The sequence below is a fragment of the Gopherus evgoodei genome, chromosome 6, assembly GCF_007399415.2.
Source record: "Gopherus evgoodei ecotype Sinaloan lineage chromosome 6, rGopEvg1_v1.p, whole genome shotgun sequence".
NCBI lineage: Eukaryota > Metazoa > Chordata > Testudines > Testudinidae > Gopherus > Gopherus evgoodei.
The window spans coordinates 84805060-85047448 of NC_044327.1; the positions used below are offsets into that span (position 1 = coordinate 84805060).

General features: G+C 41.1%; 1 protein-coding gene across 3 annotated transcripts; it reads right to left on the reverse strand.

Moving 5' to 3' along the window:
• Window positions 1-694: 694 nt before the first annotated feature.
• On the reverse strand, window positions 695-202403 carry RASGRF2 (Ras protein specific guanine nucleotide releasing factor 2). Of its 3 annotated transcripts, none has more exons than XM_030567354.1 (27): window positions 202049-202403; window positions 152127-152233; window positions 146609-146756; window positions 141470-141559; window positions 139309-139562; window positions 137800-137879; window positions 137104-137297; window positions 135143-135252; window positions 125991-126109; window positions 120482-120642; window positions 107816-107882; window positions 106850-106986; window positions 99223-99305; window positions 97383-97631; window positions 96718-97109; window positions 79928-80053; window positions 78487-78576; window positions 50648-50754; window positions 23160-23272; window positions 12491-12551; window positions 11671-11774; window positions 10800-10884; window positions 9953-10150; window positions 6728-6807; window positions 5135-5252; window positions 4261-4329; window positions 695-3545 (listed from the first exon to the last, which is right to left on the reverse strand). In XM_030567354.1, the coding sequence occupies exons 1-27, from the start codon at window positions 202331-202333 to the stop codon at window positions 3453-3455; spliced, it is 3720 nt and encodes a 1239-aa protein (XP_030423214.1). In that variant the 5' UTR covers window positions 202334-202403; the 3' UTR covers window positions 695-3452. The 3 variants fall into 3 exon arrangements, with proteins under 3 accessions (XP_030423214.1, XP_030423213.1, XP_030423215.1); XM_030567353.1 differs by having other exon boundaries at window positions 79928-80056; XM_030567355.1 differs by lacking the exon at window positions 202049-202403 and adding an exon at window positions 177573-177636 and having other exon boundaries at window positions 79928-80056.
• Between the last annotated feature and the right edge of the window lie 39986 nt (window positions 202404-242389).

Below are 242389 nucleotides of genomic sequence, written 5' to 3' on the forward strand. Positions count from 1 at the left end.
GGGCTAAATCTGTCCTCTGTGCAGGTAGCACCACTGAAGTCAGGAGGACTATATGTGAATGAGGTGAGCAGGATTGATCCATGAGGCTTGAAAATACATACAGGAGCAAAGCATGTCCCCTACTTCTCCCCTGTGATGCAAGGCCAAAACTGCAGACGAACCACCACTTCATTCAGCATGTGGGGTGAGGGCACAGAGAAGCCAAACAGGGGAATTCCACATTCCTTGTGCACTGTTGGGCACTGAGTTGGGAAGATTCACAGAAAAGTTGAGTAAATTATGTAGATGCACTTGCCAAAACCTCCATTTAGGGAGCACGTTGGAGGCTTCTGGCAATCACTATATTACAGAGACTGTAGCAACAGTAGAGTGGCTCACAGCTGCTAGATGCATTTGGTTCATCTTACGGGACGGATACCATCCCACAGCCCCTGTGCAGGACCGCTGCATAAAACCCAGGTACTCGGGCGTCGCCTGGGGACAAGAATGTAGTCTCTAATTATGGCTAACAAGATGTGTGTTCACCTCTTTATTTAGTCATCCCTGGTATTTTAAGAAATATATTTCATTAGCAATCCATCTAGATTTCATAGAATTGTAGGACTGGAAGGGACTTCAAGAAGTCATCTAGTCCAGTCCCCTGCACTCATGGCAGGACTGAGTATTATCTAGACCATCTCTAACAGGTGTTTGTCTAACCTGCTCTTAAAAATCTCCAGTGATGGAGATTCCACAACCTACCTAGGCAATTTATTCCAGTGCTTCATATATGTCGGCATCATTTTCTGGTGGTGGGAAGACAGGACTAGGATCCAAGTACTTCAGAGATTCTAATCCCAGCTGTTCTACTAACTGTGGACAAATCACTTAGGATCTGACGTTTCAGCGGTGCTGAGCAACCACACCACCTATTGATTTCCAGAGGAGCTGTGGGTGCTCAGCATCCTTAACCACTGTATCTTAGTTTCTCCATTTGTAAAAGGAGGAGACACCACTTATCTCCTGTCCTCCAACTGGTTTTGTGAGGATTAATTAGTTGTTGAATATTCTGAAACTGTAAAATGCTATATATTGGTGGTATATAATTTATGATAATATTTGTAGCAACACAGCAACAAACTTAGTCTAGATGTACATAGTATGTGTAAAAAAACGTGATAAAATTAGGATAACGAGGTGGACACCTAGAAGAACCTTTGCCTGCACCTCAAGAGCATGACTGACGAGAGCTCCCCAGACCTACAAAGCAGATATGCAAAATGGTATACAGGAAGATGAAGTAGTGGCCAACAGGTTGTGCCACTAAGGTCTGTTAGGACACCTACAGTTGTTTACATGTTTTGTGTGAATAGAGATAAAATAAAGGTCAGCTAGGGACTTGCTTTTAAGACTAGTTTTACTGCTTCTATTTTCCACTGTGTTACCTTTAGGCATTTTATGCAATTGACTTATGGCAATTCTTTTTGTATTATGAATACACAGAAAGCACATAGTAAGTTGGCTTTATGGTCCAAATAACCCATGCTTCTTCTCTATCATGCATCAGGATACAATCAGCTTCTTATCAGTCACTACTGAAAAGAACAAGCAACTTTTTGAAAAAATAAAAAGCACCTATAATTAACACTTTCCATCTTCACTTCTTCACCATTCATTAATCAGAACTATTTAAAAATACTTCTGGAAGTTTCCCTGTTTCTTTTCTTTAATGAGGGATTTACCAGTATTTCTTTGATATTTACTCATGCAGTTATTTACAAAGATGGCCTACTAAGGTACATTTATAAATGCTAGTGTTTACACTTACAACAAATGGAATTTATTGTGAAGCTCTTAGCTGGGCTAACAATGTAATTAAAGTGCAAATAAAGACAAAAACCATAAGCCAGGCAGATCCATTTTCATTGTTAACATTCAGAAACTTCACGAGTGTGGTACAAACTGTCAGATCAAATAGGCTCAGGTCACAATCTTTTTTAACTATCTATCTCCCTGAGAAGATTTATGGGAGGTAAACAAATGATATAGCCCTATTTTCTTCAACTGGCTGATAATCACTGGAAAAGTAAGAACACTTCTCCAGCCTAGTTATTAAACAGTGCTAATACCTGCATTTGGTTTATGATATACTGTATAGCATGCATTTTGAGCTCATCTTCCATGCAGCTACAATAGGTTACTGTCAGGAAACTGTATGAAGAACCACATATTTGCAGAAATGGATTCTACCCAGAATCACACAGTAGCATAGGTTTTAAAAACAGTTACAAATAGCATATTTTCTCTAGAAGACACTCATATGCAAATGATAACTTCCCCAAATAAAATTATATTTCCTGTTTGCTGGCACTCAAATTTCACTGTAGAAAAAAGATTTTGGAATTGATCAGCTGAGCAAAAAAATAATGCTTTTTAAATAATTCATTTAATGTAGAATAAAACAGTTAACCCTGCTCTCTTCATTGCTGAGCATTATCCATTGCCAAACCAGGCAAGCATTCCTCCTCCAGTGTGTGTAGCAGGTGCTTTATAGTCACTGAACTGTCAGGGATGCTGTAGGTACAGAAAATCAGAGAGCCTTTCTCAGGAGACGATGTGTTAAATGACCAAGTATCTCACTCATGATATGTTTATGAATGTGGGCCAACCAATTCCAAATATAGCTCCTAAACTCAGATAGTTCAGCGGATGCTCCCATGGCCTGCAACTATTAACACAGTTCATTATTTTCTATGCTGTAAAACTCCTCATCATGTATTGGTGAAAACAATATTTACAAAGTTAAGTTAGTTAATTGGTAGCATGTAAAACCTCCCACCTTAAAAAAGGTTGATAACATATTTTAAGACCTGATTATGCTATAAATGAAAACATTCAATTTATAACAAATACTTTGAACAACATATGCTGTAGCGAAAGTTCTTAGATATCCTGCTATCACTGCAAGTTAGTAAATGATTCTTAAGCTCCTATTGTTTGCAATGAATACAGTATAATGACAGTGGATTAATCCGATGAATGTCTCGATACACATTTGATAAGCAACCTGTGCCAGATGAATGCCATCTGCATTTGTCCATTTATCCTAATCTAACAGAATACTGTACCTACATCTAAATTTGTCCCCTTCTCTGCCCCATTAGGATGGCTGCAATGAGTAGCTATTCTCATGAAAGGCTTCTGTTTTTTATTAGATGCATAGTCCTTTTGGCAAAACATTATCTTTGCAAGGTAACAATCATTCAACCCTCAAGTCTGAAGCATTTTGTCTTTCACCTCCAGCAGCTGATTTTCCTTGTCTGAGAGGGAATTTCTGTGAGGCTCTCTCTCCCTTACTGGAAAAGAGAGTTTGCAATCTTCTCAATCTGTCCCCTTGGGATCTGTAGGGCATGGCATGCATAATTGTGTTCATTGCACTAAAAATCTGCCAACTCTGGGACGAAGCTCATTCTTCAGGCAGGGAGTCTGGGTTCAATCTTTAGGGATAACTCATACAGAGTATCCTCATCTATGATGAGGGTCTTGTCGAGTAAGTAATGAGTGACCTGAAATACAGAAAACAATTGCAACATATAATTTTGAAACTGAACAGATTGTATATTTTTAATTGAAGTTCTCTATTCTCCCCTTCCCCATAACAGCCAGTTAGCAGCTTCAGTCCATTTCAGACAAATGTTGGAATCATCTCTCATGTTCTGTTTTCTTGGTGAAGTGGAATAGTTAAATATATGTGGTACAAAGTATTCAAGCTATTTAAAAAATCTCTCTCTCTCAGTAAAGGACAAATCCTCAGTCTAGTGTCCAACCCATGTAGCTGCTCTGGGAACTAATGAAATGTGGGAGAGAGGGGAAGGAATCTTCCCCTAAGACCACAGAGATCTATGCACCTACTTTCTATGTGCTGGCATCCTCTGTGGAGCAGAGCCCATACTGCGCTGGGGTATGGAACTCAGTGGCACATTAAATCCTGCCCCTCTGACACAGCAGAACTGCACTGACTCCTCTGCCAGGAGGAGCCACACTTGTTGCAGAGGTGGAGGCAAGATTTGCCTTCATGTGCAAACTCTGAGAAGAGAATGTTATTCTATCAGCCTATCACAACCCAAAATATCAGGACAAATTCCATTGTTTGCCTCCCACTTACTGTATGGAAACAAAAGATATTAGTGTTAGCTTTGGACCCCATCTGTGTATCTTTTTATCAATAGCAGGAATAGCCTTCATCATAGTGCCTGTGATCAGCATCACACACTACTGTACCTTTTGTTGATGTTCTATACGATAGGAGGTCTGCTGGAACTGGCGTATCTCCCTGATAATATGAGATATCTATCAAAGGAATACATTTGTATAAGAAAATGTTCTACTTATGGTCTATGCTTTAACTTGAACATATTGGCTTCAGTGAAGCTATGCCAGGAATGAATTTGGTCCAAAATGATACAGCTTAACCTGGGGGTAAGGGCTTTGTGCTTGTGGCTTTGAGGGGGGGCATTTACCTTCCCAAATCAGCCATTTAGACTATTAAACTGTCTCAGATGGATCACCTTGTCCCGGCTTTCTTTACTCAGATAGCCTCTCCCTTCTTCCCTCAGGTAACTTCTGCAATGTGCAGTCACAAACATGGCATTAAACTACAGTCAGCAGAGCAGCTGGTGTCAATATTTCTCCAAGGCTGGCTCTAAGGAGCTCTGAACAACAACATAGTTTGGAAGGCAGAGAGAATCAACCTTTAAATGCTTTTTCACTTCCTTGGGGAGCAGGAGTCCTAAACATACTCTAAAATAGACTCCGTCTAAGTGTTGCTTCCTGATGAATTATGGTACCAGGTTGGCTACATTTTTTTAACCATTTATTAAACCCTGCAAGCCTAGACTAGCTGCTTTTCTTCCTGAAATTTTCAGCTGAACAAACTGAAAGCTAAATTGCAATACTCCTTGGCTTGCCAGCAGGTGGTGAGAGAAGACCATCCAGGGATTCAAATGCAAAAGATTGCTTTCAAGCTTCTATTTTGTATTATGTAAATATATTGTGTAATCTTGCAATTTGAATTCAAAGAAGTCCTAAGTAAATCAATGTTAAACTTGTGCACTTAAAAACCTGTAGTGGAAACATGTAAGAAAATAAAAATTACCATTCTCATTTTGGAAAAATTGACAAGGCCTTCCTCAGTGAAGTTTGGTGTTCCTTCTTCAATAAATGCTAAATCTGTCAAGTACATTCCAAGATAGGGAACTGCAGGGGGATTACAACTGCAGGATGAGAAATTGATTATATTTTACTAGGATTTAATTTACAGACTGTTCTTTTTATACATTATACAAACATCTACTTTTTTTTCATTACTTAAAATACTTTTACAAGTTGGGCCAAATTCACAGGTTAGTGTAAGTGGAGCAGATGCTCTGGCTTCAGCTGAGTTGTACCCACATCTACCAGAGACAAATTTGGCAGGTTGTGTCAAAAGCTATGAAAGAAACAATGATGATGTGTAGTAAAAGCCACAATGATAACACCATGCAGAAAGGGGGAAGGCATTGGAGTATGCTCTAAAACATGTTTCAATCCCAACTGACAGAAAATTTCAGAAATAAATCCAATGCACATCTGAAAATACTTTGGGCATGTCTCCAAGGCTTCTCTAACCTTCTGAGGTACTGTAAGTATTTTACTATCAGCAATACATTGTGTATAATTTATGGCTCATGTTGAGTAATATGTTAGGATCTTTACAACGCTGGTTTTGTAAATATTTAAGATGTTATGCAGTTGAAAACACTCAGATTTCCTAACTTTGGAAATTCTGCTAGGGAACAGATGACTTGTTAACATTTTCCACTCTGAGAGGACAATGCTGCTGGGCAACTTTCCTAGTTATGTTTTCACCTTAGTCCAACTTCCTGCTGACTTCAAGAGGACAAAGGTCATATTATACTCTGCATGGTTATAAAAGAAAAAATAATTACAAATAAAGTTATTAGCTAGATTAATTGAGAAGTGTATATGGGTCAGTTATCCAGATGTTATAAGTCAAAACAACTTTTTCTCTTTTAAAACAAATGTATCTGATTCCTGACAATAGTCTTCTCCAGGCCAAACATGGGCATTATTCACTGAACTTTTTGTCTGTTTTTTTAACTATATACTATATGAACAGTAGATTAATTCCTTAATGCTCTCTCAAGATCATTCAACATAGTTACTGTAAATCAGCCTGGAAGATCCCTTTTCCAGGTACAGCTCTTGGAATGAGTTGTTGTGTGTGCTCGCACTTGGAGATAACAAATCTGGAATGAGAGCTCTTTGGAGCCAGTCATGTTGAACTTTGGGACTATTAATGTCAAATAGGCACTATCAGAACTGAGTAAAATGTTTTTGATTAAAGAACCTTTATTTACAAAGCTGGTCTTACACTTATTGAAAAAGTTTATCAGTAAAAGAAAAGCCCTCAACAGTGAGCATTTCTTAGAAAATAGTAGTTTAATTTGCTCCAGTAATTCCCCAGAAGTAACATATTACTCTATAAGAGGCACCAAATTGCAGTATACTCAGCAAAACAATGGTGTCCAAATAGAATAAAGCCAGCTTTATAGATGTTATTCAGTAAAAATATTGTCCAATATAATTTTCATTATAAAAGCTAAACTTAGAGCCAACTCTTATCTTTAATAAGTGCTATCCAACATTCTTAACCAAATACTATTATTGCTAATTTAAGAAAACATACTTTTTGAGTGTTTCTCTAAGGTTTTTAAATCTTCCCTCAGATGACACAGTCTTCTGAAGTTTGTCCATGAGAGCTTTTGTCTAGAAAAAGAACAAATTACAAGTTTCACCCTGTGTGAAAACTGACTTTGGTATTGGGGTAAAATTTTCAAAAGCACTTATGAAAATACCACATCTGAAAACAGATCTTAACGAATTAGAAGCCAACTCCCATTGACTTCAATACATTTAGGCTCCTGAGTGACTAAATGAAGAAATAAGGGGGCTTGAAAAATTTACCCATAGTTGCTTGAGGAATGTACCACATGCTGGGCAAAAATCATTTGAGCAAATTCAAAAAGAATAGGACCATGAAACTAATATTCAGCAGTACAACCTCAGTTGCACCGCATAAGAGGATATTTGGGGCCCAACCCTATGAGATGCTGCATGTCCTTAATTTCCATTGAACTCAGTGTGAACTGAGGATGTTGAGCACCTCTCAGGAAGCACTCAGAACTATGAAGGACAAGCCAGTAGCTAGCATGTGGGTGAATAAGAAAGTTGAAGTCAGAAAAGAGGAAAAACCAGACTGAAGCACAACAAAGGAGCAAACTAAGTTTGGGACTACTCACAAGCTTAACGTTAAGCATGTGCATAAATCTTTGCAGAACTGGACTATAAATTGATTAGTGATCACCAAATTATGCTTTCCAAAAAAGGTTTTTCTCCTGCATGAACATGACATTCATACAATGTTCAGGTTGACAGCACTTCAGAGGTACAAGGGAATGTTTATTCATTTTTAAAAATTAACACTAGAGTTTAAAAAAAACATGGAAACATTTTGTTAGTGTTAATCTTTCATTAAAGTAGTGGGTTGGGTGGTTTTTTTGTTTTCTTTTTAAAGAAAAGAAGATGGTCCCACCAGGGGAACGCCTGAAATTAGGGCGACTAGTGGAAGCGTATTCTCTAAACAGCCTCCAGTGTGGGGCTGCTCTAGGGCCCTTTGCAGAGATTAAAGCTGCCTTCCCTTGATGGTAAAACCTAGAAGAGGACATGCAGTTGTATGTCCCTGCCCTCCCACAGCTGAATCAGACCAGATGGTACAGGTAGGGACATTTTGCACCCTCTTGAGTTACCAGGGGTGAAGTTTGTCCCAAGAGTGTTGCTTTGACATGGTAAGGTTCCATATTTCTGACTTCAGTAGGTCAGTTGCTCTTGTGCACAAAAATTGTAACTAGTTTGAAAGAAAGAAGAAGACGATGACCACCACTACCCTAGAAGGTTTTATTGCACTTTGAGGACAGTTGAACTGGTTTCTTGCGGAGTATTTTAAAATGCAGAAACAATATTCTGCTGTAAAATAAAATAAAATAAAATGCTATTTTAGACTTCATTCAGTATAGAACATATAACATGGCCTATTCTGAAATTGTCTCTATTTGTCCAGGCCAGCTTCTATGTCATTAGTTTCCTTGGGGTATGTCTACACTGCAGTGTAAGCTCAGGGTTAGTAGAACTTGAGCTAGCAGACCCTGGGTTTGTTAACCTATCGACAATAATTTGTAATCACAGGTTAGGAACTGCTGAAGCCAAACATGGGACCTAGCAACTACACTGAGTTTTGCAGATCCGAGTCCAGTCACCTATATCCCAGACTTCATAGCGCTCTCCCAAAATGTGGCTGCTGTAGCCCTTTATTCATGATGCATTGTGGGAAATCATGACTGTCCAGAGGACAAAGAAAGTCGGTCATGGCATTGTGGGATACTTTTGGCAGAGTCCCAGAGCATGAGTCTAGTGGGCTGCAACTACAAGGCAAAGTAATAAGACTTGAACACTGGGTCCCAGCTTGATTGAAAGACTTGGACCCTCCACCTCATGGGGTCCTGGGACTCTGGGTCTGAGCCCTGGGTTAGCATAATTTGTGTGTAAATGCAAGGGGGTTTAGGCTTGAGCCTGAGTTGGAGCCCTGGGATTATACTGCAGTGTAGATATACCCTTGTTGGAAGTCTCAGGCCAAAGGCTGAATGTGCAAAGAAGATACGTCTACACTGCAATAAAAGACCTGCGACTGGCCTGGGCCTGACTCAGGTTTGCAGGGCTCAAGCTAAGGGGCTATAAAATTGCAGTGTAGACATTTGGTCCTGGGCTTTCTGGGACCCCAGGAGGCAGAGGTGGAAGAGGTGTCCCAGGGCCAGGACTCCTGCCCAAGCTCAAACATCTACACTGCAATTTTATATTCCTGCAGCCCGAGCCCCACAAACTTGAGTCAGCTGACACAGGCCCACTATGGCTGTGCCATAGCTCTTTTATCACATGGTAGACATGACCACAGAGAGATTTAGCCCCTCAGTTTCAGTCTTCAGGAGCACCTTTCATGAATTCTTAAAGTATCTTCAAAATTAATTAGGCCTAGATCCTCAAAAAGGTATTTAGATGTCTAACTCCCAATTGGAGTTAGGCACCTATATACCTGAGGATATGGGCCTTAAAATAATTTAAAAAAAATAAATCAAAGAAAACTATTTTCCAAGGACAACAGCACCTGAAATTGGGACTACATTTGAGAAGCTCAAAAGAAAAACAAAAATCATTTTATGTTACTGGACAACGTTTTTTATCCCACCACAATGCTATTCTTATTCAAAATTAATATATAGCTAACTGTTCACATCTGAATGAAGCCAATCTAATAAATGTAGCATTTAGTTTTGTTAAATATTTCAATTCAATATTTTAGGGTCAAATTTTGCCTTCAGATATATGCACATGCAACTTCCAATGAAGTCAATTATTGCTTAAGATATTTAATTAATGATACAGACATTGAAAATGAGTAAAATATACAAATGTTTGAAATGAAATAATAATATCCACTGAAACCCTTAATGATCAAATTATTCTTAAATGTAAATAAATCTAGTTAGAATGTAGTTATTTGGGCCTCTTTATTATCTAGGTAATGCATCAACAAATGCAGGAAAGAGTCCTGTGGCACCTTATAGACTAACAGACGTTTTGGAGCATGAGCTTTCACGGATGAATACCCACTTCGTCAGATGCATCCGACGAAGTGGGTATTCACCCACGAAAGCTCATGCTCCAAAACATCTGTTAGGCTATAAGGTGCCACAGGATTCTTTGCGGCTTTTACAGATCCAGACTAACACTGCTACCCCTTTGATACTTGACATCAACAAATGAAATGCTACAACCATATTTGTAGAAGTGTCTTGCTCACCTGTTTAGAAACTTTAGCCCAGGTTTTCTTCAGTCTGTAGATTGCACTTCTGTTGAAGGCTGATGTAATTTCTAACATACCATTGTAGTTGTGCATACACCGACAAATATCTGCCACTGCTACCCACTTCTCAATTGAGTTAGCACGGGAACCGACATCAGCATAGTTCATAATTTGCGAGGCAACAAGGTTACTCATCTAACCAAATAAAATGCCAAAAATCCTAAAATATTTTAATATAAGCACTTGCAAACAACATTATTTAACAAATAGAGGGAAAATTAAATGAGGTGGCAGGGATTGTAGCTCGTAAGTAATAAGGCTGAGAAAAATGTATGTTGAAAACACTGCCAGAGGACAGGGAGAAGAACAGCGAACTAAGGGGAAGGTAACAAATGCAGCAAAACAACCAGTGAATAATGTCTCAAAGCCAGCAGTAATGTTGCTATTGGTGATGGCTTTTCGCAACATGTAAAGAAAAAAAGTCAAGGGTAAGAGTATAGGTGGAGACTCAAGCAATAAACCAGATGATGATAATTAACTGGTGTTTTTATAGTTTCATACTCTAAAGAGAGAACTTAATTTCTTCTGTAAGCGGTAGGAGATTTCAGCATAGTTCAAAAGGTTCTAATCCATTAAATTTCTATTGAACCGCTGACTAGCAATTCTTTACACGCTTTCTTGGTTTATAAGGTTAATCACAATGAAGCTGTAACATTCAGCCACTAGTAGATCAGAAATTATATCACAATGTGGAGACAGACATTTATACTGTATTTATATTTCAGAGTTCATATACCATGTACAGCATTCCTAAAAGGCATTCTCCATGTTTATCGTTACTTACATCATTAAAATGTTGGCTGGTTTTCATAATGTATGGAGTTCTTTCATTTTTATCCAATTTCATCCAGCCTTGCCCAAGAAATTCTCTGGAAATCAAGGTGAAAAAAAAAATAAAGAACAAAAATGAAAAAAAAAGTCATTTATAAATGCAGTACAAAACCCTGGTTAGCTCAAATGGATTTCAACTACACCTAGTTTTACTGGACACTTAATATAATTTTCCACTGTAATTTCAGCATTTCACTGTGCCATTGCTAGAACACTGTATGGCTGTAAACATTGTTGAGGACATTTAGTTTGCTTTCAGTTTTTTCTGTTCCCTGTACTCTCAATTTTCAGCAGCATGACCCTATCTGAAACTATTACTTAAATACAGCACCAGGAGCTGACAAGATGAGATTGATGTATGGAGGGGGCTGAGTTGACATTCACTTCTCCAGAGACTGGGCACTTCCCCACTATGCTCAGCCTTCACTAGCCCAAAACCTGAGATTGTAGGTTTGTTCTTAATTTTCCAGGGGCTCTCAAATGCAGCAAACAGTGACATATTAATGTAAGATTAAAGGCTCAAAGAAAGACTGAGTAGGATATGTAATTCTATAGGAAATGTATTGCATGGTTCTCATACAGCACACAAATCACAGCGACAGAGATGTTACTGTTCTCAGTGTTCTTGAACTCAGTCTTTCATAACATAAATGAACTATCAGAGATCCTAAGCGACAAATAAACAAGCCTAAGGATACTAACCAATTATATATGCGCACTTTTTCACAGGGATATCAATAGCATGAATCAGTTGAGTGCCTAAAACTACTAGTCAGAAAGACTCTTAGAATATTCACTTTGATCATCCTTGAGAGAACACTTACTCATAGGGTATGCTTCTGAAAACTATGTGGTCTAAGAGAGTTATTTGCTCTGCAAGCTCCATGGCTGACAAAGTTTCAAAGCACTCTGGTTTTGGACATTCTGACTGCAAAAATAAAAAGTACAAGAATAGTCAATGATTTCTGTTTACAACCAATTTGTTTCCAGAACACAAGATATTAACTAGCTTTATAGGCATTTTAAATCACAAATTACTACACAACTTCTAAAACACTAACAACATGAAGTCCAATCTATGGAGTCTGCACTTACTGCATTTCCTGTGTGCCTCAGGTTTGCACCAGCGCACGTACAGGGTAAATGAAAACATGCTGTGGACAGATAATGGCTGTAGTTGAGGATGGGCCTCCTTACTGAAGGCTAGAAGTGGCTTCTGAGCAGCCATTTTATCATGGAGAGATGATATACACCTGATATCCTAGTGATACACACCTGATGCAGCCTGAGATGAGAAGGTGTAAGGACTGCCTCTTGCTCAGATGTTTCATTGCCTCATATAAATGCATGTCTCCCCCATTTTTGGCCAGTATAGCATCTGACTCCATGAATGTTAGCAATCACAAATTCATAAGTAAGTCTAGAGGCTGTGACAAGCTCTCCTTGGTTATGTGTTTTAAACACTTATTTTCTCTTCAGTTTTAAATATTCAGATATATGTAGCAGACCTCAAGTGCAGATATAAAGAAACAGTAATTTGGTAGAAATATGGCAGTAAGGTTGCAGTTGAATACATTTTAGTGATTTACCCAGATTTCATAATCCTCTAAATTATCTGATGAATAAATCTTTGGATGAACTCACCATTTGAATTATATCCTCTATTTTTAAGTGGGTATCATCTTGATCATCCTGAGAAAGAGCCCTGAAAAATTAAGTGGCAGAACATCCTATATAAAGAAAATTATCTATGGTTATGAGACTATTTTAGCACAGTTCATTGACCACATTAATCTAAAATAAATGCAAAAGCTGCAATTGAAAGCCCCATTTAAAAAAAATCCTGCACCGAACAGTTTTATTTTTGGTTGCGGAAAACATTGTGGAATAATGTACAGGCCAGCACTGCCCGTGAAAATGCTCAATTGCTATCCCTGGAGAATTTAATCCTATCTTCTCTCTCCCAAAGACAGTTACCACATGGATGGCAGCAACGCAATCACTACCATGTTCTCCCACTAATATGTCTAAACTCTTACTTGAGGGACCACCTGCAGTTGCAGTAGTGATAACGTTGTGCAGTTTCCACATCCTTTTTGTCCCTGACTTCTGTGCTGAGGAATGCCAAAGAGGAGGCCAATTGCAAAAGCTCTTCACTGGGAACTGGACTAGGCTCACAAAAAAAATTGTACACAAAACACCAACCTGCCATTTTATGCAGAGGAAGATTACGATTTATTGGGGCCCTGGGCACCAAGAACTTTTGTGGGCATCCCACCATTGCCCCTGGATGCCATGGGCTCCCCATCCCCCATCACCTCTGGGCTCCCTGGGCTCCCCCGCCCACAGAGCCAGCTGCCTCTGCCTAATTTGTTTTGAAAGAAGTGTCAGGGCTGAGCTTCAGCAACCCCTGGCAAAAATTAAGCCCTGGCTGGGTGATGGCTGCTGGCTGGGTGCTTAACTCTGAAGGCAGTGTCACCACCAGCAGAAGTGGAGAGGTAAGGGTGGCATAGCATGTGGTGTATTGCCATCCTTACTTTGTGCTGCACTGTGCCCCCTGGCCCCTCTACTCACCTTCTGTGCCCACGTGGGGAAACTGACCTAGATGCACGGAGTGGTTGGCACTTCTGCTTGCTCCCCCTGCAAAGGCTGTTCCTCAATGCCCCTGTAGGGGTGTTGGGGGAGCGGGGAGCAGGGAGTAACAACAGGGCTCCCTGCATCCAGGCCACTTTCTGCACCTGGGTGGCGTAAGGGACGGGCAGGAGAGCAGCAGCTCCTGATGCTCGCCTCAGAGCACAGCCCAGGTGGGGAAAGTGACCTGGATGCACGGAGTGCTTGGTGTTGCTCCTCACTCACCCATTCACAGGAGGAACACTGGGAGGAGAGAGCATTATCTGTGCATCACCACTTGCCCCATCTCCTGTTCTTCCACTGGGAGGAAGCAAGGAGAAATCTGAGTGCCCCACATCCATGACCTCTGTGAGTTTGCAGTGCTCTCCTGCCAGCTGGTAGAACACACCTGTCATAAACAGATAGTTAAGAGTTAATGTCTCTTTTAGCTGTAAAGGGTTAAGAAGCTCAGTAATCCTGGCTGACACGTGACCAGAGGACCAATAGGGGGACAAGATACTTTCAAATCTTGGTGGAAGGAACTCTTTGTTTGTGCTCTTTGTTTTGGGGGTTGTTCATTCTTGGGACTAAGAGGGGCCAGACGTCAATCCAGGTTCTCCAAATCTTTCTAAACCAGTCTCTCATGTTTCAAAATTGTAAGTAACAGCCAGGCAAGGTGGATTAGTTTTATTTTTGTTTTCTCAACTTGTAAATGTCCTTTTTTGCTGAGAGGATTTTACCTCTGTTTGCTGTAACTTTGAACCTAAGGCTAGAGGGGGTTCCTCTGGGCTATACAAATTTGATTACCCTGTAAAATATGTTCCATCCTGATTTTACAGAAATGATTTTTACCTTTATTCTTTAATTAAAAGCTTTCTTTTAAGAACCTGATTGATTTTTCCTTATTTTAAGATCCAAGGGGATTGGATCTGGACTCACCAGGGACTGATGGGGGAAAGGAGGGGGGATGGTTAATTTCTCCTTGTTTTAAGATCCAAGGGGATTGGATCTGGACTCACCAGGGACTGATGGGGGAAAGGAGGGGGGATGGTTAATTTCTCCTTGTTTTAAGATCCAAGGGGATTGGATCTGGACTCACCAGGGATTGATGGGGGAAAGGAGGGGGGATGGTTAATTTCTCCTTGTTTTAAGATCCAAGGGGTTTGGATCTGGACTCACCAGGGATTGATGGGGGAAAGGAGGGAGGATGGTTAATTTCTCCTTGTTTTAAGATCCAAGGGGTTTGGATCTGTGTTCACCAGTGAATTGGTGAAGTCCCTCAAGGCCACCCAGGGAGGGGAGAGTTTTGGGTGGGGACAGGAAGTGCTCCAGACACTGACTTCTGGATGGTGGCAGTGTACCAGATCTAAGCTAGTAATTAAGCTTAGAAGTGTCCATGCAGGTCCCCACATTTGTACCCTAAAGTTCAGAGTGGGGAAGGAACCTTGACAACACCTCTGCACTGCTGTATGGCGTTTCCCTGATCATGGCCCCCTGAGTGGTCACCTGGGTGGCCCACCCCTGAGGTTAGCCTTGGAGCCACCCAGGGAGCTCAGGCTGCTGTGGGGAGCCCTGGACCCTCCAGCTGCCTTAAGTGGCATGCCCTGGGGGTAGGGACATGGGCCAGGGGCTGCTTTCGGGGCCCCCAGGTCCCTGCCCAAGGCAGGTGAAGGGTCTGGGGCTTCTCACAGCAACCCAGGCTCCTTGGGCAGCTCTTACCATGGCTCAGCTCCGACTTCTGGCCTAGGCAGGGCCAGAGGGGGAAGAAGGAGAAACAGTGGATGGAGCCACAGTTCTGGCACCAGTGACTGCTCACGTAGACACTTCTATCCAGATTCTGGCACTCCTGCGGGGTTGGGGGCCCAAAGTGGCTGGGGCCCTGGGCATGGGCCCTATGGACCCATGTGTTAATCTACCACTGATTTTAGGGTAAAAACATTTGATCACTCTAACTCCATTAGCTGAATTAGAATTGCACAAAGGTGAAAAACTACATCCCACTGCCAATAATCTGAATCCCCCAGACCTCCTTTCCACTTTTATTATTACTGCTATTATTGAGAGTAAGACTCCCATCACTGTAGTATCTGGGTGCATAATTCTAATATACGATCTTCTCATGCTTTGTCATTTCTATTTTGACTGCTGAGCTCCCGCTTACTATGAACAGCATCTAGGTCAAGGGGATCTCGATCTTGGTTGTGGGCTCCATATGTTACTGTAACACAAATAATTAATAATAACCCCTCCTCAATTTACAGTGCCAATGTAATGTGCCATTAAAATGTAAATAGCTTGGAATTTAACTGGTTCTTAATGTAATAAATGTATCAGCATGTGGCCATAACAGATTTTTCATTTACCAGATGAGGAAAGGGTTAAAAGAAAAGAATGATAATGTTTGAGGATTTTAGATAGGATTGTAAGAGCTGGAATTTGTACTACGTGGGTGGGGAGGAAGTGTTAGTGCTTAGTACACTAGGTTCTTCTGTGGTAGGCTGTTTCCTTTTAGCTTGCCAAATTGGAGGTGGACTAGGCTAAGACTGAATGTGAATACACGAAGAAAATAAAACATGTTATACTACTCAAGAATGCTCCTTGCCTGAGTCATAACCTGCACTTTGGGCCCATCAAATCCTCACAAAATGCCCTCTACTTCAGAGAAGTGGAAACACTCCCATGTCTACTGGTTATGCCATACAAAGTCTTAAAATCTTATTTTATTCTTCAGGAGAATTCTCAATACCTTCTCAGAGAATGTGGGTGTCTTGTTGATGGACAGTATGTTAACTGATAAGCAGTTGACTTTGCGCTGAGTAGTGCTGACCATCCTTAACTCCCATCACTTCTCAGAAGGTGTTCGCTAAGCTTGGAAGGATCAGGCCTTTATTTGCAGCACAGACCTGAATAAAATACTCAGCTTATTGATACAGAAGACGTGCATTTGATCACTTCCATAGCTCTGCATTGCCTGGAATATTTTCTCTTCTGTGTGAGGGCTCTTCTTTGGAGGCACATGTGTCCATGGTTTATTGTTACCATTTATTATCCAAGCAAGATTGGTGTGCTTAATGATTTAGAAGGGGGATTATTTTGAGTCTTGGAGACAGAAGAGACTGTTCACAATTTATTTGATCCAACAAAACATGCTTAGGGGAGATTATGCTGTTAAATGGCTCTAAATATTTGACCCTACACCACTACTACTTCTCCTAATGTGCTCTCACATTGCAGAATTAGGATTTTGCACAAATAGTCCCCTAACCCCTCATTTCTAAAAGATTCTGGTGCATTTTCTCAAATCTTGTGTTCTTAGGAAAAAAAGACTCCTCTTTTATGAATTTGTGCTCCAGTCCTAGCTCTTAGGCAGTACAGTGCCCTGTATTGGCTTAATTAAGACTACTTGTCCTGGTGGCACAACAGTAGCTTCTATTACATTCACACCAGCACTTCCAACAAACCTGTCCTCCAATTAGTGCACTTTGAATAACGAGGTGGAATATGCTAAGGGGCTGTGCCTGGCTTGTCACAACAGAAGTCTTCTTCCACCTGGGAAATTTAAATGGAAGATAAATTTTTGCCCTCAGATCCAGAGCCCACCTGAAAAGCTGAATGATGATTATGGACCCGTTTCCTCTAGTGGGATGAAATATATTTCTGCACCCTGGATAGTTCCTAGCAGCTAAGGAGGAAGCCCAGATTCAGGAGAGCAGAGATATGAGAGACAGAGAGAGAGAAAGATCCTGCATCCAAGATATGACTGACAGACATCTCAACTCTCAATGAGCACTAAATTAAACCTAGATGGGGCATTTTTCTATAGGAAAGGAAGGTGTTGGATGAAAAAGAATGAGTTTTCTCCTTCCCAGATTCAGCTGGTAAGTTTAGTAGCTCTCACATATCTCTCACATTTAAACAATTCTTAACTTCTTGTCCCAACACTTCAAATACTGGTTATAACCATCCTGAAGTAACTTTTTTTTTTAAAGCACATGTTGTCACAAGTTGGCTAACTTTTCATTCTCTTAGCTGTAAATAAAATAAAAAAAACATAGCTTAAAAAAGGGTAGAATTAGGTAGATGCCTTGAGATTTATCGTCTGATAAGATCACATGGTGAAAGAGCACTAGTTGTCCAGCCAAACTTTTAACTCTCTGTATCCGTGGGTCTAAATACATTTTTGTTATTTATGAGAGGAAGGAAATGCTTATTTTAAACCACGATTTTTTTTCCAGATGGGGCTGTTTATCAGCTAATACTGTTCACTGCAGTACAGATCCAGCCTATAGTTTACAACTCCCTGGTTCAGTATCAGCAATCTGTTCGTGCCTCAGTGTCAATGAAGTTCTGTCCAGATTCCAAGTTTACTAACTAAGGCAGATCAAACTCAAGCCCTATTCCAGCAGAACATATTTCAGCAGGGCCTGTTTGGCTTTCAGGAATAATGGCTTTATAAAAAAGCTTCTCTGCCCTGCGGAGATATCCTGTCAGTCTGCTCAACCAAGAATTCATCATGCAAAAAATACCAGCCATTCTGCTTGATCACTTGAGTTTACATGGAGCAGTTTAGAAGCATAAAGACCTTCTTTACCACCTAGTTTCTTTATTCTGTCTTTCCTGGCCGTGATCATAATATTTCTGGGTTTAACAGTAAAATTTGCTTATGAAACACAAATTCCCCCTTAACCATTTTCAAATTGGAGGAATAAGATTAACTGTTAGGGCCAGATTTTCAAAGAGAGGCATACATGTGTGCAAAAGGGTCAGCTGGCACACAGATGCACATACTAATACTGGATCAATTTTCAGAAGAAATCACTCACTGTAACTGACATCCTTCAGGTAGATGGTCAGTACAGATCCACACTTCTGGGACATGCCTGTGCATAGGCTCAAAGTGGGTATAGGAAGGTGATGAACTGGACAATGACTGCAGGCTTGCTCTCCCAAACTGAGGCCGGTCAAGAGGGTAATGCTACACCAAGGGATGGACTACCAAGTAGCAGCTCTACATATTTCTATAATGGAACAGGCCCTAGCAGCTGTTTTACACTTAGCTGATAATGTTCTGGCACTTTTAGTACTCAGAGTATTTTTCTGTACAAGATTTAATCAACTTCAGCAAATATTGTCTCTCTCCTAATCCTGCCACTTTAAATTATGAACAGTTCAGGGGACTAAAGAAATAGTTTTGTTTTATGACAGTAGTAGCTAAGTACCCTCTTAAGCACCCAAAACATGTAACCTAACCTCCTCTGGTAGTGAATGGTAGAAAACAAATAAATTAGTAGTCTGATTCAGATGAAAACCAGTGATCACTACAGGGATGAGTTTAGAATAAGGACATAATACCACCTTATCCTGACACAACTAAGGAGGGTCTGCCATTAAGGCCTGAAACTCATCTATTTTCTTAGTTACAAGAATCTTAACCTCAGTTGTCATTGTCACAAGAATTGTAGTGTTCAGAGACTAAGAACAGAAAGAACACTCCTTCAGATGGGGGGAGGAGTGCAAAGAAACTTCTCCTTGAACTGCTGCCAGAAGGAGGCATGGAATAGGAATGGCATCAGTGTGGAACAGTGATCTCAAGGGAAGAGAAACCCTTACGCAGCACTAGTCCTTCTTTCACAGCACAAGCAATAATTTAATTGTTAGCACAGGGAACATTTGAATCTATCAGCACTAAGACAATTTGAATTTTAGAGGAAGAATGGGAATCCAGGGAACGATGGTGCCATCTCCTCTTTTTCTTCTGTTGGTTCTTGATCCCAATGAAAATTGTGGCAGTATTCAGTCAGAGGCTCTCTTCACTCTATCAGACCATCCAAATCCTCATGACATGACACTATTGATTTCTGATTATTGATTTCTGGGAATCCTGTGGTCGAGCTTATGAAGAAAGGCCTGGAACCAGTTCCAATTCTGATTCAACCAACAAGATGACAAATTGAAGAACCAGAGGGAGCCCCATCATGCTATTGCAGCAGCTGAAGGTGGGGACACAGCTCTGTAGATGATCTCACATGGAACATTCAATAGCTCAAAGAAAAGTCACTGCAACTCCCCCTGGTCAGAGCTTTTCAGAGGGTTCTGAGCTTTGGTTCATTGAACAGGTTATTTCTCAAGAGTCAGGTGTTATACTGGCAGTACTCAAGCTCATGTGTTATTGCTAGTGCAGAATAGAAGTAGGTCAAAAAAAAGTGCATGCCCACAATCTTACCATCAGGAGCAGAGCACTTGAACTTTTGCACGTGTACACTTTAGGCCTGGAAACCTACAAATCTAGGCTTGTAGATACGTGATAGAACGATCATCCTTGTTTCATTAGCAGATGACAACAGCTAGGCAAACATAAGTCTTCAGAAAAGGAAATATCTCTTGATTAGTTAGTCAGCTTTTATTTTCTCTTCTCAGTTACCACATAGCATTTTAGAGAATGCTACTCTGGATGTAACTGCTGTACTTTTTTTTTTTTTTTTTTTTTCTTTTTTGAGTCTTAGAAACTGCTCCTAAGACCCAGAAACCTATTTTCTTCAGGTGAATTAGGAGTCAGACTTCATCTGTCTGAGTTAAGATGTATGACACATGTTTTTCCTGACAATGATTTTTGAGCAAAATCAGAACTGCTCTAATACTCTGTTTCATGGGATTGCTGAGGCTATTCAGAAGTATAAAATCTTGAAGAATGACTTTCTCTTAACCAGCTGATTGTTACTAAAATCCTCCATGTAAGTCTAGCAAATGCACATCTCCTTTGTAGCTGCTTGTGCAGTACAAGATCTTATGGGACTGCTACATTTTAGGTGACAGCACCTTTTACTTGCATCCCGGCATTCTACTGATTGTAGTGGAATACCAATTTAAATTATGAACATGATAATCTTACATTTATGCAACAATTTTCATCCTGAAAGTTTCTAAAGTACTATGCATATATAATAAACACATATTTAGGCTGTGGACAGGAATAATTTCAGCCGCTGATGAAATAAAGTCATCTATAGAATGAACTGTTCAGCAACTATTCAACAACACAGAACAGTGACACTATAGAGGAAACTAAGAGCATCTTATTCTATTCAAACTACTGGAAGAATGTAATTAGGCACATGTAAACACAAGTGTAGGAATTGACCAGGGCAAGTAGAATTAGTACCCTTACTATTCTTGTGAAAAGTAACACAGGATTTTTAATAACCATAATTACTCAGGACCTTGATTTCATACCTCGTTTGAAAGAATGCACAGCACACAGTATCCTTTGAAACCACACTGGGTCATTAGTACATTATTCTCCCAGAGGGAATAATGATATATACTGAACCATCAACACTACATGAAAGTCTTCCAGCAAAGGTGTGACCCAGGCTGACTGTTTGAAAGATCTGATAGGACCAGGTAAAGGTGGACTACAGGTACAGAAAGGAGAGGGATGCTGGCTCTGCAGTTTTGGCAGTGGACTGGAACTCAGGCAATCTGAATCTTTTCCTGGCTCTGTGACAGGCTCCCTATATAAATTACTTAATCTACGTTTTGGTTCCCCACATGTAAAATGGGAGTGATAACACTCCCCTAGCTCAGGAGGCTGCTGTGAGGATAAATTAATTAATAGAGATGCTCAATAAATGCTATGTATTTTCTACAAAAAAAATGAAGAATTTTTGTTTTGTTCAAATTCTTTGTGGAATTTTTCAATAAAATGTTTATTCCACAAAATATTTTGGTTTTTGGTCCTGCTATTCCTTTCTCTTTTTTCTCTTTCCTGACCCCTTTTTTCCTATTAAAAAGGCCAAAAATATTTCAGTTTTTGAAAACTAAGATGTTTTGGTTTTCATTTTTTGTTGTTGAAAAACTGGAACATGTCTACCAGAACAAAAACTTTTCATAAACATTCATTATGGACAAAAACCATTTTTCATAAAAAAATGTTTAATGATGTTTTTTTTATCAGCTCTATTCATTAATTGATGTGAGGTGCTCAGACAGAAGCTGCATCAGTAAGTGTCATAGAAAGGCACATAGACAAGTAAATAAATGCAGTCTAAAGGAGCAATAGAACAACGTTGGAAAGGGAGGAATTCGTTCACAAATAGTTTCAGCATCGCCTTTGCTATTGTTCTTTTTGGAAGGAACAACCAATGCTTTATGTATCAACTTGATAGGTATATATGTCTTCAATGTACAAGTTTATCCCATTTCTCTGTCAATAGCACTTCATTCTGTTCTCCCTCAGGCCTATATTTGGCTGAGATCTTTAAGGATTTCAAAGTAACTTCAGATCTCTTTCCCAGCATCTTGGTCTCCTTTGTATTCTTTGCTCATAGATGCATTATTAAAACCTATTGTACCATAATTGGTTACATCCTTCTTTCTTAAGCTTCATCTAAGCAAGAATAATTAACACCTGTGCAATTCTTATTTTCAGTAATACTACGTGTTATATATACACAATATATTATACTAGATTGTTCATGTTTTTTTATGTGAAAAAATGAACTGAGGCCTTACTAACATGCAGTAACAAATTCTCATCTTAAAAGACCTATTTCTTAAGATACTATTCTTGCCCTTCAATCAGTTTTTATCCACCAAGTCAACTTCTCACTCATTTTCTGACCTGTTCCTTTTCACACAAATATCTGATGTTGAAATTTGTCTTACGTTCTCAGAGAATTCAAGCATATATTTATTGTACATCTATTGACCTTCTGGCAGAATATTCAAGACCTCTAAGAAGCTGCTGAGGCATGTCCTTGATTGTTCCATTTTTCTTATCTTACTTCTCTGATTTTCTACTCTTAATTCTTCCTTACTAATTTAACAAAACGTACATAGATATCAGCTACTTTCTTATAAAATGTATGTCATTCCCACCACACTGATTGATTGAAATTACACATATTAATATGTATATGCAAAGCCAGTTGTCTTTCCTCTGACATTACAATACAGTCTAGCTTTTTAATTTCACTCAATTTTATCCGTCTGCAGAAACTCTTATGCCTTTTATTTTATGGCAATTAGTTAACCAGGCATTTACTCCTATAATCCACCCAAGTAACTTTAGTCATGGCTATCAGCATATCATAACGTATAAGTAACATCTCTTTTATTTAATCTTTCATATCACATTAGGCTGCCAGTTTCACAAACTAAGCAGGTTGAGCTGCTCATCATTTGGACAGAAGACCTTCAAGGAACATCTAGATACTTTAAGAAATGGTGTTGATTATTTACAGTAGGCAGCATCCTCCTCTCTAAATGAATACAGAACTGATGCCCTGCATGGTATTTGTTATGTGCTGCTGATGGTGTATGTTTCTGGATGAATCGTAAATCTCATGTCCGGACTGCTTGTTGTCATTAACAAAAATCACACAATAGTTTTCACCAAATTGGATAATTACGTTATGCACACCTAAATTCTCCTCAATCTTCTTACAGTTTCTACTTGTTAAAATATTCTTTGATTCCTGTGCAACGCTGGTATATGCTGCTAAACAATTGCCACATTTTTTCCCAGAGATGGCTGCATTTCATTGGTAGATGTAATGTTATCCCTGTATACGGTTTGTATTTCAATTGTTAAGCACTTTGTGATCTTTCAAAAATAAAGACACTGTGTTATAGCAAGCTACTGATTTCTTTGTTTTTCATAATATGGCTTACAATTAAATTAAATTCATTTAAACATCTTTACCTCAGTATGTTTGCTGTGGCTTTTCTTTCTTGTGGTAGAAGGTCTGGATCTCTCAAAACTTCTTCCAGCAAATTTAGAACATTCATTTTCATCTCATTGTTTAGTTCAAAATCCTATGAAATAAAATGATTATATTTTCTCTTTTTTAAAGATTTAGAATGAATAAACTCAAAATATATTATCTCTTATTTTTGCATTGCTTTACTTTTTGCTTACATTTAAGAAAGTTTACAGAATAGAGTTATTGTAGTGGATAGGGCACAGGACTGGGGGACTGAATATTTATCATCTATCCCCTGCTCTGCCATTTATTTGCTGTGTGACATTGGGCAAATCACTTAACATTTCTATTCCATAGTTCCCCCATCTGTAAAATGTAAATAAGAACATTTACCTTTGTGAAGTGCTTTGAGATCTTTAATGGTAAATTCTTGGTATTACTATTGTCATATGAACTTGATCTCATGCATTTAATTAATGTTGCTAGTTTGAAAATGTCATGAATTAATAAAAAACAGATTTGGAATGTATTCACTATTCTGCAAATGTTTTATCTTCAAAGCAGTGACATTGGATAAAGAAGAACTATTTGAACCCTTCTCAATAGTCAATAGCATAAGACAACACTGTCCCTTGGTGAAAAGATTGTGTATCGCTTGGATGGGATCACAAAGAGGCAGGAGTATGACAGCCATATTACTCCTAGCAAAACTCCAGGTGATCTGTGATGCAAAAGACTTTTGGGCTGATCCTCAGCCAGTGCAAATTGTCATAGCTCCACTTAAATCGATGGAGTTATGATAATTTACATCAGCTGAGGAACTGCCCCTTTATCTTCTGGGGCATAATTCTGGGAAAGCTCTGCGAGACAAGATTCATAGAGTCATAGATTCCAAGACCAGAAGGAACCACTGTGATAATCTTGTTTGACCTCCTGTCTGACACAGACTATAGACCTTCCCCAAAATAATTCCTAGACGATATCTTTTAGTCAAAAATCCAATCCTGATTTAACTGCTGTCAATGATGGAGAATCCACCAGGAGCCTTGGTAAAATGTTCCAAGGGTTAATTACCCTCACTGTCAAAAATGTATGCCTTGTTTCCAGTGGATCATGTCATACTTTTTTCTACAAGACTGAAAAACCCATTCTTAAATATTCGTTCCCCCGTAGATATTTATAGACGCTAATAAAGTCACCCCTTAACCTTCTCTTTGTGAAGTAAATAGATTGAGCTCTTTGAGTCTATCACTATAAAACAAGTTTTCTAATCTTTTAATCATTCCTGTGGCTTTTCCCTGAATCCTCTCCAGTTTATCAACATCCTTTTTGAACTGTGGGTACCACAACTGGGCAAATATTGCAGCAGCAGTAGCACAAGTGCCAAATACGGAGGCAAAATAACCTCTCTGCTCCTACTCAAGATTCCCCTGTTATGCATCCAAGGATTGCATTAGCTCTTCTAGCCACAGTATCACATTGGGACCTCATGTTCAGCTGATTATCCACCACAACCCTCAAATCTTTTTCAGAGTAACTGCTTTCCAGGATAGACTCCCCCATCTTGTAACTATGGCCTACATTCTTTGTTCCTAGGTGTATACATTTACATTTAGCCATATTAAAACACATATTGTTTGCTTAGGCCCGGTTTACCAAATGATCCAGATCAGTGACCTGTCCTCTTCATTATTTACCACTCCTCCAATTTTTGTGGCATTTGCAACCCTATCAGTGATAATTTAATATTTTCTTCCAGCTCATTAATAAAAATGCTTACTAGTGTAGGGCCAAAAACCAATCTCTGTGGAACCCCACTAGAAACATACCCACTAGTGGATGATTCCCTGCTTACAATTACATTTTGAGATCAATCACTTTGCCAGTTTTTAATCCATCTAATGTGTGCCATGTCAATTTTATATTGTTCTAGTTTTTTAATTAAAATCTTGTGTTGCACCACTTCAAATGTCTTACAGAAGTTAATTACATCAGCCCTATTACCTTTACAACCAAATCTGTAATCTCATCAAAAAAGATATCTATTTAGACAGGATTTATCTTCCATAAACTCAAATTGATTTGCATTACCTCCTTTAATTTTTTATTAATCAAGTCCTGCAACAGCCACTCCATTATCTTGCCCAGGATCATTGTCAGTCTGACAGAACTACAATCACCTGGGTCATCCCATGTACCCTTTTTTTAAAAACTGGCACTACTATTGGTTTTCTTCCAGTCTTCTGGATCTTTCCCAGAGCTTCAAGGCTTATTGAAAATTAACATTAAGATTCTTAAAGCCAGCCATTTCTATTCCCCTGAAACCTCTGGAGAGGAGAACCAAAATCCTCATATTTTAATATATACCTCATTCAGGAACTGTATTACATCTCAGTACCACTCTACTTGCTGGGCTTCCGATCCCTCCCAACCCTGCCCCCAACTAATTTGTGGAGAGACTGTGGCCTATTCTGCAACAGAATGTCTTTCCCTCCCTCGTTTAAATAACATTACTATAAGATTGTAGCACACCCTGAATGTCTTTAGAAGATCACTAGTGGGTCATTGTAGAACAACATTTCATATGGATCTGACATTATACTGGAGACAAGTTTCTTTGTTAAAGCAGTTAATCACTTGTGTTTGTGCCATGTGTGATTTATACGCAATTTCTGTATGTGTTGCCTTTCTCCCACACTGGCATGTTATTCTTCCTTTTTTTCCCCTTTGTCTAAAAGTCAATAAAAGTACTAGGGTTTGAAAAAATCATCTCTCATTCACTATTGAAAGGTCAGCTCCCACCCCTAATCAGCCCAGGTCAGTGTCCACTGTCTTGCTGTTACCTTTTCAAACAGGCACCTTCATGCTTTCTCCCATGCTGCCCCTCACACTTGGGAGGAGTTCCCCATAAACATTCACAAAGCTACCTCTTTATCTTCCTTCACATCTCTCCTTAAAACTCTCCTTTACTGTGATACCTACAAAAAACTTGACAATGGTTAAGCTGCTGGTGAGCTAAGATCACAGCATATTATGCTGATCAAGATTGTTCATTGTTTCCTTGTACTCTTGTCTGTCTGTCTGTGTCCATTTGTTATCTCACGTATTATACTTAAATTGCAAGCTCTTTGGGGCAGGGACCATCTTTTTGTTCTGTTTCTACAACCCCTAGCACAAGGGGTCCTGATCCCTGATTAGAGCTACTAGGTGTAATAGTAATACAAATAATAAATAATAGAAAAGACTGGATCCCTGCCTCTATTGCTTATAGTCTAAGTCGGGCAGGCATGGTACAATTTAAGCACAAGAATAAGTAGAAACACTCTCTGTGGATATTCAGTATTGGAAAGATTCATGAAATAAATGAATTTTAAGAGGGGATTTGGCCCATAGGAGGAGAGGAGCTCTTCCAGACATTTGCATTTGAGCTAAATGCAACATTTGGAAGTGGGAACTAAACCCAAAAGCTTTATTTATATATATATATATATATATATATATATATATATATATATATATATATATATATATATATATATATATATATATATATATATATATATATACACACATATACACACATATACACACACATATATTAGGGCTCTCTGAGAAGATGCCATCTATGCCTCTTAACCAGCAGCATCAAATTAAATGTACAAGAGTTTCAGTAACTTTGTTGCTGTTGGCTGTGCTTCTATTTCTGTTCCCATGGAAACAGGTGGTGAATTGCCACAAACATAAGAGGATTGCGAGTTTTAAAACTTGCAATCCTCTTATGTTTGTGGCAATTCACCACCTGTTTCCTTGGGAACAGAAATAGAAGCACAGCCAACAGCAACAAAGTTACTGAAACTCTTGTACATTTAATTTGATGCTGCTGGTTAAGAGGCATAGATGGCATCTTTTCAGAGAGCCCTTTTGCTCTTATGTTCACCTTCCTGTCACCCACCTGCACCACATCAGGCATCTCCCTTCTATGACAGTTGTCTCATATTTTTATTTTGCCCAATACCAACTAGTGTTTATACCAACTAATGTTTCCAAGTGCTTTTTCTGCAGTATCTTCCCAGATAGCACGAACTACTAGAATGAATGAGGGATGCAGGATTGAGCCCTAAAAGAGCATATAGTCAAAAGACAGATGATACACAGGGGAAGGACCACAAACTCTAGGTGGTGCATTTTGTTTGTTTTTTAAAGTACGTTTTCTATTCTTGGTGGCTTGGTCTTCAGAAATGTCTTTTAAGAATGTTTTGAATAGGGAGAGAGAGGCAAATGGGGAGAATTTCATGTGCAAGGAATGGCATGGGAGAAGGTGCTAAGATGAAAGTATGTGGAATATAGCTATTAAATGTTGATATTTTTGTTCTAAAGGGCTCTAAGGAACAACTTCTGGGTTTTACATTATTTTAAGACTACAGAAGATTAATCAAAGGAAGGGCCTTAAAAGGTTTTGCCAAGGTTTAGGCTTCCAGTAATAATAATTATTAACATATCAAGTTTGTTCTGTCTGTTCTGTACCTGATGATGGCTATTCTATGACAGAAGCTGGGAATCCAAAGAACTTTTGGTAGTCACCCTAAGGAATCAGCATTACACAGAAAATATGACCAAGATCTGACAACCTTCCTTTAACATGCTGGGTGAAATTCTGACCTATGGAAGTCAAAGGGGGAGTTTTTCCATTTACTTCAATAAGGACAGGATTTTCACCTGCTATGTAACATTAACTAGACAGAGTTGGTCAAATATTTTCTGTCCAAAATATATATTTTTAAAATCATAATGAATCAATTAGCTTCATTATAAAATAATCATTCCTACTGTCATGGAATTTGTTTTATTACATTTAGAAACATTATCTTTTTTTAAAAAAAAAATACAGATTTAGTATTTTATTTTAAATTTGTTAATCAGGATGGAAAATCGTTATGTGTGTATGTCAGGTGCAGAATAGAATAGGCATTACTTGTTTAAATATCCAATTACAGTATAGGCTAGAAACAAACTACTCTTATATGGATCAATAGAAATTTCCACAAGATGGCACTCCTCAGATAGCTGGAAACATCTATTTATGTTGAAGCAGAGAATGAATATACATGCTCTCAGGACTAGCTTTAACCCTGGATTCTGCTGGCTTCTGCAGGGACCTCAGCAGCAGCAAGTTCACCGGACAGGGGTTTCTGGCATTGCAAGGCAACTACAAATCCAACCCCCTACATTAGGGTGGCCTGCAGCCAGCCAGCACAGCCTCTAAAGTGGGTGACACTGACTGCGGAGAAGCCAGGGTGGCCAGGAGATGACATTGTCATCCTTGGAGCAGAAACTGCTGCCAGAACTCCTGTGTCACAATTTAAAGTTGCCATCCCCAGCATAATGGCTAAAGGAAGGTGACAGTGCAAATACTACTTGTCTTACCAGAGATAATTGTCTAAGTCTGGCTTTTAAACTGTAAACTCTTTATAACATTCTTTACAACATCCTCTATGAACATTATAACCAGACCCATTGCAATCAATGGAAAGAGTTTCATTGAGTTCCATGGTCTCTGGATCAGGTCTGAAGCTGTATAACTTTTACAGCTCTGGACTCATGCTCTGTCCTAAAATACTAAATACAAACAATTATATACCTGCTCTGTGATGCGCTGGCTCTCACCTTCCCCCTCTCTGGCTTCGGGATTTTATTTGCCTCTGCCTGCACCAACCAAGCTGAATCAAGCCATTTATGTAGGTGTCTCACATGCAGCTATCTAGTGTCTAATTAAGGAAATTGTTTAAATCTGAGAAGCAGGGAGATTGTTGTTATTCAGAAGCATTTTTTTTGTACTAAAGATATTTGATGTAATTTATGTTCAGTAATCTTCTTTTCCACATATATTGATTTCATGAGTGTTTACCTTTCCTCTTTCTCCTCCTTAAATTTCCCCATGTTTCTGTTTTTCAATTATTTGTCCTGTGACAGCACACTGATCACACTTTATAATTTTGAAGCAGTAAAACAAAGGTAAAATTCAAAACAAAAACAGAGGGTTTGTCTATTTCTATTTTGCTAGTTTTGCATTAACCAATAAAAAAAAAAAGATCTAATTTAGGTACTCAGGTGCCATGGTGATGAGCACACTATAAGGTCTAGATAGATAATTTGATACATTTAAAATGTACTGAGAAGAGATGAATAGTAAAAGTGCCAATAATACTTAGTGTGAAGACATTAATCACTAACTGCTAATTTTATAATTTTAGAAGGCTTTTTCCCAACAAATCCTCTCAATTTTTATTTGCTATATTACCTTTTAAAAGAATGAATGTACATGTGGTATATCACAACATGGATTTTATCTAGTATTTTCTATTTTCTGATGATAGGGGCTTCATTTGCATTTGGAGGATTTGCTGATATATGGACTTAACTTAAACGGCTACACATGTCAGAAATCAGAATATATTGTCATATAAGACCAAATCAAGCTTTTCACTGCCACTTACTTTATTATCACAAAAGGAATTTGTTTAATTAAAACTTACTTGCTCATTGAAGTTCTGAATTTTCCAAAGGAAATTTTAAAATTTTCCAGCGATTTAATCTTTCATGACAGGGCACACAGCTCTAGTACATTCTGAAACTCAAACCTTTCCAAGGTATCTATCTTTGTGCTCTTAATACAAATTTTCATTTAGTGTAAGCACAGAAATTAACTATCAAAGTCACTATCAAAACTTCAAAATTATTTTTCTTGTGATCCAAATTTGAGAGTTGTTATAGAAAAAAAATCTCCTAATTTATTTATTTAAAATTTATATTGTAGCAGCGCCAAGAAAGTTGAGGCCTCATATTTTTGGACACTGTACAGACATACAGAGAGTTCTTGTCCCGACAATCTAAAAATTATGCACCTGGATGAGAAAATCGAATGGGAGAGATGCGGAATGTAGGAGACAGTGTAACAAATAACAGGATGTGTGCAATATTTCCAAATGTACAAGAGACAGACTAGGTATTTTCAGAGTGCAGTGAGGAGCATACCCATTTTGCTGTCACGTTACGTGCACAGGTTGCATTGGTAAAATGCTTACTGGAATGAGCACAGCAATAAAACTAGTATGATTTAAAAAACAAAAACAAAACAGAGGCAGAGACGGCTTATTAGTGGTGCTTTGTCATATATAGAATCAGAGTCCAAAGTTCAAAGTCCAATTCTAATTTTGTCCCTACACAATATTAGAAAGACTAAGGCACAAAACAAGATCAAACTAGCTAGGGACATAGAGAGTAACAAGAAAACATTCTACAAATACATTAGAAGCAAGAGGAAGGCCAAGCTTGTTACTCAATGAGGGGGGAAAGACAATAACAGAAAATGTGGAAATGGCAGAGGTGCTTAATGACTTCTTTGTTTTGGTTTTCACCAAGAAGGTTGGTGGCAATTGGAAGTCTAACATAGTGAGTGCCAGTGAAAATGAGGTGGGATCAGAGTCTAAAATAGGGACATAAGTAAAAAATTACTTAGACAAGTTGGATTTCTTCAAATCACCAGGGCCTGATGAAATGCATCCTAGAATACTCAAGGAGCTGACTGAGGAGATATTGGAGCCATTTGCAATTATCTTTGAAAAGTCATGGAAGAAGGAAAACATTCCAGAAGACTGGAAGAGGGTAAATATAGTGCCCATCTATAAAAAGGAAATTACAGACTAGTCAGCTTAACTTCTGTACCCGGAAAGATAATGGAGTAAATAATTACAAAATCAATTTGCAAACACCTAGAAGATAAAGAGGTGATAAGTAACAGTCAGCATGGATTTGTCAAGAACAAATCATGTCAAACCAACTTGATAGCTTTCTTTGACAGGGTAACAAGCCTTGTGGATAGGGGAGAAAGTGGTAGATGTGGTATATCTTGACTTTAGTAAGACTTTCACTACTTTCTCGCATGACCTTCTCATAAACAAACTAGGGAAATACAACCTAGATGGAGCTACTATAAGGTGGGTGCATAACTGGCTGGAAAATCGTTCCCAGAGAGTAGTTATCAGTGGTTCACAGTCATGCTAGCAGGGCATAATGAGTGGGATCCCACAGGGATCAGTTCTGTTCAATATCTTCATCAATGATTTAGATAATGGCACAAAGTTATAAATTTATAAAGTTTGCGGACGATACCAAGCTGGGAGGGGTTGCAAGTGCTTTGAAGGATAGGATTAAAATTCAAAATGATCTGCAGAAATGGTCTGAAGTAAATAGGATAAAATTCAATAAGGACAAATGCAAAGCACTCCAGTTAGGAAGGAACTAGGGCCCGGCTCCCAGCTCCAGCTCAGCAAGCAGGTGCTTGGGGTGGCTGATAGAAAGGGATGGCATGTCCAGCTCTTTGGCGTTGGGTCCCTGCCTCTGAATTGCTGCCGCTGAAGTGCCACCATTCGTGGCTTTTTTTTCCCCACTGCTTGAGGCAGCAAAAACGATAGAGCTGTCCCTGGAAGGAACAATCAGTCACACACATACAAAATATGAAATGACTGCTTAGGAAGGAGTACTGCAGAAAGGGATCTAGGGATCACAGTGAATCACAAGCTAAATATGAGTCAACAGTGTAACGCTGTTGCAAAAAAAGCAAACAACATTCTGGGATGTATTAGGAGTATTGTAAGCAAGACACGAGAAGAAATTATTCTGCTCTAATCCGCGCTGATTAGGCCTCAACTGGAGTACTGTGTCCAGTTCTGGGCGCCACATTTAAGAAAAGATGTGATCAAATTGGAGAAAGTCCTGTGAAGAGCAACAAAAATTATTAAAGGTCTAGAAAACATGACCTATGAGGGAAGATTGAAAAAAATTGGGTTTGTTTAGTTTGGAGAAGAGAAGACTGAGAGGGCACATGATAAGAGTTTTCAAGTACATAAAAGCTTGTTACAAGGAGGAGGGAGAAAAATTGTTGTTCTTAACCTCTGAGGATAGGACAAGAAGCAATAGCCTTAAATTGTGGCAAGGGAGGTTTTAGGTTGGACTAGGAAAAACTTCCCAACTGTCAGGGTGGTTAAGCACTGGAATAAATTGCCTAGGGAGGTTGTGGAATTTCCATCATTGGGAATTTTTAGGAGCAGGTTGGATAAACACCTGTCAGGGATGGTCTAGATAATACTTAGTCCTGCCTTGAGTTCAGGGTACTAGACCAGATGACCTCTCAGGTCCCTTCCAGTTCTATGATTGTTACCCCTACCAGAGTTGGGAGCACTGTATAGGCAGTATGCTTAGTCTTGATAGGAGAGGAAATGTCTCATGTCACTCAAGTAATCCATCTGTGCCTATGGAGCAGAGTAGTTGATGGATTTATAACCATTGCCTAGAAGAATGGAGACTGAATGAGTAGAAGGTGTGAAGCAAGGAAAATACTGCTTAGATACTATGGTGATGTGTGCATGAGAAATATAGAGATCTGATCATATAGCAAAGATAAAGAAAATGATCTACACAATTCTGACAAGGATGCAAGGATGTAGGGGGGCCCATAGAGTAATTTCTTTTTTATGTAACCTCCATACATGTGGAAATAGTCTTCTTTTAAACACACCACGGAGAGCATCCTATAAACAGGGAACAGAGAGGAGCAAAAGACTCCACAAAATCCTCTAGTGACCTCAGCATGGAAATCTAATTGACCTGGGATGTATCTGGATACTACAGTGATGAGGAGGGTGAGCAGAAGGTAGGTAAGTACATAGACACCATACATGGAGAACTCCTGAAGAATCTCTACAGGGAATCCATTTGCAGAGTCCGATTATCTGACTTCAGCATAACCCTAAATGCTTATAATAATAATTATTGGAGATATACCTATCTCCTAGAACTGGAAGGGATCTTGAAAGGTCATCAAGTCCAGCCCCCTGCTTTCACTAGCAGGACCAAGTACTGATTTTTGCCCCAGATTCCTAAGTGGCCCCCTCAATGATTGAACTCACAACCCTGGGTTTAGCAGGCCCATGCTCAAACCACTGAGCTACCCCTCTCCCCACATAAATCACCATAAGCTCCACCTTCTGCCCCAACGAGGGAGACATCACACTTCCACTACAGATGGAGAAACTGAGGTACAGAGAGGAAGTGACCTGTCCAAGGACACATTGCGTCAGCGGCAGACCAGGGGTCTGCCAGCTCCCAGCCCTGTGCTCCATACCCTTCACCCGCCTGCCTTTCTACCTAATCTCTCTTCTCTCCATCATCAACTTCTCACCATGTTAACACTTGAAACCTTTTTGCAGGGGGTGGGGAGAAAGAGGGGCAATGAGTGGTTTTAGCCCAGGAGAATGGGAGCTAAAAGTCTACGCCCACCACCACCCCAACACTGGCTGATCCATCAGAACCAGCCACGGTCCCCCGTGCTTTATATATAAATAACCCTCACATCACTTTAGCGCTCATAAATGGAGCCAGTGTTCTAAAGAATTCTCAGGCAACTGCAAAGAAGCCAGTTGGTAAGTTGGCATCAGAGTCCTGTGATTGCCATGTGAAGACGAGGAGGAGTAGTATGGGTTGTCAGGATAAATGTAACACAACTCCCCCATGACAGCCTTTACTGAATACATTTGAAATAATTTCATTAGACTCTTCTTTTATTCTAATTTTGTATTACATAATATTATGCTTTGAAGAGGCAGAGGAATGGAAAGTATCTCCAGAAAGTTTTGGCAAGCAAGGCTGGCCACTAAGGATGTGCTACACATCAGAGATAGGGCCTGGTATTTTTGGGGGTCTATTCTCAGTTCACACCTAAGGGCAATTCTAGTCAACTGCCCTGAAAAGTCCTGCAGTTAGGATCCCATTTTTGAGTGAGAGAAGAAAGGAGGCCAAGTGATCTCCCTTTCAGCTGTCTCCAAAGCAGTGTTGTCACATAACACCCCTGCACTGGCCCCACAGATGTTTCCTGGTTCAGCCAATACCAGCACTGGCTATCAGCATGAAGACACACTGTTAAATCTTTAATCTCACCTCACCTTGTGGACAGATAAGAAGCTTTACAGTTAGGATCCTATCTACGGATACCAAGGGAGAGGGGAACAGGACAGAAATCTGTGAGGGGATGAAGGAGGAGGGAAGAGAGAGAGAGAGAGAGAGAGTATGGAAAGAAAAAGTGGAAAGAGACCTGAAAGGGGAGGGGAGAAAAAAGGAGAGAGATATTGAGTGAGAACAAAGGTGAACAGTGGCAGATTTAGAGTTAGTGGGGCCTTGTGCTCAGCTTCATTTTTTTCCTGCTCCCCCACCACAGGGGGGGAGCATTCTCTCTCCCCTTCCCCCCCGTTTTTCTTTTTTCCTGCATTCTCCTCCTAGGGCTCAGGGTTGGTGATGCAGGGTCTGGGAGGGTGTTAGGGTGCAGGAACAGGCTGGGGATAGGGGATCTTGGGGGAGTTATGGGTGCAGGAGGAGGCTCAGGGTTGGGGTGCAGGGTCTGGGAGGAAGTTGGGGTGTGGGAGTGGGGTGGGGGTGCAGGGTCCAGGTGGGAGTCAGGGTGCAGGAACAGGCTAGGGATGGGGGTTCTGGACAGGAGTTAGGGTGCAGGAGGGGGCTCAGGGAATGCAAGGGCTTTAGAGGCTGCTAAGTGGGCCCCGGAGCCCTGGGTTGCAATCCCTAAAGCCCAGCCCCCTTTCTGAATCAGGCCCTGTGAGCATGGGCTGGAGGACTCAGGAGGAGCAGGAGCAGCCATGCAGCCAGAGAGAAGCGGCGGTTTCCCCTTCAAAGTGCTGTTTCTCTCTGGCCAGCTGCCCAGCTGCCCTGTGCGCCTCCTGAGTCCTCTGGCCTGCATTCACAGTGCTCCTGCCGTCCGCACCTCCTGCCCGCTCCCTTGAGGCTGTGGGTGAGCCTCTCTCCCTGATCTCCCTGTTTCCGTACAGTTTCTACCACTGCAGAGCCCTTACCGTGAAGCAGACCCCCTGCAGGGGGTGCGCTGGTGTTGAGCTGCCCAGTACCCAACCCTGAGGCCCCCTGTTGTTGGGGGGCCCCAAGCTAGGGCACTATGTGTTTCATGGTAAATCTGCCCCTGAAGGTGTGGGAAACATCGATAGAGTGGTGGAAATCATGGTGGAAAGAGAGGAGGGCTAGGGATTGATATACAGGAAGGTAAAAGGAAAGACAATTTCAGAGAAATGGGGAGAGCATTTGGGAGGGAGATGGAGAAAGAGTTTTAACGGAGTAGGGAGAAGAAAACCAAAGTGAAGGATTAAAAATACCAGATTAGAACAGAGAGAGAGGAATTTGCAGGTAAAACTACAGTCAGTCTGTGGTTGGCTCTGTGTGGGTGCACTCAGAGGAGTGGAGAGAGCACATGGAGACTTCCCTCCCTCAGGCTCTGTGCAGGAGCCAACTCAAAACAGCAGAATAGCACAGGCACTAGAAAGGCTAGTGCTACCAGGATGAGGCTGAGGCCATGGCTAGTCATGCTTGAGAGAAGTACAAATCAGAAAATCCCGGGCACAGTCAGTTGCATGAAATATCAAAGAGCAGAATCATGCAGTCTGCAGAGATCCACCCATATTTTCAAGTGAAGTAGGCAAATTTTTGAATGGACAGATTTGGCTCTGTGAGTTTATGAATATAGTTGGGCCAAATTCTGCTCTCATTAATAGCAACATAAATCCAAAGTAATTTATATGAAATCAGTAGAGTTACTCTTAATTTACACCGGTGTCATAAAACAGAATATGACCCAGTTAACTGATGGAACGGAACTGAGTGGAGGTGCACTTGTGGCATACTAAAATAAAATTTAATTTTCCAATGTAAAAGCAAATTTTGAAAAGCATATTTTGATCATAATTCCTGTGATGGGATAATCCTGATAAGTTAACTTGAACTGAACCAATTATGGATGGAGAAGAGAGAGGTAACAGAAATAATAATTAGGTATAGAGGGAAATGTAGCTCTGACCTCTCCTAGACTTATTTCAAAAAAAGCAAAGGAGGATCACTTTGCCTTTCCTCTAGTTTCAAGTGCAAAGCAGGTATCATCTTTTGGGGAGAATGCCAGTCCTTCTTTTATAACATCAGTTTTGTCCGTCGTCCATAATTTACTATAATTCATTTAAAAGTAAAAGCTATGTTAATAAAATGACTAAATAATTCTCATGGCACATCGTATAAACTTTTTAATTTCTAGGCATTCTATAACCTCATAGTACTCTGAAACCTTGAAAGAAGAATCTAGCCACTAGGTATTATCAGATTAAAGTTTTCAGAACTGATAAGAAATGTGACATTTCTGCCTCTAAGTTCTATGAGTTAGAATGTTTAACTGAACCACAAAAAGAACTCACTGAAGAGGGACCTGTCAGACTCGAGCAGAAGTGAGTGAAGTATACCTCTAATCAGTTTGACTGATTGTATGCTTGGCTAGCATTCTGAGGGTAACTCACATTCCCTGAAGGGTCTGGAAGATCAGACCCTTACACTTCTGCAACCTTTTGCTTGAGTAAAGCAACAATCAAGTACATTCATATTTTATACAAATACGTATGCTATATACAGTATGTAATTATGCTTTATACAGTATGTAATTATGCAAATTAGATCCTGGCCCAGCTCAACCCTCTCTCTCTTTGGTCCACAGTTAAGCAATGAAACAATCTAGTATCTTCAGTATCAGTGGCCTTAAGGATGTCTGTCTTCTCTGCTGCCTTTTTTGTGGACAAGGTAAAGAAAATATTTCCTTGAGATGTAAAAGCTACATAGATCCAAAGATGGCCTTAACATATCTGGTTGGATACCACACCTGCTTAATGCCTTAACGTTTGTATTGTACTTAAAATGGCTTGTTCAAAGCCCTGTATTTTTCTCCTGGTTTCCTTTTACACTGTTTAACAATGTGCCTAATACATAAGATTTATACCTCCTTTTCCGTGCTATAAACTGCAAATTAGAATTCTCCCACTTCGTGACCAATAATTAATTGGAATGTTTATTTATAAGAGAGAGAGACAGAACCAGGCAACCCCACAAAGTTTCACATTGTTGTGGGCAAAAAGTCCTGAGGAAGAGCTCCATGTAGCTTAAAGGCTTGTGTCTCTTGCCAACAGAAGTTGGTCCAATAAAAGATATTACCTCACCCACCTTGTGTCTCTATGATTCTGTCAGACATACGATACTTTATACCTTTAAATATTAACAGCAGGTTGAAGATATATATTAATATTATTATGTATTGTGCTGAAACAGAATTGTCTCAGAGAATCAATGGACTATAATTATTGGTACATAACTGTGACCATTTCCCCAATTATTCAATTCTTTGTACTTTGGTCACAAGTGTCTGATTTTCATAATCATCACTAAGTGGTATCAATGACGATAGTATATAAATTCCTATACTGAATACTCACTTGAGCTGAGCTAGCGCAAAGGGGGAAGTAACTTGCACCAGGTAAAGGTCTGGAACAAGGGAAGAATCAGAGACCAATTCAATTCCTGTTCAGCTGCCCAGGGCTTGTGGCAATTCCACAGCTAAATGTGATTAGCAGACACCAATCTTCAGCTAATAAGAGGGCAGTGATTTGCAAAATCATTCTAGTTGTGATCCTCAAAGAAGGTTAAGGGTATAGGCATACAACTCCTAATGGAATTTAATATAAGGAGAGAACATAACTGTATTTGGATCCTTTGGGAAGCTCAGCCTCCATGACTATTTTTCAATATAGGCAAATCTTGCTCTGATAGGCTAATACAATACTTCACTTCTCACTGGCTCAGAGTTTTTCAAACATTGCCAGCAATAAGGACACTGTTTCAGCTTCTTAGTCCCTTCAGCAGAGGCAGAAAAAAGTCCAATTTACACTTATAATGTTTAGATGAAAGAAGAAAATAGTACCATAAAGCAAAGAAAATGAGGCTGTGGAACTGTTTATTAGGGTATTAAAAGCATCTATAGACTTTATTCGCTTTGCTTCATTTTCCCTCCCTCAGTGGGAGTTTTATTTTCACAAGCCCTCTCCTTTCCCCACAAGCCAGCAAGGCTCTTGAGTCTTGACCTTACAGTAACTTTCCCAGTATTTGTGTTTTACTTGTTTACAATGGTAGACTCCTACACGCTTTCTCTCAGTTCAGTTTGGGAGCAAAGTGTAGACATAAACTTTCTGCAGTTATTCTAGCAGAAGAGCTTTGTTCACTTACAGGAGGTAGTTCAGGACAAATAGAAAGGAAAGAAGAAGGAAAATGAGTAGGAAGTGGGGGAGGGAATGAAAAGAAGGATACAATGCAATTTCTTTAAAAAGAGCTAAAAACCTAAATAATTTACCTTTCACTCAAAAATTAATGCCAAAATAGATTTGATTCTCTTGCTCAGTTTGTCAAAAATAAGATGTCACATTATTTGATGGAATGTTTTTTCCAAACTTGTATGCACATCTTGTGATCAACAGGAGACAATAGTTAGCTTTCCCCCCTTCTAAAAAGGGCAGCAGTTACAGTGTTACCAATATACATTCACTGAGAATGAATGAGCAGTTCTGACGATGTATCACCAAAGTTTTAAAAAATAATTAAGAATTCTTTCCTAGTCATTATTTAATCCTTCAGTGGCAAAATAATAAAACTGCTTTATTAATTCACATTCTCACTGAACAACCCTAACTGCTTATTTTACAATGACTCCGCTTTCATTTTAGATTTAATGATATTGTCTGTGTTTAGATAACAGAGTTTTAAAAAAGCTTTTTTAAAAACACCCATTACATTAGTTTTGATACAGTTTAGTCGTTTACAAGGTACTTTATAAAGCTAACTCAGATCATAACCCAGCAGAGGAAAGACCATCCAATCCCCCTTCAGGAGCTGCAAGCGATGGCAGGGGAGGCCATGAGAGCGGCCTCTAGCTGCTGACACCGTCATTAACATGGCCACCTTTTTTCTTCCCAGGCTCATAACACCGAATCTATACCGTGGGGTGGAAGGTGGCCACAATGCGATCAAGCTCTTGGACAGAGAAGGACGTGGGCAAAGGAGAAGAGGGAGGGACGGAATGCTCAAGGCTAGGGAGAAGAAAGTTAACGACTCAGATGTGTATCTAACATCACCTCAGACATTTTACATGTACATTTGTCTGTGGTTGTCTGTATTGTTTATTTAAATTATAAACACTTCTGGGAAGGAACTGCATACTCTTCTGTTTGTACAGCCCCTAATATATTTTGGGCATTAAAGCATTAGAAATCATTATAATTATTATAATTTTAGGGAGCTGATCATGTATAAAGAAGTAAGCACTTCACTGGCACCTCACTCACAGCACAGAGACAGAGCTATTGTTATGCACTCAGAGCTATTTATACATTGCAACACTGAGCACTCCTTCTGGAATAGCGTTCTTCCATCTAGTCAAAAAAAGAAAACGTCTAATACAAGTATTTTCTTGTCTGTTCTTATTCACATGAAATAATATATTTTTCAGGTTAGTTAGGTTTAATTCAAAATGGGGCTTACAGACTTCTAGCAAAAGAGGTTCATAAGAACATAAGAATGGCCATGCTGGGTCAGACCAAAGGTCCATCCAGCCTAGTATCCTGTCTACCGACAGTGACCAATGCCAGGTGTCCCAGAGGGAATGAACCTAACAGGTAGTGAGCAAGTGATCTCTCTCCTGCTATCCATCTCCACCCTCTAACAAACAGAGGCTAGGGACACCATTCCTTACCAATCCTGGCTAGTAGCCATTAATGGACTTAACCTCCATGAATTTATCTAGTTCTCTTTTAAACCCTGTTATAGTCCTAGCCTTCACAGCCTCCTCAGGCAAGGAATTTCACAGGTTGACTGTGCGCTGTGTGGAGAACTTCCTTTTATTTGTTTTAAACCTACTGCCCATCAATTTCATTTGGTGGCCCCTAGTTCTTATATTATGGGAACTAGTAAATAACTTTTCCTTATTCACTTTCTCCACACCACTCATGATTTTATATACCTCCATGATATCCCTCTTAGTCTCCTCTTTTCCAAGCTGAAAAGTCCTAGCCTCTTTAATCTCTCCTCATATGGGATCTGTTCCAAACCCCTAATCATTTTAATTGCCCTTTTCTGAACCTTTTCTAATGCTAGTATATATCTTTTTTGAGATGAGGAGACCACATCTGTACACAGTATTTAAGATTATGGGCGTCCCATAGATTTATATAGGGCAATAAGATATTCTCCATCTTATTTTCTGTCCCTTTTTGAATTATTCCTAACATCCTCTTTATTTTTTTGACTTCCCTGCTCACTGTGTGGCTGTCTTCAGAGAATTATCCATGATGACTCCAAGATCTCTTTCCTGATTAGTTGTAGCTAAATTAGCCCCCATCATATTGTATGTATAGTTGGAGTTATTTTTTCCAATGTGCATTACTTTACATTTATCCACATAAAATTTCATTTGTCATTTTGTTGCCCAATCACTTAGTTTTGTGAGAATGTTATGCGGGGGTTGGGGCACGGGGAGTGTCTCCTCTGCAATGGCTGAAAGACAGAGGCCTTTAATATCTCTTTCCGGGGAGAATAATCAGGTTATATGGGGTGGTTCCCACACAGCTGCTCTGATGACAATGAAAATCATCTGTGAAAGACCACCCGTTTGCTGCTTGTATTTAGCAGGGGAAAGAGGGTAGGATTAGGTTAGTGAAGACTCACTCCAATTCCTTTCCTTTCTCCGTGTGTGTGGTGGGGAGATAAGTTCATACATGTGCACATAAATGCACATATCCATAATCTAAACAAGCTAGTTTGCCTACAGAGTGGGAAGGAGGCAAGACAAGGAGAGAAACAGAGAACTTGTTGTTATTTCTACCTTGAAGTGACACCACCCATCTTAACAGATGGGCCACTTGATGGGGCTTGTGGTAACTGGGGCAACCCCCATTGAACAGGGGAGGAAAGCATATGCTGCTGGGATACAGGAATGGCCATTTCCCTTCCAGAGTCTCTCACTGGTGGAGAGGAAACTGAGTGGTCCCTTGTCCTCCTCTTGCATTGAATTAAACCCTAGTCTGGGTTATGTGGAGACTCCTCTCATTCTGTTTCAGCAGTCCCACTCCCTACCGGGTATTGGTAGCTTCAGGGCTGTTTTGAGGCCAGGAAGGATTTTTTTCTTCTCATGGGTCCAAGTTGGCATAAGCCTGGGGAGTTATTTGCCTTTCTCATGGCATCCTGGAGGCATAGTTAAGTTAAACAGGAATCAATTTAGTAATTAGTGGTAGTACTGAATAAGGAGGGTAGTTCATCACAACATGTAGCTGGTTTTCAGTGCAGTTAAAAGGATAAAACAATGAGTGATATGAGACCCCTCATTGGGGAGGGTGAGAAACAGGACTCGGATGAGTGAGCTAAGGCTTAGATAGTCAATTCTGAGTTATAGGTTATATAGTAGGAGTACTGGAACCATTTATAATGCCTGGTATGTAAGAGTATGGATGACAGTGTGGGTAGCACCTCCACTGTGTTAAATTTATTAAGCTGCAGCCTGCAGCTTAACCATTGCTGTGTTTGTCCTCATTTGCCATGGTGTCCAGATCAATACATGGGAGGCTTTCTCATTTTATCCTGATGGGGGCTGGATAAGTACGTTAATTGATTAGATGAGCCACTTGAGGCCTTTTCTTTCTCTTCTTTTGTTTCCTTTAGTAAAGGAGAACAATGTGATGGAAAAATTGGGCAAAGAGCCCTGCCCCCGCTCCCCCTTAGTGTCTCACAGGGGAGCAGCACTTACAGGAATGTTGGGTGTTGGAGTGTTGTGGGTGTCTCATGAAGGGCAGTATATATGGCAGTGGGTGTTTCAAAGGGGCAACAATGGGAGGAGCATGCTCAGAGGAGCCTCTGTCAGGGGAGCAATTATGTATATTGTGAGGCACTAGTAAGGCAAAGTCCTTACAGTTAGTCACCAAAACACACTAAATTATAGTCTTTATATTGGTAAAATGTCAGAATATTTTGTTTATGGCCCTCTTTTAAGAGAATAAAATCCATCCTTTACTACTAATGAAAATAATGTTTCAAGTGTACTGTGTGGTCATAATGTATGAGGTAAGCACCTTTAACATTAGATTTAGTTGTTCTTGGAGGAGCTGTAGATTTGACAGTGTCTTAATGCTTAAGTGGTTTTGTCATTCTGACAATCTTATAAGCCTTTACTGAATCTATCTAAAGCAATGGTGCCCAAACAGTCTTTGGCTTATGGTCTGAGCGGTTATTACAAATTAAGGCTCTGAGTATGGCTGTCTCAGGGCGGCGGAACATTTCTGCCAACATATAATGCTGCCTTAGCTAGACAATAACTCTTTGCTTGCCTTCCCATAGCAGTTCTTATCCCATATTCCTTTTTGGCACAGATCAATCAGTCATTTCTGCTTTGTCTGTATCTTTCCTCTGTCCCTAGTCACTTGTGGAAACAACACACAAAGCTGAGTTGCTGCAATATGCAATATCCATCCTGTGCCAAAGACCTCACACTTTAAAGAATCTACTGCACTGAAATACTGGATTAGAAGAGTTGGAGAATCAAACTTTACTCCTGAGAAAAAAGGCAATGAAGGATTGGGACACCAAGCTATAGATTCCACTTTCAAAATACACTGTACTGGGTTTGAAAATAATTTCCTCTCACTCGTGACTCCCTCTCTTACTTCATTCCTCTCTTATTTTTAATATATTATTTATTTGTGTTTTCAAAGGCATTTAGAGATACATAGGTACTCAGAATAATATATTTTTGCATAGATTTGATATAGTTTGAAATGCAGATTACAGCGCAATATTGTTTTATCCATGCAAGAAAGCATATTTTTGATTAAACATTTATCTGTTTGTAGTAGCATTTTTATGTATGGGTAGCCACACAATCAGATATTGCAGAAATTATGCTTGGTGTAAGTAGGTAGGTGGACAATTGGGATAGTCATTTTGTATGGATATCACTATAGATGAAAAGATCATATTATTTTCAGTGCAGTGCACTGTGATTTTAACACAGGGCATAGTTTGCCTCTACTTCTTATATGTTGGAAAGTAAATATAGTATCAGCTAATATACAGCCCTCTTTGAACTGATCTTGGGAATGTCTGATTAGAGAGGTGATTTGTTCCATATCATGTATATCATGGGTGATTTTCAGTTAAATCTCAAGTGTAGGAGTTTCTTTCATGCATCATAATATGGTGCTATATTTCTTTGACTGGTGTTAATATTCTGAACAAGAAAAATTCTTTGGTGTTTCTAAGGTTTGAGAGGATAACACCCAAAATATAACAGATTAAGATTTTTATCAATGTATATGGCTTTTTTTCATTAAACTTAAATGACGAAAACATTTGGTTCTGTGGTCATTTGTCCATATCCTCTCTGCCAGAGATTGGGGCTGTTTAAGTTAGTTTCATTGGTCATTACTGGAGTATAAAAGAAATGCATGATAACATTGCAGACAGAATTTCAATGGAAAGTAGCTGATGTAGACATTTTTAATCCTGTCTGCGTAGGTGCTCTTCTTTCAAAGCTATGAGGGATGGTCTGGTGGTTAAAGTACTGGGCTGGAACTCAGAAGAACTGGATTCAATTCCTGGCTTCGTTACAGACTACCTATGTGTCCCTGAGCAAGTCTATTAACATTTATTTCTACTACAAAAGAGCTCAAAGACTCAAACCAGGAACTCATTTTGCCAGGCACTGTGCAAACACTTAACCTCTCTGTGTCTCAATTCCCCATATGTAAAATGAAGGTAATAATACTTCCTTTCAATCACACTTTTTCTGACTTGTCTACACTGTAAGCTCTTCAGTACTGAGACTCTTTCTTTCTATGTATATGTACAGGACCTAGCACAATGGTGCTCTGATATTAGCTGGCATGTCTAGATGCTGCCTCGATACAAATAACAACATCCATTTTAGTTTTAAATATAATAACTTACCGATTTCAGCATCATTTATTGCTACATAAAATTATACAATGAGTCTTTTCTATCCATCTGTTTGCAGATTATTATTACGTCCTCCAAGTTACATGTTGATTGCTATCAGTTTGACTGGCTGTGTTGTAAATAGGGTTAGTTATAAAAAAAGTTTTTGTATTTTCTTGAATGACTCCAAGTCTGGGATCTGAAAGAGTTGGTTTAAGTGTGTCAATATATTCTATTCCTACTTCTTTAAGATTACAGAGGCAAAATTTGGGATGTCAGAAATATTTAACAGGAGAGCAAAATTTTGAAGATTTTTTTTCTTAATTGTTTCCTTACAGTAAAGCTCTCAACTCATGTGTTATTCTGGATCTGTTTGTAGAATTTTAAAGGTTAAGTGACTTTCCCAAGGCTGTGTATAGAAGCAGTGGCAGAGTCATAATCAGAACCAAAAATGGCTCTTGGTCCTTTGCTTATTCCAGTAGAACTCACTGCTTTAAATGCTATTAGGCATTTACCATTACAAGTAAAGCAGTGAGTTCTACTGGAATAAGCAAAGGACCAAGAGCCATTTTTGGTTCTGATTATGACTCTGCCACTGCTTCTATGCACAGCCTTGGGAAAGTCACTTAACCTTTTTGGCTTATTTTCTCCATCTATAAAATGGAAATAATAGTTCTTACCCATCAGCTCTCATGGGGTGTTTTGAGGATTAAATATCTTTTTCTCTTATGTTTTGAATCTTAATACTCATTAACTGTCATTTCTTTTTTTTTTAAAGAGTAAAGTCAAAAAGCAATACATTATAGATATCGATGTTTAGAATAATAAGCCATAACATTTCTCTTAGAATATAACCTCTTAATAATAAAAAAGTAGAGCTGTCAAGTGATTAAAAAAACTAACCTCAATTAATCGCACTTTTAAACAATAGAATATCATTTATTTAAATAGTTTTGAATATTTTCTACATTTTTAATATATTGATTTCAATTACAACACAGAATACAAAGTCTACAGTGCTCACTTTATATTTATTTTTATCACAAATATTTGCATTGTTAAAAACAAAAGAAATAGTACTTTTCAATTCACCTAATACAACTACTGTAGTGCAATATCTTTATCATGAAAGTTAAACTTACAAGTGTAGAATTAAGCACAAAAAATAACTGCATTCAAAACTAAAACAATGTTAATCTTTAGGGCCTATAGATTAAAACACAGTATACTACTTCTTGTTCAGCCAATCGCTCAGACAAACAAGTTTGTTTACATTTGCAGGAGATAATGCTCCCTGCTTCTTGTTTACAATGTCACCTGAAAGTGAGAACAGGTGTTTGCATGGCATTGTTGTAGCTGGCATTACAAGATACTTATGTGCTAGATGCAGGAAAGATTCATATGTCCCTTCATGCTTCAACCAACATTCCAGAGGACATGTAGATGATTGGTTCTGCTTGATGACCATCCAAAGCAGTGCGGACCAACACATGTTCATTTTCATCATGTGAGACAGATGCCACCAATAGAATGGTTGCTTTTCTTTATTGGTGGTTCGGGTTCTGTAGGTTCTGCATCTAAGTATTGCTCATTTAAGACTTGTTAAGCCTTCTCTACACCTTATCCCTCTCAGATTTTGGAAGGCACTTCAGATTTTAAAACCTTGAGTCGAGTGCTGTAGCTATCTTTAGAAATCTCACACTGGTACCTTTTTTGTGTTTTGTCAAATCTGCAGAGAAAGTGTTCTTAAAATGAACAACATGTGCTGGGTCATCTTCAGAGACTGCTAAAACATGAACTATATGGCAGAATGTGTGTAAAACAGAATACAATTCTCCCCCACGGAGTTCAGTCAGAAATGTAATTAATGCATTCTTTTTTAATGAGCATCATCAATATGTCCTCTGGAATGGTGGCCAAAGCATGAGGGGGCATATGAATGTTTAGCATATCTGGTAAGTAAATACCTTGCAATGCCAGCTACAAAAGTGCCATGTGAATGTCTGTTCTCAGTTTCAGGTGACATTGTAAATAAGAAGCGAGCAGCATTATCTCCTGTAAACGTAAACAAACTTGTTTGTCTTAGCGATTGGCTGAACAAGAAGTAGGACTGAGAGGACTTGTAGGCTCTAAAGTTTTACATTTTTTTGTTATATAACTGCACTCAAAAACAAAACAAGCTACATTTGTAAGTTGCATTTACACAATAAAGATATTGCACTACAGTACTTCTATGAGATGAAGTGAAAAATACTATTTCTTTTGTTTGCCATTTTTACAGTGCAAGTATTTGTAATAAAAAGTAATATAAAGTGAGCATTGTAGACTTTGTATACTGTGTTTTAATTGAAATCAATATATTTAAAAATGTAGAAAAATATCACAAATATTTAATACATTTCAATTGGTATTCTATTGTTTAACAGTGTGATTAATTGCGATTGCTTATTTTTTAGGGCTGTCTATTAATCACAGTTAACTCACACGATTAACTAAAAAAATTAATCTCTTTGCTATGTTAATGAAGGGCAGAGATTTTGAACAATGTGCATGTGAGGTAAATAGCAATCCCTGATTACATATATTTTTGTTAGGGAGCTGTTAAACAAAACAAGACAAACCCTTATTATTAAGGCCTATTACTAAGTTGATGAAGTTTGTGGTGTAATATTGGCTCAAGGCTGAAAGTCTGCCTAAATACTTACTACAGACGTTTATTTTATTTTTAAAAAACAAATGTAGCTTAGGTCAAAGAGCAAAGAAAATGTTCAGGGCGTTGACAGTCTTTGCTTATAGGGTAGGTCTATTCAGGGACAAAAGACTCATGGCATGGCCACAGCTGGCACAGGCCAGCTGACTCGGGCTCGCAGGGCTTGGGCTGCAAAGCTAAAAATTGAAGGATCCTAGAGCTCAGCCTCCATCCCGAGCCTGAACATCTATACATCAATTGTTCAGCCCTGGAGACTGAAGCCCATGAGCCCAGGTCAGCTGACCTGGACCAGCCCTGGGTATTTTATCCCTGTGTAGACATAAGGCTGTCAATGCTCTTCAATTGTAGGATAAAGATCTCACTGATGCAACCACTGCTTCCACTATACAGGTAGGAATGCTAACGTAGGTTCTGACACCTTTCATCTCTTGTACTGTTATGCTTTTAATAAACATAATGGTGAGATTGCTTGTCTACAGTAGGGATGCCATTGGTGCTACTAGCTGAACAGCTAGTAGCACCAGTTTAAGGTTCTCTGGGACATGGGAACTCTTTTTGTTATATCGTTATTCATTGCCTAGCACAATGGGACTGGGTCCCCTCAGCACTATCATGATACACAGTAATAATAATAGACTTAAAATTCCCTACCATCTCAGTTTTTTAGACCTCAAATGGTCTAACAAGTAACCAAGGAGTACTTGCTGCATCCACTAGCATGGCCAAACTGTCAAGTTTGTTTCCAAAAATTTTAACAGTCTGACCATGCTTGTGATACACACAAAGATTTTATTTTATCTGCCCTCCCTCTTTTTTTTTAAGAGGGTTGGACAGAGGAAGAATAAGGAGAAGGAGCTGTTGAAGGATTAGAATTTAAATATATTTACTTACAAATAAAATTTAAAACATATATACAAATAAAAACACAAAGTGGTAGAGAATTATAGGTGGGGCTGATAGCACTGCCTATAAGTGCAGTTGCCCAAAATTTCCCATTCTAAGATCATTGCTTATAACTTTACCAAACATTGACTGTTTTGGCTGAAATTTTCCATGCTGATATTTGACACATCTGTAGTTAAGTATTATGAATGTTACCATTTATTTATATTATAGTAGCACCTAATGGGCACCGATCCTGCCTGAGGCCGTTTGTGCTAGGTGCTGTGCAAACACATAGGCAGAGATAGTCCCTATCCCTGAAGAGTTTACAATCTAAAGACAAATTGCAAGATGTGAATGTAATAAGCCATAGGAGGCAATGGGGAAGGGAGGACGAAGGTAACAATAATAAATTAACATTTACATAAACTAATAATGTGCACAACTTGACGGTTCTGAATCATTTTACCTTGTTTCAATCATTACAAAATATCCACAACACTTCGTACACCTTTAATGTTTGTCCACAGCTCCTCCAGAAAAGTGTGTCTCTGGACTTCTTTTTAAAAAAAATAAATCTTTATTTTGTTTGTTTGTTTTACCCCTTCTATTTAGGACTAGTTCTTTCTAAAACACCTAAAGTACCCCCTCAACTTGCTCAGACAACGAGCCCCCTTTTTCTACATAATCCCTCCCCCTCTTCTTGGAGTGCCCACTGTATCTGGTCAGGAGTGTTCTGGATGCTGTCCTGGTTCAGTAATGGATCCTTGCTGGTGTAAGAGATCATGAAGTGCAGTGCTCAATTAGTATACACAATTCCCAGTTTTGATGACACTTTGGTGCTTGGTTTGTCCATCACCTAATCCTCTGTTCAGTTATCATACTTTCCCACCCCTCTATCACCACCAACCTTTCCAAACAGCAACACAGTCCCAACTTGGAGTTCCATACTCTCATCAGGTCCCTGACGCTGTAAATGTGACACCCTGATGTTGCTGGGGGCATAGGCAAGGAGTGCACAAACAGCTTAAATTGACTCAGCTCCATCCTTGGCACTGTTAGCAGTGGTGCTCTAAACAAGTTAGGTATTTAGCTATTTTGAAAAACTTCTTTCTTCTTTAAAACAGTTGAAATAAATATTTAGTTGAACAAATAAAAGCTGGTAGTGTGTATACAAAGCAGAATTTTAATAGGGAATGTTTAGAATCGTATTTACTCTCTTGGTCGGCAGCAGGGATTATAGAGTATTATTTTCAGGTATGCAAAATCCCATGTGAGCTGATGATGCCAGTTATGTGTGAATTAAAGATTATGGAGACAGCCAGACCTGGGATTGCAACCAGTTATAAGCCTTCTTTTAACCTCCTCACTTCTCATACGTTTGTCAAGAAAAAAGATTTTCATTTCAAATTGCTTGTGATTACTACAAGGGAGTTTCACTGTATGGGTTGTTCAGTTTAGTGAGGGGAGGAAGGATGGAGACTAGTGAGGACTATCAATAACAGTGTATTTTGTTCAAAATCCCAATGTTCTTCAGGGCAGTGAAAGAGAACGCAGAGCAAAGGTGGCATGGGACTCTGCTGAGCTTAGGGTGGCCTGTTTCACTCTGATCCCAGTGCCTTGTAGAATCTAGGAGCTCCACAGAGTCCCTAGGCTTCAAGGCTGCCTGAATCCTTCAATCAGCACCCTTCTTTCTAACCCCAACACCAACTTTTCCATCTATGCATTGCTTTTAAATGATATGTTCTCTATCAACCTTACACTTTCGGTTAAACCTTTGGCCTGGGGAAAAAAAGAAATGGACTTTGACACAGGAGACTATTGCAGTAAGTTGTGCAATGAATAAACTGCAGATTAAGTGTTCTTAATCAATACAGACAAAATACTCCATAATAATCACTGGTTATAGTGTACCATTTACTTGGGGCTTTCAGAAATGCTTCATGCATTTCCATAGAGATCTCTCTCTCCCTCTTGTTTAACTATTTTTTAAAATTGAATGATGGCTGGGATTTTGCTGCACATCTTGTAAAGCCCTCCGACATTTGTTTCATGTGCTCACGGAATACGTAAAGGGACAGTGGTATGTATGAAATTTCTGTTAGTTAATCAGGTTGTTTTTTCATTCAGCACAGTTTGCATTGTGCAGGAATCTGTCTGTGTACATTGCAGGATTGGGGTCCACCTCTGTATCTATTCGATACATAAACACATGACTATGTTCATGCGCAAATAATTTCAGTATCTTCAGTAAGTGTATTTGAACCAAAACTTTACTATATAAGCACTGACTATCTAAAAGATGAAAACAGTTTTGTTCATTATTAAGACATTGTCTGAAATAAATAAAACAGACAAGACACTTTAAGATGTAGGGGTCAGGAAACAATAAACAATACACACGTTATACAACGTTGCACGACTGGATTAGAGTATTATCGGTCTTCCTCTGAAGCTTTAGGTGCTGTAAAACACTAGACACTGTCAGGCAAGATATCAGACTAAACAGAAAAATGGATATGGTAAGGCCTGTTTCTAAAATAATTGGTAGTTTAAATTATTTAGAGTAAAAATAGCTGTTATATAGATTTCTTCTAGTGCTTTTCCCTTGTCTGTTTCAACAGGCTTTACTATAGTAAAGCAGCCTTGCAAAATTGTACAAGGCGAGTAACTTTGTACCTGAACTGGTAAGTTGTCAGAACAGCTTTCCAAAATAGCATGAAGGAGTCTTCATTTACGCAATAATTTATTCTGATACATTAAACTTCTATAGTATCTTGATGGCAGGATCTTCTCGTGCAGTTTGACTTCAATTTGACCACTTCTATATTATACAGCAGCACTGCTCAGGAACATTTTATAGCCAGAGTTGAAGTGATAAGAATTCTATGACTGGGCTGAAGAAAAGATTGTGACTCTTTCCTTTTGCAAGTCACAGAAAGAGAGTACATGGTGAAATTCAGCTGTAAAAGTGGAACTGAAAAATACCTGAGAATGTTTGGAGACCCAGTGCCGCAGGACATTCAGGACACGATTAGTGGCTGCTCTGCGTATTATGAACTCTTTGTCACACATTCGTTCAGAGTTGTTAAATCCTGTAGGAAAAAGTTATCGTAATTACACCAAATGAACAAGTGGCTAAAACAAACCCTTAAAATACATTGTTAAAAGTGTTGGTAAAGTGAAACCACACCAGACATTTCTATGTAATGAAAGAAAAGGAGCAGATGCAGAATACGTCAAATATCATTTGGGCTATAGAAACATTGCAGGATTCACATGAGCTAATTCCTCCCTACTGTAGCTAAATAGTTTCCTACTGTGCTTAGCTTTAAGTAATAAGCTGAGAGATAGTTGTCTGCCTTAATCACATAAAAAGACAAGAAACGGGAGGGGGGAGGAGAGGGCGGAGAGAGAGAGAGGCATGCGACAGAGAAAATCAGACAGTAAGATTGTGGAAGAATGATGAATATGGTTTAGAAAATGGAAGTTGAGGAACCAAATGACAAAAGTGTAGAGGAGAAAAAAGTTTGCAGAAGGAAGGTCCCTTCATAAAAACATGACAGTACTGTTCAGGTTATATCAGCCAATAAAGAAAGCCATGGCATTCTTGAAAAAATTGGTGTGATTAGGAAGTGGGAAGGGAAGTAAGAGGAGATATGTTTGCACATTAAGTTTGATTTCCTTGATTTCCAAGTTAGTTTGTCAACTGTATCATGTCCTGGCAGCTTTTGTGAAGACATGTCTGTTTCCTACTCTACTACATTTGCTTAGGAATATATATTTTTATATATATATTTTAGAAGCATACTAGAAAATGACTTCCACAATTTCCTCTACGATTTCTTTCTGCACTTCTCTAGTAGCCCTGATTATAATATATTATGTATGCTAATGAATATAACATTTTTATGCTTCAAGTACTTGAATTAGAAAGAATTCAATGATTTGAAGGTATATTTAGGAAATTCACATTATCTATCCTAATTGTAACTGTAGGTTGCTTGTTAGGTTCAGTCTTTGACTGTACTGCTTTTGATGTCCCTCACAACTGAGTCCCGGTGCTTGATGCCTTCTCCTGTATAACTAGCACTTTGAATAGATTTATTATTTTTTAAAAATAAAAACAGCCGCTAAAGCCTCTTATGCTGTTACAAATGAAATGACAGATTAAAACTTCTGTGTACTCTGCGAGAAGTACTGAATGTATGTTGGGAGAATGCTTCTTTTAAAAGCAAACCAAAACCAATCTAAACGTCTGTTATACTTCTAGAAAGGTGCACTGAAAAAGACACAGAAATTCAACTAGGTCCTGTATTTTATACTAAAGATTAGACTTCAAACCCAAATTTGTCTTACTGAGAATATGCATTTCAGGAAGGGCCTTTGTACTTGGGCATATTATACTGTGGCTGACATTTAAGATGCAACATCAAAGGAAATTTCATATTAAAACATTTTCAAGGGTTTAATTGCCCATAAACAGCACAGAAAACAAAATCTCAGTGGCTTTAGCCAATAAAGGGTAACCTAGGTAACATTTCTCTGCTAAATATCTATTCCTTTTACAGTTAACCTCTTGAAGAAGCAATTAGGCATACATATTATAAATTGTTCAATTAGCCACTTGATTGCAGCACTGAAAGTCGCAATGAAAATTATATATTAAACCCCTACAGACTATTTCAAAAGTAATGCTAAGAGGAACAGTAATCTCATTTCAGGGGAGCTGGAAGGGAAAACAAGAGGAAACCTACAGAGATTACTTCCACTTTTATGCAAAAGAATAGGGAAAAAACAGAAAAAAAAAAAAAGGTAAAACCTTCAAAGATCTCTCCTCTTGTGCATACTCCACTGCACTCTCCTCCCTCACAACGTTTTCATCAAATTTTAAAGTATTTAGTTTATTGCACAGACTGGGAGTAAAATTCCCTCCAATCCACACATGGCAGTACAGTAGAACCTCAGAGTTATGAACAACCTCAGGAATGGAGGATAGTAACTCTGAAATGTTCGTAACTCTGAACAAAATGTTATAGATGTTCTTTCAAAAGTTTAAAATTGAAAATTGACTTACATAATACAGCTTTGAAACTTTACTATGCAGAAGAAAAATGCTATTCTCTCTTTATTTTTGCTGAATTAAATGTAAACCTATAGAAGCATATTTTGTATTGTGTAATAATTTACCACTGTGGAGCCTTTAAAGGAATCCCTCTCTTTATCCCAGGTTTTAGTAATGTCTTCAAGACTCAGAGTCATTTTTTGTCAAAAAGGCATAAATGGATGACGTATCTGGTGAGTTTGTGGAGCTTCTCTATTACACCATCTACTTCAAGGGAGCCAGGCAATCCCAGGGCATCTGAGCTAAAGTGACAGGTCAATAAATGATTCCGTTGTACATATTGCTGTGTTCCTGTGACCAGAAGTTAATACAGATGTTGTAGCACCTGGAATGGAACTATACCTCCATCATCAACCAAACACATAATATGCCTCTCTATCCATTCTCTCCAAGGGAAGCCAAACTGTAAATTAGAATTACCCCATACAGAGACTTTTGTATGGTGTCTGAGTTGAAAATGGAAATTACTAGCCAAAATCCCCTCCTGGTGGCCACTGCAGAGGATACTCTGTTTTTCTCTGTAGGGTAGCATGAAAATCTTAAGAGCGCAAATATGGTGACCAGTTTCATTCCTTCTCTTTCAATTCCCCCCCATAAGGGCCTGTTATTTTTATGTACTGGAATCAGTGAGCGGCTTGGGATGTAAGCATGACTGAGGTAAAATAATAGTTCTGGGCCTGGGTTTCTGAAACCATCCCCATCAATGGGGAGATGAACATCTTTTATTATATGGGGCCCAGGTCAATGCCCCAAGATAAGGTTTTGACAATCTTATTAAACCTTTTAAAATAACATGGTGAGATGGTGACAAGTATCCCATTCAAATTCTACAAAAATTTAGGTAAGTAATCTTAACTGTGTTAATTCTCTCCCTCCCCCAAGACTCAGAGAGATCACTTGCCACTGACTGGTGTCTTCTGCTAATGGTAGGAGGGCAGGTTCTAAATTCATTTTTACAAGTTTCTCAAAATTTCTTGATAATTTGGGCCTGATAGCAACTTCACGAAGCATACAATAGCAGCCACTGCTGTTTGGAAGGAGGTGACTATAGCTTTAATTGGGAGGCATCTATCTTTGCCTTCACTGGCAGACATCTTTCCTACAGGTGGACAGGTCTCTCCTCTCCTGGATCTGCAGATTAGAAAGGTGCTTGCCCTTGCTGCTGAGCCCCCAGCTGACATCAGCAGAGTTTAAGGTGTGTGGTTTTTTGGCTAGTAGACTGCACTAGAGTACTCAGGAGCTCACTCTGCGTTTTCCACTGTCCCTGGTGACTGGCCAAGTAATTTAATCTCATTTCCCCCAACTGTAAAACAAATCAACAATACTTATCTATCTCACAGGACTGTTTTGCTTACTTAGTGTTTTTGCATTTTGTAGATTAGCTACCATCCATATATATCAAAACATTATGATTATTATAAACACTAAAATGCAGACTGAACATTACAAGGACATAGATGAATAGATTTGACTCAACATCTGAACTCTCTTAACAATTGTTACTGCTCTCAATACACTGAATATCTTCTAAATATTTTTATATATACCATCTCACCTCTAAAAACACAATAGCCATTATTTTCCTGAGAGCCATCCATTTATTCATCAGCATTTTTAAAGCATCCATCACTGTATTATACTATCTAGATACATACTACCTGGGCTATACAAAATTAATTTTTTCTTTCTGGTCACCTCATGTGTGTTTATCTATGGGAGGAAGTGATCTAGCCCCATGGCTTTAGGCTACGGGCTCAAGTCAACTATGTACTGAACATCTCCTGTGGGTGCTGAAGGCTCTCAGTTCCCAATGGCTTCAGTGGGAGTTGCAGGTGTACAGCACCTCACAGGAGGCACTCAGTACTCCACAGAGTCATATCCTGCACCATGACCAGTAGTAAACATAAGAACGTAAGAATGGCCATACTGGGTCAGACCAAAGGTCCATCCAGCCTAGTATCCTGTCTCCTGACAGTGGCCAATGCCAGATGTCCCAGAGGGAGTGAATCTAACAGGTAATGATCAAATGATCTCTCTCCTGACATCCATCTCCACCCTCTGACAAACAGAGGCTAGGGACACCATTCCTTACCCATCCTGGCTAGTAGCCATTAATGGACTTCACCTCCATGAATTTATCTAGTTCTCTTTTAAACCCTGTTATAGTCCTAGCCTTCACAACCTCATCAGAAAAGGAGGAAGTTACGAAACACCATGAAAAATTAGTTCTAATAAGCAAACTGAAAGCACTACTTTAAGAGAAAATAAACCTGTCAAATCTTCATCTGTAAGAACTACACACTACTTATAAATGTTAAAAATACAGACTTTGCTGCTTAATAGATGATTAATTAGTTTTTGGGTTGCTGCCATATTCAAACATTTCTACAGCTGGTAAATGTGATAAAAGTAACAATGTGATATAATTTGCCAAACAACAGAGCGACAAATACAAAGATGTTTACGGGGCAAAGTAACACAGAGATCTTTTAGCCGTTAGCGCTTTATGTGTTAAATGAAACAGATTTTAAAAACTTTAAGGGTGAAAAATGAAGCAGTCGAGATTCAGGAAATGCCAAAGATGAAGTGGCCTGTGAAACTCTGACTCTGCTCCCTTGTGTGCACACATTGTGATACATCTTTTAATCACATGAGCACATGCTTTTATTTCCACAGAGAGACTACTGTATTTACTCCCTGTGCAGCAGCAGAAAGTCTTCCAGAACTAGGAAGTCAGAAGCACAGGATTCCTTTAAGCCCTATACCATCTGGGACTGGAGGCCTGGAGCTGGCTGGCACCTGGTAAGCAGGTGCAAGGGGTGCAAATTGCATCTCCCTTTCTGCTCCGCACAAATGCCACGGGAGGGGAATCGAGGTTTATGTGCTTCATTTACCAGATCTATTCTCCCTTTGCTTTCAGGGGCCCTGCAGAATCCATGGGTAACTACAGCCACTGCTTGATGGAACTCAGATAATCCACAGAGAGCACCTACTTCTCTTCATAATTTCCTCCCCTGGCAGCCAACTGCTTCAGTAGCCATGTTTCCGTCAATTCTCTCATACTGTGACTTGGCCCTTCTGATGAAGTAAGAAGGTTCAAAGCTATATTACACTGCTCTTGGCAGCATTAATTTCTGCAATATTTTCTGCTCTGATTTTCAAGGGGAACAGCTGCTTCCTATCTCTGTTCCTCTGCAGCTGGACACACCACTTCCCATGGCATTCCAGCCAGGTGAGGGCTATCACCCACTTGGGGAAATGGTGCGTGGAGCATACAGCACAGCTTTGCCTCCTATTCTATTCACAATTTTCAACCATATTTGGTCCATGTTTCCATTCTTTTGCTTTTCCTTCATGCCAAGCAAAATATTCCTTTACACTATCCACTTGATTCCTTATCTAACCTTTTCCTGGTGCTCACATGAACTCCCCTGATTCTCACTAAGACCAGGGTGGAATATCACCATACAACACCTTACAGAGGGGCTCCAGAGGTGGTATTTCTAACTATCAGTGCTCCTTGTATGCAGCTCTTCAGTGTGACTTACTTCTACGGAACAATTTTTCCCAGTGTCTGTTGACATGAACATATACTGTTACTACAAATAAGGTCTCTTAATATAATGGTAACTGCTGCAGAAATCATATCACAACTTCTCAGATGCATTGATAACTTGCCAGTGAACACAAACACTGCCAGCTCCACTGCATTAATTCTTTCAATATGATTTAATCGCTGGGTACACTTTGGCCATGTACTTGCCTTCACTTTATATAACATAAAATCCAGTTTAACTTTCAGACAGTTTTCTTACATGCATTACAAGCAAAAAACAGTTACTTACTGTAACTGTTTTCTTTGAGATGTGATGCAGATGTGTATTCCATGTAGGTCTGCAGCACCCACTGCACCATAGCCAGAGAACTTTGCCTAGCAGTAACCATAGGGGTGGCACTTGCATCTCATGGCCCTAGCCCTAGCCCCTCCCTGACCGTATAAGCACTGCCCCAACACCAATCAGTTCCTTCACACCAAATATCAGAAGCAGAGACTCCAGTGCAGAGGGGACGGAGGGTTGGAAATCCACATCTGTATTACATCTTGAAGAACAACAGTTACAGTAAACAACCATGTTTTCTTCTTCTTTGACTAGATGCAGCCATTTATTCCATTCAGGTGACACACAAGCAGTACTCACAGGAGGTGGAACTCGGAGACTGTTTAAACAAGGACTGTAGCATTGCCTTCCCAAAGTCTGCATCTGAGTGGGATACAGTAGTAATAGTTTAGTGGTTTGTCCACACATGTACAAAGGGGACCAAGGGGCATGCATGCAAATGTCCAAAATGGGAACATCACTTAGAAACACAATCCATGTTGCCTGGGCTCTCGTAGAATGAACTTGTACTGGGGGGGCTATATAATGAGCTATACAAAGTAGCTACTTTGTATGTTGTCACAGTGCAGGAAGTTATCCACCTGGAAGCAATCTGGGAAAAAACTGCTTGACCTTTCATTCAGTCAGCATATGACACAAACAGACGAGGTGAAGAACAAAAGAATTTAGTCCTATCCATGTAGAAAGCTAGACATCCCCTGACATCCAACCTGTGAAGATGCTGCTCCTCTAGGATTGAATGCAGTTTAAGAATAAACAGCGATAGATATATGAATAGGTTCAAGTGAAACTGACAAAGCACTTTAGGCAAAAATTTAGGGTGCAGCTCTAGGGTCACGTTGTCTTTGGCAAACTGTGTGTAAGGAGGCTCTGCCATCAAGGCCTACAATCACATTCTTTCTTTGCAGATGTCATTGTGATTAGGAAGGCAGTTTTCTCACACAAAAGGGAGAAAGGGGAAGTTGCCAAAGGTTCAAACAGAGGCCCTCAAAGAGCAACTAGGACAAAGTTAAGGTCCTACAAAGGAACCAGTTCTTTTACTGGGAGTAGAAATGAGTGACTCTTTTCAAGAATCTTATAACCCTGGCATTCGAGAATACCGACTTCTTCTGTATGGATGGCTGAAACACCAAAATTGCCACCAGGTGCACTCTCAGTATACTTAGTGTAAGACCAGAACACTAAAGATGTAACAGGTGCCACAATATGTCCTGGAAACAAGCCATCATGCGTTGAACTGCCCAGACCAATGACCATATCAAGAACCACTTCTACTTGGTCAAATAGGTCGCTCTGGTGGAGGGTTTCTTACTACCGAACAAAACTTGTCAGACTCGCTCCAAACATCGTTCCTCCTCTTCATCTAACAATACAGCATCCGCACTGTGAGATGGAGGGAGGTAAGTGCTGGATGCAAAACCTGACTTTGATGCTGAGTCAGGAGTCTGGGATGAAGAGGAAGGGATATAGGAGATCAGATCGATAATGTGAGGAGGTCTGAGAACCAACACTGTCTCAGCCAAGCTGGGGCAATGAAAATGAGCTTGGCATGGTTCAATTTCAGCTTGAGAATGACCTGCAGGATGACTGAGATAGGAAGAAATGCATACAGAAATGCCAATTCTCTATTTATGTGGAAAGCATTGATCAGGGAGCCCAGACTGAGACCCTCACAGGAGCAAAACAGATGGCATTTCTTGTTGTTTCTAGTGGCTAATAAGTCAACCATTAGAATGCCCAAAGTATAGAAAGAGACTGCAGGACCTTGGGCTGCAGGGACCACTTGTGGTTCAGGGAGAACATTCTGCTGAAATGATCCACTGTGAATGGCAAAAAGCTCCAGGATATTGATATGCAGAAAAGCTTCCTGTTCTGAGCAGAGGCCTTGAACTTTAAGCAACCCCAGGTGTGCTCCTCAATCCATTAAGGAGGCACTGGTAACCATAGTCCTGGTTGGTGGAGACCAAGCAAAGGAAACTTCCTGACACACGTTGTCCTGCACTGTACACCACTGAAAGAAGTCCAGGATCAGTGGGGGAAGTCAGACCAGACTGTCCAAAGGATGGCAATTCGGATGATAGATTGAGTCCAGCCACATCTGAAGAGGACATAGGTTAAGCCTGATAAATTGGACTACCTGACTGCAGGTAGCCATATGACCTAGCAATCTCAGGTGTACTCAGGCTGTGGTTGAGGGTTGAGACTGTAGTTCCAGACAAAGGTTGCTAATCACCTGGAACCGGCCAGTCAGCACAAATGCTGTTGAACTTGTAGAATCTATCAGGACCTCAATGAACACAATACTTTGAACTGGGACCGATGTTCACTTCCCACTCTGTGGCCCAGACAATGGCATAAGCATAGCGTGAACTGAACGTGAGAGAGAACTTCTTTGGCCTTGCCCCTCAGTAACCATCTGCCAGATACAGGAAGATAAGAATTCCCTTCTTTCTCAGGTACGCAGTTATCACAATCATACATTTGGTAAAAAACCTAGGAGATGAATACAAACCCAAGGGGAGCATGGTATACTGATAGTGCCCATCTGCCATGACAAACTAGAGAAACTTCCTGTGGCTCAGGAGAATTGCTACATGAAAATAAGAACCCTGAAGGTCCAGGGCAGCAAACCACTCATTGGGATTTAAGGCAAGGAGAATAGCTGCTAGACTGATCATCCAGAATCTCATGTATGTACATCTCTGCTGTATCTGTTGAGATGGCAGAGGTTGGCAATAAATGTCACCCCTCCCTGGCATTTTGGAACCAGAAAAAACTGGGAGTAGAATCCCTGTAACAGTGCAGCACAGGAACTTCCTCTACAGCTCTCAAAGCTAGTAGGGACTCAACCTGCTCAAGACACAGTGTCTCGTGAGAGGGGTCCCTGAAGATGGTTGGTGTAGAGAGGGGTTGGAAGGAGGGATGGAGAGGAACTGTAAGGCATAACCCGATCTGATGGTGTTTAGGACTCAGCTGTCCATGGTAAGCGAGTACCAGAGACTGTAAAAATGAGCCAACCTATCCCAAACAAGAGAGAATAGGAATGGACAGGTCACCACTGGATCGCTGCTCTGGACACAGAAGTCTAGTGGTGGCTAGATGACGAGGGAGGATGGGCTGGCTGGCTGAACCTGGAGCCAGAGGATCTCTGCCTCTCAGATCTATAACCCTTTCTTGGGTAATCCCGCTGCCTCACAGGACGGGAGGACTGGCTGAAAAAAGCACTGCAAGCAGTATTACTGTTGCTGTTGTTGACCTTTATAGTGGTGTCTCTGTAACACCAGACAAACTCCCAAGAACATGAAATGGCCTTGGAATTTTTAAAGGAATGCAGAGTCTGGTCAGTTTTGCCAATTATCAAAATGTAGGTCCTCAATAGTCTACTGTACATTGGGTGCAATGCCCGAGTTCTGCAGCCATAAAGCCCTCCTCATGGTTACAGCACAAGCCGTACTTCTGGCCAAGGAATCTGCTGCAGCAAATGGCAGAGCTGCTGCAGCAAACACTTTGCAACCAAACAGCCTTCTGCAACAAATGTCTTGAAGTCCTTCCTGGAGACTTCTCGCAACTTGCTGGCAAACTTAGATATGGCCGCCCAGTTAACAAAATTGTACTTAGAGAGCAATGCCTGTTGGTTTGCTATGCACATCTGCAGGGAAGAAGAGGTATAAATCTTCCTCTCCATCAAGTCCATCTTCTTGGACTTTTTGTCCTTAGGGTTGGACTAATATCTTCCCTGCCATGCCCTGTCATTTGCAACAGTGACCACAAAAGAGGCTGGGGTCAGGTGGGAATAGAAGCCCTCAAACTCCTGCAGGGATATGAAGTATTGCTTCTCCAAATGCTTCACCATGGGAGGCAATGAAACCAGAGTACTCCAGGTGGCCTTTCCCAGCTCCAAGAGGGTCTCATTAGTTGAGAGAACTACTCTCCCTGGAGCAGATACTTGGAGAATATTCAGCAGCGTATGTATATTTTCCTGCAGGAATTCTGGCTGGATGTCCAAAGTAGCAGATATATGCCTCAAGGGATTCTGGTATGCCTTAAAGTCCTCAGGCATCAAGGGGAGGAGGAGCCTGCCACAATAGAGTCACCTGGTGAGGACAAGGAGTTGGTTCGTTGTGCCAATGATGGATCCTGCTCCTGGATTACAGGATCCTTAAGAATAGATGTGCTTGTTTAAAGGAACAGTGTGATAACTTAGAACCACAGGCAATACGCTGGCCATAACCTTCAGAGAGAATGCAAAGCGATGTGACTGGCATGTTTAGACATCTGGCTTGCTGCGGATATTGCAGTGTAAGGCAGGGAAATGTGCAGTCTTAAAACCTAGTCAGGAGGGAGTGAGGTGTGGGTGTTTACCCAAAAGAGGTGATGGCTGGGAGCTGGCAGCCCAAAGTGGGTACCCTTTGTGGATCATGGAGGGGGAATACAGGTGCAGTTACCCTGAAACTGTGACAGTGGGCTCTACTAGGCCCAATGAAGCTAGACAAATTCAGACAGAAAATAAAGCATAACATTTTAACAGTGAAGATAATTAACCATTGGAAAAATTTACTTAGGGTCTTGGTGTGTGCTCCATCAGTGCCAATTTTTAAATCAAGACTAGATGTTTTTCTCAAAGATATGATCTACTTCAAACAGGAATTATTTTGGGGAAAGTTTTATGGCCTCAGCTATGCATGAGGTCAGACTAGAGTATCACAGTTGTTCCTTCTGGCTTTGGAATCTGTGAATCTAGATAGAAGTTTTTACTTATATTCGTCACTAAAAGTATAATTATGAATAGTTTGCCTCAGCACAAATTTAAAAGAACGTTTATTTGACAAGTTAAAGATTTACATTTTTATCTGTTACATAAACTTACAGCAATAATTGGCTTTAGCACATTTCCATAGGAGACTGTTAGAGAGCAACCACAAGCAAGCCACTTGTAACAAATCTGAGTTGCTAAGAATTTCTCCTTCTCTTTCATTTCTTTGACTATAATTTCAGGATACTATAAACTAGCTGGCTGAAGTATTTCAGAGCTGGAAAAGAGAACCATTCATATCAGCTAAGAGAGAAAGAGAATATAAAGATGAAGAACTTAATTTAAGGAACATGGACTACCGTGTCTAATCTATAATAGAATCATTCCTCTTCAGTAATTGTCAAATACGTGTATTCTGGATCATAATTTGACAGTTCATTCAAGCTCTGTGAGGCTTGGAAGTAGGGATTATTAATTCTTAGCCCAGAGTTTAGGGCTAGACCAATTTAAGAATGAGACACATTTAAATATCCATCACTCCAGCCTTTTTGTTTATATGTTTAGCACATAATTGCTGACAGGTTCAGCAAGAGTTGTTCTGATGAATGGCTGTCAAAAAACAGGAAAAATCAAGAGTCTTTTTGCAAAAAGAATAGGAGTACTTGCGGCACCTTAGAGACTAACAAATTTAACAAGAGTCTTTCTGTCTTTTAATTTTACTATCATAGGTTCTCAGGATATGTGGAATCCTTTTGGTATGAGAACCATATTGTTGAAACGTTCGTGTTTAACCTCTCATGTCAGAAATAATTTCAAGTACGCATCTGACTCTTGCCAAAAGCCTCCATGGCAAATACAAACTACTAGCAAATCAAGTAGACGAATTCACACAAACCAGCTGATGAACAGTAGTATTAATTCATATGTTGTCTATTCATATAGCTCTATTACTTTTTGCAAAATATTTCAAAATTATAAAGCAATGGACTTTAAATGAAGATTCTGAAAAACTCTTGTTTTAAATCACTGTAGTTAGACACTTACTCTGTAAGGAATATAATGCAAAGGCTAAGCAGTCTGGGTCATTCTGAAACCAATCTGGCTGTAAACTAAGAGCTAAAGCCACAAAGGAAGCTCCAGGGACAGATGTAGCCTCCCAATTCAATGGGTGTATTTTAGTTAACTGCCAATGGAGGGGCAGCTGGGCCAAACCTGAGGGGATGCTATGACCCCACACTCCTGGTTGCAATGCCAGGATTGGGGAGCCAGGCCCAGCCCTGTGGGACAAGAGTCGCTGCTGTGGAGTGACTTCTGTGGTTACAATTGAACCCATGCAAATCCGCCCCTTCCTAACACCTAGGCACTTTGCTGCCTACCAGAATTCACAGCCCTGAGTTAGGTACCCAGGCTCCTCATGCATTGTATGGGGAGAGTTTGGCACCCAATAAAGAGATTCACAGAAGCCAGTATGCTGTGTAGGGAGCCACTGAAGCTAGCTAGGCGTGAAATGCAAAAGAAGGAGGCAGGACCTAAGGCCCAGATCCACTAAGGAATTTGGCCATCTAACTCCTATTGATCATGGCCTTAGGAATCTGACTGACAGGCTGGAGGGAGGGGCATATCTCCATTTGGGATTCTGTCCTGGAGTTGGGCATCTAAACCAGATCAGCCCTTTCTCACGAAAAAACAGAGACTCCTATCCCGCTATAGCCAATAGCCCAGTGGTTAGGGCACTTCTATTTCTAACCCCCCTGGTCTGCCTGATTTGTAGCAGGGACTTGAAGACAGGTCACCCACATTGCAGGCGGGTTCCCTAACCAGCGAGCCAGTCCCTGAAATGCCAAACCTGCTTGCCACGGTTGTCTTTTGTGACAATTACATGTTCTCAGAGCACCTCTATTGGTTCAGGGCCCGCTGAGACTCCAACTGAAATTTAGGCATAAATGATGGCTCTGAGCAGCTCATTCATGCTGGGCACCATCCAGTGATGAGCTCCCAAAATCCTAAGAACTGGTTCTTTACCAGGTCCTTGGTGGCAGCGATGGAGATTCTCGTGGGGGGCCCTGTGGGGCCCGGGGCCTGGGGCAAATTGCCCCACTTGCCTTCCCCTCTGGGCGGCCCTAACAACCCCTCCTCCCAGCCCCACACCAGCCCCCTTACCATGCTGCTGAAAGCGGCAGAAGCTGCAGAGCTGCGCTGGTGCTGGCAGCTCGGCATGCTGCAGCTGTGCAAGGTGTGGGGGAAGCGGGGGAGGCTCCCCTGCTGAGAGCTCAGGCGGGCCAGACAGGACGGTCCTGCGGGCCGGATATGGCCCATGGACTGGAGTTTTTCCACCTGCCTGCCCCTTTAGCAACCGGATCTACACCAGCTTCTAAATTTAACAACTGGTTCTTGTGAACTGGTGTGAATCGGCTCCAGCTCACCACTAGCACCATCAAGATTTAGATGGCTTTGCACATACCCACCATCAGAAACGTCTGCAATTATGGCCATTCAGATGCCTACAGAGTGAGGTAAAAGTTGAACAGTGCGTGTCAGTGGCTCCTAAGATGACCAGATCACCAAACAAAAATATTGGGACACATTGGGGTGCCACAGTCCATTCCTGCTCCTCCCACGCTCCACCCCCCACTCTGCCCCAAGTCCCACCCCAGCCCCACTCACCCCCCCCCATCGCACCCTTCCTCATTCCCCGGCCTGCTGCTGGCTTTTTGAGTCCCTCCTCAGTTCCCCACCCACCGCTCACCTCCCTGCCCGCTCACTCGCCTGCCTGCCGCTTGCCTCTTAACCCCCCACCCACCACTCACCCCTATGGTGCCAACTTCCCATCTGCCGGGTGCTCACCCACTCCCTGCTTCTTCCTATCCCTGCACCACCCTCACCCTGCCCCCATTCCATCCCTTTCCCCAAAGTCCCCACCCCTGCCCTGCCTCTTCTCCGCCTCCTCCCAAGCATGCTGTGTACCCGCTCCTTCCCCCTCCTGTAAAGTGCTAAGCGCTGCCAAACAGCTGAAAAAATGTGTAAAGACTATTTTAAGATAAAGTTTACAATATAAGCCCTAACTGTAATACTTAACTATATTAAGAATTATGGTTATCCATGAAATTACTGGGTTAAAACACAAGAGCCACCATTCTTGAAAAAATTACTTTAGGATCCAAAGTAGCATTATAATACAGCAGGCCAGATTTGAAAATGTGGCCCTTAAAATCTTATAAAGAGGGTTGTTACAATATGAGGGACTGAAATAGATTTTCTTTTCTATTTGAGTCATATTTTTTATCATTAGGCATATATCACAGAAAGAACTGTGTGCTGAGGAAATAGTGTATTGTTAAAGTTACTAAACAAACGTGAAAATGTGCTAACAGCTGTAAACTGCTTCTGAAGCTTATTAAAAATATATAACACACCTCAGGGAGTAAGAAAACAATGAAGATACCAAAACTCATTTTTGTACTAACGGTCAACAGTAATATAAATTGTATTTTTATTTTTAACATATTGGTAATAAAATGTTGGTTTGGAGAAAGTAAATAATACTGCTCACTTCTTTAATATACATAGAGGAACACATAGCAGAATAAAAAATATCTGAGTTTTAATCTACAGCATGTACTGGGGCAAATTTACCACTGGTGTAAGCAGTTGGCAAAAGCACTTAAGGCCAAATTTTCAAATGTGATCGCTTAAATTGCATACTAATTGTTGGGTACATTCACTTCAAAACCCAAATTTGTTACAGAAAATGAGATACAATGTTTAAATTTATGTTTTTACATGTAATTATCTAGTTTCCAAGTTTGAATGATATTAAGGTGCAACCAACTACTTGTATTAAAAATGTGACCCAGGGCTTTTCTCCTTTCCCACCAATATCTAAACTGCTGCTAACATTTTAAGGACCTGATCCAGACAATTTAACCGGCGTGGCTTTTAGCCCATGGGAATTTGCTGGAATCTGCAGCTATTGATGAAGAAAATATCTCTTCTCTGGTGGTAAAAGAATACTGAATCAGGAATTTATTCCATTATACCTTTTTTCAATAAAGACTCAGGCCAAATTTTTCAAACCTGATCTTAAATTAGTTTCTTAAATCCATATATATATAGGCACTAAAACAAAAGCGTCCTGAATTTCAGAAGTGCTGTACACCTTGATTGTAGGTCCTGAAACTGTCCTAAAGATAAATGTATACTGACATAAGTCTTTTACAGGTTCAATAAATAATAGGAAGGAATTATTCCCCTATTTGGGGGAAAAAAGGATTCAGCAACCCTGGACATATCTGATTTAATTTGCTGAGAATTCCATGACCTTCAAATCATTCACAAAACTCTTCAATTTATTTCTTCACAAGACTGAAATTATCTGTAGTATTATGGAGATGAGTCTGGTTACTGAGATTACCCCCAGATCCATGCAAGACGGATTTGGTTTGAATTGTCTTAATTCAGACATCACATATTATTTTACTTCTTCACTCTTCAACTGTAACACAGGCTTTATTTTCTTACTATACAATCATTTTAAAGATATCTGACCCCTAATAAAAACAATGAGGAGTCCTTGTGGCACTTTAAAGACTAACAAATTCCTCTTTGTTTTTGCTGATACAAACTAACACGGCTATCATTCTGAAACCTGATCCCTAATGTGTTTGGGAAATTATTAGAAGATCAACTAAATTCTCTCTATATGTTCTTAAAGAGCCCTTCAACAAGTTCACATTTTGAAAGATTTTTACTTCCAAATTTTTGAGGAAAATTAATTTCTCAGACCAGCAAAATGGACCTTGATGCAGATATACAGAACTAGAGCCTCTATCCCTGTATATGCAGAAGTTGATAATCTCTGTGTGTAGGGATTGTAGTATGTCAGTCCAGAAAACCACTGTATGTATATAAGAACAGAATTTTCCTATTACATTTTGTTTTAGATAAGAGAATAATAGGAAATAATTGGTGAATAAGCATAAAGACTGTTTAAATACTGGAAACATTAAAACAATCACATCTGTGATTATTATACATATCTTGTCTACATTTTATTTACTACAGCAACTATTTTAAATTATGTGTGAACTATGCTATGTGAATAATCACAAAGATGATAACATGTCAAACAGTTGACACTTTCCTTGAATTTGTACTGCCAGTCAAATGTGTTTGCATATGCTCCTGTTAATTCTTTAAGTCCTAGGGGATCATCTAACATTTTTCTCCTGCTGATGTATCCCTGCATTTCAGTGGGTTTTCCAGCTCCTCATTTTTAACTAGTCAGTTGTCATTGTCCAACTTATTACTACCAAATGCATGTTCCTAGCATGCCGTTAAGCCACGCTGTCCTGTCATTCCCTCAGCAATCTTACAGTCTGATAAATGTTAACAGGTTTCTCCTAGGGGAATCTTCTTTTCTGCTAACTATTTAAATAAATGTTAGTCGACTAAAATAAAGTACATCTGTTTACAAACAAGAGTAAGACAAAATTCTGTGAGTACAGGTAGCTGAGAGGGACCAACTGGGAGGCTGCAAGAAATGTTTTTTTTTTGGGAAAAAGCATAATCTTTTCCCTTAGGAGGATGCACTTCCAACATTAGCTAAAGGAAGTATTTTGCCTAATTCTCCAGCATTTTTTCGCTAACAATGGAGTAAAGGTTAAAAAGAAAGACAGGATAATTACAAGAGCCAAATGTATCATTTTCAGACCATCTGTGAAGTGGATGGTTGGCTGTCAAGCAAGTAAAGAAATTGGCTGGCTGCACATCAGTCAGCAAAATCTCTGTATAAAAAAGTCCAGGTTTTAAATAGCTCTTACTTATCAGCCCATAAAACAAGCAGCTCTATGGTAGTATAAATAAACATGAATTATATAGGCAAACATTTTATCTCAAGTTGGAAACAGAAAAACTCTCTCTTCTCCCTGCCTCACAAAGCTCCTCATGGCTCACCTCTGCGTGAGCCAAGTGTGAGGGAAACCACTGAAGATACCACAGAAAGCACTCACCTTTTTCCATACTATATATTATATATATATATATATATATATATATATATATACTATATATATATATATATATATATATATATATATATATATATATATATATATATACCACACACACAGTCATCTTCTGGGAGAAGCCAACTGCCTACATGAGGGCAGCAATGGCAACTTGCTACGGAACAGCAAGTGCTGTAAAAGCACAGGTGCCATTCATGGAGATTATAGATCCTTCCATGCAATGCTCCTTTATGCCTGAAAGCTGTTTGGAGCATATTTTCCTCAGCTATAAAAGAGCTGGGCCCCCTAATTTCTGAAACTGGACTTTGATGTGTTGCATAATACCATGATGTTTTTTATTTCAAACTAGGATTTATATGTAGTTGGGCTACTGGTATGATAGCAGCATGTGTTATTTGTTACAAAGGTAAACTCCAATTTTCTCTTCCAATTATAATTATAATTTTTAATTTAAAGTTATTTCTTTACAATAGCTGCACAGGGAGGTTCATTTAACCATTCAGATATCTACAATTGCCTAAGCAACAGTTTGTGTTAAATTCAACAGCTCCTGATTCAGGAACAAAAAATAGAAACCTATTCAAATTCATCACACAGTAGGTGAATGTCAAGGGGAAAGGTATAATGTTCATGGATGCTGAATTAGAAGAGAGAGTCAAACAAATTAATTTTTATCTCTATTTTCATTCGTCCCCTCATTTTCCAGTGAAATTATCCTTTGGCAAAAGACAACACATGCACATTTCAGGGGAAAAGAAATTGAGGGTGGGGTGTTAAAATCCAGTGTAATGGAAGGAAAGTTCTAACTTTAACCGTGGCATCATACAGGATTCTGTAATATCATAAAGACACCAATATTGCACTGCAGTTGACTGGTCATTGCTATTAGAATCTTAACATTTGCATTCTCTGACTTTTTAAATTATAAATAGGCAACCCTCAATATCCCTATTCCACAAGCTCACCTGAAAGCAGAGCTAGGGAATAATGTAACCTGATCATTTGTCATATAATTTCTTTAACCAAAAGACATGTTAGCTGTCATATTATTCAATAAATGTTTTTTACTCAGCTCCACTAGCTGTGCTTAATCACACCTGCTGAGTCTGCACAACCAAACTGGAAAATCTCATGAAAACATGCTCCAGGAGATTACTAGCAGTCACTCTTGTTATGTTCTGGCTAGGACCAGCAATAAAACAACAACAACAAAGAATATGTAACACTTCTGAATATTTCAGAACCCCCGAAGGTATTTGGTCTGAGCTTGATTTTGAAATGGGTGAAGGCTCAGGGGAGGACAACAGTTCTTAACTGACTGAACTGGTTTGGCAATCCCTAGTTAGTAACTTACACAATGAACAAAATAAGGTTAAGGTAAAGACTGCCTTCCCACTCCTCACAAATGGTCTCCATGACACAGGGCTCAGTCCTGACACTTAACTCATGAGTAACAATCTCACTGGCTTCAATGAAAGTACTAGCATACATATAGGCAACACAGGATCTTTGTTTTTGTTTTGTTTTGTTTTGTTTGAGGCCAGGACTTACAAAAGATACAGGTTTCAAATAGGTCTTCTGATAAGCAGAAAGGCCTGTTAGAGTTCAAGAGAAGCAGTTTTTGAGTGCAAACTTACTGTCATCACTCTGACATAATGGCAACATGTACATTTTTTTTTACCAACTCCAAAGCCTAACTGGAACAAGGCCTATATTTTCTGTTTCAGTTTGGCTATGAAATTTTTGCAAAGTACTAGAAAATAAAACCCCACTTGCTTATATGAGCAAAGATTCTCTTTGTCTCTGTAGACAAAGATTTTTATGTAAACATGGACAAGATAAGAAACACTAATTTATTCACTATAACACTTCCATGTATCACGTAGGCATATGACCACAGTAGACCTTACAGAGCTCCAACCATATAGCATAATCATTTCCTCACAAGATTCAGAAGAGTTTGCAAATCCTTTGCTGTCTCTTCTCTCATAATATAGAAGTTATGCCCATAATTTACAACCAGCCAGTTTTACTAACTGTCCCAGTGACTGATGTAGGACCCTTATGTGATACAACATCATGATGCAATATCACACTGCCGCTGTTGCACTTGGCAGCAGGGAGATGTTTTATTTCCTGAAACTTCCCCCAATGTCCCTTTCAGCCTGCAGGGAAATTGTACTTTTCATCTGTCTATGGCAGATATAGTTGAAAAAGAAAACAGAACCCTATTGGCCTACAGCGAGTATGCTCAGAATTTGTGAAATACTACAAGTGATCAAAGGAAACATGGAATGTGATGCAAGACAGGATCTACAACCGACAAATCAATGCAGTCTATTGGAAAACATGCATCTTCATTAGTCTGTATGTATATCTCTAGATGTACTTGAATTTTAACAGGCTGAATGTATCTGGCAGCAATATATAAAGCTAAGGTGCCACTCTAGACACACTCATATATACACACATTACTCTGTTCAGAGGATCTATTTTGGACCATTTGGCACAAACTGTGTCACTCAATTGCTGCAATTAGTGCTTGTGCCAGAACAAACAAAAGAAAACAAAAATATTATCACATTAGGGAGATGGCTAATGGTTTCATTGATCATAGAAAAATAATGCCAGTCACAATCTGAAAGGGGGGAATAACACTCATCGAAACCTTATGTTAAACTTTATTATGCTAATTATAAACAATTATATGGTCGGTCTGAATTAGTTTGTGCTTGATTTACCTGAAAGGAAAGATCTAAATGCTACCCAGTGGAACAATATATAAATCTAACTGAAATTTAGACTAATAAAAGTTTGCCAACAACTGTAATGTGAATCAGGCAGACTAATTATAACAGCAGTGTCAAACGCCAAGCTCAGAGGATGGACCTGACTCAACTGAAGTATTTACCCTGTGAGAGATTTCATTTCTACAGACATAAGCTTTCATTTTAAAAAAGTAAATTTCTAGGTTTTATTGCTGAAAAAAATATGTTCCAAAAAGAGCTAAGTGTGAACAAACAGGGCCGGTGCAAGGATGTTTCGCGCCCTAGACTTAGGCACCACAAGCCTGAGAGGCGGGAGAAGTGAAGCAGCCATGGTGTGCTCGGGGAGGAGACGGGGCAAGGGTGAGCTGGGGCGGGGAGTTCCCCTGCATGCTGCCCCCCCCTTACTTGCTGTAGGCGGCCCTCCTCATGCTCCCCTGCCCCAGCTCCCTCCGCCTAAATGCCAGCGGCAACCAGGGCAGCTGAAGATCCGGCCGCCGTGGTCACTGCTGAAGAAAATGGTGCCCCCCAAATGCCAGCGCCCTAGGCAATCGCCTAGGTCGCCTAAATGGTTGCACTGGCCCTGTGAACAAGCCAAAACTCATGTTAAGTTGTCTTGATATGTTTCCAGATTTCCTGAAACAGGAGCTCTCAGAGATGTGAACCTCCCCAACTCATCTCAATGGCACAGTGAATTTTAAGATTAATACTGGCACTTTTAAGAGCCAGATTTTCAAATAATGCCCAATGATATGACAACATATGCAATTACCATTATTATGTGTACAGTTTAGGAAATTGTATGTACAAATGGTCAAATAAACAAAGGACAGAAACACAGATGGTCCTAAAAGTATTTAGTATTGCATTTTGATCCCACTGAGTGATTCTGATATAAAAACAACTTATTCACTAAAAGTTTAGTTATTATACAAAGACACATATTCTGTTCTGTAAGGGGACATATTCTACCCTCAACCTTTGTTATCAGTGGAAATTTGCTATGTATGGATGGTAGTATATGGCCCTAATTTTGTACACCAGACCCCAAAGCCATAATTTAAAATGGAATTAGGCCCCTTCTACAAACTACATATGAGACCGCTGGACCATAAAATATAGAACATGTAGCTCTGTTGGGTGGAGGCAGTTGGCCCTGGCCCACGTAAGGTGCCCCTTAACACCATGTGTGGACTTCCCCCCATTTCCACCCAGGCTGGGGGGGGTAAAACTCTACAGATAAACTCTTGAATTCTGGGGTGGCACTGACCAGAGACTTTTGAGTTGTTGGACTTTGGGTTGATCGGACGTAAGACCCTAAGGGGAAAAGGACATTGCCAAACGTACTTGGTGGTGGGTTTTTGTTTATGGTTTGTGTTATAATGATAATAATAATGATAATAATAATAACAATGAAAACTGGGTAGACACAGGTTTTCAGCAGCACTGTCTCAGAGGGGCCATGAGATGGATCCTTCACTGTACATTCTGAAGTGTCATGCTACATCTCAAGGGGAGTTGACTGCATTTAGCTCCACCAGCCTCAGCTAGCTGATTAACAGAGTAGCTTTTGTATTTGCTCTGAAGACATTTTTTCATACCCGCTCAAGATAATATGACTGCTTTTGCATTTAGTTCATGTAAGCAGCAGAAAAGTAGAGTAAGGCAGAGCACTCTGCAATGAAGAAGAGGTGAGCTGATGGTCTTTTGTTTTGCAAAACCAAAACCAAGGGTAATTCAGATTCATATTGCATTTACCAAACCACAAATACTCAGTGGTAAAAGAAAAGGTTCTGAGTTTTGCTTCTTTCTACAATATAGATTTGTAGAGAAGATTTTTCTAGAGACTTTTCTTAATACAGGTTATGACAGACTTGTGACAGGATATAAGAACAGACTCATGATTCTGCCCCAGAATTCAGTGTCTGTTTGGAAATATCTACTCTGCAAGTGAATGTGTGATTGTAGCACAGGTAGGATACCCATGCAATTTTAATCTAGCTAGCAAGGTAGTGTATACGTGGCGGAATGGACTTCAGTGTGGACTAGCAACCAAAGTATATACCCGGGAACCCTGGATGGCTTGTATTCTGGTTGGTAGCCCATGCTATCTAGGCCCTCACAATATGTCACCTTGTTCTTGTGAAATAATGGTATGTTTTCTACAGTAAATATCAGTACTAGAAGGAGGGAAGTCTGCCTTGTGGCATTTAGCTTCTTGAAAATAATGACCTAGGACTTTGAACAGTGAAAAATGAAGCTAACAAGGATATGAAGAAACTACATGTGAACCATTCTGGCTGAGATAAGCATATACATTCAGCTCACTTTACATTCAGTTTATTTTAATTTATCCAAACTTCTTAAGGCTCAAAATCTCAAAACAATGTATTAGTATGCTTTCTAATCCCCCTGGTTTCCTTCAAGTAGGAATTAGTGCACTTCTCAAAATATTCATAATATTTCTGTTGAAACCAGCTGAAAGCAGGATATCTAAAAGAATGCAAAAAACATAATGGGAAAATGACAGGAAAATTTTGGCCCAAAATTTATGTTTGTCAAAACAGTTCTCTTAACACTTATGCTCAGTTGAAATGGTTTAAAGATAAAAGACTCCACCATTAAGTTAGTAGTTTTTCTCCGTCATGTTGTTTAAAACAAATCACAGCAAAGCAGAAGCCACTATGTCTGCCTAGGTCCCATGAAGTGTATTTGTTTTGTTCGCTATTTAAAAAACCAACATTGCTTTATTTGGCTACATTTGTATCAACCAAATTAACATTATTAGAGATTTTAACTGTATTTTGAATATCTTCCAGTTTCCTATAGAGAATCTACATGCTTACTGCATAAAAAAGATATCGTCCAACAGAGTGTACATTTTCTGCTAATACACACCAAATGTATCTTGCTTCTTCTTTAAAATCATTGTGTGATATTCTTACTGTATCAGAGAAAACATCCTCAAGATCAATGTGTAATACAGAGAAATAGGACACAAAATAAAAAGCTGAGAAAAAAACAAACAATAACACTGAAAAAAAAAACTTCAGAAATTGAAAAACAAGGAAAATTCAGAAATTCCAGTAACCCCAATACATATTAACACTGGGATAACAATACTTCATACATACGAATACTACTACCTAGCATTTGTATAGCTTTGCCTTCTCAGGGTTCTGTATAGATGTTAACTAATTAAACATTGTAATCCTAAAAGAGTAAATACTTGTAGTATTATTCTCATTTTATAGCTAGGGAAAGACAGAAAGGTGCAATGACCTACCAATGGTGGCAGACCCAGGACTAGAATTTAGGATCCTCTGACTCCCAACCCTGTGCTCATTCCTCCAAACCACATTGCCTTCTAAAAATGCAAAGAGAGAAAGGAAGTAGAAAAAAGGGACTTATATGTCTATCACTGTTTACTTCCTTCCAGTCACTCAGCCTTGCAGTTTGGTGTCTTAGACCTGGTTACACTGGAAAATTAGGTTGGTTTACCTACATTGATCAGGGATATGAAAAATTCACACCCCTGAGCAGCGTTGTTAAGTCCCTGTGTAGACAGAGCTTGGTCAAAGAAAGAATCTTCCATCAGCCCTAACTGCCTCTCAGGGAGGTGGATTACCTATGCCAACAGGAGACACCCTCCTATTGGCATAGGAAGTGTCTACACTGAAGTGTTACAACAGTGCAGCTGCAGCAGCAGAGATGTGTCGCTGTCCCATTCTAAGTGTAAACAAGCCCTTATTCAATCTCCTCTTTACTTTTCACCCTGCATCCAGCCTATTGATAATACTTATTTGTTCTTCCTCTGAAATATGTGCCAAATCCTCCCCTTCCTTTCATCTCACTTCCAAAACCTCTGTCCAGGCCCTTGTTATCTCTTGTTTTGAATACTGAAATCTCTTCACTAGCATTCACAACCACAGTAACTCCTCACTTAACCACCCAGTTATATTCTTGAAAAATGCAACTTTAAGCGAGACGATGTTAAGTGAATCCAATTTCCCCATAAGAATGAATGTAAATGGGGGGTTAGGTTGCAGGGAATTTTTTTTTTTTTGCCAGTGTGACGCTCTATACCTTGGGGGTATACCTACACCCCCATGTTCATCTTTATAAAATGATTGTTTGGTATTCAATGCAAAGTTTGTCATATTGGATGTCTTTGGAAGGCTCATGATGCACTGAGCATGGTTGTTATAGTGATATTATATTTGCATCAGAATGGTTTGCAGTTGAGCCTTTAATGTTGTCTCCTTGAGGAACTGCCAGCTCTCCTCAATTCCTTTTTCCCTTAGATTTTCTTCCCATCTAAAGGTTGAGTGTTTGACTTTTCAAACTTCATATTATTTTAATATATTTTAAAAATAATAAATTAACGTTAATTTGGCAAGCACTATGCGTGACATTCTGTACCCCAAAGCAACACCCTGGCATATTAAGGACTATCATATAATTGTGATATGTTTTGTACAAAGTATGCCTTGTGAGATTTCATTTTAAAAGTCTTGATCTACTGAACATTAATATCCTGTTGAATTGTATGTACTATCATTGAATGTGGAGTTATGAAGTTTTGCTATGTGTATGTTACTGATGTAAGCAGAGTCAGGATGAGCTGTACCCTGACATCTAATGGTGAATTATGGGAAGTGTGGAAAGAATGTCAGGAATGCGAAGTCTCAAATATTTGCATAGGCACACCCAGCAAGGCAGCCTGGGATGGTTATTTTGACAGCTCTGGGATCCCCAATTTCTTCATTATTGGGGCAGGATAAATAAAGTGTTGCCAGCTGATTACGTAAATGAGGAACTATGAGACTGCTTTATAACAGAAATGTCTCAATATAAATTAAATGACACTTGCTAGACAAGGGACATGGGTTCCAAAACCTAGTGAATTGAGAGAGGTTGGGGATTGGTGTTTGTACCTGATGGTATGGGCCCGGAACACCAACTGCACAGCCTCTTCTCTCCACTGTTAAAGAGTAGAGCTAATTTTGATTCCATTAGAAGTCCATCTAGAGACTGCTGAGCTGAATTCATGTTGGGCCAATGGTGCACCAGCACCAGCACCAGGGCACCCCTACTAAGAGCTGAAATCACTGAAAGAGCTGAACTGAGATCACTGAGTGCTGTGTTAACTAGTGGGGGAGCCTGAAGACCTATCATTAAGTGGCTGGCGGAGCAGTTGCAGCGTGTTGGAGCAGCCCATGGAACAGTGAGCGGAGTGAAGCGGTTTGCAGGGATGCTTGGAGGAGTGGCACAGCTGGTGTGGTGGAGCTGGTCGTGGTGAAGGCTGCAGCAGAACTTCATGGAGAGGCGGAGCAGTTGGCCCTGGCCCACGTAAGGTGCCCCTTAACACCATGTGTGGACTTCCCCACATTTCCACCCAGGCTGGGGGGGGTAAAACTCTACAGATAAACTCTTGAATTCTGGGGTGGCACTGACCAGAGACTTTTGAGTTGTTGGACTTTGGGTTGATCGGACGTAAGACCCTAAGGGGAAAAGGACATTGCCAAACGTACTTGGTGGTGGGTTTTTGTTTATGGTTTGTGTTATAATCCTGTTTGTGGTATTTCTCCAATGGGATGCCGTATTGATTCCTTCCTTTATTAAAAAGATTTTGCTACACTCAGACTCCGTGCTTGCGAGAGGGGAAGTATTGCCTCCTAGAGGCGCCCAGGGGGGTGTGGTATGTAAGTGTCCCAGGTCACTGGGTGGGGGCTCGAGCCGGTTATGCATTGTGTTACTGAAATAGAACCCCTGGATACTGAACCCGGCCCTTGTTGCTGCCAACTCAGAGGGGCAGAAGGGTTACACTAAAATATGTTGTGAAGTTGGAAACACCCACAACTAGCCTTTCAGGTACAACAATGGGGCAGCCAGACACTGATGATGGCCCACTAAGTGGAATGCACACTCACAGGGACTATCCCAGGAACTGTATACAATGGAGACCTCTCAGAGACAGCATGTACACAGTGGAGACTGCTTTACTCAGGTCATAGCAAAACATCTTTCCAGCAAGCTGGAGGAAACTATAAAGAAGGGGAAGTGACATCATCATTTGTCCTCACTTCCCTCACAACTCAACACCTGGAAACATGTCTGGAGAACAAAGACTTTGAATGGAGGAGGTGGTCCCAGGCCAGAAAGGAGAATCCTGATGGTATACAAAAGCTGGGATTCTAGTTTATAGAACTGAGATTGCGATTTTACTTTTATTTCCTAGGTAACCAACTTTGATCGGTATGCTTATTATTTATAGTCACTTAAAATCTATATTTCTGTAGTTAATAAATCTGTTCTATATTTTACCTAAAACAGTGGGTTTAGCTTTAAGTGCAAGGAAAATTTACTTACATGTCTTCTCCACATTGAGGGAGGGGTGGACTGGGTAATAAACTTAGCCTGGTCAGGTTTCTGACCAGGGCAAAATGGTACAGCTTTTTGAAGTCCTACCCTGGGGAACTGTAGGGAACTGACTGGAGCCTCTCTGTTGTTGGTTCATAATGGCTAGGAGAAGCATTCATGTAACTCATATGGTTTGTCCCTGTCTGTGGATGGCTGTGCACATGAAACATCTGGACTGGTTTACAGCTTGTCACAGCATCACAGTGTGAGAGGAGCCCAGATTGATGAGACAGAGGGCTCAGCAGTACCCGAGTTCCAGTTCCAGCAGTACCCCAGGGAACCCATCACACCATGCTATTGTGATTCTTTTATTCCTGCCAGTATGTTTTTGCCAACAATCATACAAGTTACACATAAAGTCGACTCAAGGGTTTAGGCTTTGCTTTCAAAGTTTTCAAACTCTGGAAGTCTAATGTACTGCTCACCTCATGACAGAAACCTCTAGTCTTCTACTCTTTCTCTACAGATTCCCTGATTCACTCTTTTCTTGTCAGTTTTGCTGCAATACCTTTTCTTTAAAAAAGAAAACAACTGGTCCTCTTTTGGAACTGAAGTAAACACCACAAAATAGTATTTAATTAGATTAACACAAGCAAAGTATTTTCTTCTTTCCAATATACAGAATCTGAATAATATGAAATGCCCACATTTTATTGTATGCTTTTACATTTTACTTTCTTATCTTTTCTTTATGTGCTTTTATAACACAGAGCCAAAAGTAACAAATCTATATTTGTTTCAAGTCAACTGGCTGTATGGAGAGCTTTAGCTATAATTGTTTTTAGTGCGATATGTTTGTATTTTGAGAACAATTTTTCTACATGTTGGAATTATGTTTTTTTAAAGTATGTTCCTTTGATAAGCACAAATGTAGGATCTGGTTCTGAGAGGCAGAGAACTCTTGTATTTCCAAAGAACTTGCTGGTGTCCAGCATCTCTCTATGTCAGGCTCATAATGATCGTGAAACTGAATATAGACAAATTATGGTCTTCCAAAATCACAAAAAGAGATTAAACCGTGATAAAGTAGAGAAGCCAATCAATGTTAATTCCATAAATTAATTTAATGTGAAGTGTGTTCTGTCTTCAGGATGTGAGGACTTTGAACAAATAACTCTGATCAAACAAACCATCACAACTTTACACGTTAGAACCTGATCAAAAGCTTACTGCAATCGTTGGAAACGATGTCACTAATTTCAATGGGCTTTATATTATTGCTTTTAAGCCCAGGATTTCAAAGTGGTTTACAAACAATATATGTCACCACTCTGCGAAGGAAGCAGATATTACTTTACAGCTGCATAAACCACAAAACTTAGACAAACTCACTCTTAGTTACACCAGTGTTTATCCAGAGTAACTGCATTGATTTCAGTGGAGCAACTCTGGATTTATGCTAATGTTATAAAGTGTAAAATTTAGTTCAGAGAAGGTAAGTGATATGCCCAAGGGCACAGAGTAAGACAACAGTGAATTCTAGGAGTCCTAAATTTCAGTATCACTAGACCAAAGAGTCCTTCTTGGGGAATCTACAGACCTATGTACAGTCAATCAATTAGTTAGAGAAATAAATCCTACACACAGGGATGGAAAACTATATCTGTTCTACCCAACTTCTTCTGTACTGTCAAGCATATCTCGTATGTCCTGATCATCTATAGATCCCAATGGAATCTCTATTCAGGATGGAAGCCTGATTATTCCAGGGAATGAAATACCCGGGAGATTAAAGGAACAAACTAGTGACTATTTAAAACTTAGATGAACATGCTTGTAGGACAGTTTTACCTGTTGAGACCCATCTAGATTTTTCTTGCACTAAATTGTTCTCACCTGGTGGACTTCCATGCCCTGCTGCAGCTGTAGCAATAGCAAATGCAGAAGCAGGAGAAACAGAACAGTGGCTGTTGTCAGCAGTTTGTACTGTAAGGAACAGACAAAGAAAGGTCAACAACTTGTATTTGGTTTTTACTTTTTTTTAAAAAGTATATCAATGTTCATATTCTCCATTCTCCCAGCACACACAGTGAAGAGTGAATATACAATACTTTTTTTCATGGACATGCCTACTTATGTACATATTTTATGTTCTCAGTGAATGAAAAGGGATTCTGTATTAGAGGCAAGATATTAAAAATATATTTGTGATTTGATTTTTATCAACAGATCATAATAATAAATAATACTGTTTAACAAAGTGGATCGTGGTGCCAATGTGAAGGAAAAAGATTAACCAAACAAAAATGAAAGTTATGATACAACTGCATTAAAAATAATGGTGCTAAAGTAACTGAAGTATGATTAATTTACTTCTCAATCGCATCATTTTCAATAGCCAGCCCAAGCAAAGTAAAAATTGATATTATTTTGAACAAGATTTAAGATTTCCCCCTGGTTGTTAACTAAAATTAGCAGAGCTTTGCAAAACATACTGGTATCACTTTGCAAGAAGTTTTGTGAACATCTCCTCTGATTTCCATTCAAATGGTTTTGCTTTGCATTTCCAGAGTTTTCAAACCAAAAATTCTGACACACAACCATAAACCATGCCAATAAGTAAAGTTTGGTGTTGGCTTAAAATTACTATGAAATATTTTCATAAATTATTAGTGATTACTGGGGAGGTTTATATTTGTGATTTTTTTTCCCAAACATTAAATAGTTGGTTTACAGTCTAGATTTCAAGAAAGGGCAACATTCTAAATATTTATGGATACAGCAAGAAGTTCTGTTAGTAATTTGAAAGAGCCATGTGAGAGCTATTAGAAGATCAACCTCTTGCTTTTCCTCTTCAGTTGAGCGATTTACTCAATACTGGAATGAATAATCTGATACCATCTGTAAATGTTCAGTGCCACACATGGAGGAACAGACACAGTCGTTTCCCATTAACAGTAATGGGAGCTGTGCATCTAATCATCACATATGGTACCCAAAATGTGCCCCCATAATAGCTCCTGCAAATCTGTTAAGGTCTTGAGAATTCACGTAAGAATAGGATTGAGTCAATATTGTTCCTGAACTAAGGTACATCCTGTTCCAGATATTACAGATCATTTCAGCACTTCCTAACTCCCAGTATGCTTTTCATTCTCTTGTTATTAATATGTCAATTAACTAGAATACACTTATTCACACTTTGCTGGCTTTTTTACATCTGAGAAATAAGCAGAGACACAAACTAACCACACTATTTAGAAAATAATCTTTGTAAGAGATTAAAAAAGAATTGGAAATACATAACTTAGTGTTCTTCCAAGGCAATGCTTCTTACCTCCTGGCTGACGGTAGCGGAGATGTCGTGGAGTTGAGGGGGATCGACATGGGGAAAGCTCAGGTGTCTCAACAGTCGAGGTGCTTTCAGGAATTGTCCTGTCCACTGACACAGATTCTAGAACTGCTGCTTTAAAACACCATGAATGTTAGTACACAGGTCACTCTGTTAGTACAGTGGTCACCATTATTTCCATAATTTACAACCCATTAAACGTGTAAACATTATTTTAAAATATCAAGAGATCTAAACAACAGTGAAACAGCTTTAAGATACGAAGCTATTTCCTTCCTTTTTCAGTGAAAAAGTCTCTTTTTAAGCACACAGTTTGTACATAAAGTGGCTCATTTCTGAGAGATGACTGGAATGTATGGAAGAAGCTTGTGTCTCGACATTCCAAGTTTACGAAAAGCACAGAGACTAGCCAGGTTATAATGGATCAAACATATAAAGATATACCATAATCCCTATAATATGCATGCAGAGCCCGATGCTTCCCTCTGTGAAGCTATTATACATTTTGTTTCAGTGATGGTAGTAAGATCAGGTCCATTACACAAGAAGTACATTATACCAATACTTACAATTTAAACTTATTTAAGCTCCTTTTAACAAGTATGAAAGTTAAAATTTAATTTTTTCTATATTTTGCTTTATGGTATTCCTTCTGTAAGCTGACAGTGCAACTTCTTTGAGGAATGCTCAGCAACAATATTCCTCTGGATAGAGGTAAAGGACTTGGAAAATACCAGGCAACTTCACAGGTACCAATGACATAATTGTAACAGTCAATAAATAAAAGTTAATTAAAACCAAGTGCTAAAGTGTCATTTTTAAAAACAGCCCCTGTCATGATTTTGCATGTCCTTAAGCAGACTATCCAGGGAAGATAAGCTGATATGGATAGTGTGAGAAAAATATCTTTAGTAAGTCATTATATATAAAATCACAAAACCGCCTACTAATACAGAACTGAACAGCACTGCAGAGCTCATTATTCCATTGAGTAAATTAATGTCCATAATGATAAGCTGGCAGAATGGTGTGTGCCCACACGAAAAATAAAATATCTACACATCTACAAATAATGCTTCTCTATTGTATTCTACAATAGACTTCGAAAAACTGCTACTCTTACAACACAAGCACTGTACTATATGTTTTAAAATGAAATTGTCTAGTAGGCAGATGTGCAGAAAAAGCATTTGGACAGTGGAGAAAATTTCTCTTTAGATGTAAATGGACCATACTCAAGAAGAAATAAAAAACAGCATTGACTTAGAAATTGAATTTGTACAGCCAAATTGGATTCATATTAAGTCTGCTTTTTTGAATCTTAGTAGATGAGTAATGAAGTCAATTGATCCTAGATAACTACTTATCACTTGTTAATAGTCTCTTTCTTACGCAGAAAACTTATGTTAAGGAAATAACAGGTTAGTACTTTGTATTCCTACCACTGCCACCACCCTAAGGGTGGGTATTTTTTATTCCCTTTCCTTATACTTTCCAGACCTATGACAAAATGACTCTCTCTCTCTCTCTCTGGTGAAGAGTGCTAGATATAGTTTCCTCCAAAATCTACCAGTGCAAGTCCTTCAGTGGTCTGGCTCACAAATCCATAGGCGTTGCAAGCATTGCAAAAACCGCAATTTAACAGATTTATTTTTTTTTTAAAGCTAATGTTAAAAATATTATATAATACATAGGTTGAGAAAAGAGTGTCTGTACATCTGGGTATAGAGCTTAGATTTTCCACAAATACAAATTTTGTTTTTAAAGTTGTAAGATACCTATAGAGCATAATCAACAATAAGCAAAATTTAGATGAATGAATTTAAGAATACAGTTTAGATATTTAGGTACATTAGATGCATTCGGGTACATTACTCATGGAAAAAGTTATACAGAGAGTTAGCGGCAGAAAGCAAAATATGTCAACAAGTGAAGATTGTCCCTGAGTAATTGAGAATTTAGGATAGGTTGTCCATTTACAGAAAAAAACAATCCATCAGGAAAGTATTTGAGTTACTTTTCCAACTACGCTTCTTATCAGCACTCCAGCTCATCCCTCCTGGTATTTCCGATGTCCGGTGATGTGTTCTATGCAGATGTCCCTAGTCCACCTGACAGCATCTGACATCATGAGTTGCTGCATCAGTCAAGTGTAGTGTTGACTGACTCTACATTTTCTCAGCCCTTGCTTGTTACTGGGGTCCCATGCGCCCAGGGCTCCGATGATCAGCGCGTGAGTTTGGACTTCATAGCCCCTAATCTCAGGGTGCTGGCCAGAGGGGCATATTTCTCCACCTTTTGAGATCGGGCATCATGGAAAGCCGGGGTCTTGTTTTCAAAGTGCACTGTGACGTCCACCATGATGATCTTCTTCCAGTCCTAATTGGTGATGACGATGTTCAGGTGCAGTTGGCTGTCAGTTCCGGGGATGGTGGAGTTCAAGGCTACCTTCCCCACAGGTGGCGGGATGGTTCTGACCAGGCTCTGGAATGGGGCTTGCAGCTACACAAGACATGGGGTAGTGTTTTGTTGGCACAGCTGCACTTCCTGCATCACTTGTCCTGATTCCCATGGTGGATGACTCTATTCAGTGGGACACAGTTGAGCCGGACTTGGTGAATGAACTTCCAGTTGTCAAATTGGGTGAAGTTGCCCCTGGAGAGGAAGTGGTTGCTGGCATCCCATTTGCATACCACCTCGAAGGCCTTGCCCTGGTCTGGCTTCAACTTCAGGTTTTCAACTATTTACAGTGGATGACATCCTTCAGGGTCCTCTCCAGCTTGGTTCTGGCTCTTGGAATGATGATGTATTTATGTGATGTTGTCTCGATTTCTAAATGTTGATATGCTGCCTGTATAGCACTCCCAGAACCTATGGTCTGGGGAATTCCTGTGTAATGGGGTGATTTGTCCCATGGGCTGGAGAGCTTGGGGCTAAATGAACCATGATTACAGGACAAGACACATCTGAGTAGAATCAAGTGATCCCAGAATAAAAAGAGCAAGAAGGTGCAGCAGCAGGGAAGGTGGCAAGATGAGGAAACTGAAGCTAAGTCTGCAGATACACTGCTGGGAACAAGAAGACTCCTGCAGGGCCCTGAGTCAGCAAGGGAAAAGTGCACAATGCAGGAGAAAGCTCTCCAGGCAGGGAGACCTGGGAGTAGGGTGACCAGGCAGAAAGTGTGAAAAATTGGAAGGGGGGGGTAATAGGCACCTATATAAGATGAAGCCCCAAAGGACTGTCCCTATTAAACTGGGACATCTGGTCATCTTATCTGGGAGAGATCCTGCACAAGAAGCAGGCAAGAGACTCACAGACAGACACTCAAGAAGGAGGGGGATGTGCTCAGCTGAAACTGGGGTGAAAGCTGTATGAATCTGTGTTTTGTTTTGAAAGACTTTGTATTGGACTACTGGGAAAAAATGAACTAGGCTTGGGGCACCTGAGGACTAAGTAAGTGGGATCCCTTCTGGGAATTGTTTGGAGTGCTTTGTGAATTGTGTGTTTTTGAAGGACACATGAAGAGACAAGACAGCCTGACAGGCAGAGTTCAGCACAGCAACATCTGTCCATGAAAGGTGCTCAATAGGCAATCAGAGGCCACACTGCTATACTCTGCAACATCTCATTTTCTGGCATTAGATCAGAATAACCCATACTTTACTATTTTAATGTGTAGTGTATAATAGGAATAATATATTATATCCATCTAGGACAGCAGCTATTTTGTGTATAGTTCATTCTACACTTGTGTCAGATTCTGCAATCCCAATGAGGCTACCCTGGTATAAGAGAGAAGAATGTGGTCAACTGTATGTAATAAATACTATATTTATGTATTCTAAGAGTATGTTGTGATGATACAAATCTTCCACATTATGTAATCCATGTTAATGTCCAGCCTATAAAGTACGTAAATAGAGCTCTACAAAGATTTCAATTGAGACTTGAACAATGATGATCTAATATAATTCCTAACAATGATTCAGTAACAAAATCTAATTAAAGAATGAGCTAAAACATTGGCTGACATACACTACTACACTGCTGAGGTGTGAAATTGGTATTAAGGGACTTGATTGTTTGAGAGAGTTCTGTCTGATGTGAGATACAGGAAATGTATACACTAAACAATATATAAAATGGAATAGACTGCAACAATTCACCTTTAATATAGAACCCAGGCTACTCATATCAAGAACCTGCATTCTACATGGACAGAACCCACTTTAGAATTCCACAGAATACTAATTAGCAACAAAGATTCCTTATCCCCTACGGCTTCTGATGTCTGAGATTCTGTGCCTCATTTTGGCTGGGAATTTTTCCAGAGCCATTTTTATTTTAAAAGCTGCAGAGTAGAACTTAAATCTAAGGCCTGGTCTACAGTACAAACTTAGGTCAACATAAGCCGCATTAAGTTGATCTAAAAATGTATGTGTCTACACTACTGAGTCCCTTCTGCCGACCTAAGTGGCCTGTAAAGTTGACTTCTGTACTCCATGTCTGCAAGAGGTGTAGAGCTTGATTCAGCATCCACAGGTTGACATGGGAATAGTGTAATTTGAATGAATTGGCCTCCAGGAGGTGTCCCACAGTGCTCCACCGTGATTGCTCTGGAGAGTACTTTGAACTCTACTGCACGTCAGCCAGGTACACTGGAATCAACCACTTTCCTGTTAAAGCCCCGGGAACTTTGAAATTTTCATTTCCTGTTTCATCAGCATGGAGAGCTGGCCAGCACAACTGCTCATGGAGACTCAAGGCCAAAACTATGCTCCAGCATGGAGTACCTAAGAAGTGGTGGATCTTCTTGCTGTGTGGGACAAGAATCTGTGCAAGAAGAGCTCTGATCCAGCAGAAGAAATGCTGACATCTATGCCAATATCGCATGGGGCATGGAGGAGAAGGGCTATACCAGGAACATACAGCAGTGCTGCATGAAAATAAAGGAGCTGCGGCAAGCGTACCAGAAGACAAAAGCAGTGAACAGTCATTCTGGTTCTGCCCCAAAGATGCGCTGCTTTTATGAGGAGCTGCATGCGATTCTTGGCAGAGATCCCACCACTACTCCAAAATGCTCCACAGATACTTCCCAGAAGCCCCAGGCGACCTCAAGCAACAATGAGGAGGACATTGTTGATGAGGAAGAGAAGGAGGCAGGGCCAGCTTTAAGCCAATTCCCCCGAATTGGGCCCCACACCTAAGAGGGCCCCATGCCCTAAAGAAGAGTGCCTAATTTTTAAATTTTTACTCACCCAGCGGTGGTCCAGGTCTTTGGCAGCACTTTGGCGGCAGGTCTTTCAGTTGCTCTGGGTCTTCGGCAGCACATCCTTCACTCACTCCGGGTCTTCCGCGGCACTGAACAACCAGCAGTCAAAATGCCGCCGAAGACCTGGACCACCACCGGATATTCGAATTGGGCCCTGCACTTCTTAAAGCCGGCCCTGGGAGGAGGAGGAGGAGAATGAGAGGCAGGCAAGTAGAGATCCATTCTCCCCAACAGCCAAGAACTATTTAAACCTGGAGCTCATCCCTTCACAGGACCAGCTGGCAATGGAGCGTGATGCCAGGGAAGGCACCTCTGGTGAGTACACATTTCCAATCAGACTGGACATGCTATGATTTTTTATGTTTAATCTGAACAAAAAAGTAGGTGTAGTGGGTATCAGTGGCCACTCCAGCTATGCAGAGGTGCTCTCCAAAAAAGGCTATTTATGTGCACAGGGATAGACTGGGAATCCTCCATGGAGATCTGTAGGAAGCTTTCATGGAGGTATTCTGCAATCCTTTGCAGATGGTTTCTAGGATGGGCTACCTTATTTCATCCACCACACTAGGAAACTTTCCTGCACCATTCCAGTATTAACTCTGTTGGCATCATTGCAGCACACAGCATAAAGAACAGGTCTGTACCAGATGCTTGCAACAGCTGCTCCCTTCCGCCTCTGTTATCCTCAGGAGAGTGATATCGCATAGAGTCACCTAGGGGAAACGGAAAAAGGTGGGGATGGGGTGGCAGCTTCCTGTTTGTCTCCCTTCCTCCCCTCCCAACCTGGTGTCACTTTTGTAAAAAACAAACTATGGGGGGGGGCACCATGGGCTTTACACTGGTGCCTGTCCTCAAGCACCATCCAGGTTGCTAGGGGAAAGGGGGCTTTTCTCAAGCTCCAACCTCTGATCCCAAGGATGTCTTCACAAAAGCAGCAACACAAGACCTCTCGCCCATGCCTCATGGCCTTACTCACCACGGCTGGAGCAGCAAATCGATTCTTGCAATAGCCAGCAGTTGTGATTACGTTGTGTCTTGCAGTGAAGTGTATTGAGGGGTTTTTTTTAATAAAAAAAATCAATCTTGCACCAGAAACAATGTATGCACTATTAATGTTACCCTTGTGCTTTGCATTCTTTGCAGCTGAAACCTTGTCCATTGGTGCATTCTCCACACTGGGACAGAGTCTTTCCGAGACTAGACGGCAGAAAAAGAAGATTTATGAGGACATGTTCAATGAGTTAATGCGCACCTCTGAGAGTGACAAGATGGAGCTCAGAACATGGAGGATTACACTGTCTGAGATCCTGGACATGGACAGCGAGGACAGGAGAGCATGCAGGGAACAAGAGCATGCCACACAGGAAGGGATGCTGAGGATTATGAAGAAGCAATCAGACATGTTGAGGCATCTGGTTGAGGTTCAAGAAAGGCAGATGGATGCTAGATTCCCTCTGCAGCCTATGCTGAACCTGTTGCCATCATGGCCCAGTTCTACATCCTCCTCTCCAAAATGTCATATGGGGTGGGGGGTGAGAATGTTCAGTGTTCCTTGCACTCAACACTGGGGGAGGGTACAAGGACCAGAAGGCGCCCATTCCCACACCTTTGATTGCTATTCCAGTGCATCTGTAAGCAAGCTTTCCTTATTTCTCCCCCCACAATGTTATCAGCCCTTTTGCTGCAAGTTATCTTACTTTTCTTTGCTCTCTCTGTGTGTTTGTGTGCATAATAAAATTTCATGGATTGAGGAGAAAAGGCTCTTTATTCATTCCACCCACGGTAGTTGGTGGGGTGGAGTTTATAGGGGAGAAAATGAAATGGAGGGACAGTTTGGTAAGGAACAACACAGATAAGTGTCATATTACTCTGGCTCATTGCTGGTTTTCAAAGCCTCACGGAGACGCAGAGCCCCTTGATGTGCTCTTCTTATTGCCCTGGTGTGTGGCTGCTCAGAATTGGCTATCAGGCAATCTGCCTCAATGTCCCACCCTGGCGGAAACTTTTCTCCCTTTGTTTCACAGATATTATGGTGCACACAACAGACAGCAATAACATTATGGATATTGCTTTCACTGAGGTTTAACTTAGTAAGCAAGCAGGGCCAGCAACCTTTTAAATGTCCAAAAGCACATTCTACAACCACATTCTGCACATGCTCCTACAGTGGTTGAAACAGTCCCTACTGCTGTCCAGGCTGCCGGTGAACGACTTCATGAGTCATGAGAGCAAGGGGTAGGCTGGGTCTCCCAGGATCATGACTGGCATTTCAAAATCACCAATGGTTATTTTACAATCTAGAAGGAAAGTCCCTGCTTGCAACTTTCTGAACAGACCACAGTTCCTAAAGATGTGTGCATCATACACCTTTCCCGACCTTCCCACTTTGATGTCAGTGAAATGGCTGGAACCCATCACAGCAAAACCATCCACTATGTCCTGCACATTGCCCAGAGTCACTACCCTTCTTAGCAGAAGTCTGTTAATGGCCCTGAAAACTTGGATCACAACAGATCCCACGGCAGATTTACCAACTCCAAATTGATGCCCCAATGACTGGTAGCAGTCTGGCATTGCAAGCTTCCACAGAGCTGTCGCCACTCGCTTCTCCACTGTCAAAGCAGCTCTCATTTCAGTATTGCTGCGCTTCAGGGCTGGGGAAAGCTCTTCACACAGTTCCTGGAAAGTGGCCTTACTCATTCGAAAGTTCTGCAGCCATGCTCATCATCCCGTAGCTGCATAACAATGTGGTCCCACCAGTCAGTACTTGTTTCCTGGGCCCAGAAATGGCGCTCGACCAGGTCAAGGTGATGCACGACTGTCGCCAGCAACTGAGAATTGCTCCGCTCTATGTCTTCCAGTAGGGCTGCTTGTGTGGCATCACATTGTTCTATGCGGCAGGTCCTGAATTGGCTGTGTAATTACTGCAGGATAAGGTTTGTAATACTCACAACAGTGTACAGCTGATTGCTAAAAGACGCAAAAGAGGCTTGGTTTGTTTGCCATTGATTTCAGGGAAGGAGGAAAGAAAGAGGGAGGTAAGTGCAGCATGGGAGGCCAACGCCATGTTCCCATAACCACCCACACTAATGTTTTTGTCCCATTAGGCACTGGAAGCCCAACCCAAAATTCTACTTGTTTCATGCATTGTGGGATAGCTACCCACAGTGCAGTTCTCCGTGCGTCGATGCAAGCCCTGCTTGTGAGGATGCGCTCTGCCGACACAATGAACAGAGTGTGGACATGCAAGATTGACTTGCTTAAATTGGAGGCTCGATGGCGACTTATATAAAGTCTTCAAAACTTTGTAGTGTAGATATGGCCTAAACCTTGTTGTACTACACTACCTACCAAAAACATTGATTGAGAGCTTATTGTTTATTAATAATTGCTTAATAACCTTCGCCATAAACTTGTCAGTTTAAAAGATTTCATGTTAAACAATATTCTACTTTCTATAATGACAACTCCTTTGGTTAAAACTCCATTACATATCTCACTAAGGTGTTTATTTCAGTGATCTGTTTAACAGAGAGAAGAGAAGTGATCTGTGCAGTCATATTTTTGTTATTTTAGGTCTGGATAATATTTTTATTGCCTCTTCTTTGATTTTGTCTGTTTCTTTTATTATATTGTGAGGAAATAACATAGGGCTACATCTTGCCTTGAATTATAACATCTGCAAGTAAAGTGTAGACAATGGAGACCCAAGGGCTGTAAGTCAGGGCAGAATTTGATCTATACTGCATCCTTTTAAGCAAGTTGTGAAACAAAATTATATTACTGTATTATCATGTCTTATATTTAGTTCAACAAAAAATTCAGAAAAGAAATAATTCATTTTGGCCTCAATTCGGTAAAGAATTTAAGCATATGCTTAACTCTCATTGATTTTAATGGGAGTTAAGCACATGCTTAAGCATTTTTTCTGAAAAGGAATGTTTTCTTAAATCAGGGATTATGTGTATAATTCCCCAATTACTGGGGTATCAAGACACCAATACTGAATCTATATAAAATAGGGTAACTGAATTATTTGGTTCAATTAGTTGTTAAATCAGTTTTTGTGGCGGGAAAGGTTATTTACCAGTACAGTATCTGTTGTTCTTCAAGACATGTTGTGCACATATACATTCCACTGCAGGCATAGGTGTCAGGTAAACCATGGACTCGGGGAGGCTAGCCCTTGGCCCAGCCTGCTCCTTCTGACCAGGGCTCTGTCCCTCCCGCCCACTTCCCCCGCCAGAACCCAGAGCCCACCCCACCCAGTCCCGAGCTGCTAGAGAGCCTCCAGCCCCAGAGTGCCAGGTGGCGACCTCCCTCCCCTGCAGCCCCGGAGTGCCAGGCGGGCAGCGTGCCCCCTCAACCCCAGCCCTGGAGACCCTGACTGCAGGTCAGCCCTCACTAGCTCAAGTCCGGGCCCTGGCCAAGGGGGAAGAGTCACAGCAGAGCTATCACTGGTTGTCCTTTAATCCTTTCAGTGAGGCTACAAAAAGTCTGGGAGATGATCTGAACTACATTGTGCAGTCCAGGTAAGAGGACAGAGCCTTCCACTCATCCAAAGTATGAAACACCTCTTCAGCTTTGCTAGAATGAGGTTTAAGAAAAAAAACATCGGAACATGAATGGTCTCGATTCAAAAGTGGAATGCAGATACAACCTTAGGCATGAACTTAGGGTGTGGGCAAATGAAGCCCTTGTCTTTGTAAAATATTATGAAAGATGGGTTAGCTGTGAGAACCTCTTCATACAAGTAACTGCTGCTAAAAATGTTGTTTTCATCAATATCAATGATAAGGAAGTTGTTGCTAAAGGGTCAGAGGGGGAAATCCATTATAAAGAGGACACTATAGTCAAGTCCCATGAAGGCACTGGATCAGACAATGGAAAGTACATGTGGATGAGTCTCATTAAAAATCTAGATACAAACGATGGGAAAAGACAGAAAAACATCTGGTGGTGGATATATCACAGAAATGGAGGCTAAATGGACCCTCACAGAACTGATGGAGAGACCAGATGATTTCAAATGCCACAGGTAATCTAATTTCTGCACCATTTGGTGACAACAGATAAGATTCAGCCTAGACAGAGAACTTCTCCATTGTGCTACGTAAGTGGCTCTGGTGTCCTTTCTGCTTCTCATCAAAATAGCCTGGATATCTTGGAAGCAAACTTTTTCCTCAATGCTCAGACAGAGATCATCCACACCATGAAGCGAAGTGATTGTAGGTTTGGGTGCAGTAAGTCACCTCAATCACAGGTAGAGTTATGGAAGGTTGAACTGAGTCAATGCCTTGGTCAGGCTGGCATTATGAGGATGAAGATTGCCTTGACTCTTTTTAGCTTCCTGATCACCCTCAGATTTAGAGGAATGGCAAGAAATGCATTCAGCAGAAGACTTGACCTGGGAAAAAGGAAAGAATCTGACAAAAGACAAGGGCTGGTATCTGCTCTGCAGCAGAATTTCCTGCATTTATTGTTCAGTTAGTTGCAAAAATATCTATTACTAAATAATCTCACTGATGAAAGATCTGGTGCAGAATGTCCTTGTTTATTGGCCACTCATAATGGCCTACAAAGTTTCTGTTGAGTGAATCTGCAATAGCATTCCTCCTTCGGGAAGGTGAAATGCCTTTAGCAAGACATTGTTCTTTATGAAGAACAAAGGTGCATATGAAGATCCACAGGTGCATCTTTTCTTGGAATAACTGATTCTTACTCTTACTCCCCCTTGTTCAGATAAAACAAAGTGGTAATGTTGTTGGTGAGTACTTGAACCACCTCGTTCTTGATGCTGATAATGAACATCTCTCATGCTCTTCGAATCGTCTGAACTTCCAATATGTTTATGTGGAACAAAACCTCCTAATGTTTACAAAGTGCTGGAGTCTGAAGTTGACCCAGATGGGGCTCCCAACCATTAGTGGATACTTCTGTGTCCAGCACCCATAGTTGGTTCTGGGTAAAAAATGTGAGAGAAGCCAAAGAGCAAAATTTAAGACGTTTGTACACCAATGCGAGGAGCCTAGGTAACAAAATGGAGGAACTAGAGCTATTGATGCAGGAAGTGAAACCAGCTATTATAGGGATAACAGAAACATGGTGGAATAGTACTCATGACTGGAGTGCAGGTATTGAAGCGTATGTGCTGTTTAGGAAAGACAGAAATAAAGGCAAAGGTGGTGGAGTAGCATTTTATATCAATGATGAGGTAGACTGTAAAGAAGTAAGAAGTGATGGAATGGATAAGACAGAGTCTGTCTGGGCAAAAATCACACTGGGGAAGAAAGCTATTAGAGCCTCCCCTGAGACAGTGTTTGGAGTGTGCTATAGACCACTGGGATCCAATTTCATATGGCTAGAAATCTCTTTAACGTTTTTAATGAAGTAAATACTAATAGGAATTGTGTGATCATGGGAGACTTTAATTTCCCAGATATAGACTGGAGGACAAGTGCTAGTAATAATAATAGGACTCAGATTTTCCTGGATGTTGTAGCTGATAGATTCCTTCACCAAGTAGTTGCTGAAACAACAAGAGCAGTTGCCATTTTAGATTTGGTTTTGGTAAGTAGTTATGACCTCATAGAAGAAATGGTTATAGGGGACAACCTTGGTTCGAGCGATCATGAGCTAATTCAGTTCAAACTAAATGGAAGGATAAACAAAAATAGATCTGTGACTGGGATTTTTTATTTCAAAAGTGCTAACTTTAAAAAATTAAGGAAATTAGTTAGGGGAGTGGATTGGATTGAAGAATTTATAAATTTAAAGGCAGAGAAGGCCTGGATTTACTTCAAGTCAAGGTTGCAGAAACTATCAGAAGCCTGCATCCCAAGAAAGGGGAAAAAACTCATAGTCAGGAGTTGTAGACCAAGCTGTTTGAGCAAGCATCTCAGAGAGGTGATTAAGAAAAAGCAGAAAGCATACAAGGAGTGGAAGATGGGAGGGATCATCAAGGAAAGCTACTTATTGAGGTCAGAATATGTAGGGATAAAGTGAGAAAGGCCAAAAGCCATGTAGAGTTGGACCTTGCAAAGGGAATTAAAACCAATAGTAAAAGATTCTATAGCCATATAAATAAGAAGAAAACAAAGAAGAAGTGGGACCGCTAAACACTGAGGATGGAGTGGAGGTTAAGGATAATTTAGGCATGGCTCAATATCTAAACAAATACTTTGTCTCAGTCTTTAATGAGGCTAATAAGGAGCTTAGGATAATGGTAGGATGACAAATGGGAATGAGGATATGAGGGTAGATATTACCACAACCGAGGTAGAAGCCAAACTCAAACAGTTTATTGGGACTAAATCAGGAGGCCCAGATAATCTTCATCTAAGAATATGAAAGGAACTGGCACATGAAATTGCAAGCCCATTAGCAAGAATTTTTAATGAAACTGTAAACTCAGGGGTTGTACAGTATGACTGGGGAATTGCTAATGTAGTTCCTATTTTTAAGAAAGGAAAAAAAGGTAATCCGGGTAACTACAGGTCTGTTAGTTTGACACCTGTAGTATGCAAGGTCTTGGAAAAAAAAACTGAAGGAGGTAGTTAAGGACATTGAGGTCAGTGGTAATTGGGACAAAATACAACACAGTTTTACAAAAGGTAGATTGTGCCAAACCAACCTGATCTCCTCCTTTGAGAAGGTAATAGATTTTTAAGACAAAGGAAACACGGTGGATCTAATTTACCTCGATTTCAGTAAGGCATTTGAGATGGTTCCACACGGGGAATTATTAGCTAAATTGGAAAAGATGGGGCTCAGTATGAAAATTGAAAGGTGGATAAGGAACTGGTTAAAGGGGAGACTTTACAACGGGTCATGCTGAAAGGTGAACTATCATGCCGGAAGGAGGTTACTAGTGGAGTTCCTCAGGGATTGGTTTTGGGATCAATCTTATTTAATCTTTTTATTACTGACTGTAGTGGGCTGGCGTGGCTCCCCTCCTCCCCGGAGAGGGTCAAGCCCCGGCAAAGGCCAGAGTGGGCAGAGTTACAGAGCTCTGAGCCCGCCCCTCAAAGGGTCAGGCAGCGACCCGGAACTATAAAAGCCGGCCCTCAGAACTCAGTCAGGCCCCAGCGGCTGGAGAGAATCGACATCCCTCTGGGAGCTCGAAACTGGGAGACTCCAACGACCCAGGGGAGCCAACCAGACTGGCCAGAGCTTCTCCGCACTCGCTACCAGGAGGAGCTGCCTGAGCTTCCCCGCGCTCGCTACCAGGAGGAGCTGCCAGATCTTCCCCGCGCCTACTACTCAGAGGAGCCGCCGGGGCTTCCCCGCGCCTGCTGCTACCCGGAGGAGCCGCCGGCGCTACCATGGCCCGAGTATCCCGAGGAGCTCTTGGACCTACCACCCAGCCCCGGTCGTGGCGAGCCTATGCTCCTGGACCCCGCTGAGGCCAACGTTAGGACCCAGGTAGGTCCTGAGGGGGAGTATGGAAGCAGCCCGGGGGCAGCTGACCCCAGTCAGGCTGAGGAATTGCCAGAGCCTATGTCAGTGTGTTCCGGCCAGGAATCCCACTGACTGACCAGCGGAGTGACAGCCGCTGTTAGGGCCCCGGGCTGGGACGCAGTGGAGTGGGAGGGCCTGCGTCCCCTCTGCCACCCCACTCCGGGGTGGCAGACTCCTCCTCTCCCTGGCCTGAGGAAGCCGACAACTGTTATCATTGAGCTTACTGCCTCAGTGTTTGCTGCCCCGACCTGCCCAAGGGCTGGGCCTCTAAACTGCTACTGTTGCTCAGCCCTGACCAAGGCCTGAGCCTATTGACTCAGTGTTTTGCTGCCCCGCCCTGACCAAGGGTTGGGCCTTAAACTATTACCGTTGCTCAGCCCTGACCCAGGCCTGAGCTTACTGATTCTGTGTTGCTATCTGTCCTGACATAGGAACCGGCACCTTCCGGTTGTTACAGCTCAGCCCTGCCAGAGGGCCTGAGCCCCTCGCCTGTCAGACGGACAAGTACCGCAAGGATTGCCAGGCTAACTTCCCTGGCCAACCAGAGCAGAGTGGGCCAGCGTGGCTTCCCTCCTCCCTGGAGAGGGTCGAGCCCCGGCACCCCCCCACATCTACACTGACCTTGACACAAAAAGTGGGAATGTGCTAATAAAGTTTACAGATGACATGAAGCTAGGAGATACTGCCAATACAGATTGGGACCGGGATATCCTACAGGGAGATCTGGATGACCTTGTAAACTGGAGTAATAGTTCTAGGATGAAATGTAATAGAGAAAAGTGCAAGGTTATGCATTTAGGGATTACTAACAAGATTTTTTTTGTTATAAACTGGGGACGCATTACTTAGAAGTAACAGAGGAGGAGAAGGACCTCGGAGTATTGGTTGATCACAGGATGACTATAAGCCGCTAATGTGATATGGCCATGAAAAAAGCTAAGGTGGTCTTGGGATGCATCAGGCAAGGTATTTCCATTAGAGATAAGGAATAGCATTATACAAGGCACTGGTGAGACCTCATCTGGAATACTGTGTGCAGTTCAGGTCTCCCATGTTTAAGAAGGATGAATTCAAACTGGAACAGGTACAGAGAAGGGCTACTAGGATGATCCGAGGAATGGAAAACCTGTCTTATGAAAGGAGACTCAAAGAGCTTGGCTTGTTCAGCCTAACCAAATGAAGACTGAGGGGAGATGTGATTGCTCTCTATAAATATATCAGAGGGATAAATACCGGGGAGGGAGAGGAATTATTCAAGCTCATTACCAATGTGGACACAAGAACAAATGGATATAAATTGGTCATCAGGAAGTTTAGACTTGAAATTAGATGAAGGTTTCTAACAATCAGAGGACTGAAGTTCTGGAATAGCCTTCCAAGGGGAGCAGTGGAGGCAAAAGACATATCTGGCTTAACGACTAAGCTTGATAAATTTATGGAGGGAATGGTATGCTAGCCTAATTTGGGCAATTAATTGATCTTTAACTATTAGCGGTAAATATGCCCAATGGCCTGTGATCGGACACTAGATAGGGTGGGGTCTGAGTTACTATAGAGAATTCTTTCTTGGGTGTCTGGCTGGTGAGTCTTGACCACATGCTCAGGGTTTAGCTGATCATCATATTTGGGGTCGGGAAGAAATTTCCCTCCAGGGCAGATTGGCAGAGGCTCTTGAGGGGTTTTCGCCTTCCTCTGCAGCACAGGGCATGGGTCACTTGCTGGAGGATTCTCTGTACCTTGAAGTCTTTAAACCACAAGTTGAGGACTTCAATAGCTCAGACATAGGTCAGGGGTTTGTTACAGGAGTGGGTGAGATTCTGTGGCCTGCATTGTGCAGGAGGTCCAACTAGATGATCATAATGGTCCCGTCTGACCTTTAAAGTCTATAAGTCTATGAATCTGTAGGGAGTAACACTGGTTTCATGGCTCATTACAACCATCTGTAACATATACCTGCCTGCTAACCTTTAGTGGCCTATTTCAAACCACTTTTGCATAACAATCTAACTTGTATTGCCCAATCCATCTCAAGTGATCTCCTACAACATGTGTTACCCCTTATCCTTGACTATCAGTCATAACTTGTACTCAGATCAGACTCTCTGATTTCTTTTGCCAGACTTAAAGAACTGTATAGATCGAAAGCTTGTCTCTTCCTCTATCAGAAGTTGGTCCAATAAAGAGTATTACCTTACCTATCTTGTCTCGCTTAAGCTATACTAGAACTAACATTAAAGTGAACTATAACTATGTACAATAAGAGAAACTCTTTCTTAAAGCTGGCTAACAGAAGCTAAAGTCCTATGCAAAGCTTCAACTCCCGCCACAGGCAATAAGAAGAAACTGAGAAGGCGGCAGTGGCTATGCCCCTTTTTATGCCCTTGGCTCTGCATATGAGGCCAACATATGCACTGCCTAGTGGTAATTCTGGCAAAAGTCTTTGACTTGAGTGCACTAGGTGCACATATACCTGCAGTGGAAAATATATGTGCACAAACACTCAAAGCAGAGCTAATCTTATCATGAAGACTTGTCAAAGTAGATGAGTTCTTTACATTGCTCAGAACCCTTCTTTTTTAAGTGAATACTTTACAAGTCGTATCACAAAGTGAGCACATCTTACAACATTTACTTCAAGAAGGTACAAGGGAAGGTTCCATTAACTAATTTCTGTTTCTTTTGGCACACAGGATAGTTGAAGTCTTTCCCCTCAATCTCGTTTACTCTTCTCCCTGTTCTTTGAAGGGTCATTGTCGGTGTGTTCCATTCTGCCACATTGCTATTCCTATGGTGACATCAGATCCAAAAACAGTGGAGCATTGGGAATTTGAACAAAACATCTACTATAACTAAAATAAGGATATGAGCACTTGATTACTGAAAAATGTTTTCAAGGGTCAAAAAGGAATTACTTTACTAAGCAGTAGGAAACATTTACTGTAGCCCAGATACTGGGTTGCAGTCATCTGCTAAGTGTTCAGTTTATATTGGTGACTACTATATTTGCCAATATAATACTCAATATACTGCAGTTATATAATACCTCTTCTAATGCTTCTTCTTAGCTTGTTACACAGATCAATGCGAGGATTCTCTAAATTCTCTTCTATGGATCCAGGACTTTGTTCGGGGGAGGAGGGGCCCTTGCTGAGGTCCAGTGGTACTTTGCTAGCAGTGGGTGGTGGGGATGTGGCTGGGCTGTAAGTTGAGGTAGGAGTGCTGGCAACAGAGGAAGTAGAGAGATCTAAAGCCCCTATTCTTGAGTTCAGTGGTGAATTAGTCAATGAGAGTTTTCTGGTTTTGACAGGTGAGGAAGTTCTAGAGAGTGACAGTGGGGGAGGAGATGAGAATTTGCGACAAAGATGTGGTGACTTCCCATCAGCCAGGTGTTCTCCTCTGTTGTTTTGACTGGTAGCAAAAAACAATTCCAAAGACCTATGAGTAAGACACAAAAGAAGCACAACTAATTTTAGTGAGTACAAACAGATTTAATGAAAAACATTCACAAATGTGCTCTGTGTGAACAACATATTTATATTATTTGCTCCCGAAGGCCAGGGCATAAAACTGAAATATATTTATACACCATGTATTGTTAAAAAAAAAAAAGTTCCATTCCCCCAATCCACTGCTACCTCTTATTATTTACATGGTGGGAAAGGACTATTCTAACAATAATCTCATGACAGAAGAAGAAAGAGAATTTACCTGACTGGAATGGAAGTGAAAGGCCTTTTGTATATATCTGAGAGTTTCTCCAGTACAACAGTTGCAGTAGTAAATATGCGGTAAGTATGCAGGAAAGTATTAAGAAAATCAATACTAAGAAAGCGCAAGTCTGTTAATCTCTCCAAGAGGCGTTCCACACTTGCATAACGAATTTGGGGCACTTTGCAGGAATTTAATGTTTTGCTGAAGCAGATATCAATGTCATCTCTATGAAGACGAGCATCAGATCTACATAATAAATTATAAGAACAAGTTTCAAAAAAGTAGATTCTTTACTGTCCTGTAAATATATAATTTCTAATGTACCCATCACCATAGATTCAATTCAGCAATACTGTATTTTCTGGGTTTCTAACATTACAGGAAAATATGTAAGCTAAAAAATGCTTTCATTACATTTCATTTGCAGGAGAGAGGAGTAGACTAAGCTGAGTGTTCCTTTAAAAACATTGGCTGATCTTTTCTGCAGCACTTTTGGTTCTCTTAGGACCCACAGTCAAGATATTCCACCTAACTTCCTCCCTGCATTAAGTGGAAAACACAATTTTTCTTTGTTAGGCTCTTACTGAAGTGGCAGAGAAATTGTTTAATTCATCAAGTGCAGACATCTGAAACAATAACACACTTTAAAAATCAGTACACTTGCAAAGTCAAATAGAGAGGAGACAAAATCTCTGAAACATGATATTGACCGCAGGTATGTTGGTATTATCCTATCAGGCTTGTTCAGAATGTGAGTTCTTTGGGATGGGGACTATGTCATTTTTTATTTTTCATAAAGTGCTGACCACACTGTCAACACTAAATAGGTAATAGTAATGTTTGTATTGCAGAATCATTAAACAACATCAAAATAAGAAAAAAGTCAATTATTTCTAGACAGTAAAGAAAAAGTGTCAGACCTAATATTGATCCTCCTGATATGTACCAAAGAGAGAGACCCATATGCTCTCCTTTGTATACATTAAGGTGCAGAAAGGGAGAGCAACACTGATATAAGGTGCTACTGAGAGACCTGTTGGTACAATGTAGGCCCAGAAGGAGAAATGACCCAGTGGCAATCAAAGTCACAAAGGACTATTGGTATTCTGTTCTATTTCTTAACATTTATAGTGGATAAAGGTAAATAATGTACATGTGAAAGAGTAAGGGAACTCAGAGGTACTCCTATCTTATGATTTTGAAATCAAGTACTGAAAATTGCTACCTACAAATAAAAGTGACATTTCTAGGAAAAAGAAATGATGAAAAGAGAGTGCTGGGGGAGGGGGACAAGGGAGAAGTGTATTTCTAATTAATAATGTTATTTTGATGCGACCAGTTAAATTTATGGTATCTCAAAGATGGGCACAGCAAGAAAAAGAAAAATTTTAGCTGCTATAAAGAAGTACTTTGACAAACTGTACCTGTTTGTACTTGCCTAAATTTTGCATACATTTTAAAATATAATTAATAAAATCATGAGCAGTATCACAGAGAATAAATATTCCCGGTATGATAATACTTCAAAGCTAACAATTCTACATTTATTCATCTGAAGGAACAAGAATGCACACAACTACAGAAATACTTGAAAGTTAGAGCTTTTCTGAATACTAGTCTGTATTGTCAATACCAAGTCTGAAAAAATCATGAGTCAGGTCCTCCCCAAAATCATAAGCTTTTAAAATGGTATATATTTTGGAATGTAGGATTAATCCTATTCAACAAAACTATACAAAAGGTTACATTTCAAAGTTTCAATCTGTCCATCATGTTAAGCTTTCAATAATAAAAAAAAACCTTACATCATTCCCCTGTAAAAATTTGTTGCACTTACTTGATCATATGTGGCACAGTGACTTTAGAGTTTTCTTCAAACACTATGGTCATTAAACCATTGCATCTTATATTGTCAACACACTATGAAAACGAAAGTCAAGAATCATTAAAATGAAAACAATGTAAAAAGAATATAGTTTCACGTTTTCCTTCATCGCTGTAATCCTAAAACATTGTGCTCAGAGGGTGTGAACAGATAGCTAAAATAGATTTTTAAAAAATAAATAAAGTTAACAACAATGAAGAAGAAACTTCAATGGACAGGATTCTCCAGTCTGCCCTGACAAGTTCACTTTGCACCACTGATGCATTAAAGTCAACGGATCTACTCCAAAGTACACAAACTGATGAACTGGTCTACACAGTTTGATAAGCTAAAACTGTTTTTAAACTTCAGATGAAGTTGCTTTGATTCAACAAGATTAAAACATCTCCAACGTACCCTGTGGTATTTTTAAGATCAATAGGTGTATTACAAGGAAATTAGAAAGATTTATAGACATGCTTGGCAAGATCCTCAGCCCTGCTCTGATCCCTTTATGCTCAGTAAGAGGGCCAGAATGATGTAAACAGGCTCTATAAGCCTTAGATCCAGCCACGGGCAAATTTCCCCAGTGCAGGCACTAAGAAAGACAGCTGTTATGGCTGTCTTCTAAAGACTCCCTTGCAAGTCCTAGCACAAAGGGTGTGCTAGGATTGGGGCTGGGGACAAGAAGGGTATGACTGGGGTGGAGCTGCAGCACATGGCGCTGCAGAAATTCTGGGCACTGCTCAACCCAAAGAGTAGTCCAGAGAAGCTGCTGTAATTTAGACCCTAGAGCTGTCTAAATTATGCAGCCAGGATCAGGAGGACACAAAGGTGGCTTAAAGACAGCATACCCGACTTCCCTCTGGGCTTCCTCTCTAAGAGGTGCAGCTCAGAATCTCACCCACAGAGTATAATTTCTGAGGTGCCCTTAAGCCAAAGATAAATGACAAACTTTGTAGCGATTTCTTAAAGAAACTTTAAGGGCTGCAGCTAGTGCCTGTCCCTTATAACATCTGCAAGTCTATCCATCACCACAGACTTTCAAAGCGGTTTGGGCATAGAAATTACAGGGCTGACGAAATATCCAAGGAAGTCAATGGAGATATTCCCACTGGATTAGGCTTGCAATGACTACTAACTGTAAGCTCCACGTGGACCTCCTGTTTTTAATTTTATTCATCTAGTACCATAAGTATATATATATTACTCCTTCATGGTAATATATATTGAACTGAATGGAAGCACAATGAATATAAGTATTGGCTTAGAAACATCTTATAACAAATGGCCTGTGTTATGCAGGAGGTCAGACTAGATGATAATAATGGTGTTATCTGGACTCAAAATCTATTAATACCAAATCCACATATGTATAAACTGCATTATTTGTATATTAGTTTTTTGTTGTGATTTGAAAAGTTTATCTACAGGGTTTAATCCAGTCAACGTTTTGGTACTGGTTTTATCAAATGGGTTATTCAAAATGCAAAAATACAATATATTTAATGGAAGTAACCATTTTTTTCCTGTCCAGATTAGCATGAGTTGGGAGTGTTGCAGCAGCTGCCTTTTTAGCTCCTGCGGTGAAAGTGCCTCATGCAATTCATCCATGGCCCCTCTAGCCAATTATGGAGTGGTATTGACAGTCTCCACAGGTAGACACGTCCAGTCCTTAGCTAAAAAGATGACAGCTGTGATGTAGGCAGTGCCGGATTTACAGATGGGCAATGTGGGCGACCGCCCAGGGTGCCATGGTCAAGAGGCAAGGAACAGGGCAGGCTTGGGGCACAAAGTCACAGAAGGGAGTTTGAAGCAATGGTTGGGGGAGAGGCAATGGGGGCCAGGGGCAATGGGGGGAAGCCTGGGGAGGTAGCAGGGAGGCAGGGGCAATGGGGGGGTCTGGGGAGGCAGCGGGGGGCCAGGAACAATGGGGGGAGCCCAGGAAGGCAGTAGGCACCAGGGGCACAAAAACACAAATTCTCCCAGGGCACCATTTTTCCTAAGCCTGGTCCTGGATATATGACCATAATGCAAGAGATTCAGTAATTAAAACAAGGAAAAGGGCAGTATTCCTCAGCACTAACAAAGATGCAGGCGGAAATAGCACATTTTAACATGGCATATTTTTCATGAGAAGAATTTGTTTCATAAAATGTTGTGCAAAATTAATTTCTCTGTAATTACTACACTACCTATGATCACTGGGAAGCAGGCAAGGAAAAAACACAAACAGAACTTGAATAACAAACTGAAACAAATAATCTTATGCCACTTGCATGTCAAAAATATACAGTAAATTGATATGCTACTAACTCTAAGGGTAAAATCCTGGCACACTGAAGTCATTGGGAGTCTTTCCATTGACTTTAATGGGATCAAGATTTCATGCTAAGTATTTTATCAAAATTCTGAACAAATCACTAGCCTCCAATTCTGATTTTACATTTACAGATTTCATAATACTAGAATACTGAAGGAGCTAACAGAGGAGGTATCTGATCCTCTAGCTATTGTCTTTGGAAAATCATGGGAGACAGGAGAGAATCCAGAAGACTGGAGAAGGACAAACATAGTGCCCATCTACAAAAAGGGAAATAAAACAACCCAGGAAACTACAGACCAGTTAGTTTAACTTCTGTGCCAGAGAAGATAATGGAGCAAGTAATTAAGGAAATCATCTGCAAAAACTTGGAAGGTGGTAAGGTGATAGGGAATAGCCAGCATGGATTTGTAAAGAATAAATCATGTCAAACCAATCTGATAGCTTTCTTTGATAGGATAAAGAGTCTTATGGATAATGAAGAAGTGGTGGATGTGGTATACCTAGACTTTAGTAAGGCATCTGATATGGTCTCGCATGATATTCTTATCGATAAACTAGGCAAATACAACTTAGATGGGGCTACTATAAGGTGGGTGCATAACTGGCTGGATAACCATACTCAGAGAGTAGTTATTAATGGTTCCCAATCCTGCTGGAAAGGTATAACAAGTGGGATTCCGCAGGGGTCTGTTTTGGGACCGGCTCTTTTCAATATCTTCATCAACGACTTAGATATTGGCATAGAAAGTACGCTTACTAAGTTTGCAGATGATACCAAACTGGGAGGAATTGCAACTGCTTTGGAGGATATGGTCAAAATTCAAAATGATCTGGCCAAATTGGAGAAATGGTCTGAGGTAAACAGGATGAAGTTTAATAAAGACAAATGCAAAGTGCTCCAGTTAGGAAGGAATATTCAGTTTCACACATACAGAATGGGAAGAGACTGTCTAGGAAGGAGTATGGCAGAAAGGAATCTAGTGGTTATAGCGGACCACAAGCCAAATATGAGTTGACAGTGTGATACCGTTGCAAAAAAAGCAAATGTGATTCTGCGATGCATTAACAGGTATGTTGTGAGCAAGACACGAGAAGTCATTCTTGCGCTCTACTCTGCACTGGTCAGGCCTCAGCTGGAGTATTGTGTCCAGTTCTGGATACTGCATTTCAAGAAAGATGTGGAGAAATTGGAGAGGTCCAGAGAAGAGCAACAAGAATGATTAAAGGTCTAGAGAACATGACCTATGAAGGAAGGCTGAAAGAATTGGGTTTTTTTAGTGTGGAAAAGAGAAGACTGAGAGGGGACATGATAGCAGTTTTCAGGTATCTAAAAGGGTGTCATAAGGAGGTGGGAGAAAACTTGTTCATCTTAGCCTCTAAGGATAGAACAAGAAGCAATGGGCTTAAACTGCAGCAAGGGAGGTTTAAGTTGGACATTAGGAAAAAGTTCCTGTCAGGGTGATTAAACATTGGAATAAACTGCCTAGGGAGGCTGTGGAATCTCCATCTCTGGAGATATTTAAGAGTAGGTTAGATAAATGTCTATCCGGGATGGTCTAGACAGTATTTGGTCCTGCCATGATGGCAGGGGACTGGACTCAATGACCTCTTGAGGTCCCTTCCAGTCCTAGAATCTATGAATCTATAATTGTATTCCTGTAATGGCTCTAAAGTCAAAAGTCAATGATGACATTGTCAAACTAAGATGAATATGTACAAATTCTGAAGTGATGTTTTTTTCCCATTACAGTAATAAAACTCAGTACAAACTTGGGACATAATTCTGTTCTAGTTTCACCAGTCAGTGCAGTTAATCCAAATTTATCCTGAGGTAATAGCTGAATTCGTCCCTTTATATCAAATTCTGCTAGCTTTACTCACTTGATTCCCTTCAGTGGGACTCATATAAGCAAGGCAAGCTCAGTATAGTACTAAAGCACACTGTCAATTATAAATAACCATTTCCATATTGTTGCAACAAGTGCTTGGCTTTCTGCAAGTTCTAGTATCAACAACACATTTACATCAAAGCCCAAAGTCCAATCATAACTAGAACTTTCGAAGTTTTTCTACTCCTAGAATCAGGAACCTCCATTTCATTTCACCCTTTATCTGTGCTGGACCACATCCTACTATTAATTTATTATTGTTATTATTATAAATTATTATTTTGGAAGGACATTTGTTATATAAAGCGTGACAGTGATGATTATGTATAGTTACAGTTGTCATAGTCTTTGACTTTGCCCTTCTAGCAAAAATTTGCAAGATGTCTTTGGGCTTTCTCTTGAGATACATAAAAATGTAGGGAAAAATCTCGGAATGTTTACTTCAGCACAAAGGCAAAGTAGGGAAGAATAAGCTATATTTAAACTCTTTCTCTTCCTGAGGATACAGAAGTTGGGAAAGACCCATCAGTTAAATAAGCTCTTTAACTCCACAAAAAGAAGTCTGAAAACAAATTAATGGATCTCTTTATTTCCACATAGGCACAAACTGGGTAGAACAAGATTTTAAATATTACAGTTGTCGCTCTGTCAGAGTCTTGGTAGCCTGGGTTCTCCGCCCAGACTGTCAAAACAGGACAGGAGAGGGCAATGCTATAAATAAAAAAACCATGCCTTAAAATACACCGTTGAGAAAAAACACAAAGACACCAATGCTTCAGATCAGTGCTGGCTGAAGTAAAAGGTGAAAATAGATGGCTAAGAGTTCTCACCACAAGTACTGTATGTGAAAGTTATTTAATGATGCAAAGAATAAGGAACGGTTGTTGATGTGGAAGGAATGAATTTTTCTTCCTGATTCTGTAATTCCTAAGACATATTATTGCTAATTTTTTGCTCAGTAACTTGTCCATGGCAACAGTAGAGTGGATAACTATATAACAATCATAGCAATGGCATTTGCCAGCAACTCATTTCCTCATACTTGCTCTTCATTCTCAATACATTTTGATTTTCTTTATTTGTTGATACTGGAAAGTCATCCAATCACTAAGTGAAAAGTAAAATTCAGGGTCTAAATTTAAAGTTGTGTGTGTGCATTTGCACACCTTATTTGTAAGTGCAATACCCATGATTATGCACACAACTAGACTAATCATGTACACTAAGGGCAACTCAATATAAAATTGCTCATTTGAATACCAAGCTCTGCACATTTTTGCACACCTAATTGCACACATCTGAAATAATAAGATTCTTATTGTTTACCCTTTCGGTTAGTATGGCCCCTATGCCCTCCTTCAGAGTAGTAGAAGTGGGTTAAGAGGAAAAAGCACTTATGGACAGTTTAGTCAATAATTATCTACTACAGGGTTTCTATGCAGCTGGTCCTGAGCCCCCTCATGGACAAGAAACTGGGAAAGAAGCCCTACTAGTCTGATCTCATTTGGCAATTCTTATTTAATTTTCATCCTAAAACCTGTAACTTAGTGGGAGTTCCATCGCACTCTCCCTGGGCTCCTTTATTTATTATCTCTTTCACTACACCAAACCAAAAAAATAAATATGAATGAGACAGGGCCGGCTCCAGGCACCAGCATTTCAAGCTGGTGCTTGGGGCGGCGATCTACAAGGGGCAGCAGTCCCTGTTGTTTTGCCTCCAAGCAGCGCGCCCGACTGCCGGCGGCGGCGGCGGGGGCAGTCCGCGTGTCCTTAGGGCGGCAAGCGCGTTTCCGCTGCGGCGGCAATTCGGCGGCAGCTTCTATGTTTAGCTGTCCAGAGCGGCTTCAGCAAACATAGAAGCTGCTGCCGATTTGCAGCAGCTGCGGAAACGCGCCTGCCGCCCTAAAGGCACACGGACTGCCCCTGCCGTCTGCGGCGGCAATTCGCCGTGCTGCTTGGGGCGGTGAAAACTGTGGAGCCGGCCCTGGAATATGAGGTCCTGAGATTACATTGCTGCTTTAAAGCAATTATACCAATCCCTGCAATGCATGTGATTTTTCGTATGAGGTCTTCTTGCTGCTACACAAAACTGCCATTGAAAGGATCTTTGAATTTATAGTTTTAAACATTTGGCTCTTGAAATTGAAAAAAATAGGTCAATATTATAGCTATATATTTTTACTTTATCGTTATTCATCCAGTGCAAGAACTCTGGATAAAATTTTCAAAAGCATGTAAGTGACTTAGACATTTGGAAGTTTAAATGCCACTTGACTTTCAATGAGACCTAAGCTCCTAAGTCACATAGGTCTTTTCAAAATTGTATTTATCGTCTTATTTATTTTATTCCAAAACTGTTTATCCAGACCAAAACAATTCAGAGGGTTTCTTTTTTTTAAAGCAATTTCAAACATATTAAGCAGATTCACTTACCAGAAATGTTACTATATGAGAACATCAAATTCCAGACTGAAACTTGCCTTTACAGTGATTGCTAATCAGTTATTCCTTGTGATTAACAGAGGGCTGAGAGAGCTCTAAGTCAGGACGATGGCACTAGTTCAAATTGACATCTCAAATCTTTATATGTAATCATCAAAGGTAAATCCTATGGCTACTGTTCAGATATGGTATAAGCAAGTGAAAACTCTTTTGCTGTGTATTCAACCTCTTCCCCTAAAAAGTTTCTAGCAATTCTTTAACTGGTTTCCTAGATGTAGAAATATAATGCTCTTTTTAAACGATGTCCACACCATTAAAATATTTTAATGCTTTTTCATTTTCACTCATTCACAACAAAGTGAATCACCTGCAAGCTATCATATTTCTTACTTGTGTATTATATCTATTAATCTAATTTTCTTATCAATGTGGGGGGAAAACTAAATTAATCTTATTCTCTTACTCTATGGAATATTATACATATACATAGCATGAAATGGAATGGAGACATTTTCCTCCTGATTCAAGAATCACAAATAAATGATTTTTCATTTAGATTGCAGATAGCAGTACCTCAAATTAACAGGTCTGGCCCTTCTTTTTAAATCAAAAGAGAAGTCCACTCAGGTACTTATTAACAGCTGTTAAAAATGAATGCCAGTTATGTTACATGGGTTATTCATCTGCCCACTTCACATTCCTAACCACATCTCTTGCAAAACAGTTTTCTGCTGTACACTAATGAATCCTTACAAAGTAAAGTGTAAAATCTCTGTCAAAATAGGCAAAGACTTGTTTTCTTATGTATTCATCCTAACGAGTAAACCGTGGAAAAAAGCAAAAGCTCCTTGAGATTAGTTTGAAACACACAGCAAATAAGCATTACTGGTAAGAAACAAACCAAACAAACCAAAAAAAAAAAAAAAGGAAAAACAAAAGTTACCTGACTTATATCACTTGTCCACGCAGCTTTTTCCTGTCGCGAAGGAGCTAACAGTACCACAGTATAAGGAGGAGCATCAGTAGGTTCAACCACAATCTTGAAATCAAGGTGACCAAACACTTGCCCAGAACCTTTTGCTTCACAATCCAGGGAAAAAACAAGCAGTTGTGTGTGATTTAAAAGCTATATGTCAAAGAAAGTACTGTTTACATTGACACTAAAAAGTATTTCAAACCTCCCTCTGCCAAACAACAACCACTATCCTCCAAAGCAGTGACCACATTTTCACCTACATCAAGTACAAGCAAAGTTTGGGAAACAATACATGAGTACTAATGAATGGGTGTTGCTGTGAATTACTGCACTTTCCAAATGACTAAATAAGGCTCTAATCCTACAAATATTTCTCCATGCTTTTTATACTTTCAGCACATGAGAAGTATCACTGAACTTAATGGAACTATTCTTATGCTCAAAGTTCACCCTGTTCCTAAATATGTGGGATTGGAACCAAAATGAATAGTCAATTTAAAAAAACAAGGTAATATACTTTGTTACTTAATTTGAACAAGATGGCAGTTACAATTCACAGAGTCCAGAACAAAATTTTCCACAAGCTCAGCCAACTTTTTCACTTCCCCCTGATCTTTGATAAACCTAATTATCCCTGTCTTCTTTCAAGCCAGGATTTTGTTCAGTTAAGATCCTCAAGTGTGAAATTCCACACAAAAATCAGAAAATAATTTGTTACACTGGTTCAGCTATTTACTTGAAATTTTATCATCCCCAAGAACAAAATAAACATTTTTAACAAGAGTTTTTACATGCAGTTTTAACACTACTTCTCAGATTTAACAAAAAAGTAAAATATATTATTTGCTGTGCTGACAAATAAACAAAGGGTAACACTTTTTTTACAAAGCCGCTTTGGAGCGATAATTATATAAACAGTTTAAAGCAACTTACAATCATCATCACTCACATCTGGCTCCTCAATCAGCGTGCACTCTATTAAAGAGAGAACACCCCCTGTCTATAGAAAAAAAGACAAATTTTCAGTAATCTGGGGGAAGAGTTACCCTTTTCATTAAAGTTATTTTTAAGATTCCTTAGAATTTAATTTTAGAAAGACCCTTTAATTTGAGAGTTTAGGATGCACAATTTTTTCAAGAAAAGAGAGCATTATCAGAAACAGGAGGGTAAAAGAAAATATAATGTATAGTGGGATTTCCCACATTAAAATAAATCAATAATATATTCACTTGTACAGAAATTTCTGTTGCCTTTCCCTCTCTCTTATTTATCCCAGCACAGTTAGATCAATTGGGTGATATAATCAGAACACCTTAACCCTCACCCAAAAGTCTGAATCAGGACCTTTTATGAGGTTCCACTAAGGTTAGTTTACATTCTACAGTATTGTACTGTTCGTGTGACTCCTCCCTTAGTGGTTTCTGCTGTGATGGAAAGTGAAAGTACCTACAGAAGAGATGGATTTCATTATTTCTGACCCGTCTGAAACCACAAAATACTAGAAATCCGAGAAATCTTGTTCTTGCAACATTCTAACCAATGTCTTTCTGATTAGTTTGAATAAACATTCAGAGCTAAAGTCTGCTCCTATTTATTCCCCATAGTATCCCCACCAAAAGGATTCCCCACTGTGTGTAAATCAGTGCAAACTGCCCCCTCCATTTTGAACATACTTATTTAAGTATGATGCTTTGCCTCTGACTAAACCCAACCCACTCCATAAAAGCTTGATTGTGTCCCTTGCAATTTAATTATAGATTTCTTAAGAAGTTCAATAAAGTAGAGTATGCTGCTGCAGGAAAGAAGAATTGATTTTTCTTTAAATTAGTTTTAATCCAGTTCTATAAATTACTCCTTGGGAATTCTACTGAAGTGGATTGGTTGACACCTCTACTAAACAAAGGAGAGGAAAGTTCGGCACCAGTTTACGTTAAGTATTTGACACTGTCTCTAACCCCAACAAATTCAAACTAGAGAGTTCCATCCAGGAACTTGTGTTCACTAAGAGTTTTGACTGAAAAAGGATTTCAGAATTCAGCCCTTTGGATTCAAATATGTAAACAGTTTATAAGAATACCAAACGCACACTGAACATTAAACAGACCGTAGCAGTTCTATTATACCTACCAGAAGCAAATGAGAATCCCTGTCTGCAATGATACTCTGCATGCTGTAACTAGGGGAATGATGCCATGAAGTTAGCTGGGGCTTCTTGGTATCTGACATTTCACCCTCCCACATCCCTCCTCTGTTTCCCTGTTAGGAGCTAAGGGGTTTGACATCTTGGCCAATTAGTTGGCTTTCTGGTGACCTCAGTTGGGCGGCAACAAGTCCACAAACATGGATTTAAATAAAAACAGTTACCTACCTTTCATAACTATTGTTCTTTGAGATGTGTTGCTAATGTCCATTCCATTCTAGGTGTGTGCATGCCGATGTGCACAGTTGTCAGAGACTTTTGCCTTAGCAGTATTTGTAGGGCCGGCTGTGGCACTCTCTTGAGTGCCCCGCTTATGCATCGGTATATCAGGCACCGCTGACCCTACTCAGTTCCTTCTTGCCAGCAACTCCAACAGAGGGGTAGGAGGGTGGGTAATAGAATGGGCATGAGCAACACATCTTGAAGAACAACAGTTACAAAAGGTAGATAAATGTTTTTTCTTCTTTGAGTGCTTGCTCTTGTCTATTCCATTCTAGGTGACTCACAAGCAGCATCCCTGGAAGTGGGCTCAGAGTTCACAACGTGCAGCTTGTTACACCACTCTACTGAAGCTGGGTAAGCGCATAATGAGACATGAACATATGTACAGATGAGCAGATGGAGGCCCAGCAAATATCAGAAATTGGCCCATGGGACAGGAAGGCTGCCAACAAGGCTTGTGATCTAGTTGAGTGGACAGTTACAATCATTAGTGGAGGCACCTTTGCCCAATCATAACAGAGCTGGATGCAGACTATGATCCAAGAAGAAATTCTCTAGGTGGACGACCTTTCATCCTATCAAGTCCCAGACTTGAGGGTAGAGCCTCTCCAAACCTTTTAAGAACCAGACCACCATGCTATGAGCAAAGATCAATCTGCCCTGGAACAGAGGGTGAAAGGCTGATATAGCGGCCAAGTGGACCTTAATTGATGAAAAGGACAAATCTTGGAGCTGGAGATCCATCAGAGTCCCCAACCAAGAAAGCAGAAAGGTGTCCAACAGGGAGCCCTATCGACCCCCCAAAATGAGCAGAACCGTTGGCACTTCCTGGTCTGGTGAGTCACGAACAAGTCCACCTAGGAAGACCTCCACTTTCAGAAGATCTGGTTGACCACATTGGGGTGAAGAGACAACTCGTGGCAAGACAAGAAGGTTCTGCTGAGGTGATATGCAAATACATTCATAGTTTGGGGGAGGTGTGCTTCCATGAGATGAATGGCATGCTGCACACAAATGTCTCATAGTCTGAGGGCTTCGTGGAAGAGGGCTGATGACCTGGCTCCGCACTGCTTGTTGATATAAAACCTCATGGTGGTGGTGTCCATCAGGACTTGAACCCTTTGCCTTGTAATTGGGACCAAAAAGCCTGGCAGGCCAGGCTAGATGAACTGTCCTGAGCTCTCTAACATTTATGTGGAGGGAGTAGTCAACCCCCGACCAGCAGCCCTGTGTACTGAGTTCACACAGATGGGCTCCCCAGACAGAGTCCGAAGCATCGGACACCAGAATCAGTGATGGGAACAGGGCCACAAAAGGGACTCCCTGAAACACTGATGCAGGGTCCAGCCACCATTCCAGTGACACCCGGATGCGGTCCAGCACCTTGACTACCTAGTCCAGTGGGGATGTAGACCAACGCCAACCAATAGCCGGAGGTGGAGCCAGGCATGAAGGACCATGTAAGTACAAGCAGCCATCTGGCCTAGCAGCCTTAGCAAGTGCGGGCAGTGATGAGCAGGTGGCCACACATAAGAGATTATGTCCAACATGGCTCAGAAACGGGTCTCCAGAAGGAATGCCCTGGCCCACATGGAATTGTGAACCACCCCAATAAACTCTATCGGTTGCATTGGTACGAGGGTCAATTTCTTTTAGTTCATTAACAGGCCCAGGTCACGGCATGTGGCCGGCACCAGATCGAGGCTGCTCTGTACCTGATCCTGCGATCTGCCCTTCATGAGCTAATCATCGAGATAAGGATTGACATGGATCCCTCAACACCTCAGATAAGCTGCTGCTGGGGCCATGCACTTTGTAAAGACCTGCAGGGCCGAGGAGAGGCCAAAGGGGAGTGCCATGAACTGGAAATGGCACTGGCCCACCATAAAATGGAGGAACTATCTATGTCCTTGGAAGATAGAGATATGGAAATAAGCGTCTTTCAAGTTGAGAACAGCATACAAGTCTCCCAGATCCAGGGAAGGAATGATAGAGGCCAGGGATACCATGTGAAACTTTTTGAGTCATTGCAGGTCCAGAATGGGATGTAGGTCCCCTTTTACCTTCAGGATCAGGAAATAGCAGGAATAGAAACCTTTTCCCCTCATTTCCTGAGGGACCTCCTCCACCGCCCCCAGTTGTAGGAGGTTGTTTACCTCCTGAATTAGGAGTTGCTCATGAGAAGGGTCCCCGAAGAGGGACGGGGTAGAGAGGGAGTAGGACAGGGCTTGGTGAAAACTGAAGGGTGTAGCCCAGCAACACAATTTCTAGCACACAAAGGTCCGAGGTGACTCTTGACCAGGCTGAACAGTAGGGATGGAGACGGTTGAGGGAATGATGGGACAGATCCAGGGAGGTGATTGGGGCATTGCTCTCCAGCACACTGCAAAATACCCACTCTGGCCCCTATGGTATTTTGCCGAACCAGGTTGCACAGGTGAGCAGGAGGAGGAAGGGAGGTGGCAATTGAACACAGTGGCCTTTCTCCTCATAGATCCCTGCTGAGGCTGCCCAGGCCTTGGCGAGGGTGCGACCTGAATGGCTTCCTCGCAGACGGAAGCGTATGCATTCCCAGGGATCAGAGGGTGGCCCAAATGTCCTTCAGACCATGCAGCCTCGTGTCGATCTGATCAGAGAAGAGCTCGATCATCATCCCCTGCAGGGTGGGCATTTTTCACCACCACAGCGCCCACCTGCACTTCCTGCACTGAGCCCAATGCCGCCGGTGTTGATTGGGGTTTGTCAGACGTGGAAACCAAGGACGGGTGAGACAGGGGCATCAGCATTACCAGAATGCCCCAGGCATTCCAGTACAGCCATTGTGTTGGCCACTGGCCCTGCTGCCAGGTTAGCATCGCTACGGCAGATGCACCCTCCAGAGCCCAGTTGTGACGGTGCTGTCTCGGCAAGGGGCAGAACTCCCTCTCCATGTCAGAGAAATTCTCCTCCGGTGACCAGGGCAGGGCCATAAACACCTGGGTCTGGCAGCTAACCATGGCTGTGGTTGACCGGTGCCGCGAATGGTCAGACTGGTGCCAGGAGTAGGGGGAGTGGTGCTGGGTTAGGGAGTGTCCCTGCGGTGTTGGGGATGGTGGCTGTCAGCGCAAACACAACCGGTGCCAACCAGCACCTCCCCCTGGGTGAGACCAGGCATGAACGGTGAGGCCTGGCACAAAGGCGGAGACCAGGAGTGCAGTGCCGGCAACCTGTAGCAGTGAACTAGTGACCTGAGGTGATGCAGAGACCAAGGACATGGCAACAAAAGGTTCTGCCTTGACTGCGGAGACCGGTGACACTCACTCACCTTCTGGGAAGCCTTCACGGCTGGTCTTCCCTTGTAGGGACACTTCGCCAGGTCCATCGCTGCACGCAATACCGGCTGCGGCAGGGCACTGGGAGCTGAGACGGCATTGACTGCACCATCAGCCTTGGTCCCCTAGAGTCAGTGGCAGACCTCTTGAGGGATAGGAGGTCCCCTCGGGGGTGTGTCCCCTTGTGGCTCTGGCATGGGCAGGAGGCCAAGCATGGTCCTTTGCCCAATGCCATTGATCTGACTTGCTTGGTGCTGGGTCCCTCTTCTTAGTCTTCATCTTCGGCACTGGCAAAGGGGATTGGTGCCAGGAAGAGCCAGAAGCCGGGGGTGTGCTAGGCACCAAGGCCAAAGTGCTGGGTGAAGCATCCAGCCAGGCCAGCTCCCAGGCTGGGTGAAGAGTGGCCTCCATAAGGAGGGCCCTGTCATAACTCTAGTCCCAGATTTGGACCTTAGCGTCCAAAATATGGGGGTTAGCATGAAAACCTCCAAGCTTAGTTACCAGCTTGGACCTGGTACTTGCTGCCACCACCCAAAAAATTAGAGTGTTTTGGGGCACTCTGGTCCCCCTGAAAAACCTTCCCTGGGGACCCCAAGACCCAAATCCCTTGAGTCTCACAACAAAGGGAAATAATCCTTTTTCCCTTCCCCCCTCCAGGTGCTCCTGGAGAGATACACAGACACAAGCTCTGTGAATCCAAACAGAGTGACTCCCCCTCTCCGTTCCCAGTCCTGGAAACAAAAGCACTTTCCTCTTCACCCAGAGGGAATGCAAAATCAGGCTAGCAAATCCAACACACACAGATCTCCCTCTGACTCCTTCCTCCCACCAATTCCCTGGTGAGTACAGACTCAACTTCCCTGAAGTTTCCCAGTAAAGAAAACTCCAACAGGTCTTAAAAGAAAGCTTTATATAAAAAAGAAAGAAAATACATAAAAATGTCTCTCTGTATTAAGGTAACAAATACAGGGTCAATTTCTTAAAAGAATATTGAATAAACAGCCTTATTCAAAAAGAATACAAATCAAAGCACTCCAGCACTTATATTCATGCAAATACCAAAGAAAAGAAACCATATAACTTACTATCTGATCTCTTTGTCCTTACACTTAGAAACAGAGATTAGAAAGCAGAAACTACTTCTCCAAAGCTCAGAGAAAGCAGGCAGACAGACAAAAGACCTCAGACACAAAATTCCCTCCACCTAAAGTTGAAAAAATCCGGTTTCCTGATTGGTCCTCTGGTCAGGTGCTTCAGGTGAAAGAGACATTAACCCTTAGCTATCTGTTTATGGGCCCTTAAGCGAATATCACATTCTTTCTGTGTCCTGGGATGAAAGTTCTTAGAGATGTGACACTTCTCTTTAATATGAGTTTCCCCCAAGCACTTCGGACAGCAACCATGTGGGTTGTTAACTGGCATAGGCCTGTTGCAGTCAAAGAAGGGCTGAAAACCCAGAGACTGGGGCATGCCTGGGGCAAAGCCCCTGCCAGGACTCTAACTGACTAACTACAGTACTTAACAGCTACTTACTAGCTTATCTACTATAAACAAACTATTTACAGCTGGAACACAAGGTTCAGGGGGCGGGGCGGGGAAGAAACACCAACCACATACAAAGCAAGGGAAAGAGGTGCTGCAATCTACCATCACAGGCAGTAAGGCCTTGGCTACACTGGCACTTTACAGCGCTGCAACTTTCACGCTCAGGGGTGTGAAAAAACACCCCCGAGTGCTGCAAGATACAGTGTTGTAAAGGCTCAGTGTAATCAGTGCCACAGCGCTGGGAGCATGGCTCCCAGCGCTACAAGCTACGCCCGTAAGGGATGTGGTTTACGTGCAGCGCTGGGAGAGCTCTCTCCCAGTGCTGGCGCTCTGATCACACTCACACTTCAAAGCGCTGCCGCAGCAGCGCTCCTGCAGCGCTGCCGGGGCAGTGCTTTGAAATTTCAAGTGTAGCCATATCCTAAGAAAGAACTGAGAAGGCATAGGGCAAGCGGCCCCTGATATACTGATGCATGAACGTGGCACTCAAGGGGGCGCCACAGCTGGCCCTATGGATTCTGCTAAGGCAAAAGTCTCCGACAACTGTGCACGTGAGCATGCACACACCTAGAATGGAATTGAGCAAGCACCCGATGAAGAAATTCCTCTTATTTTGCCAGTAAAGGTTTAAGAGTCTGCTAGAATAAGCAGAGCCCATTCTTGCTCCCTCTCTAGGGACAGGATGAAGAATGATCTTTCCACCCTGTTTAAAAGAGACATTGTTGATATGGAAAATCATATTTCAATCTGAAATTTTTGTACCTGCTGCTGCTGTTGCAGGTAGCTCTAAATTGACAGTAACTGAAAAAGATTAGAGGAAAATTTTTTATCTGTTTTCCATTTGCTTATACTCTGCATCAGACCAAGATTTGTTCCAGTGTTGTTTTTTTTGATGGTCCCTTTCACGCACTGATCTGGGGTGGGGGGAAACCACACACACACTCTTCCCCAGGCTCTATCACTGTTCATCAGAAACAGACACAGTAAAGCTGAAGCATATAGAATCAAGAGGAATGTATATACCACAGTGAGAAAGGAGGGGGCAGATCCAGTAAGTTTGGTGTTACTGCTCTTCGACCTACATAAAAGGCCCTTATTGAAACATAGCAGGGGACCAGGAAAACAACTACACTTTTTTTGAAGGCCAGAAAATGGATTTTTTAAAATCAAGTTAAAAAAAATCAAATTCACAGTGACCCTTTAAAAAAGGGACAGGTGCTATTTATTTACAGGCTCTTGAGACTAGAGTGGCCTAACTGGAGGAGCTAAGGAAGACAAAGAAGAACATAGGTGGGATTTCCAGACACAGTAGAGTAGTCTGGCAGCCTCTGTGGTGTTAAAGAGGATGAAAGTCTTGGGGAAGGAGAACATCAGACTGGACCGGTGGGAAACAATCCCATAGTTGGGACTTTCCTTCCAGATGATGTCATGGTATCCTTTCACTCTGAGTATACCTCTCCAGGGGAGGGAAGCTTAGTTACTAGAAAGAGATAGGTAATAGTAATGGGGATTCAGTCATTAGAAATAATGATAGCTGGGTTTGTGATGACTGGGAAAACCACATGGTAAATTGTTTGCCAGGTGCAAAGGTTGCGGATCTCTTAAGACATTTAGACAGACTTATGTGCAGTGCTGGGGAGGAGCCAATGGTTGCGGTATATGTAGGTACAATTGACATAGGTAAAGGTAAGAGAGGGAGGGGTCCAGGAGCCAAAATTTAGGCTGCTAGGTAACAGACTGAAGTCCAGGACCACCATGTTAGCATTCTCTGAAATGCTTCCAGTTCCATGTGCAGGGCCAATTAGACAGGCAGAACTGCAGGATCTCCATGAATGGCTGCACAGGCGCCAACTTTCCTTGGCGCTGGTGGGTGCCCGGCCCTGCTTCAAACCCCGTCTTGACTCCGCCCCCTCCCTGCCCCTATTGGACTCCTCCTCAAATCCCCACCCCAGGCCCCGCCTCTTCCCCAAGCGCACCAAGTCCCTGTTCCTCCTCCTGCTCCCCCTCCCTCACAGCCCTTGCCGCACGAAACAGCTGTTCCACAGTGCAAGTGCTGGGAGGGAAGGGGGAGAAGCAGGATGCAGTGGCACGCTCAGGGGAGGAGGTGGAGCAGAGGAGGAGGTGAGCTGGGGTGGGGAGCTGCTGGTGGATGCAGAGCACCCACCAATTTTTCCCCATGGGTGCTCCAGCCCCGGAGCACCAACAGAGTCGGCGCCTATGCATGGCTGAGATGGTGGTGTTCAGAGAAGGGATTATTAGGAAGTGGAGAATGTTTTGGAAAAGGAAGAGCCTATGCAGGAAGAATAGGCTCCAGCTAAACCAAGTTGGAACCAAGTTGCTGGCATGTAAACTAGGTCATATAGGCGTTTTTAAACTAAGGGCTGGGGGAAACAGACAGGTGCAGAGGAGCACATGGTTTGGACAGAGACAACACCAGGAGAGGATTTATTAAAGGGTATATTCTAGAGCCTAGTAAAGAGGACAGGATAGAAGTTGATAAAGTACAGGTAGGAACTGAAGAGAAACAGTCAACAAAAAAGAGTCTCATTCTATTACATCAAATGAAGGCAGACAACTAAATATTGACAAATTTTATAAGTGTGTGCATACAAATGCTAGAAGTCTAATTGCTAAGATGGGTGCACTTGAGTGTCTGGTATTAAATGAGGATGTTGATATAATAGGCATCCTAGAAACTTGGTGGAATTATGATAAAGAAACACAGTAATATCAGAGTGCAACATATATAGGATTGACAGAGTAGGTCATGCCCATGGGGGAATGGCATATGTGTGACAGAAGGCATAGAGTCAAATATGGTAAAAATCTTAAATGAATCGAACTGTACCTTAGAATCTCTGGATAGAAATTCCATGCTTGAAAAATCAGAGTTCAGCAATAAGATACTACCAACCATCTAACCAGGATGATAATGGTGATTGTGGGATGCTCAGAGAGATTAGAGAGGCTACAAAAACAGAAAACCCAGTAATAATGGGGGATTTCAGCTATCCTCATACTGACTGGGTATATGTCACCTCAGGACAGGATGCAGCGATAAAATTTTAGACAGCATTAATGACTGCTTCTTGGAGCAGTTTGTTCTGAAACCCACAAGGAGAGAGGCAATTCTTGATTTAGTCCTAAGTGGTGCAGAGGATGTGGTCCAAGAGGTGAATATAACTGAACCACTCAGTAATAGTGACCATAATACAATTAAATTTACATTCTTGTAGGGGAGAATACCAAAGAAACCCACCACAGCAGCATTTAATTTCCAAAAGGGGAACTACTCAAAAATGAGGAAGCTAGTTAAATATAAATTAAAAGGATCAGTCACAAAAGTAAAATGGCTGCAAGTAGCATGGAAACTTTTTTCAAACACCATAATAGAGGCTCAAAATAAATGTGTGCCTCATATTAAAAAAAAAAAAAAAGTAAGAGTACCAAAAAACATTGCCACCATGACTAAACAACTGAATGAAAGAGGCTGTTAGAGACAAAAAGACATCCATTAAAAATTGGAAGTCAAATCCTAGTGAGGAAAATAAAAAAGAGCATAACCTCTGGCAAGTCAAGTGTAGAATTATAATTAGGCAGGCCAAAAAAGAATTTGAAGAGAAATCTAGCAAAAGACACAAAAAGTAACTGCACATTTTTTTTGCATACATCAAAAACAGGGAAACTGCCAAACAATCAGTGGGGCCACCGGATGATCAGGGTGCTAAAGGAGCACTCAAGAAAGACAAGGCTGTTGCAAAGAAACGAAATGAATTCTTTGCACCAGTCTTCATTGCAGAGGAGGAGAGGGAGATTTCTACACCTGAGCCATTCTTTTAGGTTACAAATCTGAGGAACTGTCCCAAACTAAGGTATCAGTAGGGGAGGTTTTGGAACAAACTGATAAATTAAACAGTAATAGGTCACCAGTATGGATGGTATTCACCAAGGGGTTTGAAGGAACTCAGATATAAAATTGCAGAACCACTAACTGTGGTATGTAACCCTATCACTTAAATCAGCTTCTGTACCAGATGACTGGCAGATAGCTAATGTAATGCCAATTTTTTTTACAAAGATTCCAGAGGTAATCCTGACAATTACAGGCCAGTAAGCTTAAGTACAGCACCAGGCAGACTGGTTGAAATTATGGTAAATAAGAGATAAGTTGAGGATGGGTCAACATGGCTTTCTTAAAGGAAATCATGCCTCACCAATCTATTAGAATTCTTTGAGGGGTCAACAAACATGTGGACAAGGGAGATCCAGTGGATACAGTGTACTTTTGGAAAATCTTTAACAAGGTCCCACACCAAAGGCTCCTAAACAAACTAATAGTCATGTGACAAGACGGTAGGTCCTGTCATGGATCAGTAACTGGTTAAAAGATAGGAAACAAAGGGAAAGAATAAATGATCAGTTTTCACAATGGAGAGAAGTAAATAGCAGTGTTCCCCAGGGATCTGTACTGGGACCAGTACTGTTCAACATATTCATAAATGATCTGGAAAAAGGGGTGTACAGTGAAGTGGCAAAGTTTGCAGATGATATCAAATTACTCAGATAGTTAAATCCAAAGCAGACTGTGAAGAGTTACAAAGGGATCTCACAAAACTGGGTGAGTGGGCAACAAAATGGCAGATGCAATTCAATGTTGATAAATGCAAAATAATACACATTGGAAAACATACATACAAAATGATGGGGTCTCAATTAGCTGTTACAACTCAAGAAAGACAAACTGAAATCATTGTGGATAGTTCCCTGAAAATATCCACTCAATGTGCAATGGCAGTCAAAAAAGCAAACAGAATGTTAGAATATATAAGGTTACAGAGAAGGGCAACAAAAATTATGAAGGGTATCGAACAGCTTCCAGATGAGGAGAGATTAAAAAGACAAACTATTCAGCAAGGAAAAGAGACGACTAAGCAGGGAGATGATAGAGGTGTATAAAATCATGAATGGGGTGGAGTAAGTGAACAGGGACTATCCTTCACATAACTCAAGAGCCAAGGGTCACCCAATGAAATTAATAGGCAGCAGGTTTAAAACAAACAAAAGGAAGTATTTCTTCACATAACACAGTCAACCCCACAGTTGCCAGGGGATGTTGTGAAGGCCAAAAGTTATAACTGGTTCAAAAAAGAATTAGAGAAGTTCACGAAGGATAGGTCTATCAGTGGCTATTACCCAAGATGGTCAGGTATGCAATTCCGTGATCTGAATATCCAACCCCATGATCTGAGCATCCCTAACCCTCGGACTGCCAGATGCTGGGACTGGACAATAGGAGCTGGATTACTTGATGATTGCCCTGTTCTGTTCACTCCACTTGAAACCTCTGGTATTGCCCACTGTCAGAAAACAGAATGCTGGGTAGAAGGAACATTGGTCTGCCCCAGCATGGCCATTCTTTATGTTTTTATTTATTAATTTTTAATGTTTCAGGCCCTAGGAAGTCAGTGACCCTAACTCAAACATTCAGGGTGAATCTCATGACCTGATTTTATTTGGGATGGAACAAAATTTTTCTCCCACTAGCCTACCTGGAAAGAATATCAGTGTGTGGGAGGAGGAGATCTACATTTCCTTAGGAAGCATTCTGCAGGGATCAGTTGGTGGAAAGTTTAGGTATGTGCCTGGAAACCTGAGGTGCACCAGACTATTAGCAGCTTTAGCACACTTTCATGATGCACCTGAGCTACATGCCAGGAATGCTTGTTTTCAATGTCACAGTTTCAGATAGGAGAGTCTCTTGAGCTAGAAGCTAATAATCATGGCCTTTGTTCTCAAAAGTTTTGCACAGGTGAGGCCAAGGGCAGAGAACATATAAATTTATATTCCTATATTTTATATACACCCTTATACATACTGTGCTGTGTAACGTGAATACAGTGGCAAAGAGAAGAACATGCAGATAATTAGCATCCTTTCATTCTAGGGTGAAGAGGATTGAGTTTATTAATATTCTATGCATATTCAATTGTCTAAACCTTTCGTGCAATAAATGTCACCTTGCTATATTTCACTGGTCAGTTCATAATTTTAACTGAATATCTTTTAGAGAGACTAACATACACTTCAAACTGAATCACTATTATTTTTTACTTACATAACAATGAGAGAGTATTTTAGTCAATTACTGTGCATTATCTCAGTTTTGTTTACCGCAGCATATGAAAATCCTCACATTAAAACCATAATACCATGAGATACTGAAATTTCACAGACAATGCTAAGTTAAAATATTTATTGCCCTCAATTTTCTATATTTTAACCATCTGGCTTGTAAATGAGGTAGTTATGTAAATTCTGTACCTTAAGCAGATGCAGTTTTCCTCCTGAACTTCTTGTACAAATTAAAAAGTGTTTTGTAAATAAGAAGCATTGTCTTTCTCCTTCTTTTTTCAAAGACAATGATCCCAGGCGAACTTTACTAAGTTTCCCCCTCTCAACTGAAGGGACTTGAATAAGAGAACCTGGTGATTACAAAAGTGAAGAATATGCTGTAATTATAAAACTATTTAATAAGTGATGTGCCCAGTGTTAATGTAACAGGCAGTCTATTCTGTACTATATATAAAAAGCATTCGTGCAACTCATTAACTCCCATGGGAGTGCAGAGATACCTTGCTCTTAGAACAGAGACTAGTAATTTATTTATTTATTTTTTTCCCTCTAGATTGGTTTTCACTCTCTAGAACAAATTCAGGAGAAAGTTGTACCTCTTTATACCAACAATAATTGCAACCCTATTTCTTTACTCCCATTAGGGTCATATTCGGCCAAATCCAACCAGCAATAATGCTTGTGCTCCTGCCAGGGAGGTTACTTGGAAAAATTCATGGGTACTTTAAGTTACATATCATGTGTCACTTGGTCAGATAATGGAGATTAGGTGGCAATGGAGAACAATTTGCACTAATTTGGTATTTAGTATCTTCGCAAAATGAGTAATTTAAACATCAAGGAGACGGAGGAGGGTAGGGATAGGATACAGCTGAAAAAGCAACTGTCAGAGGAGTGTAAATAAGGTAGGCTTCTTCTCCTTCAGTTTACTTTGCACAATTCTCAGCCCTCCTAGGCCAAACTGAAGCCTACTATCTGCAGACACAACTACCATTGAATTCAATGGAGACTGTGTCCTGTTATGCCAGTGTTTGAATCAGATCACCACAACATTTCACACTGGTAAAAGTTACATTACTATGCCACTTGCAACATCTTTAACCTGTTTTCTGAACAGCTTTCACAAGACACCCAACTTACACCACCATTTGTGTCACCCATTTGTGATCTTTGTGGAGTCAATTTTTTTCTTATGGATCAAATGTACAATTCCTTATGTGTATCTGAGAGCAGTACTTAACTCAAAAGTTTATCCACTTAGTTAATAAATATTAGCTTAAAATTCATTACATTACATTGGAAGCTTTTATAAACAGGCATGGTCAAATACACACTGGTAAAAGACAGATAGAACTGTATTCACTAATGCCTAATTTATGTTTAAACTAGAGGGGTATGACAAAATTCTCACCATTGCAATAAAAACTGGAATAAAGTTCAACTTTCTGAAGTTTTGCAGAGGCATGGAGCATTTTTTAGTTTCCTGAAACATTTTGCAGATTCATCTAGAATTCTGAGCAAAAAAATTACGTGGGAGTTTTTTGGTTTTTGGGGTTTTTTTGGCAAACAAAACTGCCTGTCTGTCCAGCTGAAAAGCTACTAAGAAGACCAGCTTTGTGTGTTGAATTGTGACATTCACTCACTGACACCTCCCACCATCACCTTCCAAAACACTATGCAAGGCTTGGCTTGAAATTAAAAAATTCTGAAGGAACTTTCTATTCCAGAGCTTATAACATGTTCTTCTTAGCTCCTAAAATTCAAGTTAGGATTTAACAGTAGTATCCATCTTATCCATATTCTGCCTAGAGCAGAAGCAACTACATTAGAGTTAATACTTTTTGTGTTATCACTTTGCTTAAAGAAGTATTCATATTCACAAAGTGGTTTAGAAATACTCAATTTTTTGCTGATGATATGGTACAATACTTTGAATAGTACAGTATTTAATAATGCCACGATGGGCTGAAGATAGAGTATTTGTAAATGCCAAGTTGTGTTCCTGTAGAAATATGAAATGTTATTGTTTAAGAAACCAACATAATGAGCTAATAGTATATCACATGAAATAAAGTACTGTGTGAATTTACTTTGCTGGATTAAATAAACAATTTAATATGAATCATATACTGAGTCAGTTCCCCAGCATGTACTCTATGGTTCCCATCCAGTAAAGAGGCCAATTTCTGTTGGGGTTTTCTGTTTGGTGAATTCCTGTTAACAATAGGAGCTGGGCATCTGTTTGCCGCACATTCCCACTACAGATTTCCTCTTAAGGGGAAAAAAAGCTAAAACACATATTGGGACAGCTCCCTATTGTAATAAGTGATGATAATTTTGGAACACTCATTAACCCAAATTAATTCAGTGGCATGCTTCAGTAGAATTTTCAGATCAATCTTGGGTATTTTAACCAGAAATACTTGAACTATTTGGTTTGGTATTGCCAAAATATTATTGTAACAACATACAATATCTGCAATTCAGGACAGACTAAGTGTCATATTTTTCTTTTTAAAATGAGGCTTTAAGTCCGCATGCTGCTGCCTGATTTACAAATGCAATTCTGCTTTCTCCTGCTCTGGAGTGTTATAAATTGCCACAGTATTGCCAAGAGAGGAAGTTGGGCGGTTGGGAGGACTGGACCTCAAGCAAGGAATCTGGGGGCCCTGGAAAGAGCATGGTACTTAATGGGCATTGGAGCAGTCTGTAGGCAGAAGTCAGTAACAGAATACATACTGGGACTCACTAGGTGCTAGAGACTATAGCAAGTTACAGTTACAATAGCAAGGAAGTGGCAGAGGCAAACACAGGAACAGGAACCAGTTCTCCTGACTCCCATACCTATCCACAAGTCCAATCTGAATGTCCTTAAATGCCTTTTAGTAAACTAAATTGCGTATTATAGTCTACAAAGGTGACATTCACCCTGGGACGAAGGACTTGAACAAGGGTTTCTCCAACACTTATGTCTCTTGGTGGTTCTGTGTATGGAAGCCATAGAATGGGGGAACTTCTTCCCCTTTGTGTGCCATGATGAGGATCTCATGCAGGCCCACATAGACCAAAGCAGAGGGCAACAATGGGAGACAGAGACAGCAATGGTGAGATAGACTGCAGAGAAAGGTGCCAGACTGGAAGCAGTGGAGAACAGCCAGAGAACACGTATAGTCTTGTGCCAGCAGAATCAATACAAGTTTCCCTCTTGCTTCTCTGCCAATGTATTCAGCATTGATTTGGAGGAAATACTTCTACGGGTTGAGAAGCTAGCTCATTCTCCAGACCCATTCAGTCCTTGGTCTGTTTGCTGAGACTATTAACAAAGATCCAATTAGCATCAACTGTTACAGGCTATTTTTGTGACATGGACAGCAGGAAACCAAATGATACAGAGAAATGAGGAGATTTTTTTTTTGTTTTTGTTTCCACAGTTCATTTTTGATCTCTGCTATCATACAATATCATGCACAGTCGATGATTTTACAAGATACGCGACAATGTAAGTTTTCAGTTCAGAGATCAGAACATAGTCTTTGGTGAGATAATTTTCTTGCATCATGCACAGTTTTCAAAATAACTATTCTTTTCCAGACATAATCATGGGTTTCACTGGCTTACTTAAAAAAAAAGATGGGTTATATTCAATTCTTATTAAAAACACCATTGAGTAAATATACTAAGACTTCTTCTCGTGGTAAGTTTATTATATTTACTTTTTATTAACAAATTTTTAGGCATACAAACAAAACAAGATGAGCAATTACTAATGAAATAGATGAAATAATTCAGATACAGACACCAAAATACTGTAAGTACACTAAAGAATAACACGGTTTATACAGTATAATTAATTCACACAATACTTAGACTACTGTCAGTCAAGGAAGTTCATGTCTCGCAACTGTTTTTGCACTAGATATAATGAAAGATACAACTTCTTGTCCAATATATTTTGTTTAATATTTTTCTTGCAGACACTTCCCTAAATTTACATACATAGCATTTTAGAGAGGCAGGCTGGGTGAGGCAATATCTTTTATTGAACCAGATTCTACTGGTAAGAGAGACAAGCTTTCAAGCTTATACAGAGCTCTTCTTCTGCCAGACCAGAAGCTTGTCTCTCTCATCAACAGAAGTTGGTTCAATAAAAGATATTCCCTCACCTACCTTGTCTCTAATATCCTGGGACCAACAGCATAGAATTATGACAAACATCCATATTTAATTATGAAAAATCCTTCCAAACCTACACAGATTTCAGAGTGACTGTTGTAATAAGAATCTTTTTGTTATTATCCCTATTTACTTGGTAAGGCCACATATTATAAAGACATCATACATTAGATTTCCAGAATTTTATTATTAAACAAAGAGAAAGAGAGAGAGAGAGAGCAAGCAATATTCAAAGGGCTTATGTGCTTCTCACAGCTGTCAAATTTAGTTCTAAAACATCTAATGTGAGTCCACACCTCAGGCCACCAGTCTTAATTTTAAAGGATGCACCTAAATCGCATTCTCAGGTTTCCCTGAATATCATCTTTTTTGGTCTACAAAGAAGCTTATGCATTTGAAAAGCCAAAAATCCTGCACTACAGATCTCTAGGTCAGCATAAAGATCTGCTTGCTTGGAGCTAATGATTCAGAGATAATCACTTACGAATATTGAGTTGTTTAACAAAAAATAAGTTTCATTTACCAATTTTTTCTTGAGTTTCTTTTAATATCATTGGCTTATCATTAATATAAGATCCACTATGTTGATAATTCCAACCCGATGCCAACATTTTCCATAAAAGATGCCATATTAAAGTTTTATTTTCATCACTATTATGTGGAATTTTACCACTAGATTCATCATTACTATACATGAACCTCAACGGAAACTCTTTCCAAAAATAATAATACAAAGGATGCAGTGTCTCTCTCTCATGATGCAAGCTGCTACGTACAAGTGAATCTGTACTCTTATGCAGTTTGCTGATTCTTCACAGTTGCTTTTTGCAGGAGCGTTTCTGCCATGTACACTGAGCTTTTACTGTAGCCTAAAATGGTATTCTGTGAAACAAAATGCTTGTCCTCACAAACTCAAACATATATATAATGTTGTCATGCTCTAATATCTGTTCTCGGCCATTTGTCAGTGAAGTATCCATCCAGCAGCAAAGGTTATCAAGAAATTAAATTACAGTATTTTGAGCTGTTCCTGAAGCACAAATGAAAAATGGGAACAGTAGACAGCTATTTTCATTCCTCACAATCTCTCCACCATTTGACAAAGCTTCAAGTACTTCTAGCTTCTCTTGTGTTTTTGTCTGAATGTTGGCATCATCTGAGATTGCAACATCAATTGGCCAGACAGACCTGTTCTCCGTGGAGCTGTAGATAATTTCTCGTCCATTGAAGATGATAGTCCAGTCTGTATTTACGCTACTTTCCCATGGGTGCTTTACTATTATTGTGTTGCTGTTTTTCATGGCCCCTGAAAAAAACAGCACAGAAGTGGGGCTCAACTGTAGCCCAAAACTATTTGTCATAGGGGCAACCTGTCACTTATCGTATGTGGACAACATCAGCCTTGTGATGTTGGGCACCAGCAGTGTCATCTTCCCAATGATGCCAACATTAATTCTGCTGTTTTTAATATACATTTTTAATTATATATACACACACACACACGTATATTAAGAAAAAGCCTTACCTTGACGTATAAAAGTTTGGCTGGTATCTAGTAATATATCACAACCTTCTACTATCATTCTTTCTATGGCTAAATTTTTCCGGATATTTTCTGTGTCACTCACTTCATCATGCATCACCCTGTCAGGCACAGTACAAAGATGATTTTTAATTCCCTGAAATGTATTTTGCAATATTCATATATATTGCTATCAAAGTAAATGTAATAATAGCTAGCTTCCCCAAGAATTCACCTCAAGAACTGTCACACTTTGGTATTTAATACTGGTCAACATAAAGTAGTAATAAAAGTAGCTGCTAACAAGAAAAATAAGTTTTACAACCCTTGCTCCAACCTCCTCTCTTCATTCATAGATTCATTCCAGTCCAGGTACTCTACTTTCACCACTTCTGAAACTGCTCTCGCCAAAGTCTTGAATGACCGCATCTTGGCCAAGTCTCATTAATGCTACCTATTTGAGCTTTCTGTGGCAACTAAGACCACCTTTTTTGCCCATCATATCAGGCCATCCTCCTACTGTAGGCACTCCATTGGCCCTCTCTACCTATTCAATTTAGGTCACCTTGTCCGTGACTTCAAGGTCTTCCACAACTCTGCTCCAATTTGTACCTCAGATCTTCTCTCATGGACCATTTTGCACCCTTTACTTACTCCAACAATGCCAGATGCAATGCCTTATTTGTTTCCTTCTCCCACCCTGCTTCCTATACCTTTTCCCTATGCATAGAGGCTCCAATTCAGGACTGCACTTCGGCACATGCTTAAGTGCTGTGCTGAACAGTGATCCTTTCCTGAATCAGAGCCAGAATGCCCTCCCTACTCCAGTCTGGCAAATCACCACCCTCTGAGCATCCAAACTTCTTGTAAACACATCCAAACACTCCTAAACCTCTCCAAGGCCGACAAACACCAATCTGCATAAAATATCCTTCCCATTGGAGCTTTTACTAATCTAGGAGGTGAAGCACTAAGGACAATAGGGTTGGTAGAAAGCTGCTTGCGAGTTCTTCTATTATATTCTATATAGGTTCTTATAAGATTCTCATCACTGTGGTATCTGAGAACCTTCCAGTAGTGCATTAAGTGATCTGACTAAATCTGTCTCAAGTGTTTTGTTCTTGTGATAGGCACTGCCTGCCCTGATAGTAGAGGAAGAGCAACAGCCTGAGCTCCTAATATTGTCTGCCTAGTGAGTAGCTGGTGGGAGTGAACTCTTCACTCGAGGCATGGGATGAAGCAGAGTCTGCTGCTGCCACCACAGACTTAGCCATAAGAGATTCTTCTGCTTATCCTGAAATGGGAAGGGAACTCTGCTTCTGTTCAAATGGCCTTAAGACAGGGCTATTTGAGTGCTCCATGAGGCGCTGAAGGCATATGCCTGAGTCTGAGGCAGAATATAAGTTGAAGAAAACTCAAGAGCCAGACTATCATAACCTTAGTCCCAGATTTGGACCTTAGCGTCCAAAATATGGGGGTTAGCATGAAAACCTCCAAGCTTAGTTACCAGTTTGGACCTGGTACTTGCTGCCACCACCCAAAAAATTAGAGTGTTTTGGGGCACTCTGGTCCCCCTGAAAAACCTTCCCTGGGGACCCCAAGACCCAAATCCCTTGAGTCTCACAACAAAGGGAAATAATCCTTTTTCCCTTCCCCCCTCCAGGTACTCCTGGAGAGATACACAGACACAAGCTCTGTGAAACTACACAGAGACTCCCCCCTCTCTGTTCCCAATCCTGGAAACAAAAGTACTTTCCTATTCCCCCCAGAGGGAATGCAAAATCAGGCTAGCAATCCAACACACAGATCTCCCCGATTTCTTCCTCCCACCAATTCCCTGGTGAGTATAGACTCAATTTCTCTGAAGTAAAGAAAACTTCAACAGGTCTTAAAAGAAAGCTTTATATAAAAAGAAAGAAAAATACATACAAATGTGCTCTCTGTATTAAGATGATACAACACAGGGTCAATTGCTTAAAAGAATATTGAATAAACAGCCTTATTCAAAAAGAAGACAAATCAAAGCACTCCAGCACTTATATTCATGCAAATACCAAAGAAAAGAAAACCATAGAACTTACTATCTGATCTCTTTGTCCTTACACTTAGAAACAGAAGATTAGAAAGTAGAACTACTTCTCCAAAGCTCAGAGAAGCAGGCAGGCAGACAAAAGACTCAGAGACCCAATTCCCTCCACCCAAAGTTGAAAAAATCCGGTTTCCTGATTGGTCTAAAAATCCGGTTTCCTGATTGGTCCTCTGGTCAGGTGCTTCAGGTGAAAGAGACATTAACCCTTAACAATCTGTTTATGACACGCCCCCCAAATTGCAGACAGTGGGGAAGCTCACTGGCGGCAATTTCCTTCTAGAACTTGAAAATAAACAGATTAATACAACACATGCACCTTTACATATACTACTAAGTATATAACTAACAGACTTTTACATTTTAAGAACACTTTTTAACTACTGGATTCTGGGAAACTCTCACGGGAGAGTGCATCAGCAACTTTGTTAGAAGCTCCTGTGATGTGTTGAATTTCAAAATCAAAATCTTGGAGAGCTAAACTCCAACGAAGAAGTTTCTTGTTGTTCCCCTTGGCAGTATGAAGCCACTTTAGTGCAGCATGGTCAGTTTGTAGTTTGAACCGCCGTCCCCAAACATATGGGCGTAGCTTTTCCAGGGCGTACACAATGGCATAGCATTCCTTTTCACTGACTGACCAGTGACTTTCCCTCTCAGACAGTTTCTTGCTGAGAAACACGACAGGATGGAAGTTGTGATCTGTTGCTTCCTGCATGAGCACTGCTCCTATACCACGCTCAGATGCATCTGTGGTTACTAGGAATGGCTTGTCAAAATCCGGGGCCCTGAGTACAGGGTCAGACATGAGCGTTGCCTTAAGTTGGGTAAAGGCCTTTTGACACTCATCAGTCCACTTAACGGCATTTGGCTGGGTCTTTTTGGTCAGGTCGGTCAATGGGGCAGCGATTTGGCTGTAGTGTGGTACAAATCGCCTGTAGTATCCGGCCAAGCCTAAGAAGGATTGGACCTGCTTCTTTGACTTTGGGACAGGCCACTTTTGGATAGCATCCACCTTGGCCTGTAGGGGGTTTATGGTTCCTCGACCCACCTGGTGCCCCAGGTAAGTCACTCTGTTTTGGCCTATTTGACACTTTTTGGCCTTAACAGTTAGTCCGGCCTGCCTGATGCGCTCAAAGACCTTTTCCAGGTGTAGTAGGTGTTCGGGCCAGGAGTCTGAAAAAATGGCCACATCATCGAGGTAGGCAACTGCAAATTCTCCCAGTCCAGCTAGTAGACCATCTACCAGCCTCTGGAAGGTGGCGGGTGCATTTCGAAGGCCGAAAGGAAGGACATTGAATTCATACACCCCCGCATGGGTGACGAATGCTGACCTCTCCTTGGCAGGTTCATCTAGCGGTACTTGCCAGTACCCCTTGGTTAAGTCTATTGTAGAGATGAACTGGGCACGTCCCAAATTCTCCAATAGCTCATCAGTACGTGGCATTGGATAGTTGTCCGGACGAGTTACAGCATTTAGCTTACGGTAGTCCACGCAAAAGCGTATTTCCCCATCTGGTTTGGGTACCAGAACCACTGGAGATGCCCATGCACTGGTAGATGAGCGGATTATAACCATCTGTAGCATGTTCTGGATCTCCCGTTCTATAGCAGCTTGGGCATGAGGAGACACCCGGTAGGGTGGGGTTCTGATTGGGTGAGCATTACCTGTATCAATGGAGTGGTATGCCCGTTCAGTCCGTCCTGGGGTGGCTGAGAACAATGCAGCGAAGCTAGTGCACAGCTCCTTGATTTGTTGCCGCTGCAGACGTTCCAGGGTGGTTGAGAGGTTCACCTCTTCCACGCCACCGTCTTTTTTTCCGTCGTAGTAGACACCATCAGGCCACTCAGCATCATCTCCCTGGACTGTAAACTGACAAACCTGTAAGTCTCTGGAATAGAAAGGCTTGAGAGAATTAACATGGTACACTTTAGGCTTTAGTGAGGAATTGGGAAATGCTATGAGGTAGTTTACAGCTCCCAGGTGCTCTTGGACCGTGAATGGCCCTTCCCATGATGCTTCCATCTTATGGGCCGGTTGCGCCTTCAAGACCATAACCTGGTCTCCTACCTTGAAGGACCGATCTCTGGCATGTCTGTCATACCAGGCCTTTTGCTCTTCCTGAGCATCCTTTAGATTCTCTCTAGCAAGGGCTAAAGAGTGTCGGAGGGTGCTTTGTAGGTTGCTTACAAAGTCCAGAATGTTAGTTCCTGGAGAAGGCGTAAACCCCTCCCATTGCTGCTTCACCAACTGTAATGGCCCCTTAACCTCGTGACCATACACAAGTTCAAATGGTGAAAACCCTAAACTGGGATGTGGTACAGCCCTGTAGGCAAACAGCAACTGCTGCAACACTAGGTCCCAATTATTGGAGAATTCGTTGATGAATTTTCGTATCATGGCCCCCAAAGTTCCATTGAACCTTTCCACCAGGCCATTGGTTTGATGGTGGTACGGGGTGGCAACCAAGTGATTCACCCCATGAGTTTCCCACAGTTTTTCCATGGTCCCTGCCAGGAAATTAGACCCTGAATCTGTAAGGATGTCGGAGGGCCAACCTACCCTGGCAAAGATGTCTGTTAGGGCCAGGCACACAGTGTTAGCCCTGGTGTTGCCTAGAGCTACTGCTTCTGGCCATCGGGTAGCAAAGTCCACTAAAGTCAGTACGTACTGCTTTCCTCTGGGCGTCTTTTTTGGAAAAGGGCCCAGAATATCCACAGCTACTCGCTGAAATGGGATCTCAATTATGGGGAGTGGCTGGAGAGGGGCCTTGACCTGGTCTTGAGGCTTTCCCACTCTTTGGCATACCTCACAAGACCGGACATACTTGGCAACATCCTTGCCCATCCCCTCCCAGTGGAAGGACTTCCCCAACCGGTCCTTGGTTCTGTTCACCCCAGCATGGCCACTGGGATGATCATGGGCTAAGCTTAAGAGCTTCCCCCGGTACTTAGTTGGAACCACCAACTGTTTTTGCGGCTGCCATTCTTCCCGGTGTCCACCAGAAAGAATTTCCTTGTATAAAAGTCCTTGGTCTATAACAAACCGGGATCGATTAGAAGAGCTGAGAGGCGGTGGGGTGCTCCGTGCCGCCGCCCAAGCTTTCTGAAGGCTGTCATCTGCTTCCTGCTCAGCCTGGAACTGTTCCCTTGAGGCTGGGGTCACCAGTTCTTCCTCAGACTGTGGACTTGGGCTTGGTCCCTCTGGAAGCGATGTAGGTGATGGGGTTGTTTCCGTTGCTGGTGAACCGCTCTCCGCTGGTGCACCTGAGGGTATTTCAGGCTCTGGCTGAGCCTTTTGGGTATGGCTGTCTTGTGCTTCTGCCAGTTCTGGCTTGCTGGCGCCCTCTGGCGTTGAGTTTGAAGATGTGGTTGCACTTGCTGGTGCTGGTTGCTGTTCCAGTTCCGGGCCTGGGACTGGAGATGCTGTGGCTGTTTCAGTGGTAGGCATGGAATCCGGGTCCACTGCCTCTGTCTGGGTCTCTGGTAACACAGACGGGGCCTCTGTGGACGGCTCAGGAACAGGAATGGGTCCGGAAGCTTGCCTGGTTTGGCTACGTGTAACCATTCCCACTCTCTTGGCCCGCTTCACCTGGTTGGCCAAGTCTTCCCCCAGTAACATGGGGATAGGATAATTGTCATAGACTGCAAAAGTCCACATTCCTGACCAGCCTTTGTACTGGACAGGCAGTTGAGCTGTAGGCAAGTCTACAGCTTGTGACATGAAGGGGTAAATTGTAACTTTGGCCTTTGGGTTGATGAATTTGGGGTTAACGAAGGATTGGTGGATAGCTGACACTTGTGCCCCCGTGTCTCTCCACGCAGTAACCTTCTTTCCGCCCACTCTCAAATTTTCCCTTCGCTCCAAGGGTATTTGAGAGGCATCCGGGCCTGGGGATCTTTGGTGTGATGGTGGTGTAATGAATTGCACTCGCATGGTGTTCTTGGGACAGTTGGCCTTGATATGTCCCAGTTCATTACACTTAAAGCATCTTCCATCTGATGGGTCACTGGGCCGAGGTGAGTTACTGGAGACTGGTGAGGTTGAAGGGTAGGGTATCTGTGGCTTTACTTGGGTGGTATGTGGGGTCTTTGGCTGTCCTCGGTTGTAGGGTTTATGGTCTGTGTGCCCCCTGTGGTAATCGTTCCCCTTGACAGTAGCTTTCTTGCTTTCTGCCAGTTCCATCCATTTGGCTCCAATCTCCCCCGCCTCAGCGATATCTTTGGGATTTCTATCTTGTATGTACCGTGTGATGTCTTCAGGAACACCATCCAAGAACTGCTCCATTTGTATGAGGAGGTTCAGTTCTTCCAAGGTTTGAATGTTGTTTCCTGTTAGCCAGGCCTCATAGTTTTTTGCAATGTAGTAGGCGTGTTTGGGAAATGACACCTCTGGTTTCCACTTTTGGGTTCTGAAGCGCCGACGGGCATGATCTGGGGTTATCCCCATCCTGTATCTGGCCTTGGTTTGAAAAAGTTTATAGTCATTCATTTGCAGCTTAGGCATTTCAGCTGCCACCTCTGCTAAAGGTCCACTGAGGTGTGGCCTTAATTCTACCATGTACTGGTCTTCGGGGATGCTGTACCCAAGACAGGCTCTTTCAAAATTTTCCAAGAAGGCCTCGGTGTCATCACCTGCCTTGTAGGTGGGAAATTTCCTGTGCTGTGGAGCAATAATTGGCGCCGGGTTGTTAGGGTTGGCTGGCACAGGCAGCCCAGCTTTTGCCAACTCCAGTTCATGTTTTCTCTGTTTTTCCTTCTCTTCATTCTCTTTTTGTTGTTTTTCCATTTCTCGGCGGTGGGCCAACTCTTCTTCTTCTTGTTTCCTTCGGTGGGCGAACTCTTCTTCTTCTAGTTTTCTTTTGTGTGCTGCCTGTTTGATTTGTTCTTCTCTTTCTTTCATCTCCATCTCTTTTTGTTTTATTTCCAGTTGTCGCCTGTGTTCAGCTTCTTTGATTTGCTCTTCGGCCTCAATTTTTGCCTTAGAAGTCATGATTCCTGTTTTCTTGTGTTGGGGTGCCCTCCGGTGTTTATCTTCTGCACTGCAGGCTCTCTGTTGCCTCCTGAAGTCTGCCTAGCAACAGTGCCTTTTCCCTTTTCTCTCTCTAGCTAATGTTCAATGAAGGGAAACCAGAAAAACCACTTTATTTGCATGCATATAAGTGCTGGTACGACTCTCAATGGGAGTGCTATTGTGTGACAAAAGACTGTTAATAGTCTTTAACGACTTCTTGCTTAACATGCAAAGCACAAACTGCCAGAGAGAGCAGAAAAAAAAATTCTCTCTGGTTCCCTTTTAAAACCAAACTGTTTCTCTGTGCTAAAAAGCCCTTAGCAGAGAAAAGAAAAATATAATATTCCTACTGGCTTCTGGATTCTGTCTATATCCCACCACTGCACACCATATCATAACCTTAGTCCCAGATTTGGACCTTAGCGTCCAAAATATGGGGGTTAGCATGAAAACCTCCAAGCTTAGTTACCAGTTTGGACCTGGTACTTGCTGCCACCACCCAAAAAATTAGAGTGTTTTGGGGCACTCTGGTCCCCCTGAAAAACCTTCCCTGGGGACCCCAAGACCCAAATCCCTTGAGTCTCACAACAAAGGGAAATAATCCTTTTTCCCTTCCCCCCTCCAGGTGCTCCTGGAGAGATACACAGACACAAGCTCTGTGAACTACACAGAGACTCCCCCTCTCTGTTCCCAATCCTGGAAACAAAAGTACTTCCTATTCCCCCAGAGGGAATGCAAAATCAGGCTAGCAATCCAACCACACAGATCTCCCCGATTTCTTCCTCCCACCAATTCCCTGGTGAGTATAGACTCAATTTCTCTGAAGTAAAGAAAACTTCAACAGGTCTTAAAAGAAAGCTTTATATAAAAAGAAAGAAAAATACATACAAATGTGCTCTCTGTATTAAGATGATACAACACAGGGTCAATTGCTTAAAAGAATATTGAATAAACAGCCTTATTCAAAAAGAAGACAAATCAAAGCACTCCAGCACTTATATTCATGCAAATACCAAAGAAAAGAAAACCATAGAACTTACTATCTGATCTCTTTGTCCTTACACTTAGAAACAGAAGATTAGAAAGTAGAACTACTTCTCCAAAGCTCAGAGAAGCAGGCAGGCAGACAAAAGACTCAGAGACCCAATTCCCTCCACCCAAAGTTGAAAAAATCCGGTTTCCTGATTGGTCTAAAAATCCGGTTCCCTGATTGGTCCTCTGGTCAGGTGCTTCAGGTGAAAGAGACATTAACCCTTAACTATCTGTTTATGACACAGACTGTAGATGGAGTTCAGCTGGGTAGAGAGAAAAAAATTGTGGAAACCAGTAGGGTAGTCTTTCTACCTAGTAAATGGGAACAGCAAAAGAAAACTCATTGGTCCATACTGATGTCCAGTGAGTAGGACCTGACAGTTTCCACATGTGAAACAAACTCTTCTTACAGCTAAAAAACTGCTTTGGCTGGAAAATAGTGGCATTGTCACCTGGGGAAATTCAGGAAAATTCGTAATTTAGACTTTGTGCACTTTAGACATGTATATAGCAGAAAGCTGTGTTCCCTAGAGAAAATGGCAAAATGTACCCCCAAATTTATGCAGAGAGGCAGTTATGAAAGTCTCAGGTTGCAGTGGAAGAGATTCACTTTGCAAAGATCTCAAGGTAGCAGTAATTCTGAAAATATATACAAGCAGTGTATCTAAAATATTTGGGATACATGGACCTTTTTAGCTGCCATCACATAAAAGCACGTGGCAAAATTGGTATTTTCATTAATATTTATAAAAATGTACACAAATTTAGAACTGAGAAGTTTTCAAGACCCTGTTCACTTCTGTTATTATTAATTATGAAATTTTGATTTTTGTTAAATATGGAATTTTTTTATTTTTTATTTTAAGTTACAGGGGAAAAAAAATCCAGCAAAAATCTTGGCTTTGCTTTGGCAAAAAAAAGCCAAAATTATAATTTAAAAAAATTAAAAAGGAGAAAATAATTAATTGTTTCTTTATTTCAGTGCTTTCCTTCCAAGCTTAGTATATATATGGAACAAAATCTTACCTTGAAAGTTCTTCTAGTTTAGATTTAGCAAATTCAAGGCTCTTTCTTTCCACGTGTTCATGGGGTGTGTGAGCCAGAAGTTCATGAAGAGTTATAATATATCTAGGAATCTTAAACAAATTAAATATTGTATCAGCATTTTTTACGACAAACAATATTGCCAATTGATCTCTGAAATTCTACCAGATTAGTCAACCCACTGACAATATCCATGTCCCTGCTCAGTTAGAATCTTAAAGTTCTCTACCAATTCAAGATGGAATGCTAAGTATAGGAAAAATCCTCAAAAAAAATCACAAATTGGTCAGTCTATTTTTTAAATTAATTTCCAATAATACAAGTGCCTTTATATATATATTCTAGTATAGATTTCTTATGTTGGGTATGATTTTTTTCCATTTGAACAAATTATAGTTTTCTGAGGTCACCAATTCTATTTATCAGGTTTAGGACCCTACCAAATTCACGGCCATGAAAAACACATCACAGACTGTGAAATCTGGTCTCCCCTGGGAAATCTAGCTATTGTAAGGGGGGGCCACAGTATTGCCACCCTTACTTCTGTGCTACCTTGAGCTGGGCAGCTGAAGAGCAGTGGCTGCTGGCGAGGCACCCACCACTGAAGGTCGCATCACCACCAGCACCAGCGCAGAAGTGAGGATGGCATGGTATGGGGGAGTTGTCACTTTTGGGGGGGAAGGCAAGGCCAGCCTTACATGTGAGCAACCATCTAAGATGCAGGGTTGGTCTGGGGGAGGGCGGATCTGTGGTCATCCCCTCCACACACACACACAGACAGCCCAAAGCCCCTTTAGCCCCCGAGCACTAGGGAGGAGCAGGGCTGGGGGTGCCCTGGCTGGGGGCTCCTATTGTGTGCCAGGCTCCAGCTGCTAGTCCCAACCAGGCTGTAGAGGGATAGGACTTCCTTTTCCCCAGCATGGGACTCTCCTGGGGCTAGTTTAGACCCACCTCCACGGGCAGAAGGGAGGGTGGCAATACTGTGCACTGCTGCTGGCGGCAGCGCTGCCTTCAGAGATGGGTGGCTGGAGAGTGGCAGCTGAAAATCAGACTAATTTAAAGTGTTTCAGAAACTGAGGCTCCCAAAATCCCTAGTCACTTTTGGAAATTTAGGCCTTAGGCAATAGAGCATGCCTTCCTTTCACATTCCATACGTCTAAAATTCATAATCAGAGAGCTTGCAAATCTGCATATTATATAATAATAAAGCAATCAATAATTAAGATAACATCCCCTTTATGGATCACCAGCTGTTTTAGTCAATTCAGCAGAATGAATTTACAACTTTAAAAATGAAAGCTCAGCAAAGGCAAATGAGAATGCTACAGGTGCAAACAGAAGTAAATCCTTTGGGCATATGTGGCTATTAACTAGCATGATTACACAAATGTCAGTATTTTTATATCAGCAACACTTTCTTTTGAAAAACTATAAAAACTATGCCAAATGCAATTGCTGTAAAACAACCAGACTGGTGGTTTATAGAACCTTGCAAACAGATGAAAATAATTCATCCAATCAGATCAAGACATGTTAGCAGAAGTACAATACACTTTTTAAAGTTGTTTGGGATAGATTCTTCACCACACTTCGCAGAAGTTTATCACTGAAGAGCAGGTGGTCCTGTCAGGGAGTTAATAACTGCTGATCCTTGATTATCTGCCTGGTCCCAGCACTAGCTCAAATTACAGCAGCCTTGCGGCTGCTCTAACTTGCACCAGCTGGTGTGTGGCTCCCCACAGACCTCTTCATGCTTTTTTAAAACTATCACTCCATGTGCAAACAATATCAGAATAATAATGTGATAAACAAATGACTAAATTAATTTTCATGCAAGTATTTTTATTAAGCAATTAGTTACCTTCAACAGATCTTAATTTTTGCAACAATAAATGATGCAAATGAATTTTACAAATGTACAATCACAAAAATGTAGAGACTACCTGAAACATAGGGTAAGTAAGGAATGTTTCCAGCATTCTCCCCTCACATGCTGGGTTAGCTTCATATTGCTTCAAGAGTTTGTCAAAATCTCTGTTTTGCTTACAGTTTGCCAGTACTTGTAGGCTGTACTGATGATTCCGAACAAATTCTTGATAAATGTTCAGCATTGGCAGCAAAATATCAAATAAGTCAGCTAGAAAAAAAAATCAAGACAACTGTTTTTTCTGGTTATCCATCTCTTACACAAAAATTTCTGTTGGTTCTACGAAAGCGGCATTACTATGATCAGCTCTATTTCCATTATATTCATAAAGTCATACAAACTTTGGTCCCCTCACCTGATAAAGCATCACCATTTTGACCATTTAGTAGCCACAAAATGATAATGGAAAGTTCAGGGACTATGCCGAGACTAATCTTTGGGTAGAGGCTAATCCAAGAGAGTCCTCCCAAAGACTGACCTCAAAAGGAGCCCTCATACTTCTGAAGGGCCTTGCTATTCCCCACAAAAAATACTAACATATTGACATCCACAATTTTCCTCAATCCATAATAATCATATACAATTATACGTATAGAGTTAGTTCTGTAAATGTATAGTACATAAAAGAGACAATTAAATTTTTTAAAAGTCACCTAATGGTGAAAAGTGCCATGAAAATCTCATTGTCTGAATACAAATAATAGTAACTTACCTAAAATTAAAGTAGGCCAATTAGCTATTCTTGCTTTTAATCCTTGATGAAATATTTCATGAAGAAACATTATAGTTTCACTGAAAAAGAAGTATTGAAAGAATAAAAAATTCAAACCTTATTTTCTAGCTAATAGTTCACTAAAAAAAAATCCTTTCCGATTAGTACTTTTGCACTAGTGCCGTCACAATATTATGGAAATCAACATTTCTATATCAATATATTGCATCTATTTTTAGTATTTAATAACTAAAAATTCAACTTTTTTTAGGTACAGTTCTACATCATTATAAAAATACCTATAGCAGATTAGAGAGATATGTATTCCAAATATTCAGCTATTTTATCAAAATTGTTTATTAAAAAACAAATTCCACATACTTTATTGAGCAGGTGTACCAGCTGAAGGAATATTTTGTACAATGCATTATGTTAACTTAAACACAGCAGTAAGACATAGAAAGCCATATTGAGCTTTATTGTTGTTTTTTAAATCTACATGGTGCCAGTGTACCGTATTGCTTTTTTCTTCAGTGTGAGCTTTAAAACTGTCCATCTTATGAGGTCAATGACAATATAACTCACTAGAGCTATTTATATGATAATGCATTTTGGTCTTGAAAGGAAACCTTGTGGGGCACATTAAAAAAACTGCTCATAATTAAGATTTCCTCCTCTGAATTTAGCTGTTTGATTTGCAGACATGAGGGAGGAACCATTCAGAACAAGGAAATCAGCATGAAAGATCAAGTAGTATGGCCTGTGCATGTTTCAAAGGTCCCAGAATAGCACTTGGTTCTCAGAATTAAAAGTCAGAAAGCTAGGTTACTAACTAACCAATAGTTGGAGTACTATGCAGTACTGCCTCAACTGTTTCAAACTTGGAATTGCTCACTGATCATAGCCATTTTCATGCACTCTAATAAATGCCTTACAAGACACCAAGATTGCATCTATGAGAGGCATACACCCACTCCTCATTCATTTTGACCATCTGTCCATTTTTTATGCACTTGTTTGTCACCATAGTATCTGGGTGCTATAGTATCAAGCTGCCTGGTGCAAAGAATCATTCTTCCTTGTAGGGAAAGCTGATCTGGAGAGACAGGCAAGTGAGGAGGAAGTTCTTTAGGCAGGAAAAAGAAAAAAGAACAAAATTCAGCATGCCCATCCCTAGGATCTACCAGGACCACGTGAATGCACTAAGCTTTGCCTTGCTTTCTTGAGAAAAAGAAGGAAAGGAGAGAGAAGTTTCTTCCCTAGCGCATCGTGAAGAGACAGTTATACTTTCCTCCTCCAGCAGAGGAAAAAGTAGAATGCGTAGCTGCAGAGAGGTCAAAAGGTATAATTTAAAACAGGGGGAGAGATCATGCTCTGACTTACACCCCAGGAAACATGATTTACTTCAGTGAGGTTGAATAAGATAAAAGTCAGGACAAAATGTTATTCACCAACTTTACTACTGTAAAATTGAAGCACAATGTGATGAAGTAGACAAAAATCAAATACCTGTTGAGGAAAATGCTACTAACATCATCATGACTAATAGGTGGTTTCTTTGAACTTGCAGCCATTCTTAAAGGCCTGAGAAAACAGTTTACAAGAACGTAAAGATGATGCACATATTCAGATTCAGCCTCGACCATGTTAAAAACTATTTGGTTTCTCTTTCTCATGCTTTCTGCATGCGGAGAACAAATATAATCTTGGACAATTGTCTTCCATTTTCTTCTGCACAACCAGCCTCGCATAAAGCTCTGAACCTAAAATTGATCAAATACAGAAGAACAAGAAGAGTAATGAGAAGCACTTTCAAAAAGTTAACAACAAACAAAGAAATTAAGCCAGTTTTCCATCATGGCAAGAGCTGTTTGTGTCACATATATCTTCATTCAAAATATATGAATATGCTGTGCAGACTCCCTTGTTAATTGCCAAGGCATCACATTCTCTAATAATATACTGTTCTATAATTGCCATGCATGTACATTTTAAAGATATCCATTTATCAGAGCAAATACTATAGTTGTTCAGTAAAATTTGCTATTAGAAATTAGAAAAGTATCACAGATATATACTTGTAGATTTAAACAAAAGCTCAGGTGCCATATCCTTGTATATGTTATTCCTATCAATACATTCTTCTCTTTCCCCTGGTTTTATGTTGTTTCAGTCTCTCTTTGGTCAGTTCTCATCTTGTTGTTTGCCTAACTTGCACTGTAAACTTCTCATGGAAGGGAACCTGGGGCAGTTTTTGATCTTGGTGACACTGAAGTAATGCCAATAAAGTTGCATTGTTTTCTTATTTGTATGCATAGCACATACACTTCTAGATGAAGCTATATAAATACCTGTTGCCTACTACCACAGACCAACCCTGACTACACTACTACCAGAGAAAAAGGCAGGCTTTTGTCACTCTTAAAAAGCATCTCTGAGACATGAAAATCTCCACTGAATGCAGCAGAAAGCCAAGATAAAAGTGGATTTGATTTAGTGAAAGAAGATCTAATTCTGGCCATCTTAAAGGACATATTTAGATTCTAGAGTCTGTTCCTGTCCTGACCCCAATATGCAGTTACATCTTTTCCAAGAGAAATTTAAAACCTCATATGGGAACATGTTACTTTCAAAAAATGAGTTTAAAAATAAACCCAATTTAATACAACTATCAAGATGTGTATTTACTGAGCAACTGTATGACCTTACTGTAGAAAAGCAGTAGTCTCTCTGTACTTAAAGTTGTGGCTAGCTTTCATTATAAAGACCTGTCCATGTAGCAAGGGAAACCCAGATACAGTGGCACCAACTCATAGTCAGTCCAGAATGACTCCTGGACCACCACATCCAGAAAGGCTGAGTGAAAACCCAAGAACGTGGTCATAACACAAAGGATGTATAATTAATAGATGTGGTAAGTGCATGAGTCAAAATTTCAAAATTTGTGTGTATGTCTGTAAAATTTTGCATTTGCAACCCCCAAAGGCACATTTCTGGAGCACAGTTACCTGCATGCATAGGAAATGATACTAAAAACTCCTCATGCACTTGTTGCATATGCTAAGTTTACAAGGTCCAAATAAAGACTGGATTGAGGCCCTTTTGAATGTTGGTCTACAGCGTCCTGAAGAGTATTACAACCAAAAAGATCAAGCTGAAAACTAATATCAAACTGTTTTCTGAATTTCCAAAAGTGGTGCATTATTTGCAGTAATGAGATATAAGCTGAACTCTATTTTTGCTACCAAACAACACTCTTCAGAATCATGTTCTGTAAAAACTGCACAAATGGTGGAAAGTAGTCACATATTTCTTCACCAGCATGGAGATAGCCTATTGCTTGAGTCCAAATGTTCCTAACCGCTCTGAAGTCATGACAATATTAGATCTATGTAACTAGTTTGTGACAAAAATGATCATGTACATAGCAAGTAAAGATTACCCTGCTAAGTAATATGTAACTAATATTCTGTTTTCATACAATGGAAATGTTAAAAGCTGCTGTTACTTAACTGGTTTAGATACAGAGAGTGTGAAATGAACAGCTTTACACTTGAGTATAGTAAACTAGGAAACAATCAATGAAAGCAAAAATAATTGTTTAGTAAAACAATGTACAGGTGCATTTATCTCCATTTTCTCCCTCCAAGCAGGGTACATGACAGTTTACCTTTTTAATTTTTTTTATATCTGGATCCTCATCTTCCTGGTTGCCTTGATAAGGTCGCATTCGTTCCTTAGTTTTATTGAGAGCTACAATCTGACAAAACAACAATACCATTAATGACAGGTTTCAGAGTAGCAGCCATGTTAGTCTGTATCTGCAAAAAGAACAGGAGTACTTGTGGCACCTTAGAGACTAACAAATTTATTTCAGCATGAGCTTTCATGAGCTACAGCTCACTTCTTCGGATGCATAGAATGGAACACACAGACAGGAGATATTTATACATACAGAGAACATGAAAAGGTGGAAGTATGCATACCAACTGGAAGAGTCTAATCAATTGAGATGAGCTATCATCAGCAGGAGAAAAAAAACCTTTTGAAGTGATAATTAAGATGACCCATAGAAGGTGTGAGGAGAACTTAACATAGGGAAATAGATTCAATTAGTGTAATGACCCAACGATTCCCAGTCTCTGTTTAAGCCTGAGTTAGTGGTATCTAACTTGCATATTAATTCAAGTTCAGCAGTCTCTCTTTGGAGTCTGTTTTTGAAGTTTTTTTGTTGCAAAATTGCCACCTTCACGTCTGTCACTGAGTGGTTAGAGAGGTTGACGTGTTCTCTCACTGGTTTTTGAATGTTATGATTCCTGATGTCAGATTTGTGTCCATTTATTCTTTTGTGTAGAGACTGTCCGGGCAGTACATGTACATGGCAGAGGGGCATTGCTGGCACATGATGGCATATATCACGTTGGTAGATGTGCAGGTGAACGAGCCCCTGAGGGCGTGGCTGATGTGATTAGGTCCTATGATGGTGTCACTTGAATAGATATGTGGACAGAGCTGGCATCGGGCTTTGTTGCAAAGATAGGTTGCTTGCTTAGTGTTTATGTTGTATGGTGTGCGGTTGCTGGTGAGTATTTGCTTCAGGTTGGGAGGCTGTCTATAAGCGAGGACTGGCCTGTCTCCCAAGATCTGTGAGAGTGAGGGATCATCTTTCAGGATAGGTTGTAGATCTTTGATGATGCGCTGGAGGGGTTTTAGTTGGGGGCTGTAGGTGATGGCTAGTGGCGTTCTGTTATTTTCTTTGTTGAGCCTGTCCTGTAGTAGGTGGCTTCTGGCTCTGGGTACTCTTCTGGCTCTGTCAATCTGTTTTTTCACTTCAGCAGGTGGGTATTGTAGTTTTAAGAATGCTTGATAGAGATCTTGTAGGTGTTTATATCTGTCTGAGGGATTGGAGCAAATATGATTGTATCTTAGAGCTTGGCTGTAGACAATGGATCGTATGGTGTGTCCTGGATGGAAGCTGGAGGCATATAGGAGAGAGTCCACATAGCCAGGCAATCCTGCTGTTAGGGTGCCAATGCTTGAGATGATGGGGCGTCCAGGATTTCCAGGTTTATGGATCTGGGGTAGCAAATAGAATACACCTGATCGGGGTTCTAGGCATATGTCTGTACAGATCTTTTCCTGTGCTTTCTCAGGGAGTTTTTTGAGCAGATGGTGTAGTTTCTTTTGGCATTCATCAGTGGGATCAGAGGGTAATGGCCTGTAGAATGTGGAGTTAGAGAGCTGCCTAGCAGCCTCTCGTTCATATTCCAACGTAATTGATGCTGCTTTTCCACAATTTCAGCCCATGCACGTTGACGGAAGCAATCTATGTGGAAGTCCAGTTTGTTGTTTCGACCCTCAGGAGGAGTCCATGCAGAATCCTTTTTATTATAGTGTTGGAAGGATTCTGTGGGTTAGTATGTTGTTCAGAGGTGTGTTGGAAGTATTCTTTGAGTCGGAGACGGCGAAAGTAGGATTCTAGGTCACCGCAGAACTGTATCATGTTCGTGGGTCTGGAAGGACAAAAGGAGAGACCCCGAGATAGGACAGATTCTTCTGCTGGGTTAAGAGAATAGCTGGAAAGATTAACAATATTGTTGGGTGGGTTAAGGGAGCTACTCTGGTGGCTCCTTGTGGCATGTAGCAGTTTGGACAGTTTAGTGTCCTCTTTCTTTTGTAGAGAAGCAAAGTTTGTGTTGTAAATGGCTTGTCTATTGGCTTGAGGGTCGAAACAACAGACTGGACTTCTACATAGATTGCTTCCGTCAACGTGCATGGGCTGAAATTGTGGAAAAGCAGCATCACTTGCCCCATAACCTAAGCCGTGCTGAACACAATGCCATCAACAGCCTCAAGAACAACTCTGACATCATAATAAAAAAGGCTGACAAAGGAGGTGCTGTCGTCATTATGAATAGGTTGGAATATGAACAAGAGGCTGCTAGGCAGCTCTCTAACTCCACATTCTACAGGCCATTACCCTCTGATCCCACTGATGATTGCCAAAAGAAACTACGCCATCTGTTCAAAAAACTCCCTGAGAAAGCACAGGAACAGATCTGTACGGACACATGCCTAGAACCCCGATCAGGTGTATTCTGTTTGCTACCCAAGATCCATAAACCTGGAAATCCTGGACGCCCCATCATCTGAAGCATTGGCACCCTAACAGCAGGATTGCCTGGCTCTGTAGACTCTCTCCTCAGGCCCTACGCTACCAGCACTCCCAGCTATCTTCGAGACACCACTGACTTCCTGAGGAAACTACAATCCATCAGTGATCTTCCAGAAAACACTAACCTGGCCAGTATGGATGTGGAAGCCCTCTACATCAACATTCCACACAAAGATGGACTACAAGACATCAGGAATAGTATCCCGATAATATCACAGCTAACCTGGTGGCTGAACTTTGTGACTTTGTCCTCACCCACAACTATTTCACATTTGGGGACAATATATACCTTCAAGTCAGCAGCATTGCTTGAGTACCCGCATGGCCCCACAGTATGCTAACATCTTTATGGCTGACTTAGAACAACGCTTTCTTAGCTCTCGTGCCCTAACGCCCCTACTCTACTTGCACTACATTGATGACATCTTCATCATCTGGACTCATGGAAAAGAAGCCCTCGAGGAATTCCACCGTGATTTTAACAATTTCCATCTCACCATCAACCTCAACCTAGACCAGTCCACACAAGCAGTCCATTTCCTAGACACTACTGTGCTAATAAGCGATGGTCACATAAACACCATCCTATACTGGAAACCTACTGACCGCTATACTTACCTACATGCCTCCAGCTTCCATCCAGGACACACCATACAATCCATTGTCTACAACCAAGCTCTAAGATACAACCATATTTGCTCCAATCCCTCAGACAGAGATAAACACCTACAAGATCTCTATCAAGCATTCTTAAAACTATATTACCCACCTGCTGAAGTGAAAAAACAGATTGACAGAGCCAGAAGAGTACCCAGAGCCAGAAGCCACCTACTACAGGACAGGCTCAACAAAGAAAATAACAGAACACCACTAGCCATCACCTACAGCCCCCAACTAAAACCCCTCCAGCGCATCATCAAAGATCTACAACCTATCCTGAAAGATGATCCCTCACTCTCACAGATCTTGGGAGACAGGCCAGTCCTCGCTTATAGACAGCCTCCCAACCTGAAGCAAATACTCACCAGCAACCGCACACCATACAACATAAACACTAAGCAAGCAACCTATCTTTGCAACAAAGTCCGATGCCAGCTCCGTCCACATATCTATTCAAGTGACACCATCATAGGACCTAATCACATCAGCCACACCCTCAGGGGCTCGTTCACCTGCACATCTACCAACGTGAAATATACCATCATGTGCCAGCAATGCCCCTCTGCCATGTACATGTACTGCCCGGACAGTCTCTACGCAAAAGAATAAATGGACACAAATCTGACATCAGGAATCATAACATTCAAAAACCAGTGAGAGAACACGTCAACCTCTCTAACCACTCAGTGACAGACGTAAAGGTGGCAATTTTGCAACAAAGAGAGACTGCTGAACTTGAATTAATATGCAAATTAGATACAACTAACTCAGACTTAAACAGAGACTGGGAATCGTTGGGTCATTACACTAATTGAATCTATTTCCCTATGTTAAGTTCTCCTCACACCTTCTATGGGTCATCTTAATTATCACTTCAAAAGGTTTTTTTTCTCCTGCTGATGATAGCTCATCTCAATTGATTAGACTCTTCCTGTTGGTATGCATACTTCCACCTTTTCATGTTCTCTGTATGTATAAATATCTCCTGTCTGTGTGTTCCATTCTATGCATCCGAAGAAGTGAGCTGTAGCTCATGAAAGCTCATGCTGAAATAAATTTGTTAGTCTCTGTACTCCAATACCATTAATCTTTTCTTCAAGATTTTAGAAATGTTCAGTTATGGTATCTAATATGTAGCACTTCATTCTCTTTGAAGGATCTTCTGGGGGCTTCTTACATGGGTACAACATTACAAAGATCCTTCTGGGTGAGGAGGCCTGGACACAGCTCTCTCTAGAAACAAACAGTGATGCTCCTGCTCCAGCCAGAGGAAACATAAATAGCATGAGGAGGTGCTTCCTCCTCCAGAGACTCAGTGCTTCTTCCAGATTCTACCACCTCAGGAGATAAGGTGTAAATTTTTAATGGTGCGAGTAATTAACCACTGGCCACAATGGATTCTCCATCACTAACAATTTTTTAATGAAGATTGAATGTTTTTCTAAAAGATATGCACTTGGATTATTTTTGGGAAATTCTCTGACCTGTGTTATACAAGAGGTTAAACTAGATGATCACAATTGTCCCTTCTGACCTTAGAATCTATGAAAATCCCTTATCCAATCAAGCATTATTTTATATGAACGGACAACACTGGTATAGATTACAATACTGAATCACAAAAAAATTAAGCCAGAGAAAAATGTGTTGAGGACCAAACAAATGCTTTTCAACTGCATTCTGTTAAGACACAGTAAATAATATGAACAGCAGAATCCAAATCACAAAGTGATGGGTCTTTTAAAATACTCTGCCAATAAGGCAACTGAATCAACTAAATAATCACTGAGTAATTTATTTTAAAAGGAAAGTTCTGACCTAGTGTTTTTAACGGGACTATTGAGTATTTTCCTTACTGACCTATTATAGGTCCACAAAGATTGCAAGAATGGGGACATTATGCAATAGAGGTAACAAGGTAATTAAAATATACTAAATCATTGACACTTTAGTAATGTGATTGCATGCAAATACCTCAGATTTTAGTCTTTCAATTTCCGTGTCTTGATCTTCAAGTTGATGTCGAAGCTGATTGGCTGCAATCTTTTCTGTCTCTACAATTTGAACTAGATGAATGTACTTCTGCATTAAGACCTCTCTCTCAATCAGAATGTCTGAGTAACTAGGGAGAAAAATATTAATTAGTAAACAAGCCAAATGCTGACTTCCATATCTTCTTACATAATATTGATAGACTAAACCTAACTTATGTGATGAGTAAAAGAAACTTACAACATTGTGTTTCTTTTGCTTAATATATAATTCATAGTTTAATCATAAAGCAGCCAAATCTCTAATGTGTAATTATATTTTAACATTCTGTATTTTTACACAAGGGGTATGTATCATCATTACTGCAGGTTTCTGTTAGCCTCATCAGAGAGGGAGGATGGTAGTCCTGCACCGACAGAAATCTCCTTCTCTTGGTGTAGGCTCTATATGGCTTTGCCAACATAGGTTCCATATGGTAGAAATAAACACTGCATATGCACTTGGCTTTCACTGAAGTCAATGAGAGCACTGGTGCTTAAAGTAAAGCACTTGCTTAAGTATTTTGCCAGATCATAGCCAGACTGCACAAAATCTTGAAGGAGTGAGCACTAAATCTTTAATATGTGTTGTTCTACTTGATTGTGATTTATTTCTATGAACTCTCACTCAAAATGCTGAGCACTGAATTCCTTCCACTCATGTCTGCAAAGGGCGTGGGATAGAAAGGGCAGTACCAAGTCATTTTGACTAAATGTCTTCTAATGTTTAAACTTCTCTTATTTTGCAACAATCATTTAATAATGAATACTTTTTCTTAGTTTATTTTGGGACTTGATATAAAAAGAAAAATTTTAAATATGCATATTCTCTGACTTTACTCTTTTTTATATATTTATTAATTGTCAATTCAATAAAAATTAGTGGAGTCATGTACTGGAGGGCACCAACACAGAATATGGCTATTAAATTAAATTGCTGACCTGGAAAAAAGCTCACATTTAAATTAATTGGAGGGCGTTCCCAAAGCCATCATAAAAACAAGATATTTTTCTCTTAATGGATTATGAAAAGGATTTAAAATGTTGAAACTTCCCTTATTTTTATCATTTAATTATTGTAATCATCATCATAATAGTATAACAATAGCCACCCATGCAAACAGCTCTGGGCTTTTTTCAATAATTAATATCACAATATATGGATCATCATATTGTATTCCTGGGGAAATCAATCAGGAAACATCCTATTTATTATTAGTGGAATGAACAATAGTTGAAATGAGATACAGCCATTAAAAATAATCTGTATTAGTGCACCTATTATTCAGTTTTCAATAATTTATTTTGCAGACCCTAGAGTACTCAGTCTTAACTTCTTAAGTGTCAAAAGGCATCTGTGGCAGTTAAAAGTGTCTGAAATAGAAGCAATAACTAAGACCCCAATTCTCTCTCCCTTACAATTATGTGAATCAGAAGGAATTACATTGATAAAAAGCTCATGTAAGTGAGAAGAAAATTAAGCCCTGATCCTTTTTTCTCCTCCCATGTTTAATGGCAACTGTGTTTATGTTATATGTAAGGAAACAAAGAGGATTAACCTGAACAATGGAAAGAACAGCTTTAGGGCACTCAAACATAGGGGTATAAGTAAAAAGCCTCTATTTTCTATTTTTTCCCCTTTCATAAAGTTTTACTGTTGAATTTGCTCAATTAAGAATTAAATTAAATTAAATTTCTCATCGGCTCAAAGTTATGTTAAATGGCAGAGCAAAGCAACACTGTTCACAGCTGCTATGGTCACAATCCATATAAATTCTCAGTGATTTGAACATCAGCCTGGGTTGTGAGTTCAATCCTTGAGGGGGCCATTGAGGGATCTGGGGCAAAAACCTGTCTGGGGATTGGTCCTGCTCTGAGCAGGGGGTTGGACTAGATGACTCCTGAGGTCCCTTCCAACCTTGATATTCTGTGAAATTACAGAGCTGGATTATAAAATGTGATTTTTTTTTAATTTTTATTTTGTTTATCTGCTAACTCTCTCTCCTTTAGAGGAATGCCTAGAAAAACTTCATCTTGCATTAATAATTATCGAAATCCCACAGTGAGCTATATGTCAGTCTAGACTTCCACTACCCTCCTGTAAGACATGCTCCATTAAGGAACAAGGACTTTGCTAGATAGCCTGTGAAAAAGGACTGAAAATTGTTTGCTTCTTTGAAGTGTACTTATTATGCTTCTCCTATTTACTGGCTAGGGTTGTAAGAAATGATGGCACCAATTCCCAAACTAGGCAACATTTCCTTCACCATCAAAATTAAAGCTATGGGGACTCGCCATCTGGTTTCTCCAAAAACATACTCCCAGTGGAGTATGAACAGGCTTTTCTCCCTTTCCCCTCATTAAGTGATCAGGGAAAGAAAAGTTTTAGGCCCCTGGAACAAGCCTCCCTCCCTCTTCTTTCCAAGAAGCCCTTCTAAATTAAAGCTGAGTCCTAGGTTCTGTGAAAAGAGGGAGAAACTAAAAAGGGGTAGAGTGAAGGAGGTTCATGATTTATTCTGAAGTTCCATGTGCAAACATGAAACTCCAAGTAAATCTAATGTATCTGAATCCCTAGCAAAAAGAACCTGCTGGGTTTGGTTCCAAACTACTTTAGTATTGCCCACATCAAAAGGCATGAGTCAGACCTCCAAAAATCATAAGGATTTTTTTAGATGATCTCACATGTCTCGTTTGTCTTTTGATATTTCTGTCTGCTTCCTTCCCATCCCAAACGTGTAATAAACTTGCCAGGTCTTCAAAGTTTATTTAGCAAGGTGATTTCTACAGCTATGCTGGCTGTTTACTAAGCACTACGTTACTCCCAGCCAACAGATTGCTCCATAATACTTCCAGCACTGGGAAGAGAAGTAAAATCAAAAGTCAGGAGGGAGCTGGAGGCAAGCAGAAACAGGAGGCTGAAGGGAGCAAGTTATCTGATACTTACACTGTGCTGATGTGCCATTGATTAACAACCTATATATCCAAAAATCCTCATTAAAAAGAAAGTGATGTCAATGTGTTGAATCAGGAGCAGGAGGTCAGGCAGTTTAGGAGCTGGGACTGAAGGGTTGAGAACTGGGCTGGGACACAACTGGTGGTTGGCAAAGGGACCAGTGGTAGCTGCAGCTAGTGGACATTCAAGAGTGGCCTGCAAACAGTGGGGCAATGGGCCTGAATGAGACCAAGGTGCCTCATAAAAGGACAGGACTGTGGCCAAGGGATTTGCAGGCCAGTGCGTGATTGTCTCTGGAAAGGAGTGGCCTTGAGCGAGTATCCTTGCACTAAACGAGAGGAGCCCCACCTTCATACTCTGGGACTGAATCATTCTTGTGGTTGAACTGGGACTTGTGTTTATCAACTTTTTATGTGGCTTGGAGCCATCATACCTAGGAAAAGTATAATGTTTATTCCAGGCAACCATAGTAATACATCTTTTATTACTCTCATATTCAGTGTTATGGGGGACCCACCAAGGTCTAGAGTTTGAGGGGCCTAAAGCTTGGAGCACCTACAGGGCTTGCCTCTGAGTGTATGGTATACCCAGCACACTACCAGGCACTTAGGACTGGTGTACCAAAGGGCTAACAGTGACAGCCTGGGGGTGGAGGGCAGGATCAGTTACAATTCTGTGCTGGTGTGTCACTAATTAACAACTCATATGTCAAAAAATCCTTATTAAAAAGAAGCTGATATCAAAGTACTGAACTGTGAAATTACAGGGAGGCGAAGAATTTATACAACAAGCTGCACGCATTTCACCTAGTTTTACTCTTCTGACTTGGAAACCTATACAAGAAAAGTGAATGTGTAACTTTCCTGGAAAAACAGCTTTACATTTTAAGAGCAGCAATGTTATGCTTTTATAATATGATACAGAATGACAGAACTGAATAAAATTACTGAATCCCTGAAAAGTTCTCCAGCAAATAAAGAGATTTGATAATACACCTGATAAATGTGATTAAGGTGGAAGGACAGGCTAGATCAAGATAGGGATGGGAGCAACACTGTCTTTATGGGTCCATATAAAACCTATTGATAGTGAAAACCTGTGTTTTAGGCCACAGTTGGAGGTCAGAGTTCAAATCCTGATTTAAAAAACAAGAGAAAATGAGTTTGGCAGTCTCAGCCTAACCCCTACCCAATATATTGGTTTTCTGACCCTTATATTGTAGACCGGTGGGGGAAACTTGCCTTTTTTAACCCCATGCAGGCCTAGATTGTCTGTTCCCTCTCATGTGTAGGAGTTCCCTCATTTCTACCCAGATCAGCTCCCCTGACTCAGTGCACTGTGCTGAGTTGCTGCAGAACAAGCACCTCTTCTAAGAACAACTCTCCCTTTTCTCTTTGGTGCTACCCTATATAGTGTGCAGTGGCTCTGGTGCACCATGTCCTTCTCCTGCAAGAATGGTTCCTCTTGCAGTCTTTGGATTCCTGCTTCTCAGGCTCTGATTCAATTTTGTTAGGTTCCTCCTCAGGGTTCAAGAGGACCCCTGAAGCACATATCCTCCACAAGTGAATAGGTAAGGGAAAAGAGGGGCTGGGATCATAACTCCTCTTTACCCACATCACACATCAAAAAGCCTGGCTTGAGTGGAGCCAGGACCCTCTACATCATCATTAAATAATTGTAAATTAAAACTTGTGCTCATTTCTTAGTGCAAAAGCAAAACCATTTCCATTTATGTATTTAGATGGTTTGGATCCTGAGCAACTCAGAAACTGCTGCCCTCTCAGTGCATTACCATAGCTGTTCAGATTAACCGTGATTGCTGAAATGAGGGAGGGACCTGGAGGAAAGGCATTTCAGCAAAAGGCCTTCATTTCTACAGCTCAATTCCCAAAACCTGAGTTGGCTGACTTTCACATTATACTGTAATCCTCATCTTCCTCACCCAGGCCCTTTCTGAGGAAAGGGGCACTGGATGGTAGAAAGTCATAATGCAGTCAAGTGACAGTGACAAGTCTTTCATTTTTTTCACACTGGAAAGTGTTTTGGAATTAAATTTTGTGACTGGCATTTTATTTATTGAAATGTATTTATTATATAAATATAGTTTAGTCTGCTCATTTTTGTACTCTTGTATCTGAAGGCATTTTGTGAGTCACTCACTATCTCCTTTCCATGGCTACAGAACACTTATTTCTGACTTGCAAGTTACTGACCAAGCAGCTCTTACATTTAAAATGAATTAATGCCTAAGTATTTTGCTTAGGCACATGTTCTCTGAAACTAATTTTATCTAGAGCACTGACTGTTTGTGATACAAAACACATATGCCTTTAACAATTTGTATCTGTAACACTCTATCCAGTGAAACTCACCTGGGGAATGCAAGTATACATATGCCTAAAATAAATTACGTTCTTTTTAGAGAGAGTGTATTTAGATTAAAATTCTCTACCATCTTCTTAAGAATAAAAAGTGGAGTTTAGAATAAATTAAGAGCCTGGTTTCATACCTAGCCTGGTGGATAGCTTCTACCCATTCATCTCCATCACTTTCTTCCTCACAACGGAGCTCCAGTGGCTTCTGCCCTTCATGCCCAAAGACAACAGTAAAGAAGTACTGCAAATTTTAAGGGACAAAAACATTGTTTTAAAAATGCTGCTAAGTAAAACACAGGCATAACATACAATAAAATATTAAGAATTCTGATACAACCCAAAACATTACACACTGCTAAGGATTCAGTTTCAATTGATGACGGCCATAAAATGCAAAGCCGATGTTTAACCTATATTCAGCTTTCATGATACTTATGATAATTCATTGTTCTAAAGCTTCCAAATAGAAGACATCATAGCATAATTCTTTTAGCAGCTGCAATACCTGGGTACGATACGGTGACTTAAGGATGATGTCTTTGTAGTTCATTCTTTGCATTTTTTTTTTACCTTAGGTCAATTACTTTTACTTTTTTCAAATGCTACTTTAGAAAAGACCTCTCCTGTGGGTATGAGTGACAGTTGAAAACAATTTTCAGACCAAGTACTATCAAACAAATCTTCAAAGCTCTTCTACATGTATAATACACAAGGAGCAGAAAGTCTAGTTTATTCCTTCACTATTCTGACAAAACAAAACAAAAATTAAAAAACTAAATCTTTTTTTCCCCTTTCAATAAACATCTCTCTCGCTCTCTAGTTTTCACTGTTAGGACTGAATTATTTAAAATTTTATTGAGGAGACTTCTGTCTTCACAATGAAGCCCTATTCATACACAAAGAGTCATTAACTTTGATGGCACTTCTCCTATGAGTAAAGCAAGCAGGACTTGGCCCAGAATGTGCTTCACAGCAAGCAGAATCTTAGGGGTGTTCTTATTAACATCAGAATAGCTAGTGGAGCAATAGGTACAGGCAGAGATGGCATTTTTAGTAGGACCAGAAAAAAACAACAATCATTTCTATATTTTCAAAACTATACCACAAAGGTGCCACACTAAGGATCCAGTCCTGCACTCCTTGCCAACCCAAACTCTTAGGCCAGGTCTACATTACAATCGTAGATTGACATAAGCTGCGTTAAGTCGATCTAATACTGTATGTGTCTACACTACCAAGTCCCTTCCACCAACATAAGTAGGCTGCAAAGTCGACTTCTCTACTCCACCTCCTTGAGAGGATTAGTGCTTGATTTGACATCCACAGGTCGACATGGGGATAGTGTAGACGCTGCATTGTGTAATTTAAATGAATTGGCCTCCAGGAGATGTCCCATAATGCTCCACTGTGACCGCTCTGGAGAGCACTTTCAACTCCACTGCACATCAGCCAGATACATAGGAAACAGCTACTCTCCTGTTAAAGCCCTGGGAACTTTGGAATTTTCATTTCCTGTTTCATCAGCGTGGAGAGCTCACCAGCACAACTGATCGTGGAGACTCAAGGTCGCAAACGCGCTCCAACATGGAGTACACAGGAGGTGGTGGATCTTATTGCTGTATAAGGAAAAGAGTCTGTGCAGGAAGAGCTCCTATCCATCAGAAGAAATGCTGACATCTATGCCAAGATCGCATGGGACATGGGGGAGAAGGGCTACACCAGGCACACACAGCAGTCCCGCATGAAAATAAAGGAGCTTTGTCAAGCGTACCAGAAGACAAGGAAGATGAATAGTCATTCTGGTTCTGCCCCACAGACATGCCGCTTTTATGAGGAGCTGCATGCAATTCTTAGTAGTGACCCCACAACTACCCCAAGACACTCCGTGGATACCTCCCAGGAACCCCAAGCAACCTCAAGCTGACATAGAAGAGGAGGAGGAGGAGAATGGAAAGCAGGCAAGCAGTGGATCCATTCTCCCCAACAGCCAAGAAATGTTTTTAACCCTGGAGCCCATCCCTGCACAGGACCAATTGTCAGCAGAGCGTGATGCCGGGCAAGGCACTTCTGGTGTGTACACCTTTCCTATCAGACTGTAGGGATAACATGCTGTTATTTTTTATGTTTAATCTGAACAAAAAATTAGGTGTATTGGGTATCGGTGGTCACTTCAGCTATGCAGAGGGTGCTCTCCAAAAAAGACTGTTTAGGTGCACAGGGATAGCCCGTGAATCCTCCATGGAGATCTCTAGGAAGGTTTCATGGAGGTAGTCTGCAATCCTTTGCAGAAGGTTTCTGGGAAGGGCTGCCTTATTTCATCCACCACGGTAGGACACTTTCCCGCACCACTTCAGTATTAACTCTGTTGGCATAATTGCAGCACAGAGCATTGCAGCTTCACAAAAGCAGTAGCACAAGACCTCTCACCCATTCCTCATGGCCTTACTCACCATGGCTGGAGCAGTAAAGCGATTCTTGGAATAGCCAGTGGTTGCGATTATTTTGTGGCTTGCAATGAAGTGTACTGAGGGGTGGTTTTTTAATTAAAAAAAAATTAACCTTGCACCAGAAACAATGCATGCACTGTCAATGCTACCCTTGTGATTTGCATTCCTGACAGCTGAAACCTGGTCCGTCGGAGCATCCTTCACACCAGGACAGAGACTTTCGCAGATTAGAAGGCAGAAAAAGAAGAATCGTGAGGACATGTTCAATGAGCTAATGCACCTCTGAGAGTGACAAGATGGAGCTCAGAACATGGAGGATTACACTGTCTGAGATCCTGGACATGGACAGCGAGGACAGGAGAGCATGCAGGGAACAAGAGCATGCCACACAGGAAGGGATGCTGAGGATTATGAAGAAGCAATCAGACATGTTGAGGCATCTGGTTGAGGTTCAAGAAAGGCAGATGGATGCTAGATTCCCTCTGCAGCCTATGCTGAACCTGCTGCCATCATGGCCCAGATCTACATCCTCCTCCCCAAAATGTCATATGGGGTAGGAGGTGAGAATGTTCAGTGTTCCTTGCACTCAACACCAGGGGAGGGTACAAGGACCAGAAGGCACATATTCTCACACCTTTGATTGCTATTCCAGTGCATCTGTAAGCAAGCTTTCCTTATTTCTCCCCCTACAATGTTATCAGCCCGTTCGCCGCAAGTTATCTTACTTTTCTTTGCTTTCTCTGTGTGTTTGTGTGCATAATAAAATTTCATGGATTGAGGAGAAAAGGCTCTTTATTCATTCCACACACGGTAGTTGGTGGAGGAGTTTATAGGGGAGAAAATGAAATGGAGGGACAGTTTGGTCAGGAACAACACAGATAAGTGTCATATTACTCTGGCTCATTGCTGAAACTGGTTTTCAAAGCCTCATGGAGACGCAGAGCCCCTCAATGTGCTCTTCTTATTGCCCTGGTGTGTGGCTGCTCAGAACTGGCTATCAGGCAATCTGCCTCAACCCCCCACCCTGGCGGAAACTTTTCTCCCTTTGTTTCACAGATATTATGGTGCACGCAGCAGGCAGCAATAACATTATGGATATTGCTTTCACTGAGGTCTAACCTAGTAAGCAAACAGTACCAGTAACCTTTTAAACACCAAAGGGCACATTCCACAACTGCATTCTGCACTTGCTCAGCCTATGGTTGAACTGGTTCTTACTGCTGTCCAGGCTTCCGGTGTACGGCTTCATGAGCCATGGGAGCAAGAGGTAGGCTGGGTCTCCCAGGATCACGACTGGTATTTCAACATCAGCAATGGTTATTTTGCAGTCTGGAAAGACAGTTCCTGCTTGCAGATTTCCGGACAGACCTCTGTTCCTAAAGATGCATGCATCATGCACCTTTCCCAACCTTCCCACATTGATGTCAGCCCCTGTGATCCGCTAGCCAGGGCCAGCTCCAGGCACCAGCCCAGCACGCAGGTGCTTGGGGCGGCCAACAGAGAGGGGCGGCACGTCCAGCTCTTGGGCGGGAATTTGGCGGCGGGTCTCTCACTCCCTCTGGGAGCAAAGGACCAGCCGCCGAATTGCCACTGAAGACTGAAGCGGCAGCAGTAGAGCTGATCGCGATCACAGTTTTTTGTGGGTTTTTTTGCCACTTGGGGTGACAAAAACCCTGGAGCTGGCCCGCCGCTAGCGCTTGCAACACCATTGAAATGTATCCCTTTCGGTTTATGTACTCTTTGGCAAGATGGTCGGTTGCCAAGATAGGAATACGTATTCCATTTATTGCCCCATCACAGTTAGAGAACCCCATCATGGCAAAACCATCCACTATGTCCTGCATGTTTCCCAGAGTCACTACCCTTCTTAGCAGAAGTCTCTTAATGGCTCTGAAAACTTGGATCACAACAGATCCCACGGTAGATTTACCAACTCCAAATTGATGCCCCAATGACTGGTAGCAGTCTGGCGTTGTAAGCTTCTACAACACTATCGCCACTCACTTCTCTACTGTCAGAGCAGCTTTCATTTTAGTATTCCTATGCTTCAGGGCTGGGAAAGCTCTTCACACAGTTCCTGGAAAGTGGCCTTACTCATTTGAAAGTTCTGTAGCCATGCTTGTCATTCCATAGCTGCATAACAATGCAGTCCCACCAATCAGTGCTTGTTTCCCGGGCCCAGAAACGGCACTCAACCGTGTCAAGGTAATGTTTGACTGTGGCCAGCAACTGTGAATTGCTCCATTCTATGTTTTCCAGCAGGGCTGCATGCATGGCATCACATTGTTCCATGCAGCAGCTTCTGTATCGGCTGTGTAAATATTGCAAGATAAGGTGCGAGCTGTTTGTAATGCTCACAACAGTGTACAGCTGAGTGGTGCCCATGCTTATCGTGCCATGGGGTCCACACAGGTAACCCAGGCTTATGAAAAAAGGCATGAAAAAGGCTTGGTTTGTTTGCCATTGGTTTCATGGAGGGAAGGAGGTAAGTGCATCATGGGAGGCTAATGCCATGTTCCCATAACTACCCACACCAATGTTTTGGTCCCATAAGGCACTGCAAGCCCAACCCAAAATTCCACTTGGCTATGTGCACTATGGGATAGCTACCCACAGTGCAGTGCTTCATGCGTCGATGCAAGCCCTGCTAGTGAGGATGCACTCTGATGACACAATTAGCATAGTGTGGACACACAAGATCGACTTGTTTAAATTGGAGGCTCTATGGTGACTTACATAAAATCGACTTAACTCTGTAGTGTAGATATGGCCTTAGTGAAGTTGATGGGAGTTGTGAGTGAAGGACTTCAGGATAGGGCACTGAGCAGTCAGCTGGTACAAAATGATTCTTCTCAGGTAGGTGCAAAGTATGAGGAGAGAAAATGCTCTCCCCACTAAACGTAACTACATCTGTATCTAGAGTCTAATGGTAAACTCCAAGGTCATTCTAATCAGCAGTGAAACATCTAACTCAGCTTCCTGTGGGTCCACCAGCCATTGTTACAAATAGTAACCCAGAGTGATGTCAACACACATTTTACTTTATGTGTCAAGTTCACAACTCAGCTGCAGTGATAATACAAGAAATCCTCTGAGGAAAATGCAATTTCTAAAACCATCAAGAAAATATAAAGTACATCTTCAGAGTTAATGGTTGTTTTAAAATAGAAAGATCAAGGAATGTATCAAGAAGAAGAGAAGATCAGAAATACATACACAGACAATATCTACAATCATGTGCAGAAAGATTTTCTCAAGTCAATATTTAAATCTAATTTCTACTTGCAACTGGGAGGGAAAGATTGTCCATAAGACAGTTTCCCTGTTAAAATGATTCATTTTATGAAAAAAAAATTGACTATCGTCAAAATTACATGTACTATTATATAACTATTATGAGTCAGTAGGTGCTGCTTCTTTAATAATGAGTAAACTACAAAGTAGACCCTATGGATTAGAATATACACCTCTACCTTGATATAATGCTGTCCTCGGGAGCCAAAACATTTTACTGCATTACAGGTAAAACCGCACTATATTGAACTTGCTTTGATCCACTGGAGTGCGCAGCCCTGTCCCCCCGCCCCCCGAGCACTGCTTTACCACATTATATCCAAATTAGTGTTATATCGAGGTAGCGGTGTATACATATTTACTACGTCCAACTGCCTTTATGCTAGTGCGTATACTGGGATATTTGATTTAATTTTAATTAACATTGGGTAGAGCACGGAAAGGTATACATAAAAAGGAAGTTATTTCTTTTGGAATTAGATTATTAGTTGAACTTTAAGTTCCTAAATCCTATATAAATGATGTTTCATATAGGAGACTTTGGACACAGAAATTAGCAACAGACAAGTAAAAATCATAGGAACAAGCTAAAGTAGAAAGATTCACATTTAATAGAGTTCACAATGAAAGTCAAGGCTCATAGCTATTGAATTTTCAAATATAAACCACTCCAAGCTCTGAAAAGGGTCAATACATCATTTAAAGGACAATCCTATAAAACCAACAATGCTTTTAACAATGCTTACCACTTAAATGTGAGTACCATGTAGGGAAAGAAACATTTAATGAGTTGTGGAAGGACCCACTTAAAAAAGCATTAGATAAGATCTTTTTTATGACACAATGCAGTTAAAATAATCTTTAAAAGGCAGAAAACAATTGCACTAACAACAGAGAGATTTAACTATTTATTTCATATTTTGTACAGAATTACTAGGCTACGTGATGTGTATGCATTTTAAAATCAATCTGACCTATGTGTCTTTAGAGTTCTTGGTTTCTACTATGTTTCATAAAGATGGAAAATCAAATATAAAATGAGAATAAATATATAGATCTGTACAAGTATTAATTTACTTTCTAGGTATAATTGAAGTTGGAGGGACTGAGGAGAGTTGATTTCACAGCCCTTTCTATATTTTTTTGTAAGATCAGATAAGGCCAGCCCTCACTCAAACAAAACTTCTAGTGATTTCAATGGAAATTTTGTCTTAGGATTTGGATGATATAGATTTTAGAAGCATTCAGTTACTATGGTGATGAGCATGATATAAATGCCTTGTTTAGACTAAGAAAATGACAGACTAGAAGTTTGATTCAGTTCCTATTGAAGTCAACGTTAAATTCCCATTGACTTCAATTGGAGCAGGACTGAGCTCTTGGTGGGTATGGCTGGCACAGAAAACTGAAGATTTTAGGAAGTTATTAAAGCTTCACTTGCTTTTTTAAAAAGTTGTGAGCATATTTATTGCTCTGCAACACCATTGGCAAGTCATATATCTTGCTATAAGTGGATACTTCACATATAAACTAATATTTAAAAATAGGATTCACCTCTCAACATGTATATGCAAAAGTACCAAAATATATTTTTTTTAAAGAATCCTGAAGTAATCCTTGGACTTCTAACATTTTGATAAATGTTACTTATTTATCAAAGGCATTTGTTACAAACAAGCTAGAAAAGAAGATAGTAGCTGTCACACATTCCTGGATTTTCAACATCATGGAGTGTGTGTTATTGCTCGTATATAAATAATAGTAGTACTAATGCTCAAGTGTCCTAAGTAGCCGTTCAATTTCCACATCATTTTGATTTAGGTAATAGTAATAAAAAAAAACCATTTTTCAAAAACCCGTTTATGACTGAGAGTAAATATTTATGACCTTGTGGACAGATTTATAACAGCTACCATCATTTTTATCTGTTAGTCTAACAGGCATTTATATTTTTAGGATTAGGTATCTGGGTCAGTTAGATTATTTTTATTATTGTTTCTCCTGAAAGTATGTAATGAAGACTTGTAGAAGGCTAAAGATTAAATAAAAATTCTGTACTTTATACATATATCAAAAGATTCAGTCATTCCTTTTTAAGCTGTTCTTTCAGTATTCAAATGGATGGATTTACAAAGATGATAAGCATTGATTTTAACATACACAACTTTGGTAGAAAAGGTTTTTTAAAGTTTTTTTTAAGTGTATCTGTAAAGAGAGGAAAAAAATAGAACTTATCTTATTAGCAGCACACTATTAAAAAATAAGTCAATGGAAAGAACAGTCTGATCAAGTTGGAGAAAGATCATTGTCCTTTATTTCAGAAAGTGTTAAATAAAACTATTATATTATCTCTTCCACTGGTGCCTAACTCCAACTAGTCTCAATTTCTTTTTAAACTGGAAAGGAAGCTGTAGAAGCTGTGCTTAACTGTGGGATGTGGAGAACATCTGCTGGGCCTGCCTGATTAGAAATTACTGGAACAGGCTTAGGAAGATGATTAAAAATAATTCTGCATGAACAATCAGCTGTCACTGATCAATCTAGGATTCTGCTGGGCAGTTTACACCATAAGATTACATTAATTTCATCTTTTTAAGAACTGCTAGCCTAGTCGTTACCACTCACTGGAAGAAGAACACATCAAAATTTGCAACACTTGTTTGAAAAAACAAGGCTTGTGTTAGACTGGAGAAGTTTATGTATGCTGTATGACAAAAACTTGACAACTGTAATATACTGAGGTATGGCTCCCCATCATACAAGTCCCTGTCACAGCATGTCTGGCCTCTTTCAGAAGGAGTGGGGTCCAATGCATCTGGGGGCCCAATAATCTGCTGCCCAACTGGGCATAAAGAAAGGCACCTGCACTTTATAAACAGGGAGACAGCTGCTGGTGATTGCTGGCAGGTGCCTGCAGATACTGCAAGGAATAAGAAGGCTCCTGAAGGACAGCAAGGAAAGCCTGTGGAGAAGTCTGGGTAAAAAAGTGCTGGGAAAGCAGGAAGACAGACTCTCATGGAGATGGGGCTGTACCCAGCTTGGGAATGGAGCCAGAAGAAGTGAATTTTAAAGACAGGACAGACCCTCAGGTAGAAGGAGTTGAGCTAAGTGAAACTGGAATGAAGATTATGTAAATCTGAGTTCTATTTTGAAAGATGTTGTGCAAGACTTAATAAATTTGACCCAAGAAGGGCAATTTTTAAAATATCTGGACTGTGTAGTCTCTTAAAAGGCCCTGACTTAAGGGGAAACTGAGGCAGGCTTCAGCAGAGCCACATGTGGCCAAAAGGAGGTACTATGCTCCCTTTTTATTAATTATTACTATTTCTATTACTGTAGTGTCTAGGAGAATGAGCCATGGACCAGGACCGCATTGTGCTAGGTGCTGTTCAAATCACAGAACAAAAAGATGACCCTACCCTACATATTTTACTACCTAAGTATAAGACAAGAGACATTAAAGGGATACAGACAGCTAGGGGAGTGCAAGGAAATGGACAATATTGGTCAGTATCATAGAGAATGATCTCTGTACACTAGCAGCCTAACTGTTGAGTGTTTTGTAGGCAAAACAGCAAAGGGGAGATTTGAGAAGTAATTTGAAGGAGGATAATGAGACAGCTTCACAGATGTTTACAGGGAGCACCCTCCAAGAGTGAGAGGTAGCATAGGAAAAAGCACGAATGTGCTTGTTTGAAAATTTAACGAATGAACAATGGAGGCTGGAATCATGGGCTGATCAGAGACGAGCATCAACAGCTTAATAACAGTGACAGAGGATAAGTAGGGTGGAGATTGGCAACAAAGGGCTTTGAAAGTGACTATAAGCAGAGTATGGTTGATGCAACAGAAAAGGAGGCGTGCCAATGACCGGGCTGAAAGAGAGGAGTGACACGGTCAAAATTATGGGCTATGGAAATGATTTTTGTAGAAGCTTTCTGAATGGATATGAATGGGGAAAGATTGCATTGTCAAGGCCAGAGAAAAGATATTGGGGGGGGTAACCAGGCACAACATAATGAGAGTGTGGACAAGAGTTTTAGCTTCATGTATGGATTGAGGCTGTATTTTAGAGATTTTATGCAAAAAGAATCAGTAAGATTTAGACATAGCCTGGACATAAGGACCTAGAGAACGCCTGAGTTGATGAAGCCGAGGTTACAGGTTTGAGTGGAAGGATGGTGGTACGGGTGGCAGGTGAACCCCCAAGAGCTGGCTTGTTGTTATACATATAGTTGAAAAGAAATTGCATAAATAGTGCATTACGGGTGTGTGTATGTACATTTATTTATACACACACACCTCTGTCACAGACTGGGGGAATATGTGTGTGTCAATGTATGAATTTCATTTTGGTTCTGTGATTGCCATGTACATTTCAACTTCCATTTTGAATGTAACCTTGAACACAGTTTTGAGCATTCATTTTGTAGCAGGAACTTGACTCCTAGTGGAGAGACTATGTCTGGGAAGCTGTGAGAGAGCAATCAAGGGCCATCAGTATTGAATGAACTCTCCTAATGAACCAATGGGTGTGCAGGACCATTTACTTTGAATGATTCTCTACTCAGAATAGGGTTGCCAACTTTCTAATCACACAACAGAACACCCCTGCTCTGCTTCCTGTCCCACCCCTTAATTGAGGCCCCTCCCATGCCCTACCCCTTCTCCAAGCCCCCCCACTCACTCCATCCCCCCTCCCTCTGTCACTCGCTGTCCCCACCCTCGCTCACTCATTTGCACTGGGCTGGCTCAAGGGGTTGGGGTGCAGGAGGGAGTGAGGGCTCCATCTTGGGGTAGGGCCAGGGATGAAGGGTTTGGGGTGCAGGAGGGGGCTCTGGGCTGAGGGGTGGAGTTGCAGGGTTTGGAGGCTCCAGGCTGAGTCAGGGGGTTGGGGTGTAGGAAGAGGTATGGGCTCTGGGCTGAAGGTGTGGGTTTCGAGATGGGGCCAGAAATGAGGGGTTTGGAGTGCAGGAGGGGGCTCCAGGCTGGAGTAGGGGGTTAGGATGTCTGTGGGGGTGAGAGCTCTGTTATGGGGCCAAGGATTTGGGGCGCAGGAGGGCGCTCCAGGCTGGGGCTGAGGGGTTTGGAGTGCAGGAGGCGGCTCTAGACTGGGGCAGGGGGTTGGGGTATGGGGGAGGGGTGCGGAGGAGTGGGGAGGGCTCTTGCTGGTGATGCAGACTCTGCGGTAGGGGTGGGGATGAGGGATTTGGAGTGCAGGAGGGTGTTCTGGGCTGAGATTGAGGGGTTTGGAGGGTGGGAGGAGAATCAGGGCTGGGACAGGGGGTTGGGATGCAGGGGAGGGGGGGGGTGCAGGCTGCAGGGGCAGAACTTACCTCAAGCAGCTCCTGGAAGCAGCAGCATATCCCCACTACAGTTCCGGCTCCTACACGGAGATGAGGCCAGGTGACTCTGCAGGCTGACCCATCCACAGGTAACGCCTCCACAGCTCCCATTGGCTGTGGTTTCTGGCCAATGGGAGCTGCAGGGGCAGTGCTTGGGTTGGGGGCAGTGTGCAGAGACTCTGAGCTGCCTGTATGTGTAGGAGCCAGAGAGGGGACATGCCGCTGCTTCCAGGAGCCATGTGGCATGGAGACTAGCAGGGAGCCTGCCAGCCCCGCTGGGCAGCGCCGCCAAACAGACTGGCAACAGCCCGGTCAGCGGTGCTGACCAGAGCTGCCAGGATCCCTTTTCGACCAGGTGTTCTGGTCAAAAAACAGACACTTGGTCACCCTACCCTAGAAGCCAACAGAGGGTTGGAGCCTGGAAATTCCCCAGCAGAAGTTCATGGGCAGAAAGGTGAAAGACACTGTTTTAAAAAAGGAATGTTCTCTCAGCAAGGGAAACCATTGCACTTCCAGAAGCAACACAATCAAACCAAGAATGCTGGAAGGGCTGGTTGGGCTAAGGACTGAGACCAAACCCAAGACTCACAGCAGTAGTGAGGTCAGACTAAGACTGACTGTTTTACGAGTCTTTTTGTTTTCCATAGATCTATAATTCTTATGTTTCTTTAAGAGTAATGTGTGTGGAAAGAAATTCCTTTGCTAAGCCTGTGTTCTTAGCTTTACTGGCATGTTATTCCCAAAGGCTTTAACTAGAAAACCAGAGTTCCCACAGTCAGGTGGATGCTGGGAGAAAGATGCCTAAGCAATTTGGGATTGGGAGGGCTGAGACAGGGGTGATGGAAGCTTCCTAACAGTGGAGGGCCACTGGCACCCAAACCGTCCCCTCTTGCCCCCCACCGCCTCTCCCCCCAAGGCCCCACTCCTGCACCACCTCTCCCCCCCGAAAACTCTGCCCCTTGACCCAGACTCTTGCTCTTACAGACAGTAAAAAGGGGGGAGGCATGTCTCTCCCCGCCCCCCCGTTCCAGTGCCTCTGGGCTGAGGCACTGGTTCCCAGGTCCAGATGGCCAAACTATGGGGTCCTACTGCCCAAGAAAGGTGTCAGACATGGGGCCTGCACCTGGGAGTATGCCTGAGACACCCATAGCTACCCAGACCCGGGTACTTATAGGCACGGGACTTATAGGCACATTGGATTCAGAAGTTGGAGCTAATCACAACAGACTAGCGACCATCCAGAGAGGATGACTGGGACAGGTTGTGACAATACATATGCATATACACAACACACTTTTATATGCATATAAAATACACACACACACACACACACTATATATATAAATACATTGTGGTGCATCCTGCATTTTTTCAATATTTGTATTATAAGTTGCACAAAAACAAAATAAGGGGTTTAGAAGGATTTGTATTTTTTGTGAAGTCTTTGCAGATTGTTTTACCTCACTGTTTTATGGCTGTTACCTATAAATGCCCCGATTTGTTTATGACTGACAAAAAAAAATAATAATCAAAACTCTTCGTCTTTGATGAGCAACAGCTAAGATGTATGAATCCACAAGGCAAACCTTTCATTGAACCTATCATTTCCCCCAAAAGTATAATTCCAGCTGCAGAACATTCACTGCCACCATCTGGTTTGGTACAAAGATTCACGACAGCTTTCCTGTATTAAAATTTATGAAGTCAATCTCTGTACATATTGTAACAGAAAAAGATTGCATTCAGAAACAGGGATTCACACTGGGAAACATGCCACATCCTGTAATACTTTATATCAGGTAGGAGAATTGAAAACTGAGAAACGTTATAAAACTGGTAAGCTCACAATTACTTTTAAAAATTGCCATGAAACTGCCCAGTTTTTGAGCAAATGGAATTATTTTCAGACTATAAAAACACCAGAATAAGTATTTTATACTGTCAAGCCAATGAAGTTATTGCAATGTGATTATCCAAGCTACTACTAAATAACTAACATTAGTAAAAGACTTGTTGACATCAAGTTTTCAACATTTTACCAGACTGCAGTGTGTAACTGTAGTAAGTGTCTTCCTTTCCGCCATTTATTAAGATCTTTCAGATCATGTCAGCTGTCATACATTCAATACAGAAAGACTTCAGAATTATTCACTGTAGAGTACTTCAAATAATCTTGTAAATTAGATATAATTTCTCACCATCATGAGAATCATGCATATACTAAAGAACATGATGAAATTTCATTTTAAATGACTCAGCAATTACTGATATATCCTCTGATAACAGGATAGAAACTTCTTACAAATTTTACAAAAAGCTTAGACTCTTGTCCTCCTAAAAATAGGTTTTAAAAGTTCTGTTTCTAATGTATTTGTCATTCTGCCACTGCTAATCAAATCTAACAATTTTTATAATGGGAGCAATCAGAAACGAATAGTCAATACCCATAATCTATCTCCTAATTAGTTAAACTGTATTGTGAATAAGCTTTTCAATTCAGAGATCTCTATAATATGAAGAGTATTAATAAAGAATTTATAAAAATCAAAATTCTCTCTCATTTTATTTATTCCTTGTCCAAAAACTTTGGTAACGTAGAGTTGTGGTTCAGTGGCAGTGTCTTGTATTCTTCCAAAATATTGTACACTTATATTTAAACTGCTGAGAATGAGGAAACATAGAGATAAGCCATAGACCAGCTCCACCCTGCAACCTTAATTCTGCCCCCTGGAGCTGGAAAACCAACTGGGGGATATACTATAAGTATATTTCAATCAGGACTGCTCTATAATAAGCAGACAAGAGGAATGACTAAGTAAATGTGCCATTTTATATGCTGTATTGTGTCTCACAGAATTGGGACTCATGGGGGAAGCCACAAAGAGGCTTCCTGGGACCTATTCATTGCCAGTCAGCGACCACCTTTTCCCTGCTCTCGGCTCCTCTATGCCTCCACTAGGGCTAAATGAGTTATGGGGAAGAAGAAAGGTAGTAACTGATAGGCTGTTATAAGGAGTACATCCAGCAACTGGAGAGAGCAAGGGGGCATGGAGAGTGTCTCATTTCTCTCACAGGTGCTCCCCAGTCATATCCACGTCACTATCACCACTTTGTAAAAAAAGGGACAAGGGAAATTTGCTGTCCCAAAATTTATTAATGCAGAGTTCAGGTTACCCCAGACTCCATACTCCACTTTGGGGGCTAGTGTAATAAGCACAAGGTTCTCCACAACCCTCTGAAGCTTAGAAGGATGTTAGAGGCATCCAATTAAGAACTTAAGAATGGCCATACAGGGTCAGACCAATGGGCCATCTAGCCCAGTATCTTGTCTGTGGACAGCAGTCAGTGCCAGATGCTTCAAAGGGAATGAACTGAACAGGACAATTATTGAATGATTCATCTCCTGCTGTCCAGTCCCATCTTCTGGCAGTCAGAGGTTTAGAAACACCCAGGGCATAGGGGTGCATCCCTGACCATGCTGGCTAATAGCCATCGATGTACCTATCCTCCATAAACTTATCTAACTTTATTTTTCATCCAGTTATACTTTTGGACTTCAGAACATTCCCTGGCAACAAGTTCCCAAGGTTGACTGTGCGTTGTGTGAAGAAGTACTTCCTTATGTTTGTTTTAAACCTGCCGCCTATTAATTTCATTGAATAATCCCTTGTTCTTGTGTTATGTGAAGGAATAAACAATACTTCCTTATTCACTTTCTCCACATCTTTTATGATTTTATAGATCTCTATCACGTTCCCCGTTGGTTGTCTCTTTTCTAAGATGAACAGTCCCAATCTTTTTCATCTCTTTTCTCCTGGAAGTTGTTCCATTCCCCTTCCCAGCCCCCCACACCTTATCTGTACTTTTTACAATTCTAATATATCTTCTTTAAGATAGGGTGAGCAGAACTGCATGCAGTATTTGAGATGTGGGTGTACCATTGTTTTATATAGTGGCATTCTGATATTTTCTGACTTCTTATCTATCCCTTTTCTAATGGTTCCTAACATTCTGTTGGCTTTTTCAACTGCTGCTGCACATTGAATGGATGTTTTCAGAGAACTATCCACTACGACTCTAAGATCTTTCTGGAAGAGTAACAACTAGCTTAGACCCCATCATTTTGTATGTATAATTGAGATTATTTTTCCCAAAGTGCATTACTTTTGTATTTATCAACACTGAATTTCATCTGCCATTTTGTTGCTCCGTCACCCAGTTTTGTGAGATCCCTTTGTAACTCTTCGCAGTCTGCTTAGGACTTAACTATCTTGAGTAATCTGGTATCATTTGCAAACTCTGCCACCTCACTGTACACCCCTTTTTCTAGATCACTTATAAATATGTTGAACAGCACTAGTCCCAGTACAGGTCCCTGGGGGGACACCACTATTTACCTCTCTCCATTCCGGGAACTGACCATTTATTCCTACCCTTTGTTTCCTGTCTTTTAACCAATTACTGATTTGTAACCCTGACTGCTTATTTTGCATAAGAGCCTTTGGTGAGGGACCTTGTCAAGGGCTTTCTGAAAATCCTAGAACACTATATCCAGTGGATCCCCCTTGTCCACATATTTGTGGACCTCTTCAAAGAGGCACAATTTCCCTTTGGTCTCCAAAGCCTATCTCCTACTTTCCCTATGTCATTGATACCTACATGTACCATGTCCATTGGCTCCTCTGCAGCACTGCACATATGTCTATCTAGATGTCTTGAGAGATCCACAACCTTTGCACCTGGCGGCAATTCACCATGCAGTTTTCCAAGTCATCACAAGCTCAACTATCTGTAATTAAAATAACTGAATCGCCCATTCATCTCAATGGGATGTTCTCAGGTTAATCACAACACACCAAGCAGAAGAATACATCCTGACACAATAACTCTAAGTGTTAACTGACCCACTCATCCCCAATGAATGGTCTCTTTCCCCCTCTCCCAAGGTGTCATAAACAGATAGTTAAGTGTTAATGTCTCTTTTACCTGTAAAGGATTAAGAAGCTCAGTAACTTGGCTGACACCTGACCAGAGGACCAATAGGAGGACAAGATACTTTCAAATCTTGGTGGAAGGAAGTCTTTGTTTGTGCTTTTTTTTTTTTTGGTTCATTGTTCGCTCTTGGGGCTAAGAGGGACCAGACGTACACCCAGGTTTTCCAAATCTTTCTGAATCAGTCTTTCAAGTTTCAAAATTGTAAGTAATAGCCAGGCAAGGTGTTTTAGTCATATGTTTGTTTTCTTAACTTGTACATGTGTCTTTTTGCTGGAAGGATTTTTACCTCTGTTTGCTGTAACTTTGAATCTAAGGTTAGGGGGGCGATCCCTCTAGTCTATATGAATCTGAGTACCCTGTAAAGCATTTTCCATTCTGATTTTACAGAGATAATTTTTACTTTTTTTCTTTAATTAAAAGCTTTCTTTTTAAGAACCTGATTGATTTTTCCTTGTTTTAAAATCCAAGGGATTGAGTCTAAACTCACCAGGGATTGGTGGGGGGAAAGAAGGCGGGGGATGGTTAATTCTTCCTTGTTTTAATATCCAAGGCGTTTGGATTGGTGTGAAGCCTCTCAAGGCAACCCAGGGAGGGGAAAGTCTGAAGGGAAAAGGAGGGGGATGGTTAATTTCTCCTTGTTTTAAGATCCAAGGGGTTTTGGATCTGTGTTCCCCAGGGAAGGTTTTGGGGGAACAGAAAGTGTGCCAGACACTATATTCTGGCTGGTGGCAGCGTACCAGATTTAAGCTAGTAATTAAGCTTAAAAGTGTTCATGCAGGTCCCCACTTTCTGTACCCTAAAGTTCAAAGTGGGGGAAAAACCTTAACACAAGATGTACTGCAGCTCCTGTTTTGAGAACACGAGTTTTCAAACCAATCTCATGGTCTTTAGGACAATTTTAATATTAGAATCAGCACCTTGAGGGGCTCGCTCTGAAAAACCTCGACAAAATGACTCCAAATTTGCACCAAAATGTATACCCCGTCCCTATTGAGGCATATTAATATTCAAGATAATCTTACTATCACATCAATTTTAGAGTATTTTGAAACCACTGAAGGTTAAACCAGGTTTTCCATTTTCTCAAGGGTGGAAAAGGTCTACAAAAATTCTGTCTGTTGGATTACTGTATAATTTTTAAAAGTTTCTGCCAGATTTTTCCATAGCAGTTTGTAGGGGGGAAATATAATTTGAAGTTTTCTGTAATCATTTTTAAAAGGGCTATATGAATAAAATTTTTCTACTATTGGACGTTTCCTGAAATCCCTTTTTCACAGTACCTATGGTACTTTGAGCCATGACATTAATATGTGTGATCCTTTGATTTGTGCTGATTGGGTGAATTATTGTAGAAAGTTGAAACTTTTTCATCTGTCCTGAGAAATTTTACTGTTTTAACTGACAACAGTATCCTGCTGGCACATTAGTCAATGTAGACTTTATGCAAGTCTTTACAATAGGTCTCTTTGTTACAGGTATATTTCCTAATGCTCAGCAACCACATTTCATCATCATTATATCGATAAGAATAGCAGCTACTTGCTTTTCTTTGATCAAGCTCAGTCCATTTGTTCAGGAAATGATTAAGGAGCATGCAGCATGATTACATTGCCCTAATACTGCTGCTTACTACAACCTTTCACTGTCTTTCTATTTAATTAATGCTATTTTCTTTGTCAGTGTTTCTCAAGTAAAATCTGAGTATGCATGAGAATTGAGGACACTTTGAAATATTGGCTCTTAAATCAGAAGCTTTGTTTTCAGTGAAAAACTTCCAGAAGGAGCACCTGCAGAATGCAACAGGTAACTAATGTGCACAGTGGATATTCTTAGAAAGTTGCCAAAAGCAGGACTTCCAAGCCTGGTCTACACTACAAAGTTTTACTAGTATAACTTGATTTATTGTGACAACCCTTGTGTGTATCCGCACTCAATTTTGCATCACATCAGTAAAATCCTGACTGTTTCAGTCAAGTTAAGCCATCTCCCTGAAAGACACCCATAAAAAGAGGCCTCCAGCAACAGTCCCACAGTGCCCCTGTCCCCATAACAAAAACCAGTCTGGTCACAGTTTTGAATTCACCTAACCAGGGGTCACGGTGACCAGAAATACAATCCCTCCATTCCCTCTACAGCATGTTTTGGGAATGCTTCTTTTCCTGCTATTCCATCTTTGCAAGCATACTGTGAAAAGCTTCAGCAAAAGCTTATACTGCTGACTGGTCCAGGAAAAGAGTCCTGCATTTTCTCAGCCTTTTATCTTCTTTTTATATAATTAATGCTATTTTCTTTGTCAATCTTGTTTTGGGGGGAGAGCAGTGCAAGCAGTGCAGAATTCCCACATGAATAAAGATGTTTATTTGGGCATGCAGAAGCTGGGGGGCAACAGGGACAAGCAGCAGTGTCAGGCAAATGGGAAGCAACTGTGGCAGTCCTACCAAAAGGCAAAAGAAGCTAATTGAAAATCAGGGGCTGTCCCCCTCATGTGCTACTTCTATATGGAGCTGGCTGCCACACTTGGCAGGGACCCCACCAGCACCCAGTTAGTGACAATGGGGACTTTGCAAGACTTGGAGTAAGGATCTCCAACAGCTCACAGCAATGAAGAGCTTATTGAGGAGGAAGATGCAGCATACAGAAACAGCCAGACGCTCTTTGAGACCAGTCAGGCCCCGACCCAGACAAGCCCAAGGACAGAAACCACTGAAGAAGGGGGTTCTTTTTACTCTGTTCATGAGTCCTGAAACCATTCCCTTCCTACACTTCTTCTTTCCCCTTTCAATGTGACAGCTGAACCTACACAGACAGAGAACAAAGGAATTGCTTCTTGAGGTAGTGTTTATTTAAAAATAAATAAATAAATAAAACATGTAGGCAGCAAAATAAGAGAATACGTGTAAGCATAAAAATATTTTTAGAGGCAGGCTGTTGGCAGAACAGCCAGATAGAATTTCTACCACCATAAATCACTGCACTGCAAACATTAAGGGAAATATACTGAAAACAAGCCTCTGATCCTCTGTCACCCTCAGGAATGAGATACATCATCCATAGTCACCACTGTCTATGATAAGTTCAGCAATATTTATTGCACTACCCCAAAACTTTTTTCACGGAACACCCGACTTTCCACCCTCTATGGCTACAGGCTTTGAACAGTACCCCCTACCCCAGTGGTCACCAACCCATCAATCGCAATCGACTGGTCGATCCTGGGGACTCTCCCAGTTGATTGGGATTTACGGCTGCGGTGGCACAGTGGGGCTGCCTGCCACTAAGGCAGGCTCTCTGCCTTCTGTGGCCCCATGCTGTTCTCAGGAGCAGCCAGCATGCCCGCACGGCCTGGGGGAGGGGTGAGGAAGTCATCTCCAGCAGCACGCAGAGCCACGTGTCCCCCCTTCTGCCAGGGACCACAGAGACGCGTTGGCCCCTTCTGGGAGCAGCATAGGGCTGCAGCAGGCAGGGAGCCTGGTAAGTGCTGCCTTGTTGGAAGCCACACCCCAACCAGCAGCCCCCATCCTGGAGCCAGCACCCCATACCCCTTTCTGCACCCCAAACCTCCTCCTGCACCCCAACCCGCTGCCCCAGCTCTGACCCCCTTCCAGAGCCAGCACCCCATATTCCCTCCTGCACCCCAACTCCCTGCCCAAGCCCTAACCCCCCTCCCAGAGCCCACACTGCCCCCAAAACCCAACCCCCGTCCAGCCCAGTGAAAGTGAGTGAGGGTGGGGGAGAGCAAGCAACGGAGAGGAGGAGGATGGAGTGAGTAGGGCAAGGCTTTGGGGAAGGGGCAGGGCCTCAGGGAAGAGGTGGGGTAGATCCTGGGTTGCCCTTAAATTCAAAAAGTGATCTTGGGCACAAAAAGGTTGGAGACCACTGCCCTATACTCACCATGCTGGGAGATACTAAACAGTCCTGAGCAAGCAGCCTTGAAATAAACCTATTCATATTTTTATGAAGAGTTTTATGGGGAAATTTTTAGAATTTTGACACATCTTTTCCTTTCAGAGAACCCTTTAATTCTAACAATGTCTGTCTTGTTATTTATCAGTGGCCTTTGGGGGGCTAATTTGGATAGGTGCCCCCCCGACACCAGCTGAAAGACTGACCTTGATCAGGAGAAAAATGAAATTGACAAAGGAGGGCATGCTTTCTGATCTTCTCAAGAGCTCTGAGGCTGGTGCAGGAGGAACTTGAGATTGGATGGAATGCACGCTGGAGGAAAGGCCAAATGAGTGAGACATGCATAGGGAAGTATAGAGAGATGTTTATGAAAGATTGTGATTTGAAGACATTCCCTTATAAGGGACAGTGTGGTGAGTGGGGAACTTGGAGGTGTGCCCCGGTCACTACAGAAGCTCTCCAGTTTGTTTATAAAAGCTTTATTCCTTTCTCATTCACTGGTTTGTTATTTAATGAACCCCAAAATGGTTACAAGAAGTACATCAAGATATCATGCAGCTTCACAGAGAGACAGCATGCTACAATTGCTCCAAACCCCAGAAGCTGTTGCACTGCAAGGTCAGTTCTATGTTCTTGGCCATATATATTCGCTGTCAAGATCCCAGCATAGTCTGCTACAGAATCCCCTTCACTGTATCCCCATGAAAAACAGTGAGAACTGCTGTGAGTGTATGTGATGTTATATGATTAAAACATGACCAGGCAGATCATTGTTGCTACTATTATATAATTGCAACAAATCTTGTATAAAGTGTGTCAAGTAAGGTGTCAATAGAAAAGTTATGGTTTTCTGAATGTGATCATCCTATTTATATGCCTGTATCATTTTGGTATCTAAAGTTATGAACCCTATGTACCTGTATTTCAAATGTGTTTGTTCATGTGGTAACACCCACAAGGTATGTAGCCTGTGCATCATGAAGGGATTATTCAAGTTGAATGGCCCACCACAGAAGATTCTAATTTGTGTAATGGCCTCTGCTATGACTAAGCGAAGCAGGCATGGACATGTGACTTGCCCACGTGACTCCAAAATCCATCTTGTTGCCTGTATTTTTCCATAAGCTGTGCAGAGGGCATTGTTTGAAACAATGGGTTTCCCTCCATGTGGAAGAAGCTATAAAAGACCCTGGAAGCATCCTCCATTTTGCCTCTTTCCTGCTCTGATCTCTGGACTATGGATTTATATCAATGGGTAGGGTAGCCAACTTTCTACTTGCACAAAACCGAATACCCTTGCCCCTCCTCTTTCCCTGCTCCTCCTCCAAGGCCCCGCCCATTTTCAAAACCACACTCCCACCCACTTCATCCCCCCTCCCTCTGTTGCTTGCTCTCCCCACCCTCACTCACTCATTTTCACCAGGCTGGCTTAGGAGGTTAGGATGCAGGAGGGGGTGTGGGCTCCAGCGGGGGGTGAAGGCTCTGGGGTGGGGCTGAGGATAAGAGTTTTAGGGTGTAAGCAGGGGCTCCAGGCTGGAGCCAAGGGGATTGGAGTGTGGGAGTGGGCTCGGGGCGGGGGCAGGGAGTTGGGGCACGGGAGGGTGATGTCTCCGGCTGGTGGTGCAGGATCTGGGGCGGGGCTGGGGATGAGGGGTTTGGGATGAAGGAGAGTGCTTTAGGCTGGGACCGAGATCAGAGGGTGGGACGGGGGGGTCGGGGCTAGGGCAGGGGTTTGGGGCATGGAGGAGTGTGAGGGCTCCAGCTAGAGGTGCAGACTCTGGGTTGGGGCTGGAAATGAGGGGTTTGGGGTGTAGGAGGGTGCTCTGGGCTGGGACTGAGGGGTTCGGAGGGTGGGAAAGGAATCAGGGTTGGGGCATCAGAGGGAGTGAGGGATGTAAGCACCACCCAGAGCCTGCCTCAAGCAGCTCCCGGAAGCAGCGACATGTCTCCTCTCCATCTCCTACGCAGAGGCACAGCCAGATGGCTCTGCGCACCACCCTATCCACAGGCATCACCCCCGCAGCTCCCATTGGCCATGGCTCTTGTCCAATGGGAGCTGCAGAACTGGCGCTTAGGGCAGGGGCAGTGCATGGAGGCCCGTTGCTGCCCGTACACCTAGGAGCCGGAGGGGGACATGCCACTGCTTCTGGGAGTTGCAGGGAACCTGGCTTAGCCCCACTGCACCTCCAACCAGACTTTTAACTGTCGGGATCCCTTTTCAAGTGGGTGTTCTGGTCAAAAACTGGAAACTTGGCCACCCTACCAATGGGATCATTCTAACCAAGGGACTGAGGACCTTCCAGTGGTTTAGGAGCAACCAGAGACTTAACAAGCCAGCAGTTTATTCCATCACTGCTACAAGTCTGATCCAAAAACCTTGCAATTATTGTATGTATTTAATTCCTTTAACCAATTTTACCTCTCACCTTTGTCTTTCTTTCTTTTATAAATAAACCTTTAAGATACTAAAGATTTGGCAACAGTGTGATTATTGGGTAAGATCTGAGTTTTAAATTGACCTGGGTATGTGGCTGGGCCTTCGGGATCAGAAGAACCCTTTGATTAAATTGGTTTTAAATATCCACTCATCATTAAGTCTAGTGTATGGGTAATAAGAACAGGAGTAGTTGTGGCACCTTAGAGACTATTTGAGCATAAGCTTTCATGGGCTACAGCCCACTTTATCGGATGCATGCAGTGGAAAATATAGTAGGAAGATATATATATATACACACAGAGAACATGAAACAATGGGTGTTACCATACACACTATAAGGAGAGTGATCAGTTAAGGTGAGCTATTATCAGCAGGAGAGAAAAAGAACTGTTTGTAGTGGTAATGAAAATGGTCCATTTCCAGCAATTGGCAAGAAGATGTGAGGTGGGGAGGTGGAATAAGCATGGGGAAATAGTATGAGTAATGAATCCAGGACTGGCAGACCTAAGGAGGCTACATTTCTGACTTCGTGTTAGCCAGTTAATGAGACAGAAGTTTACTTTTGTATGCTGGTTTGGGTATATCTGATGGAAGAATAACCACCAGTTTTAGGGTGTCTGCCCTATTTCTCAGCAGCTTGTCCTGAATTTTGTTATTTTCAGTTGTGACAGTATACATACACTAATCCATGCAGGAGCAATCAGCACCTTTTGCTTTGTTTTTAAGTTAGTTATTTAAAATGTTTTTAAGAAATTCTTTCATTGTTTATTACTGCTCAAACTTATGTTCTGTGAAAATCAAGATTTATTTATTGTGTCTTACAAAACAGGCATGTGACCATCCAAATCAGTGCCCCTTCAAGAGTCATAAAAGGTGTTAACAAATCATTTACAATTCATATACAAGCCGACTACAGTTTATTCACAAAGTGACAAAAATAACACAAAGAATTTGTAAAACTATGAAAAAGTATCCTTTCTGTTTATGTACTCTGAAGCAGGAAGGTGGAGCAGAATCGGCATACGTGTCCCATCTATCGCCCCAGCACAATGTGGGAAGCACATTGAATTAACTCCCTCTGTTGCTTCTTGCCCAAAGTCACAATCCTGTGCATTAGGGCATCTTTAATGGCCTTGCACGCCTGGGATAATGACAGCCCCACCACAGATTTTCCAATATCAAATCAACTGCTCACAGATCAAACAACAATCCTAACCCAAACTCCCACAATTCCCTGAGAGAAGTGCTCGTATCCCGCAATGCACTGCAAAAATATCCCACAAGTCAATACATTGTAGATGGCTTGGGGGACCTACCCAGAGGGCAGCAGGTCTTTTTGCCCATACAATCTCTTGCAGTGATGACGTGCAGCACCAACAAAGGTAGTCAATGTGCGCATGCTCTAATGACATTGCAGTGTTAGCAGATGTATGCTGGGAAAAATGCTACTGTAAAACTTTATCGTGTAGACATGGATGAATTCACAATATATAGTTGCTGCTTAGGTTCAACAGTCACAGCAAGTCACACTGAACCAGCAAGTTACTCTGTCAGGCTATCTGAAAACACTCTAGCTTGCAAGAGAGTTCAAGTCCTGCTGCTCATGCACAAATCACTTTCTCTGGCTGTCAACTTGTCTTGAGCTACAACGTGAATTCAGATTTTACTCTGAATCGGTTTTTAAATTTTGCTTCACTAAAGGGGTGGTGGGTTACAGACACTAGCGTAGATCAATCCTGGGTGGGCGATATCTACATGAGGAAGATCAGAGCCAAAGTTTGAGCTCTAAGTGTGGTTTTATAAGAACTGCAAGATGTTTATGTCTCAGGTTTTTTTAAATAAAGGGAGCTGTATCTTGGAAACCCCTTGCTCACATGACCACAAGTCTAACCCTATGAAGATCACCATGAGGCACAGCAATTTTCAAGTATCAGAGGGGTAGCCGTGTTAATCTGGATCTGTAAAAAGCGACAAAGAGTCCTGTGGCACCATATAGACTAACAGAAGCATTGGAGAATAAGCTTTTGTGGGTGAATACCCACTTCGTCAGACACATGTGGTGAAAATTTCCAGAGGCAGGTATAATATGCAGGCGAGAATCAGTCTAGAGATAACGAGGCTAGTTCAGTCAGGGAGGATGAGGCCCTCTTCTAGCAGTTGAGGTGTGAACACCTAGGGAGGAGAAACTGCTTTTGCAGTTGGCTAGCCGTTCACAATCTTTGTTTAATCCTGATGGTGTCAAATTTGCAAATGAACTGAAGTTCAGCTGTTTCTCTTTGGAGTCTGGTCTTGATGTTTTCTTGTTGCAGGATGGCTACCTTTAAATCTGCTATTGTGTGTCCAGTGAGGCTGAAGTGGTCTCCTACAAGTTTTTATATATTGCCATTCGTAATAACTGACATGTGTCCATTTATCCTTTTATGTAGGGATTGTCCAGTTTGACCAATGTACATAGCAGAGGGGCATTACTGGCACATGATGGCTTATATTACATTGGTGGATGTGCAAGTCAATGAACCGGTGATGTCGTGGCTGATCTGGTTAGGTCCTGTGATGGTGTTGCTGGTGTAGATATGTGGGCAGAGTTGGCATCAAGGTTTGTTGCATGGACTGGTTCCTGAGTTATAGTTACTATGGTGCGGTGTGTGGTTGCTGGTGAGAATATGCTTAAGGTTGGCGGGTTGCCTGTGGGTGAGGACTGGCCTGGCTCCCAAGGCCTGTGAAAGCGAGAGATCGCTGTCCAGGATGGGTTGTAGATCACTGATGATGCGTTAGAGACCTTTTAGCTGAGGACTGTAGGATGGCCAGTGGAGTTCTGTTGGTTTCTTTCTTGGGCTTGTCTTGCAGCAGGAGGCTTCTGGGTACACATCTGGCTCTGTTGATTTGTTTCCTTATTTCCTCGTGCAGGTATCGTAGCAACTTTCAAGACAACCCAAATCAGCATGTGAATGTTAGAGAACATAGAAAAATCAGCAGTTAAACGATAAGCTAGTGTCAACTTGAGCTGTAGTGGTGCTATCACACCCTTATAATTGCTTTGACTGCATTGATCCATGAGGGACAAGACAGCATCCAAACCTTTTCTTTGCATGCAGGCAAATCACCATGTTTTAAGCAACTTCATGCCAGTATGACAGAAATATAAACACTCCCAGGTACCTTGCTAACGGTTTGTTGGGTCTTGAACTTGTCATACAAGGACAGCAGATTTTCTTGAAATAGTATGACTGTATTCACTTATTGCAATGTTTTGTCAATCCATTTATATTGAAACAGCTGAAAACTGCAAAATTTCAAGAGAAAGGAAACAAATTCATAAATTCCATTTAAGTTTCAACTATATTACACTGCTGGTGTTACAGACTTACAATATTGCAAATATAAAATCTAGAAATTACAATACTTACAAACAGGCTAAACCCTGGGTGCTTAAAGCCATATTAGTCAGTGCCACCGTGGTCAGGCAGGAATTAGCAATGAACTCCTTAAGAGTTTACTTTTTAAACCTGTAACATTCCCCTCTGGTGTTATCTGGACCGGTGATCTGTTAGGTCACTCCAATCCTTGACTCTGGGAGCCAGCCTGACCCTGCTCTGCTGTGAGACCCCCCCACTCTTGGGCTGTTCACACACAGCCTCTGGCATGTAAGCTGCTCCTTGGATTGTGCAACTGAATGACACTAGCCAATATCGCCGGTCCCAGACACAGCCCTAGGAACTTCCATCTTGCAGTGTCCAGTTATGCCCGCTGGACACTGCAAGCTTATATGAGTTCATCAATTTAACAAAGAAATTGATATGTACTTGTTATCCTAAGGCGGGTTTCTGACAAGCTTTAAACCAAATGCCCTGGGGTTCTGTGGCCTGCCTTGTGCAGGAGGTCAGACTAGATGATCAGATTGGTCCCTTCTGACCTATGAGTCTATAAGAAACAAACAGATTTACTAATTATGAAAGATAGATTTTAAGTGATTATAAGTGATAGGCAAAACGTCAGAGCGATTACCAAAAGAAAAGAAAATATAAGCACGCAGTCTAAACTCTCAGCCTTGGGCACCAGCTAGATTAAGCAGTTTTTCTCACCCCACTAGATGATGCACTTCTTAATATACAAGTTTGTTCCTTAAACCTGACCAGTCTCCTGTGTTGGAGTCTTGTCTTCTTCCCAGGGCAGGGGTCGTCAACCTTTCAGAAGTGGTGTGCCGGGTCTTCATTTATTCACTCTAATTTAAGGTTTTGCATTCCAGTAATACATTTTAACATTTTTAGAAGGTCTCTTTCTATAAGTCTATAATATTCCAGGCTGAAGGAATTGGGTTTGTTTAGTTTGGAAAAGAGAAGACTGAGAGGGGACCTGATAGCAGTTTTCAGGTATCTAAAAGGGTGTCATCAGGAGGAGGGAGAAAACTTGTTCACCTTGGCCTCCAATGGTAGAACAAGAAGCAATGGACTTAAACTGCAGCAAGGGAGATTTAGGTTGGACATTAGGAAAAAGTTCCTAACTGTCAGGGTAGTTAAACACTGGAATAGATTGCCTAGGGAAGTTGTGGAATCTCCATCGCTGGAGATATTTAAGAGTAGGTTAGATAAATGTCTATCAGGGATGGTCTAGACAGTATTTGGTCCTGCCATGAGGGCAGGGGACTGGACTCGATGACCTCTCGAGGTCCCTTCCAGTCCTAGAGTCTATGAGTCTATGAATATATAACTAAACTATTGTTGTATGTAAAATAAATAAGGTTTTTTTAAATGTTTAAAAAGCTTCATTTAAAATTAAATTAAAATGCAGAGCCCCCCGGACCGGTGGCCAGGACCTGGGCAGTGTGAGTGCCACTGAAAATCGGCACACATGCCATAGGTTGCCTACCCTGTCTCAGTTGCTTGTAGCATAGGTGGGAGCAGGAGAAGGGCACAATATGTGCCCAATCTGTCAGCTTTATACCCTCAGTCCATGTGCTTGGGGAGTAAAAGTCCAGGCGTGTCTGGGGGGGCATTAGTGAGTCTCTCTAAGCAAGGTTGAACAATTCCCCGGGTGTGGCCTCATGCAGGTAAGTCATCGCATTGTAGCTCCCTTGCTGGCCAATGGCTGTTGATTGGTTGTTTGACACCCTGCCCAGGCATTGGTTACTTTCCTTGCTGTTGCCTCTGGGGAGCTAATATCTGGCTGATTCCCCAATTTACAGCATGTTTTAGTGACCACCATACAACACAATTCCCATAACTTCGTATGTATTATTGATGCACATATATGGATAGAGAAATGACTCTCAGCAGATCATAACCTTTCCCCTGATACATATAAATCATGCCTTGTAAGGTAAGATCATGATTATATAAAAATGAGGAATATGGGGGATACAGTATGCTCCCCCAGGGTACAGAATGTCACAACACCCTTTACTAAACATGTGATATCACTGTCAAGTATTGATTCCAGCAAAAACCCAATTTGAGACAGTTGATCTTTATTTCCAGTTGTATACCAGATAAAATGTACAACCTCCTATCTTTCCAAGGCCTTTCCTTCCCTCCTTCTTGCTGATCAACAGGTTTTCCACTGCACCTAGTTTCACATAGGCTTTAACACTGGTGTTGGTTAGAAGGACCATCTTGGTTCTTTTAAAGACAGATTCTCCTTCTCTCATTTAAAACCATCTGCAGTCACCCCTATTGGTCAGAGGCCTTCTTTTTAGAAACATCCCCTTATCTCATTAGTTGTTAACCAAACTTAAGCTAACTTTAATTCTTTAATTTCATATTTATTTTACAGCAGGTGACTTCCTTATTAGTACAAAAATCATCATTGTTATTGCACTGAAAACCAGAAGGACATAATGAGGGTTTATTATTTATTGTAAAGTGTTCCTCATCTAAGAGTATCTTAATTGTCAATTGTATAATGTATCACAACTGTCAGAGTGTCATCTCAGGCAAAGCGCAAGACATCAATTTCCAGATCTGAGTGTAGGTGGGTGACTAGAACACCAATTTTCAAAGCAATTTTGGTTGTTGTGTTTTTTTTTACAATACTTTGGATATTCTAATCTTAAAATAATTACTTAATTCGCTGTTATTTGCACCTTTTGACTTCAGGTTCCGTAGCAAAACAGAGACTTTGGCAGCTGAACGGCTTTTCTAGAAGTACTCCTACTACAATGCTATTAAACTAACTATACTTTTAAAAGATTTTGTACCTGTTAGGGACATGAAAATTACTTTAAAAAAAAAAAAGAAACAACACTGGACACCAAATTGTGGCTCCCTGGAGTCGCAGCAGCGGCTGGGAGCCCTGGGGCTTTGGTGGCAATTTAAAAGGCCCAGGGCTCCCAGTAGCAGCTGGAGCCCCAGGATAGCAGCAGCAATTTAAAGGGCCCAGGAATTTAAAGGCCCTGCCCCTTCCAGTTGAGCTCCCGCCTCCCCTTGCTCAGGATTCCAGCCCTGCCAGTAAGTCCCTTAAGTTACTTTCACCTCTGGTTTTAGGTGATGATATCATCATTTTAAGAGCATGCATAGAATTCTGAACACAGCAGGAAAGCAAATTAATTAATTTTCAAATTTTCAAATACTTTCTTTAAAATTTAAAAAATATTTGTAACTAAATCTACACCATGCGGAATTTATAAAAAATTTGCATTCACCTTAAAGAGAAACACTTCCATAATGCGAGTTTGATCACATATTTTGTGTTTTGCTTTTTCAAAAGCAAAAAGACTTTTGCTGTCTAATTGTATCCATTATGTTAAAAGGTGATACAGTAACTCCTCAGTCGTCCTGGTTAATGTTGTTTGGTTGTTATGTTGCTGATCAACTAGGGAACATGCTCGTTTGAAGTTGTGCAATGCTCCCTTCTAATGTCGTTTGGCAGCCACCTGCTTTGTCCACTGCTTGCAGGAAGAGCAGCCCATTGCAGCTAGCTGGTGGGGGCTTGGAACCAGGGTGGACTGGCAGCCCCCCTTCAGTTCCCCCATCAGCTCCCTGCTCCCCTAAGTTCCCTGTGCAGCAAGCTGACCTAATTAACAATTAACATATATATATATATATATATATATATATATATATATAAATAAAATGAAAAAAAAATTCCCTGAAACCTAACCCCCTCATTAAAAAAAAATTCCCTGAAACCTAACCCCCTCATTTACATTAATTCTTATGGGGAAATTGGATTCGCTTAACATCGTTTCACTTAAAGTCACATTTTTCAGGAACATAACTACAATCTTAAGTGAGGAGTTACTGTACAATATTATTCTACTTTAATTCAATCTGAAGTTTCCTCAGAATCTTGCTATGCCTTCCATGAACTAGTTTATGGTGAAATAAGAGCTATGAAACCTCATATGAGGACTCCTATCTCCATCTAAATCACGAGAGCCTTTCCAGTTTTTGGTTCTCCCCCAGAAAAATATCATCTACATTTTCTAATCTAGTTCTTTCAAATATTTATTAAAGATAGTCACTGAAAGTAATTAAAGCCTAAAGTTTACCTGGACAGCTGATACCATTTTAAGTATACTAATCCTGATGAACAGCGATAAATTTCACTTCATTCTTCTAACTTGTATTGATAGTTGTAAGAGAACTTGAGATTTATGATCTTGATTTCTTTCAGTTCTTGGGAGAGGAGATTACCCAAGACTTGGAGGTCCTCTGATATAATTTTTACTTTGACAATACAGTACATGGAAGCTGGGTCTGAACAGACCAATATCAGAACTGATTTGCCCCTAACTAATTTGCTTTACTGTGGATTTTCTCAATTCCCCTGTCAGGATATCATGTAGATCAAAAATAATAAGAAAAAAGAGGGGAGAAGGAGAGAGTGGTTGGTAAGGTCCTAAACTCCTCTGTTAAAAGACAAATGAGTAAGCTATCTTATGACTATAATAACTCCAACTGTGACTTTAGAGAGACAAGGTAGTTGAGGTAATATCTTTTATTGGACCAACTTCTGTTGGTGAGAGACACAAGCTTTTGAACTTACACAGGTGACCTGAAGAAGAACTCTTTTCTCACCAACAGAAGTTAGTCCAATAAAGATATTACCTCACTCAACTTGTGACTTTGGAATACAAGACCCTGTCCCATTAGATAAAGTTTTTATTAAACTTAAACTGATGCAAACAGATATGCCCGTGCATGGTGACAGAATGGTTTTTCAGTGTGTCTAAATTAAAGAGTTTCCCTCTAAATTCCCCCTCTATTAAAAAAACTGAAGCATTTTGACTGTTTCAAGAAATCATGATATTCATTTAGAGTACTCCACAGTGTGAGATTTTGTGAAACCAAAGACAGGAATTGGAAAGGATGCCGACAATTTTTATATAGTTTTAAACTTAAGTTGCTATTTTCCATATTATTAGCTTGGTAGTGTTTTGCTGCTTCCTATCAATTCTGCATTTCTCTTATTCCCCAGATGATATAAATTATTTTTATTTTAATAGCGCTGAAGTAATCAAATGCCTGTTTTTCCCTGAAATGTTAACTAGAAAACTAAAACAGACTTCAACATTTTTTAAACCATGAGTACCACGTGGCAAACGCTTTAGACTGTATGCAGGATTTGAACTTTAGGGGCCAGTATTGTCACTGGTAGTTGTTGTTGAATAATGACTGCAGAATTTTGCCCTGGGTGCATTTAGTTAACTCATCAATTTTTGCTAAGATATAGTGAAAACTCAAAAAAAAATTGTAATTAACACATGTTGTTAAATACCTTTGTCTGCACTTCATTGAGACTGCTTTGGAAGCTCCCACACTCACTCAAATATTTCTTCCATCATCTGGCAAAATTTCCCATAGCACTCCACTCTATCCATAACCTTCCTGTTCTAGGTCATTTAAAAATAGACTTGAACTGATTAAAAAAAAAAAAAAAGTACTTGCAGAAACTTAAATGGAAATTGCTAGCTGACCATCCCATAGTGTAAAGCACATAGACAGAAAAGCAGGTCAGTTCTCTGGTCCCATTCCAAATATTAAATATTAAAAAAACACACGTGTAAGCCAACTGATTCAGAATACATTCTTCCTAAGAAATCTACTCTAACTAAATAAAAGTATGTATTATGGAAGATTGCCATTTATTTCCATTACTTTTTACAGAACTTTCCATTTTTAATATTAACCAGTGTACTGTCATAAAACAATGTAATAGCGGAATTTTGAAATTCTTGGCTTTGGCTATCTATGGTTTGGTTTTGTATCCTGTACAGCTACACCACTTGCTGAACATTGGTGATTGTACCAAGGTCAAATCTCCCATATAAATAAGGCCTAAAGACTAAAAGAATGGATGAAACTCAAGGAAGAGTGTGTATGTGTAGTAAATAAAACCAGTGGGCCACCACTCTAGGATTTTAGAAGAAATAAATTAAATAGGCTAACGTGGAATATTCATGCTTTTGCCCACCCTCTCTATATATAACATATACAACCAGAATTAGATTCAATGTTTACTTTACACTCCTTCCTCTACAAAGAACTGGATGTCAAGATTGAACAGAACTCTGGTTTTCTACCTACATCATTACTGCTCAGCACTAAGCAAAAAAGAAATTGCTGAATTATGAATGTACACTAAGGAGAAGAAATGCCGCAGAACTAAGCTTTAGTCTATTATAGTTGCATGACATAGCTCATTAGCATAAAAATATATACTATACATTAACTGTGCACATTAATTTTCATTGTCTAAGCAGTTCTCTTCAGCAGTCTTATTGTTATACATTATATTCACCAAGTCAACAACAGCTTTAAGTCCATCTACTTCAAATTCAAATCACATTGGCAACTGCTCTTAAAATAAATAAAACAAAACATACAAACACACACACATACACAAAGTAGAAATCATTTCCAAGCTACCCAACAACGTACATCACACAAATCTTAACTGCTATGGAAAAAAGATAGCATTGCATAAAGAACACTAGAAATCTCTGAGAATTTTCCTCCTCTTCTTACTATCATAAAATTCTCAATTATTTTTAATTTGAATCTTATTTAGGTTCTCTGTACTCTACTAGTGAAATACACACTATAGCCAATCTTGTGAGCCAATGGCAAATTTCTTTCAGGAGGAAAAAAAGCAGCAGAAATCAGCCATGTAAGGCTACTTAAAATAACTTATTTTTTATTCATCCTAAATTTGCCTCAAGGCAAAATAGTAAAATAAACTTCCAAAACACCCTGCAGTTTTTTCAGCCAAGTAATGCTCTCATTTTAACCAAAGGCTCTCTCCCAAAATTATACCTTCTGGGTGAAATCTGAGTTTTGCCTTTGACTTTAATGGGGCCACGATTTCACACTCTTTCTCTGTCTAAATTCTTAAACCAAACTCATCACTGTGGAATCAGAGTGCATTTCCACTAATCCCCCTCAATCTCCCATTGCAATTCTCCAGTGAGAATTTTCTTCAGAATAAAAATGTGAATTTCATAGAGCAAGTTTCAAAAGATGCATGATATGTCACAAAGGTATGGAATATAAAAGGATATGAGAAGAAATTTATAAGAGGTTGGGTATTTACGGTATCAGTAATTCTACTTTTTGTTTTTGAGACAGAGTCTCCTATTCTAAACATTATACATGTAAGTAAAGGTGAAATTCTCTTTGTTACATAGAAGTCAGTGAGAGTGCACATCTGACCCCAAATAAAGAACCAATGTACACAGGTGTTCCCAGGACACTATATGTGAGTATAAATCCACAACGAAAATCTATCAGTTATTGCTTACATTAGAACATTATTAAAATTCAAAATTATTTAAAAAAGGTTAAGGATGGGTTCAAAATCAAATGGGACTTGTAATCCTCCTTTCCAAAATCCCAGCCTATACAACTAGAAAGTTCCAGAGGATAACGTAGATGCTAGAACTGACAAATTTATCTGACACATCAGTTAACTTTCTGACCAAATGAAGGGGTTGCAACAAAATACAAAAATGCAGAGGTCTGAAGGGATTAGCTGATGTAGGGCATCAAGCTTTAAAGAAATTCAGACCGTGGTGCTCTAGTTGTTTTTGATATACTTGCTTAATAAAGACCTCACATGTCACTAAAGACAATGGAAAAAAAATGTTCCATTAAGAACAACAATAATCAAAACTGTTTTGGAAATTGTTGGGAACCTGTCTGACCTTTGTTAAGTAAGTTATCATCATTCAGTTTAGACATTTTGCTTCATCTGCAATCATCCTAGAAGTAAAATAATTGACTCAGCACCTGAGTATTATTATTGTAATTAATCTGTCAAGTAGCAGATTCACAGTGTCTCTGTTCAAGTTCTTACATGGCGCTATCACTGTAGTATCCGAGTACCTACTTTCTTCCTCTCCCCCAGGAGTAACCTGGAACATTAAAGAGCTTTCACAGGAGAACTCAAAAGCAAGCAAGAGGACCAGGGAACCAAGACACGGGACCAAGAGTCTGTCTAAGAAGCAGGGAGATGAGCCAAGAAGCAGATTGTGAGTGGGAGGTTGCCAGCGGTAGGATGCAGGGGACGGAGCCTGCAAACAGGAGGTATGTGAGGAAACTGCTAGGGGTGAGAAACTGGAGGACAATAGAGGAGTGTGTCCCTCAGGACACCATAAAAAATATAACCAAACTCTGGGCAGTGGGACCTACACAACAGTACTTAATTCATTTTCAGTAACAACTGAGAAGCCACCAGATACTACAGATTATAGGGCCAAGTGGCTGGTATACTTAATATACTAGCACTGAAGGTTATTGCTGCAGTACCAGTGTACAAAGTATCTAAAACATTTTGATGTATTGCTAGGCTTACGCCAACCTCATCAAGTGAGGTCAATTAACTATATTTTAGCTCTCACCATGCAGTAGACTTTTCACAGAGAACACAGAGAAGAAATTCCCTGATCTCAAAAAAGTGTACAATCCAAATGATGGATTTGACAGACAAGCAGGATATAACGTATAACAGAATGGGGAAGGGGTGAGGAAGGACACGAGTGATTCAAATGTGCTTACACAGTAACTCATTTTGGGCATGTATGTCTTTATGTGGTTCAAACATAATGAAGATATGTCATCTGTTTTAACATTTCTTGTAGGCAATGCCATAGAATTGTGTTTTCAGGAGCAATTTGAATGAGGTGAGGGTGAAGATTTAACAAGCCAATTGTTACAAGATGTTTCTAACATAGAGGCAGCCTGAAAGAAGATGTTGAGGCACCGCAGAATTATTAGTTGATATGAGTATCAAGGTTGGAGTCACTGGTGGATGTGGGCTGAGGAGACACCTGAAATGAGGTCAGACATGTAAGAGGAAGGACAAGAATTTGAACTTAGAGCATACCGCAAAGGAGATCCAGTGAAGTGACTGAAAAGGTGTGGGTGTAACAAATATGAAGCAACAGACAGAAAGATTATTTTGACATCAGTTTTTGGACAGACTGAGGGAAGGCAAGGTTAATATCAGAAAGGCCTGAGATGAGAAAGAGTACAGCAGTCAAGGCTGGAGACAACAAGAGTCTGGAATGATGGTGATTCAACAATCGGGACAGAGAAGGAGGATCAAATTTTAGACAACCTGTAAATGAAGAAGTGACAGGAGTTGGCCACAGTGTGGATGTGGAAACATGGGGTGAGGGGCAGAGTTAACAAAACTTACTCTTGATGACAACTCAATTGCCATCTTTATTATTATTTGAACTGCAAAAGCACCTAAGGCCCCAGTCATGAATAAGAGCCCCGTTGTGCTAGATGCTGTACAATATACATAACGAAAAGACTATCCGCTGTATATTGAGCCAATATATTGGGAAATATAACTCAGATGACACAGCAACATAAAAATCTATAGTAAATCTATAAAATAAATTATATAACAATATATAATTTAAAAAAAAATAGTAAGTTTATAAAATAAATTATATAAACAATGTAATATAACCTGTTATAATACCAAAATTAAAAACTTGTAGCCTTCATTGATTATAAAATATTGTTCAGAAAAGAGGAGAAACATCAGTTAGCATAGGCAGCAGTAAGAAGACTTGCTGGTACAACTGCAAAGAGGTAGGGTCCTGGGATGAATGATGTAAAGTCATTCTCCAAACACATAGGGAAGAAATAGCAGCAAGAACTAGAAACTCATCAGGACATTGAGGGATTGGCTACACTCGAAACTTCAAAGCGCTACCGCAGGAGCACTGCTGCAGCAGCACTTTGAAGTGTGAGTGTGGTCGCAGCGCCAGCACTGGGAGAGAGAGCTCTCCCAGCACTGCAGGTACTCTACCTCCTCATGGGGATTAGCTTGCAGCGCTGGAAGTCGTGCTCCCAGCGCTGCAGCACTCTTTATGCTGGCAGCGCTGGCTTTACACTGGCAGCGCTCAGAGGGGTGTTTTTTTCACACCCCTGAGCGAGAAAGTTGCAGCGCTGTAAAGCGCCCGTGTAGCCAGGGCCTCAATCTAATTTAGCCATCTACTGTATCTCTTTAGAGAAGGAATACAACATCTCTCTCTCAGGTGCCCAATGTGTCATACTGCATTTCTTGCTCTCTGTCAAGAAAGTCAGAGTTCTTCACTGGAAGTCACCACTACTCCTGTAACAATGTCTCATAATATTCGCAACCAGCTCCACTTGCCTTCATGTATGTGTCCCTTGTAACTTTCTCCCACTAATATCTTGAAGAACCACCTTCTATATCCTCGGATGACCTTCCCGGATCTATGTGATGTGAAGAAACTTGTCTCCTTTCAAATCCTTCTTTAAAACCCTGTTGGCTTTCCAAAGCTAAACTTAATTTCTGTGCCAAGTTGCTTTAACAACAGAAACATTTACATTTAAAAGAAGGGGGGGTAGGGACTGACATGCTGTATGCATCACAGCTCAGAATTTTATGTATATATCTCATCTTTCCCTTGCCATGGCTCCCCTTGACCAATATTCTCTCTTCCTTTGCCATATATAATTTAGGGCCCAATCCCACAGGCGCTTAGTACCAGGCATACTGCTTGCAACCCGAGTAGTCCAACTGAAGACAATGAAACTATTCTGAGGAGTGAGTAGACCCAGTAGTAACAATTTGCATGATAAGCCCCAAAACCCACTGAAGTCATTAACATCAACAGAGTATTTCATTGTGTTTGGATCATGCCCTTCTTAGGCTAGGGATGTGTCCTGTGCTAGTTTAGGGTTGCTAACCCTCCAGGATTTGCCTGGAGTCTCCAGGAATTAAAGATTAACCTGTAATTAAAGATTGCGTCATGTGATGAAATCTCCAGGAATAAGTCCAACCAAAATTGGCAACCCTATGCTAGTTATGTATACAACACCACACATATTAATCACCATGCTGTATTAATCACCACACACCAACACCACACTGTATTAATCTAACTAATTTAGGTACTAAAATGGCTCCGCTATCACCATAGTATCTGAGCACATCATAAGCTTTAATATATTTATACTCACAACAATGCTTCTAAGGTTAGAGAGTGCTATTATCCCTGTTTTACAGCTGAGGAACTGAAGCACAGGCCTGGTCTACACTACGCGTTTAAACCGATTTTAGTAGCATTAAACCGATTTAACCCTGCACCCGTCCACACAACAAGGCCCTTTATATCAATATAAAGGGCTCTTAAAACCGGTTTCTGTACTCCTCCCCGACGAGAGGAATAGCGCTGAAATCAGTATTGCCATGTCGGATTAGGGTTAGTGTGGCAGCAAATAGATGGTATTGGCCTCCAGGCGGTATCCCACAGTGCACCACTGTGACCACTCTGGAAAGCAATCTGAACTCGGATGCACTGGCCAGGTAGACAGGAAAAGCCCCGCAAACTTTTGAATTGCATTTCCTGTTTGCCCAGTGTGGAGCTCTGATCAGCACGGGTGGCGATGCAGTCCCAAATCCAAAAAGAGCTCCAGCATGGACCATATGGGAGATACTGGATCTGATCGCTGTATGGGGAGACAAATCTGTTCTATTAGAGCTCCGTTACAGAAGACGAAATGCCAAAGCATTTGAAAAAAATCTCCAGGCTATGATACAGAGTCCACAGCACAGTGCTGTGTGACACGCGTAACAGAAAGCCAAAGAATCAAATGGACGCTCATGGAGGAAGGGAGAGTGGACTGAGGACTCCAGCTATCCCATAGTCCCCGCAGTCTCCGAAAAGTATTTGCATTCTTGGCTGAGCTCCCAATGCCTGTAGGGTCAAACACATTGTCCGGGGTGTTTCAAGGTATATCTCGTCAATTTACCTCCCCTCTCCCATCCCCGTGAAAGAAAAGGGAAAAAAATCGTTTCTTGACTTTTTTCAATGTCACTGTATGTCTACTGCATGCTGCTGGTAGACGCAGTGCTGCGGCACTGAACAGCAGCATCCTCTCCCCTCCCATCCCCGGTGGCAGACGGTACAGTACAGTAGGACTGGTAGCCGTCCTTATCATCCCGTGAATGCTCCTAGCTGGCCTCAGGTAAGGTCAACCGGGGGCGCCTGGATAAAAACAGGAATGACTCCCGGTTATTCCCAGCAGATGGTACAGAACGGCTGGTAACCGTCCTCATCATAGCAACTGGGGGCTGAGCTCCATCAGCCCACCACCCCTTTCATGTCTAAAGAAAAGATTCTGTACTACCTGGACTATCATACCAGCGGCATGCTGAGCTCCTCTCCCCCGCACTGTTTAATGTCCTGCCTGGACTATCATAGCAGCTGGAGGCTGCCTCCCCCTCATTTTATCTCACTAAAAAAATCAGTGTTTCTTATTCCTGCATTCTTTATTACTTCATCACACCAATGGGGGGACCCTGCAACCGTAGCCCAGGAGGGTTGGGGGAGGAGGGAAGCAACGGGTGGGGTTGTTGCAGGGGCACCCCCTAGAATGGCATGCAGCTCATCATTTCTGCGGGATCTGACACGGAGCAGCTGTACTCTCTGGTACACTGGTTCTCTAGTACACTTGCCCCATATTCTAGGCAGGACTGACTCTTATTTTTAGATACAACATAAAGGAGGGAGTGACCCGGGGAGTCATTCCAATTTTTGTCTTTGCGCCCCCAGCCGACCTCAGCAAAGGTCAGCCAGGAGCACCATGACAACAGCAGATGGTACAGAACGACTGATAACCATCATCTCATCGTCAATTTACAATGGCGCAGCAGATGGTACAGAGATGGTACAGACAGGTAACTGTCTCTGTTACCTTGCAAAAGCAAATGAATGCTGCTGTGTAGTGCTGCAGTACCGCCTCTGTCAGCGGCATCCAGTACACATACGGTGACAGTGACAAAAGGCAAAGCGGGCTCCATGGTTGCCATACTATGGCATCTGCCAGGGCAATCCAGGGAAAAAAGGCACAAAATGATTGTCTGCCATTCCTTTCACGGAGGAAGGAATGAGTGACAACATTTACCCAGAATCACCCACGACACTGTTTTTGCACCATCATGCATTGGGATCTCAACCCAGAATTCCAATGGGCGAGGAAACTATGGGATAGCTACGGGATAGCTACCCACAGTCCAACGCTCCAGAAATCGATGCTAGCCTCGGTACATGGACGCACACCACCGAATTATTGTGCTTTGTGTGGCTGTGTGCACTTGACATTATACAATCTGTTTTATAAAACCGGTTTATGTCAAATCGGAATAATCCTGTAGTGTAGACGTACTGACAGAGAGGTGAAGGAACTTGCCCAAAGTTCCACAACAAGTCTACTGTGCAGCAAGGAACTGAACCCACATCTCCCCAGTGCAAGCTATGATCTTAACTACTTGTCCGCCCTTCCTCCAATACTGATGCATGGCCCATGCTGTTAATACACTGAGAGTTACACAAGCATGAAAGTTATCCCCTTCAGACTACAGAAAAATAATAATCTATAGCAATATTTCCTAAATAATTTTAAAAAGTTGAATCTGACAGAATCCCTTTAATAAGACAAATAGACATTAATAAACTATTTAAAATTCTTTTCACTATATGAAAACTATATTTTCTATTTATTTCACTTAAAATCAGTAACTGTTCCTTTAAAATTACCAACAAAACGTTCTTTTGGACACATGCCATTACTATGTTCAGCTTCCTGGTACACAGCCAAAGTATCTGCCACTAAGCTGCAGAGTACATCACAGCATTAGGAAAACAACATTTCTTTTTAAAGCACTTTAATATTAGTAAATGTTATGCATCCATATTTTCATAGATCGATAGCAATTTTGAGATTGCTCTATCAGAGAGCCTTTTCAGCTCACTTCACATTCTGGAACCATAATACTGGACACCAGCTTGCTAGTCCTTCCCTCAGGCCACCAAATAATGTACTTATGAAACTTCCATCTGCAGCAGGCAGCACAAAATATAAAAACAATTAAGCCTAGGAGCTCATACTGGTTACAATGAGGAATAGCTGCAATTCATTTTGATGCCTATCTAGCTAATATAGTCCTATAGCACCTGTAACCTGTGGTACCGAAGGGCTTCATTTTTACAAACATTTGTTGTAAATCTGATGTTTCTTTCCTTTTTTATATTCAAGAGTTTTCTACTTTGAATTGTAAACAAAAAGATTTAAACTGAATTGTACTATAATACCATACGATATCATAATATAAACTTTAATTACATACAAAACATTATATTAAAAGAATGTTAAAGTTGCATAGTCACGAACTCAGACATTATATGTATAAAGAAGTTGTCTTGTATATAGACTATAAACTTAATTCAGCTCCTTTATTCACATGCATTATATTAATCTTTATACTCTTTTTCCATAGGAAAACTGTCACATACAGTGCACTGGGCATGAATCAGGGCTGTGTAGTAAATACGGCTGTTTGTAGGACTTCTGCCTAATTTTTTTTGGTAGAATTTGGAAGATGGGTAGTGAATGAGGTCTCACAATTAAAGCAGTTGAACACTAACCTAGAGAATAGGATTCTATCCCTGCCTCTGCTACAGAGGCCCTGTGTAATAGTAGGCAAGCTAAGCTAGCCTCTTACACTTTTCACATGGGGGAACTAATTGTGTGTTTCTCATTTTCTGGGTATCCAATTTGAGATACTGATTTGCAGAACACTCATGACTGTAACTGAACAGTGATATGAACAAATAAAATGCTACAAATAAATAAATAAATACTTAGCTCTCATATAGCACTTTTTCACCAGCAGATCTCAAATCACTTCACAATCTTTAATGTACTCATCCTTAGGAGTGGCTCCAGGCATCAGCGCACCAAGCGTGTGCCTGGTGTGGCAAGCCGTGGGGGGGGGCAGTCTGCCAGTCGCCATGAGGCCGGCAGTCAGGCTTCCTTCAGCAGCTCGCATGCAGGAGGTCTGCCGGTTCCGCGGCTTTGGCAGCAATTCGACGGCAGGTACGCCGAGGGGGCAGGACCAGCGGACTTCCTGCAGGCATGCTGCCAAATCCACGTTACCAGCGGACCTCCCAAAGGCTGCCTGACTGCCATGCTTGGGGCAGCAAAATACATAGAGCCCCTGCTCATCCTCACAACACCCTGTGAGGTAGGGAAGTACTACTATGCCCATTTTACAAATGGGGAACTGAGCCACAGAGAGGCTGAGTGACCTGCCCACGGTCACATGGGAAGTCTACAATGGAGCAGGAAAATGAAATCCAGTCTCCAAAGTCCAAGACTAGTGCCTTAACCTATAGAATGCTAAGTTCTCTAAAGAATCAGGCCCTATGCTTCTCAAATTGGGCACTCAAAATTAGTTGACACTTCTGACCTTAGTGTCTCTATGCCTCAGGCCACATCTGTAAAATGTGAAAATAATTAATATTTGTAAATCACTCATACTACAGTGATGAGCAGCACAATAAAAAACAAAGAAATTAAATAATTCTATATTCAGAGGATAGTTTGAATCACATGCACTAAATAAGACCTGAGACCACATACTGAACAATGAGGATAAAACAAAAAATTGAATATCTGCTCATTCAATGAGCACAATCCATTGTGTGCAGAGTAAGGTAGGAGTTCTGTAAAAAACACAGTACGTGATCATGTCAATAAAGACTTTATCATAAAGGCTGAACTAAAGTTGCACAGGCAACCTTAATTCTGGTATTTCCTAATTTCTGAGTGCTTGACTTTAAAACCTTAATAATGTTCCTTTAGTGTACTTCTTTGTATGCAATTTCCTAGGTTTTCTAACAAAGCAAACTGAAAAAAAAAAGAAATTTATCACATGGAACCAAGTTAACACTGATATGCGTCATCAGCTAAGCTCCTCTAAGCTGCACGACTGCGCAGCAGGCTATCAAGGACCGTGCAGGTACGCAGCAGGGAGAGGCACCACCTCCTGACCAGGCTGGAGTGCGTTTGAGGCGTCTAGTCTCCATGATCAGCTGTGCTCAGGCTGGCATGCTCCCTATGCTGATCAAACAGGAAATGGAATGTCAAAAATTCCTGGGGCTTTAGCAGGGGAAGGGTTGTTTCCTGTGTACCTGGCTGCAGTGGAGTAGAGTTGAGAATGATCTAGACTGTTCTCAGTGGTACCAGATGACAGAACAAGGAGTAATGGTCTCAAGTTGCAGTGGGGGAGGTTTAGGTTGGATATTAGGAAAAACTTTTTCACTAGGAGGGTGGTGAAGCACTGGAATGGGTTACCTAGGGAGGTGGTGGAATCTCCTTCCTTAGAAATTTTTAAGGGCAGGCTTGATGAAGCCCTGGCTGGGATGATTTAGTTGGGGATTGGTCCTGCTCTGAGCAGGGGGTTGGACTAGATGACCTCCTGAGGTCCCTTCCAAACATGATATTCTATGATTCTATGATCTCCAGAGTGGTCACAGATGAGCATTATGGGACACCACCTGGAGGCCAATTAAGTCAAATTACACAATGCTTCATCTGCACTACCTCACAGTCGATCCATGAAAATCGAATTAAGCATTGCACCTCTCACAGAGGTGGATTACAGAAGTCGACATTAGAGGTGACTTAGGTTGGTGTAAAGGACCCGGTAGAGTAGACATATACATTAACAGGTCAACTTAAGGCAGCTTCCTTTAACCTAACTCTGTAGTGTAGGCCAGGCCTTAGACAAAAGCTAAATTGGGTCAGTAACAGTCCACGTTCCATCTCGTTGCCATGGGCAGTAACAGGGAATTAAAGGAGGACCATAGCTGTTCCAACTTTTACACCCTTGCATAGGAGCACAAGGAAGCACAGGGCACATGCATGGCCCTGACAAGCACAGCTATTAAAAGATTCCAAGCTCGTGCACAAGTGGGATCCACACTAACCTATTCTCAAGAACTCTTGAATTCAGAATTGTCAGTTTTAAAAAGATTTGCACCACTGTTCAGAAAGTTCCAAATCAATCAATAGTGATTTTAGCACATGTGGACTGATTTGGTCCAAGTTTTATATTTGGCTAGCTGCTGAAGAAGCAAAAAAATTGGTAAAAGTTCCTCAGTATTTAAGGGCTGATAAAAAAATTGGTATGGTCTAACTAGTTAATAGACTAGGAACTTGTTTATTGTGTTCTTGTGTTTTATTAGGAGAATTGTAAGCTTTTTGTTTTGAAAACTTGTACCTTATGTTTGAGGAACAGGTGTAATTTGGGAGTGAAATCTCATAATGTGTGTTTTGTGTTCATTTTATAAAACCTTTGTCAGTTTTTTAAGCTCAAGGACACTGTCACAACCACCACTTTGTGTGGTAAATATCTGTGTGTTGTGTTGTTACTGCCTCTACATTTATTGCAAACAATCTGATCTCTGCCATTTCTTGACACCTGTAGTTTATCTTTATGCCTTGGTTTGCAGTTTCAATTTGATGCATTTTCATTCTTTCACTGACTGGCATTTCTCATTTTTGCGTGAGAAGTAGCTTTCAATAGCTCCGCAAATACGAATTTGCCAATTGACACTCTTGTGTGGGATCAAAGTATTTTTCAATGACACTGTCCAGTCATTTGCTTTCCTCATGTTCCCATCAGACATATTGTAAATATCCAAAGTCCCTGGGTCTACCACATGCAGCAGCGTGGAAAATTTCACCCTCTCTGATTTTGCTGAAACACCACTTGCCTCAAGGAAAACATGGAAGTGGTACAGGCATCTCCTCCAATACTCTGCTATGTTCCTTTCCAGACTGAGGCATTGAGGTGGTGTCATTTGCTCCACTTTAGTCTTCCTCTGAGTGTGACATGATCAGGGTTGCCACTAACTAATCGTGCATTCCCGGCCCTAGTCATTTGACATGGATTAGAGTTACAAAAGGTTAATATCGCCATCACATGAGAGGGGTCAGTATTCTGACTTTGTTGCACCCAGCCAGAGAGTGAGAACTATATTTTTCTCCGACAGTATCCTCTGATTCACCACTTACTATTGTTACACACATGAATTCTATTAATTTTGAAAAGAGAAACAATTTAGAAATTAATGAGTTCTATTAATTTATTTAGACTCATTTCTGGGACACATCGCTCCACTAGTGGTGTATATTAGCAGGTAGCCTGATTTGTAATGATATAAAGCATATGCACTGATTTTAAAGTGTGAAAAATGAGCATTTAAAGATAAAATTTAACATTTCTGTTATATTAAACACTTGTGGATACAGCTGTGGCTTTTCCTAGTCATTCTCCCATCACATAAAAATATTCACAATTCTAAACAAACAGATATATTCTCAGTTAAAAATAAATGAAGAGTCTGCACTTTTCTGCTTGGTTCAATAAATAGTGAGATCACATGGGTTACATTTTTCTATTTTTATACCGCCTGTTGCCTGAAGGCCAGGTGGCATATTGTAAGTTTTCAATTCTATATGAAAAGCCACAGGCAATCTCTTGTAATGTAACTTGCATTAAAAGGACAGCAGTGTCAGCAACTAATTTTTAGACTGCTGCTTGCAATATATATATATACACACACATTGAAGTATTTCGTGAACTAATGCCCACAGTCTAGACTGTTATATGACACTCACTGCCATTACATCTGGGGATACATCAAGGACCTCAGCCTGCAAACCCTTACTCATATAAGAATCCCTACTCACTCAAAGAGTCCCAGTGGTCCCTTAATCCTTGTGAGGATCAGTCACTACAATAGAACTAATATCCATGAGAGATTTTTGGGGTGGTTTTTTTTTAAATAAGAACTCCTCCTTTGGCAAAGCCAATACATTAAAAGAAAAAATAAATTGTAAATTTCATTTTCCATCCCAAGAATATTTTCATTCCAATAACACCACCACTAACTCTCTATATTTGTTGGTACAAATGAATCACTGTCATTTCAATGGACAATTGACACTGAGAGACCAAATTAACTTACTCTTTTTAAATAAAGCAGGACATTTCTAGTATGTGAGCAACACCACCTGGACTAAGCTTTAGACCATCCCAGGAAACTATCCTGGCAAAAAGACTTAAGAATTATGGACAATATTGTGCCTGAAAAGGCAATTGATTATGATAGTCTCTACAGAATGACTGTATCATGGGTGTTGTTACGAATTTATATTGTATTACCTTCAAAAATTAAATGAGCCTGGTAAAGTATGGGCTGATGGCATGTGTCTTTTTCATTATTTCAAGAACTGTATTTAAAATAAAGAGGTTTCACACATCATATAATTTCTCTGCTCTTTGAAAATAGAAGCACGGCAAAACTAAATAAATAGAGTTACAGGAAACAGTAAAAATTCAAATAATTGGATTTTGTTAGTCTGTTGGGACACTGACTTAGTACTGCATTTAATTTTGTTAAGTGAGAGAAATATTATTTCAGACACTCTCTTTCTCTCTCATGCCTGTCACCCCAAGGTACAAGAAAAGAGTCATCCCACTTTTCTTAAATCATATAGAATATTTTAAGCTGTTAGCTTTCCTAAGATTTTATTTTTTTTTTAATATAAAACTACATTTTAAATGATGAGCTTAATCCATATACAGTTATGAAACAAATTGTAATTATATAGGCATTGGCCCAATATAGACTATTTAGAATAACTTGTATTCAATATCCATACTTCCATAAAGCCCTTTTTCTCTAAATTGAATGAATTCACTGGACCACAATTCTATTCTCTAGTGAGGCACTGAAGAATGGTTGTGTTTCATTTTAATTGTAAAGAGATTAATCACCCACAGATATGAAGTCATTTTTCTTTAATGACCCTCTGAAACATAAACAGATATTTTCTCTCAAAACCACAGTCATAGTGAAGTATTGGCATGCCAGGAACTGCACCTGTTTCGAGTTTATGGCTTGTGGTTCTATTAGGGGTGGGAAAGAAATATTTTAACTTAAATCAGACTTTAAACTTTTCAATGTATAATATTTTCACATTCAGATTGGTGGCTTACAAACTAAGCTAGGATTTAATAGATGGTGATGACTCTTAGTGCAGAAGTTATTTATCAAAAAGCTCTTCTAAAATTCAAAGTTTTGAGTTCAAAATACATTGTGGAAAGTTAAAAGCTCCATAAAAGGTCATTATAAACACTACTGAATGTCCATTTATTCATGGATTAGATAATTTCTTTAATATTGAATCAGAAACTACACTTTTAAAATAATTTGTTTTGAAACAGGAGGAAAAATATTTTTAAAAAGTCCTCCCACTGCTATCACTAGGCAAGAGCCATAAAAATTGCATACACTATATCAAAATTATTAAAACAATGCCATAAGTCTCTAATATATTATAATAAAAAGTGGAGCATTAAACTGAAGGCATTTGGTATACTCTAGAAATTGTACAGTAGTTACTGTCCTTGTGTAATAATCCTCTGTGACAGATTGATGGAAGAGCCTAACAGCACTAGTATTGGTTAAAATGCGGAATCTTTAAGCTGCTTGTGTTTGATGGGGGTCAGGGAGTGTGTGTTTACACATCTGCATATGAACATATTTGCTGACTGAAATTCACCAACACTGATATTTTCCCTGCTGAATATAAAAACTTAGCTCCAATGATCTTATCTGATACATGACATTACAACCAAGACTATCAACTCAATTTCTAAATCAAAAGGATATGCAAAATAACTAAAAGAAAAATGAAACAGATGTTTCTTCTTTTGCATGCATCTTCTATAAACCACAGTGGCAGAACTGATAGAAAACAAATTCCTTTGTTAAATGTACATTGCAACTTCATCTTTCATTGACTGAATGATAAATTTATTAATCAGCAAGTTGTTGCAAATCACATGAGGTGCTGCATGCACCGCAAATGTGTATTTCCCATGTTATTGAACATACTTTCTACTATTTCAATGGAATATCCAGTGAAATAACTTAAACAGAAATATTTTCCTCAGCAGCAAAATAGTTAATCTTTTAAAAGGCTCCCATTTATATATTGTATTACAACCTCCTTGAAACTATCCAGAATTTTACTCATTTTGATGCAGCTCTCTATTTTTGTCATGACATCCCATACTCCAACTACTGCAGTTACCCACCTGCTTTAACCCTAAATCGGCTAGTAAGATAAAATCTAAATAGACAAACCAAAGCATAAGTGCAAACTGTCATAAATGAATTATGGATTCAAACACTGTCCCTACACCTCACATTGTATAATTTAGGATACTGTATAACACCTATCATTGCAGTATCTAAGCTTCCCAGGTAAACTAAGTGTGTAAGATACGCCCCCTTGTCTTCAAGGAGGTGATATTTTTTCAAATCTTCTCTTCTCCCCCTCCTGGAGAAGAAGGCTCTGCCTGGGAAATCATTCTTTTTAAAATTACCAAATAACATTTTATCTGCTCATGGAAGCAACAAATACTTCTGGTGAAGCTAGCCTTGCACAAGTGGAAGTGAAAGTTTAAATGCTGAACCTTCATTATCCTCCGTTTCAAGTAACTTTATACTTGTATTTTATGAAAACAGAGGGCTCAGATTTTTCAGTTGTATTATTTTTTCCCCTCTAGTAGGATGGGAGCATCAAGGTAGCTGCCTCAAGAAAAAAAAAGAAAACAGAAGCATTATATCAGTTCAATGTGTTTTCAAATACTTTTTTGTTTTGTTTCACACAGAAAAATATAACTGTGGTTCTTAGAAAACACACTAAGGCTGCCAACCCTCCAGGATTGGCCTGAAGTTACCTGGAATTGGCATTGATCTCCATGTGACTACTGATTTTAATAAGATATTTTAAGAAAATCAATAGTCATTAAGAAAATGACATTATGTCATGTTGGGGAAAAAAATCTCCAGGAATAGCTTAAGTTGGCAACCCTAAAACACACGCATTTGTGTCTGTATGGCTACTTATCAGATTTGGAAGAGAGTTTAAATTATTTTAAGGAGGTACTGAGAATAAAGTGATATTATGGGTCTCCATATTTATTACTTTCAATACCTCCAGATCAGGTTTGTTCATTTTACAGGATAAAGGAGAATTTTTCTAACTGCCAGCCTTGCAAACTCAAACCAGGATCTGAAAACTCTACCTGTATTCTTTCTCCCTCTCAAATCTTCAATAAGCATTTTTGCTGACAAAACTTAGCAATTTAGTTGATGTTTAAAGCTGGATAGACTCCAGCTTGCTCTCCTATCATTTTGTAGTGCTAAAACACTTTGTTTCTGTCAGTAAAATAAGAATGACTTAAAGATACTCAAAGAGCAGATACATAAAAGGTGCTGTTTTCACATGTTTTTAAAGTGCATAGAAAACTATTAGTTATAGAAACATAAAGACAGTAAACCCATGAAAAGATTGGGGTGGGGAGTCCTAGAAGACTGACATTAAGGAATAAATGTTTATTTGAACCAGAGATTCCCATACACTTCAATTACCCACCCTGACAAGATTATACATCAAAGGAGTAGGCAAAGGAGTTCTATTAGTCATCCCACTGTGCATATGTTAATTTGCGTAAGTAGGTATATTTTTACCTACAGATGTTGGGTGAGTTAGAGAAGCATGAAAGTATCAATGCCAAAAGGAATATAAATAAATGGAAAGTTAAGACAAGGCAGCAAAAGAGGAGATACTTTCTGAATTTAGCTCTCCTAACACATATATCAATCTAAACAAAGTAAATGGACTAGAAGATTTTCATAAGCTGAGAAAGGTCTATTCCTCTCTCATAACAAATGCCTGAGTTCACCTGGCACCTTCCTCTTTGGAAATAACCAAACTTCTCCAAACCTGTTGATATCTTCTGTTAAGCACAGATGAATCAGCACATGCCACAAGCAAGTTTAATGCACTTCAGCAAAGAAGTGAATAAAAGGACACCAGAATTTCACATTAGGTACATTATGCTAAAATAGAGCAGGCCTAGAGTAAAATATCTGATTCATTACTGCACCTCTACCCCAATATAACGCTGTCCTCGGGAGCCAAAAAAATCTTACCGCATTATAGGTGAAACCGCATTATATCAAACTTGCTTTGATCTGCTGGAGCATGCAGCCCTGCCCCCCAGAGTGCTGCTTTACCACGTTATAGCCGAATTTATGTTATATCAGTTTGCATTACACTGGGGTAGAGGTGTATATAGCGTAAGTGCAGTGCCCTCTTATTCATTGTTTTGAAATATGTATGTGATGTTCAACAACATGCCAAAAACAAACAAAACCCAACACCCCATAGCTTCAGAAATGTCCACTTTAGGGACCAGATCCTGCAACTCCTACCATACGGGAGCTGCCCTTCACTCTCATGAGTAATCCCATTGAAGTCTCTGGTTTTGTTGAATGAGTAAGGAAATGGAGGACTGGACTATAAAGTTTCATGATTTAGTTTCCATTACAATTTTGTTTAGCCTTAAAAATATTACACAAATATTAGTCTGATTTACTCTCCATTACTACCCCCTTCCACTGGGGATTGCATGGTGCATACATCACAGTATAAATTGACTAAGTCTACTTTTTCCTGGTCCTTCTAGTAGCTTCTTAGAATAGGTTTCACTATATAACTAGCAGGGTTTGCCATTGCCCCAAAATGGAATCTGATTAGTTTTAAGGCTCATACACATTGTTGTGACACATTTGTCCCAGAATTCTTTATCTGTTTAGGCTGGCTCTACTGGGTATGCAGTTATCTCCCAGAGGTGCCCAGGCTGTAATTGCTCAATAGTGGCATATCATTGGTTTATGAACTTTTAATACTCAGGCACCTTGTATAAAGCATGGAAGTGCAACTACTGGGAAGGTGGGACAGCTAAAAGACAGGGGACATGTCTCTGCCCTAGTTTATATGGACAATGAGAACATCCACAGTTACCTTAGGGTCATTAAAAAAAAAAGTTTGCAAGAGATAAACGCTCATGCTTCAGGGCACAAGGCAAGCTCACTTGCTGCCTCCTCTTGAAACAGCCACTGTCAGAGGGAGGATACGGGAATGGATGGATCCACGGGTTGGATCTGGGGTGGCAGTTCCTATGCTCCTAGGTGTTCACAGCCGTGCGCAGCCTCTCTGAGGCAGTGTGGTTACAAGGCACACGCGTTTTCACTCTGAGCTGCACCGGCTACCTGACATTGGTTTAGTGACCCCCTCCCCCCACCTGAGGGCTGAATAGCGGCAGCGGGTGTTCCCGGTCCATGTCGAACTCCGAAGGACATAGCTCGGGGAGCGCTGCCGGATGAGGGAGGGGGAGCCCGGTGCATACGGGATGAGTGGGGAAGGGGCCGGCGGTACCTGCTTGTCTAGCGCGGTGTCCTTGGCGCTGCCGGCGGAGGCGCTCTTGGGGGCCGGCGCCCGCTCGCAGCTGCAGCCCTCCAGCATGTACATGCCGGCGGGCCGGGCGCTCTGCTCGCTCTCGAAGTAGAAGAGCACGTTCTGGTAGAGCGCGAACCACTTCTCGTGCCAGCGGCTGGTCTCCGCCGTCTTCTTGCTCAGGTAGCCGCGCTTGGTGCCCTCCTTGCGGGCCAGCAGGGCCAGGTGCAGGGCGTGCCCCTCGTTGTAGCGCACGCTCTTCTGCATAGTGCCTGGGCAGCGGGCCGGCCTCCGCCGCCTCCTCACTGCCCGCCCGCCCTGCCCCGCATAAGGCAACTGCCGCCGGGCGCTCACAGCCCGGCCGAGCCGCGACGGTGCCTCACGGGCTGTGCCCGCACCGACGGGCAGCTGCCGGCCGTGGCGCTCTGCCCGCCCGGCTAGGGGCTGCTCTCGGGGGAGGCGGGACCGGCGCTGGGCCCCTCCGGCCGGGCGCTCTCCTGCCTGCGGGATGCGGCTCAGCACCGCGGCTGTTCCCTCCTGGCCTACGGGTGGGAAAGTCAGGGCTGGTGCTTCCCTCTGGGCGGCTCCTCCGGGGCTGCTGCTCTGCCTCTCCGAGGGGCTCCCGGCGCCACTGCCCAGCGCTGCCCTTCAGGCACCGGGCGAAGCATCCCGAGCAGCCAGGCCGGCACGCGGTCTCTCCTCTTCCTCCCTACTCCTGGCCAAAAAAGTTGCGCGCGGTGCCTGAGCTGCCCCCGCTGCGGGGAGAGACGCGCAGAGCCCGCGAGGATCCCCCAACAAACTCCGCCGGGAGCCAGAAAGGGAAACGTCACGTGGGAGATCAGCTGTAATCGGCTTTGAGCCCAATTTAAAGAGCAAAGTCGCCACCGCAGCGTCCTATCCCTCTGTCTGTGTGCGAGGATCTGCCTCCTCCCTGGCTGCCTCCCCTGAGGGTTTATCTCTATCCAGCCGATCTGGCTGAGGGGGAGAATTATAGGAAAGCCAGGGAGAGAAACAAACAGATTTCCACAGCACCGGGGGGGAGGGCGTTGCAATAATGGGCAGGTTGTTGCAGTGTGTCATTTTCCTCCCGTACCTGTATTTGTATCTAAACTCCATCAAGCAAACTGCCTCATACTTAGTGGTGGTCGCATTTGCTCATAGATTTTCTCTCGTTTCCTTTGCGTGGGATTAAAAGAGGCGTATCAGCAACATGAGAGAATGAAATGCCTCAGCCCGTCTACGGAAAACCCTCAGCCCCTTGACTTTTTTTTATTATTTTTTAAAAAGGGGGCAAAAAACTACAATTCCTTTTGAGGGGATTTTTCGCCATAGCATAGTACTTATGACTTTAATAACAATGTACAGAACCTACTGTAATTTTTCAAATAGTTATTTTTAAAAAATCTTTAATAGCACAGAATACAGAACAGCAAATCATCATTAAAAAGTGAAATTACACACACAGACTAAGTATGGTTTAAAAAAACATCAATGACAAATTAAAAAAACAATATTGCCAGCAATTAGTTTAAAACATTACAAACATATTTACTGCAAGAAAAAAAATGATTTTTTTTTAAAATGTGGCTTTTAGAAATTACAGATATACTATTTTCCAGATGTCCCCATTTTAAACAAATATAAAGGACTCAGAATGTATAGCATGCTTTATATCAGAATCCAGTCTACTATACAAATGAATCACTTAAAAGCTTTAGTTCAAATTACCATTGTTTAGTTTTAAGAATATTTTCGTTGAGCATATTTGCAGTGTCATATATAAATGCAAACCTAGGCCCCTATAAACCCAAGGGGCCAACCACATGGAGACAGTTGCAGGAATGAGATGCTAGGTCCCTGCAATACTGCAAAAAGCATAATTTATTTTACATTTAGTTCAATAGGACTAACTACCTGCATAGGTTTTAAGAGATCAGGGCAAATGGATGCATGTAACTATTAAAAAATAAGCATACATAAAGGAACCAGTTTTTTCTGACATATATCATTATTACATAATACCTAACAGTAATTTAAACTGTATTAATATGACTACTTCCACCCAACTAAAAGACTTCAGCGTTCACCAAATGCTTTAAACATTCCCATTTATTGCACCTGAATCTGTATTCCTTATACAACCAAACCTGACTTTAGAGGAAGTTTTGGGGTGTGCTACAACTGCGAGATTTGAATCCTTTTCTTATGTATCTGCCACAGTTTTAAGGGATACTGTTGACTTCAGTCTTTCCAGCTTTTTAAAAAAGGAGTTTAAAGTAGTTTCATATACTCCACTTACCTGATCCCTCCTGCCAATTTTTGTGGTTTTATAGCCACATTTCAATTTTTAAAAATGTTTTTCTCTCCATTCCTTTTGACTGAAAGACTCACACAGACAAAAAGGGGAAGCTGACACTCTCGTTGACTGTGTGAGTGAAGTAATGAAGATGAGAATATACAAGGTGCTGTCCAATGGACAAAAACCAGAAAACATTTTTCTCTAATCTTTTCAGTTAAAGTAATCGTAGGTGTTATCTATAAAAACAGTTGGTGAAACCTCTTCACACAGAAATGTAATTTTTAAGGCCTTGATCCTGCAAATACTAATGCAAGTAATTTTACGCTTGTGAGTAATCCCACTGAAGTCAACAGTGTCCCTTTAAACTGTGGCATTGTAGATATATAATAAGGGTTTCAAATTCTGCATTTTTAGCATCTCCCAAAACTTCCACAGAAATCATATATGTTTGTCAAGGACCATAGGTCAATGGGACTATGCCTATGCATGAAATAACTCACATGCATTTGTCTGCAGGACTGAGGACTTAGTTGGCAGTGTCCCTTGAATTTAGGCCCACCATCTCAGATCTTTGTTATCCAGCACAGTATTCAACTACTGCGTGAAAACTGATAGAAAATCATTTTTCTTGGTGTAAATAATAACCAAAACAGTCAAATTTAGGGTTTAATAGATGCTATCATGTAAGGTGAGTATGTAGGTTTTAATGTGATATCATTTTCAAATATCTGATTATGGCTAGTGCTTTCCAAAACCAATGCAGTTCATTATCACATTTCATGACCAAATGTTACAATTACATCCCATCCTTCCTAACATAAGGTATAATTTCTAGGCCCAGTTCATGAATTTTATACAGTAATAAACCCCTTTACATGAGTGTGAACTTCATAACACAGTTTCTCAGACCAAGAGACCGTAGGTATATAGTTCCAAAATTATACCCATTCAGCAGTTATTTTAACTACCAACTACAAAGTTGATAGTTTGAATTGCTACATGATTGTGATATAGGTACACATACATTTTCCTAAATTAAAAAAATTGGACACTTTATTGTCCATATCGCAATCAACGGGAGTTGCAATAAGGAATGTATTTTGTAGTTTGAATGTGTGGAGGCTGCTAGGGGCATTGTGCTGGGAGAGAAGCTGAGCCCTGTTTAGGGAGCGGGGCTTACCTGCTTAGGGGTCCTATAAAAGTAGCCATCCAGTCAGGCAGCGGCATAGACAGCTGCAGCGGCACAGCAGCCAGCAAACGGGAGTTTCAGAGGGAGTTTAAGAGACCTAGGCAGAGGAACTGACAGGCTAGTTAAGGGAGTGGGTGGTGGTCTGCCAGTGTTCTGGTGCCTGTTGGGGGTTTGTTTTGTTTTGTGTTTCTTAGACTAGCAGGTTTTAGGTGGGAAGGCTATGACCGATACAGAGGCAGCAGTGAAAGACACAATGAGGATGGCTGGATGTGGAAGCTGCGGCATGTACATGATCCTGGAGTGGGTACCTGAAAAGAGTTTTGTCTTCATGAAGTGCCGCCTGATAGAGCAGAGCTGATGGAAGAAAAGATCCGAGGACTGGAAATGCAGGTGGAAAGTCTGGTCGAGTTTAGAAGGGGGTTCGAGCAGATGATGGAGCAAAGACATGAGGAGGCTGAAGGGATAAGCTCAGACTTGCAGATGGAAGCAGGACCAAAGAATTCTGAGGAGAGACTACTGGGTGAGGAAAGTGGACGGTGGAAGCATGTGACTAAGAGAACCAGGCAGAGGAAAAGACAGGCCAGTGAAGGAGAAACAGAACTCAGGAACAGGTTTGCAGAGTTGGAAAATGAAGAAGGGGCACAGCAGGTGGTCGCTGAAGGAGAGAGGGCAAGGAAAAAGAGAAGAGCTGCTAATCCTACAGGAAGAGGGGAGGAGTCAATGGATGCAACACCAAATATGAGCCCCAGGAGGATTTCAAGGGTGAATAGGAATCGAGAGGACTTGCAGCCACTGGGTGCAGGGGATAGACCGGAGAATCACACTGTCACCAGGAAAAGGCAGGTCTACGTGATTGGGGACTCCTTACTGAGAAGAATAGACAGGCCTGTAACTAGAGCTGATCCAGAGAACAGAAGAGTGTGCTGTCTGCCGGGTGCTAAGATACGGGATGTTGATCTGAGGCTGAAAAGGATCCTAACGGGAGCAGGAAAGAATCCATTGATTGTCCTTCATGTGGGAACTAATGATATGGCTAGATTCTCGCTGGAACATATCAAGGGAGACTATGCCAGACTGGGGAAGATGCTTAAGGAAATCGAGGCTCAGGTGATCTTCAGTGGGATTCTTCCGGTTCCTAGAGAAGGGCAACAAAGGTGTGACAAGATTATGGCGATCAACAGATGGTTCAGGCAGTGGTGCTATAAGGAAGGCTTTGGGATGTATGGCCACTGGGAAGCATTTATGGACAGAAGACTGTTCTCTCGGGATGGACTTCACCTGAGTAAGGAGGGAAAGACTTCTAGGATGGAGGCTCGCCCAACTGATTAAGAGAGCTTTAAACTAGGAATTTGGGGGAGATGGTTGGGACATGTCCAGGTGATCTCCACGCTGGAATTTAACCTTGAGAGGGAAGAAAACAAAGTAAGAGGGGATACAGCCATGGACAGAAGAATTGACAAAAGGAGGAAGGGTAGTGTAGATACCAGTCTACACTATGCTGGTGATAGAATGTCTGTGCCTAACCGGGTAAAGAATGTCAGTGAAGCCAAACAGCAAAAATTAAGATGTCTGTACACTAATGCGAGGAGCCTAGGGAACAAAATGGAGGAACTAGAGCTACTGGTGCAGGAAGTGAAACTGGATATTATAGGGATAACAGAAACGTGGTGGAATACTAGTCATGACTGGAGTACAGGTATAGAAGGCTATGTGCTGTTTAGGAAAGACAGAAATAAAGGCAAAGGTGGTGGCATAGCATTATATATCAATGATGAGGTTAACTGTAAAGAAATAAGAAGTGATGGAAAGGAAAAGAGAGAGTCTGTCTGGGCAAAAATCACACTGGGAAAAAAGCTAATCGAGCCTCCCCCTGAGATACTGCTTGGTGTGTGCTGCAGACCGCCGGCATCTGATTTGGATATGGATAGAGATCTTTTTAATGTTTTTAACGAAGTAAACACTAATGGGAATTGTGTGATCATGGGAGACTTTAATTTCCCAGATATAGACTGGAGGACAAGTGCTAGTAAGAATAATAGGGCTCAGATTTTTCTGGATGTGATAGCTGATGGATTTCTTCACCAAGTAGTTGAAGAACCAACAAGAGGGGATGCCATTTTAGATTTGGTTTTGGTGAGTAGTGAGGACCTTATAGAAGAAATGGTTGTAGGGGACAACCTTGGTTCGAGTGATCATGAGCTAATTCAGTTCAAACTAGATGGAAGGATAAACAAAAATAGATCTGGGACTAGGGTTTTTTACTTCAAAAGGGCTAACTATAAAGAATTAAGGAAATTAGTTAGGGAAGTGGATTGGACTGAAGAACTTGTAGATCTTAATGCGGAGGAGGCCTGGAATTACTTTAAGTCAAAGCTGCAGAAACTATCAGAAGCCTGCATCCCAAGAAAGGGGAAAAAAACAATGGGCAGGAGTTGTAGACCAAGCTGGATGAGCAAGCATCTCAGAGAGGAGATTAAGAAAAGGCAGAAAGCCTACAAGGAGTGGAAGATGGGTGGGATTAGCAAGGAAAGCTACCTTAGTGAGGTCAGAACATGTAGGGATAAAGTGAGAACGGCTAAAAGCCATGTAGAGTTGGACTTTGCAAAAGGAATTAAAACCAATAGTAAAAGGTTCTATAGCCATATAAATAAGAAGAAAAGAAAGAAAGAAGTGGGACCACTAAACACGGAGGATGGAATGGTGGTTAAGGATAACCTAGGCATGGCCCAATATCTAAATAAATACTTTGCCTCAGTCTTTAATAAGGCTAATGAGGAGCTTAGGGATAATGGAAGAATGACAAATGGGCATGAGGATATGGAGGTAGATATTACCACATCTGAGGTAGAAGCCAAACTCGAACAGTTTAATGGGACAAAATCGGAGGGCCCAGATAATCTTCATCCAAGAATATTAAAGGAACTGGCACATGAAATTGCAAGCCCATTAGCAAGAATTTTTAATGAATCGGTAAACTCAGGGGTTGTACCGTACGACTGGGGAATTGCTAACATAGTTCCTGTCTTTAAGAAGGGGAAAAAAAGTGATCCGAGTAACTATAGGCCTGTTATTTTGACATCTGTAGTATGTAAGGTCTTGGAAAAAATTTTGAAGGAGAAGGTGGTTAAGGACATTGAGGTTAATGGTAATTGGGACAAATTACAACATGGTTTTACAAAAGGTAGATCATGCCAAACCAACCTGATCTCCTTCTTTGAGAAGGTGACAGATTATTTAGACAAAGGAAACGCAGTGGATCTAATTTACCTCGATTTCAGTGAGGCATTTGACATGGTTCCATATGGGGAATTATTAGTTAAATTGGAAAAGATGGGGATGAATATGAAAATTGAAAGGTGAATAAGGAACTGGTTAAAGAGGAGACTACAACAGGTCGTACTGAAGGGTGAACTGTCAGGCTGGAAGGAGGTTACTAGTGGAGTTCCTCAAGGATCAGTTTTGGGACCAATCTTATTTAACCTTTTTATTACTGACCTTGGCACAAAAAGCGGGAATGTGCTAATAAAGTTTGCGGATGACACAAAGCTGGAAAGTATTGCTAACACAGAGAAGGACCGGGATATCATACAGGAAGATCTGGATGACCTTGTAAACTGGAGTAATAGTAATAGGATGAAATTTAATAGTGAAAAGTGCAAGGTCATGCACTTAGGGATTAATAATAAGAATTTTAGTTATAAATTAGGGACACATTAGTTGGAAGCAACAGAGGAGGAGAAGGACCTTGGAGTATTGGTTGATCACAGGATGACTATGAGCCGCCAATGTGATATGGCCGTTAAAAAAGCTAATGCAGTTTTAGGATGCATCAGGCGAGGTATTTCCAGCAAAGATAAGGATGTGTTAGTACCGTTATATAAGGCGCTGGTTAGACCTCATCTGGAATAGTGTGTGTAGTTCTGGTATCCCATGTTTAAGAAGGATGAATTCAAACTGGGACAAGTTCAGAGACGGGCTACTAGGATGATCCGAGGAATGGAAAACCTGTCTTATGAAAGGAGACTCAAAGAGCTTGGCTTGTTTAGCCTAACCAAAAGAAGGCTGAGGGGGGATATGCTTGCTCTTTATAAATATATCAGAGGGATTAATATTAGGGAGGGAGAGGAATTATTTAAGCTTAGTACCAATGTAGACACAAGAACAAATGGGTATAAACTGGACACTAGGAAGTTTAGACTTGAAATTAGACAAAGGTTTCTAACCATTAGAGGAGTGAAGTTCTGGAACAGCCTTCCAAGGGGATTAGTGGGGGCAAAAGGCATATCTGGCTTTAAGACTAAGCTTGATAAGTTTATGGAAGAGATGGTATGATGGGATAGCTTAATTTTGGCAATTGATCTTTGATTATCAGCAGGTAAGTATGCCCAGTGGTCTGTGATGGGATGTTAGATGGGATGGGATCTGAGTTACTGCAGAAAATTCTTTCCTGAGTGCTGGCTGGTGAGTCTTGCCCACATGCTCAGGGTTTAGCTGATCACCATATTTGGGGTCGGGAAGGAATTTTCCTCTGGGGCAGATTGGCAGAGGCCCTGGAAGTTTTTCGCCTTCCTCTGCAGCGTGAGGCATGGGTCACTTGCCGGTGGATTCTCTGCAGCTTGAGGTCTTCAAACCACAATTTGAAGACTTCAATAACTCAGACATAGGTTAGGAATTTGTTATAGAAGTGGATGGGTAGGATTCTGTGGCCTGCTTTGTGCAGGAGGTCAGACTAGATGATCATATTGGTTCCTTTTGACCCTAAAGTCTATGAGTCTATGCTGTTCATCAAATTGACTGTGAATAACAATAAGTGATGGTTATACTGTTCCAAATTTCTATTTTATTATATTATATTAAATAGGAATAACTCCTCTGAATAATTCCACTTTGTTTATTTCTGTGGTATCATCGTTCTTATAAAAGAAAACCCAAATTTTTATCTTTTTTGTATCTAATAAATTTTTTTTAAAACTTCTCTTTTACCAATTATAAATAAGTGGTTCTTTGCCGACAAACCATGGGCCACATTCAGAAATGTGTAAGGGTAAGTTACAGATCCAAAAGAAGATGTAAATGAGTTCAAAGGTGGTCCGTCTGCGTGGCTTACATGCTGAAGAGTCACAGTAAAGTGCACATTAAATTAGGTAGTAGTGGCTCTACTTTAACTTTCGTTAGCTTTTCCTGCTACACTGCTCTTTGCTGGTCTCTCATGGAGTAAATTCCACCAATTTATCCTTTGGGCTCACTGACAATCTACATCACTTTACACATCATCTCTAGTTTAGCCCCCTATATTTCCTAAATGTGGTGTCAGAAAGTTTTCCAATTAAGTGAACATATGATTGGCTGAACATTCTCCGATTCTTTTAAAATTTGATTTTGAATAGTCATGTTATAGTGATGCCTAGAAGCCCCAACTGAGATCATGGCCCCATTGCACTAAGCACTGCACAAACAAATAGTAATACAATCCCTGTCCCAAAGAGCTTTGTACAAAATTTATCATAGACTTGTAAAAAGAGTGAACATAAGAGCACAGACTGTCACACCATGTAAGTAGACAAGACAGACAGAGGGTGAGAAGGGGGAAAAGAGAAGTGAAGTGACTTGCCTGAGCAATGCACATAATGCAAGCAAAACACAGTTTTACCAGAAGTACCTTCATCTTTTAAAGACAGCATCAGATATCATGCGTCCTCCTGCCTCCTTCGCTCTCTCTTTATGTATAGTTCTGAAATGCTAACCTGGAACAAGAACAGTTCTTATTGGACACAAAATAAATCAGCCAGTAATAAATCTCACCTGCACCAGCTCTTACGCTACTGAACAAATGAGTCCATTTTGAGTAGATTTAATTGGACCCTGGCAATTTAAATTTTTTTTTAAAAGGAGAGACAGAGAGAGGGGAGGGGCAAGTACACTACTACTGAAAAGATCAGCTTTATAAATGACAGAACTGGCAATAGAGCAACTGAATATTTTGGACCCTAATATGTGTCTGATGGAGTGTTGTTTAGCCTCTAGAGTTATGTGGTTCTTGCTTCTGGGTGTTTCTTTTCATAGTTGGATCCTTCAAGTTGTTTACAGACTTTTCAGTCTGCTTGCTCAGGTTTAAGGATGACGCTGCCAATAACTTTTCATTCCAGAGGATAGATTAGTAGTGTGTTCTTGTGATTAGCCACAAAGCCATTATGCTGACAGGGTCCCTGACCCTTGTGGTCATTAAAGGACCCACGGCACTTTTTGCAACACCCAGAGTTATTAGCCTTGGTGTCTTGGTCAAATTCTAGTTACGATAATTACACTCCACCTGCCTAAATTCACACTGTAATTTCAACAGTGTAAATAAATTCTTCTTCATTTTCGGTCTTAAAATGTTGTAACAGTGTAAATGACACTGCGAAAGAGCTACTGCATTCCAGACCACAAATAGCTGCATTCTAGCAATTGGGAAAATGATACACATATATAGCATATAACATGCTTTATGATTCTTCTGGATGAAAGACAACACAAAAAATGAAGTAAACCTTCGTATTATGAGTTTCTTTCTGAGAGAGCACAGGATTTTGGTCTCAGGTTATTGATAGGCTGCACTGGAAGAGGAGAAAGTTATGATTAATGAAATGTCATCAAATCATTGATTATTAAAATGACAGAAGAGTGGGACATGCTGTCATTTTTATGCATGGTTTTATATTTATTTATATATATATATATATGGTTATTGTCACATCATATATATATATGGTTATTGTCACATCAATTTGTACATTTGGAGTGGTTTCTGTTAATTTCTCATGTGTGGTTGCAGAAAATCATTCTTCACCCCTGAAAGTCAAAATAATATAGATAATACAAATGATCTCATAAACTGTTGGTTAACAGATGCAATTATTTATTTGGTAAAAATTAAATGTCTATTATAAAAACATTCTTAATATCTGTCTCAGAAGTAGGATATTGGACCAAAGCCTGCTGATCTTACTTACACGAGTCATTCCACTGACATTAGTGGGCCTACTTAGGTGAGCAAGAAGAGCAGGTTTTGGCCCATGTGTAACGGATTCATAACATTCAGCTAATATTTTGTGGTACCTTATAATGCGGATGGATTTGGAACCATGCAACATTATGTACTACATGCTGTATCCCCTTGAAAATAACCTGATAAACTCAGATGTTCAGACACCTTGTTCTATAATTTCCCCTTGGTATATATAAACAGATATTTTGCTTGATTGTACCTGACTACTAATATCAATTGAGGAGATCCACCCTACTTTTGCACTAGTTATTTAATTTACATTTTTGTGATTGCCTACAAATTCATGGATAAACTGTTTTAAGGCACTGTGCAAAACATGCTGTGTTAATTCATGTTCCATTGTTCATGGTATTGCTGCCCCTTTGCCAACTGGAAGCAGATGTCCAGAGCCTTGTAATTCAACTTCCCAGTGGAGGAAAATCAGTGATGCAGAGTCTGGGTATATTTTAAGTGTAAATACTACACACACACACACACATATATATATATATATATTAGGAACAGAGACAGCCAAACAGCATGCAGATATTCCTGTCATTCAGCAATTTTAGTTCAACACCAATGGCCAGTTCCCATGAAGCAACTCTATCTCAAGAATTGACTCTAACTCGAGACTAAGGCAGAGACCAAATTCTCCTGCTGGTCACACAACTCACTCTGCACAGAAACTTGCATAACAAAACTAACACTGCCACCCAGCATGTCTTCCAAAAGTGAATATTTGCTGTCACCCTAGAAAAAGGAACATGAAGATTATGTATAACAGCAACAACTGGTGACACTTGCCATAACAGTGTGTACCACATTTATCTACATTATTATTAGTGATAAACCCAGGTAAAAGTTCCAGCAACAAATTACCATAAATATGAGAGAGATAGGGTGGGTGAGTTCATGTCTTTTATTCGACCAACTTCTATTGGTGAAAAAGACAAGTTTCTGAGCTCCACAGAGGAGAACCTCTAAAGCTTGTCTCTTTAACCAACAGAAGATGATCCACTAAAATATATTACCTCATTCACCTTTTCTCTCTCATATCCTGGGACCAACATGGCTACACCAACACTGCAAGCAACCTTAGATCTTATCATGCTGTTTCTGCAGCTCATGCTCTGTGATTTAGGATATTTGAAAGCCCTGTCAGTAGGCTTTCTACAGCACCATAGAAGTGCATATGTGCTTTACAGACAAAAAGACAGGTCCCTTGCTCTAGGAGGTTACAATATAACAACCTGAACCTGCAGGCCCTTAACTTTTACCCATAGTGCATAGTCCCGTGCATCTTCCCAATGAAGTCAATTGGACTGTTAAACTGCTATGACAGCTTTCTGCCACTCAAATTTTCTACCATATTTTTATTAATGATTAGAAAGTCAGAGGGTCAGGCTAAAGTTAGTACTGAAAGTGAAACGAGCATTTGTAGTATGGAGGTGTTTGTACCTCCAACCCTTTTTAAGTTCAGCACTAAGCTGCAAATGGGGGAGTGAGAAGGAGACAGTTTTTCAGGTCTGGTTTCAGTGTGTTCCTGTGACAATGCCAAAGACAGCAGAGATTCACTAGCTGAGTTTAAAATTTAAGTGCCAATGTTCAGCTTAAGTATTCACAGTCATCTAGGTCTTTGGAATGTTTGCTAACATTACATAAAAAGCCACACAAACATTTTATATAAATATAATATAGACAAAAGTTCAATTCATATCCATATCTACTCTACATTTGTGATGCAAACACTGTACAAACAACAGGTACTCGTGGAACCTTAGAGACCTGTTCTGACAGTTTGACAGAGCCAGAAGAGTACTCAGAAGCCACCCACTACAGGAAAGGCCCAACAGAGAAAACAACAGAACTCCACTAGCCATCACCTACAGCCCCCAACTAAAACCTCTCCAGCGCATCATCAAAGATCTACAACCTATCCTGAAAGATGATCCCTCACTCTCACAGATCTTGGGAGACAGGCCAGTCCTCGCTTATAGACAGCCTGCCAACCTGAAGCAAATACTCACCAGCAACCGCACACCATAAAACAAACACTAACCCAGGAACCTATCCTTGCAACAAAGCCCGATGCCAGCTCTGTGCACATATCTATTCAAGTGACACCATCATAGGACCTAATCACATCAGCCATGCTATCAGGGGCTCGTTCACCTGCACATCTACCAATGTGATATATGCCATCATATGCCAACAACGCCCCTCTGCCATGTACATTGGCCAAACTGGACAGTCTCTATGCAAAAGAATAAATGGACACAAATCTGACATCAGGAATCATAACATTCAAAAACCAGTGGGAGAACACTTCAGCCTCTCTAACCACTCAGTGACAGACTTGAACGTGGCAATTTTGCAACAAAAAAACTTCAAAAACAGACTCCAAAGAGAGACTGCTGAACTCGAATTAATATGCAAATTAGATGCAATTAACTTAGGTTTAAACAGAGACTGGGAATGGTTGGGTCATTACACTAATTGAATCTTTTTCCCTATGTTAAGTTCTCCTCACACCTTCTATGGGTCATCTCAATTATCACTTCAAAGGTTTTTTTTCTCCTGCTGATGATAGTTCATCTCAATTGATTGGATTCTTCCAGTTGGTATGCATACTTCCACCTTTTCATGTTCTTTGTATGTATAAATATCTCCTGTCTGTGTGTTCCATTCTATGCATCCTAAGAAGTGAGCTGCAGCCGACGAAAGCTTGTGCTGAAATAAAATTGTTAGTCTCTAAAGTGCCACAAGTACTCCTGTTCTTTTTGCGGATACAGACTAACATGGCTGCTACTCTGAAACCTGTACAAATAACATATTTCTAAATGTTCTTCATGATCTGCATGTTATTTTGGCTTATATAGTGAGGTACTGCTCAGTGTAAGTGTGAAATAGACCCTGCATCTGAAGTCAATGTGAATTGTTCCTTATGTCATGATTTTCTACACATTAGATTTCACAGATCACTTTGAAGAATTCAATACCCTTTCTAATAAGGAAAATAACTCATTCCTACAGTTTACAACTAACCAAAGAATGAAAATTTATGTACCCCAAAACATTCCTGGAAGGGAGCTCCACTTGATTCTTTAATTACAGAAAAGACTTTAGCACATCATAATACAAATTTCATAACCTTTAAATACCCAAGTAGTTCTCCAATATGAGTCAATAGAGACTGAACTCTAAAGTGTACAGCACAGTGTAGGCTTTATCAGAAGGAACTTGGTAACTAGGGCAACAAATTTAGAATGAAAACAACATATTGTATCAGGATAAAATTTCACTGCTAGTGGTTTTTGTTCAACCTGAGCCAAGCCAAACTGCAAATTATTTTTGTCTGTTCTAACAAGATCTATTCTACTAAGTAATAACAAAATACATAAATTAGAAATATTCCCTATAGCTGAAAGATTTTCAAGGCAAATCTGAAAATTACCCGCTCCTCCCAGATCTGAAGAAAGGTTTAGGCAGCACAGTGAGTACCCTGTGGAATAAGAACAAACACTGGGAAGAATTAGTGATATTTACATGCTTTAATACTGGTACAAGGAACCTACAGATATTCTTCTAAAGGGTTGCATAATTCAAAGGAAACAAGTTTGATAAATTAAGTAACAGTCCCCTGGTCACCTTGAAAGACACATTTAATGTATTATGTAACTGAATAATTTTCAGAAGTAAAGCAGCAGACTTTTTAACATTAGCTTTACAGCTAGATAAAGCTATATACTGAAAAAAATCCATGTGATGGAAAATAGAATCCACTGGATTTCGCTTTACAAAAATCAAAGATTGTAGAGTACATACATAGCATCAAGATCATTTGGAGTTTCTGTCTTCTTGTTTTTTTTATGCCCATACTGTATTCAGATTTTATACAGATGCCATACACTGAAATTCATTTTGTGAGTGTATTGAGATGCAGCTGGGGCTTCAGGGTATAGTAAAGAATGCCCAAGAACAAAATGTGTAACTACAAAAAATGTCTTAGAAAGCCTGTAGGACAGGCAATAAAGAAATGAGCACAATATTATCACTCCATACATGGCAGTCTAGGCTAAAAAAATAGCACAGATTAATAGAGGTAAATGTTTTGTTTGAACGTTTAGTTTGATTTTTTTCGCAGAGTGGGGAGAGGGTACAGAGGTTAGTATTCCTATTGCTCGCTTCCCCAGTACAACCTCCTCACACGTCCTATATGCTCCATATTTATGTTGATATGATACTCAGTTGACACCAAAATAGAAAAAGATAACAAATATATTCAAAATACTAGCAAAGAGATACTTATAATCTCTTCTCTGCCGTGTTAGTTAGTTTTCATACATTGCAAAACTCATTAATTTCTTGTAAAAATGAAACATAAAATTACTTATTGATATTCTACTTGTAATAAATCACATCATGGTGTGCCTTAGTAAGTTATTGTTGCACTTCTGAGTAATTGAAAGCATGAACCCACCCTAAAAACTTAATTTTGACATATTTTATATACTAGATAGACAAAAACACTATTAAACTACAGAAAATGCTGTGAGAACACAACACAAAAAGCAGCCAGGTTGAACTGAAGATTAGCCATTCTAAAACAAAATTTGTGTGGTCTGATGCCTTGCCAAAAGCCCAAATAATAGTCAAGGGAGAACAAATAGAAGAACTTGAACAATACATCTGTTTAGGCCAAGAAATTAACATGTACCACGATCAGGAAGGTGAAATCTCACGAAGAAAGAAAGCTGGATGGCGCACATTCAATTCTATCAAGGATGTCCTCCAAGGAAAAATTAACAAGGCAACACGTGCCAACCTCTTCAACTCATCAGTACTGCCAACAATGTTGTACGGCAGCAAAACATGGGTGCTGACAAAGATAGAGGAGCAACAACTGTCTGTCACGAAGAGGGCGATAGAAAGAAGAATTCTGGGGATTTCAGTCTGCGACTGAGTCCCCAATGAAGTGATCAGACAGCAGAGTGGAGTGCAGGACATCATTGTAGAAAGCAGGTACAGTAAAATACGATGGCTGGGCTTATAGCTAGGCTCACTGATAATCAATGGATTACAGCTGTCATTGAATGGTACCCATGGGAACTGAAACGACTACTTGTCTGACCTCCAAAGAGATGGGAAGATTTTATTGCAGAAAGGCATGGAGAAGGAAGGCCGGGATAAGAGAAGAATGGAAGCCGTGTTGTTATTGGAGCAATCTATATGAGGGCTGAAGGACCAACTGATCAAGGTGATCAAGATAGATAGATAATAGATACAGATATGATATAGTGATACTGTTCATATACCTAGGAAGGACAAGTCCTAGACTTTACTTTGCCATGAGAATCATTGTTTTGGAATTATGGGGTTCAAGAACCTTATTTTATCCAAATTATTCTCTAGTTCTCTTATAGCATTGGAATGTTTGAAAGTGAGTTCTTTGAATTACATATTGCTTCATTCTCCTATACTTAAAGTTGACTGTGGAGGCCAGACATATGTCTTATCTTCTTCCCTTCATCCTATTCTGTTTAGCATTCTGTTTAGGAAGTAGGCAAAAGGTAAAATAAATAGCTTCAAAGGATTCTGACACCCAATAACATAATATACATACTTTGCCTTTCTTAATATGAATTATAATTTTTTTAATTTATAATTTTTTCCTCATTGTTCATAATTTTTCTTTTAAAAGTTACTACCTGTGAGTTTAATGAAAATTGTAAATGTTATAGTCATTACCACTTATTATTGTGATTATTATGTATGATTAAGCTTGGTCATCCTGTAAAGCTGAGCAAGTTTTCTTCCAGAGGGCATGTCTTTATGTTTCTGTGTTATTCATCTGTAATGCAAGATGACAAGAACTATAATTGAGAGTGTCATGGTACAATTCCCCACTCTGAACCTTAGCGTCCAAAAGATGGGGTACCAGCATGAATTCCTCTAAGCTCAATTACCAGCTTAGAACCTGTAGCGCTGCCACCAACCAGGAATTCCAGTGCCTGGTACACTCTGGTCCCCCCAAAACCTTGCCCGGGGACCCCCAAGACCCAGACCCTCTGGAACTTAACACAAGGAAAGTAAACCCTTTCCCTCACCGTTGCCTCTCCCAGGCTTCCCTTCCCTGGGTTACCCTGGAAGATCACTGTGTGATTTAAACTCCTTGAATCACAAAACAGAGAGGACAATTCACTTTCCTCCCTCCTTTTCTTTCCCCCTCCCAGACTCTTCCTGAGAGAAAGTAATCCTGGCACAGAGAGAAATCAGCCTCTCTCTCCCTCTTCCCTCCTTTCTCAACAACAAGAACAATTAGGTTCTTAAACAAGAAAAGCTTTTAATTAAAGAAAGAAAAAACAGTAAAAATTATCTTTGTAAATTAAAAAAAAATGGAATAGGTACAGAGTCTTTCAGCTATAGACACTGGGAACACCCTCCCAGCCTAAGTATGCCAGTACAAATTAAAATCTTTTCAGCAAAATACCAATTTGAACTCCTTTCAGCCAAATACACATTTGCAAATAAAGAAAACAAACATACGCCTAACTCGTTTTATCTATCTAGTACTCACTATTCTGAATCTATAAGAGCCTGTATCGGAGAGATTAGAGAAAAACCTGGTTGCACGTCTGGTCCCTCTGAGCCCCCAGAGTGAACAACAACCAAAACTAACAGCACAGCACAAAAACTTCCCTCCCTCAAGATTTGAAAGTATCCTGTCCTCTGATTGGTCCTCGGGTCAAGTGACAGCCAGGCTCACTGTTCTTGTTAACCCTTTTCAGGCAAAAGAGATATGAAGCAGTTTTGTTCTATTAACTCTTACTTATCTGTTTATGACAGAGAGAAAGGAAAATGAGGGGTCTGGATGATAGGTTGCTGATGGCAGACAGAGGATTTACTGCAAATGTTTTGATAGAGGAATTAACTGTCAGAGTTCCCCTGGTCAGGGTTGAGGAGGGAGAAAAAAAATAAACATCTGGGCTGTTTCAAATTGGGGATCTATATAGAGTGAGAGCATAACTTCAATTGATTATTTTTGTCATTCTTCATATACCAATAGTTTGCTTATGTCTTTTCAGAAAAACTTTTTAAAATGTTTATACTGAAGGGGACTGACTGGCTCATGGAATTAGTAATGGGATATAGAGCTTTCCACCCCCAGATCACTGATTCAAGTTCAGCAAAAAAAAGAGTAATTGGGCCAAATTCTGCTGTAAGTCACAGAATTTACACTAGAGTAAATGAGAGGAGATTTTCAGTGCATTACTATCGGATGTCTGTTCAGTGGCCTATGTAATCGAATTTGGTAATCTCAATCCAGTTCCTAGTAATCGCAAATCCACTAGCACATTTTTTACTCTTGTTAGAAGCTTAAGAAGAGAAGGCAAGGACTGAAAGGGCCAGAGGGATTCAGTGCATCTACTGAGCTGCATCTCCTCTAACTTACAGCTGTTTTCCTCTGGTGGAAACCCTAAGCAAAAACAGGTCGCCTTCTCTTTCCAGTGAGGAATGCACCTGCAGTGAATTGATTTAGGTTGTGCATGGAGATGTATTTCACGTCACTGATCCTACACAAGTGACTCTCACCCTGTCTCTCTAAACTTATATATCAAATTATTGATGAAGCAATACTTAAAAAGGCAGGAGGCTGGAGCTTCTTATAAACTAATATATGCTAAGAATATGCTTATTGATTTTCCTATTCCATTTCCTCCAGTTGCAGGAATTAGTCCCAAGTGGCATGTATCCAAGTAGCCAGTGATTTTATACCTTCCCTACAGTTACATTTATTTTCTCATGTGCAACATATATCTTGCTCTCTATTGAGCAGGCAGGTTTTATTATCATGATATAAGCTTCACCACATTTCAATGTGCCATTTATATATTTGTTAATATTCATCATTCATATATTAATAATATCTAAAATAGACTGTTTTCATAATCCCTAAACCCATGATTTTTTGCCCTCTTTCAAATCCTAAATCCAGATCTAGCTCTTCTGAAACACATAAGAAAGCGGCCATCTCATCTGGATAATCTGAGGAGCAGATTATTAAATAAAATATATATGTGGCACAGAAGAAGTGTATCACTCTCCTCACTCTCCATTGCTTGCCTTCTGTCACAGCGGTCTCTGTGGATAGACTGAGTCCAGCGCCCTTTGACTGGAGCAGGTGAGCCCAATCTAGCTAATTACAGAGGGTTAGGCCTATTAAGGGGTACTAATAGGCAGCACTGGGGAGGAAGGACTGAGACAGGCTAAGCCCTGAGCAGCACTGGCCACACTGGAGTGATGCTAACTCCTCTGCTGAGTCCCTGGAGCAAGGGTGCCATGGGCTCAGGAAAGCAAGCCTATGGCTGCTGCTCCAAGGGGGAAACAGAGCTGGCTGATGCTAGCAAGCTGCCAGGCACTGAAGTGCCAGAGACCCCTGGAAGGAGTGGCCCTGGAACCTGGGGTCAGGTATTGACTTGAGACTGTTCTGTTTGTTTAACCCTTGTTATAAAAGAATAAACCTCCTTGACTGGGAATGGGCATGGCAGGGCAAGCCTGGATGCAAAGTGCAGCAATGGCCACCTGGTCACACCTTCTTAGATTGTAAACTGTGAGACAGTGACTAGTACATTGTAGGCCCTACTGGAATTCAGCTTATAAATAACAATATTCATATATTTATTCATTACTGAGTATCAAAATCGTTATTAGAACAAGTATCACAAAAGTATTTAAAAAAAGAACAAGAAGGAAAGCATGAAGGTGGGTAGGAGAGGAAGAAACAAAACCATAACAAAGTGCCAGCACATTAGTCTAATTGACTTTTTGTATTCCTTGTTGTAGTCACGGCAGCCATTCTAATTTTCCTGCAAGACATGTTAATACAAACCTGCAACAAAACACTTCCTAGGGGAAATATTTAGGAAATATCAAGAATCCTCTAAATGCCCTGTTTATTCTTCCTCATCTAAAACATCCTGTAATCTGTCTCATTAATCAGTGCAAACAAAAAGAAATCTACGCACAGATTTTCAACTGTGCTCATTGTTGTTCTTCCTGACGAGAGAATAGGAAAATTAATGTTAAAAACTTCAGTACAGTCCATGACATGTATTTTGTTATAATCAATTATGTTGCAAGTTTATTCTGAAAAGGGGAGTTTGTGTAAAAGGCAGTTGTTTCCTACAAAAAAAACTACTTCAAAGGGGGAAATTGAAGTAAATAGAGATACATCAGGGAGTGAATTTAAGTTTAAACTGAAAATAAACAATTTGCAAATCTGGGTCAGTTAGTTACAGCTATGCGCACCAAGTGTTTGGGGTCTGCTGTTTGAGGACTTGCAGTCCTGGGTAAGGCCTGATCTACGCTACACGTTTAAACCGATTTTAGCAGCGTTAAACCGATTTAACGCTGTACTCGTCCACACTACAAGGCCCTTTATATCGATATAAAGGGCTCTTTAAATCAATTTCTGTACTCCTCCCCAACTAGAGGAGTAGTGCTAAAATCGGTATTACCATATCGGATTAGGGTTAGTGTGGCTGCAAATCGACGGTATTGGCCTCCGGGCAGTATCCCACAGTGCACCACTGTGACCGCTCTGGACAGCAATCTCAGCTCAGATGCAGTGGCCAGGTAAACAGGAAAAGCCCCACGAAATTTTGATTTTCATTTCCTGTTTGCCCAGCGTGGAGCTCTGATCAGCACGGGTGGCAATGCAGTCCCAAATCCAAAAAGAGCTCCAGCATGGACTGTATGGGAGATACTGAATCTGATCAGCGTATGAGGAAACAAATCTGTTCTATCAGAGCTCCATTACAAAAGACGAAATGCCAAAGCGTTTGAAAAAAAATCTACAGGCTACACAGTGCTGTGTGACAAGCGTAACGGGAAGCCAGAGACTCAAATGGACGCTCATGGAGGGAGGGAGGGGGTACTGAAGACTCCAACTATCCCACAGTTCCCAGCAGTCTCCGAAAAGTATGTGCATTCTTGGCTGAGCTCCCAATGCCTGTAGGTTCAAACACATTGTCCAGCTTGGTTCAGGGTATAGCTCGTCAATTTACTCCCTCCCCCCACCATGTGAAAGAAAAGGGAAAAATCGTTTCTTGACTTTTTTCAATGTCACCCTATGTCTACTGAATGCTGGTGGTAGATGCGATGCTGCAGCAGTGAAGAGCAGTATCCGCTCTTCTCCCCTCCCTGGTGGCAGACGGTACAATATGACTGCTATCCGTCATCACCATCAGTCCGTGCTTGATAACTGATGAATACCCCTGGCTGGCCTCAGGGTCGACTCGGCAAAAATAGGAATGATTCCTGATCATTCCCAGTAGATGGGACAGAATGGCTGGTAACCGTCCTCATCATAGCAACTGGGGGCTGAGCTCCATCAGCCCCCTCCCTTTCCTGTGTAAAGAAAAGATTCTGTACTGCCTGGACTATCATAGCAGCGGCATGCTGGGCTCCTCTCCTCCACACCTCTTAATGTCCTGCCTGGACTGTCATAGCACCGGGAGGCTGCCTCCCCCTCATTTTATCTCACTAACAAGTCACTGTTTCTTATTCCTGCATTCTTTATAACTTCATGACACAAATGGGGGGGACACTGCCATGGTAGCCCAGGAAGGTTGGGGGAGGAGGGAAGCAACGGGTGGGTTTGTTGCAAGGGCACCCCCTGTGAATGGCATGTAGCTCATCATTTCTGCGGGATCTGACATGGAACAGCTGTGCTCTCTGATACACTGGTTCTCTAGTACACTTGCCCCATATTCTAGGCAGGACTGACTCTATTTTTAGAAACCATAAAGGAGGGATTTACTCAAGGAGTTATTCCCAGTTTTGCCTTTGCACCCCCGGCCGATCTCAGCCAGGGGCACCCATAATAGCTGCAGACAGCACAGAAGGACAGATAACCGTCATCTCATTGCCAAATTACACCAGCAGCAGACGGTACAGAACGACTGGTACCCATCTCTGCTATCATGCAAAAGCAAATGAATGCTGCTGTGTAGCGCTGGACTATCACCTCTGTCCGCAGCATCCAGTACACATACAGTGACTGTAAAAAAAAAAAAAAAAAGCTGAATGGGCTCCATGGTTGCCGTGCTATGGCGTCTGCCAGGGCAATCCAGGGAAAAAGGGCGCGAAATGATTGTCTACCGTTGCTTTCCCAGAGGAAGGAAGGAATGACGACGTTTACCCAGAACCACCCACGACAATGATTTTTGCCCCATCAGCCACTGGGCTCTCAACCCAGAATTCTAAGGGGTTGGGGAGACTGCGGGAACTATGGGATAGCTACGGAATAGCTACCCACAGTGCAACGCTCCGGAAATCGACGCTAGCCTCGGACCATGGACGCACACCGCCGAATTAATGTGCTTAGTGTGGCCGCGTGCACTCTACGTTATACAATCTGTTTTATAAAACCGGTTTATGTAAAATCAGAATTATCCCATAGTGTAGACGTACCCTAAGTCAGCAACTCACAGACTGTATTAACTTCTCCCTTGGTCTCATGGGACCAGAAACTCACAACCCACTTCTCAGTGGAAATGAAGGGGAAGGTATTTCACAGCTTGTTCATTCCCTGGGACTCCACAAATAGTAAGACTGGCCCTGCTGAAAATACTGGAGAAAACAATGCAGTTTGTTAAGAGCAAGTGCACAGTACAGCAGTGATAAGAAAACTACCCATGAGAGCACAAGAAAAACTGAAGGAATAGTTTGGCATGAACTAAAATTCTTAGCCTGACTATCTCAAGGCTTCTGTCAACTGATGAAAGTACAAAATGTACCAGGAAAAAAGTGATAATTCAACATGAGAGTTGAAAGGCTCACAAAACTCCATAAGAGCTTCTGTACATCAGTACAGTCAGGGGAAACTTAATGGGGATATAAAATACTTTCACCTTGAGTGATAGTTTCTAGAGAAGAGATCTAACAAAGCAACAAATACCAAGGACTTTCAGGTGAAATAGTGCTGCATCTACTAATTCACTAACACCTACTCACAAAACAGAACAAACAGGTGGTGAAGTTTGAAGAAAGCAAATTCATCAGAGCAACTGCAACTTTAATGTGAATGAACTTTTGCCCCAATATAATAATAATCTATCTGAGAAGGATCCACCCCCTTCCTTTGAGAGGCATAGTAATTGCTGCCAAAGGGGATGGGAGAGGGGCAACATACTTTTCTCACCCCTGAAGCACAGTGGAGCAGAGTGTGTTGGGGATGTGAAAAAAATGTGGGTTTGGTGATTTTGTCATCTGGTTGGAGGAGTTATATAGTTTTACTGTTTTGTTTTTCATATTTTGAACATTTGTGGCACTCTGAAGTACTCACCTAAATATATCAGAAAGTTTTTTTGAAACTACATATAGCCTATCATTTCAATCTATGAACGAGCATTTTAAGAGGTACACAAAGTTAAAAGGGAACTCATGAAACAGCAAGCATCCTATTTGCGTAGCAGGTACATTAACTAGTTACTTAACATTAACTAATTAATCTGGTTATGCATTGCTGGTTATGCTGTTTGCTTTGCGTTTCTTTCTATTCTTACTGCATTGAGAAAAGATTCTTCTATGTAGCTGTGTGATGGGAATGGAAACGTTAATGATCAGAACAATGTTTATGTTACAAAATGAAAAACAATTGCATCAACATAATATTTAATTTACCTTCACTGACAAATCAAAAAAGGTTAGAGTCCAATTTAAAGTTAGTGAGGAACTGATCACCCCACTCACACAAGAAACTCAAAGGAGAGGGAAAACCGGCAACAAACCCTATACAGTGCCCCCCATTTACTCTCCTGGGCAGCACACCTCAAAGGGAAAGTGGGTTTGTTTTTTGTTTGCTTTTTTGTTTTTTGGGGGGGCGGGGGGGAAGGGAGGACAAGGCCTCACAACCTTTTAGCTTCTAGGGACATAAGCAAAAGAGATCCTTAAAGCCACAGATACCAGAGCCATCCTCATAGCTCTGTACTGCTCCGCTGGGTGCCCCTATCAATCCCTTTGTCAGTGTAGTCTCTGAAGAAGCCCTGCTGCTATTGGATGGGTCCCTCCTGGAGCTGAGTGATAGCTTCTGTAGAAGGGACCCAAAGGGATTTAGTGCAACTCCAAGTTATATTAACTCCAGACAAGATTTCTGCATGGAAATACGGAGGAGATGCAGTGGATAGCATCACTGAGAGAAGCTACTACTTTGCAGCTGGGCCCCAGTTGCACAAAGTTTCAGCAGAGGAATTTCCATGGGATCCCCAGGAGTAAGGGCTGGTGCAGTGGAGGGCAGAATCTCCCCCTTCGAAAAACCAAGGAGAGATTGTCCAGAACAGAGTTCCCCTTTGCTTGTTTAAGAAGAGGGGACAACCTGTCCCCATACTACACTCTGGAGTTTTCATTTGGTTAAATGTAAGGGAAGAAGTGGTGTGTTGTCTTATTTTTGCCTAGAACTTGGAAGAAGCATCTGAACTCAGTTCCTGAGACTAACTACTGTACACTATATAACAGCGTGACAAATTTTAACTGATTTTGTTAAAATAAATTTGATCTGTAGCCCATAATTACAGTGAAAAATCTACTTGATAGAACTCGTTCTTTGCTCTTTGAAGAAATCAATATGAGTCTATTTGTGGAAGCATTAAAAGCTGTTCTTGACAATGTTTCTAAATTGAGATTCTTTTGTGTAGTCCATCCCAGCTGTTAACCATTTTAGATAAATTATAAGATCCTGCCTTTTTAATATGCTAAAAGAAAATGGTTAGTCTCCCCTTTACCTCTATGAACACTTCATAAAGAAGTCAGGAAATAAGTGCCCTGTTTACACTATTTCCTGGGGTGGGGAGATTTTATGCTTTGAAGCAGAAAGATACACAGCAGCAAAGAATTTTGGCATTTTGTGACATTCATAATCAATCTCTTCATTGTGTCTTTTGTTGAAAAAAATCCATCTGTGCCAAATTCTATGAACCAGTTAAATAAATTGATTTGTCCATTAACTGAATGTGGTTTTGGTATCTTACATAACTGAAAAGTCATTAATTAACTAAGGGTCAAAACTTGCCATCCTGAAAGAAAAAAAAATGAGAACGTGAAAATGTCAGCATGTCTCCATGGCAGCTGGATTTATACTATATTGTGAATGTTTACATTTGTCTTTCAGTTAGTGCAAATTTGTCCGTAGGAAAGTTTCTTCAGTGGGTGCCATTGCCAATTCAAAACAAACACAATATGACTCACATTTTCCCATATATTTTCATTTTACACATTCTTCATACATAGTGTGCCTGGTTCATCACCAATTTGGTCCATGTCATCAATGGAAAACCCCATCTTATAAAGCACACAGCTCTGATTCTGCAGGAAGACTAGTGTGTGGGTAGATAATTTGACATTTTGTTCCATGGTGCAATACGCCACACCATATATAATGAAACTGTCACATCAAATATTATGTATCTCCTGTGCTGGACTGTCTTTCTGGTCACACCAAAAGATCAGGGTTCTAAAGAAAGCAGTTAGCAATGTTTCAAGGTATCACTTTTATACTGTAGAGAAAGCAATTTCCATTTTTTTTTAATTAAAATCCATTTTAATTATAAGCTCTTTGGGGCAGAGGCCATCTTTTGGTTCTGTATTCCCTCAGTGCCTAGGACAATAGGGTCACGATCTATACCTGGGGTTGTAGGTATTACTGCAATATAAATAACATTTATGGTACAAAGAAAGCAGCTTTAGTGTCACAACTTCTAGGCATGAAACTTCCAGGCTGTGAAACAGGCAAGTCTCAATAATGGTTGCTGGGGGTGGTTTGGTTTATTATTTTAAAGGAAAAAAAACTCTGGGCACCACAAAAAAACCCTAAAACACTTACATCAGCTTGAACAATGCTTTGCCTTCTAATAGTGCAACAGTAAGTGAGAGAGACATGGGCATGATAGCGAAGTTATATGGTTCTTTTTAAAAATACACCTCTACCTCGATATAACGCTGTCCTTCGGAGCCAAAAAATCTTACCGCGTTATAGGTGAAACCGTGTTATATTGAACTGCTTTGATCCACCGGAGCGCACAGCCCCGCCCCCCAAGCACTGCTTTACCGCATTATACCCAAATTTGTGTTATGTCAGGTGGCGTTATATGGAGGTAGCGGTGTACTAATTGGTTTCAGTACAGTAGTTTACTGTTAGACACTTTCTACTGGGGAAAAAAATAACCGGCTTACCTGCTGAAGTCAATGGAACTATTCACATCAGTATGGTGAGTAGAATTTGGCACACACAAAAAAGCAGGCAGGTGCTCCTCTCACTGAAGCAATGTCCTGTCTCTTTGCTGTGTTTTGTCATACATGGAGTCCAAGAACAGTTAGCTTAAAATGAAGAGGAGCATTCAGTTTATGCCTGATCTTGATCAAGCTCTTGGGGTAGGGCCTATCTTTTCTGTGATTGCAGGTCCTCATATTGTATTGCACTTAAATAACGTCTGGAGGTAAAATTCACCCCTCCATGCACAAACTCTACATGACAGAGAGCTTTATGGCAGGGAATTCTATAGGGAAAGGCAGATAGTTATTGCCCTTCAATCTCCAGACAGGTCTCAGAGCTGCACCAGGGCAGCCCCTGTGCAGTTGCTGTTTCAGCTTGGTGGCTGCAACCACCAAATACACTTGCATGGAATTTTTGGGACACTGGAGATGCATGAACACAGACTACACTAAAGGTGCTCTTCTTCCTAGAGAACCCATCAAAGTGATACGTACACAGCACTGGAGGAATATCCCGTGCACCTGTTCATATTAGCTTGTGAAGTCCTTCCCATCTTGCAATCCTCAACTCTCCCCAGACCTAGAGAAATTACTTTAATCTCAAGATATGAACATGGAATTATTTTTACTCAGTCAAATAAAAACAGAGAAATGACAACAAGACTTTCAATAATGCCCATAACAAAATGGATTAAACTTCTCATTACCGAAACCTATTAGGCTGAGTGTGGATCCCATGTCCTCATATGAATAAGGAGTCATACATGGGTGTGGAAAAAGAATTATTTACTAGCGTAGAAATCTGTAAAGCAATGAAATAAAATATCTGACATGTTTTCAGTTAAGTATTAATTTTCCAATCCCACAGAACAGAAGCTATTTGAATCCTATTGTATGAAATATCCTATTGTGTGCAGGGCCCTTTAAGTAGTATTTTCAACCTTTTAAATATCCTGTTAGTCACTGACATCATGTTGCTGTTCTGCAAGTTCTTTAGACCATACTTGGACATGTGGTTTCAGCATACCAACCAATCTGGATATTCTTCCCAAATTACTTCAGCTGGGGAGGTGGTGCAGGAGTTCTTTTCCTTTGCATTTTTAGGCTTTGGTAAAACACATCTAGGATTAAAAATAAGGAAAGATTTAAGTGAGAATGTCTCAGCATAAAAATTCCATGAGATGTACTGGTTCCTCCTGCCATAAACACACAGCAGCAGGGGGAAAATCCTGGAATCTGGATTGGTAGAGCCAATCTGAGGAAAGAATTGGAATTGCCATTTCTTTGTCTGAATCTCCATGAATCATGACTAGCCACTACATCCTCAATTCCCTTTATCCTTTTATATTCCTTAGTGTTTGGTTAGAAGGTGTTAAGACAGACATGGAACAGGACAGAACTGAAAGTCAGGAAGTCTGACCTGAGGTTTCTTCACCTCATTACAATGCAGATTACATTGTTCTCTCTAATCCTTTTCCAATGTTCTAAGACTGCTTTTCAGTCTTGAAAAAAATATTTGTCCATTTCCTGGCTAGATTGGAGCCATGGTGCACTGTGGCTGTTGTACTTACAGGTGGAGAAAAAAAAAAGAGAGGTTCTATTGAAATAAATCATAACTCAAATTGAAGGAGGCAGCGTAAGCTAAGCATCATATTTGGATAATGAATCCTGGCCTTCAAGCAATGGGGGCCTCTTTGGCATAAACCCACACTTGGTTTGCCAGGGCCCCCACCACAGTTGTCTGTCCTTCAGTACACAAATCATTCTGACATTGGAAAAATCAGATATGGGATGAAGATTTCCCTTCAATGATACACAGAATATTCTGTGAAATATACTCTTAACAATCTAAGTTTTAGCCTGAAGTGTTCACCTGATAATTGACCCCACACACACACACACACACACACACACAGTTATCTTTAGATAAAAATATTTTTGCCATTCATCTGAGATTCTGAAAGCAATCTACCAACATTAACATATTAAACATTATAACACCACTGTGAGGTAGAAAAGCATCATCATCTCCATTTTATTGATGAGGAAACTAAGGCACAGCTAGACCAAAGATAACAGCAAGTCAAAGGCAGAGCTGAGAAGAGATCCCAGATTTCTGACAGGTTTCAGAGTGGTAGCCATGTTACTCTGTATCAGCAAAAACAACTAGGAGTACTTGTGGCACCTTAGAGACTAACAAACTTATTTGGGCATAAGCTTTCGTGGGGTAAAGTACTCCTCATTGTTTTTTCAGATTTCTGACAGTAACTTCTAGTTCTGGACACTAAACAGTAGATAATATTTGCTCTTAATATTAATGGTTGAAACATTCATCGTATGTGGCTGAAAGAGAGTTACCATGACAAGTTTGCACAAACATAAAATTGTGATCACTGCAATCCAAACGCTAGCTGCTGTTAAAGCAGATAATTGGCAGATATTGTTACCTATTATCAGGGCCGGCTCCAGGCCACAGCGCGCCAAGCGTGTGCTTGGGGCGGCATGCCGCAGGGGGCGCTCTGCAAGTTGCCAGGAGGTCGGCAGGCGGTTCCGGTGGATCTGCTGCAGGCGTCCCTGCAGAGGGTCCGCTGGTCCCGCGGCTCCAGTGGAGCATCCGCAGGCACGCCTGCGGCAGGTCCACTGGAACTGCGGGACCAGTGGACCCTCCACAGGGACGCCTGCAGCAAGTCCACTGGAGCTGCGGGACCAGTGGACCCTCTTCAGGGATGCCTGCGGCAGATCCACCGGAGCCGCGGGACCAGCGAGCGGCACAGCGCCCCCCCGTGGCGTGCCATCGTGCTTGGGGTGGCGAAATTGCTAGAGCCAGTCCTGCCTATTATAGATGTGTAAGGTGAAGGATTCTGTCAGCTGTTAACTTTTATAAAGCTGCAGACTACATAAATAACACTCTCCTCTATTACAAGTAAGATGCATTGGTTTTATAATTCTGTGAAGGTTACATTAAAGTGCCTTTATAAAAGCTCTCTTTGTCAACATAGCAATAGACTGCTGGCCATTCACAGTAGAAGAGTCATGAAGTATATTTCATTAATAGTGCAGTAAAGATTTCTGATGAATGGGAAAAATAGCATCCTTGGCAACAATCAAAACAGACTGCCAGCCTTTCAGTGAGTATTATTGTTAGTCTTGTTCAAGATGCAGCAGGGACCTTGGGCTTATAAAACCAAGGAATGAATATTGTCCATGACAGTGCTTAAAGCAGACAGCCTTGTTCAAAAATATTGTGTACCTGTGTAGCATACACACACACTGCTAAACACCAGTGGTTTTCAGCATGTGGTCCACAGACCCCTGAGTGTCCACCGATTATGTCTAAGATTTCCAAAAGGGTTCGCACCTCCATTTCATTTTTTTAGGGGTCCGCAAATGTAAAAAAGTTGAAAACCACTGGTTTAAACAGATACTAATAAAGTTAACAAGATACCAAATGTGGTTACTTGCATGATGTTAAATATAAAGGTATAAACTTAGCAGTCATGACTGGAATGTACTTTAATAAAAGTGTATGACTATTAAATCTTCCCCACTTCTGGCTGATGTGACATGTCATAACACTAGAGCAAAGCTTCGGAGTCTTCTGGAATTATAATGTGTTTTTAATACATGACAAATCCAACATAATGTCATTGTGACCAGAGTCTCAGAGAAGCCACACAGAGGTTACTTAATTAGGGCAAACTGCAAAGAACATGGCAGATAATCCCCAAGACTGGTGGTCATTCCAGTACTGAGATCCACCAAGCTAGCCTCAAAACCTACTGGTTACCTTAGCCAAAACACAGTTCCCTTACAGCAAACCATCCTTAGGCCTCCACCCAGACACTCAAGTCAAATATGATGAGGACTACTGAAAATCTTATTAATCATATAAGAAAGTTCTACCAATCTCAAAGGATCAGACACATTACCTGCAAGGTTAATGACTATTTCAGATCTTACCCAAATACATGCTTGCAGCCAATCCTTATTAACTAAACTAAAATTTATTAAAAAAGAAAAGCAATAGAGTATTGTTTAAAAGATTAGTATACCTACAGACATGAGTACCATTCTATAGTAGAGATTTATAGTAGAGATGGCGAGCTTTGTAGTTGCAAAGAGTTCTTTCAGAATTAGTCCCTAGATTATACACCAATGTTCATATTCAGGGTGATCCAGATGAGACTGGAGATCTCAGTCTTATTACTCAAGCTTCCCCTGCATAAAGCATCAAGCAGATCTGAGATAAAAAGGAACAGGACCCAAAACACCTTTATACAGTTCCAGGTCTTCTCTTGAGAGCTCGGAGCCTTTAGGCAAACAATAGGCAATCATGGAGACTTTGAAGTAGACCTTTTCCTAAGCATTGCTGGTAATTAGCTACAGGAATTAACATAGGGCAATTGTGTTTTCCACCATTCACCGGTGATTTGCTATACATTTCAAAGAGACAAATACAGTGATATCACTATATTTACAGTTCATTTCAATGTTAAAATCTCCTTTAATATCTGAATTAACAGATTACAGCATAGACAGGAACTGTTTGATTACATTGTTAAACTCTAACAATATATATGTAAACACACAAAACCACAAACATTTTCTAAAAATATGTCCCTAGAGGTTGAATTTGGGTCATTTATCCTGCAGGTTGCTTAACCCTTTCTGGCCACATGCCACAGTCATTTATTACCTTTCAACACAAATATCCCCAGGCATTTTGAAAGGTACGTGGGTACTGCTAAAAGTAGCATTGGAAAGGAGAGTCAATCTTAAAAACATTTTGTTCGGGTTTCTTTGCATTTGATTGGTTGTGTTCTAGAAGTAGCAGTGGGTGAATACTCTATTTTAATAGTGTAAAGCAAGATTTCTCAAACTTCATTGCACTTCCACCCTCTTGTGACAACAAAAATAACTACACGACACCAGGAGATGGGGGACTGAGCTTACCCAAGTGCTGCTGCCTTGGTCTGGGTGGAGTGGCCAAAGCCAAAGGCCAAGCCTCAGGTGGGGATGGAAGGGCAAAGCAGAAACCCAAGGGCTTCAGCCCCAGGGAGGGGGCCTATAACCTGAGCTCTGGTGCCCAGGCCTGAAGCTGTTGGGCTTTGGCTTTGGCTCTGGGCATTTGGGATCGGGCTTCAGATTTGGCCCTAGGCAGTGGGGCTTGGCATCGGCCCCAGCAAGTCTAAGCCAGTCCTGGTGACCCCATTAAAACATGTTCGTGACCCACTTTGGGGTCCCGACCCACAGTTTGAGAACTGCTAATGTAAAGGAAAGCCTTGAGGAACAAAAAACAATCTAGATCTAGAAGGTCTAAAAGGTCTACTGGAAACTTAAAGAAAAGAGATTGACCTAATAAGGTGATGCAAGACCACAAAGAACGTGATAGGAAAGAGTTAAAAGTTTAATAAAATGAACTGACAATGTGAAGAGTGCAACACAGTGGAGAGATGATCAGACAATCTAGCACTAACCAGGAGACTAGCTATCATCTTTTTGCATCTGCTGAAATGGATGCTCAGCAGATGCAAGAAGGCTGAGCTTGATAGTTTCTGTAGTGTTAGGAAACTGTTTTAAACATTAATTTTAAATCTAGTTTCACATGAACAGGATATAACTTTGTTAGAATCATCTTTTAAAATGTTCTTAAAACTAGTTAGTAACTTAAGTGGGGACTTAGTCTTAAGAATCTTTTTTTTTTTAAATGCCATCTTCACGACAATCAGCACACATTTACAGAAAACATTTCTCATGGGGAAAACATACCATAAATAGGTCCGTGAAGTCAATAACCCACAGTAGCTTGCTTATGCTGAATGAATAAATGAATGTCACAACATGGACCTGAGTAGGAGAATGCCATAGACTGGCATGATTTAGAAGGTGATAGAAAGCTGATGAAGATTTAACAGCAATATCCTGTTTAAAAGAAACTTTGGTGTTAAGAATTGAAAATCTTGCACCCAGTATTAAACATAAAGGGCCTAATTTTGATCTCAGTTACATCAACTTTACACCAGTATAATTCCATATATTTCAGCTGAATCACTCTTGATTTTCAGAGGTGTAAGATAATTAGTTAAAAATCTTCATTTAAATGCCAGCTTCTTTATGAGGGCAAATTGTGGGCCAGTGTAGTTAAAAGTCAGTTGCAGTTTTGCTAGTCAAAAAAGCACCTACAAAATGCATAGCCCTCAGTTTCTAAAACAAAAGTGAAGTTAGCCCCCCAAATCCTCCAAATTGTGGCCAGTAACCCGTTCGGGGGGGGTACCACTTCACTGTGTCTAAAGAATAAAATAAATAGAAATAGTAATAAATATAAATGCAACTTCTTGCAATGAAACCTTCAAGAGTTTAGTGAAATCAACTGTGAGCTACTGATGTATGGATCCCAGCTTAACTTTATTGGTTTACTGTAATAGTCATTGAACATAACCATATATTGCATTTTAGCAGTTGAACAACTATTATCATTCTAACATATAATGAAACTGATTCTGAAGAATTCATTCAAAGATTAATTTATTCATTTTTCTAAAATTTATGGTATTTCCCGGTTAGAAAAATGGAAGGAGCCGCCTGCACATCTTGGGGAAGCCTCCATACGAGGAAAGGATTAATCGTTTCAGTACTATTTTGTCCAGTTTAAATACTGCCAACACAACTCCCATCAACACTCTGGACTTGATTCCAAAATCTCCCATCCAAATGTTAGGTAAATAAAGCAAGTCCTCACTCACCTCTCCAGCACCCGAGTTCGTGCGGAGTTGGTATGGGGCACACAATTCTGTCAGAGACCAGACACCAATGCGTTGATCAACGGGCTCACACTATCCTTAGCTCAAAAAGCTTTGGATTAAGTGTGGCCCCTTTATTAGGGGTGAGCATCAATATTTATACACAGAAGTAAACAAAGTGATTAACAAAAGATAATGGTCATGCATAATCAATCAAGATTTTACAGGAAAAGCAAGTTAACAAGTAAATGCATAGAGATAAAGGCTAATGGCTACTTGAGAAAGGGGGTGTCATGAGTAGTTTGCAGGTCAGTGTTTTGTTCAAAAGGGTTCAGGAAGGATTATGCAGAGACAGACAGTCTGGGTGTGTTTTGGCTCCCCAAAGTTCACCAAAAGTTTAGACCCAACACAAACACTGGCCAGCTCTAACCCTATTTAGCGTATGACACATAGCCCCTTCTGACCTTAAGTCTATTAAATCTATGAAACAAAACTGTGCTTGTCTTTCACACTCAGATGCCCAACTCCCAATGGGGTCTAAACCCAAATAAATCCGTTTTACCCTGTATAAAGCTTATGCAGGGTAAACTCATAAATTGTTTGCCCTCTGTAACACTGATAGAGAGATATGCACATTTGTTTGCTCCTTCAGGTATTAACACATACTCTGAGTTAATTAATAAGTAAAAAGTGATTTTAGTAAATACAGAAAGTAGGATTTCAGTGGTTCCAAGTAGTAACAGACAGAACAAAGTAAGTCACCAAGCAAAATAAAATCAAATGCGCAAAACTATGTCTAATCAAACTGAATACAGATAAGATCCTCACCAGTTCCAGAATGCTCCCTTTTACAGACTAATCTCCTTTTAGCCTGGGGTCCAGCAATCACTCACACCCCCTATAGTTACTGTCCTTTGTTCCAGTTTCTTTCAAGTATCCTGAGGGATGGAGAGGCTCCCTCTTTGGCCAGCTCAAGACAAAAATGGAGGGGTCTCCCAGGGGTTTAAATAGACTCTTTCTTGTGGGTGGAGACCCCCTCCTCTGTCCTATGCAAAGTCCAGCTCCAAGATGGAGTTCAAGAGTCACCTGGGCAAGTCACATGTCCATGCATGACTCACAGTTTTTACAGGTAGCATCCATTGTTTACATGCTACCTTGAATGTCCTCAAGTAGACTTCTTATGTGGATTGGAACATTCCAAGATCCATTGTCCTTTAAGTATTTCTTAATTAGGTACTTAATTTCAATATTCCTTTCTCCAGGAACTGACCAAATGCTCTACTAAGATTATTTAGAAATCAAGCCAGTATGCAGCCAACATTCATAACATTCATAACTTGGAATACAAAAATGATACATGCATAGAAATAGGATTAATATATTCAGTAGATCATAACCTTTGAGATATGTTACATAGCATATGTAGCATAAAAACATTCTAAGCATATTTCCATAAAGCCTTATGGGAGGTACCGTCACAGGGATGGCGCTCTCGGGCATGGGCAGTGCATGGAGACACATTGTCCCCCTCCCCCCAGGTGCACGCAGAGACATTTCAGCAGCCGGCCACTTCTGGGAGCAGCATATGGCTATGGCAGGCAGCCTGCCTAAGCCCTGCTGTGCTGCCAGCCAGGAGCTGCCTATGGTAAATGCCTCCTGGCCAGAGCCTGCATCTCACATCCCCTCCTGCACCCCAACCCCTGCCCCAAGTCAGAATCCTTCACTGCATCCAAACTCCCTCCCAGACCCTGCACCTCCTCCTGAACCCCAACCCCCTGCCCCAGCCTGCACTCAAACTCCGTCCCAGAAAGAAACTAATATAAGGTAAGAAGTAAGGTATTTTGAATTATCTTAACAAGGAGTAATGGTCTCAAATGGCAGTGGGGGAGGTTTAGGTTGGATATTAGGAAAAACATTTTCACTAGGAGGGTGGTGAAGCACTGGAATGGGTTACCCAGGGAGGTGGTGGAATCTCCTTCCTTAGAAATTTTTAAGGGCAGGCTTGACAAAGCCCTGGCTGGAATGATTTAGTTGGGGATTGATCCTGCTTTGAGCAGAGGGTTGGACTAGATTACCTCCTGAGGTCCTTTCCAACTCTGATATTCTACGAATCTATATTCTACATGTTTTAAGACTGAAATGTAACCACAGAACGGCTTTATGTTACTTAAAAGTCAAGTTTAATATAGTGTTAATAGCCTCGATGCCATAATTGTGATTTTTTTTGTTTTAAATTAGGAAAAAGATTTGTATACAGAGGCCCCACAAAATGTAATAGCTCCGGGCCCACAGGAGAGTTAATCCGGCCCTGCTCACAGTATCTTTGGCAGTAGTACTTCAACTCAATTCCTCACCTGCCAGTGTGAACAGCCAATAAGCAAATGTCCCTTTAAGATATCATTATGCCCTTTCCCCTTCGGTACACACCACTCACAATTTGGGGTCAGTAGTTAGTGTAGTCCAAGGAGAGCACCTGGGAAATTCTGTTTCTGGAAATTAAAAAGGGGGACTTAGAACTACTGATAGCTAACAGAGACTTGTGAAGCAGGTTAAGAGGAAGTGAACAGTTTCTGTGCCATTTACCATCAACAGCAATCCTGCCCTGAGAGTTAACAAATCTCAAACTGAGAGACCAATAGGATTGAGGCAAAAACAGAGATTCAATATTAAAAAGGAAGTTGCTCTAAGTGGGAGTCAGGGACTAAGTAAAATAGGATCTGAACTATTTCTGACACTCCGATACCATGGTGATGAGTCTGATATAAATGACTACAGTAGAAAGACTGAACTAGAGCCAAAAAAGTAGAAGAAGAAGAAAAGGAGAACAGAAAAGAAGTGAGAAGCTACTAGAAGTGTGAGTTAAAAACAATAATTAAGCAAAACTCTACTACATTAGTTCTCTGTGAAGAGTTGGGAAAGTAAACTGCCAACCAGTAGGAAAAAAAAAAAAAGAGCAACTCTTACTGAATGTAAGCAGGGGAATGGTCCCGCTATTGTGGGGAACTTTCCTGGCTTCTGCACTACCCTGGTGAAATGGGCTAGTGGAAGGATCTGAGTCCTTGCTCCCACTTCCTTTACCCAGAGGCCTTCCTGCCCTTGAGGACTCCCCTTCCACTCTCCTGTCTGGCAGAGTCCTCATAACTCTGACAAGGCTGGACCCTCCCAACCCTGCTGTGTCCCCATTCCGGGGTGCTCTCCGCACTGGACACTTTCTTGACCCACTGATTGTTTCATACAATTTAAAGCAAATACAAGTTATTTAATCAACAATTAATCTAAAAAAGAATAAGGAAAAATGGGACAGGTCAAAAGAAAATATCACTCTGCTGTGTATCAGGGAACATTACAAACAGTGTCTCTGGAATGTCAGGGCAGTTCACAGTCTGTTCCTTGTAGGTCCCAGGCCTCCTTCTCAGGCCCTGGCTGTGCTGCAGGGATGCTGCGGGTTGGACACTTGCTTTGGTGATGGCCAAACACCTCCGGGCTTTGGGTTGTGGGACCCTTCTTCCCAGCATCAGCCCCTGTCATAAACAGATAGCTAAGGGTTAATGTCTCTTTCACCTGGAAAGAAGTAACCTGAAACACCTGACCAGAGGACCAATCAGGAAACAAGACTTTTTAAAATCTGGGTGGAGGGAAGTTTGTGTCTGAGTCCTTTGTCTTGTATCTGTCCCTCTCGGCTATGGGAAGGATTTCTCTATTTCCTGCTTTCTAATCTTCTGTTTCCCAGTTGTAAGTACAAAAAGATAGGTTTGTTTTTTTGTAGTTACATGTATGTAGTTGCTGGAGTGTTTTGAATTGTATTCTTTTGGAATAAGGCTGTTTATTCATATTTCTTTTAAGCAATTGACCCTGTATTTGTCACCTTAATACAGAGAGACCATTTTTTATGTATTTTTCTTTCTTTTTACATAAAGCTTTCTTTTTAGGACCTGTTGGAGTTTTTCTTTAGTGGGGAACTCCAGGGAATTGAGTCTGTGCTCACCAGGGAATTGGTGGGAGGAAGAAGTCAGGGGGAAATCTGTGTGTGTTAGATTTACTAGCCTGACTTTGCATTCCCTCTGGGTGAGGGGGGAAGAGAGATTAGCTCTCAGTACTTCTGTTTTCCAAGGCTGGAAACGGGGAGGGTGGAATCCCTCTGTTTAGATTCATGGAGTTTGCTTCTGTTTATCTCTCCAGGAACCCAGGGAGGGAATACCTGGAAGGGAGAAGGGAAGGGAAATGGTTTATTCCCCTTTGTTGTGAGACTCAAGGAATTTGGGTCTTGGGGTCCCCAGGGAAGGTTTTTGGGGGGACCAGAGTGCCCCAAAACACTGTAATTTTTTGGGTGGTGGCAGCTTTACCAAGTCCAAGCTGGTAACTAAGCTTGGAGGCTTTCATGCTAACCCACATATTTTGGACGCTAAGGTCCAAATCTGGGACTAGGTTATGACAGCCCCCGCTTGGGTTAAGATCCCCCTCCCAGTCTGCCTGCAAGGACATAAGAACATCAGAACAGCTGTACTAGGTCAGACCAAAGGTCCATCTAGCCCAGTATCCGGTCTACTGACAGTGGCCAATGCCAGGTGCCCCAGAAGGAGTGAACCTAACAGGCAATGATCAAGTGATCTCTCTCCTGCCATCCATCTCCATCCTCGGACAAACAGAGGCTAGGGATACCATTCCTTGGCTGGGGGTCTTCTTCTGCACTGGGCCCTTTGCCCAGGATCCCCCCTTGGCTAGCCCCAGTAGCTCACTGTACCTGGCATCAGACTGCAACAGCTCCAGCCCCAGCTCCGCTGTTCTAGCTCTGGCTCCACTCTGCCTCAGCACTGATACTGCTTCTCTGGCCCCTCTGTCTCTGTGGCTGCAGCTCTGCTCCCAGCACAGCATGTGCTCTCCCTGGGTTTTGTCTCTGGCTCTGTAGCTGCAGCCCTGCTCCCAGCACAGGGTCTGCTCTGTGGGCTGTTTCCGTAACACTCTGCTCCCAGCTCTGACCTGCTTCCTGGGCTGCTTTTCTGGCCCCACTGACTGGCACAGCTCTGTTCCCTAGCTCAGCTTGGGCCCCTGCTTTCTCCTTAGCTCGGCCCCACTCTCTCTGACCCAGGCAATTCCAGCTCACATGGAGGACAGGACCCATTGTGGCCTCCTTACTCCCTGATTAGCCTGCCCGCCCTGTCAATCAGGCTGACCTGGAGCATTGGCCTCTCCCCATTCTTTTAGTACTGGGAGCTAGCCAACCAAAACACCCCCACTGACTGTTAATAGAGGGGCAACAGTCCCCTTACATGAAGGCAATGGAAATCTTTCCACTCACTTTAATGGTAGCTTGAACAGACCTTAAGAAACCATGCGTTGTTAGGAAAGATGCACAGAGGCCAGGGCCAGCTCCAGGCACCAGCCCAGCAAGCAGGTGCTTGGGGTGGCCAAAGGAGAGGGGCAACACATCCAGCTCTTTGGCGGCAGGTCCCTCACTCCCTCTAAGGGTACGTCTACACTACGGGATTATTCTGATTTTACATAAACCAGTTTTATAAAACAGATTGTATAAAGTCGAGTGCACGTGGCCACACTAAGCACATTAATTCGGCGGTGTGCATCCATGGTCCCAGGCTAGCGTCGATTTCCGGAGCGTTGCATGTGGGTAGCTATTCCGTAGCTATCCCATAGTTCTCGCAGTCTCCCCCACCCCTTAGAATTCTGGGTTGAAAGCCCAGTGGCTGATGGAGCAAAAATCATTGTCGCGGGTGGTTCTGGGTAAATGTTATCAGTCAGTCCTTCCTCCGGGAAAGCAACGGCAGACAATCATTTCGCACAGTTTTTCCCTGGATTGCCCTGGCAGACGCCATAGCACGGCAACCATGGAGCCCATTCAGCTTTTTTCTTTTTTCTTTTTTTTTTTTTTTAAACAGACACCATATGTGTACTGGATGCCATGGACAGAGGCGATACTCCAGCGCTACACAGCAGCATTCATTTGCTTTTGCATGATAGTAGAGATGGTTACCAGTCATTCTGTACCATCTGCTGCTGGTGTAAATTGGCAATGAGATGACGGTTATCTGTCCTTCTGTGCTGTCTGCTGCTATCAGGGGGGCCCCTGGCTGAGATCGGCCGGGGGCACAAAGACAAAACTGAGAATGATTCCCCAAGTCAATCCCTCCTTTATGGTTTCTAAAAATAGTGTCAGTCCTGCCTAGAATACGGGGCAAGCATACTAGAGAATCAGTGTATCAGAGAGCACAGCCGCTCTGTGTCAGATCCCGCAGAAATGATGAGCTATATGCCATTCACAGGGGGTGCCCCTGCAACAACCCCACCCGTTGCTTCCCTCCTCCCCCAACCTTCCTGGGCTACTATGGCAGTGTCCCCCCCCATTTGTGTCATGAAGTTATAAAGAATGCAGGAATAAGAAACAGTGACTTGTTAGTGAGATAAAATGAGGGGGAGGCAGCCTCCCGCCACTATGACAGTCCAGGCAGGACATTAAGCGGTGCAGGGGAGAGGAGCCCAGCATCCCGCTGCTATGATAGTCCAGGCAGTACAGAATCTTTTCTTTACACAGGAAAGGGAGGGGGCTGATGGAGCTCAGTCCCCAGTTGCTATGATGAAGACGGTTACCAGCCGTTCTGTACCATCTACTGGGAATGACCGGGAGTCATTCCTATTTTCACCCAGGCGCCCCCGGCCAGCCTCACCTAAACCCAGCCAGGAGCACTCACGGGTTGATAAGAAGGACGGTTACCAGTCCTACTGCACCATCTGCCACCGGGGAGGGGAGAGGAGTGGATACTGCTCTTCACTGCTGCAGCATCGCGTCTACCAGCAGCATTCAGTAGACATAGGGTGACATTGAAAGAAGTCAAGAAACGATTTCTTTCCCTTTTCTTTCACGTGGGCGGGGGAGTAAATTGATGATCTGTTCCCTGAACCACGCCGGACAATGTGTTTGAACCTACAGGCATTGGGAGCTCAGCCAAGAATGCAAATACTTCTTGGAGACTGCTGGGGACTCTGGGATAGCTGGAGTCCTCAGTACCCCCTCCCTTCCTCCCTCCATGAGCGTCCATTTGAGTCTCTGGCTTCCCGTTACGCTTGTCACGCAGCACTGTGTAGCCTGGAGATTTTTTTTTTCAAACGCTTTGGCATTTTGTCTTCTGTAATGGAGCTTTGATAGAACAGATTTGTTTCCCCATTCAGCGATCAGATCCAGTATCTCTCGTACGGTCCATGCTGGAGCTCTTTTTGGATTTGGGACTGCATTGCCACCCATGCTGATCAGAGCTCCACGCTGGGCAAACAGGAAATGAAAATCAAAATTTCGCGGGGCTTTTCCTGTTTACCTGGCCACTGCATCCGAGTTGAGATTGCTGTCTAGAGCGGTCACAGTGGTGCACTGTGGGATACCACCCGGAGGCCAATACGGTCAATTTGCTGCCACACTAACCCTAATCCGATATGATAATACCGATTTTAGCGCTACTCCTCTCATTGGGGAAGAGTACAGAAATCGGTTTAAAGAGCCCTTTATATCGATATAAAGGGCCTCGTAGTGTGGACAGGTACAGCGTTAAATCGGTTTAACGCTGCTAAAATCGGTTTAAACGCGTAGTGTAGACCAAGCCTCAGAGTGAATTCTGAAGCGACGGTGATAGAGCTGATCATGACTGTGGCTTTTCTTTTTTTGCACTGCTTGGGGTGGCAAAAACCCTGGAGCCGGCCCTGACAGAGGCAGAAGCCTGTACTTGTGAAAAGGAGATTTAGGCCCAGTCCCGCTTTATTGTATTTTTCGAGCTGTAGCAGAGAGTTTCAAACA

What these genes read in the sequence shown, in the direction of transcription:
- RASGRF2 (XM_030567353.1), bottom strand. Translation starts at nt 202,333, where the DNA reads ATGCAGAAGAGCGTGCGCTACAACGAGGGGCACGCCCTGCACCTGGCC. An exon ending in TTGAAAGACTAAAATCTGAG is followed by an intron (nt 141,560 to 146,608) that starts GTATTTGCATGC and finishes TTGTTTTGTCAG; the next exon opens with ATTGTAGCTCTCAATAAAAC. An exon ending in GTATAGAACATCAACAAAAG is followed by an intron (nt 3,546 to 4,260) that starts GTACAGTAGTGT and finishes TCTGTATTTCAG; the next exon opens with GTCACTCATTACTTACTCGA.